Source organism: Mesocricetus auratus, unplaced genomic scaffold (genome assembly GCF_017639785.1).
Source record: "Mesocricetus auratus isolate SY011 unplaced genomic scaffold, BCM_Maur_2.0 Super-Scaffold_100014, whole genome shotgun sequence".
NCBI lineage: Eukaryota > Metazoa > Chordata > Mammalia > Rodentia > Cricetidae > Mesocricetus > Mesocricetus auratus.
This window is the reverse complement of record NW_024429197.1, coordinates 40,574,271-40,831,257: the sequence shown is the minus strand read 5'-3', so window position 1 is coordinate 40,831,257 and position 256,987 is coordinate 40,574,271. Positions and strand designations below refer to the sequence as shown.

General features: G+C 39.8%; 3 protein-coding genes across 13 annotated transcripts; 2 read left to right on the top strand and 1 right to left on the bottom strand.

Annotated features, from left to right (window-relative positions):
- The first annotated feature begins 44,940 nt into the window (after positions 1–44,940).
- Positions 44,941–56,224, top strand: Usp1 (ubiquitin specific peptidase 1). Its single transcript, XM_005074321.4, has 9 exons — positions 44,941–45,075; positions 47,095–47,333; positions 48,582–48,702; positions 49,208–49,312; positions 50,066–50,226; positions 51,628–52,316; positions 52,929–53,099; positions 53,639–53,840; positions 54,763–56,224. The coding sequence occupies exons 2-9, from the start codon at positions 47,164–47,166 to the stop codon at positions 55,493–55,495; spliced, it is 2,352 nt and encodes a 783-aa protein (XP_005074378.2). The 5' UTR covers positions 44,941–45,075; positions 47,095–47,163; the 3' UTR covers positions 55,496–56,224.
- Positions 56,225–57,710: 1,486 nt separating this feature from the next.
- Positions 57,711–225,772, bottom strand: Dock7 (dedicator of cytokinesis 7). 11 transcript variants are annotated; one of them, XM_040757117.1, is made up of 51 exons: positions 225,552–225,772; positions 200,139–200,244; positions 194,726–194,901; positions 194,054–194,122; positions 190,895–191,024; positions 190,595–190,807; positions 189,949–190,034; positions 184,167–184,233; positions 182,799–182,948; positions 176,452–176,532; positions 173,218–173,383; positions 170,088–170,230; positions 166,265–166,358; positions 164,969–165,131; positions 142,520–142,637; positions 139,421–139,491; positions 135,905–136,043; positions 134,964–135,065; positions 130,908–130,994; positions 129,560–129,791; positions 124,842–125,006; positions 122,470–122,639; positions 119,261–119,350; positions 118,135–118,224; positions 117,776–117,811; positions 117,127–117,222; positions 115,084–115,224; positions 114,828–114,941; positions 112,407–112,577; positions 110,951–111,090; positions 105,381–105,550; positions 103,509–103,663; positions 95,750–95,932; positions 95,515–95,650; positions 92,088–92,184; positions 90,713–90,809; positions 90,439–90,573; positions 89,529–89,681; positions 86,383–86,541; positions 85,468–85,568; positions 83,974–84,166; positions 82,637–82,780; positions 80,588–80,719; positions 79,137–79,151; positions 71,463–71,588; positions 70,201–70,290; positions 69,844–70,080; positions 69,353–69,496; positions 67,815–67,921; positions 60,769–60,936; positions 57,711–58,140 (listed from the first exon to the last, which is right to left on the bottom strand). In XM_040757117.1, the coding sequence occupies exons 1-51, from the start codon at positions 225,587–225,589 to the stop codon at positions 58,098–58,100; spliced, it is 6,429 nt and encodes a 2,142-aa protein (XP_040613051.1). In that variant the 5' UTR covers positions 225,590–225,772; the 3' UTR covers positions 57,711–58,097. The 11 variants fall into 11 exon arrangements, with proteins under 11 accessions (XP_040613051.1, XP_040613052.1, XP_040613053.1 ...); XM_040757118.1 differs by lacking the exon at positions 79,137–79,151 and having other exon boundaries at positions 71,463–71,597; XM_040757119.1 differs by lacking the exon at positions 117,776–117,811.
- Positions 148,367–155,218, top strand: Angptl3 (angiopoietin like 3). The gene is made up of 7 exons (XM_005074324.4): positions 148,367–148,861; positions 149,431–149,541; positions 150,723–150,837; positions 151,698–151,811; positions 152,061–152,156; positions 154,395–154,661; positions 155,019–155,218. Exons 1-7 carry the CDS (start codon positions 148,367–148,369, stop codon positions 155,201–155,203), a joined length of 1,383 nt encoding a protein of 460 aa, XP_005074381.1. The 3' UTR covers positions 155,204–155,218.
- Positions 225,773–256,987: the final 31,215 nt, after the last annotated feature.

Genomic DNA, 256,987 nt, shown 5'->3' with positions numbered 1-256,987 from the left:
AATAAAAAGAAATGAGCCAGACAACCTAAGGCAACCCCTGCCCTTGTGAGACTATGTTCGTTGGGGAACCCCATCAAAAAGGAAAAGGAAAAGCAGGTAGCAAGAGAACACAGCAGACAAAGCTGGCCTACTAGACTGGCATCCCAGACTGTGAGGGTTATAGGCGAAGGCAAAGGCTTTTCAGGAGGTCAGGGTCTGCACTGGTCTCTGACCTGGGTGACAGTGCCAGCACACCTGGACGGCCTTTCGAAGAGTTACATCATGGACATCAGTCATCATACGCTGGATGACTCACTGCAGAGTTTAGGCACATGTGCAAAACGTGTGCCTGTGTGGCCCACTACAGACAACTCAGCCCAGATTTTCATCTCACAGAACATGGAGTGGTCTGACTCAGTTTACCCCAATTATGCACAGGTTTTCTGCAGACCAGGTTTCTGTGTACTATCACATGACACTTCTTCTGGGTCCCAAAAGATGAGGCTCAGGAAAGGTCTTTTGCTTTTCAGGGTTGCCAAGCAACTGACTCAGCAGATTAAAATGACTTCTTGGCCTTGACTCTGACCCTTCTGTCTATGGATACAGTCACTCTATGTGGCTTTTGTTCTCGATCCACTTCTGTTAATAGGGTCTCATATAGCCCAGGTTAGCCTGGAATTGGTTATATAGTCAAGGGTGACCTTGAACTTCCGATCTCCCAGCTTCTACCTTTCAAGTGCTGAGATTACAGGAACACAAAGAATTTAGGGTTTTGTAGATGCTAGGCAAGCACTCTACCAACTGAGCTACATCCCCTCTCTCTCTTTAAGCCATGGATGGACTCCATCTCCCTGGGAGAAAAGCATTCCCAGATGGGACTCTATTCTGTAGAGTTTTTAATTTACTTTGCGACTGAAACTAATGTTTTCTGCTACACCTACCTCACAGGATGGCTGCCATCCACTATCCTCAGTTTCCTCCCAACAGATCCAAGCTGTCTGTGTCCTCCATAATCTTTTCCTTTTCAGGTCACTCTTTCCATGGTTGAGGATCAGTCACTGCTATGATATGAGTGCCACCTACTGTTGACAGACTCAAAATATTTCTCAAGGTCCTGCTGCAGACCTCTTGGGTTGTTTCAAAGCATTCTTTGCTGAAGACACCTTTCCCATGGACTAAATTGATTTTTACCTTAAGATTTCCTTTCCAAGTGACCTTTACATAGTTGATTAATTGTTTTTTTTTGTTTTTTTGGTTTTTTTTTTTGGTTTTTCGAGACAGGGTTTCTCTGTGGCTTTGGAGGCTGTCCTGGAACTCGCTCGGTAGACCAGGCTGGTCTCGAACTCACAGTGATCTGCCTGCCTCTGCCTCCCGAGTGCTGGGATTAAAGGCGTGTGCCACCAACGCCCGGCTCATAGTTGATTAATAGGCCAGATACTTCTGTATCTTCTCTCTCCTTTAACTAGGAAGCCCTGTAATTTTTAGTTACTCAAGTCTTACAATATAAGTTATTTATGCAGAAGATTATATATATATACATATGTAGAGAGAGACAGACAGACAGTTGGAATTTTGAGAGCCTATGATCTAGAACATTAAAAAAATTGGTTTAAACTTCATCGATTACTTTATTTGTGTCAGGCACCAAATATCAGGGAAACAAAAATTCTTAAAAATTACCTCAGTATGGAGCATACAATGTAACAATAAAATAAGAATGTGAATGTCCTGAATGAAGGAAAACTCAGAGGAAAAATTCCTCTGTGAGAGTCTGAAGAGGTGACTTGAACTCCAAAGTCAGAAGAGGGAAGAATTTAACCCTTTAGTCTGTGCCCACTGTACATACAAAGATAAATCACACAGGGTTTCAGGGTTCTTTTCCTAAAAGAGCCTACAGCCTAGCAGGGGGGTGGATATGTAAGCAAATTTTTGTTCCCCCATCTTTAATCTGAATCCAGGAAAAAAATGAGTGAGTTTGGAATAGAACTGTGAACATCCAGGGACCCCAAAATTCAAAGATCTAAGAATAAACAATCTGGGGAATAAATTAGGAGAAGCTGGAGAATAGCAGGAGAAGCAGACAAGACATTCAGACATCCCTAGTTTAAATGGCAATGTAAAATATCAACAGCATGGGGAATAGCACCCATAATCAGTCCCAGGGGGACTTGCCTGTTTTGGGGAGCTATCCCTTCAAGAAGTAGGAGTGTAAACAGCAGATGGTGGGACCCATGGGTTAAGACAGAGAAACTCTAAAAAAAACTGTACGGTACTTTCATAAGTGATGTCTTAAGAAAGAAAATGGCAGGGCAGGGAAAGGTGGCATCAGCAGCCGTAGACACTGAGAAAGTCTTCTCTTAGGGGCACTCAGAAGCTCTGGCCACTGTTTTTGTAAGACCTCTACTAAGGTGGCCACTTAGGGAGCCCCGCCATTGCATGAACTGCACTCTTGGGTGACTCAAAGCAAGTGTGACAGGACTATACTCTGAGACACAGTGAGTGGAATATCTCTGCACTCAGGGGAAGAAAGTTTGGCTCAGAATCACTCAGTAGAAACCTAGTTAGAATCAATCTTCAGGGGACCACAAACTGAGATTGCAAGCAGTATACCAGACATTGGGAAGCAGCACCTAGGGACAGGGACATTTGCAACACAACCCAGCAGAGTGGGACCAGCACCTGTGGCGTGGTCTTGAGATGGGACCAATGTTCACAGCAAGACTTCTGCAAGGACTGCCCAGGGATGTTACCAGCACCTGTGACCCAACCCAAGAAGGATTGCCCACAGACAGGGCCAACACTGGTGAACCAAGCTTACAAACAACAGTCCAAGAATGTGACAGGCGTCTGAGATAAGGGGAGGGATATCAAGTCCAGACGGGAGTCAGTAAGCACCGAGTCATACTTCCCATTTCATGCACTTCTCTTCATAGCTACTCCTCGGTTTTTGGTTTTGGCATCCAGTGCCAATTTAACAGACTGTCTTACTATGTCTCACGCCCTCTTTATCTCCTCTCATCTTTTCCTTGGTTTTCCTTTTCATAGGTTTTTACCAAAGAGAGGCTGCCCTAGTTTGTGGGATCTCTGTATCTTGGCCTTCTGAGACTGGGGTGTTTTAAGTTATCTGATGGCATTTCTTTACCTCATGCTTTATCCTGCCTTAAACCAAAACTGCCAAATCTCTTCCTATCTTCCTTTCTGTTTCTTCCTTTTACTTTTCTGTTCTATTTTTCTCTACCAACCCAACAGCCACCATTAATCTCGATTTGTATTTTTTTCTTCAGCTCATGCCCATAGCAGCTAATATCTCCGGGCACACAGTACTATCAGTGTTCCTTTGCTTCCTAAAGGATTGTGTTCAATTGGTGATTGTTTTCATTTGACTGTTACTGCATTTTCACAGTGGCCTGCCCTTTGACTGTCTTGCAGTTGCCATTCTGCTGGGGATTGATCCTAGTATTTCTAACACCCAACCCTACCACAGCCTAGTTCTTCCTGAGTCCTAAACAATTCCAATAAAACGAGGAGTTTTTAAACAGCCAACCTACATACAACCTAACCCCAGATACCCAGTGCCAATGCAAAAACATGAGAACCATGAAAAACCAAGACATAAAAATAAAAGACTCCTCTGAAATTCACTAGTCCCACAGGAATGGCCTTCACTAAGTGTGAATTTGAAGAAATCACAGAAAAGAATTCAAAAGAGTATAAGGGTGTTCAAAGAAATTAAAGAGGGCTCAGATAAAAACACTGAACTCCAAGAAAAGACACAGCCGAGTGGATAAGGAAGTCCACACAGCTGAGACATAGCGTGGCATAGGACCTCCTGACTGTCTCTAGTGGTGGTGGGGTGGCTGACTGGGAGTATATTGCTATCACTGCTCTGCAAGACTGGGCATGGCCAGCCCCCTTGGCCTTTTGCAGGGATGGCAGCAGCAGTAAGAGCTGAGCCCTGAGCAGGTCTCAAGGAGGCGGAGCTATGGCCTGGGAGGAAGACCTGAGCGGCAGGAAGCGAGGGCTTGAGCTGGCAGGGTGGCTAACCCGGGTGGATGGCCTGTGGGAAGGGAGATTAAAAACTGCCACTCCAGTGGCTGCGTGACAGGTTCACCGCCTTGGCGTGTTTTAGTCATGTAATGACCTAATTTGTTCCAGTAAAATGAAAACTCGGGAATCAGAAACTGAGATAAAGATCTGAAATAGATCTGAATAGAGTGATTGGCTGACCCTCTCTCCAAATTTTCCCAAACCCCAACCCCAGAAATAATGAAATCCTCTCTCCTCTCTTTTTGTCCTCGCTAGCCACCCTCCTAATCCAGTCATTAGATGGACCAGTCGTAAGAAACTTAGCTATTTCATTAATCGTACCCTTGTAAGAAATGCCGGGCAATCGACTTGAAAATGTCTCAAAAACTTCTTGCTGTAACTGTTTAACACTGAAACTTAAATCCCCTCGAAAATCTGCAAATGATATCTAATCTGTTCCTGTGTATAATTTTGTTGGTTAATGTAAGAGTTCCGGGCAGATATCGGAATGGGTCAGGTATTCTGGCACTCGGGAGTCACAGAATACTGAGTGTTACACTGCTCAGGTGGAAAGGTATCCTGGAACTCGGGAACCACAGGATATTGAGTGTTACAAAGCTCAGATGGAAAGGTATCCTGGAGCTCAGGAGCCAAGGACCACCACAGGTTGCAGTAAGCTTAGCTACTTACAGCCCAGACTCAGGGAAAGGCTTCTCCGGTGTATCAGCTCCACTCCGGCAGGACAGGGTCTTTCTTCCAGCTGGGGATGTTCGCCTAGGGTAGCAGTTTTGCTCCACAGGAGGTTTCTCGGGCAAAGTTGCTACATTTCAGCTCTGTTCCTGGAGAGCAGAGAATGGAGAGCAGGGAGCAGAGTGTAACAACTCTGCTCTGCCAAGGGAAGGTTTCCCAGCAATTGTTACAGCCCTGCTCGCTCGCTCGCTCTGCCCAGGGTCACCGCAAAAGAAGGTCTTCACCCAAAGCTTATCGGAAAGGGTTTATTTGAAGGAAGTAGCTGGACCAGCCAAGCTGAACATACACAGGGTTTATATAGGATTTTGGGGGCAGGGAAGCTTTTCCAGGGTAGGGATTCGTCCAATTTCAGTGCTGAGCTCAGACTGGCTAGAGCTCTGCTCGAGGATTGGTTAGTTTTCTGCACAGGATTAAGGTCAGATTTGGCCTGTGTATCCTTTTTAGCCTTTTGGCTCCAATTTTAGGGCTAGGGTACATTTCTTTCACTGACTCAGATTCCAGGGACGAAGTGTGTTCCTTTGGCACTGGTTTCAGGGTCAGAGTACATTTCTTTGGTTCTGGTTGTAGGGCCAAAGTGTGTTTCTTTGTCTCTGCTCAGGGTGTGTTTCTTGACTGGCCCCTTTTCCCTACAGTTAATCTTGTGGGGGTAATATGAAAGGAAGCAGAATTCCAATCATACCTCATAGACATTTGTTTTTGCATACTTATGATCTGATCCTCCAACCATTTAACTGTCTGTTGTAACTCCTCTACCTCTGGTTGTATCTGCTCATCAATGTTTGTCTCTCTTGCCCATAAATTATGGGAGTATTTGTTATACCCAGTTTGCAGAACCTCAAAAATCCACCATCAAGGAGGAGACTCACCGAATGCAAGAACAAAGGTTTCTTTTATTGTTTAATGAGCTAACCCTATTAACTCAGGACCCTCATCTGTTCATCATGGCTGGTGGAAAGAGGGGCCCCAGGGAACCACAAGAAGGGGGAACTTACTGGGCAGTGTAAGGGGAGAGTCTCAGGATTGGTGAGTTTACAGGCTTAGACGGCCTGTCCTGTGTTAATTGGTCACCTGATTGTTATGGCCCATAGGCCCTCCCAGGGTGGTTGCTATGTTCTGCACTTCACTGTTATGCCACATCAGAGCCCACCAGCTAACTTCTGATTGGTTCCTTGTCAAGAGGAGGGTATCTAACCTCCTAGTGGTTAGGACAGGTCGGCAAGGTCAGACATGTGCTGAGTAGAGGCCTCCATGTCTTTTCTGCAGTCTGTTATGGCTGCTAATGCAGGGGATGGGCGCCTTTATATTGTTGCCTCTTTTTTGGTGTCTTTTTTGTTTTGTTTTGTTTTTTTGGTTTTTCAAGACAGAGTTTCTCTGTATTGTTTTGGAGGTTGTCCTGGAACTCACTCTGTAGACCAGGCTGGCCTCAAACTCACAGAGATCAGCCTGCCTCTGCCTCCTGAGTGCTGGGATTAAAACTGTGCACCACCAACGCCCGGCTTTGTTTTGTTTTTTGAGATACATTTTCTCTGTGTAGCCTTGGCTATCCTGGAATTTATGCTGTAGGCCGGGCTGGCCTCAAACTCATAGAGATCCACCTGCCTCTGCCTCCCAAGTGCTGGGATTAAAGGTGTGCGCCACCAACGCCCGGCTGCTGCTGCCATTTTTCTATAAAGTCATGAGTTTGTATTGCTGTGTGTAATGGTACACCAGCCACAGCAGCAGGTTTTCCAATGGCAATTATTCCCATGATGGCCACAATAAACCATTCAATGAAATGTTTTATTCTTTTCAGTAAACCTATCAAGAACTTGTATCATAGTGCTAGCAGCAGAGCCTTCTTCCCACGGCCTGGTCATATCTACAGGTAACAATAATTCTGCCCTAGACTTTAATAGAATAATGGACTATAAAGATGTCTTTAAAGGAAAAGCATTATTGATGTACATATATAATTTACAATAAAAACAATCAACACCATTTAAAGTAAGATTAGTGTTAAGGTTACCTTTAGCAAAAACATAGGGTAACTTTACATAAGAAGTACTATTAAAAGAAGCTATTAAAGTGAAATGTATAGTTACTGTGGTAGGTACAAGTAAAATCACCAGACCGTGTCTATGTAGAGTTTAATGCTGACAGAATTTTCCAAATATGTCATTGTTCAGATCCCAGTTTATTAAACCAAATCGTAGGCCTCCGGGGAGGGTGTGTGTATCGTCAGGGATAGGCCTCCATCATGTCAAGCTATTAACCCTGGGCGTTGAGAGTGGAAAATAGTGTAATTATGAGCATGCCATAGAACCAGTTGATTATAATTACACATTGACTATTATCTGAGGGACACTTAGAAACAAATCTTCTATGAGGAACCTAGTCAATTAACATATGTTCACCATGTTGAGTGATTTTTCCTTTTTCACTCTGACATCTGGACCAAAGAACAGGGTTATACTGATCAGCAAAGTCCAGAGAATAGCTTGAAAGGAGACCCATGTGCTGGTGTCTGGTAGAACTTACTTGTCGTCTAATAGGAATACAAATGTTATGACGTCCTGTGAAAATAGGAAGTGATTCACAAATCCCAAGGGAAAAAATTGAATACAGTCCTTTCTTCTGATGAATGAATGGGTCTATTACAATCCTAAGGTTCGGGCACAAGCCCAGAGTCTTTAGTAAAGAAATAGGAGCTAGATAGACGTGTTCAGAGGCACTCACCATAGACGTACAGGTCAAAGCAGCTAGAACTGACAGAAAAAGATTTTCAGGTGACATAGGGCTCTGCGTGTTTTGTAGAATATCTCCTCCCTTGGTGCACAGGGCCTTACCTGGGTCCCAGGGAGGCAGACTTGACTTCCAGTAATGTGGTCGATGATATCTGATTTTCCCCTTCAGCTGGGTGTTTGTTATCTTTCTGCTGACTTCCACTATCTCCAAGCCCTCTGCTGTCATCCCCCATGGCCTGGGACCACAGGAGCCAGAGAGGAATTCTTAATGCTCCCGTGGATCCTTCTGTAAGGATAGATACACCTCCCCTCCCAATTCCCCTCAGCCAACCAGGCTTTCAAGATTCAAATCGTCTAAACCCAAATAGGCCTGTGTAAAGGCAGTTCAGAATATTTTGAGCTCTTGACCATATATCAGCGTCAGGCAAAATTTAAAAGTAAGACTACATAAGGAAAACGTAAGCGTATCCCTTGGTACTGCTGCTTTTTTATCTTTTAATAATTATGTTTTAATGTTCTCTGTGTGGTATGGATTGCATGGTGACCATTGCTGCTTGACAAAGTTCCAGCATTGTGACACTGCTTCTCACAATTCTCCAGCACCTTTTTATTTTCCTTTTTAATGATTCTCACTGTTATGCCTGTCCCTTTGGGAACTTTTGTGCAGGTTTTGGTGAAGAGTAAAAATATGTACAGTGGTAGCCTCTCTAAACAAAATAATTCTTTGGCAAAAAACCTCTGCCACCTTGGAACCACATAGCAAGATAACTCTGCCTACTTCCACGCAAATTATCACCAAGCTACTAAAATTTTCAGATAAGTAACAAATGCTTGATGTTTGATAATAAAGATTTATAAATTCCTAAGGTCTTCTCAGGTTCACAGTATTATCTGTATAATTTCTTCTTTGCTTACTTCAAGCTTTAGCTATTTGGGTAAACTAAGCCATACAAGAAACTATACTATTCTATAATGGAGTGTCTGGTCCCCTAAGAAAGTCCTTTTCCCAAGGTCAGACATTTAGTCAAGTCCCATTCCTTCAGGGCGTGGTCAGTGTTGCAGGTACCTGAGATCTCCTCCTACAGCCTCAGTTGAAACACTTTGCTGACACCTGGCTTTGAACAACACAGGCTTCTAAAGCAGCTAATTTTACTCTGTATTTAGGTCCCCACATTTGTATATAATGTTAAAAAGTCCATAACATTTTCTCTCTGTGTATGTAAATCCTGATTATTCCTTGGCAAGCTTGATTGGCATTATCAAAATCCAATTGTTTTAATAATTCTTGGATTTGTCCCCCTGTTATTTGTTTTTCAGTAGCATCTTTGAGTTGCCCAATGAGATCAACATAAGGCTCAGAGGTACCTTGTATAATTTTTAACTAGAAACATCATTTTCATAGGCTCTCCTAAATTCTTGTGCCTGCACTAGTAAAGTCTCCATATCTTCCTTAAGTATTTCCAAGTGACCCAAAATTGAGCTGTGATGTCTTTCCCCTTTAGAAAATGCTGTTTAAATATTCTTTTGGAATGCCCTATACTTCTTTATCTAAAGTTCCTTCTTCTGGGCCTGGAGAGATCACTCAGTGGTTGGGATCACTGGCTGCTCCTGAAGAAGACCCAGGTTTAATTCTTGGCACCCATATGGTGAAAGACCCCTACCCAGGGCCCCCCTAGGAAAAGAAAAGCAAGGCCAGGCCGTTGCCTAATGAAAGAAACCCAGACCAGGTGTCTCACCCTCAAAACAGGATGTCTGTGATCACTATAGCAGTCATGGGACCCGGATAATAATTGCTGAAGCGTGCTGGGAACTTTCATATGACAATACTAGAAAACCTAGTCCTTGGCAACTACCCTGGCCCCCAATTGTGTCTGATCACTATAGCAATCATGGGACCCGGATAATATGACAATACCAGGACACCTAGTCCTTGGCAACTACCCTTGCCCCCAGTTGTGTCTATGATCACCATAGTAGTCATGGGACCCGGATAATAATTGCTGAAACGTGCCTGGGTCTTTCATAAAGTAATACCAGGAAACTTAGTCCGTGGGAACTACCCCTGCCCCCAAGATGAGCCAATGAAATGCCTGTTACTTATGTAACCATTGAAACTCTATAAATATTGTACTCCCTGAAAGCCCGGTATGCTCTGCACCCGAGTTGCAGTAGCATCCGCAGGCGCCTGTGTACTCAATAAATCACCTCTTGCATTTGCAGCCAGTGGTCTGGCCCCGGTTCTTGGGCAGAGGGTTCGGTTCAGTGCCCGGCGCTTTGATGCCGAGGTCTTTCAATGGCAGCTCACAACTGTCTGTAACTCCAAATTCTGACATCCTCATACAGACATACATGCAGGCAAAACACCAATGCACATTAAATAATAAATAAATAAAAGTTCCTTCTTCTGGAAACAAGGGCTTATAATCACAAACAGCTTGCAAGCAATTTAATAGGTGTGATTTTGAATCTTGTATTCCTTATTTCTTTTTGGTTTTTTGAGACAGTGTTTCTCTGTGGCTTTGGAGGCTGTCCTGGAACTAGCTCTTGTAGATCAGGCTGGCCTTGAACTCACAGAGATCCGCCAGCCTCTGCCTCCCAAGTGCTGGGATTAAAGGCGTGTGCCACCACCACCTGGCTGCATCAGAATTTATATTCGAGTATTCTGGTAAAGCCATATGAGCAAAATTCTCTTGAGTTTAAGCTATATGCAGTCACAAGGACAAGTTCACATGAGTTTAGTTTATATACTGTTGTGTTTGGGAACACCATACCAAATAATATGGGTAATCTAAAGCAAAACCCACTCCTATTTAATACACCTGAGAGGGGCATAAGAGCACATTCCAAGAAGAAATTTATGTTATGATGGAACAGAGGTCATAAAACCCTTGTCTTTTCTCACAAGCTCTCAGAAATCTTCTGACACAATTTCATTCATGGATCTGTTCTGACAATACATGATAAAGAATACATTAAAGCAACTAAGGAACTGATCCCTCAAGATTACAGTAACAATTTATATAGTGAATGACTTCAACATGATATTTTCCCCAGCAAATGGAGTGTCCCAATTAAAAAAAAAAGAAGAGAGATATATGAACTAGTGGTTTCATAGGTAAAATGTACTTAACAAACATCTACAGAGCATTTATCTCAAAATCTTAGGAATAAACAGTTTTCTTTGTAACCCATGTACATTTTAAAAAAATAAGTCATATATTAAAATACAACATGTCTCAACAAATATAGGAAAACTTAAATAACTCCTTTTCTGTCCAATCACAATGGAATAAAACTATAAATGAGCAAGAGAAATGACAGGATATAGACCAGTTTATGGATATTAAAGAGCACTCCTGAATGATGAATGAGCCATCAATATAATTAAGAAGTGAAAAAGGGCCGGGCGTTGGTGGCACACGCCTTTAATCCCAGCACTCGGGAGGCAGAGGCAGGCAGATCTCTGTGAGTTCGAGACCAGCCTGGACTACCAAGCGAGTTCCAGGACAGCTTCCAAGGCCACAGAGAAACCCTGTCTTGAAAAAAAAAAAAAGAAGTGAAAAAGTTCTTAGAATAAAATAAAAAATAAAACCAATAAACTCCACTGAAAGCCATCCTCACAAAATTAGGGCATTAGAAAATCAGGGTAGAAATTAGTGAAATGAAAAAAATATAAAGTACTGATGAAGTCAAGAGTTGGGTCTTGGAAAAGATGAACAAGATAAACAAATCTTTAGGCAAATGTAGCAAAAGAGAAAAAACTACACTAATAAAACTGGGGATGAAGATGGTTACACACAGATACCAATTAAAGTCAGAAAGTCATTGGGACACAACTTAAAAATTTATATTCCACTAAAAGAGAAAATCTAAAAGAAATTGATGCATTTTTAGGTGCATATGACCTACCAAAATTAAGCCAAAATAAGATAAGAAATATATAATCAATAAAACATTAAATTAAAAAAATCTCCTAATTTAAAATAGCCAGTTCCAGTTGGATTCAGTGTTGCATTCTATCAGAACTTTCAAACACCAGTGTTTCTCAAACTGTTTCATAAAACAGAAAGGAAAGAAATGCTGCCAAACTCTTTATGAAGCCAGTTTTACCCTAAAGTTGATAAAGACACACCACACACACACACACACACACCTCTGACTCCAGAGTTTTTATTGGTAAATATAAGATATAAATTTAGATAAAAACAACAATCTGTGATATGTTGGTCTCAACTCCTTGGGTAAACCCAGGATTGGTATAGCTGGTTCATATGGTAGATCTAAGGGCAGGTTTTTGAGAATCCGCCCACCATACTGACTTCCATAGTGTCTGGACTAGTTTATACTCCCATTAACATAATTTCTTGTTATTCCTTTTCTTTTTTTTTTTTTTTTTTTTTTTTTTTTTTGGTTTTTTGAGACAGGGTTTCGCTGTAGCTTTGGAGGCTGTCCTGGAACTCACGTTGTAGACTAGCCTGGCCTCGAACTCACAGAGATCCACCTGCCTCTGCCTCCCGAGTGCTGGGATTAAAGGCGTGCGCCACCAACGCCCGGCCGTTATTTATTTTCTTATCGAGCTTAAACTCTGAAACTGCCAAAGGAAAGAGTCAGGGGAACATTTTAAGATTCTCCTGGAAAGACAAAAACAAAACCCTGCCTCAATCTTGGGGAGTTCCTTTATTGGCAGGTTACATCTTTATTAAGGCAAAATAGTTTTTGGCAACAGAAAAAGGATTATCTTTTATTTAAAATTTTTTTGAAATTAAATGCACCTTAGTACATGTAGATCAGTATACCTATATTCCCCTTTCTATTTACATATATAAACTTAAGGTTAAGGCATATTTATTTTTAGATCACAGAGGACATTCATTTCAAATTTTAGTTTGTCTTTTCAGTAACCCTTTAGATTGGTTTCTATAATAATCTGTAAATATGATATGTGATTTCTCTAATATTCAAACATAACATTTAGAAGCTGTATTGAAGTTTGTCTTTGGATGGTGTGATTAAAGGTGTATACCAACACTGTCTTCTTCACTGTAACTCTAGAATTTAGAAAATAACTAATTTATAAAGATTTGTCTGTCTCTACTGAGATTAAAGACATGGGCTATAACTGTCCTGCTCAAACATTTTATCTCATGTAAAAATCACTCTAAAGTTACTAAATAAGAATATATTTAGTAACAAGCTTGAACTGTAATAACCTTTTGGATTTACTTAAACATTTTAAATGTCTTAACTGTGTTTTTAACACCAAACAACAAAAATATCATTTAATATCTTTTATTTAAGATGAAACCTTGAAAATGAATTCAAAAATAGTGTGGACCATGTGGCAATCTACAGTCTAATATTCTAGCATGAAATTAAAACCCAAGGTCTGAGAAAAATCGTTTTTCATTTTACAACAATAAAGCAAGTGTGCCTTTGTTAAATTGCCATTTGAAAATATTTAATAATAATTTTTTTAATTTACTTTTTCATACCTGATCAAATGAAAGACATTTGTTAGTCTTTATAAGTTCAGGAGGTATTGCCTGTTTGAATCTAACCTTTATTAATCTCTTTTCTTCTACTGTGGAAACAAAAGCAAAGCCTCTTCTGTGGTGTTACAAACACATATCCTGGTTTCCAGGAGCTCCAGCAACCGAAGTCGCTTGCTTTGGGGACATTTGTTGCTAATCTCTCCCAAAATATTACTTCAAGCTCTTTGCCAATGTTTCTTTCCTGCTCAGAATGAGGCAGTTTCAGCATTAGTAAAAGGAAGCACAATTTAACTGGATCTATTCCTGCTAATTGGTGCAGTCTCAATTTTCCTTTCAGAATCAATTCATAAAATCTTTCTATATAGGTCTTTAATTTTTTACATTGTTTGTATGCTAAAAATATCTATTCTAAGATATTATCTTCTCTCTGCATAAGAATTCCTGTAGGAGAAAAAGGAAAAGAATTTCTGTGGGAGCATGAGTAGAAGGAATAATGGCTAAAATATAATCATGCTCTGGATCCAAGCAATATCCATGTGCACTTTGTAATTTCTTTTCTACCAGCCATTTTTCTCTCCATCTCAGTTGATAATTTTCTTGGACCATTTAAGTCCTTATCACCTTGTAAATTTTGAAATAAAGTACTTAGCTCTTGAGTAGTTAATCTTTTTGTGGGCCATAGCCAGATAATATCTCCCGGTAATTTTTGAAAATCATTAAGAGTTTGTAATTGAACTCTCTTGATTTGAACTTTCTGATGTTGGATTATCTGTAAACCTGTCTTATACCCTAAATAATTAACATAATCTCCTCTTTCATTTGCAGCCATTTGTAATCCCCAATAAGGCAAAATTTTCTTTGCTTCTTCAATTTTTCTAAGGTATTCACATCTTACCCATCTGGTAGAATATCATCCATATGTTAATAAATTATAGATTGAGGAAACTGTTTATGAGTTATTTATAATGGTTTTTGTGGTGCTATCTTTCTTGCACAAATAAAGCCTGTCTGGGGGGTCAGAGAATAGAGCTTGCCACTAGCTAACCATTGAGGTCTGGAAGTCTGTACAGACAGACAAGAAGTAACTTAGCTGGGCAGAAACAGGATATAAGCAAGGAGAAACAGGAAATAGCTCTCTTCTCTGCCAAGATGCTTAGGAGGTAAGGTGTGCTGTGGCTTGCACCTTCTCTCTGATCTCTCAGCACATATATCTGACTCTGGCTTTTTATTACCTAGATCAGTTAAGAACTCCCATTACAGGTTTTTGTATAAAATACTGGCACAAAGTGAGGCTGTTTAACATTCCTTGTGGCAAGATACTCCACTGGTGCCTTCTAAAGGGTTGAGAATTAATATTAAGTGGATACTGTGAAGGCAAAATTTTCTCTATCCTGTTCTTGTAAAGGTATAGTAAAAAAATCAGTCTTTTAAATCAATCATTATAATAGGCAATCCTTTAGGTAATAAGAAAGGCAAGGGAATTCCAGGCTGTAAAGAGCCAATTGGCTGGATCACCTTATCTACGGCTCTCAGATCTGTTACCATTCTCCATTTTCCAGATTACTTTTCAATGATAAATATAGGAAAATTCCAAGGGCTGGTTGATTCTTCAATATAATGAGCATTTAGCTGCTCCTGTACTGACTGTTCTAGTGCCTGTAATTTTTCTAATGTAAAAGGCCATTGCTCCACCCACATAGGTTTGTAAGTTAACCTTTTTAAAAGTAAGGCTATTGGTACCTTTGAAAGACCAACAGCTGTTGTATCCTTGATTATGTACAACCTGAATGGTCTGTTACCATTTGTCTTAGTTAGGGTTTCTACAGCTGTGAAGAGACACCATGATCTCAGCAACTCTTACAAAGAAAACATTTAATTGGGATGGCTCACTTGCAGTTTCAGAGATTTATTCCATTATCATCATGATAGAGAGCATGGCAGCATGCAGGCAGACATGATGTTGCAATTGAAGCTGAGAATCCTACATTTTACAGGAAACAGGAAGTCAACTGAGACACTGGTTGGTATCTGGAGTATAGGAAAGCCCAACCCCATAGTGTCACACTTCCTCAAACAAGGCCATACCATTCCAACAAAGCCACACCTCCTAATAGTACCACTTCCCATGAGATTATGGGGGCCAATTACATTCAAACTACCACATTCTACTTCCTGGGATCCATAAGCTTGTAACAATATCATAATGAAAATTCATTTAGTCCAACATCAAAAATCCCCATAGTCTATCACAGTCTCAACCATGTTTTAAAGTTCAAAGTTCAAAGTCTCTTCTGAGATTCATGCAATCTCTTAACTGTAATCACCTGTAAAAATCAAAATCAGGAAGCAGATCACATACTTCCAACATATAATGGCACAGTATATTCGTTACCATTCCAAAATGCAGGAAAGGGAGCATAGTGGACCAAAGTAAGACCAAAATCAGTTGGGCAAACTCCAAACTCTGAATCTCCATGTCTGATGTCAAAGTGCTCTTCAGATCTCCATCTCCATTCACCTTTGTTGGTTGCAGCACACTTCTTTCTCTTGGGCTGGTTCCACTGACCGTCGGCAGCTCTCCTCAGCAGGTGTCCCACGGCTCTGGCATCTCTACTATCTTGGGTTGTACAAGGCGATCGAGGCTTCAACTTCACAGCTTCATGCAACGGCCTCTCTAGGCCTCCGTTCATGGACACCCTTGACACTTGCCTGACCTCAGTGGCTTTATTCCATAACTCATTTCTCCTTCCCTTAAGTCTACACACAGAACCATGTGGCCAAAGCTGCCAATGCCTGCTGCTTGCTGGGCTTGGAACCTGGCAATCACATCTTCACCAACTTTCTGTCTTTCACTGCCTAAGCTGGACTGTTCTGAAGCTTACTCTGTAGATCAGTGTAGCTCAAACTCAAAGATCTGCTAGCCTCTGCCTTTTGAATGCTAGGATTAAAGGCATGCCCCCATCACACTGGGATCTACTTTTCTTTAGTTCCTTTTCACCACTCCCTCTTTTTTATGGGATATTTTATTCACACTCTGATACTCTCAAGACTGAAAATAAAGTTTTGAATCAGAGGGTGGAGCAAGCTACTAGCTGACCAAAACTAGCCATAGAGGTTTTGGAGGACTAAGGACATATAGAGAGACACAGGAAGTAGTAGGATGGGGCCTAGAAAGGTTCTCAGCTTTTTTGGATCAAGGAATGTCCCCCATTGCAGCCTCTCTAGAGCAGCTTCCAGTTGCCACCTGTCCCTGGCCCCAAATGCTACAGGTGGTTGGGCCCCAACCACCACCAGAGTTAGCCACACTGCTGTCTGGCTCTGTCATTCAGGCAGCCCCCTCCCTTGCTTTCTGCCACATGGGCTTCTTCCAAACACATATCTGTATCTGTTTTGGTGTTGGCTGGCTCCCTGTCCCCATGGGTTTCAGGTTTCCCCAGTACCCCCTCCTCAGCTCAATGCCACACCAGGTCAGCCTCCTTGACACCCATTCAGGCTTTAACTGCTGCTGTCACCACCCTCAGCTACATGAAAGCAGCTGCAGTTGCTCTCAGCCAGGCTGTGCACCTCTAGCATGCTCTTCCCAGACATGTGGCACAGTGACAGTCAGCCTCACACTTCACTGTTGTCATCAGCGCTCTAGTGAGACACCTGGGAATTCTTAAAGGGGAAATTAGTTAAAAAAAGAAAGTTTTCACCCACGTTAAAAATGGGGAACAATATTATGATGCAGGGATTTAGGTCTCTGTAGGGTTCCATAATGGATGGTTTGAAAATGGAGAGATTAAATGAAGGGATAATCAGTGTACCTGGGGTTGATGTAATGTCCTTTATAAACATCAGTTTGGTAATTCATCTTTGGCCTTTAAAAACATGGTTTGATATCAGTGCTAAAAATGAAAATTGACTGAGAAGATACAGTCCTTAGAAATACCTACTAATGAAACTAAGAAAAATGTTCACACAGAGACAGAGGAGCTTAGAGCAGAACCTACTACACCATCACATTATAAAACTGAAGAGGAGTGGACCAAGGTCATTAGAAAACCAACCTTAATGTATCCAATTATCATTTAAGAATGTCCCTCAACCGAAGAGTGGATAGAGAAAATGTGGTACATTTACACAATGGAGTACTATTCAGCAGAAAAAAACAATGGAATCATGAAATTCGCAGGCAAATGGATGACACTAGGAGAAACCATCCTGAGTGAGGTAACCCAGTCACAAAAAGAGAAACATGGCATGTACTCTCTCATATATGGATTTTAGACATAGATCTGGGGAGTGCCAGCCTACAATCCTATGGCCAGAGAGTCTGGGAAACAAACTTCATTTAGTGGCTGATCGAAGAAGAGGCAGACTCCCTCGGTTAAGTACTGAGCTGAACTCAAGAAAGCCAGTAACAGAGAGGGAGGACTGATGATCAAAGGGATTAGGACTGGGCTGGTTTAACCCCCAGAAACAGCTGACCAGACAAAGGTTAACTCTTGAATCCCAGGCATCAGCCTGGGAATCCAGCATGGGACTGATCAAGACCCCCTGAATGTGGGTGTCAGTGAGGAGACCTAGGGAATCTATTGAGCCTTGGGCAGCAGATCAGTACCCATCCCAAGTATACACACGGACTTTGGACTCCCATAGAACAATGTGAGGTGCACTCTCACCCTGAACTCTTGGGGAAGAGTCTAGGCCCTGCCCTATATGAAATGACAGACTATGGACACCACCATGGAGGGTCTCACCTCCCTGGGGGAATGAGGGGATAAGGGGGGGGGGAAGGTTGGGGGGAGGGCACAGGAGGAGGGGAGGGAAAGGGAGAGGGACCTGGAACTGACTTGTGAAGCAACCTTGTTTCTTACCTAAATTTAAACTGGAAAAAAAAAGATTTAGATTACTTAGGAAGACCTTAAAAAAAAAAAAAAAGAATGACCACCAGATGATCTATACCCCCAAGTCTATTCAGAAGTTAACTGGGATCCTGTAGAAATGTTAGATTTGAAAAGACTAAAGGAATCCGTAGTTTCATATGATATGCATTCATCATTTGTGAAGCAGATGTTAATTATTTCATGGGCACCTCAGAAAAGAATTATTCCACAAGACTGGAAAGACTTAGCTGCAGCAATATTGGAAGCTGATCCTCAGTTACAGTGGAAAACATGATGGAAGGTAGGCTCATAGAACAATGGAGTAGAGCTATAGGGATGAAATTTCCCAAGACCAGCTTCTTAATGAATGCCAGTATGCTGATTTGCAAAGACAGATTACATTTGGTGCTCACACCTTGGCCCTATGTCATATAACAGCTCTGAATGCTTGGGACAGGGTTTAAGAATCAGGAAAGAGAATTGAGCCATTTACTAAAATTATATGAGGCCCAAAAGAAGCCTTTACTAATGTTTTTACAAAGACTGACTTCAGCTACAAATAGAATGATATCAAATCCAGAAGCTAAACAGGTATTAATTAAATCTTTGGCTTTTGAAAGTGCTAGTTCAGAATGCAAAAAGGTGATTAGGCCATTAAAGGCAAGATCAGCACCAGTAGATGAATGGATTAGAAATACAGTTGATAATGGATAGTAGACTTATGATGATACTTAGGTAGGAGAAGTGATTTCTAAAAATTTTAAAAAGAATGAAAAGGTTAGATTTTTTACTTATAGTACACAAGGTCATCTGAAAAGGGATTGTAGGCAAGGCATTCCTAGAAACAATATTTTTTCAAGATGTAATCCAAACAAAAAACTCCAGCCTTCAGGAATATGTAGAAGTTATACTGGCATTGGACTAATGAATGCAGATCAACATGGGACAGACAACCATGTGCCATTGGGAAATACCTTAGGGGGCCTCTTGCAGGCCCCCATGTCAAATTTGGTTCAATCATTTCCTGTCAGTATTGGGGAAAATTCTTCATAGAGCAATTAAAAGACTTAATGCTTGTTGTGACAAAATCTGGATGACATAATAGCTTCAGTGAATAAAATAAAAATTTCAGGAGAGACCATAAAACAAGTATTTGGCAAGCTTCTATAAGAGACCAAAGACCAAAACTTGAAATACAAATAAATGGCATTGTGATTGAAGGTTTACTAAACACAAGTACAGATGTAACAATAATTTCGAAACAATCTTAGCATCCAGAATGGCCTCTTCAGCAGGTCAATATTCAGATTCTAGGGATTAGAACTTTATCTCAGGTAAAAACAAAGTGGAAGATGGATTGAATGTATAGGGCCAGAAGGACAGATGGAAAAATTTAAAAAAAAATTTTTTTTTTTTTGGTTTTTCAAGACAGGGTTTCTCTGTATTGTTTTGGAGGCTGTCCTGGAACTCACTCTGTAGACCAGGCTGGCCTCGAACTCACAGAGATCCACCTGCCTCTGCCTCCCGAGTGCTGGGATTAAAGGCGTGCTCCACCAACGCCCGGCTGGAAAAATTAAAATCTTATTTGGCTAACATCACAATTATTTATGGGGACATGATTTGTTACAAAAATGGAAAACTCAGATTAACATTCATCCAATCTCAGAAACAAGCCATAAACTAATGCATGCTTCTGAGAAAAATATTAAAAGGTCTTATCAAAAAGCAGTCACTGACTGTTAAAGTTAAACATAAGCAGGAAACAAACAGCTGCTTAACTTTCAAAGGTACTAACAGCCCTACCTTTTAAATGGTTCATTGACAAACCTGTCTGGGTAGAACAATGGCTTTTGACATCAGAAAAATTACAGGCATTAAATCAGCTGATTCAGTTTCAGTTCAATTCAATTGCAGCTAAGTTCAACATATTGAAGAACTGGTCAGTTCTTGGAATTCTCCTTTATTTGTCATTAAAAAACATTGTTTCTATGAACATCTTTCCTACAGTTCCTTTTCAAATGACATTGTTTACCACAATTAAACCATCTAATCTTTTGATTTTTCTTAAAATTTCTAGAAATTTCTATCAAAGTAGCATCGTAAGCATGAGATCCAATATCAGCAGTATTTCCAATTCATTCATCTATTGGTGCTTTTGAAGATCTAATCACCCTTTTGCATTCTGAATTAGCACTTTCAAAAGCCAAGGATTCAATTACTATTCATCTGACTTTGGGTCTGATACTATTCTATTTACAGCTGAAATAAATCTTTGTAAAAAGTCAGTGAAGGCTTCTTTGGGGCCTTACATAATTTTAGTAAATGACTCAGACCCCTTTCCTGATTCTTCAACTTTGTCCCAAGCATTCAAAGCTGTTAAACAACATAGGAACAAAGTGTGGTCACCAAATTCAAGCTGCCTTTGTAATTCATCATATTGGCCCTCACCTAGAAACTGATCTTTGGAAATCTTTTTGTTTGTTTGTTTGTTTGTTTGTTTGTTTTTTCGAGACAGGGTTTCTCTGTGGCTTTGGAGGCTGTCCTGGAACTAGCTCTTGTAGACCAGGCTGGCCTCGAACTCACAGAGATCTGCCTGCCTCTGCCTCCCGAGTGCTGGGATTAAAGGCGTGCGCCACCAACGCCCGACGATCTTTGGAAATCTTAATGTCTCTAGCCCCATTTCATTGTTCTATGATTATAACTTCCTCTCTTCACCATGCTTGACACTGTAACTGAGGACCAGCTTCCACTATTGCTGTAGCCAAATCTCTCTAGTCTTGAGGGATAATTGAGTCTGGTGACATATTGTTTATGATTTGTTAAAGGCACTGGAGATCAAAATAGCAAATCATACTACTTAGCTATAGCAGCTAGGTGGTAGTGGTACACACCTTTAATCCCAGGACTCAGGATTAAGAGGTAGATGGATCTCTGTGAGTCCAAAATCACTCTGGGCTACCGGAGAATGAATCAGAGTTTACTTACACCTTTAATCCCAGAATTGGAAAGATATAAAATGTAGAGGCATTCAGTCTGAGAATTAGTTTCTAGCCATGTTGAGGAGAGCATAGCAGACTGAGTGAATCTGAGGAGCAGTGAAGTTGGGAGCAGTTTAAGGATTGCCCCTTTGATTTGAGCTAAGGTAGAAGTAAGATCTACTGGCTGGATGCATTGCATTTCTGATTTTCAGCTTGAAGCTTGAACCCCAATATCTGTCTCTGGGTCTTTTATTTATCATGTTACAATTCTGTTCTGAGCTGCCCATGAATCTAACATCCACTTCACATAGGGCAAATGCATACCACATGAAATGTCTACTTCCTTATATCTCCTCAAATCTAATATTTCTATAGGATTCCATTTAACTTTCTCATAACCTTGGGTGTGCCTATCATCCACTGGCCATTTTTGTATAATAGCTGGATAAACTAAGATTGATTTTCTAATTACTTTGGAACAGCCTCTTCAGTTTCATCATGCAGTGGTACAGTAGGCTCTTGTTTAAATTCCTCTGTCTGTGTCTGAGTGTTTTCTTACTTTCATTAGTAAGTCTTTCTAAAACTTGTATCTTATCAGTCAACTTCTCATATTCTACACAATTATCATACCACTTCTTATATTTGGCATAAAAACATCGTGGCTATAAAGGATAAAATATGAATTACCAGACTGATAGTAGTTAAAAGCGTCATTATGTCAACCTCAGCTAAGTCATCAATCCCCTCATTTGCTGCTTCCATTTGCAAGTCATCCGTAGTAGCACTATACAAGGTCCTAATGCCTTGCATTGTGATATTTCCCATCCTTAGTGTGGAACAGGTTTTTCTTTTTAATATTACTTGATTCTTTCCTTAAGGACAAAATCTGATGTCTTCCCAGTTTGTCTGAGGCAGAGGCAGCACTGGCAGCAGAAGCACACAGGAACAGAGTGTCCCATGAGCACATTTGAAGGAGTGGCAGCCGCCAAGTTGTGTTGCTGACATGACCTCATGCCACAGGTTGGAGGGCCAATTGTTGTTTTTATCTAATTTTTTTTTCAAGACAGGGTTTCTCTGTATTGTTTTGGAGGCTGTCCTGGAACTCGCTCTGTAGACCAGGCTGGCCTTGAACTCACAGAGATCCGCCTGGCTCTGCCTCCTGAGTGCTGGGATTAAAGGCGTGCGCCACCAACACCCGGCGTTTTTATCTAAATTTATCTAAAGATTTTTACCAACAAAGACTCTGGAGTCAGAGGCTAGGGTGAAAACCTACTAGTTCAGAGAGGTTAAGGAGCAACTAACTGAACTTCCTCCTTCACCGGCATCTCAGAAAAAGAGGGTTCTTCTGCCTCTCCAAACCAAAAATGACCACCTCACTCAAAGTCCTTTCCTACTATTTCTTGTGCTTCTCTCTATCCATCTTCTGGACTCTCTCTGACTAGTTTCTGTCAACTAGTTTCTGGCTCCACCTCCTTATCCAAGGTTGATTTCATTCAATTAACAAAATCTCAGGTTTCACAGTGTGACTGAACATTCCCCAACAACAGAGACAACCATTTCAATGCTTATTGCAGGGCAATCCACAATAGTTAAATTATGGAATCAATCCAGCAGTTTTATAGTAAGGGCGTGGATTATAAAGAATCAGTGTATATACACAATCGATTTGTTTTCAGCACCAAAGAGAAATGAAGTGATGTTGTTTGCAGAGTAATTGATGCAACTAGAGATAATTATTCTTAGATTTTATATAGATACATGAAATCGCATATATCTAGAGAACAAAGGGCCTAATAGGGGAATGAAACAAAAGAAGGGAGAGGTTATGGGGTGGGGACTAAGCTCAACATACAAAATATATCTGAATGAAAATCTCCATATGTGACATAGTTCCATTTACAATGAGTGTAAGTAAATAACTAACAATAACAGGAAAGAGACCCTGATATCCATACACAAAGAACTCAACAGAGTCCTCTGATAGGGCTGGGCACAGTGTGAAATCATCACATAAAAATGCTGTAATGAACCCCATTGTCAGTGAGGCCCCTTTTTTTCTGGAATATCAGTTTCCTCAGAGTATAACTTTGTCTTATTAATTTGACAGCCTCTAGGTGGCATGGGGTCTGGAAAGCAGTGTCCAACCAAAGCTGAACTGCAGTCAAATGAAGAATAGGAAAAGGAAGGCTTACAAGAAGATTGAGCTAGGTATTTAAAGTAAGAGTCTTCAAGGGTAACAGTGGAGATAAGAAGCCAAGGAAGGATTCTGACCAAAGACCCCAAGGATTTCAAAAATAACATAACCTAAATAGTTTGGTCTATTTGGAGAGTAACCCAGGAGGAGAGATATGATTTTTATTGTCATCAACCTGAGAGAATCTAGAATCACCAGGGAGACATATCTCTGGGCATACCTGTGGGGGATTATCTCGGAAGACCCACCAACTGTGGGTGGAACCATTCTCTGGACTGTATAAAAAAAAAGGAGGAAGTGAACCAAACACCAGCTTGATTTGTCCCTCTGTTTCCCAATTCCAGATGCAACTGAGCAGATCTTCATGCTCCAGCTGATTTGACACCCCTGCCGTGATGCTTGAACTGTGAGCTAGAAAATACCTTTTCCCCTCGAATTTGCTTTAGTCAGGAGTATTTTACAATAGCCACAGACAAAGTAATGAAGACAAAGGAAATGTAGTCACTGGACTGAATACATGGGAATGAGCCTAGGTCTTGGAAGGGACTGCTGTCATACAGTGGGATCAGGACAGTATTGAATATAGACGTGAGTTTGGAAAGACAGCCCCTGTGACAATGGAGAGGATGGGTCCGACTAGATACTAACTAAGGGACATAGGCAGGGAATGTCAAGTGAAGACTAGACTACTGCTGTGGGGAGATGAAGACAGGTCCCAGAGATTCTTGTGATGCCTATTTTGTGATGTAGAGTAGGGATCCTTGATGTTATCTTGGGAGATATCTAGAATGACTGAGCAAAGTCATTCCCTACAAAGGTACAGAAGAAGGAAAAGTGTTTGCTTTGGCCTTGGCTTAGCAGAAGGATTTTTAAAAATATAACAATTTTATTGATTCTTTGGGAACTTCAAGCATACATGCAATGCATTTTAATCACACATCCCCACTTCTCCCCCTAACTCCTTCCAGATACTCTTGTGTCTTTTTCAGAAAATAATCTATGGAGTCCAGTTTGTGCTGGCCACATATTTATGAGTGAGGTAGGTCACCCTACCAGGAAGGTACAAGTTACTACAGGGTAGACATCTTTTATGAGTATGCTTGGAAAATGTCTGAAACTCCTTTTACTCTATCATATTTTCTCCCTTGTGTGGTATCCTAATTTTGCAAGAAAATTGGAGCTAAGTTTGTGTTGCCTAAACTTTTGGTATCTTTGTTTAAAATGACCTGTGAGAGATCATGATCACTCTCTAGGAAGGAGAAGTGTTGAGTGACAGTGCTCCATGTTGCTGTCATACTGTCTCCAATTCACATGGAAGACTGAAACACTTGCGTGCTAAGTCTGAGGGAGTGCTGTGAGATTTTATCACAGCACGGGTCTGGTTTGCCTCAGTGAGAACATGTGGATTATGCAGATGGCTTATTTCTCAACATTTGATGTTCTTTCTCCAGCAATTGTTAAAACGCTGACCAGAGATAAAACACCGTCCAGCAGACTTTAGTACTCTGTGTGCAGCCTGGTTTCTTTCAACAGCTCGTGGCCCCCTGACTTGAGTTCCTTTGTTTAAAAGATGCAAAGCTGGAAAGGACATCAGTGTGTTCCTGACAAAGCCTCCAGGTCCTTCGAATCATTCCTGGCGGCCTTCCACGGAGAACAGCCTACTGTACTCACTGCTTAATGCATCTGCCAGGCTGGTTTGTATGTTAGGAAGACCTTATGTCATTTCAAGTTCGGGGGAAATGCACTAGAAGTAACTCCATTAAATGAGGTGGCTGGGACCCTCTGCTCTACCCAGACAGAAGTAGTGGGCAGGCAAGGAGAGGCTCCAAAAGTGCTGCTTTCCGGGTCCCTGGGCATTCGATGGCAGTGAGTGGCAGCAGCAAGCAGACGAGAACGGCACAGGTGGTGACCTCTAATGATACTGCTCTCACGCAAGCTTCTAGTGCCAGGACCTTTAGCTCCTCCAATGATCTAGCTATTGTCTGGGCCCAGGGTCTGTGTGTGTTACAGCTCTTGAGTAGGTCTAAGAAGTTGGGATGGGCCCAGGGTCTGTGTGTGTTACAGCTCTTGAGTAGGTCTAAGAAGTTGGGATGGGCCCAGGGTCTGTGTGTGTTACAGCTCTTGAGTAGGTCTAAGAAGTTGGGATGGGCCCAGGGTCTGTGTATGTTACAGCTCTTGAGTAGGTCTAAGAAGTTGGGATTCCTCAGCCATTGACTTCAGCTGCTTTTAGGATTCTTCAGCCCTAATCACTGGCCAGCATTATAGCTATTGGCCTGGAGTGTCTAGTCCAATGGTTCTTAACATGTGGGTCCAGACCCTCTAGGGGGGTCAAAAGCCCTTTGCACAGGGGTTGAATATCAGATATCCTGCATGCCAGATATTTACAATTCATAGCAATAGGGAAATTACAGTTAGGAAGCTGCAATGAAGTAATTTTATGGTTGGGGTCAGCACAACATGAGGGACTGTATTAGGAAGGTTGAGAACCACTGCTCTAGACCATTGACCCTGCAGATCTGACAGCTCTCTAGAGTCCTAGTGATGAAGGTTTGTAGTTTCTCTGTATCTTCTATCCTTAGCCTCTGCCTTCTCTTGTCTTCTCCCACCTTGGATGTCTGAAACTGTTCAGCTGTAGCTGCTTCAGCTGTCAGTCTGTGCCGCCATGTTTGTAGCTTGACCTAACATTCGCTCTCTTTTGCTGCTTCCCTTTTGTTTCCAGATCCTTCTGTACCACCAAACACAGGACGGGTCAGAACCACTTGAAAGAAGCCTGTTATTGGATCCAATATGGCAATACCAGAGGGAGTCCAAGCTGACTCTCTAAATGAGGCTGGAGAGCCTGCTGGTGTGGTCCAAGGAGAGCCACTTGGACCAATCACAGATACCTCACAGGCAAACAGAGGCCTGTGTTTTCACCAATTGTAGCCATGCCTCTTCAGCACTCAGCACAGTAGTTTGTCGGCCGGCACGCCAGGGAAAGTTTGCCTCTTGGCCTATGTGAAAATGTCATCGAGAGTTCACCAAGGCTTTTGTAGCTAAAAGTCCTGATTGGGACTGCACCTTCTGCAGCTGGGATCATTGTGTGGTTTCCTCAAGGCCTCTGTGGAGGGTTCAAGATGGACGATGCCGGCTGCTTGACTGACAGTTCTTTTGCTCTATGCAGCCGGAGCAGTGAGGAAGATTCCAACAGTTTCCAAGTTTGGAAGTCAGTTGCCTTGTCCCCCAGTGTCTTTTCTCATCACCGGAAAGCAAACGTTAGAAGGAACGCTTACAATAAGAAATCATTTTTGCCAAGTGGTGGTGGTGCACTCCTTTAATCCCAGCACTCAGAAGGCAGAGGCAGGTGGGTCTCTGTGAGTTTGAGGCCAGCCTGTTCTACAGAGTGAGTTTCAGGGCAGCCAGGGATGTTACACAGAGAAACCCTGTCTCGAAAAACAAACAACAAAAATACAACAACAAACAAAACAAAAACAGAAAAAGAAAAAGAGCCTGTCGTTTTCAACAGTATTTTAACAGATTTTTAATAGAGCTTGACTGAGGGAGCAAGGGGAGTTTTGTGACTTCTTCCAGAAGTCCATTGCCTGCAGCCCTGACTTCCCCAGGAGTACTGGAGGATGAGGACCTGGGAGGTTTGTTGTTCACGCTGAATAGGTCTTAAGCTAAGAACACAGCCTGAGTGTGCTGGTTTGTGAGAACCCAGAAAAACACCCTGGTATGTTAGTCAGCCTTTCCACCACAGGGACAACTACCTGAGAGAAACGGGGGGGGGCGGTTCGTCTTGGTCCACAATGGCACTGGTTTTAGCCTGGCTGCCGGATTCCATTGTTTGGCCCCGAGCTGAAGCAGGACGGCACTGCAGTGGAGACTGGGCAGATGCTGCTTGCCTCACAGCGGCCAGCAAGCAGAGTCGGAGAGCAAGTCTGCTCCAGCGGACGTCTTCCGTCCTGTTTTTGTTTTATCTGAAACCCCAGCCTATTGGATAGTGCTCCCCACATTGAGGGGGATTCTTCTCCCCTCAGCCACTAACCCACATTTTAATCATCTCTGGAAATAGCCTCATAGAATCACTCAGAAGAGTCCTTTACTAACCTTTTAGACCTCTTTAATCCAAATGAATCAATAGAGAGCCACCATTATTCCTGGGTAAATAAAAGGTGAGTCAAGGAGCTGCTGCGACGGCTCAGCAGTTAGAGTACAGGCTGCTCTTGCAGAGGACCTGGGATTGATTCCCAACCCACATGGCAGCTCACAACCACCTATAACTCTAGTTCAGGGGCTCTGAAGCCCTCTTCTGGCCCCTGTGGACATATACATAATATATACACATATACGTGCAGGCAAAATGCTCATACATATAAAAATAAATACTTTACAGGTGTAAAAACACATATAAATGAACATATTTAACATTTGCATAATTGCCAATTGATAAATATTAGAAATCAGTTTAGCACAAGTACTTTGGGACAATCTTAGACATGCTTGTGTAACCATCAGAAGCAAGAGGACATTTCAAGAAGTCCCAGTGGGTTGGAGTGTTTAATAGATGAGGAAAACCAAACATTAGAAGTTCAACCCAGGGCTGCAGAGATGGCTCAGGGGTTAAGGGCACTTGGTGTTCATGCAGAGGACTTGGGTTTAGTTCCTAGCACCCACATCTGTAACTCCAGTTCAAGGGGATCAGACTCCCTCTTCTGGGCTCCAAGGATACCAGGCACACATGTAGTGCATTTACACACATGCAGGCAAAACATTCATACACATAAAAAATAAAAAATAAACCCTTAAGTAATAAAATGAAAGTTCAGCCCAAAGATTTTCAGCAAAATTGAGTAGCTAGCCTACATTGTTTGCTCTTTATAGTTCAACAGGCTACCAGAGATTAAAGAGAAGTTAAGAGAACAGAAGTTAAGTGATGGGAAAATTTAAAGATCATAATTATAAGCAAATTTAACATCAGTTAATAAACTGCTTGCTTTTACAGAAAGATAATTGAAACAGTGTGACCTCAAAGTCAGGCAATTCATGCAAATGTCTTGCACAGTAATTACACCTTAAAGATGTATTTGATGTCTTAAGATTTTTTTTTCTTTTTCCATTTTTGAGACAGGGTTTCTCTGTGTAACTGCTCTGGCTATTCTTGAACTTGCTTTGTAGACCAGGTGGCCTTGAGCTCAAGGGATCTGCCTGACTCTGCCTCCAGAGTGCAGGGATTAAAGGTGTATGCCACCACTGCCCAGCTCAAGATCTCAAAAATAATCATTTAGAAAGATTTTTTTCCTGCTGGGCAGTGGTGGCACACACCTTTAATCCCAGCGCTTGAGAGGCAGAGGCAGGTGGATCTCTGTGAGTTCGAGACCAGTCTAGTCTACAAGAGCTAGTTCCAGAACAGGCTCCAAAAGCTACACAGGGAAACCCTGTCTCGGGGGAAAAACAAACAAACAAACAAAACAACAAAAAACCAAAACAAAACAAAAAATCTTTCCAAGCAGCCAAATAAAATCCTTAATTGAAAATATAAGTCTTCCATAGATAAAGGCATAGAAACAAATTAATTTAAGATGTCTGTGTAAAACAACGAATACATAAAAATATATTGTGTGCAAACCTAAAGATGTAGCTTTTATCTATATGTCAATAACTACTGTTGGGGATAAATCAATGAATGTGAAGTGATTGTTGTGGAATGTCTTAACAAATCATTGTGATTTTCAGCATAGTCTTAACAAAGAGAGTTATCTTGTATATTAAAAGGTAGCGTACAGACAAAATTCCTGCATGACAATGAAATGACTTCGAGGCAGCATGCAGGCATGTCCACCTCCCTGCACACACTCACATGGTAACATGTTCAGAGAGCCCTTGTGCCTCCTGCCTGAGCAACAAGCTCTTACTCTGACCCCAAAGATCGTGGTTTTTGAAACAAGAATATATTTCTTACTTCTGTTCTAAATCTTTTTGTTGGGGGCGGGGGTTTCGAGACAGGGTTGTTCTAAATCTTATAAATCCAAATCTCAGAAATTTTATGTGAAGTAAAATTAACAGACTGCCCTGTGGGCATGCGTGTTCATTGACATTGAAAAGGGAATCTGAAGCTGGGCGTTGGTGGTGCACGCCTTTAATCCCAGCACTCGGGAGGCAGAGGCAGGCGGATCTCTGTGAGTTCGAGACCAGCCTGGACTACCAAGCGAGTTCCAGGACAGCCTCCAAAGCCACAGAGAAACCCTGTCTCGAAAAACCAAAAAAAAAAAAAAAAAAAAAAAAAAAAGAAAAAAAGAAAAGGGAATCTGAGGCTGAAGACATGACTCAGTGGTTAACAGCACTGGCTGCTCTTCCGGAAGACACCAGTTCATTTCCCCACACCCATATGGTGGCTCACAACCATCTGTAACTCCAGTTCAAAGGATCCAGTGGTCTCTTCTGGCCTTAGTTTGCACAAAGAATGTAAGAGGCACACAGACATAAAAATAAAAGAGGAAAATCTATTGTAAAATAAGCTTTCAAGAAGAGCCTGGCACACCTTTAATCCCAATACTTGAGAGGCAGAGGCATGCAGATTTCTGAGTTTGAGGCCAGGCTGGTCTACAATGTGAGTTCCAGATCAGCCAGAGCTACACAGAAACTCTGTCTCAAAAAACAAAAACAAATATGTTGTCAGAGTTTTCTTTGGGCTGCCAGTTCACAAATAATGACCCAGAGACTTAATTGTGAATTGTGAAACTCAGCCTTAGCTTAGGCTTGTCCTACTAGCTCTTATAATTTGAATTAACCTGTTTCTAGTAATCAACATTTTACCATGTTGCTTTTACCCTTCTTTCATTCTGTACATCTGACTCCCTCTGTGTCTCATTGGCATCTCCTGCACTCCTAGATTCCTCTTCCTTCTCTCTGCCTAAAGTGCCGCCTATACCTCCTGCTTAGCTATTGGCTGCTCAGCTCTTTATTATTAAACCAATCACAGCAATATATCTTCACAAAATGTACAAATATCCCATAACACAAACAAACAAGAACAAAAGTTAACTGAAACATTTTATTAGTTTAGTGGTGTGTGTGTGTGTGTGTGTGTGTGTGTGTGTGTGTGTGTGTGTGTGTGTGTGTGAAGTCAGAGGGCAAACACCAGGAATTGATTCTCCCCTTCCACCATGTGAGTTTCAGGAATTAAACTCCCATCTTCATGTTAGCTGGCAGGCGCCTTTAAACCAAATGAATCATCTTGCCATTACTATCCATTAATTTTAAAAATGTAAGCCTGTGGTTCACATCTTCAGAAAAATGTAAAATTGGATGTACAGACCGTTTTATTTATTTATTTGTTTGTTTATTTGCAATGATTAAAAGCTGAAGCAGCTACAGTCTTCTGTGACTGTATCAACACTTTAAGGAAAGCCTGAGAGCGCAGCTGGAATGTACGTATGGCTCACACACCTGCCGTCTTACACACCCATTCTAGATCACAGGTGGAAGTATAAAATGGGAACATGGCTTAGTTATTGTCTTAGTTATAACTGTCAAGTGAAAGGGGGTCTCAACTAAGGGACTGCTCAGATGGGACTGCCCTGTGGGCATGCGTGTTGGGGACTGTCTTTTTGTTCGTTTGTTTTCGAGAAAGGGTTTCTCTGTATCGATTTGGAGGCTATCCTGGAACTCGCTCTGTAGACCAGACTGGCCTCCAACTCACAGAGATCCTCCTGCCTCTGCCTCCGGAATTCTGGGACTAAAGGCATGCGCCACCAACGCCCGGCTGGACTGTCCTGATGTAGGAGGATCCAGCTCACTGTGGGTGGCACTATTTCCTAGGACTACCGTCCTAGGGTGTATAAGAAACCTAGTTAAGGTAAGTCAGAAAGCAAGCTAGTGACCACATTCCTCCATGGTTTCTGCCAAGTCCCTGCTTGGGTTCCTGTCCCGATGTCCCTCAGTGATGGTCCTTTCCTCCCCAAAGTTGCTGTTGGTCAGAGAGTTTTTTTTGTTGTTGTTGTTGTTTGTTTTTTTGTTTTTCGAGACAGGGTTTCTCTGTGGCTTTGGAGGCTGTCCTGGAACTCACTCTGTAGACCAGGCTGGCCTCGAACTCACAGAGATCCGCCTGCCTCTACCTCCAGAGTGCTGGGATTAAAGGCGTGCGCCACCAATGCCCGGCTGGTCAGCGAGTTTTTATCAAAGCAACAGAATGGAATTGGATCAGTTAGTTTCCTCATTAGGTAAGATACCAGATAGAAACAAGGCAAGGAAGGACGGTTTGATTCTCGTACACAGTTGGAGGGTGCAGTGCACCCTTGAGGAAGGCAAGGCAGCCGGGTGTGGCCCTGGTCACTCTCCTGAGGCAGCTGGCCACACTGTGTCCACATGAAGCAGAGGGATAAACGCTGGCACTCAGCTGCCTTCTCCTTTTCCCTTTTTATCCAGCCTGGGACTCCGGAGCAGGGGATGGTGCCATGCATCTCCGGAGCAGGGGATGGTGCCATGCATCTCCGGAGCAGGGGATGGTGCCATGCATCTCCGGAGCAGGGGATGGTGCCATGCATCTCCGGAGCAGGGGATGGTGCCATGCATCTCATCCCGGAGTAGGGGAGTCTCCTCAGTTAAAACTCCCTGAAAACTCCCACAAAGACACTCCCAGGAATGTGTCTCCTAAGTGACTAAATCGGTCAGGTTGACAATGAAGTTACCATCACAGAGCTCATAGACAGCATTTTCCTTACCCTTACTACTGGGTAGTTCTAAACCAGATTTTCCTGTGACAATCCTAGTTTATTAGTTTTATTATATTTTAAGACTCAATGGCTTTAAAATTTTCTTACCTTGGGGCTATATCACACACACACACACACACACACACACACACACACACACACACACACACACTGAAGTTTTAAAGGAAAAGTTGTTGAATATTGAATTGTCTACTAGTGTGATCAACCACAAGCTAAAAACCTGGATTCAGTTCGTAGCAACAAATAAAAATAAATATGACACTGGGTTTTATTCAGTGCTCAATTGCTGTGAAAAGGCACCATGATCATGGCAACCCTTATAAAAGAAAGCATTTAATTAGGGCTAGCTTATAGTTTCAGATGTTTGGTCCATTATCATCATGGCAGGGAGCATGGTGGCATGTAGGCAGACATGATACTGGAGAAGTAGCTGAGAGTTCTACATCCAGATCCACAGGTAGCAGGAAGAAGAGACTCTGGGCCTGGTTTGGGCTTTTGAAATCTCAAAGCGTACCCCCAGTGATATACTTTAAACAAGGCCACACTTCCTAATCTTTCTCAAATAGTGTCACTCCCTGAAGAATAAACATTCAAATATATGAGCTTATGGGGCTATGCTTATTCAAACTACCAGACACTGGAAAATGAATAATTATATATAAAAGCTATAACTAAAAAGCTATTCCCATCAAATCTCATCTAAAATTCAATGTAAGTCATAGTGTGCATTGCTAAGGGGAAGATCTTTTTTTTTCCAGATCACTTACATTGTGTTAATAATCATGGAAAGACCAGCACCCACAGTACCATTAACTACCCCAGTGTGACAGCTGCAATACTTGAATAGTCTCTTCCCACGCTGACTCCATGTTTGACTGTAGGATTGCTTTGGTCATGGACACTGACCAGTGATAACTGTGATATATACAGGCAGAGGCTCTATGTCTACATGCTTGCACACTGGGACTTGTGCTGACACTATTATACAGACACTATTGTCACTGTATGAAGCTCGATCTAGCTTCCTAGAGCATACAGACCATTGAGTTCTGCAACAGAACTGACCTCTAGTTGTCCAAAAGAACCCAGGTGAGACCAGAAGAAGCATGCTACCCAACTACAGAATAAACAATTTACTGATGTAATAGGCCACAGTTGGTGATTTCACACCAAGGCTTACACAAAGTCTAATTTCCAGAAATTTGGCCTGAAAGGGAAATATACCATGATGATCAGCACAATTCCCATGATAAAGCTAACCATATACTTGTATAATTGAAAACTAGATAAGTTCCTTTCAATTTCAAAAAATATTAAAAGAATCCAAATGCTACTTTAAACAGACTTCCCCAAAATTAAATTATAAACCATTTTTGCATAAAAATGAAATAAAATTATACTTCATTAAAACAAGATTATAAAAAGCCACAAGCCAAAAGAAAATAAGAATTTAATTTCTCTTCAAATACCTAGTGCTTAATTAAATTCTGTTCAGAAAAGAAAAACTACTGTTGTCAACGTTGAATTACAGGGTTCCTTTGGATGGCTACAGAGGCTAAGAGGTTCCTGATGACAGGAGAAAGACAAGACTTCTTTCCTATGAATATAAATAGTCTGGTGAGACTTCCTGCTCACCCCCTCAGCCTCACCCACCTACCAGACACTCACCCACCACAGTCACCAGACATCAAGACACCAAGCAAAGCCTTCCTCCCTGTAACCTTCAAAGGACCTTCCACATACCCCGGGGCTGGAGATAAAGAAATAAAAAACCAAAATTCTTCCATCAAATGGACTTTACCTTCCAAGTGGACTTTGATGTTTCAAAGTGATCCTTTTTGTTGAGATTTATGTCTTTGAGGGTGTTTGACCAGCTATTTTAGAATATTTACTTAGCTAAGAGCATATGTGTGTGCTGAGTGTACCTATGTGCACCATGTGCAGGCAGGAGCTGACAGAGGTCGGAAGGGGCTTTGGATCCCCTGGAATTGGCGTCACTGATGGTTGTGAGCCTCTGTGTGGGTGCTGGGAACTGAGCCTGGGTCCTCTGCAGGGGCAGCCAGAGCTCTCCACCTTTGAGCCGTCACTCCAGCCCCTTGCTCAGCTGTTTCTAAGCCTTTATTTAAAATGCAGGATGAAGCTTAAGGGCTTAGTTACTGAGTCTTCCTTCAGTTTATAGCTAGAAGGCTGAAAGAACTCACGTCAACCCAAAACTGTCCCAATGTGAACTACAAAAGCAATCTGCGTACAGAGGACTCTTTCTTCCCTTCCTTCCCTCTTTTTTTTATTTACAAAGGTGTTTTTCTTTTTTTAATGTTGTAGACATTCATGATTTAAAGGAACTAAATAGTTTTGACAAGAATCCACATTCTCCAGGGTAATCACTGTCAACTTCTGGCCGATTCTTTTTTTTTTAATACTTTACCTTTTATTTTATGTGCATTGGTGTAAGGATACCAAATCCACTGAACTGGAGTTACAGACAGGTGTGAGCTGCCATGTGGGTGCTGGGAACAGAACCCGGGTCCTCTGGAAGAGCAGTCTCTTAAACACTCAGCCATCTCTCCAGCCCCTGACTGATTCTTTGGTATTATATCTAAATAAAGTGTTTCTATTTCTAGGTGGTGGTGTTTTAGTCATTATCTATTGATTTCCAGGGTAGAAAATAAAAATTGACTTTTTTTTTAAAGGCGGGGTCTTTCTACATAGCCCTAGCCCTAGTTGTTTTGGAACTATGTAGAACAGGCTGGCCTTGAACTCAGAGATCCACTAGCCTCTGTCTTCCACTTGTCAGCATAAAAGGCATGCACCACTATTCCCAGCCCCTTTATCTTTCTTTTGTATGTTCCTCCACATCTTCACCATGAAAGTATAAGTTAGTCTTTTAAGCCTCTTCAACAGCTATGCTTGTAATTCATCCATTCTGCCCAAGTAAGAAGATGTCACTGATATAATGGGCCAATGTGTTGCCCTGCAGGATGTATAGAAGGTTCAATTCTTGTGGCAATTTCATGAGTGCCATTAGAAAAGGCCTAAGACCAAACTGCATATGTGCCCTTTTCTCTGTTTCGTAAAAATGCCATCGGTTTCTAGTCTTTCCTTATGTTTGGAATAAAAAAAATAACACATTCACCAAAATCAATGATGCATACAAATACCTAAGGCTCTATGAATCTGCTCTAGAAAATACCCAACATCTGGCACAGCAGCTGCATTTCGACCTACTAATAGGGTGAGCTTTAGTAATCTTCAGTCATTCTTCATTATCTATATGATTTTTGTAGGGCCAGATGGTGAACTAAATGGTAATATGCTCTGCAGGTCTGTTTCCCTTAGATTCATAAAGGTGGTCCTAATTCCTGTCATTCCCTCCTGAAATACAAAATTCATTGTTTTCCTGTTTGTTCAAACCTGATAGTTTGTGATGGTGTTTGTGAGTCTCTTGGTGGTAAATAGTTCATTGTCTTTGTCCTTTTGGGATGTGGTAACATAAAATTACAGGCTAGGTGGTTGATGAATAACAGAAATGCATATCTGATGGTCTTTCAGGGTGGTAAGTCCAAGGTCAAGGTACCGAGAGCGTTTATATTTGGTGAGAGACTGCTTCCTGGTTGAATGCTTGTATGGAGGAGGAACAAAGACGTCCTCCACAATCTCTTTTTGAAGGGCAGTTTATCCCACTCCTAAATACCTCCAAAGGACTCTACTTCCAACTGTCACACTGGGAATTAGGTGTCACCATATATATGAACTTCAGGGGACACATACATAGTCCGTATTAGAGGAGATCATGAGAATGGTCCTACCACAATGGGATGTGTATACAAGGTGTGTGTGTGTGCGCTTCTTTTAGAAACAGTGTCTTGTTATATAGTTGGGAATATCTCCAATTTATGATCTCCCTGCCTCAGTCTTCTGAGTGCTGAGATTATAGGTATGTACCACCATCCATGTAGGGTAAAAGGGCCAGAGAAAGAATACCCTGACCCTGACTTGACCCCGAGATGAGAGTCAAGGATTTGAAATCCCAGCAATCCCTGGGCTTGCCCCCAGAGTCTGACCATAGAATCCCACCAATACCTAAGCTTGCCCCATGATCAGGCCACAACCCCCCACCAATTCCAAGCCACCCTGAATAGTTCTGCTCCCCCCCTCAAAATCCTATATAAATCCTGCATTCTGTTCAGTTGCCTGATGCTTCTCACCAGTGCAGAGGCAGCCACCCTCCTGGATTTTTCCCTTCCCAATAAACGTCTTGTGTGAGGTTTGGTGTGCTGTGTGACTTTGTGGTGTTCCCTGGCTCTCAGTTGCCAGGATCCTTCTCAGAGCAGAGCTGTAACACTTTCCCTGGGGGAAACCTACCCCATTGGAGCAGAGCTGTAACTCTTCAGTTGGGGAAGACTTTCCCTTCAGAGCTACAACACATGCAATGTACAGCAGACGACTATCTTTATTTTTATGTTGCTATTAAGTCCTTGAGAATTTTACACAATATATTTTGATCATAGTCACCTCCTATACCACTTACCTCCACCCCCACATCCCTAAACCCCAACTTCATGCCCTCTTCATTTTAAAAACTCTTTTTAAATAACCCATCAATTCCAGTTTCTACTGCCCACGTACTCCTGGGCATGGCATTATCCACTGGATAGAGGTAACCTACCAGCAGTCACAGTCTTAAAGAAACGGAATCTTCCTTCTCCAAGAAGCCATCTACTGTCCATGGCTTCTTAGTTAATGGTGAAAGCTTGTGAAAACTGCCCCTACTCCATGTTTATGTCTTTGCAAAATGAGGAAGATGGATCACAGTTATCTTTCCATGCACATACTCCTAAGAAAGGCCACATGAAGACTTGGTGACCATTTGCCAGAAAGAAATTGCCAACACATAGTCTTGGACTCCCTGGCTTTATCACCATGAGAGACAATTTCTATTTAAACCACTTGGTGTGTTTTGTATTAGGGCTTGAGTTAAAACATTGTACCATGTTTGGCTGGAGACAAGGGCAGTTCAAAAGCTTCCACTTACAACTCCCACTATGACGATTTTGTTAGTTTTGTTTTTTTACCTCCCAGGCAAAGATTCTAATGGGTTTGCATCAATAGGTCATGTTTTGGGATATTTGATTGCACTGTAAAACTCTGAGACTGTGCTAATAAAATTAACCCTGGATCAGAGGTGGATCCAGCAAGTAGTTGACAAGAATTAGTCATAGAGAATATTGGGGACCCAGACATATGGATAGAGAGATGCACAGGAAAGAGTAGGGAGGGATTTAGGGATTCATGACCTTTTTGGTTTGGAACGAGTGGAGAGCCAAAAAGGAGGGTCAGTGGTTGTGTCTCAGCTTCTTTGATCTAGTAGAGAACACCTGACTCTTGAATCTTTATTGGTAAATAGAATTATAGAAACTTTATTAAAACCTACATTTGGCAGCTGTGACCATGGCCGAGCTTATGCCTGCAGGATCTGAAATCCCACCAGGTCACCATCTGAGTGGTGAGGTACAGATTTCAGGGTCACAGGGTGGAGAACATAGTTAAAACATCAGTAGATTCAGGTACAACTGTGGGTCTCCCTTTTCTCAGGGGTTGTTGGCCACCGATCCAGGAGAACAAAGGTACACAGAACGGATTGTGTACAGTAGGTGCACAAATCAGATAGTGTACAGTATGTGCGCAGATCCTGAACAGTAGGGACACAGATAGTGTAAAGAGGTGCACAGGACAGATAGTGTACAGTATGTTCACAGATATTATACATTATGTGCACAAAACAGATAGCGTAAGGTTTGTGCACAGGTATTCTACTATAGGTGCACAGAGAGTGTACAGTAGGGGCACAGAACAGATCATGTACAGTAGTTGCATAGAAAGAATAGAGTGAATAAACAAGTGGTGTACAGACCAGATAGTATACGGTAGATACACAGAATAGATAGTGAACAGTAGGTGCACAGATATTGTATAGTAGGTGCACGGATATTTTACTGTAGGTGTACATGATATTAGTGTCAAAATATTAGTGTTCATATAGAATACTGAGTACTAACCAATTCTAGAAATAAGCTTCATCTAGCTTCCTGTATGTGTTTTCAGGTTTGAGTCTGAAGTAGGTAACTAGGAACTAAGTTTGTGTTCCCCAGATTTACTTAACAGTGTAGGGTAAAAGGGGCCAGTGAAAGAACACCCTGACCCTGACACCAGAGCCAAGGAAACACACCCCGTTCCTAACCAACTCAGGAATTGAAATCCAACCAATCCCCGAGCACGAAAACCAACCAATCCAGGGTACAAAAACCAAACAGTCCCTGAAAATGAAACCAACCAATCTCCGAGCATGAAATCCAACCAATCTCTTACTTGTCCCAAGCTCAGGAATTGAGATCCTGCCAATCTCCACCTTGAAAATTTCCACCTTGGAAAGCTCCTCCCTTAAGAAGTCCTATATTAGCCCTATACCTGTTCAGTTTGTGGCTGCCCTTTTTCCACCTTGGCAGAGGCAGTGACTCCTCTGGATTCATCCCTCTCAATAAATCTTGTGAGTAAAGTTTGTTGCAATGACTTTCTTTTGCAGGAGCAGAGGAGCTGAGATGTAACAACTTTTGCTGGAGCAGAACGGAGCTGTAATGTCTCTCACCAGAGGGGAACAGGAGAAAAGCAGAACGTAACACTTTGGATGGGGAAACTGAAGCAGAACTGTTACACTCTGGGAACTCTGAGCAGAACTACAACATTTCTCCAAAATAGAGCATAGCAGAGCTATAGCAACCTCATGGGGAAATCCTCCGCTGTTGGAGCAGAGTTGTTACACTTGGATTAGGGAAACCTTTCTTGGAAAAAGGACTGTAACACTTTGCTGGGGAAACCATGCCCCACTGGAACAGAGATTTAACACTTCTGTTGGGGCATCTTTCCCTTCAGAGCTACAGGTATTCTTGGCTTCCAATTGACAGAATACCTTTCCCTTCCCAGCTGTAGGTATTCCTTGACTTCTGACAGCAGGATACCTTTCCCTTCCGAGCTGTAGGTATTCCTTGGCTTCCAACTGCCAGAATACCTTTTCCTTCGGAGCTGTAACACTTACAAATAGATTGTGGTCCTCTAACCTTTCAGAGATCTTCTGTATATGGCTTTTCTTTTCCAAGACAGGGTTTCTCTGTATTGATTTGGAGGCCGGCCTCAAACTCACAGAGATTCGCCTGCCTCTGCCTCCTAGGTGCTGGGATTAAAGGCGTGTGCCACCAACGCCCTGCCAATGGCATTTAAAATGTTTTCAAAAAGAAGATGGGCTCCTGCAACAACAAATCCACCTGGACTATATGATAAGCTGACAAACACCACCCAAAGACCAGCTTCAGACTACAAACTGCTCAGGACAACTTCAAAGCAATTAGCCTAAATGGTTCAGCCAGGACTTCAGATAAGCCCTGCACTTTTCCATCACAAAGAGACTGGACAACAAATGATACAGCTAGCTCTCCAAGTCTTGGACATTATCCTAATTTTCTCAGGAACTGCTAGAGATGTCATTGCCCCCAGACAACAGGAAACAATTATTAGAACATGACGCCCACCCTCCCAAGAGGTGAGGTGGGTGGTTTTTTGGTCATTCGATGCGTTATAGATGTTTGTCATTGTTTAGGGTGGTTAGTTGCAAGTTGTCATGGTCATAATCAGGAAGGAAACTAAACAAAGGAGGTTGGATTAAGGGATCTCTTTTTCCTCTATCCTTACTCTCCTATTTAGAAAAAAAGGGAGGGGATGTAGGAATGATAGGATAAAAGTGAAGATTATTGAATCTACTAAAAAGCAACTAATATACTCAAATATTTTCATTGGTATGGATTTTTGTATATTGATACAAATTTAAGGTTATTTTTGTTATAACATACTGTATATATGTTTCTACTCTTATTTAAATAAAGTATTGTACCTATGCAGCTCATTTTAAAAATGTAATGTAAAGTTCTAGTCCTTGAAAGCTATTATTACAAACTGTTTTAGGGTATTTAAGAAGTACAGATTAGAGTTGTAATATTTTATCCTTCTCAGATCTCTGATGGAGGCTGAAGGCTAGATAGTTACAGTTTTACTGGGTTTTTCTTTTTTGCTACCAAATTTAAAAAAGTTACAAAAGAGATGTAAAGTTTATAAATGTTGAGAGACATAAAAGTTGTTTATTTATGAAGATGTTTTAAGGTCTAAAAGGATATTCTTAGGCTGGTAATACAAGTTATGACAATGGTTTATGTATAAATCTTTGGACTCACCAAAATAGGATAGGTAATAGAGTACTTTCTATGAATTTGCTAAATACTAAGGGATTGAGCATTGTGAATGTAATTCTTACCTGAAAATTGTACTTTATATATATAGCCTTACAGTGTTAGAGTTAAAACCTTTCCTTTTTATTTAGACAAAAAGGGGGAAATGTTGTGGGATAATCTTTTTGTATGCTGTGAAGATTTGTCTGCCAAGGCACCTTCTGATTAGTTTAATAAAGAGCTGTATGGACAATAGCTAGGCAGAAGAAGATGGGTGGGGCTTCCAAAAAGAGACAGGCACTCTGGGAAGGAGAGAGGTGGGATTTACCAGCCGCATGCAGAGGAAGTGGGATGCACAGTACCGAGCAGAGGTAACCAGCCATGTGGCAGAATGTAGATTAATGTAAATGGGACAACTAAGTTTCAAGAGCTAATTGGAAACAAGCCTAAGCTAAGGTCAACCTTTCATAATTAAAGAAGTCTCTTTGTCATTATTTGGGAGCTGGTGGTCCAAAGAAAGTCCAACTACAAGGACAATAATTATATAATTGGAAAATGGGGGAAATGATGTCTGGTAGGGGCCTCAGACCCAGTAAGCCTATCCTAGGACTCAGACTTATCAGAGAGAGGAAGACTTGTCTCTCCCTGGGGTACTTTTTTTTCTTCTTCTTTCTTTTTTTGGTTCTGGAGACAGGGTTTCTCTGTAGCTTTGGAGGCTGTTTCACTCTGAAGACCATGCTGGTCTCGAACTCACAGAGATCCACCTGCCTCTGCCTCCCAAGTGCTGGGATTAAAGGTAGAGCATGAGCAGTGGTAATATAGCAGCATGAATGGATGCAACATTGAGGATGTGGCTAGAGAACTCCTTGTCTCCACGCAGGCAGCAGTGTGGAGACAAGGAAGGCTGTGAAGAGATGGAGATGAGAAATTGCAAGCCCCAGTCACCAGAAGAGCTCAGAGAGTTGCCAAGCCTTAAAACCTGAGAGCTGTAACACAGGCCATTGTGGGAGCTGAGGGTCCTAACTCTTGGGGGCTAGTCAATGGCTGTAACATTACTGGGTGCTGTTTGTGGTTGCCTGTTTTTGGAAGCTGAGGACTTTATATAATAGCTTCCATAGTGCTGGTCCTACTGGTGGTTAAAATCTGGAGCTATATTTTTCATCTTGATCCTGGGACATATGCTACTAGGGCTGGCTCTGCACCTGGCAATTCTGTCTCTAGGCTTTGGACATTCAAGGGCCCCATGCTGCCAATGCTACTTATTATCCTCACCTAGTTATGCTTTCCATCTAGATTGAGCAAAAAGACCCTAGCTGGCTGATTGATAATGACTCCATTTACTAAATGGTCTCTGTATGCTTTCATGCTAATGGAGGAAACATGATGCTTCTGGTCCCTGGATGTCAATGTTTCAATGTTAGTTCAGATCCTGTCTTCCACACCTTGAAATATCTGGCTATGCTCATTTCCTTAGGAGGTAAAGTTACTTAAGTAAATGGCCAAAGATCCCTTTTGTTAGCGCCAAAGGAAACTCCAACTCCCCAAACTCCATGAGGCAGTCCAATGTGCCTAACCTGGACTGTAAGAGGATTTCTGATGGCTAGATTTAAAAAAAAAGCCAGCACTCCTCAGGAACTCGTGAAACTGGTTTCCATCTACCGAAAGGAGTGATTTTCCTCACCTCTGATAGAAGGGACATATGGCTACTTGTGGTACCTATCAGCATATCAGTACATGCTGGCTGGCCTCCAGGATCCTACAGTACCTGCCACACATTTCAGAGTCCATGCTAACTAACATCCTAGCCCTTCTCATCTCCTCCTATACCCTAAACTCCCTCCAGCTCACAGCTCCGCAGCTGTGAATCAGTCTAAAAGAGAATTAGAGCTCACACCTTTAATCCCAACATTAGGGAAGTATATAAGACAGAAGCTAGGTCTCAGAGAGGCAATCATTCTCCAGCCATGCTGGGAAAGATACAGTCCGAGGTTTGGTGAGAGCTCGTGGAGACAGGACCAGCCCATTCAGCCTGAGGTAGAGGTAAGAAGCTGCTTTGCTTTTTCTGATATTCAGCTAGGTCTCTGGGTCATTTATTTTTCATGTTACATACTGAATGACAGTCTCTAGGATCAAAGCAATATAGCCTTTATTATATTTTCCCTGATAACATAAACTACTAGGACTTATTGCAAGTCACTACTTATCCCTTGGCTCTGTGAAACATCCTCTTAGTGATCTTTCTGCTTGTGCCCCGTGGTCCAGTTTTTCCCACCGCAAGTCACTTGTTAAAAAATTTTATTTTCGAAGACAGGGTTTCTCTGTGTTAACAGCTCAGGCTGTCCTGGAACCCACTTCGTAGATCAGGCTGACCTAGAACTCACAGAGATCTACCTGCCGCTTCCTCCTGAATACTGGGATTAAAGGCATGGACGCCACCACGGGGCTCACGTCACTTTTATCAGCCTTGCTCCCTACTAGTTCAGAACTATTTGGTGGCATTCAGCCAATTTAATCAGATCTCTGACAGAAACAGAAGGGGAAAATTATGGAAAGGGACATGGGCAGAGAAAAGGGTCCCCCAGCTTCGAGTGTGACTTAGGCCTCGGCCATATGAGGATTCCAAAGTCTTTGCTATAAGGCTGTCTACGTAGTGTTATTTGTACCAAGGTATTTAATGCTAAAGTAACAATGACCAGGCTTAAGGCTGGGGTATGAATGACCCTGAGTAGAGCCTCATTCCTTTCCCCAGATAGCAAGTGAGAATCTTAAATGAACTGTTACTTTAGCTTTCCTACCTCTAGATAGCAAGTGAGAATCTTAAATGAACTGTTAGTTTAGCTTTCCTACCTCTCAGTATCCCAGTGGGTTAGACTTTTACTTTACCAACTGTCATTCTGTCAGGAGCGCCCTAGAAACCGGTTATTCAGAGATGTATGCTATTCTAGGCTTCTTAGAAACCCTTTAAAGATAGAAACTTCAAATACCACCAAAATTCTATGAATGACTGAAATTGTACCCACACTGGGGCAGGTCTATGGGACTGTACTTTAAGCAGCCACATCCATGTTCCTTTATAGCTTATCTTTCCTCCTGAGCCTCTCTGAACCCTCATCCTCACCCCTGCATTCAGGTATCTCTAAACTCCAATCCTGGTCCACAAACTGGCCACTCTGAACATGCGTTTCTGTGACTAAGTCGCAAATCCCAGTTTGGACTGAGTGCAGGTCCCTAAACTGACAGGACCTCCTTAGGCTGCTGAGGGTAACTCCGGGAAGACGAGCTTCCTGCTTGTCTCCATACACGCTCATTTCACTGCCATTCTTACCGTCTTCCTTAGACTCTACGATGTAAGATCTTGCCCTCACTGCCTTCCTAACTAAAGCTGCAGGGATCTTTCCTCCATTCCTTTCAAGGTCCACTTCCTGGAGCTGCCTGCCAAAAGGTCACCTCAAGTCTTTCTAAACTATCCCATCGAAAACACCGAACTGTTACATTCTTTATCTACCATTCACATTTCAAACCACCAGTTTCATTTCGGTCTCCCGTAGACCGTAACGCAGGGAGTACATTTCCCATGTAATCCCTGCCACCCTGACAACAACCTGGCGACAGTGAGCACCAAAACAAAACCAATCGCACAAAAGCCCTACTTGAACGGCTGCCCAGAGTTTTCAGCGGCAGCACCGCAGTCTCACAAAAGATATAGGATACAAAACCAAATTCCCCAAACAGGCAAGGCGGTCTGGCTGCTTTGGAATACCATCATTTAGTACCAGCTCGCACCAGAACCCGTCGAAGCTACTGCAACTAGGGAGACCAGACTGTAAACTAAAACTCCACCCGCGGCTCTAGGGCAGTGCTTGCTTTTATCCGACGGCCTGGGACTGCGCCGCGGCTTCGGCTGTAAACTGGCCGCCCAGCAAGCGCGGAGCCGCCGGCGAGCCCGTCAGCCATTTTCCCAGGCTCTCAGGCAACCCAGCCAGAAAGCGCACTCATTTAAAAAAAAAAAAAAAAAAAAAGAAGGGAGGCGGCGACCCCGGAGGGTGTGGCTCCTGGGCCAGGCCCCGTGCAGAGCCGCCTCCCAGTGCTAACAAAACGTAAAGCGGAACTCTAACCGCCGGCAGCTAAAGCGCGCCCTGGAGCGCCAATGAGCGCGGGAAGAGGCGCCCCGGGACGCCGCTCGCCCAACCACGGCGGGCTGAGCCTCGCTCCCTCGACTTTTTTATTGGGCCGCCTGTATCTCTGCCTGCTAATTGGCTTTTTGTGTAGGTACTTCTGATTGGCTCTTCCTGGTGGGGCGGGGGGCTGAGGTTTTGGAAACTGTTCACCCTGGATTGGCGCATTTGAGCACCTGAGGAAGGGGCTTGTCCCAGCCACTCCCTGTCCCATCTCCCGACCCGTAAGCTCCCTCCCCTTCAACTCGCGAGTACGAATGTTTAAAAAGAATTAAAAAAAAAAAAAAAAGAAGTGGGCGTGAGCGAGCTCCAGCGCGCCAGCCCGGCCTCCTGCGCAGCGCGCGCCTCTGCGAGGACCCGCGCGAGCTGCCCGCGCCGCTGCCTGCGCTGTTTGAACTGCAGAACCCGTTAGGCCCTGGGAGGAACTACCGTTCCAGCCGGTTCCGGAGGCGAGCGTGCGGGCGGCGAGGGGCGGTCGCGCGGCGGCTCGCGCCTTTCGCGTCTCTGCAGCGTGGAGAGGAGAACCGGCACTTTCCGAGGACGCCACCTCCAGCCGCGACGCTGGCGCGGGCGGGGGTTCACTCGCGGGGGTCCTGAGACTAAGGAAAACGCGCCAAGTTCCCGTCGGTGGCCGAGCGGGGACCCTGCGGCTCGGGAGCGCCGCCACCGCTGTGCGCCCGGAGCCTTCCCGGCGGGGCTGCGCCGGGGATGTAGTGGGGCGGCGGCGGGCAGGAGCGAGCGGCGGCCCGGCTCCCGCTCCGCGGACGAATGGTCACTCCCCCGCGGGAGGCACCCACCAGCGATCCCTCTCCCGGGACGGCGGCGGAGCTCACCTGTCGCGCCCGCACTCTGCCCGGCTGGTCTCCCCGGCGGCGGCGCCGCGGACTCGCTCAGGGCCATGACTGGGTAAGGAGGGTCGGGGGTTCGGGGCAGGTGCGGACCGTGGAGAGGGGGCTCCCCCAGCGAGGCCCGGGCTGCGCTGCGCTGCGGGGGACGGGGACGGCGACGGCGTGCGCGGCGACCCCGGGCGGCCACCCGGCAGCCTGTGCTCCTCTCTCTGCCCGCGCCTTTCGTAACGCGGGCGCTGGCCGGGAGGAGAGATGTTTGCGATAGCTGTGTCCTGGGTCAGGGTTTGCGAAATTTTACCGCGCATTTTCTTGACAAGAGTTTCCCCAGAAGTGTGAACGGCGCCACGTGTCTTAACCCTGCGCCCAAGAGCTAGTCTTTATTGTTTCACATCTTTCTTGAAAACAGTTGAGTCTTGTCATTTTATACAGATTTGAAAAGTAATGGGGCTGGGTTCACGGTGTCATTTGGTCGAGGTTTACCGTCAAGTTCCTTACACAAAGCTTGGTCTATATAGTTCGGGAGAAACGTTTTTGACTGAAAAGCCCCTACATAGAAGGGACGGTGAGAGCCTAAGAACCTGGAAAGTGTCACGCTCTCGGCGACCCGTCAGTGCTGGCTGGCTGGTTGTTTGCCGGGGCCGGCAGGGGATGCTTGGCCGGGGTGGTGGCCCGCTATTTCAGCTGGCTGGATCACTTTTTCCTTCTCTTATTGGCTACCAGGAAGACACCTTTCCTGAGTCATTAATGCTCTGACAGTTTAGCGAAGGCTGATTTATTACAACATGACCTTTTTTATTGTTAAATAATAGTAGCAGCTTATTCATAATGTTTCATCTGGAACATTAAGGGGCCAGGAGACAGAATTTAAGTTGTGGAAAAGATGGGAAAATCTATATGCTATTCAGTTCTTCCTGAGTTGGTTTCCAGAAATGGGTTGACTGCAGTGTACACCGGAGTGAAATGTTTGGGGGTAGAATTTGAATTTTTGTGTATCTCAATTTACTACTCAGATACCTACATTTGAAATTCGTCTGTATTTTAGGGATATTGGGATAAAAGGATATTTTTATTCTAGATGTCCCAAAAAAATAGACTTCTATAAAGTATCACAAATATTGTATCTTTTTTCTTCTATTTTGAAGTTTTACCTTGAAACAGGTAGAAAGGTTCTTGTTCAGTGCAGTTTTAGTTATTTTTGTTTGTTTTGGTTTTTCGAGACAGGGTTTCTCTGTATTGCTTTGGAGCCTGTCCTTCAACTTGCTCTGTAGACCAGGCTGGCCTCGAACTCACAGAGATCCCGTTTGCCACTTCCCGCTCTAGCTGGGACTAAAGGCATGCACTACGATCGCCCAGCCACATCCCTGTTGTTTATTTTACAATTAAAGACGGTTGTTCGGCTACCATTTTTTAAAAATGATAATTGGTGATTTTGTGTAACCCTGCTTTTTCTAAAAAACGGTTTGTGTTTATGGGTGTGCACACAAGGGGCAGAGCGCCCTTCGGAAGCTGAGTAAACCCAGGCTGTCAGGCGCAGCAGAAAGTGTCCTCACCCACTGCGCCATTTCACCAGCACTGAGTTTTCACCTAATTCCAGGGCTTTATTGTGTTCTAGATGGGCATATTTTGTGATGTGGCCCTGAATGTATATATACTAAAGTAGTAAGAGTTTAGTAGTTTCTCTTTAAGAAAGTTAGACAGTGTAGCTTCATTTAATCCTGCAGTTGTCAATTTGTGGGTTGCAACCCCTTTGGGGTCAAACGGCCCTTTCACTGGGGTTGTATATCAGAGATCTTGCATATCAGACGTTTACATTATGATTGGTAACAGCAAAATTACAGTTTTGAAGTAGAAACAAGATAATTTTGTAGTTGCATCACCACACGAAGAAGTGTATTCAAGGGTCACAGCATTAGTTAGGCCGAGAACCAATGATGTAAACAATAAAAACCTAAGTGTCTGCTGTCAGACATCAGGGTTAAATAGGATGTCCTGATTTGACCAGCCTCTTGATTAATTCTGTCACCTGTACTCGATAACTGAGAACTAATGACATCTTTTTTGTGTGTGTGATTAACAGATATAATTGGTGATTACAGCTGCCTTCTATAAGTTACTTCTCGTCAACTCCTTGAAATTTTAAAAGAAAATGCCTGGTGTCATACCTAGTGAAAGTAATGGGCTTTCAAAAGGTAGTCCTTCGAAGAAAAACAGACTTTCTCTGAAGTTTTTTCAGAAAAAGGAAACTAAAAGAGCTTTAGATTTCACCGATTCTCAAGAAAATGAAGAAAAGGCTTCTGAATATAGAGGGTCTGAAATGTATGTATCTTATTTTAAATGTATCTCTGTACTTTATTCTGAATCAGTGAAGGAACATTGAACTTGGGTTGAATTTGTACTTAGTGAGACCAGAATTAAAGTGTCCCGGTGGTTCCTCATAGGATCACAAGCACAGTGTTAACTTACTAACATTGATATCAGTGTTGTGAGTGATCGAGACTACCAGGCAATTATCCACTGAAAGTTTCAGCTTATGCTTGACATCTTGCAGGGCATTTGTGTAAGAACAGGGCTTTCTTTGGTTGGTTCAGAAGACTTGACAGTTATACTCCAAAACTACTCAGAAGCAGGAGAGTTGCAAATTATATTGAAACTGGATTTTAAAAATGGCTTTAATGCACATAAATTCTTTAGTCACTAAAAAGAGAAAGATAAGGAGAGAAGAAATGCACATGAAGTAAAAATGAGTCCAGTCACAAAGGATACAAAGCTAATTCTAGTCTAAACTATGTTTTCCTCTTTTTATGGTGGATAACTGCACAAAAAATGTAATTGATGGTTTGAAATGGAACTCCATAGCTTCAGAATGGCTGTCCTTTAGGCCTGGACAAGTATTTGTTTGAGTGGCTACATTACTTTAACTGCACGATGTTTTAATTTGAATTCATTATAATATAAATTTTTTAAATTAAAAAAATAAATAATAAAAGCGAATATTCTAAATTGCTCTAGCTGGAGTCTATCTATAGTTGGGCAGTCTGTTGGGTAACTAAAGTAGATTTTACCCCATGTTCTCCCAGTGATTGTTTAGGGTTGGGTATAACTCAGTGATCTGGGTTCAATCCTAAGCACCAAAGGTTGAAAAAAGATGACCTATTTAAGTAAGGAGAAGCAGTATAATTCTCTTCATAGACTTCTACACCTTTACAAACAGGACCTTAGTATAATTTTCTTAACGAGTGTTGCTAATTATTAGCTTATTTCCAGGTTTACATTCAGAATTAAACTGATTAAAATGTCATAGTAGGTGAAAGGAACCACCATATCCGTTCATTTACTTTTGTGGGATTACATCCTCTTAAGGGAATTATTTTGAGGTTTGTGGTAACGGTACGTTTTAGAATCTCTTAGGGGTTCATGTTAATGTTTTGAATCTGTCATGTTATATGTTTGAATCTGTCACCTGACTGTTCACGCCATACCCCCTTTGTAAAAACCCTAAACTTAGGGCAGTAGCATTTCCACCTTAATGTCTCTTTATATCTTTTCTTCCCTGTATTTTAATAGTGACCAAGTTGTTCCTGCTGCACAGTCCTCACCAATAAACTGTGAGAAGAAAGAAAACTTGTTACCATTTGTGGGATTGAATAATCTTGGCAATACTTGCTATCTCAATAGTATTCTTCAGGTAAAATGATGTAATGGTTAATGTTTCTGAAATTTTTATATTATTGAATGGCCTCGTCTATGCTTTATCTTTTTTGTAAACAAACCAAATTAGGCTATAATACTCTAAACTGCACATTCCTAAACTTCTTATGGGGTAAGAAAAAAACGGTGAAATATTAAAATTGGTTAGATTGGTTAAGAAGAATATGCCAAACCATTTTTTTTCTTCTGCTTCATCCTGGTGCTATGTCCACTTTAAAACTTTTGTCATTTTGTAGCCCTTAAAATTTTTTGTTTGCTTTTTTTGCTCTTGTAATCTTAATCTTATTAATATATCTACCTAGGTTCAGAGCTAACTGCTACTGAGGGAACAGTGGGTTAGTACTGGTGGAGTAGAGAACAAGTTTTGATAAGGGTCTTAATGGCTAACTTTTAGGTAATGTGCATTGAAAATGCCCTACAGAAGGTGTTAGTGATTTTAGGTGTATTGTTTGCTCAGTATTTAGACAATGTCACTTTTGCAGGTGTTATACTTTTGTCCTGGTTTTAAGTCTGGAGTGAAGCACTTATTCAATATTATTTCAAGGAAGAAGGAAGCTCTGAAGGATGACTCTAATCAGAAAGATAAGGTAAAAAGATAACAGAAATTAATTTAAAAAGTGAAATAAGCATGGTGGTACATATCTTTAAATTCCAGCATTTGGAAGGCAAACACAAGTGGATTTCTGAGGCTGAGCCCAAAGCTGGTTTGTCCCTATAGTGATTTCTTGGCCAGACATGGCTATACTGTGAGACCTACAAAAAACATCTCACACAAACAAGAAAGTAATGGGAAGAGTTACACTGATTTGTTAAATAAAAGGTTAATAGATCAAGAGAGTTCAGGACAATGGTGACAGATTATTTCTGATAATTATAAACAAGAATTAAGCTTTTTGGGACTTTATCGTCAGTATGTCCTATTCTTTCTTGGGTTTTTGAGACGGGGTTTCTCTGTAGCTTTGTGTCCTGGAACTAGCTCTTGTAGACCAGGCTGGTCTTGAACTCACAGAGATCCGCCTGCCTCTGCCTCCCGGGTGCTGGGATTAAAGGTGTGAGCCATCACTGCCCAGCTAAAGTCAGTCTTGTATAGAGGTTTTTTTTCCTATTTTATTTTTTAAGCATTGTTTACTAGTCAAGTGAAATTTTATCACTGAACCATAACCCTAGCCCCAACTGCAAATAAATACATTAAAAGAAAATAGATTAGAAAGTCAATTTCCATTTAGGAAGCAGCTGGAAAAACTCTGTATGCTTAATAGAATTTTTGTTGTACTGAAATCAGTGAGACTAAGAAGTATAGAGGGACTTGTTTAATGTTTATAATTTTTTTTTCTTGATAGGGAAGCTGCAGAGAAGATTCTCTGGCGAGTTATGAGCTTATATGCAGTTTACAGTCCTTAATAATGTCTGTTGAACAGCTTCAGGCTAGTTTTCTTTTAAATCCAGAGAAATATACAGATGAACTTGCTACACAGCCACGACGACTGCTTAACACACTCAGGTATAGTCTCTAACACATCTCACAAGTCTTTATCTACTTGTTTCTGTCTTTAGATGAGAGTAATATAGGAATAAATAGGAATAAATGGCAAGAAAATGAAGTTGTAGGCTTATAACCTTTTATGTCCCAGAGACTTTGAAAAAAATTTTAAAATAAATGATACTAGTTAGATTCAAATTTATGTTAGTTTACATTCTTTACTCAGATCTTCCTGATGTGAATTAATAAATTTTCTGTCAAAAGTTTAATGTGTGATTATAAGATACTGCCCCTGTGTTGATGATTCATATTTTTAATTATGTTCTATATTGTACTCTGGTGGTAAAGCCCAGGTATTTATATATTACTCATTTTTGTGGTACTGAGGATTGAACCCAGGCTTTGTACATGTTTGAGCATATACTGTATCATTGACCAGCACCCATATTGTTATTTGAAAATGAAAATACCTGTGGTGATTTATTATTTATGATTTATTAAATCTTGCTGAGGATTCAGAAAGCAAAGTCAGCACACACCTTTAATTCCTAGGACTCAGGATTAAGAGGTAGACTGATCTCTGTGAGTTCAAGGCCACCCAGATCTACACAAGATTGATCCAGTCATAAAGAGAAACAGCTCACATAAAGATGATCTCAGCACCTGGGTTCACACACCTTTAATCCCAGCACTAGAGGGGTATAAAAGATGGGAGCAGGGTCTTCAGTAGTCAGTATAAGGCATTTATTCTCCAGCCACATTAAGGATAGGAATGCCCCAGCCCTCTCTGGTATCTTGACTGCTTTTGCTTCCCTGGTCTTCAGGTTGAACCCCAATATGTCTCTGGGTTTTTTATTTTTAGTGTTACAAATACCAGAATTCCTAAACATTATGATCCTACAAATTTCAGATTAGAAGTTGTAGGTCTGTATACAAAATGTGTCATGCATAAAACTGCAGGTTCTAAATCCTTAATATATGTGCTTAAAAATAAACACACATATATGTATAATAACATTGAAAAAATTTCATAATGAAACCTTAACAAAAGTTTATTTTTGTTAAGAGACATTATAAAAAGTGGCCAAGAGTTAATTGTGGACCCTCTTTGCATTTTTTAAGACCCTCTTAGGCAAGTTATTTAACCTTGTGACATCTGTTAGTGAGGAATACACGGCACTTTTAATAAAACCTGATATGGTAAAACACTGTCAGCATTAGTTATTTGTAATATTTACAAGAGGGTCATAGTATTGTGATTATAAGAAATATGGTAAAATTGATTTTTACTTTCAACTGTAAATTTAGGTAAGAGGTTTCAAATTAGAATACTTTTGGATATTTAAAACAGTTGATGGAAAAATTTTCTTTTATGTTTCATATAAAACCAGAATTAGCTAAAATGAGCACTTGTTTTCGTAGGGAACTCAACCCTATGTATGAAGGATACCTGCAGCATGATGCACAGGAAGTGCTACAGTGCATTTTGGGAAATATTCAAGAGACATGCCAGCTCCTTAAAAAAGAAGAAGTGAAAACCTTTGCTGAAGTATCTACTAAGGTAGAAGAAAAACCTTATCAGAAAGAGGAAATAAGTGGAGTTAACAGCACAGAGACTGAAAGTGGGAAGGATTTGGAGGACTCTAAAGAAAAACTCCCAAAAGGAAACTGGAAAAGGAAGAGCGACAGTGAGTCTGGTAACATGAAGAAAAAAGTTAAACTGTCCAAGGACTCCCAGGCATTGGAAGAGAACCAGAGACAAACTAGATCAAAAAGAAAAGCTACTGGTGACACATTAGAGATTTCTCCTAAAATCATCCCCACGTGTGTTTCTGAAAATGAGAGTGCAAGACCCTCTCAAAAGAAATCAAAAGTTAAAATAAATTGGTTAAAGTCTGCAACTAAGCAACCCAGCATTCTTTCTAAGTTCTGTAGTCTGGGGAAAATAACAACAAACCAGCGATCCAGAGGACAGCCTAGAGAAAATGAGTGTGGCCTTGAAGAGGACTTAGGGAAGCACCAGAGTGACCCCACAGCTAATGGTGGTATACTGGAGTCTCCAGGAGGTGTTGCACCCGCGAACGTTAGTGAAGTGAAGCCCATAAACAAAGGTCAGTGTAGTGACTAGGTTGACAAGTTAGATCTTCATAGCTATAGAAATATACAATATTTGAGATTTTGTTTTTGAGATGGTAATTTACCATTGGATGTCAACTGTAATGTTTATTCTTGAGTGTGTGAGCATGTGTTATATAATACTCTTGTTATTAGATGTTAGGGTGATTTTGCTTGATAGTTTCTAAATTTGGGGAGTTCAGTACATTTTCAATGGAAAAGCTATGGTTTTTTTCCCTCTCCCATAAAAGGGCACAATTCAGTGAATCTTAGTTGAGATTTTGTTTATACATGTACGCATCTAAGGGAAAATCTGTAGTTAATGTGGTTGGTGATTGTGCCAATTTTTTTTCTTTCTCTGAAGCAGTTCTAAGGACATGTCTTTGGGAAATGAGGGGAAGACTCAGCTGACTTTATTCTAAGGATAGTAATTTCTATTGAAAATGTTTTTGGTAGTGATTACATTTCATGAATAAGGCATTGCATAACTAGATGTGAAAATGGGTGTTGTAATCATGATAAAACTTTATTTCAATGGGAATTTGATGAATTGGACTATACTATACTGAAAAACCTATGTAGACTTAATTTTCCTGTTTTCATTTTAGGTGCAGAACATATTGGTTTTGAACTCGTAGAGAAATTATTTCAAGGCCAGCTAGTATTAAGGACTCGCTGTTTGGAATGTGAAAGCTTAACAGAAAGAAGAGAAGATTTTCAGGATATTAGTGTCCCAGTACAAGAAGATGAGCTTTCTAAAGTTGAGGAGAGCTCTGAAAGTAAGCAAATGGGAGTGTGTGGATCATGGGATAGTTAGTTTTCTCTGGAACAGTGTAGTATCCTTGCAGTATAACATACAGCCTTCCTGTTCTCTTGTGCCACTTGTTAATTCGATTTATGAAATTATAGCATTTTAATGTAAGATGTTGGGATGCAAAAATGAAATACTTTAACATTTGAAACTTTAATATTTTGGTAACTGGGATCATTTTAAAGTTAATATTTGAACCCCTGTTATGATCTGTATAAACAAAGTGTAAATTAAACGTGTGGGATGTCCAGTGTCCTGAGGAATCACGAGGCTGGCTGTACCTGAACATACTGTCAGTTGACTTATAGTAATGCCTGGGCTGATTTGGCGTTTGCTGTCCCTAACATCTCTATGCTAATGATATTTAGAAGACATGTATATGTACATACATGTAAAAGAAATCTTAGATGTTGGGGATGGGTTATTTGAAACTGAATTGCACATGGAAACTTGTTTAACTTGTGGATGTCTGAAAGATATTTATGAGTGAAAAATTCTGTTTTATAGTTTCTCCAGAACCAAAAACAGAAATGAAGACCTTGAGATGGGCAATTTCACAATTTGCTTCAGTGGAGAGAATTGTAGGGGAAGATAAATATTTCTGTGAAAATTGCCATCATTATACGGAAGCAGAGCGAAGTCTCTTATTTGATAAAATGCCAGAGGTTATCACTATTCATCTCAAGTGCTTTGCTGCTAGTGGCTTGGAGTGAGTATTGTGAATAAACTGAGGGAAACAGGAGCTTTGCTACAGTGCTGTGTGAAGTGGAGGAATCTTTAATGTTCCTTTTAAGTCCTGCCTCCTTCCCTTGTCTGAGACAGGGTTTCACTGTTACAGCCATGGCTGCTGCAACATGCAGCTGTTCTCTTGCCACAGACGCTGAAGCTTGAGCTAGAGGTGCAAGCCACCAGATGCCATCCTTTTTTATGAGAGGACAGCAATGAAAGATTTCAGTTTTAAGTCAAGTTAGGAATCCAACTCATCTCTGAGAACTTTGGGAAATGTTATAGTTGAGAATTTATCCAAAAGCTATTGAAAATAGATATAAAACTGGATATTTTAGATAAGCTGTCTATTTTGACATGCTATTGTAGACTTGTGGTTTTTTCATTTATCTATTGACTTGTTTGAAATTAACACGAGAGCATCCTCACATGTCATCAAAAAGATATATGGTCTTTTCTTTAGTCATCTTAATATGTATTACTTGAACCAAAATTAAAATATAGAGAATTTTGGTTTCAAAAGTTTGGTCTTTTAAAATGCTTATTTCCTTATGTTACAAATCTAATAAAAGAATGAAGATGGAGAAAATATACTTTCCACAGAAACACCCTAGTATCAGTTATTTAAGCTTTTATTGTTTTTAAAGAGGGTCCACTGTGTAGCTCTGGCTGGCCTGGAATTGTTGTGTAGACCAGGTTGGTCATGAGCTCAAGGGATCCACCTGCCTCTGCTTCCCAAGTGCCAGGATTGACAGTGTGCACTATTATATGTAGGTTCTATTTTGAGGTCTTATTTGTTTTTGCCCATAACTAAAATGTTAAGGACTTCTTATTTGTTTTCACATTATGTGTAAAATTTTACATTTAAAACACAATTATAGGAAACCTTTTTTTTCTTTCCAAAGGTTTGACTGTTATGGTGGTGGACTTTCCAAGATCAACACTCCTTTATTGACACCTCTTAAACTGTCACTGGAAGAATGGAGCACAAAGCCAACCAATGACAGCTATGGATTATTTGCGGTTGTGATGCACAGTGGCATTACCATTAGCAGTGGGCACTATACCGCCTCTGTTAAAGTCACCGACCTTAGCAGTCTAGAACTAGATAAAGGGAATTTTGTGGTGGACCAGGTGTGTGACATAGGTAAGCCAGAGCCACTGAATGAGGAGGAAGCAAGGGGAATGGCTGAAAATTACGATGATGAAGTGTCAATTAGAGTTGGTGGAAATGCCCAGCCAAGTAAAGTTTTGAACAAAAAAAATGTAGAAGCTGTTGGACTTCTTGGAGGACAAAAGAGCAAAGCAGATTATGAGCTGTTCAACAAAGCGTCCAATCCTGATAAGGTTGCCGGGACAGCATTTGCTGAAAATAGAAATTCTGAAACTAATGATACTAATGGGACTCACGAATCTGACAGGAACAAGGAATCCAGTGACCAAACAGGCATTAACATGAATGGATTTGAGAACAAAATTTCTTATGTAGTACAAAGCTTAAAGGAGTACGAGGGGAAGTGGTTGCTCTTTGATGATTCTGAAGTAAAAGTTACAGAAGAGAAGGACTTTTTGAATTCTCTTTCCCCTTCCACATCTCCTACATCTACTCCCTACTTGCTATTTTATAAGAAATTATAGTGAGTATATTTTCTTTGTGTATATATTAAACAGACCTGGACAAACATTGGTAAAGTTCATTACACCTAAGAGTCTTTATCTTTGAAGCTATTGAATATTGGTCTCTCTAGGCTTTTATATAGTGAGATTTTAAATACCGAAAACCATGTTAATTTTTAGAATCATTTTCCTTAGTAGAGACTAGTGGTGCATAAGCTTCTGAGAACAAACTTGTATAGGTACTAAATAATCCAAAATGGAAGCTTAGAAGCAGTAAACATTTTTGGATTTACACGATCTTTTGTGTTTGCTTTTTAAAATAAAGTGCTTGTATTTGTATTCTCCATATTTTGGAGTAATTATCTGCTTGATGTTTATAGGTCTGGCTTTTTCACCTGAGAAACAGAATCTCATTCAGTATATTTAGTTTTATAATAGTCATGGAGCCAAATCTTTGGGCTATATCACAGGCACAAAGTCCAGAATGTGTATATTCACGATGGTGTATATTTTGTGCCTTGAATAACTTTGTAAAGTGTCTCAGAAAACCTGGCAGTCCCTTCGATCTTCATAAGAACTTTTTATGTATTTATGAAGATGACTGTACTTTAGTCAATCATTTGGACATGACTAATTTGTATCTCTTCCTACTCACTCTGCACGATCTGTATATAGTACATCAACTTAGAGGTGTGACCTTTAACTTTTTTTTAAAAACGGGAGGTCAATAAAATTTAAGCTGTTTAACAACCATGTATACAAATGTGTGATTTTTTAATGCATATTTTTAATCAGTGGAGTTCTATTAAAGACAAATATGTACATACAAGATAGACTAATCATGCATAATTACCTTCAATACTCAATTTCTGGCAGTGGAGAGCAGAAGTGAAAACATTTTCAGAGGATAAACTACTTTAGTCCACCCAAGTTGTCTTAGTTTTTTAAGACACTGACACACAGAAGCTTGGTTAAGTTTTAAGTCGCTTGTTTTAGGACTACAAGGGACACTCTTGCATTAATCTCTTCTTAGAAATGAGTAAGTATATAAATGCTATTGGAATAACATTTCATTTCGATAGGAAAGACTGTTTATTCCACTAACATTCTCCCACAGATGGTGTGATAGAAATTAAGTCATGAGTCTCCTTGCCTTCCCTTTAATTTAGAATCACTGGGAAATCTTGAAAATAACTATCCTGTGCTATCAATTAGAGCTGTAGAGATTTCTCAGGCGGTGGCGATTTTAGAAAACATTGTCAGGAAATATAACAAAATGGAGTAAGAAGTATCCTGTCTAATTCATGAGGAAATAACTGGTATTTCATAACTAAGTCATAATTACATAAATCTTAAAGTTCTTCACACTACCATTGGGATGTGAGAAGTGACTTGGTGTCTCCTCCCTAATGGTAACCTTCTTGGTAACCTTTTCCATCCACAGCCCACCAGAGGGGAAAGGATGTCATTTCAAGTGACTCACCAGTGTTGGGTATTATCAGTATTGCTGTTTTCTAAGCCACAGTGCCACAAAAAATGTTTGAAACATTAAAAAAACATGAATACTCGCTGGGGTAATTGTTAATTTTCTGTACCTTTTTCATATTGAAATTATAGTTACCTTGATGACATCAACTAATCTATGAATCTTGTAAAACCTCGTGACTTCTCAATTGGTAAATTAAAACCAACGAAGCCCTAGCTCCGTGTTATCTTCAGTGGTATGCAGTAGCCTTCGCACAGCTTTCTAGTTAATGGTGCAGTCAGTAAGCATTTGGTGGATTAATTTGAGGCACAGAAGCCAGTTTACATTGCAGATTCATGAAGTTGGTACTAATGAAATGACCCATAAAGACCGAGCTGCTGTCATGACCATGCCACTAGTTACTAGATATTTTGGTATATAACCACTTACAGAAATGTTTTTGAGTGGTCTTTTTGATTTTTTGCTTTGCTTTTCGAGACAGGGTTTCTCTGTTACAGCCCTGGCTGTCCTGGAACTCACTCTGTAGACCAGGCTGGCCTTGAGCTCACAGAGATCCGCCTGCCTCTGCCACCACATCCAGATTTTATGGAAATATTTCTTGGCAATTCTTAGGTGTTTTGTGGGGTGCAGGTTATATCTGCCATCATTAACTATTTTGAGTCCGTGTGATGCTAGTTTAGAACCAGTTTTTGAACAGTTCATTTTTTTCCTATTGTAATAGAGAAAAAAACTAAATCCCACTCATTAAAATTAGTGTAAACATTCACATATTTAATAGTACCTTTAAAATAAGCATTACTACATTTAAAATGGTTCCAAAATGAATGAATCTATAAATGGTAATATAAATTAAAAAATAAGAACTTAAAGTAAATAAATTTAACATTAGCTATGGTATAAATAATTGTAAATGTGTACTGTACCTTTGAATCATTAAAACTTTTTTTTTTAAAGATGACAGCATGTTACCAGAAGGTTAGAAACCACAGCCATGAGCCTTACATGTAACAGCCTGCATCTGGTAGCACATTCTTCAGTGAGGAAATCAATGCTATTGCTTCCAGAATGACATCCAAGTCCTATGTTTCAATAGAAGACCTCACAGTCATGTTGAATACATTAGAACAAGTGTCTATTTTAGAGTTCCATTTTTCGAAGGCTCATTCGGCTGAAGGAATCTCTGAGGAAAATGAAGAGAACAATTTTTAGAAAGTACTGCAGCTTTTTTCATAAACCTTTACTTTTTTTTCCCCTATCAGAAACACTTCAATATTAGATGCTTGTCTTATATTCTCTATGCTGGTTTACACATTGGAGGTATGTGATAGATAGCAGCCACTTTGCCAAATCTATTGATTATAACTATTTAAGGTACCATGGAGAGAGTTCTGAAGTATTTGGGTGAAAGGCAAGTGATTCTTTAATCATAAACTTGAAATCAAGCACGTGGTTCTCCAACTATACTACCCTTTATGTGAATTTATATACTGCTATTTATAGTGTTTAAAATGGAAAATTTAAGTTATTTTACAAAGTAACTGATATTAAAAGGCTTGCAAGGGCCAGGCATGGTGGCTCAGACCTTTAATCCTAGCACTCAGGAGTCAGACAGGTGGATCTCTCAATTTGAGGCCAGCCAGGGCCAAAGCAAAATGCAAAAACATTTTAAGAGAGTAGCACTCATGAAATGTGTAGCTTAATAAAAGGTCTGAATTCTCCAACCTGCTGTCTATAGTCAGTTATTTACAACAGCATATCTCGCCCAGAGTCTGGAAAAGTCCATTCTACCAATATGAGAGCATAAAGATGATCAAAGTCAATGTCCTAGATCACATTTTCATGATCAAAAACAATATGCAGGTTTTACATTTTCAGTAAAATCTCCTAAATTATAAAGACTTGAGGATTTTATTCATAAAATGTTTATAGATAGATTTTCCTTCTTCCTCATGAATTGGTTTCTTTTGCTCATTCTTCCTGATGTTAGTTAAGTAGGTACTGTGGGAGTTTAGGAAAGGTGGAAGCAGTTACAAAGAAAATGACGTTTAGCTTTGCAGTTCAAAGACTGCTTTTTTAGCTCCAGGGAAAAGTTTTAAAAGCTGGATACTATTCACAAGAAAAGGGGTTGTTAAGCTGGTGAGATGGGTTAGTGGTTAAGAATGTGCTCTGCTCTTGTAGAGGGACCCAGGTTAGGTTCCCAGTACCCACAGGTGGCTCAGGACCTTGTCACCAAGCCCTGGTTAGTCTCCTAGCAGCACATAATCTGGATCTGGTGTCCTTGTCATTGAAGCACTTTGGAGGTGGAGACAGGAGGATCAGAAGTTCAAGGTCATTCTTCTCTATGGATTGAATTCAAGGCCAGTGTATGTTACAGTATACCCTGCTTCAAAACATACATTTTGGTTTTTCAAAAAAGAAAAGGGCTTCCTAGATCTGGGCTTGGCAATGTATGCCTGGGAGGCAGATGCTGGGAAATGGTCAAAGGCTAGCCTGATTTAACTAGCAACACTTCAAAACACTGCCACCTTCTAAACAAAGCCACCAAAGTAACAACAAAGCCCAAAAATTCCCCAGAGAACCAAAGATTGCATGCCAATACTAAGTTCAGAAGACTGCTAGGGAGATGACAGGAAGCTGAAACTGTTGTGTATCTGGAACATGTCTGCAGGAAGGTCTGGAGAGTGGGGAAGAAAGGAAGCAGAATTTGCCGACTGCTTGATCACTGGATAACTTGCACCTTCACACCCCCTGGGGCCTCTGACCTGCTGGGGTTGATGGGGACAGCAAAGACAGACAGGATCTCAGAAAATCTGCAGGGAAAACTAAACCTTCCCCATAGGTGTAGGATAAGAAGCACATTCTTTGCCACAAATGAAAAAATGTTCTTTGTACTTCCTCAGGTGCTGTGGCCTGTGGGGGATGTGGCATCAAGCAGGCCCTTGGCTGATTTTTTTCCCTTTGTTTAAGACAGCATTTGTCTAAGTGGCCCAGATTCTCCTTGAACTCACAACCCTGCTTCAGTTTCTCTAATACTAGGATGGCAGTGGGTATCTTCTGAATGAGTATGTGAACTTGTTTCATCCACTGGCTTCTCAAAGGCTATCAAACAACTTAATTGGTTTATTAGTATACTGTTTCAAAGAAAAAGATGACAAGATAGTGCCACAATAATCTAACAAGTAGATAGAAATTCAATATAAAAATGTGAAAAAAGGGCAGTTTATTTTTAGCAGTTTATGCCAGTTTCCAGAGCTCAGGTGCTACAGAGTGAATGCCAGCACCACCATGGGCTCCTCATCTGCAATGGCATCTTCACCACAGTCCCCCTCAGGGTACCTGTATGAAACATGAGGCAAGTACTGCTCACATGAAACCAGGATTCAGTTGTAGAAATGCCAAGTCCTTCTTTCTGACTTGTCAACAAGGGAAAACTACTGATGCCTCTTGGACAGTTGGGTCCCCTGCTTTATTCTGTGGCAAGGTTATGTAGACTATTGATGGCTGGCTGAGGAAAATGAAGACGGCTCATGAAGCATTCTAGTGAATTCTCTCACAAAAGTGCCATAAGCTGAGACAGACTTTGAGTGGCTTTATGAAGGCAGACTTAGAGTTCCGGGTTAGCATTTCTTCCGCAGAAAAGGCTAACTTTCAGATTGGTTAGGGGACAAGTGGCAACAGCTCATACACAGTTGAATTTGTTAGGTTTTGGGGACACAACATTTGAAATTTTATAATAAGAAGCTGTAAACTTAAAATCTATCAGTTTTTCCTTTCCTTGAAAACCCCGAGAAGGAAGCACGGAGTGTACCTGTGGCAGGTGACAGGCAACGCAGCCTTGTACAGCTGAGGAATTTTTCTGTTTATCAGAGGCTGCAGAGCCTCCTTAAGGCGGTGGTAGTTTCTCTCCAGTTCTCTTTGATACTCCTTTTGATCTGGCCCAATCAAGCTCTTATTTTTTCTTAAGGCATCCTCACACCTGGGGGATAAGAAGATACATGTTTAGACATTCCCCTCCTGGAAATTTGTAGTCTTAACGACAGACGGACAGACAGACAGACAGACACACACACACACATACACGATGAAGACATTTCATACTTCAGCTGATGGCAAATAATTCTCTTTTAGGTTTATGGTGGTATTATGGTTTGAGAATAATATGGCCCCATAGACTTCATACATTGAAGGCTTTGTCCCCAGCTCATGATACTGAGGGGGCTGGATCAAGAGGGTGCTAACTTCATCAGTGGGTTACTAGGAAGGCGGCCTGGATGGAGAAGTAGGTCAGTAGTGGTGTATCCCTGGCCAGTTGCTCTCTTCCTGCTTCCTGTCTGTGATGCAGCAGTCATCTGAGTTTCTTTAAAATCTGATAAGCACTTCCTTTACTCATTAAATACATCTTTCATTAATTTGTAACCCAGGTTGGTCTAGAATTTGTGATTCTTCTGCCTCAGCTTCTGAGTACTGGGAAGTGTATGCCATCATATCTGACTTTCATGGTGTTGGGGGAATCAAACCGAGTCGCTCCTGAGCTGTCTATGCCGACTCTGAAGCTATTTCCCCCCCTACCCTGTACTGTATCTAGACCAGAAACTCTCTAGGATTGTGGTTACTCATCTGTACCAATGGCACAGGGATTCTGGCTCTGTGCACCCCCCCCCCCCGTGCCATTAATATAAAGGTTTGGTTTGTAAACAGATCTTAATTATACACTTTATTCAAACAGTTAAAAAATCTGGACCTCAACAGATAAAGAAGACATTTTTAAAGTAATATGCAGGCTAGAGAGGTGGTACACACCTATAATCCTAATGGCTCAGAGGCTGAAACAAGATAACAGCAAGTTCAAGGCTCACATGAGCTGTCTCAATACTACACAGCCATATCTATATATGTATATCAATATCTCCTTGCTTGTGAATGCTTAGAGAAATGCATAGGTTTAAATGCTTATATTATAAAGAGGCCATCAAGCTTAGCATGACCCCAGAAACCCACATGGTAGGAAGAGAGCTGACCCCACAAGCAGGTCCAGAGCATGTACATGCAATCACAAAAAAATGAATGTAATTTTAAAGACTAAGGAGTGTTAATATTGAGGAGTAAGCAATTTGAACAGTCTAAACTCAAAATATGAGTTTATGTATTTTGGAAAAAGTGTGTTATCACCTAGGTGAACACATGAACTCCAAATCTGTTGTTCATGTGGCATCCCATTCAGATATTCTTCTATAGACATGTTTTACATGTATATGTTTTGCAGTAAGAGCACAAGCCAGGAGTCTGCAAATACATCCAAAATATACCAGCTAGAGGGGAAAAAAAAAAACACCTATATTCATATAATGGAACACAGAGAAATTAAGTAAATCAACACTTATAGTCACTGAAGACAACAACTGACAGAAACCAATGCATAGTATTCATTTATATAAGGTTAAAATGTAAAACAGCACATCATTTAGGGATTCAGTCATTTCTGATAAAACTGTAAAGAAGAGAAAACAAAATCAGGACACTTCTGGAAGGACAGGAGGATGACACCAGGGTATAGAAATAGATAACTGTAATTCAAGATTTAATGAAGACGAGTTTTAAAACACAAAACCTCAGACCAAAAGTAAAGTACACAGAAAGTATTAATTTTAGTAATTAAGAACAAACTGAAGTGTTACTCAAAATTGATCAGCAGAAGATACTATATTTATATGAGCTACGTAACGAAGCAGGGGGCTGAAACTAGAATACCTGCACTCTTGGCATTATTAATATTGAGACATTTGGGGTGTATACTATATTAGGAGCCAATATGTATTTTGGCTCAGTGATTTTATGATGGATGGAAATTTGAATTCAACAAGTATAAATTATATAAATTATACCATATTTAAACTCAAACAGGAAAACAATATCAAAGCAGTTAAACTGATGAAATAATATCACCATTTAAATAATGGTCCTAATTTTGACTGAAATGAAATTTAAGATTATATGCAAACTGAAATATGGTATTTTGTGTGTGTATTAGTAGAAAAACACAACTAACAGAAAAATAAAAATGGAGCATTCACCTCCTCCCCTTCCTCCAATCTCTTTTTTTCTTTCTTTGAAACAAGGTTTCACTCTGAAGCCAAGTGGGGGTGGATCTCACTGTGTAACCCAGGATGACTTCAAAGTTCAGCACTACTCCAAGTGGTAGGGTTTATACACAAGTGGTGCCAAACCAACTATGTATCTTTCTCTGGAAGAGTTTCATTATGAAGAATTTAAGGACTTTTGGGCCTTTCTTATAATTGAAAAGGAGAAAGTTCTCCATCCTGACAGCATCACCTAGGGAGACTTGTTGACTACAAGAGTTCATTCCTCTGAAGTCTGTTTAGGCTTACAATGCAGCCCAGGAGTCCTGTGCATGCTTTGTTTGTGTGAGACCCTGATTTTATAAAATATATCCAAAAAGGTAACTGCTTACAATTGCAGTCCTGATAAAAATAAAAAGTGATCTGATCAGCTACTATTAAATGCCAATGACCCACAGAAACCTGTATTGTCCCATTATACCTGGCCCAAAGACCCCAGGATTTATTTTGTTTTAAACCTTCCAAATAATGAAGTTAATGTAAGCAACCCGTGAATTTAATAAGTACGAAATATGTACATCTGCCAGTAAGTGGCACAAGTCATGTGTTTACATGTTAGGAACAATGTTTCCAGCTGTTTTCCAAGACCAATCCCATGAGCCCATTTAGCCCAATGATTACATCATAAGATACATCAAACTAAAGATCTTAGAGCAAATTCAGGAAATAATCAATAGAGTGAAAAAACAACCTAAAGATGGGCAAAAATATGTGCAAAATATACATTTGACATAGGGTTAATATCCAGGGAACATAAGGAACTCAAATATAAAAATCCAACAAAGGACAAGATATAGCTATTGATGGCAAAATATATGAAAATGGACAATATGCAGATAATTAACAGCACCAGTCATTAGAAAAACGCAAATCAAGACTACCTCATTCCATTTAGAAGAATGGCTATTATCAAAAAGGTATCAAACAGCAAGTGATGGCGAGAATGTGGAGAAAAGGCTGCTCTTGCACTGTGGTCAGGGCACCCTCTACAGCAAACAGTGCAGCTCTTCAAAAGCATAAGGAAAGCGGGGTGGAGGGATGGTTCAGGTCAGAGCACTCACTGCTCTTGCAAGGCCTTGAGTTTTGGTTAGGGCACCCACATGGTGGCTCACAACCATCTGTAACTCCCTCTTCTGTCCTCTGCAGTCACCAGACAGGTACACAGACAGGCAAACACTTGTACACATAAAAAGAAGCTTTAAAAGCAAAAATAAAATGGAACTAACTGGCACAGCAACCCACAACCAGGTATACACCCAAGGGAGACAAAATCCGTCTGCTAGGTAAAGAGGCTCTTATACCCCCCCCATCCTGTTCCACTGCAGTATGATTCACAATAGCCGAGAAGTGGGAACGGCCTACGCCAGCCATCTATCAAATGATGAATGGGCTAAGTGGGGTGGGCAGGAAATGAGAGAGGGTAGAGGGTGAGAGAATTCAGAATGCATTGCATAAATGGATGAAACTGTCAAAGAACAAATTTAATAATAAAAGAGGAGAAAAAGATGGTTCATCTGGGGATGGGGGAGGTGGGTGCTCAAGCATGAAGACCTGAGCCTAATCCCCTAGCACACAAGTGGAGGGAAAAACCAAAACCAAAACCAAAACCACCACCACAATGGGGTGTTTTTCATACATATTAATCTTGGTGGTGGATGGGGGAGTGGAGGGAAGAGACAGGAGGATCCATGGGGCTCACCATCCAGCCAGTTTAGTTTGCTTCGAGAGAGATTCTTTCAAAATATAAGGTGGAAAATGCTTGAGTAAGACACCCAATGTCAACTTCTGGTCTCTATGTGTATGCATACACAAACATACAAACATGGTACGTATATACAATGGAACACATTTTAGCCTTAAAATCAAGTCTTATCTATAACAACACATAAGACAACATATTGTGCAAAGTGAAATAAGTCTAGCTCAGGAAGACAGGTATTGCACATGCGTAATCTAAAAATGTGATTCTCAAAGAAGCTGGAACTAGAACAGTGGTTAGCAGATGCTGGGGAGAAGGATGGGGCAATGGGCAGAGAAAAACTGGCAAAGGATGCACAGCCACATTAGACTGGAGTGAGACACTGTGGCATGCTATTACAAAGTAGGGTTAACCACAGACAGCATTATTGTACAGTATATCCCAAAAAGTGAGAAGAAAAGATTTTGAACACTTTTACTATTAAGAAATGGTAGGGGCGCCGGGCGCTGGTGGCGCACACCTTTAATCCCAGCACTCGGGAGGCAGAGGCAGGTGGATCTCTGTGAGTTCGAGGCCAGCCTGGTCTACAAAGTGAGTTCCAGGACAGCCTCCAAAACAATGCAGAGAAACCCTGTCTAGAAAAACCAGAAAAAAAAAAAAAGAAAAGAAAGAAAGAAAGAAAGAAAGAAAGAAAGAAAGAAAGAAAGAAAGAAAGAAAGAAATGGTAGGGGCTGGAAAGGTGGCTCAGAGGTTAAGAGCACTGGCTGCTCTTCCAGAGGTTCTGAGTTCAATTCCCAGCAACCACGTGGTGGTTTACAACTATCTGTAACGAGATGTGGTGCCCTCTTCTGGCGTGTAGGCAGAATACTGTATACTTAATAATAAAAAAAATCTTAAGAAAAAAAAGGTAAGCATCTGAGGAGGTAAGATATATTTATTTGTTCCTGATTTGAGCATTATGTAGTATATCCATGGATCGAAATGTATCAATGTATCAGTTAAAAATAAATTTAAGTTTCAGAGCATTGGTGGCACATGCCTTTAATCCCAGCACTCAGGAGGCAGAGGCAGGCAGATCTCTGTGAGTCTGAGGCCAGCCTGGTCTATAAAGTGAGTTCCAGGACAGACTCCAAAGCTACAGAGAAACCATGTCTTGAAAAAACTAAAATAAATAAATAATCACATAATTTCATAACTGATTAAGTTTGTTTTATTTCTATGACAGAGTCTGATTCATCCAGTCTGGCCTCAAACTTGTTGGATAACATATGTCCTTGAAATTCTGATTTCCTCTGTGTGTACCTCTCAAGTGCTGAGATTACAGGTGTGTTAACAGTTTTATGCAGTCCTAGGGATCAAACCTAGTAGGACTTCGTGCAGGCTCCACAAACACTCTACCAGCTGACCTGTGTCCCCAGAGCCCCATGAAGCTTTCTGAGACTTTATTTTGGGAGTCTGTAAAGGCCAGGAACTGAGTGCTGCAAGGCTCATGCAATGAAAGGAGAAGGGGCAGCACCATCATTCACATTTACTGCTGATAAAAAGCAATGTTCAATAAAGTTATTTATAACTTAATAAACGATTTGACAATATAAACCATGTTAGGACATACAAGACTGGGTTCTCAGGCTCCAGCTCTGCAGCTTTGTTAGCTGGAATTCAGTCATGTTTAATGGTCCAGTGGCGCTTTTAGACACTTTCGGGTGTGTGGGGGATTGAATCCAGTGCCTTAATGAGCTAGGTAAGTGCTCTACCACTGTGCTACAGCTGCAGCCCATGATACTCTTTTAGTCTAACTTCCAGTGCTCTTTCCAAGGTGTTTCTCAGGCCCTATTCCCATGGCTTCTATGATTTCAGCATTGGTGGGTTACTGACCATTCTTGCACAGATACTGCAGTTGATTTATGTTTTTTCCTGTTTGGTATATTCATTTACTTTTTAATGTCTAAAACCTAGAGTTAATTCTTCAGGGTCCACATAAAATGTGTGGAATCTTTCCAGATACTGTCAAGTTACATTAATCAGTCTCTCTTTTGTGATCATACTGTTAGTAAATAAAAATAAGAAATTAAGTAGTTGATAAGGCTTTTCACCATAGTTACGAATTTTAATATTTACTGAATATCTATCATGTGCCAAATATTAGTCTAGCAATGCTTCTAAGTTGATTTTGTGCCAGGGGAAATTAAGACTGTACACCAAGACTGCTGTCCTCAGAAGGCCTCATTACAATGCTGGCTCTTGGTTGGCCTCTGGGATTCTAGACATGAGGAGGGGCTTGCTGTCCCAGATATTATGTTGATATTGCCTTCGTCCTGCCAGTTTAGTGTTTTGGTATGCCATCTCCAGAAAGTTCCACCCACTCTGTTACAATTTACTGCTGGAGGAATTCAACACAGCCTGTGTCTGCACTGGCAGAGCGTGTCCTCTGAGCACTGGAGCACCTGCTCTTCTTCTTGCTGACATTACTCTGTATCTTTTTCTGTGTAACCAGTCACAGCAACAGAACAATTAGTTCCATGCCGAGGCCTGTGAGTCTTCCAAATAATTCACCAAATGGGGGTGTGCTTGAGAACCTAGACAACCAAGCATTATTTAACTCAGTTTGTAACCCTCTCTCTGAGAGGGAGATTACACTATCTTCCATTTGTTAGGAAACTGAAGATCACAAAGACTAGGTGACCTGGACAAGGACATACATGTACTGATAAGGTAAGGATTTCTTTTGCTTCAGTTTCTTGAGGGAGGGAAACGGGTGCTACATACTGAATAATAATAAGAATAACACTAATTTTTTGGCATAAACTGAAGCTTTCAAGTTAAAAGAGTTGTGGTATGGGGAAGGGTGCAGGCATATGCTAGCAAAGAACAGTAAATGCCACGCAGAATGCATCTCATGATGAACCAATTCCCATCTTCTCTTTTCAACAGTTCCTCGTGGCTCTTATCCTAAGATGCTAATGCTGTGGTCTTGACCACTCTTAATTTGATGTTCTTTATGTAAGAAGCCCCAATTACCTTTTAGTAAAGTCCTTGAAGCAAAGGCGCAGCTTGTTGTGATGTCTGAAGAGCTTTGGGTCAGCAGGTATTTCAGACAGGAAGACCTGGGCAACCTCCAGAGGTCCCTGAAAAACAAAAGGAAACAATGAAGTGTTTTTATTCTTTAGAGTCCGAGTTTACCCACAGGACCATGACACTGACAGGGCTGCATTTATACTGAAAACATGCATGTCTGTACAACTCTACAGGGACAGTGACCACTTCAGATTTTCCAAACTTCATTCTAAATTCTTGCCTCCTACAATTAGATTCCCCCCCCCCTCTCTCTCTCTCATATATGTATGAGTATTTTGCCTGCATATATGCATATGTACTATGTGTATTCAGGGCCTACTGAGGCCACAAGAAGGCATTGGATGCCCTGGAACTGGAGTGAAGAGATGGTTGTAAGCTGTCATGTGGGTCCTGGAAACAGCACGTGGGACCTCTGGAGGAGTAGCAAGTGCTCTTAACTGCTGAGCCATCTTACCAACCCTAGATTCATTTCTTACTGGTTTATCCTTCGAAGAAATGAATATGCCTTTGAGGACTGACTACTGACTTCATCAATACACACTGCCTTGTAGTTTTGTTTTTAATTATTTTATATGCACAAATTTTAATGCATCTCCCAATCCACTGGTTATTACACTTGATTTTACAAAAACAACTTCCCTCAGCATTGCAAAGGTTATTCCTGATGCAGTAAATTAAACAAGATGACCTTTTGTCTTTTAAATCATTTGAAGGGAAAAAAACAAAGGTCTTGTTTCAGTTTTATACTAGAGCATTTCTCAGCATTCCTCTTTAATCCAAAAAGTAGTTTAGACATACGCAAAACTTGATTAAAGCATTTCTCGATGCTCTTAACTGGGTATGTTCGTTAAGACTAGGGCCATGCCTAAATCATAGCAAGACTATCTGAGCAAACTAACTATAGGGATATCACAATGGCTTCCAACATGTGTGACAAAACAATAGTGGTATCTTATATACAAATGTCATTACAGTTTCCAAAATGGTTACAAATTGCTTATTCTGCAGACCTCATTGTGAAGATCTGGACAAAGAAACACCATCAAGCATCTAAGAGAGCAGAGGTTCACATGTATTCAACACAGCTATGGAATGAGTCTTTCTTGAATCATGTATACTTTTTTAAGGGAAGAATTTTGTTTTGTTTTGTTGTATGAGACAGAGTCTCATGATGTAGCCTGGAACTTGTTGAATGCAGAGATCCGCCTGCCTCAGTTTTCCCAGTGTGGGATTAAAGGCATGTCTAGCAAAGAATATTTTAAAGGATGGAATTCCTACAATAAAACAGATATAAGCACAGGCAATGGAAAAGGCACGTAGGAAAATTGTAACTTCAATTTCTCAATAATCTCCATTTATACTTCAGTACCTTGTGACTAATCCACTTGATTTGCATGATTCCGTCACTCTGTAAACATTACAATATTACTCCAAACCCAGTGTGTGAGTTAAACTGCACACAGCCAGCAAGAAGCACCAACCTGGTTCACAGTTGTGCCTACAGACCCCTGCAGGACCATCTGAAGCATTTTGGGGTCTGCTGGATCCTGATGTGTTGCAAACGCCAATTCCTGTGTCTTTTTCTGCATGTCTTCGATAGCAACTTCAATTGGTGTTAAGATTATCTGAGTGAAGCAGTAGCAATCTGGTCAGTGTACTGACTAAAAACTATCTAACGACCTTTAAATAATAAAGTCAGAAGAAATGGGGACCCATTATAAGTGTTCATATAACAAAATTCTAAACCTCAATCCCTAAATTAATAAAACAACAAAAAATAAACTCTTTAAAAAAACAACAACTCATAAACTGAAGAATTAGGGGCCTAGAAATTAGCCAAATTGAATGAGTAACAATGGTAAAATCCTAGCATGCAAAGTGGGTGGGACACATTTTCTACTAAAACCACATGTCAATTCACAGCATGGATATATTTGTTTCATGAATTCTTTTTCATCAGTTGCGGACTTACCTCTTCTTTGTGAGTGACATTGACCCTTGTTTTAATGTAAGGAAAGGCATGAGACGTTGTCAGAATGGTCTTCCGTTTGAACTGTTCATGAAGATCCCCATGGGCACGGCCATCTAAAGTGAAGGGTGTGCAGTACATGAAACGTCGGAGATTATAATTCTTGTCAAAATAAGTGATTCTGTCCTTCATCTCATAGGTGTCGAAGAATGGCTCCACATAGGTAATCTGAATGTATGCCTGAAAAGGGAAAAGGTCCTTATTCACTAACAGTAATCTGTCACCTAGTACATGTCAAGCAAAATGATGTGGAGACCCTCAGAGACGAAACTACATGTCACTACAGTGTCATCAACTTACCTTGTTGGGATCTAATTTACACTTGTCTACAGGATTAGAGTCCTTGATTACTTCAACCACATCCTCTCCAAATCTTTCTCCATAAAATCCCTGTAATGAAGAGAAGGTAATCTCTTACACAGCTTTCCTAGGAAACCAGAGCAGGTCCTGGAGGAAGACTCCTCAGCAAGACTGGGGAATTTGGCAAGTTTTGTTCTAACTATGTCGTTTCCATCCATACAACTAAATAACAGCACAAAAAATAATTTTCTCCAATAAAAACTCAGGTTTTTACAGGAGTCTTCAAGAGAAACAAGACTGAGCTGCAGCATGGGCAACGGTCATGGCTCTTCCTTCCGAAGGAATAACTAAGCCATCAAAGGAGGAAACCAGCCACCCAGAGGGATCTCCCTGTGGTATCCCCACACCTCCCAAAGGGCTGTGTGTGATAAAGTTTGGGAAACACAATCTCTGTATTTCTCAAGACTTACCTAAGTCATAAACAGTAAAAAGCCGTATTTGAGTCAGTCTATGAAAACCAAGCCCAGCAAAGTGAGCTGTAAGGATCAATGCCAGCTTGAATAAAAACAAGCCTAGAGCCCTGCTTTCCAAACTGTTCTGTGCACACAAGTCTCCCGGGGACCCTGTCAGAATGTAGACTTTGATTTAGAAAGTCTGGGGGATGTGGGATCTACATTTGAAGATCTCCTGCATGACACTAACACACCCGAGCCACGAGTCACCTTTGGAGCAGTAAAAGAAGGTTCAGAAGAGCAACTGGAAAGGAAAGATTTGTTAACACAAAAATACAAAGCAGCCACCTAGGAGAAGCAAGGGGCTCTCACGGAGGGATTCTATGAAGTATCTCCAGGTGTGACTGCAGCAGTTAGTCTCTGAAGATGTCTCACTGGACGATTAGGCCATAGAGACCGCACTCGAGCCAGCTATTTCCTGGGCCTCTGCTTCCAATCTCATTACACACTGCTACTTAAATTAATGTCTTGTCTCTTTCTCAAGTGTAGAAAACTGGAGTAATTCTGAAGGGTAAAGGAGCTTAGGAAATATGGGTGAAAATAAGGCCTAAAAAGTACAGCTAATAACAATTTACTGCTGTTATAAAAGAACTGAAGGCTTTGAAAGGGTGTTACTATACCTCTCAAACATTCTTCTGTACCACACAAGTCATTCAATTCATCTGGCTTATCTAAATAATAAAACTGGATGTGAAAGTCTATTCATTACAGAAACATAAGACGACATTCGTGAACCACCACAGCATTCACCTCCAATCTGTGAGAAATCTCTGCGAGTTTGGTTATGGCAGGCTCCTTGTAAACAAACTCTTGTTCATCCAAATCCCCGAACTTGGTTCCATAAAAACCAACACGGAAATAGGTGCCAAACATCCGCTTACCATCCTAGGTTTAGGAAAATGAGAAAATTCAATATAAAGACTTTTTACTTTTTACATTATGCTTAGATTGCTATATTGTAAAATTTCCACAACACCTCAAAAAGTTAACTCAAAATTGTTTATTTTTCAAATGAGGGCCAAAAACAAAGAAAATGATTTTTCTTCACTATTTCTAACAAGGATTATGCAAATCGGGTTTTTGTTTGTTTGCTTTTTTTACCAAAAGAAACAAAATGGTCTTTGGGCTATATTAACTTATTTTCCTTATTGAATCAAACAGTCTTAACATAAAAATAAACCGAGTTAATTAAAACACAGTACTAATATATTCTCAAACCAACACTATCCTTCTCATAGTCTCTATGAGTATATTAAAAAGAGGTCATGGAAGTTAGGAGCCAAGGATAGCATCTGGCATAGAGTACAAAATCAGTAAAGTGTTAAGATCCTTCAAAGTGCTAATGCAAAAATTACTTGGTCAGTATCATTCTGCTGCTAAAAGTATTTGTATGTAGAAGAGTAAAAATGGAATAGAAAGAAAACATGTGAGGGCAAGGTAATAATAAAATTTTGAGATGGGTTCTTATTTTAAAGACCACCAAAAGTACTCACTAAATTCCTGATTTCTGATCTTTGTTTGTTAAGAATTACTATCCTGCTCCCATTCCATTGGTCTTTTCAGTGATACCCTATGTGACATCTCAGAAACAAAAGATACTGTGATAGGACCTAACATAGGTACAAGGACAGAAAGTCACACTAACTCTCACACAAACTCAATGAGAACCAATTCTTTCAGTAAGGATAACATCTGGACATTGCCCAGAAATTTTGAGAATGCAGTGACTCCTATGTGAAAAGTATTAAGTCCCTCTGAATTCTCCTCAAGCCTAAATTGCTTTATATTTATTTTTGTTATATGGAAATGACAAGAGGGCATATACATTTAAAAATGAGTAACAAATGTTATAAATAGTTAAATAAAATGAGAAACTTTGATCCTAATTTACCAGTTTTATAATACTGAAGTGAAGAAAGAGTACAATGATAACCCCGTATTCTCAGCTATAATAAGAAAAATATCTTTGGAGCTAAAGAAATGAAATTTGTAACAAAACCATTTCTTTAATTACCTCATTTGAAATTTAATATACATATTAATTGATTCTTGTAGTAAATGAAATCTGTGGATGAGTTAAATAAATTTCATGAAAACTTTTATTAGAATCACCAGTAGGTCAAGAAGGCATTGCATGGAACACAAAATATCTAAGATCACTGTTTATAAATTTGTGATTAATTTTCAAATACATGAATAATTCTCATTTCTTAAAACCAAAAATACTAAAATATTCTAGTCCAGCTGTTTGGTTCAAGAGATTTCCAGTTTAAAATGTTATTCTAGTCTGGCAGTGGTGGCACACACTTTTAATCCCAGCACTTGAGAGGCAGAGGCTGAGAGATCTCTGTGAGTTTGAGGACAGCCTGGTCTATAGAGTGAGTTCCAGGACAGCCAGGTGTGTTACACAGAAATCCTATCTCAAAAACAATGTTATTATAAATCTTTATTATTATCTAAAGACAGTAATTAGGACTTGCTTCCCTTAGCTAGACTCTCCAGTGCTCAATCTTTGTATAATAGGGATTAGTATCCTGCTTCCATTTTATTGGTCTTTCTGGTGACACTCCATAATGTGTGTCATCCCAAAACAGACACAATAAATACTATGACGTGACCTGATGGTGAAGGGACTCATGAGCTCACTGCTTCACTAGTTTGAACTTTGGATCTGACTAAAACTTAACTACCTCTTTTAACACACTTTTCATATTGATATTATTATGTTAGCTATTATTCACCTTCACTAATAATAAGACTTGCTCCTCAAAAGAATAAAATATGAAACCAAATGATTACAATATAAATAGGTATAAACTGTAATGAGTAGCATCAAGAATGAAAGATTAATCTTGACACCAAATCACAATTAGGGTTCTAGCCATCTACAAGGTTCAACATTTAAAAAAAAAAAAGAATGACCAAATGAACAGAGGAAAAAAGGGGACATTCCAGCAGACAGAGGAGAAAAAAAAAAGGGCAGCTCCTGTCTTAAACAGAATGTATGTAAAAGAAACCATCTAACCATCCATTTGAGTACTGAATGCCTAAGGTATGTCAGGCACTGTAACAAGGAATTCACCAAAGACACACAAGGAAGGAAGTCTCATCAAGCAGGTGACTACTGAGGAAAGAGGTGCGAAGCTATTCATACAGATTTCCAGCCAGAGGAAAAGTCAGTGCAAAGGCTCAGAGGCAGGAGCCTACCTGGTGTGTTTGTGTGTGTGGGTGGACAGAGGAAATCAATGGAAGAACAGGAGACACCAGCATCAGAGAACTAACAAGGAGTTCCTGGACCATGTGCATGCCTGTGCAGCAGGTGAGTTTGTGTGTGTTGGGATAGACAGAGAAAGACCAATGATCTGAGCAGCCACATTTCAATTTAGAAGTCCCTCCCACTGACACCTGGACGGTATCTGGTTTATTAGTGTGATCATTAGTTTCGCCTCCAGTAAAAAACAGTTAACTTATTTTTCCTTCAGTTTTGATACTTCTTTTGTTTTGAATTACTTCCTACAATTTAGCATTACTTCCTTCCTTAGAATTCATTTTGAATTTCACATCACTCCCATACTATACATAGCATATTCTTTCTAAGCAGTTTTACTTATGGCTTTCTTAACTCTGTGAGTGGTGAAACTGCTCCAGCAAAGAAAATTACCTCCCAATTTCTTTACTAAGGAAGAAGCCGTCTGTTGGGCTAGTGGTATTCTTCTATCTGTTGGACTAGTGGTATACTTCCATAACACCATTTTGGTTATCTTCATTCAGCTGTTTCCACTATGCTAGCTGATTGCCACACAGGCACAATAAAACTTTACATGTTATGTCTGTTCTTAAAGACCATTTATTAGATTCTTCTAGCCAAGACTTCCACGTAGGAACATTAATACATAGAGCATGTTATTATTTTTTTTTTTTGAGAGGGCCAGGGAGGGACTGATCCTGGGGCTTTTCACACTTTAGGCAAGCGCTCTACCAGTGACTGACATCTCAACCCTGTTTGTTTTCCATCTTGAGAGGAGGTCTTGCTAAAGTTTCCAGGCTAGCCTCAAACATGCAGTCCTCTTGTGATTATAGGAATGTGCCATTGCACCTGGCCATTAGTCTAACTCTCAAGTTAAGATCTCAACAGGGACTGGGACATAGCTCAGCAGTCCAGAATTGTCTAGAAGTCATGAAATCTATGGATCTGATCACCATTATATCAACAACAACAAAACCAACAGATTTCAAGTGACAATAATGGTAATATCAATGTTGTAAACAAAGCAACAATAAAAAGTGATCAACAATTTTTGGGTATTTACTATGTTATAAACACTTTATGTGTATTTACTTTCTTCCCCCTCCCTCCCTCCCCCCCTTCCCTCCCTCGTCTGCAGTCTGTGCTGGCCTTGAACTGTCAGTCCTCCTGCTTCAGCACCAGAGTGCTGAACTTACAGGCACGCAACAGTATGCCCAGCCTACATGTATTATATTAACATTTAGCAGAATTCTGTGATCAGTATCACTATTTTGACTCTCATCTTACAGATGAAACAAACAAACAAAAAACCCAAAAAATCTTGCCTGTGATCACACTGTAGTAACTGATGGAACTAGAAGTTAAACTCTAGCATTTTCATGTGATACCCAAATCCAGGTTCTTACTTCAGAGACATCTTCCATAGTCCATCCCCAAGTACAGACACTAGGACATGAGAATGATCCTGAGTTGTCATCAACTCTCTGGTTTTGCTTAAGAACTTTGAGTAATCCAATTTATTTTTTGTTTTGCTCTGGTTCTAAAATGGGTTTCTTATTATCTAGGGTAGCCTAGAACTCCCTAGTTAGTGAAGACTGGCCGTTAACCCCTGACCTTCCTGCCTCAGCCTCACAAATCCTGGGATTGTAAACATGCCTGCTAAATGATTCACTACAGAATTACCCGCCCCCCTCTGTGTGGTTTCATCTTCCTTTGTATTACAGTGCCATTCTCTACCATAACTTTTTGCAGATCTTTTTTTTTTTTTACAATCCAATGTGAAGATCAAGTGGTAGCTTAACAGACACACTTTTATAGCCTAGCCAGTTTCTTATCAGAGGTCCAATTCTGATCATTACACATCCTCATCCCCGCAAAAGATGTCATATCCATATCATCCACATTTTGCTGACCCCAAAGCCAGCAGAGGAAGTAAAACAAAATGGTATGGCACGGTCTCACTAGATCCACTTTAAGGTCTATTGCCAGGGAGGCACCACTTCCTCTCACGTTGTCTTTCCTGCTTGCCACCCCCTCAGCCAGCACAGCTCACGGGTCCTGAGGAAAAGAGCCATGAGTGCTTTATATCTGTATTTCTTCTCCTCTTGTAAAATATGACATATTCCCCGCCTCGGCTACCTAAAGGTGCCTTTATATTCCGCCCTCAGAAAAGAAAAAGAGATCTCCTGTAGTGTTCATTCCTCTGCCTTCATTTTAATTAGCTGTTTCTAATCCTGCATTCATTGTAGTAACTTGGGTGAATTATAGTATTTAACTCAACAACAGTGTAGAAGTCAAAACTGTAGCCAGTGTTTCTGAGCACACAACAACCAAAGCATTAACATATATTTGTGTCCATCCAATTCAGTGATAAGTTACAGCAATCATTTTAGATGCTTCTATGTCAAAGGTTAGGGGACATCACTCTGTTTAAAAAGCTAACTTTATTTTCTCTAGCAGCTCTAGATTCTAAAAGGCATGGTGGAGTAGGGTATGGCAACGTCTTTAAAGAAGTATTTTTTAAATAGATAAAATGTCATGTAACTATATTACCAACATTTGAAGAGAGTTGTTTTTGAAAAATATGAGCTTCTGGTGGTGAATTTCTTCATACAGATTGATAATTATTTGGTAAATGAACAAATGAATCTTTTGAAAATAAATGGATGCACACAAAATGTGAAACAGTTATCACATTTTCCCAAAGAAATGAAACATTTTCTTTCAAAAATAATTTAAGTGAGGGCTGGAGAGATTGCTCAGAGGTTAAGAGCACTAACTGGTCTTCCAAAGGTCCTGAGTTCAATTCCCAGCAACCACAAGGTGGCTCACAGCTGTCTATAATGAGATCTGGTGCTTTCTTCCAGCAGGCAGGAATACATGCAGGCAGAACACTGCATATATAACAAATGAATGAATGAATGAATGAATGAATGAATCTTTAAAAAATAATTTAAGTGCACCATAGGAAGTGATATATTTTCTATTATTTCAAGAACAAACGAGCTTTGGGAAAAATGAAAATAAAAGCAAAAAGCAAACAGATATTGAGGAACAAAATTGCTAGAGTAGTCAACAGTGGCAGGTTCTGCAGAATTCAAAACAGATCACTGACATTTAAATACTGAGTGAACTGCTAAATATTGTGCTATCAAAGTTGATGATTCTCTCCCCCTCTCCAAAAAGCCTTGCCAAGGCAAATTATTTTTACTGAATCAAGAACAGAGTGTAAAATGAGGAACATTGCAGATTCAAGAAACTTTCTACAATACATAAATTGTTCTTACTAGATATTAACCCAATGAGAGTTCTACGAGAATACTAAGAAATTAGCTAAGAAACAGTTTTAGAAAAAATGAAGTCACTGAAGCTGTCAGAGTCAAACAGGAAAATATTCACAAGATAGGAACTTACCACAATAGACAATAGTAAAAGTAGGGAGTAGGTCAGCAACCAGGGGCAAGAGAGAGAAAACAGAAAGCATTTTAATTAGGGGAATTTCACAACATTTAAGCAGCAAATGGCAGCAAACACATTTGTAAAATGCAAGCATCCACTTAAGTTTAACAAGGGATAGCAAAAACAAAAAACAAAAAAACCACACGTGCAACAAATTCAGATGCTATGAAGCTGAAGATCCAGTCAGGCAGTGACAGGAATGCAAACGAGGAAATAAGGTCTGTGCAATTTTTACCATGCAGTGACATGATGGGACAATGGTATTAATGTCACAACCAGTGGAAAGTATATCATCCAGGGGTCGATTTAGCATCAAGCAGACTTGTAAAAAACTGCTCAGAGGTTTTAATATATTCTTAATTTTATGTGTAGTTTTTAGCTAATTCTATTTCATGTTAGAATACCCAGGAGGAACTTTATCCCTCAAAAACAGCTGTGGCAAGACTCTGCATATGTCTAGATGAAGTCACAGAAATAAGAGATTATATTTTAAGTATGAATAAGGGCATGCACATTTAATCTGGAGAATGAAGACAGATGTACAAGTTCTGGCTCATGTAAAGATAAGCAGGGAGTAGGTGCCTTTTTAGAAATGGAATGACATCCAGTAGTAACATTTGTTTCTAAGGTTTTCTAATGGGTCCCCAAGCAAGGATTGCAAAAAAACAAAAACAAAAACAAACCCCCCCCAAAAAAACAAAACAAACAAACAAACAAACAAAAAAACAAATAGAGAAGCCTAGCCTACTCAGCCAACATAAGTCTAATGACAAGTGAGTGGCAAAGCCAAAAACCTTACTAACATACATAGCCCAAATAGACCTTATCTACTATTAGGGCATGATTTATAGAATTCTCCTCTTCTTTACAGAAAGATGAAAGATCATTATAGTCAATTCTTCATAACAATTTCAGAGGAGATTCAATGTATATTTAACTTCCAAATTTAACTACTATATGAAAGGAAGCACATGTAGTCTTCATTATACAGTAATAAACACTATCAGAATATGAGGTCAAATTAAATATTAAGTTTTCTCAATTTCTTCATCTTGCTTCCCCAACTAAATTTAAGTGACCAAAATCAATTTCTTTCCAGGTGTGTGCATGCATGCATGTGTGCTATATACAGGGCAATGTGACTCATGTTCAATTTAAACACCATTTCTTCAATTCTACCATGTCTATTTTCCACCCACATTTTAGTTATCACCAGAACTGGCCTCCATCATTCCTGAGAGAATGCCCAGTTTAACACACAAATGACTTCTCTCTTCTACAAAGACACAGAAAATAGTATGCTCCCTAACTGATGGAATCAAACACAATATAATACTTTCCGTTTATACCTCTGAGCAATAACATATAAATCGACCTCTGTAAATGAGTGAAACAATATGGTTAAAAAAGAAAACTGTGAAGTGTTGATGAAAGGAACTTGTCAAAGGATAAAAACAAACGGAAGTGATAACACAGTGCTCATTTACCAAAGAATCTCATTAGTGTAAAAGGTCTCCATGCACTGCCTAGAACCTCTAGATCAAAAAGCTCTTAAAATAACTTACAGTATTTAAACAAAATTTCTTTGGTTAATGAATTCAGTTGATAAGCAGACAGCAGCAGAGTGCCCACAACTAGCACATGTGGGCAAAGCATCGGCATAAGAAGTCTGGTCAGACCCATCTATTAGTGTCTCTAACTAACTCAACATCACCTACCTCCCAGCCAGTACTCTGTGTGATAAAAGTAAAAAAGGGCAAGTCATAAAAACTGTTCAGAAGAACAAAAAGGCCAAAGGAAGTTCAGTTACATGGTACCATACCACAGAATCTTGACAGAGGATAACAAAGTATTTTAAATAGCACATATTCTTTCATTTAAGACCGACAGGAATTTTATGACATATTTGTTCAAAATTCAATCTGTAAAATTTTATCTTTGCAAAGCTAAGTTTTAAAAGTGAAAGTCCTTTTCAAGTGGAAGTACACATTTCAGAGAAAGCAAACATAATTTGGTGCCTGTTCTGTCTCTATGTCTAATTCAGATATTTAGCTACCGTGAGCTTCATTCCACTGAAATATCCAGGTTAAACAGGGCATCCTTTGCAATTTTGCCAAGTTCCAGGACTCAAACAAATGGATGGAACTTTTTTGAAAACCATTAGTAGTAGCTCTACATGTACCAGACTGGCCACATAAAATTTGCATCATAGAGCTCTCAAGGCAGATGAAGTTCCTATAGCATGTGCATAATTTGATTATTAAAAAATACCTGTTACCATCATGAAATCTAACCAACCTTTTGCAATTTCAATATTTTAGAAGATTACAATAGAGTCCTGGCTTAACCGGAGCAGCCTATTTTACTTTCCGGTTCTGTCAATTCATTTGTAAGAGCTTGGCCACTGTGGTCCAGCTGGCAGACAGTGCAGCAGCTCTGGTACAGGAGTGGGCAGTCACTTCTCCACCACCTTGTGGAGGGCGTGAGTGGGAAGGGAGCAGAACATTGCACAAAGAGGAGGCTCAACAGGAAAATGTCAGTGGAGCCAACGACTCAGTCAGAAGGTACCAGCCACTAACAGTCTATTCACTTTCTAAGAAGTTTAATTTGATTCTAATTTTGGTGATAATGTGGCTTACACAATGAAGTACTGAAATCATTCTATAAATTACACAAGAACCTTTTCTCATTCATTATTTTCATGTTAGAAATACACTGTGGGTAACAGTATGAATGTAGGAAAAACAAGCACAGTCATAGCAGTAAAAAATACCAAGATTTCATTAAAATGTCATACCATTCAACAAAAAGTTAATTTACATATAAAACCTTTTTGGCAACAAAGGAACAAATATTAATTTAATATCAGATCCACAATTATAATCTACAATATAATACAGAAAATAAAATAAGATCCCAAAACATTGACAAATAGTAGTAATTCAAAAGTTTTGGGGGGAAAAGTCATTTGGGAAGTTTCTAATAGTCATAAGCACTTTAGGTAAATTCACTCATATTTTTGTTAATGAGTCTGAATTTAAGTATTAACCGTCTTTTAGCCCAAGTAACATGGTCATTTCATGGGATCTGGTTAGATGTCAGCACAAGTTAATATTACGGTTTCCACGCCCCTCCCCCCACTAACAGAGCTACAAGTGGGGACTGTTACCTGATGAACGATTTTGCTGAATGCTTCTTGAAGTTTACCATGGATGGTGGAGAGCTTCTTTGCATCCCGATTAGCTTCATGAATAGGAATGAGTACTTTGTAAACCTCATTTACTGCTTCATACATGCCAGCCTACAGAAATAATATCTGTGAGATTTCGCTTTCTTTTAGAGCAATGAAAAGTAAGATCATTACAATTTGTAAATCCACTGTATTTTTTATTAAGATAATACCACTGAAGCTTTTCCAATAGGTCTAACTTTTAATTGTATTAAAGCTTAAAAACCCAATTTTATGTAACATATCATTTCCTGTGATGGACTCAAATGGGTATGTGTTTATATTATATACACATGAATAGTTATGTTGATGTATAGTTTGAAATGGCATCCTGTTCCTGCCTAGCCTATAATGACTTCACTAATGTAAACGTGCATATAAATTTCTGAGAACTAATTATGAGAACTTCAAGAAATTTAACTATTACACTGGTCACAGATCTCTGATTCTCTTAACAACCAGATAATCTGTGGTCTCTGGAAAAACCTAAATCATTTGCTTTTCCAAAACTGTAAGTAGGCCCAGGAAGTCTCAAGGCAATGGGAGGTTTTGCTCGCTTGCGCGACTGTTGCATTCTTTCACACAACAGCTACCACTGTCCAGGAGGGGGCAGCTTTCCCAGGCCTTACAGATCTCAGGAGGTCCTTCTGTAAGAGTGCGAGTCTTACACACTCACAGGACACATCACAGGAGGATCTTAAGGCAATGATGTAGTTTCAATAAGGAATAAATTTGGCATAACTAAAACACTCTGGGAATTATCTTAGTAAATTAAAAGTTTAAATTAAAATCAAAAGAATATATAATTAATATATATTAATAATGTGTTAACAAAAGAATTTCTATATAACAGACCTCTAGTCTTTAATCTAAATGTACTTCTGTGAATTACTGGAATTATGTACATATACAAACACACAAATAAAATTTACTTATTCTGCCAACTGAAGAAAAAAAAACCTGCCCCATGCCCTCAGCTAGTTCACTTCAGTTTAAGGCAAGAATGGGATGGTCATGGTCCTTAGAGATAGGACATTTTGGAAAGGACTGAAATCTGGAAAAATATTTTTAAGAGCTTGAAAATCATTATACTTAAATATGTTGGCTCTAAGAACCAATAATGCTAAAGATGGTATTAATGCCAGTGACTAAAGTGGTAAGCATCCTCTATACATGAACTTATATACTTCTTCCTCATGTTAACCTAAGGCACATATTGTTATTAGATATATTACCTGTTAAGAAAAGACATGAGTAGGCTGAACAACTTGTACCTGAAATAACAAGCTCAGACTGAACTTGAGGCACTTGAACAATACATTGCAGGATAGGGTCAAGATCTAGAGAAGAAATCTAATTTCCAGAGAAGAAAAGCAGCTCTGCATCTCATTTCTCCTGAACCATGGTACAGTAAAGTCAAAGGAAACACGGACTTGCTCAAAGAGGCTCAAGAAGGCTAGACTATGTTCCTTTTGCAAATGTCCTGTCTGGGCTCCCCTTGATAGCTTCAATTCTTCACATACAGATGGGAGGGAACAAGGACTAGTGTTATACAAGCAGAGCTGGCAGGCAAGGGATGCAGGATGGATTCTGATATGCAAGAGCCAGTTCTCCAAAACCTACCCAGGAAGGACATAAGCACAGCTCAACAAATAGGGAAAAAAAAATCTCCAATTTATCTTGCAGAAATGCTGTAAAGTCATGTTAGTCTACTCTAACATAACTTATTTTGTTTTTTAATTTAAAATTTTCAGAAAATATTGTGTAAACAAAGAAAACAACTGTTGCAGATTAACTCCAATTAACCTGGTTCATAAACAAGTAAATGAAAATACTGGGCAAGCATAGACCATTAAGATACTAGGAGTGGCAAGGACAGATCTGGAAGGACAGCTCTAAGGGCATCTGAAGCAAATGCTCTTAAAGGAAAGGCAAGGTCACAAGGCAGATCCATACATGTCATTTATGGATCAGGAAACTGTCACCTACCATAGAGAAGGAAGCAGCTGCTTGTTCCAGCAACCCCACAAGTCCTGACTCAGTAAAATACTTTCCGGAGCAGATACCTTCTTCATCTGGAGACACCACATCATCCGAGACAGCAGACTCTTCCAATACATTAGACGAAATATTCTAGGGAAAATAGATTGACTTACTTTCCTAGTATGAAAAATGTGCATAAGGAAGTAACTGACGGTGAGATTTAACTATTAACCAAGGTTAAAGAAAAGAAACCAGGTTAGAGCTTACATAGCAAAGCCCATACTCAGCTGTGTGAAACCCTGGATCCAGCCCCTATGCACACCTTCACAGCGGGAAAGAGAAATCTCAAAAACCACACTCTATTTGAAAATAACAATAAAATTACAACTATGGGGAAGTCCTGTGTATATGCCAATAAAGCATTGTTGGCCAATAGGAAAGCAAGATAGGTGGGACTAGGAGTTGAGGAGGATTCTGGGAAAGAGAGACACAGGCAGACACAATGTACCCGCCATAGGAGTAAGAGGTCCGGACCCTTTCTCCGGTAAGAGAAATACTTAGATTAACAATTATGGGTTATATACTTAAGTCAGAGATAGCCAGTAAGAAAGAGCAAACGGCCAACAGCTTCATAATTAATACAGTGTCTTGTGTGTTATTTGGGGACTGCAACTGTGGCAGGGAGAAAAACCAAAGCGGCAGGCAAGGAAAAAACTCCACTCTACCACAACTGCTGCTAGACAACTTCCCCACAGGAACGAAGTGGGAACAGTTGTCTTCTGATCTCCACAGGTGTGTCATAGCACATCATGAACACACACACACTTTTTACTTTTTAATTTATGGGAAAGAAAAGATGGCTCAACACTAGCTGTTCTTCCGGGACCTAGGATTGAAGTCCCAATTTCAACTCCCAGTTAAAAACCAAGTGGTCCATGCCTTTAATATCAGCACTTGGAAGCAGAAGTAGGCAGATCTCTGAGATGGCAGGTGGATCTCTGAGTTCAAGGCCAGCCTGGTCTACAGAGTGAGTTCCAGGACAGTCAGGGCTATATAGAGAAACCCTTTCTCGAAAAAAATAAATAAATAAAAGCCAATTCCTCTTTAAGAGGCTGGAGATGCAGCCAGTAGTGGAGTACATGCCTGGTACTGTGAGGCTCTGATTGCATTCTCAGAACAGATGCAGAACAAAGGAACAAAACAACAGTGCACTGTTCATTCACCTGGCCAGGCACTGGCTTTACTTTCTGCTTTCCTTACAAACTGAAGGACTCCATATGACCAGGTTAAAGTAAAGACCAAAGGACATACCTTGATCTCACATACACACAGCTGATTCCTACCTGGAATGTGACACATCCCACAGGAAGGTACTTCCGGTCCTCCAGCATGCTCAGATACTCAGCGACAAGTGCTGCTGAGTGGACCAGGCACTGAGCAGCTTCAGCATGATTGCTGCGTTCCGAGTGTTTGCCAGCCATGTTCTGCAACCAGGTCAATCGCAGGTCTGGGGAGGTCTGATATCCCTTGGCAATTCTAATCAGAACAGAAATGTGTCTCAGTCATTACCAGCTTCCCAATCTGGGGGGGGGGGGTGGGGAGGGAGAATTCAGAGAGCTGTGCAGAGTTTATCAGATAAATTCCTGCTATTGCATCAACCTGTTATAATAAGTGTTTAAGTGTCTGGAAATATCATGGTGTATGGATAAAGAAATCACTGTGGTATCTAAAATGGACATTATCATGTTGGGTTGGGGTAAACAGACATATCACATTAAAAGTTGGCTGCTCAGAAAACTATCATATTTAAACTAGAAAATATAAACTAAAATACATATTTTTCATAATATATATGGAAAATTAGAAAATATATACGGTAGTTTCACCACATCATCTTTATTTGAAGAGAATAAATGTTTTATTTGTGTATCTTATAGTGGGCAAAACCGAAACAGAGGTTCACATAGAAAAGAAAATCACAGTTTTGCTGCTGTGTCTGTCAACATACAATTGTAATAACTATCAACATAAATGGGAATAACAAGTTTCTCAAAATCTGTACCTAGAAACACTACCTTTAAACATAACCATAATTTGAAATTATGGCAATTCATATTATGTTAAACATTCATATACTGTGCTTTCTGAAAAGATTTTTTTTCACATTTAAAATGTGGGCTTGGAGATTTTCTAAGAAGTTCAAGATCTAGGATACCAAATTTATTTTGAAAAAATTCTTTATTTTTGACAAACAATACATTACTGTATTCTTGAGGCTCTACCTTTGATCCTCTGTACCGCAAAAACAGAACATGTAAGTAAAGTGAAGTTAATTTTTAACTTTCATTTTATGTGTATGGGTGTTTTGCCTTCATGCATGTCTACATACTACACAATATGCCTGATGCTCATGGAGACCAGAGAGGGTGAAGGAGCCTTTGGAACTGCAGCTGTAGATGGTTCTGATCTACCACATGTGTGCTAGAAATGGAATCTGTGTCCTCTGGAAGAGCAACAAGCGCTCTCAACTGTTGAACTGTCTCTTCAGTCCAAATGCAACAGTTTAAAAGCAGTCACAGAAAATATAAAAAAAAAAAGTAGCCTCAGAAAAGAACAGTCTCCTGGCCTCTGCAGACACCAGGCATACACATGGTGCACAGACATGCATGCAAGCAAAATACCCATATACATAAATAAAAAGTAAAATTGCATTTGACCTTTTAATGTATATTAGAAAGTCACTTGGATATTTTTTTTTAATTTCGTCTCATCGAATGCTATCCAGGTGACTTACTAATCTCATAAAGCAAATAGTGAGTGAATGACATGAAGGTTACCTGTACATGAGATCAATCAGCATTTCAGGATCTTCCTGGTGTTCCTTCATTTTAACAGTGTCAGAAAGGATCATATGGAGGTTGAAAACCAGATCTTGGACCTGTAGTAGAAAATTTACAAAAATTTTCTGTGTCACTCATTCCCGATAATTAAATGAGTTTGGCAATTATTTCAGAGAAGCATCTAGAACTTTGAAAAGAGTTATAGCAAGTACATGGGTATGGCAAAGGGAGGGCATGAACTGTATGGATTCTTCAGTAGACTAGACTTTTCCATTACATGCAGTGCTGTAAGCAGGGATCAGGTGCAGCAAAACGAGGACTGCAAGAGCACAAGGAAAACTGTCTCTCACTGTATTACGAGGTAGCTTGATGAAACTTATTTTATTAAAGGCACATACTATTTGACTAATACACAGGAATGTTTCACCCCAAAGCACTGTCTACTCTGCCTAGGTCCACTGTTCCATTACAAATGAAGAGAATTAAATAGCAATCATACTATCATGAAAACAAGGGGCTGTGGAGATGGTTCAGTTGGATAGCACTCTCTGTACAAGCATGAGGACTTGAGTTTGTCCTCAGTACCCACAAGCCAGGTGTGGTGACTGGCATTTGCATATAATTCCTCCTTAGGTAGGCAAAGAAACAAAGGTCCTTGGGCCTCACTGGTCAGTCATCCCAGGCAAACTAGTAAGCCCCAGATTCAGTGAGTTAAGGTAGAAAAGGGATTGAGGAATGCCTCTGGGCCTTGACATGTATGAACACATAAGCATATACAGACACAGACAAAGATCTCACACACACACACCACACATACACATACTCCAGTAAAAAAACACCATTTAACAACCTGGAAAGTTCCTATTCAGTAATTTTATTGTAATTAATAATTTAAATAGTAGCATTTCTCACCTGATCAGGAAATGTTGTTTCCCTCAATTCTAGATCTTCTTCAGCATATGTCAAAATAGTTTTTAAAGAACGTCTTAAGAATTCCTCATTAAAATTCTGAGATGTACCCACCAAAGAGGACAGTGACATTGTTACTTGCATTTTCACTCTGGCAAAGTTCTGTGAAAGGGAAATTGTCAATATTTCATATATTTGGTGAATAACAGTAACAAAAAACATTCTGAGGAAAAGATGTTTTAAAGTAATGAAATACACGCACTGAAATCTGATTTTAAAAGGACACAGCAGACTCCCAGGTAACCAGGCAGATTCTCCTTACAGCCTTTCTTCCTCACTCTTTGTCTCAGCCAGCTGGCATCCAGGGATGGTCTTTCACCCTCCTTCCCGCCCTCCAATTCCAGTTCCCTGGTCTTATTTATCCCGTTTTGGAGCAGACCACCTGCTGTGGCCTTCCCTTCCTGTCTGCTCCCATTCCTGGGAACTAAGCAGCTTCTCTCCTACAGCCTGCCTTCTCACCCATCCCTTTGTGCCCGCCAGAAACACTCTCTCCCTAGGAACCCATTGGTGGCCAGGAAGTCCTGCTCCAGGGAATCAAATCCTTGTGGCAGACCTGCTTTCCTCCCTCCTATGGACCTTCTCAAGGCCCCACCATTCTAGCCCATCCTCACTCCTGTGTGTCAGCTCCCAACACCTAGAAACAAGTTCTACTTGGGAACCCCAGTGGTCACACCCTCTACAAGCAACCCATGGGTACCACTTCCTCCTAAGATCCAGAGGGCAAACAGAAACTAAGGAACAGAAAATCCACCCAACAAAGAAAAGATCAGATACCAACACCTAGAATGAAAACTATCACAAGCCCAGATACCTATGTCAGTGTAAAACTACAATCAATAACAGCCAGGACAATATGTCTCCACTTAGAGCCTGGGAACCCTACCATAGTAGGCCCCAAGTATTCCAATATAACTGAAGCACGAGACAAAGACATCAAAATAGCTGTTATGGATATAATCAAGGACTTTAAAGAGGATATGAATTCACTAATGAAATCTATGAAAACACAAACAGTGTAGTAAAATGAAGAAAACAGTAAGACATGAAAGTAGAAATGGAATCCATAAAGAAAACCTAAATGAGGTAAAATTAGAAATGAAAAATTTAGAAACTTGAACAGGAAACTCAGAGGGAAGCCTCACCAACAGAATATCAGATTATGCTCTACCATTAAATTATGTTCTGACCACCATATCCATAGTCTAAGTGGGATATGGAATATTTAACTCTCTTACTTCACTAGGTTCATAATATGATGAAAGCATAGCCTTAGAGCACTGCAGACTCTTTTACAGTGATATTTTTAGGAGTTTACATTTTATTATCTTTTTCTCATAGCATAAACTCATTGCTGCCCCATTATTCCCTGTTATGAAACCACCCTTAAAATTAGTTGTCAAATCCAAGTCTTCTTATGAGTTTTCTGCTTCCTTCTTCTGTGTATCTACAGTACCGGCTCACTTTCTCTTTGGAGTCTCTGGCTTTACCTTCCGTGGCATTGCTTTCTACAGATTTCCCAGTCTGCTTTGTGTTCTATAGTGCTAGGGACTGTTAGGGCCTCAGCACAGGGAGGCAAGGGCTCCTACACTGAACTCCATTCCCAGCTCATCTTATTCTTTTTTCACTTCTTTCTGTCTTCTTTATGTGTCTGTTATCTCTGTTATCTATTTTAAATAAAAATTGTGAGGCTTAGTGCTAATTTTTAACTGGTAAACTGTAGAATCACAGAGGAGATGGGTCTTTGGGCATATCTGTGAGGAACGATCTTGATTAATCTTGGCTTTTAAGAATGTTTGCAAGGGAGTCTCTTGATTACATTGATGTCTGAAGACTCATTTTAATTGTAGGGTAGTCTGATCCCTGGGCAGAGAGCCCTGCACTACATAAACAGATCAGTGGCCTGCATTTATCCCTGTCTGTTTCCTGATTGCAGATGTGAAGCGACCAGCTGCTTCATGTCCTTGCTGCCTGTCTTCCCTGCCATGAAAAATTCACCTTGAATTATGAGTGAAAACACACCTGTTCTCCCTTCAATTGCTTCTGTCAGGATTTTTACCACAACAACAGGAAATGAAACTAAAACACCAATGTTCCCTATTTTTGTCAACCTCTTCACACTTGACAAGCACTAAACAGCTGCCTTTCCTTCAACTAACAGGCATGCTTGCTAAAACTCAGTCTTTATTCCCTCTGTAGAGCTCCAGGCCATTCTATTTTACTAAACAGTCTATCTGGATAGTTCATGGATAATCAGAAGTCAGTATAGCCAATGTAGCTTGTTTCTCATTGACTTCCTCAAACCAAAAATCTAGAGGTCAGCCCATGTTCACTCTTCTCTTACGCTTCATAGAATAAACCCAATATAGTCCCTGCTGCCTTCTAAAATGTTTTCCATTCCTAAAACTACCACATTTGCCAACAGCCTTACCATTTCTGCTCTGAGTCATTGTAATAACTTCTTGGTTAATCATCTGACTTTTTATTAGCCCAGAAGTCCATCTTTCCTGTAGTACTAGGATGTAAATGCACATCACTCATTTCTTTATATTACGACTGTGACTCCCACAGTGTGAGCAACAACATTCAAGTATTTAAGGTAGTTAAATATGTTAAAGGATGTGGTGGGAACTGAGAAGATGGTAGTGGTCAACAAATAATCATCACTGACAATTTTAAATTATCAATTTCTAACTACAGGTACTATCTAATACTAATCTTTAAATTGTCTTTTTTCCACCTGAATAGAAAAAAAAAAGCATTTCCCAGAACAACAGAAAATGCTATCAAGAACATGTATTAAGAAATTCCATGTGTAATCAAATTTTGGGGCCTTTAAAACACTAAATGCAATCTATAAAGTAACTAGAATCTTTGTTCTGGGTTATGAGAACCTGGCACCTAATAAAAATGTAGCAGTGTGAGTTTCTATTACCAAACACGTATCACATGCATTCATGAACCCACTTGTGCACACACTTTTGTAAGACATCCACAGGATGGGAAATAAAGACATTCTAAGTTGTTAATACCTGTCCATTAAAGCTGAATTTCATTATGAACCCAGATAATTTTCATGGCAGAACACTTACATTCCCAATCTCAAAGTTTTGCCTCATGAGGAGATAAAGGGAGGCACTAGCATGTGAGCGTATGGTACTGATGCTGCTGCTGCAATGTCGGAGAAGCCGGAGGCACAGATCAGCACACTGCTCTGTCTCTTCCTCAAACAGGAGCTCAGGAAACTGGAAGACACAGAGATGTGTTAATACAGTGTGACTTGGAAATCTGGGAGGTTAGCTGAGAAATTAAAAAGAATGGCTAGGAGACAAATTTTAGTTAAGTCAACAGTGCACACCACAGTCAGACAGGCAGGGTTAAAATACTGGTGACGTCACTTGTTAGGTTAGTGGTGTGACCCTGGGCAAGTTTTCTTTTTCTCCGAGGCAGACCTAATATTATCTGGATTGTTTTCAGATATTATGAAAACAGTATAAACATGTAAGCCTCAACATAAACAAGTAAATAAAAATGCACATATTTGGGGGAAGCAAAAAACAAACCTCTGAGGCAGTGGAACACAGAGCCACCTTTACACAGCAAAGGGTGTGTAAAATACATTAAATTCTTAATAAATGATCTTAAGATATACATGGGTGGGAGACAGAGCTCAGCGAAAGAACACTTGCATCACATGTGCTAGGACCCAGCCCCACTTTCCACGTACAAAATCCAGACAGAACAAGGAGAAAGAAAACAAGAACTACACCCAGTCAGCTACTGATTTCAGGCTTTTCTCAAAACAAGATTCCAAGATAAGAAACTGATTACCAATAATTCAGATCAATACACATTCTGAAGACAGAAGCAGAGACGGAGGACCTGGGACACTGTGCTTAAAATTAATCTATAATGTATTGACCAGTTGAGTGTGCAAATGACTTTAGGTAGTGTTACAGAAGAAAGCAAAGTCGCATAAGACCACAGGTACAAACAACCCACCTTTGAGACCAGGGCTCTCTGCGTGGCAAAGCAGTGCTGCAGATACACTGCACTTTGGTTGCAGGCCATGCTCTGGAGTAGCACTTTCAGCACCCCACCCAGAATGCTCTCTTTGGATTCCGTTACAGAAACAGTCTGCGATTTAAAGACAAATACATAAAGTAGGCATGTGCCTATAAAGTGGCTAACGTCTGAGCCTCATTCTAAGGTTCACACTGACTTCCCAATCTCCACCTGCCAAGTCTGTGATTGCACTCCTTTTCCCCATCCTTACCTGAACGACAATCTCTAACGTGTCCAAGATGATGAGGTTCGCTTCGGTAGCCAGGTTTCCATCAATCAGTGCTTCATGCTCTATTTCTGCTCTTGACCTAATACAAAATATTGTAAGAAACTTTACTTATCTTTCAAAAAGTCAGAAGTAAAAAACGACTTAAAGACTCATTAAAACAAAAACCTTGAAACCATTAACATTTACTTGAACAAGAACACAAAAAAAGGAAGAAAAAGGCAATAATTCAAATACTAAAATGTTTTGTTTCCCTATATCTCGTTGACTATATAGTAACATATGCCCACCCTTTCTTTCTCTCTGACGAGTTTTCTCTAACAGGTTCTCTCTGTGTAGCCCTGACTGGCCTGGAACTTGTTATGTATATCAGGCTGACTTCAAATCCAGAGATTCACCTGCCTCTGCCTCCTTAGTGCCACTATGCCGGGCAATATATACATCTGTCCCCAACAAAGACACACAGTGCCACTAAGGGCAGACATTTTTGCTTTGCCTTTCAGGCCTGCAGCAAACATTTTTCTACACAGCCATCAGCACAGACCCTAGATGGTGCTATATATATTGCATTTACTACTGTGGTATGCAACATAGAAAAGTTGAATATTCATCTTCAATTCCAAACATTTTCAATGTATTTAATAATGATAAAAGTATTAGATTTTCCTCTTTAGTTATTCATATAAATACTTTCAGAAGGTAATTTAACTCTTTTTGTATGTTTTGGGTTTTTTTGTTTTTCAAGACAGGGTATCTCTTTGTAGTCTTGGCCATCTTGGAACTCTCTCTGTAGGCCAGGTTGGCCTTGCATTCACAGAGACCTATCTGCCTCTGCCTCCCAAGTTCTGGGATTAAAGGTGTGAACCACCACCAATAATTTAACTATTAAGCAAGATGGGATGGAATCATACATTAGAAATAAAACTTTAAAAAAAACTTATGTGAGACGATGTTAACAAACCTGGTTATAATAATTGCACAATTGTATACACATATCAAAACTCCAATATATAGTGTATATTTCTTACTAATTATAACTCAGTAAAGAGAGGAAAAACACACAAAACAACTCGATGCTGAAATCATTTGCCAAGTGCCTTTTCTATGGAAAATTAGTTGGGTAAATAGGTTTCCTTTATTTATTTATAAATGAGTTTTTACATCTGCAATGTATTTTACTATAACATATAAAATTTTCTCAAATAGTTTAAAATCTAAAACTTAAAAATTATACATAAATATTTTATCTTCTAATATACGAATGCCTAATAAAAACAAAAAACTAAAATGAATTGTTTTCTCTTTGTGTTTAAATTCTAGGCAGCCCATTACAGCAGACTAGACTAGAAGGTCGTATTACTTATCAAGCTTCTCTGTGTTCTGACGCCAGTGAGTCATGTCCTTTCTCCACCGCAGGTTTTCCTGGCTCCCAAAGGCACTTCCAGACGGGCTCCTCTCTGTCAAATCAATTTCAAAATGGTGTTCTAGTGGAACACATGTACACATATTTGAAAATATATGAGAAATAGTGTCTCTTTAATTTTATGAAGTCATTTCTTTCAGTTCAAGTGGAAGAAATGGAAAGGTGATTTTCATTTAAAAGTTTTCACAATAATTAAAGAGAAAATATTTTCTATACAGGATATTTCTTGGGGGAAAAACCCATCCTCTTAAATAAGCCAAGAAAGGACCTAACACAGGTTTTATTATAAGGCTAAATGGAATGTCTCATTTCCTTGAGAGTACCAGGATGTGTTTAGTCATTTTACTTTCTTGCTCTCCCTGTATGCATGGGTAGTCTGAATGTTCTCACTACACAAGCTCCTGAGACTTTTATCTGACTGGTTTGCTCATAAACTTCCATGGGGCAAATCATCACTCATCACCTCTTTCAGAAAGCCCCCCCAACCCCCGCAAGATATTTTTGCCTAAGCATTTGCTTTGCTTTTGTTCATAACATTGACTACTAATTTGTAATGAGATAGGGGCTCACTCTGTAGCCCAGGTTGGCCTAGAATACAGTTTATAGCCAAAGCTGGTCATGAATTTAATGTAATTCTCATGCCTCAGTCTCCTAAGTGCTAGGATTGATTACAGAAGTGAACTACCACACTGGGTTCCATAGCATTTATTCATATAAGAACATGTTACTGAACAAAAATGATGTCCATTTTGTTCTGCATTTAATAATAAAGTATCTGGAATATAATGAGTACACAGTAAGTTTGTGTCTATAACAAAACATAATGGAGGCTGGGAAAATGGCTTCTTGATTAAAGTGTTTGCAGTACAAGCAAGAGAACAGGAATTCAGATTCCTAGAACCCATACATATGGCAGATGTGGCAGCTGGCCTATAATTTTAGCCTTGGGAGGTAGAGACAGGGGACCCTTGAAGCAAGTTGGATAGCAAAATGGTCACATTGCAGCACTTTGGGTTAACTAAAAGACCTTGTCTTAAAGAATGATGAATGATTGAGGATGTTCTCACATCAACCTTAGGCTCCATACATGCATGCACATAAATGCACACACACACACACACACACACACACACACACACACACACACACACACAAACAAACATGCATATAAATACAATATACTCATGAAAAGATTAAAAAACTATAATAAGCTTAAATTCTTCTAAGGAAAAAAATATTTTTTTGAGTTTTCGAGACAGAGTTTCTCTGTGGCATTGGAGGTTGTCCTGGAACTAGCTCTTGTAGACCAGGCTGACCTTGAACTCACAGAAATCCACCTGCTTCTGCCTCCCGAGTGCTGTGATTAAAGGAGTGCGTCACCACTGTCCAGCAGAAAAAGATGTCTAATAATCTTTTTGTGATGGTGAGAAACGTTTGTTCCTGGCAGCACCAATTTGCTTCAAAAGAAGATGATGGGCATTGAAGAACCTCCATATGGAGTTTGCTTTCTTTATGACAAAAGCTAGCCATTTGGGCAAGAAACTGCCCTTGCTTCAGTTGCTGACAGCATGTTGTTCGAACTGGACCAGCAGGATGCAAAAGAAAGTGATTGCCAAACTTTGCCAAGACAAGCTAAGATAGTCTTCAAAATTCCCTGCTTGTCAGAAATGTTTGTCAGATACATTGGGTAGGCCTAGGAGGGGGAAATAGATGAGATCTCCTGGGTAAACTGGAGGTGGTAGGGGCAGCATAGGGAGGAGATGGGGGACAAGAACATGAGGGAATGGGATAGTAGAGTTGGGGGAGGGACAGAGACAAAGAACAAAGAAAGATATCTTGATAGAAGGAATCATTTTGGGGGTTAGGTTGAAATCTGGTGCTAGGGTAATTCCCAGGAATTCACAAAGATGACCCCAGCTAAGACTGTTAGCAATAGTGGAGAGAACTGGCCTTGTCCTGCAATCAGATTGGTGACTACCCAAATCGTTATCATAAAACTGTCATTCAGTGGCTGATGGAAGCAGTCACTGAATCTGCAGCCAAACACTGGGCTGAGCTTGGGAAATGCTGTCGAAGAAAGGGAGAAGGGATTATGTGAGAAAGGGGCATCAAGATCTTGATGGGGAAACCCACAGAGGTAGCTGACCCAAGCTCATGAAAGCTCATGGACTCTGGACTGACAGCTGGGGAGGCTATATCGGACCAAATTGGGCCCTTTGCATATGGGTGACACTTGTGTGGCTTGGTCTATTTGTGGACCACTGACAATGGGACTAGGATCTATCTCTGGTGCATGAGCTGGCTTTCTGGAGCCCATTCCCTATGGCAGGATGCCTTATTCAGCCTTAATGCAGGGGGAAGGGACTTGATCCTGCCTCAACTTGATGTGCCAGGCTTTGTTGACTCCCATGAAGGTCTTACACTTTCTGAGGAGTACACGTGGGGGGGAGGGTGTAGGAGGCAGGAGGATGAACTGTAAAATGAATAAAATATTTAAAATAAAAAAGAAATGTCTGCAGCCAGGCGGTGGTGGCGCACGCCTTTAATCCCAGTACTCAGGAGGCAGAGGCAGGTGGATCTCTGTGAGTTCGAGGCCGGGCTGGACCGACAGCCTCCAAACCATTAAAAACCAAAAAAAAAAAAAAAAAAAAAAAAAAAGAAATGTCTGCCAGATATACTAGGCCTGTAGGCCAATGATGGATGCCCCAACAGTAGCTAGGCAGATAGAGGTTAGGCGGGACTTTCAAACAAAACAAGAGCAAGGGGATATGGAGGGTGGTGTTATCAGCAAGATGCAGAGAAAGCAGGAGATGAAAATGCCATGGTGAATAAAGGTACTGCCATGTGGCAAAGAGTAGATAAGAAATATGGGTTAATTTAAGTTGTAGTAAGAGCTAATTAGTAACAAGCCTAAACTACTGGTCAAGCATTTGTAAATAGTAATAAATCTTCCTATTGATTATTTGGGAGCTGGCTGTCTTGAAGAAAAGACCCTCCAATAGGATGTCTTGCCTACTTCCATGCTAGGACTTTGTGGCTTGAACTCTATTATTTCCTTCCCAGGTTGAGTTTGTCCTACTCATCATTAAATTCTAAACACATACAGTGTATAAAATCTACTTAAATAAATGATTTATGCTAATGGCATATCAGAAAATTCTAATTGTGCTGTTAGTGGTAGTATAACTTTTTAATCCCAGCACTCAGGAGGCAGAGGCAGGTAAACCTCTGAGTTTGAGGCCAGCCTGGTCTACAGAGTTAGTTCTAGATCAGCCAGGACTATATAGAGAAACCCTATCTTGAAAAACAAAGCAAAACAAAAATTCTAATTAGCTATTATAGTTTATAGGCCAGATGCACCTACCAAGCTGCCCACGGCTCCGCCGCACCATTTCCTGCCTGGCACCGATACTCCCCAGAATGGCTTCTTCAAGCTTGGCCCTCATGTCTTTTGATTTCTTAAAGGTCAAACTATTCATTCTTTCAAACACCTTTTTCCCCTAAAATTTAAACATCAGAAGAGGCACTGAGACATTTTCTTCTTCCTTTCCACATCATTTTACTTCTTTATAAGTTTCAATGGTGTAATGGCTACTTACTTTGTACTCAAAGCAAGATACACACAGATAAAGCAGATCTAACAGCCGGTTTAGCTGTAGGACCGAGAGGTCTGTAAACCACTTCTGCAGAACTGTTTCATCTGCATTCTTGAGAACCCAAAGCAGACAGATCAGAAGGCTCCGGCTCGATTCTGCTGAGAAAGTGGTATGTTGTCTGCCACTCTGAAAATGAGGAAGAGCAGCATGAGACCCACTGGCTGGTGGTCATTTGTTGTTTTTGTTGTTGATACACACCTGTAACTCCAGTGTTTGGGAGACTCAGGTAGAAGGGCTGCAAGTTTGAGGCAGTTTAAGCTACCTAACAAGTTTCAGGCAAGACTGTCTAAAAATCATATGAACAAATAAATGATATAAAGCTGAATTTTCTTAAAAATAAACTATTCTAAAGGAATCATTTGATTTAGATAACACATGAGAAAGCAGTCATATAGAACCCGGAAAGTCAGTCATATAGAACTCTAAAATCCAAGTTTAATGAATGGCAGCAGACATTGGCTTTATTGTGGCAGAACTGCCAGTAGAGAACAGTATGTACATGTTAAGAGAAAGCATAAAGAGAAAACGAACTTTCTACTATTAAAACCCAAATAACATATCATAGGGCATTAGAGATGATGAAAACAAATGAGCAAAGCAATTGACTCAGAGTAAGTTGTAGTATGGACAAAAACTAGTAACAAGTTGACGTTTATGAGGGTTAGAGGACCACTGTTTCTTATAGTCACTGACACTCTGGTGGTTTGAATGAGAATACCCCCAGTCTCAGGCATGTAAACATTTGGTTCCCACTGGCGGAGCTGTTTGAGGAAGTATAGGAGGTGTGGCCCTGCTGGAGGAAAGACTCACTGGGGGCAGCCTTTGAGAGCAAAAGCCTCCAGCCATCTCCAGTTTGCTTTCTCTGCTTTGTGCTCATGGCTGACATGAGCTCTCAGCTTCCTGTTTCTGCTGTTAAGCTTCTGCTTGCTGTCACAGACTGTCCCTCTGGAGCTTTAAGTTAAAATAAACTCTCTCTTCATTAAATTGCCTTTGGTCATATATTTCATCATAGCAACAGTAATTAATATACATGTAGTAAAAATGCTATTTTTATTTACAGCATATAAGGTTGAAAGATATTTTCAAAGTGTGATCTATATCAGGACATAGCAATGAACTATAAATTAAAAATGAAGTATATGAACTTATTTATAGTATCACTGACTAGGGATCTTATCTGTCTCAGACACTGTACGAATCCCTTCACACACACTGTTTTAGAATTCCCAAAATGTTACAAAGTAAGTTGTCTCATCTCAATTTCACAATTAAGAATAGAGAACAACAGCCAGGTAGTGGTGGCACACGCCTTTAATCCCAGCACTTGGGAGGCAGAGGCAGGCAGATCTATGTGAGTTCAAGGCCAGCTTGGTCTACAGATCAAGTGCCAGGATAGGCTCCAAAGTCACACAGAGAAACCCTATCTTGAAAAACAAAAATACAGAGAGAGAGAGAGAGAGAATACAGAGAGAGAGAGAGAGAGCGCGCAATAATGATGCTGATAAAAAGCAAAATTTGAAATATGCTAAACACTGTGTTAAGAAGTTTACTGAACTTTCACATCAATCTTACGAGATGATATTAACTATCAGTATTCTCAAAAAGGTGAGATTTTAGTTCTCGATAACCAAACCCCAAATCCTATGCTCCTTACGTAAGTAGTTACTTGAAAATTTACTACAAAATAATCAAGGAGATTAGTGAGAAAAGACTTGGGAAAGTTGAACACACTTGACTGTCTCTACAATCTTCTATTCTGGCTGAAAACGACGGCACCTACTAACACAAATACTCAGGCAATGCACTGAACACTGTATGCACACTAAGTCATTTATCTCTTTCCAAGACTCAAAGAGATAAACATCACTATCCATCCCTTTTTGTAGCAAGAAAACAGATCTCTCCCAAGGATTCTGTGTCATAGTGGGACTGGGTCCACATTCAGTAAATGTGGCTCAGAGAACAAGCTCTTACCCATGTTGCTGCTGAAGCATTCGGTCATCATCAAGGACCACGTGGGAAGTGGGGACAGGGAAGACAAATATTCTTCTAGACAGCGGCACATGTTTAGAAAGTCAAGGTGATTAGGACAGTGTGATTTTGGTGTATGTGTGAGACAAACAGTCTAATAGAATAGAAAGCATGAAAAGTGTCCTATGAATTCTGAAAATATGATATATAATAGCATGCAGTTTGGTTCGGGGATGAGACAATAAACTATCCAATAAATGGTATTGGGACAAATGATTACTCTAAAGGGGAAAAGAGTAGATTTCTGTCTTGTATTATTCTATAAAAAAAACCAATTTCAGAAAAGGAAAGAATTTAAATGGGAAAGGCAAAATTTAAAACCATTAGGAAAAAAAATCTAGTAGACCATTATAGTTCATGCTAACAAAAGGTACCAGCCACCAAAAATATATCAACAATTTTAATTTTAAATTGCTAAATACTTCATTGCCAGAACAGCAAAGAAACAAAAGTGTGGTGGAGAAACAAGGAGGAAGGTCTCTGCCTCAACTGCGGGGGGGGAGGGGAGGGAAGCAGGGTAAACAGACAAAACCCAGTGAAGGTCAGAATATTTAAACAAAAGCAAGCACAGGACAATGTAACTAAAAGAACAGTCTTCAGATCTGAACACCATACACAAGACCTTACAGTAGTTGTGGGAAATGTAACATCTTGACTGAAATCCAGATGCACATTCCCTGATCATGAGGCCAGGTCATGAGCAGAAAGAAGAGAATAGCCAGAGATCTTCACAGCTAGAAATAGCCAGAACACTAAAGATTACCATGAACTTTACAGACATTTTGAGGCAAATAAGGAAAATGCTATGTACCAACAGTAGTGGTTAACTAAAGAAAAATATAAAGAAAAACCGACAGGTGTAAAAATACATATCAAGGAAGAAATGACGAAGATTACCGAGTTAAACATTTATGCGGAGTTAGAAAAAGAATATTCAATAAACAAACAAGAAGGAAAAGGATAATGGGTACACATCCAAGAACTGAGACAGCAAGAGACAAACATTCATCAGAAGAATGTGCAACAGCACCACAAGTTGCTCCTTCACAACAACCAACCACACACCTCCAATGCCTTTTTACCTTTGATATCTTTGGGACAAGGTCTCACTATGTAGTTAACCTCAAACTTGCAATCCTTCTGCCTCAGCCTTCCTGGTGCTGAGATTACAGGCATGAATGAACATGTCTAACCATTGAAAACTGCTGGTGAAACAGTAGGAAAAAAAACCCACAAAATACTAGTCATAGAAACAATGTTTACATTGACTACACACAGGGTAGACATGAGAAAGATTGCACTAAACATTTAGAACAACTTTATATGCCATGAAATTTGAATAAATTATTAATAGAATACAATTTATAAAAAAGAGTGTAAGAAACAGCCTTATAGCCATGAGAATAAATAGAAATAATGTGAAAAATTAAAAAAAATTCCCCAACACCAGTTCCTTCCACAGGGCAGGCATAGAAAGAAGGAAGACAGCCTCCTTAAGACTACAGGGAGGAAGGGATGTAATCTCAATAAGCTCTTGAGAAGAACAGCAAATAAGAACACACTCTCTGGCTCAAGTCAACTGCTTAGCCTAGCTTTGATCTCAAAACCCAAATGAACATTCAGAGAGGATATAGGTAGAATTATTGAAGAGCCTAAATACATAAGTCCTAAAGAAAACACAAGCAAAAGAAATAGCATAAAAGATTAGAAAACTAACCAATTTGAGACTTTTGATAAAAGATAAAGTTTTAAAAATAATTTTTTAATAGTTTACTTTTACTTTATATGCATTGGAGTTTTTCCTGCATGTATGTCTGTGTGAGGGTGTCAGAGACTCTGGAACTGGAGTTACCAATAGCTGTGAGCTGCCATGTGGCTGGTGGGAGTTGAACCTGGGTCCTCTGGAAGAACAGTCAGTGCTCTTAACCGTTGAGCCATCTCTCTAGCCCTATAAAGACTCTCTCTCTGCCTCTCTCTGTCTCTGTCTCTCTCTGTCTCTGTCTCCGTGTGTGTGTGTGTGTGTGTGTGTGTGTGTGTGAGACTGTGACCGTGTGTGAGTGTAGGTGCTATTAGAGGCCAGAAAAAGGCACTAAATTCCCTGAAACTGAGCTACAGGTGGTTGTAAGCCACCTCCTGTAGGTGCTGGGACCCATGCTCTTTAGCACAGAACATTAACCATCCGTCTAACAATAAATGCCAAAATCTTTCCTAAAGATCCCAAGCATTACACCACACTGGAGATCCTAGTCAGCATGACCAACTATGGCAAACAAATGGAAAGGACAAACTATCCCATCAAACATGACCTGATTGTATGTACAAAAGTAATGGACTACAGATATGCACCATGGAGTTTGTCTTATAATTAGATTTGTACATGCACTTTATATATTTTTCTACATAGGATTCTCACCAAAAGCATACTATACAAGAAAAATAAATCACCTGGAGTTTATCAAAATTACATTTTTTTTGTACTTTGATACATCTAGCTGCAACAATCCAATTCATATAACTGAAAAAAATTCAGCTTCTTAATGCCACATAGAAAATGTTTTGGGGTTTTGAGTACTATAATGATTTAGCTACAAATATGTTAGCCTACACTGCTCCTTAATTTTAGGAATAAGAATTCATGCTTGGCAAAGGACAGGTAGACCTGCTCACCCTTTGAAAGGCAATTAGGCAGACTGTTATGATAGAAGATTAAGCACCTCAGCAATTTTAAGAATTTTCTACAAACTAAAAGACAAAACAAAACAAAACCGCCAGGAGGTGGCAGCACTTGCTTTTAATCCCAGCAATCGGGAGGCAGAGACAGGTTGATCTCTGTGAGTTCAAGGACAGGCTCCAAAGCTACAGAGAAACCCTGTCTTGAAAAACCAAACCAAACCAAACCAAAACAAACAAACAAGCAAAAAAAGGTTGCATTTTAAACACTATCATCAAGAACAGAAAAGATAATCTATCCTCCAAAGAACACACCCAAGAAATTGTGGCAATGAACACTGACTGGTGCTCACACCATTTAAGAAGGGCTTAGCTTTATCAAATGAGAGATGCCCAGCAAATTCACTCCAAGGTTTCTATCCAAGGGACTTGAAAGACAGAAAGACTTGCACACAACAGCATTTATTCCAAACAGCTGAAATATGGAACTATCTATTTAGTTTAATCAACTAAAACACAGATAGATAAACAAGATTTGGGTATATCAACAGAATGCTGCAGTAATTTGGTAACTTAAAAAAGCAAAGAACCTCTGAGCCATCTCTCCAGCACTCACTCCTGACAGAATGGCTAAAATCAAAAACACTAATGACAATGTGGAGGAAGGGGAACACTCCTCCACTGCTGATGGGAGTGCCAACTTGTATAGCCACATTGGAGATCGGTATGGAGATTCCTCAGGAAAACGGAAATCAGTCTACCACAAGATCCAGCAATTCCACTCTTAGGCATATACCCAAAAGATGTACATTCATACAGTAAGGACATCTGTTCTACTATGTTCATAGCAGCATTATTTGTAATAGCCAGAACCTGGAAGCAACCTAGATGCCCCTCAACTGAAGAGTGGATAGAGAAAATGTGGTACATTTACACAATGGTGTACTATTCAGTGGGAAAAAATGGAATCTTGAAATTTGCAGGCAAATGGATGACACTAGAAGAGACCATCCTGAGCCGGGTGTTGGTGGCACACACCTTTAATTCCAGCACTTGGGAGGCAGAGGCAGGCGGGTCTCTGTGAGTTCGAGACCAGCCTGGTCTACTGAGGGAGTTCCAGGACAGGCTCCAAAACAATACAGAGAAACCCTGCCCCCCCCCCCAAAAAAAGAAAGAAATCATCCTGAGTGAGGTAACCCAGTCACAAAAAAGACAAACATGTACTCACTCATATATGGATTTTAGACATGGACCAGGGGAGTGCCAGCCTACAACCCCACCACCAGCAAGTCTGGGAAACAGGGAGGACCCTAAGAGAGATATGCATGGTAACCTGGAGAAGGGAAATGGGACAAGATCTCCTAAGCAGATTGAGAGCATCTGCTTAGGGGAGGGGAGAGGGAGGTGGGAGAAAGAGAGGGGGAGAAGAGGACGGGAGAGGAGGACATGGGGGGCAGGAAGGCTGAGTCAGGAGAAGAATAGAGGAGAGCCGGAAGAGAGATACCATAATAGAGGGAGACATTATAGGTCTGAGGAGAGATCTGGCACTAATGAGATTTTCAGTCATCTACAAGAATGACATCAACTGGCATTAAGGCTACCTTAAATGCCCTCCCCTGATAATGAAATTGATGTCTAATATGCCATCCTAGAACCTTCATCCAGTGGCTGATGGAAGCAGACAGACACCCACAGCTCAAAACCGAACTGAACTCCTGGAACCCAGTTGCAAAGAGGAGTGACGAGCAAAGGAATCAAGACCCGGCTGGTGAAACCCACAGAGGCAGCTGACCTAAACAAGGGGGAATGCATGGACCACAGAATGATGACTGAGAGGCCAGCATGTGACTGATCCAGACCCCCCCCAGAACCTGGGTGTCAGAGTGGAAGCCTCGGCAATCTATGGGACCTTGGATAGTAGATCAGTATTTATCCCTGGCATACACATGGACTTTGGGATCCCATTCTACATAGAGGGATGCTGTCTCAGCCAGGACACGTGGGGGAGGGCCCAGGTCCTGTCTGGGATAATATCACAGACTGCAAATCCCCCATGGAAGGCCTTACCCTCCCTGGGGAGCAGAGGGGGAATGGAGTGGGGGGTTGGGGGTTTAGGGGGGTGGGGGAGGGAGAGGAAGCTGGGAGTAACATGTGTAAAAAGTTGAATAAAAATTATTATATAAAGAAAAGAACCACTGATACATGCTGCAGCATGAATAGAGCAATCTCAAAAACACAAACAGTGAGTGGTGACAAGAAGGAAACACAAAAGTTGTGCAGCATACAATTTCATTTACATGAAATGGCCAGGACCTTTAAGTATCTACAAATGGGAAGTACATTAGTCACAGTCTTGCTGGGGTTGATAGAACTAAGGGGATGACAGTCATGGGTTCCTTTTGGGAAGTTGGAAATGTTATCAGAGCATCTTGTGGAGAAAGCTGTGCAGTCTGTAAGTAACTAAAACCATTGATCTATATACTTAAGCAAGTGTACTGAAACATACAAAGCTATTAAAAAAGCTGCCAAGCATAGCAGTGTCTGCACACACTGCTGTGTTTTCTGAAGGAAGTCATTTAAAGCTTTCAGAATGTGGACTGACGCATGGGAGCCTGTCTCTTTCCTGCTCTCATGGCCTCCTGAGAAAGACACAAACCTTTACAGATTACTCTGCTAAACTTAAAAGGCATGAAATATAAAGATTAACTGTTAATCCGAGAGTATTTCTTAGAGTCAATAATGGGTTTTAAAAATGAAGGCAAAGAGCTGCATCAAATGCAGCTCTTTACAGAGATCTAAACAACAAAATACAGGGCTGCATCCTGTAAACCTCAAGGTTAATAGGATTTCAAACAACTTGGTACAGGGTAGATAATATTCTGTTAGTGTTTTCATAGAGCTCAGAATACATTTGCATTAGTTAATACAATAACCTCAGCAATGGACACCTCTTTGTATATATTTCGTATTTCAGAAAACAAAACGAAGAGGTTCAATTTACCGTTGAAGTGAGGAGGAAACTGCCTGGCCTCGTCAGCTGAGGGACTGACGTTCCAGCAATTGCCATGGCAACTGTCTGGCTTATCATGCTCCCACTCTCACTATCATAATCATCGGGGGCTATACAAATCGGTCTTCCTCGTTGATTGTGTGTTTCTGAAAGGGAAAAAGGGAAGAAAACTTTCGATGAGCTAATAGTCATTAAACATGACCTCCTCATGAGTCAGGACACCCAGAGTCAAAACTGCGTATGTAACTTTTACTGTTCCCAAACTCAACCACTACAGCACACTCTGCAATGACTTACTGACAACATGATACCAGTGACAGCGAGCAGCAGGTGCCTTCACGCTGGTTCTACTTTCAGAAATCCGAACCACTTAGTGTCACAGTACTTTAGTCTTGACACCTCAGCTTACCAGAGACAGCCATACGGTTATTATAGTACTACAGTGTTTGCCAGAACTAACTCACGCTGTTTTAGTGCTGCATTTTGTATTTGTTTCAGTATACTCTGTGTCTACTTTTAAAATGAACTTTAACTCTTCATAATGGATTTAAACATACTGTGGTAGAAAATAGTTTTTTTTAAAAAAAAGACTATTATCTATATTTTATCATTCATCAGATATCTGACTTTTTTTTTGGTGGCATTTCTAGAATATATAGCTTGTCTGAGTCTTTTTAAAATGATAGCAACCTTGGATTTTTCATGTTTTCAAGACACTACCAATTTTTATCAAGATTCATTTCTTTTTTTAAGTATTTAAATACTAATTTGTTTCTATGTTGGTACTTTCTAGTGGAAACCTAAACCGATTAGTTACAAAGCAAGATGTAACAGCAAACATTCCTGCTTTCAGACTGGAAACACTTCAGTGATCCAAACCTGGGAGGTTACACTGCCAAATTTCTTACAGACAAGGAGTTATTTCCCGATAATATCAGGTACCCAGGAAATGTTTTTACTTCATTAAACGGAAGTACTTTATAAGGCTAATTGCTAGTTTAAATACTGTTACAATCTAAACTGGGCACGTAAGTACTGTCTAAATAGTCAAAGTAAATGAAACTTTGCAGGTTCTAGTTTTTCAAGAGAAGCACAGTTTCAGCTACTACCTTGGAATAAATTCTTGATATGCAGGTGAATATTAATTTAAATTACTTATCTCTATGAATAAAGCTGTTGATGAGAATAGTACTATTCTCTCTTAAGATGACAATACACATGCATACAAAAAAGGTGTTTTTTCTAAAAGTCAGGTAAGAATTGCTATAAACTCGTAATTTAAAATTCATTCTAAGATCTTATGGGACTCTCACAATGAATCTTCTAAAATACTCAAAAGTTTTTTAACAACAAAGTTAAACATGGTTATTTACAGTTTCTTTTTAGGGGTGATTTTAAAAATAATTTGAAAATCATTTTATTTTTTGTATCTATGGGTGTTCTGCCTGTATGTGTGTATGTGCACCTCGCATGTACCTGGTACCCAAAGCAGATCCCCAAGAACAGGAGTAACTGGTTGTGAGCCACCAGGTGAGCACTGGGGATCAAACTAGAGTCCTCTGCAGAACACTTAGCGCTATTAGTAGCTGAGCCTAACTCCAGGGTATAGTTCCTTCATACCTGTTTAACCTTAAAAGACAATTTTTGCTGGGCGTTGGTGGCGCATGCCTTTAGTCCCAGCCCTCAGAGGAGGCAGAGGCAGGCGGATCTCTGTGAGTTCAAGGTTAGCTTGGTCTACAGAGCGAGTTCCAGGACAGCCTCTAAAACAATACAGAGAAACCCTGTCTCAAAAAACAAACAAAAAAAGAGATATTTTCTACAACTTTTAGATAGCCTTTGAAAACTACATTAATTATACTGTACCTGTAAAATCATACAGTTGAGGTACAGTTTCCATGATAATACCAATCAGAGGAAGGTACAACATAGCCACCCGAGCCTTTATCTGAGGATCAGAGTACCGTGGGTCAGAGTCGTGACTGGAAAGTAAGTTGTGTACCATATTGATGACTTTCTTATGCAATCCAAACAGTCTATTTAAAGAGGAAAAATGAAGAAGCCATGAGGTCACAGCGATTAGTAATATCTTCAAAACAAATAGTAAGCAATGGCACTCAATCTTGTTTACTTTCTCTTCCTATTTTTAAACTATTTTTATAGTTTAAAGCAAGTAAAATACATAAATTTGAAAATATCATAAAGTAAATACTGTAGGAAAAGGAAGCACTTTATCAGTTCACGGAAGAGTAAAAGCAAACTCTCTGGCATACTTCAGACTGATAAGGAACATAGGAGCATACATAGTTCCAATTTCAACAAAAATTTAAGTAGTACATTATTATGTGTATTGAAATGGGGGTCACACATATGCCATGGTGCATGTGTGGAGGTCAGGGGACAACTTATGGTGTCAGTTTTCTCCTTTCACTTTTCACGGGTGCTGGGGATTGAACTCAGGTCGTCAGCTTGCATGCCACTCTACTTGCTGAGCCATCTCACAGGCTCTGTAATAACCACTCTGAAGTCATTTCAGGTGGCTTTAACTTTTACTTCAACAAGTCAGATCTTTTCACACTTGTCAAAAACATTTTACTTCCTCTGTTTTTATTTCACGTGTGTACTTGGCACACGTATATGCATGACTGTGTGCACGTGTAAGCCACATGTGTGGGTGTGAGCCAAGAGCATTGTGGGTATGAGATGCAGATGGATGGAGGCCAGAGGTGGACATAAGATGTCTTCCTTAATTGTTCTCCAAGATCAGCGGGCCAGTGAGCTGCAGGAATTCTCCGGTCTCCACCTTTTTCTGTGGATGCTGTAAACCCTCATGCGTCAATGGCAACTCCTTTCCTGAATGAGCGACCCATCTCTCCTACCTCTATTACTTTTTTTTTCTTGAAAGAAAAATCCTCAGTCTGGCAGATTGTTTTTGGTTGTGAGCCTAGCCTTTAACTGCTGAGTTATTCCCCCAGCCCAATCTGGCAGATTATATAACTAACAGGCTGGGGTTTCTTTTGCCATCTCTATTTTTTAACTGATCTTCTTTGGTCATGCATCTGATTTAGGTCCTTCTGATTAAAGCGCATCCACTCCAGCTCCTGTCCTCACAGGAGAACTCAACTGCAAGTGCTTGTCTTAGCAAAGAAAAGACATTTTGGATTTGCTCTGGCCAGGTCTTTTAAATATGCTCATCTCATCTAAAACAGATTTCTTTTTCGTGGCCTTCTTTTTTTCAATTTATGTATACATGTAAATGTGATGTGTGGAGGGTGGGCATGAAGACCAGCAGGGGGCATAAGAGCATCCTCTGGAGCTGGAGTTGTAGGTGGTTGTGAGCCATTGGGCATAGGGGATAGGAACCAATTTCAAACCCTATTCAAGAGCAAGAAAAGGTCTTAACTGATGAGCCACCTCTCCAGCCCCAAAGTATGTCTGCCCTGTACCTATAAAAGTCTTTCTCTTTCTTTTTTGTTTCAGAGAAAGTTGCATTTCTCCTAGAAAGTGCTCTCCCCATGTTGTCAGTGAACCCCATCTCTCTTCAACACTTTCAGTGACCATCCTGACCAAACTCTTCCCTTGTGTCAAGCAAACCTTTCCTATTTTGAAAGCACATCTTAAATTTCATTATAGGCTTACTCATAAAGTATACATTAAGATACTGTTAAAACCACATTGGTCCACACACATTTTCAGTCCTCATTCCCAGTTCTCTGTGTGATACTTTTCCTATTGGTTTGCATTCTTCACATACTCCCTAAGAAGCCAAGCCCAATGCTGACTCTTTAATCTTACTCATTTTTTCACAACTTTGATATATATGTCACAGAAGTACTTTCTTCCCAACAAGCTCTTCTGCTTTCACATCTTCCTTTGTGTGTCCTGCTGCATTTAATTAGCATGAGCATGTTTAGGGGTTCCCAGGCTCTGCAATTTACAATTCCATAATGATTCTCATGCCTGGGCAGGCACTCCTACCCTCTCAAGCAGCTATCACATCCAGATTCCAACCTGTTTAAACTCCTTTCTCATGAAGCCTTTTCATGTATTTTATTTCTCAATCACATTCAAGTTATTAAGTGTATAATTATCCAATACTCAGTGCTGATGACTGAAGCCAGAGTTACATGCATGCCACATAAGCATGCTCCCTCTGAGCTACAGATCCAGCTCCTACCCCATTCTTGCTGTCTGAATTAAGATGCACTAGCTCCTGCCTCCCAATTCCTTCTTTGAGTTCCTGCCCTGACATTCTTCATGATGGATTGTGCTCTGGACATACAAGTCTCCAAGCTGCTTTTGATCATGGCATTTCATCACATTAATAGAAAGCTAGAACAACAGCTCTTTAAAAGACTAGACAATCTGTGCGCTATTAGACCAATTCATGGCTAATTTTCCCTCTATAAGGAAAGTTCATAACAAGCACATCTTTTACCAATTATAGAACATATTACCATTAATCAAGGAAAGATTCTGAGTACTTGGCAAGCATTAAGGATCTTCACAGTATCTCTGTATATGCCTGTAAGAATGTAACGAGGGTATATGACCATCTTAGGGTCATTCAAGCATTGTTCAATTGCTAAGGCCCAAAGACAGAAATGAACTTGTCGCATTCAAGTTATAAGGTTAGAATGGTTTGTGTTAGACGAGCTGAGTCTCCAGTTACTAAGAGAGCGTTAAACAAACTCTAAAGCTCTAGGAATGCAGCACTGAGCAGGAAACACAGCTCACGCTGTAATGGAGGGGATGCACGGTAACCTCAAGGAAGCACTTTGCAGAAGAGAAACAGGACTGCATGGCTAAGAATGACTGTGGCAAGGGCTATAACTTAATGGACAATGAGAACCTCAACAGGAATGTCCTGTTTTGTGAGAAGGCCTGAGAAATTACAAGCAGGAAATGGCCATGTGAAGACCCAAGAATTGCTTTGGGCAGAGAAAAATCAAGTGTCAAGACCCAAATGTATATGCAAACTTGCCACATTTAAGAAACAGAAAACAGCAAGACAGGTTTTAAGGATGATTACTAAAAGCTAATAAAAGTTTTATTATAAGGGGTATTTAACTTAGAGAGAAAGAGAGGATTTTTTTTTTTTTTTTTTGGTTTTTCGAGACAGGGTTTCTCTGTGGTTTTGGAGGCTGTCCTGGAACTAGCTCTTGTAGACCAGGCTGGTCTCAAACTCACAGAGATCCTCCTGCCTCTACCGAGAGAGGATAATTTTAAGCAAGGTCATGGCATAATCTAACCCCCTTTAAAAAAGACTATCTAGGCTACTGTATTGAAAATGATTTTAGAAATGTTATAAGGAAACATAATTAGCTCCGGTAGAAGCAGGGCTGAAAAGAATTGGCTAAAGTTGGGATATATTTTGGGGAGCTGCAGACTTTGCTAATGGAGTAGGCCCAGGAAATTAAAGGAAAATAAGGAAACAAACTAAAATAAAACTAAGGCTATAAGCTGATGTGCTCTTCTAATACGTAGCACATAGGCTGCAATGTCTGAATACACAAAGAAAGGTGAGAGTAAACATGATCACTACTCATGGGACTCAATAGAAATCTTTCCAAGAGTCAAAGATCAATACATTCAAGGAAAAGAATCAGTAGTGAATTCCTTCGTAAGTCTCATATTATTATATTTTAATAGAGTTCATTATTGTGGAAAGGAATATCACTGCAGGAATTGCTTATTTTTTATAAGACATTCCTGAAATCCAAACAGCGTGCATTTATTTCCCTGTCAACCATCCTAATTCAACCAAACTAGGTTTCCCTATGGCTCAGAAGTTGACTGCCTCCAGTTTCAGCATCAGATTCTAGCTGTCACCCTATCACTTCAAATGGCCAGTCAGCATGTTTGTTTGAATCTGTAAAGACACAACCTTTAATCAGCTCATAGCTTTCCTCAATAGAGAAAGCCTGACAATAATGAACACTGCTTAGTGACACAATTGATTTAGAGTTGAGTACAATATGATCATCTTGTACACTGTGGTGAACAATCCACATCTGGCGTAAGGTCACACATGAGTTGAACTGACCTAATCCATCTAGCAACCCGCACAACTTTGGGGACTGCATCCATAAGGATAACCATCTGAACCTCACCAGCCCACGGGAAAGATTTACACTTGCATGGGAAAGGGAGTCATTAACCTCTTTCCTGCCAGCCATGAACAAAGACAGTATTTAATCCTGACTCGGTGGGAACCATTCTGCAGTCAGAGTAGAGCTGACTATTCCTGCAGGGGAAACATGATGAAATTAATGAGCTGAAGACTGAATTACACAAAGAACCTTCTTTCTTCCAAATATGAATAAATTTATTTCCTTTAACAAAGCCAGTTTGAAGAAGAATTTTCACTTTTTTCCAACTGAAGCCATCCTGTCCAAGTAAAAGCACTGGAGACATAACTCACAGTCCTGAGGTACACCACTTATTAAGAAAGCTGGAATGTTTAGGAAACGGTAGAGATCTTCTCTCCACAGAAACGGACACCTTCAAACGACACAGTAATTTTCTATCAAATGTAAGACATAAAAATGCTTGCAAACAGTACTAGCAAGCATGGAGTCTCAGCCACTTACTTTCCTCTCCGTACAGAGTCTACACAAACCCCTACTCATCATGTAGCCTAAAGAACAACCCCATAGTTCTGATGAAAACTGATTCTTTAAAATATATTCCACATGCAGGTTCTTATTATTTTAAAAATATAAATCTTTCATTGGCAGATGGTTTGGCCTTTTAAAATTTATTCAGTATCAACTACATCCCTGCTGTAGTAAGTACTTTGAGAACCTACTTTTTCTTTCATCTCTAAAGCAGATTAAACATCCACTGAAAACCTACTTAGGTTGTATGTTTTTGTCCCTGACCTCTTGTGTGACACAGCGTCAGGATGAACTTAAGTTACGTATGTGTGTGTGGTGGTGTGTATAAATGAGCACATGAATGAAGCTATCCTTAGAGGCTAGCAGAGATGTCAGGTCTAACAACCTAATCAATAGAAGAAATTTTAAAAGGGATAGGGGAAGTTTTAAGATAAAATCTTACATAGTATGAAGCAAATTATAAATTTTTCTCACAAGGAATTAAGAAAAACTAGGCTTTTTTTGCTTAACTGATAACTGGCTACTGTTATTTTAATAAATAGTCCATATACTAATCTACATAACTGTTTCTTGTACTATTAAAAATGCTACTGATCAACCATAATATACTATCAATGTAGATAAATCTAAAATTCAGGTGGTTAAATAAAATATAAACAACATTCTTGAAAATAATAAATACAGAAATAACAAGTATATGGACCTTAGAGATAAAGAAGCAAAAAAAAGAAAGAGGTATTAATTTAAATCTTAGCAAGCTTGTCCAACTGTCCAAAATCAAAATGATGTTCTACAAGATGAAACAGGTCTACTCACCCTTCAGCATCAGGGTCTAAAATGAGTGCAAGTTCTGTCAACACGAGACCTGCCAGGTAATGCTGCTGGCGAAAGGGCAAGGACAATTCAAACATATTTGCAATCTTCTGGTCCTGCACATTTGTGGAAAATCCAGAACTCTGTTGGGGGGTAAGGTAGAACTCAACTGTTGATAGCAGTGCAACAAACATCCTACAGTCGGGGCATTGCAACAAATGAAATGGGATGTTATTATGCCAGACAAAAGTTACTCAGGAGTGTTCACAGAAAAGCGACTGCTCTTACTTAGGGTATGGAGACTATGGTGATATTTCTTCACTTTTGTTACCAAACAGAAGACTGACCTAGCCTAGGGAATTCTATGTGAGGATTACAGACCTTAGGACGAGGATTTGTGAGTATATAAGATGAATCTGACATCACAAAGAAAGTCCTTAGGGAAGCAGCTTGTCCAACTCATGGAAGAACATAGCAGGTATATTTTGTTAGGGAGGGAGAAAATCTTGGCTTCCTTGACACTATGACTATAAAATCTTAATCTTTTTCATCTTCAAGGAAACTGTTAGTTGTGAAAGTCAGGTAGTATCCACTTCAACTTTAAATGTCCACTGAGTTTCTGTTAGTAAGTCAGGCCGACACTTCAGTCTGGCTTCTATCCCCACTTCAAGATATTTATCAATAGAACATATAAATAGGATATAAATTTAAATAACCATTTCACAGGTATTTACCCCAAACAGTTTCTATATCTACTTCAAGAGATTCAATTTGGGAAATCATCAAAATAAGTGTGTTTACTTAGGTGAGCTCACACATGAATACATCTATTAAGATGTACATCATGCTTAAAAACCTGGGCTCTGGAATAAAGCTTTGGTTCAAAGCTTGGCCTGGCCATTTCTTACTTTCTGTGTTTCTGGTTTAAAGCTTTCCAATATGGATAACAACAAAATAAGCCCCCTAGAACTGTTCTTGATATCAGATGAGCTAACACTTATAAAGCACTTGTGTGGTGGTTTGAATAAAAATGGCTCCCATAGGCTCATAGAGAGTGACTATTAGGAGGTGTGGCCTTGTTGGAGGAAGTGTGTCACTAGGAGGTGGGGTTTGATTTCTGAGGTGCTCAAGCCAGGCCCAGTGTGGTATTCTCTTCTGGCTCCCTGCCAATCTGGAATAGAACTCTGTGCTCCTTCTCCAGCACCATGTCTGCCTGTGCTTCCCACCATGATGATAACGGACTAAACTTCTGAAACTGTAAGTCAGCCCAATTAAATGTTTTTCTTTGTAAGAGTTTCCATGGTCATGGTGTCTCTTCACAGCAATAGAAACCCTAACTAAGACAAGTCAGAAGTGAGCCAATTACCTAACTAATCATCAAATAACACATCATTATTTTTCCACCCATTGTTTTGAATCCTTTTTTATAAGTGTAAGAATCTCTTTACATTTTACATACCTGAGATGTTGCAGAAGAAACAGAAGGTGATGGAGATGCAGGTGGGGTAAGCAAGCTGCAGGGTAAGTTTAATGTAACATAGTGCTCATGGCTACAGATGATTCGCAGAAAGTCTAACCTCAAGGACACCAGGACACTTGGATTTGGCAGTGAATAGAGCTTTGATGACACCTTGGAAGGATTACATAAAAAAAAGAACACCAATTGATAAATATCTTTTTTTCCTACAGTAATATCCAACAGCCTTTTGACAACAGTTTATATGATAGCAGCCTTTCCCCCAAATATGGCAAACACTACAAACATGGAACTAGAAGATCTACAGTATAAATCCACTCGACTAACCTAAAGTCACATTATATTATTGCCAATATTGCATTAATATTCTACTTCTCAAAACTGTACTTTATGAGAGAAAAGCATACTTCAAAGACAGCCTTCTTTTTAACATTTCTGTTTAATGCATTTATAGTTTTCTATCTTCCCCAACTACATCATAGGCTATTTGAGGAGACATACTGTAAGCTGATTTAATAGGAATAGTATCTTCTGAGTCAACCCCAACATTTGACAGTGCAGGAGGTCATTAAGCCAGAATAAGTTTTTTTGTTGTCATTGGTGTTTTTGTTTGTTTGTTTTTTGAGACAGGGTCTCATTAGGTAGCTTTGGCTGTCCTGGAACCTGTAGACCAGGATGGCCTCAAACTCCCAGAAATCGGTCTATCTCTGCCTCTTAAATGCTGGGGTTAAAGGCATGAGCTACAATACCTGGTTCAGAATATATTTTGAATAATTAAAATTTAAATTTTAGGGGAAAAGAATAGTGTTTTGCAGATATCTCTCTGTCAGTGCCCATACACAGGTAATTTCTATGACTATAAAAGAAAAAAAAATCCAATTGAACAGGTCTTCAAAATTTTAAAGATTATATTGCCAAAGAGAAGTGTTTGGACATTTTATTTATTTCATCTGTGTTTATGTCTGTGTATCACGTGCATGCCTGGTATCCACAGAAATCAGAAGAGATTGTTAGATATTTTAGAACTGGAGTTACAGACTGATGTGAGTTGCTATCTGGGTGTTGAGAATTAAATCCAGGTCCTCAGGAAGAGCAACCAGTGCTCTTAACCATTGAGCTGTCTCTCTAGCACCATAGAATTATCGATCAATGGCTCTGCAAAACTAATCCATAGGCCAGCTTTGAAGGGTCTCATATGTTTTATTCTTAAACTCCACAAGCATTCAAACTTCTAAATACTTCTGGGACGAAACCCAGTCATTAAAAATAACCCTGGAGGCAACACAGGGACCCCAGACTGATGACTGAGAGGCCAGCATGGGACTGATCCAGACACCCTCCCACCGAACCTGGGTGACAGAGAGGAGGCCTTGGCAATCTGTGAGACCTTGGAGAGTGGAGCAGTATTTATTCCTGGCATACAGAAGGACTCTGGGAACCCATACCGTGTGGAGGGATGCTCTCTCAGCCTGGACACATGGGGAAGAACCTGGGCCTTTCCCGGGATGATGTGACAGAATCTGAAATTCTCTCATGGAGGGCCTTGCCCTCCCTGGGGAGCGGAGGGGGGATGGAGTGGGAGTGAGGGGTTGGGAGGATTGATGGTTAGGGGGAAGGGGAGGGAGAGGGAACTGAAAGTGACATGCGTAAAAAGTTAAATAAAAAAATAAATAACCCTGGAGTCGTTAAAAATAACTCTGGAGTCACTGCACTGTTTATAGCAGCCAATTCAGAGATAAGAATCAGTATTTTCCAAAAGGTGACATTAATAGTCAGCTTACAATATTTGAAAAACATAACTTGCTGCCTGTGGACAAGGAAGGTCTAGAGTGTTTTTAGTTTACTAATGACATGGTGATATATGACATTTTGAACTTCAATAAACATCTGACCAGGAGTCCAAACTCTAATGTGTAGGATTAAATAATAGTAATAACAACAAACTGTTTACTTTTAAGACACTCAGAAGCAGGCACAGTGGCTCTCACTCATAACCCTAGGATATAAGAATCAGACCAAGAGTTCAAGGTCACTCTCAACTACATAGTGAATTTGGAGCTACCTCAAATAAACAAATAATACCCAGGATAGGAAAAGTTCAGTTAACAGTGCAGTCAACATAAATGCTGTATTTGTATAGCCCTGAAAGGCTGCATTGCATCACTAATTATCTGACTGTTAATGGTAAGGAAGAAAAACTGGGTCGGGTAAATTAGCTGTTCTGGGATCCACTCACTATAGTCCTCATAAAACACATTTGGTGGACTTTCACCACAGTATTAACAACACATAACTCTGTGCAATTTGCATTTTAATGCCAGTATATGAACGTGTTCTTGATGCTCCAGTCCTGAAAACAGCTACCGCAGTATTTCAGTTACTTGATTACTAGTTATGTATTACCTGTTTGTAGCAGGATTTTATAAGAGTGAAGACAAATCCTCTATCCATAACAGACAACAAATCATTGAGAAAGAAAGCAAGGCTTGTATTGAGTCTTTCAACCATTTCTGTGTCCTAGGAAACAGAACATAAGCAATAATAGTAATAATAACAATAATAATAATAATAATAATAATAATAATAATAATAATGATGATGAAAAGCATGACAGTTTACTCTCAGCTTGTAAGACGCATCAATGGAAAGTCATCCTCACCTTCTGAAATCGTGACACGACATCACCAGCGATTGTGCTAACTAGAGCAGCAATGTCATCCATAAAACGTTCTGGAAAGCGGGTTTTCCTGGGAGCATCGAGCTTATCATTAAAGTACAAGTGGTGCACCATGCTCTTTACCTGCAAAAGAACACATGTTGTTACTGTACTGTGGTTTTGTGTTATTTTATGGCATCATCTTGCAATATAACCCAAAGAATCTTTGGGTTCTCAATCCTTCTGTCTCAGCCTCTCAGTGCCTAGATTATACTTGCGCTCTATCACCTGACTTAATTTCTTTTTTTTTTAAATAATTTATTTATTTTTATTTTATGTGCATTGATGTTTTGCCTGCATATATGTCTGTGTGAGGATGCCATATCTACTGGATCTGGAGTTACAGACAGCTGTGAGCCACCATGTGGGTGCTGGGAATTGAACCCAGGTCCTCTGGAAGAGCAATCAGTGCTCTTAACCACTGAGCCATCTCTCCAGCCCCTGACTTAATTTCTTAATTTTAAGCAAATTATAATGGTTATAAACATTCTGGCTACTTTCTAAATATATCATGTAATTTAACAGCTGACTGAAATATATTTTCATTTCCCAATATTTTGAAAATGTTCCTTAAATATTTTCCATATGCCAATGAAATGTCAAACACAGTAAAACTTTCCAATTTAATTTGATGAATTATCTAAAAGGAAAAAAAATCAGTGTATGTTAATAAAAAATTGACAGTATAAAAATATTAATTAAAAAATCTTAAGACTCACTCACTCATTTCTTCATTCCATTGTCCCTAAACTATAAGTTTTCAATCATTAGAAACCCTGCTGCAGCTGGGCATTAGTGGCTCACACCTTTAATGCCAGCACTCTGGAGGCAGAGGCAGGCGGATCCCTTTGAGGTCGAGGCCAGCCTGGTCTACAGAGTGAGTTCCAGGTAACCTCCAAAACAATACAGAGAAACCCTGTCTCGAAAAACCAGAAAAACTAAAACAAACAAAAAAAGACACCCTGATGCATTCACTGTACTGTCATCAATATCTATTACATAAAATACTAGTTAATACATTTGGGTGACTGCTATTTAAAGAATGCTTCTGAATTTTTACTATAACACTAGCAATTGTAATAAAGAATTTAAACAGTTCAATTTAAAGGGAGCTAACGTGTCGATAGCATACAGTACAGGCAAATCTTTTTGATGAAATGGTAAATGAACACAGAGCTTTCATGCGATAGGCAAGAACTCCAGCACTCATCTGTATTCTAAGTCTTTCTCTCCTTTCTCTCCCCTCTCTCTCCAGGGTCTCATCATGTAGCTCCAGCTAGCCAGGAATTCTCTATGCTGAGCAGACTGACTTCAAACTCAGAGATCTGCCTGCCACTGCACCTGCACTACTATGCCCAGCATCCAGGCTTATTTCTAAAAGGCCCTGGAATGAAAGGTGTGAGCCACTATGCCCAGCTACAGCCAACTCTTCAAATATAATCTCTGAACTCATATTTAAAATGTAAGACTTTTGTTAAAAACAAAACTATAATTCTTATCTTACAATAAAAGCATGTGAGTTATAAATATGTTTATATTCTAAGAGAAAGTGAGCTTTTGGGCACTTATATATTCCCAGGTTTACCTTTTCTCAATTGTTTTTCTAATTGGCTGTAACTAGTATTTCCCTATGCTCTGTTCAACTATAACAGTAAATATTTCCAAAGCTCTGAAATAATTGTTACAAAATCTACATCATTGCTGTTATTAACTTCCACAGACTAGCAAAGAATGTCACAAATTTCCTTAATAAGTACGCAAGAAAAACAAGACAAAATAAAATCAAAACCAGAGTTTAAATGACTCTCACACTTCATAATTTCACCTGTATTGTGTTGGTGCCCATATTGTATATTTTGAAACAAATATGTGTAATTTTGCTTTGGGGCACACGGGAATGGAATTTCTAAGATAAAAGAAAAATGAACTGATATGCAATTGCTTACTGTGTTAGAAAGTACTAAAAAATGCATTCAGTTTGCTCACCATCAACTCAAAAAAGAACCAGGCTTGCTGCAAAGCTGACTCCCGCACGCTGCCACTGCAAACGACCCACTGCAAAGCCAGTTCCTCGTGAAAAAGCTATCCAGAAGCAAAGTCAAGGTTATTATCAAAGTCAAAGCTGCTGATGACATAAAGCAAATGACAATGCAGGCACAAATGAAGGCACAATGAGAGGAAGAGGGATCGGGCACATGAGTCACTGGATGACGCAGTGGAGACACCCATTAACGAAACGACTACTTATGCATGAAGACAGTGTGACATGTTCAAAGCTGAAAAATTACATGTTATCTTGAAGTAAAATGTAATTTTAAAAGGACAGGCAGGAAATAACTTCCTAAATTGCACTTGCAAACCAAAACCTCATAGCTACAAATTGTATTTTGCTTGTATATTAAATACATATTTGAACGTATAATACACTCATCAACTTTGCTGGTACAATTTAGGAAATACCATTACAAATTTAAACTTTTCTATGTGCTATTATATTTCAGGTGTTTAAGATGTATTTTTAAAGAGCAGAAACTCCCTTATAATGGATATGCATACAAAGCACTTGCAAAGTAGCACAGACCACTATGAGAGGACTAACACGACTGTGCATAAGGGGCAGGTCAACATCGCTTACTAAGAGTGACAACTTTTCTAACTCATCTTCCTTTCCCTGGAGATTCAAAACAAAACAGAAGCAGTTACAGAAACAGAATTAAGAGTCGATACATTTTTCTGGTATTAAAATTTGATTATCTAATTTGAATTACTAAATTCTAGTCAGTTCCAAGGACAGAAACATCATCTTATGTAAACAGGCCCTAATGACAGTGCTATGCCCCAAAAGGCACTAGACAAGCACTTCTTGTTCAAATGTATCTTTAGACACCACAAAACAATTTTAATAGCTCAGATTGGTTATGTAAAGAAACATTATATGTTTTTAATTGTTGGAATTACTTTCCCCCTCTGTAAACTGTCTTCTTATGAATCTACCTTTTTAGTTGGTAAGCGTCCCGTTAATGTTTGTAAGAAACTTGACGTCTCTGTGTGCGAAGACATACGATTACAACTTCGATCCATAGCCTATGGAGTGGAGATGAATGAATGACGAGATAACATTAACACTGCAGTGATGACTTTGAAGTTCAAGGACTACGTACAATTTTCAACCATTTGTATTATTTCTGGTCTCATTATGTTATTTTAAGCTGCTTTAAAAGCAAGTATGAAAATTGCTCCTATGATTTTACCTTAATGATTTTAAGAGTGCTGCAAAGAATGAAACTTATCTGTGTAATCTACACATGCACATATCTAGTGAAAACATACAAAAAGAAAAAACATACTTCTCAACTGGTGTCTGACAAAAAAGAAATCAAGAATTTTGTACTTAAAATTTTAAATTAGAAATTTTACTTTTATCTATTAAGAACACCATTTAAGATTATCATAAACAATAATATAAATCAGTTATAATCTTAAACAGAAAATTGGGCTCTCAACGCCAATACACAAGTAAGAAGTATATTTTGATAAATCATGCAGTTAGTTATCAAGCAACTAGTCTTAAATTACATGTTATAATTGTAACATATTTCATACTTTGCAACACTACAATTCAATGCAGTTTTCCTTCTAGCATTCATTCTTACAACATGCATACCTGTACACTTCAGATTTATTTGTATTAAACTTCAACTTACTACCAGTCTTTCTATTTGGTGATTATGAAAATGAGATAAGGTAATAAGGAAACAATATGTTTAGGTATACTTTAAAACAAATGGAAAACTTTTGGTTGTTGTCTATGTAAAAATAAAGATGTACAAGCCCCGAAGAGAACCTGTTATAAAACTATTAATGCATCAGCAGCAGGCATGGAGACACTGGTACAGTGTTTAAGGAGGAGGCAGGAGGAGACAGAAAACGGAAAAGGAGATCATTACTGGTGCAATTGGTGGTATTCATGCATAGTAGTTGGGAAATGTGCTAAATAAAAACACACACTTATAATGATTAAAAAAAAAGCAAGCCACTGAAATCACAGCATGTACTAAAAGGTAATGTTCTAAAGGGAAACATCAGCAGCCAATAAAGAAACCTATAATGTAAACACCACCTGTGTTGATTCTGCACTTGGACTGGGGTTGGATCCCCATGGGGCAGCTTTTGGACCAGTGTTAACCCAGGAATTGGAGCGATCTAAACCCTAAGCACATAATAGAGAGCAGTTGGAAAGGAGAGAAATGTTACATGGTGCATGCTATGAATTATTCCTAAAGAAATTCAGTCCCCCCAATGCAAAATGTTCTTCATTAGTACTGTTAAAGCAACCAAAAAAATCTCAGGTACATATAGAATATTAGTTCATTCACACTGTCTTATCATATAACATACTTTTTAAAGAAAAGAATATTAAGTATAGTATTTAAAGATCATTTCTATGTAAAGTGATTGCCCTGAAGTACAAACCACAGAAATCTTTCATCATTACCCCAAATGCTTCTTAAATATGGTACAAATTCTCAACTGAACTGAAATTTGGAAAGGGACAGGAAGTGAGAGTGAGAGGAGAATCCCCACTCTTTGCTGTGAGACTTTAACCTCATCGCATTTCTTACTAGCTGCAATTCTGTTTGGCGTTGCCTCTTCTTTCTTTTAGAGAATAGAAAACACGAAGGAAAATACTATGCAAAGGAACAGCTAAATCAGTCCCTTCCTAATAGCAGTGAACTTGAAGTTGTGCCCCTTTTATTATTTTTTTAAATTAGCTATAATTTATACTACATAAATATTACATGAAAAACATTATGTCTCTCTCTAGGAATTATAACTTCATCATTATTGTCATTAAATTTGAGTGTTACTATTAATAAATATACCAGAAGCAAGACTTTTTTTTTCTGAAAGAGATTACTGATTCCTGGTGAAGTTAGCTGAGGATTGACTTCAATTTCCCAAGTCTAAGGGATCATCAAAATCAAATAAAAATACTTTATAAAATTCTAATCCTACACCCCATCTTCCTTCATTTCTAAGATGGAAGTTACAGTCATTAAGAGGCTGTCTTGCTAATTTAAAAATCTAAAATAAGTGACTTTTTTACTCCGTTTCTCATCCACAAAATAGAAATGATGGCAGTTTTCCCTTGTTTTAAGGACAGTCAAGTATAATGTCTTGGAGGGGACAGAGACCAGAAGTCATTTTTACAAAACTTTTCCAGAGATTAAAATTTTGTATTTGAATTAACTATTTTGTACAAATGTATGTGTAACCTTCTTTAATAACTTCATTTTAAAATAATGTTTGTGGTAATCAACATAAGAATAAAATATCAGTTTGCTGCCAGCTATATTTCATATATACAACCTGTATGCTCTGAACAGTTATAATTACACATCAAAACATAATTAAAGACAATATGTAATCAATTAGCTTGTGAAGCAAATAACTTTCATAATATAGGTGCTATAAAACTGCATTATATATAAAAATATAACAGTCCTTAAACAAATCCATTACTGAGAGATACTAATGTAACAACTTTCTAGACCTCCAAAAAACAAGGAAAAGGTAAAATGTACCCAGCTGTGTTTGTTTTTCCCTAATGCTGGTACCACTATTATTTTGTCTTACTTTGTAGGAAGACAAACCTTTGACTGGCAAAGCAGAGCTTAAAGAGATACTCTTGAGGGGAGCAGGGGTTGCAAGATAGGAATTCTACAAAAAACACAGACAGTGACAGCCTGGTCTGTGAGGCCTCCTGAGTGACAAGGACTCTGTCGAGATCTTAGCTGGGAGGGGCATGCATGGATATTTTGGCCAAGAATCTTGTTTCATTTTGCCTATGTCCTGAGAACTGAGTAAAGTTGAATCCAAAGATAATGGATTAATTAATTTGTGTGACACAGGAAATTTCCAGCAGGAAGAGTCAGATTGTGATAAGAAAGCAGCTGTGTGGCACTGGAACAATAGGAAAGACACCAATTCACCTCTTAGAGGCTCTATCTTGTGAAAATCCAAATTCACTGAAAGAACAAAGCTTAAGTTGATGGGTTCCCTTATCCTCAAATGTTTCCTAGGATCAGCACTGAAGCTGAGACAGCTGTATCCTGAGAAATCTGTACTACATCTTGAAGTGACAGTATACCTTGGCAGTGCCATCCACCTGACCCTGTTTTTCAAAGCATGAAAGCTTCAAGGCAGAAAAGGCTATGGAAAGCAGCTGGTGCCAAGCAACATATGACAGTGTTGGAGTCCCTGAAGGAGACCCTGAGAGGCCACTGTGCAAAGCTATGAAGATAAAGCCCAAGTTTCAGTGAAGACCTCAAGATACTGGAGATGCTGAAGCATGGATTAAGGAGAACTGTGAACACAGAAGGGAGCTGCCATCAGAGGAGGCGGGCTGGAGTTACTCAAGCCTGTTGGAACCCAGCTGACTATATTATGAGCCCCAGATGTGTGTGGTCTTTGCCCAGCTGGGCTGTGTATTTGCTTTGGTGTGATTGTTTCTTGCCACATCACAGTTGGGTTTTGTTTTGATTTTGCTTGTTTGTTTTTTTTATTTTCAAGACAGAGTTTCTCTGTGTAACACCTCTGGTTCTCCTGGAACTTGTTCTGTAGAGCAGGCTGGCCTCGAACTCACAGAGATAGGCCTGCCTCTGATTCCCAAATGCTGGGATTAAAAGCATGTGCCACCACCACCTGGCCTATCTTTGTTATTTTATGTATAGAAAAGTAATTTTCCTGAAAATGTTTTGTGTAATAATAATGGAGTCTCTGAGTAAAGTATAGGTAGGTCTTATATAACTTAGAGGGCCTCTCTGTTGCCTAGAGTAATTACTAACCATTATTACATAATCACACTTCTCTAATCCTAGTACAATCCACACAGGATCATATGAAATGTAGCTCTATTACCCACCAAAGTCAGTAACTATCTGGGATGCATTTCTGATGGAGGAACTCACACTTGAACTCAACAACAGCATACTTCTTGTACAGTCACACAGATCTCCCCCATGCTATGGAATCAATATAAGAATTTTTCAAATGGGATATCAGAAAAGTTATATATGATGATTTATCTGGACAAACTTTAGAACTTGGCAGATCATTTCAAACTAGTTTATAACAGCAAACTATTTAATAGAAACATGGAAAATATTTACTGACAGAATAGGAATATAAATTTCTTGCTTATTCCTAACTAAAATCAAACAGAAAAATAATTCCTTGCTTATTCTGAACTCAAATATATCTTAAAATTAAGAATATATTAAATATTTGGGTAACTGTCATAAGTGGATAGTCATGTCTCCAGTTTACCTTACTGCCAATGATTGACCGAACTTCATCATCTGGTGATGTGGGAGTACCAGATATATCCGGATTACTGTTGCTAAGGCTTCGAGAACGATTTAAGTTAAGGCTTGCAGGTCTCACAGCAGACCTAGCCATTGTGGCATAATGCACTGATCCTCCCAAACCCCCAGGACCTAGAGTTGCAAATAAGAAGCACATAGTTAATAAGAGAGAAAACAAGAAAAGGACTGCACAAAATAACTGAACACTTTACAAAATCCTACAAAAATTATGAATTGCTTAGTTTATAAATGAAAATTAACATTGTAAATAAAAACACTCAAGAACCAGTGACAGCTATATGGAGTCCTACTTTATAACAGTTGACATAAACCATAGGAATTATAAGTAAAAATAACTCTCCTAAATGTTTCTATGTTGTATGAACAACAAGAAATAAAATGAATATGAAACACTGCCTTTACTCAAACAGAGCAGTGATAAGGAAGCAAAGTGCGGTAGCTGATAGCTCTTCTCTCCCTTTTTGCCTATACTTTCTGCTCTGCCCCTTCATATATGGTCACTATAGGGACATCCAGTTTATTACCAACATCACTTAAATAAAAACAGATTTTTACTTCTCTGTCTTCAAGAGTGATGTTAAAAATAACAAAATGGCATCTTTGTTTTATACACACAAAAAACAAACAAACCTAAAGATAATTCTAAGAGCCTAGGTTATTAAAAAAAAAAAAGCAAAAGAATTCCTTGGAATAAAATAGAGCATTTTATCTTCTTCCAAACATGTTCCATTAAAAACAAAATTACCCAGCATTATATTTATTACCTACACCTTTTTGTGTATGTTCGTACACATGTATATATACACTAAAGAGCATGCATGTGTGTACACGCTCACACGCATGTGGAAGCCAGATATCAACCTCAGCTGTCTTCTTCACTTGCGTGTCCACTTATTTTAGAGAAAACCTGGAGCTCACTGATTCAGCAGATTCACTGTTTAGGGAGTTCCAGGAATCCTCTGTATTTTCATTATAGGCTTACAACTGTGTATCAACTCGTGTGACTTAACATGAGCTCTAAGCCCAAACTAAGGTCCTTATACTTGTATGATGAGTATTTTACATAGTAAGCCATCTCCACAGCTCTATGTCAGTGAATTGAGAATATTTTTAAATGTCTCATTGAAAATGACACAAATCTGACAACTAATTACTATATATACTTTTTTAATGCCAAGAAAAGAAAAGATTATATGTGAAATGCACAAAATCTTAAGACTGAACCAAACAAAGAGGCAGACAGAGAAGCATTCTGGGTATTCCAGTCTGGTTATACCACGATCACTCACACACTCAGATTCTCAAGTTACACAGCTAAAATCAAGATAGTAAATTACAGGTCAGGATAGGAGACAAATGTTGACCTTTTCACAACAACAAAAATTCTAGGCTAAAGCTTAAACCAGTAACACTGCCAATAGCTGCAAAGGGGCATGTACCATCATCACTAGTAACAATGATTGCTTATACAGCAAACAGGTAAGCAGTTTCAAAAGTTAAATAATTAACTAACAAACTAAATGGAAATCCAAAGTCAAACATCCCTCACAAACACCACTGTCACCAACAACATACGAAAGACAAGTAAGTACCAAGGCTTTAATATTCAGAAAGCTTGTTATTTTACCAGTCATGAAGAAATTGGAAAGTTTTCTAGACAATCATTTTTATATTACTATAGGTCATATAGGGTTAATAGCAATTGATTAGTCTACCATGTATCTCCCTAAATGTCCAAAAACACTCTGAATGACAAATAAAATATCCTATTAAATTTACTAAGAAATCATAAAATGCTTTGCTGTGGAAATTCCTTTTGTATACTGTGAAGATTTGTAACTGTCATTGGTTTCATAAGAAGCTGACTGGTGGGAAGCTGGGCAGGAAGTTAGGTGGAAGGCCAAACTGAGAATGATGGGAAGAAGAGCAGAGTCAGAAGCATTTATAATTCATATTCAGCTGCTGAGTTGGTTACTTGGGACCTGGTGGTCGGGACAGGGAACTCTGCTTACAATGCTTTCAGAGATGGATGAAGAGTTTGTCAAGGTTCATTTCCAATAATTCAATAATTAATTTAACCACGCCCTACAATTCAACTTAAAGGAAGATATATATATATATATATATATGTATATATATATCAATGTTTTGAAACGAAACATACCCCTTCAATGACTAACACTGTGAATGTTCCTTAACAGAGAGTAAATAAATGTACTGAACGTTTGAATCACAACATGGACTACATGACTGCTTCAGTCTTGGCATGACTATGTCATGAAAGACAGCTTAATACTAAAAGGAATAAAATACCTGGTGACGGTGAATTAGGGTAAGTATTTGGCAGACGGAACACATAATAGATGTATGATGCAAGAAGGTTGTTTCTTCCATGCTGGTCATGATTTCCTTCTAAGTTTTTGTGAAGTCGATTTATAATCGATGCCATAGCTTCAAAAGATGCTTGCCCTAGATTAACTTTTCAGAAAGAAGAAAATATTTTTGCTTTAATGTTTTAAAATTTACAGTTCCACAAAAAATAAAACTCTGCCCCTTTTACAAAAGACTCTAAGTAGAGTGTTGAGATATAGCAAGTATATAAAAATAGTATACTATATTGATTTTGATATTTTGTAATAGCTTGACAAAATTATTCTTGCAAACAAGAGGAAAAGTAACATTTTATGAATTTAATGTGAAAACTCTCTGGGTTAGACTAGTTAAAAAAAAACACTGTCTAACGGATATACACTATTTTGAAAAGTAATACAAAACACAGAAAAACTCCATCTTATATACAAATCCATCTTATATACAAATCTCATTTTAAAGAGCATATAATAAACTTACATTACTTTTAAAGAAATTTAAAATAACAACGAAAATAAATCATTAAAAATAGTAAGTGGGTAAGCAACTTGACCGAAATTATTGAATCTGTAAAAGGAACTACAAAAACAGAAAGCTGCAAAGCACTTGAAATGACAAAATAACACCACCTACTCCACCATCTATGTCCATACATCTCAAGAAGTTTTTAGAATCAGGGAATTCTGGCAGCACATTGAAGAACTAGGTAAACTAAGTAGACATCTGAACAAGTGTGTCAGTTCTGTGATTTATTTAATCAGGGCAGAAAATTATGCACAGATAAATGAGGCCAAGTAAGCTTCCTAAAGGTGAAATAATCAAGTACAATGGCTATTTACAAGATGAAAGAACTGAACTAAGAGGGCAAGTGGGCAGAGTGAGAATCTTGAGAGGGGTTAGCAGCCTCTGTTTCTTGTTAGCTTCTTTCCCTTTTCCCGCAAAGTAGCTGCTCCAGATCAGCAGAATTCTTTTCACAACTAGGTCCAGCGGCTGGAGAGATGCCCGAGCAGTTAACAGCACTGACCACTCTTCCAAAGGACTCAGACTCAATTCCCAACACCCACATGGTGACTCACAACCATCTGTAATTCCAGTTCCAGGGAACCTGATGGCCTCTTCTAGCCTCCATTGGGTGCCATGGAGGTACCCATACATATACATACATTCACACAATACACTTATACACATAAAATAAAAAGCAAATTAAATTATATTTTTAATAAATCCATCTTATTCTTAGCAATTCTTACCTTCTATATACTGAGGACATGCACAGAACATGAAAGGCTTCAAATCTATGTACAAACTTATTAGAAACTAAAATTCTATCACCTTTCCAAAAAAAGCAACACCTTTTTCCTATGAGCAACCTAACTTTACTTTCACTTTGTCAACTTGGTTAAAGAGGTATTGTATTTTTCTCCCATTTTGCAAATGGTTTATCTTAGTATGTAAACATGCTCATATTCACTTTTCAATTTTTATCTTATTTTATGTGTGAGTGTTTTTGCCTGCATGTATGTATGTATATCATTTGCATGGCTGGTACCTGCAGAGGCCAAAAGAGGGTGCTGGATCCCTTTGAGCTGGAGTTACCCATGGTTGTAAGCCTCCATATGGATGCTGGGAATTGAACCTGGTTCCTCTGGAAGAGTCACCAGCACTCTTAACTGCTGAGTCATCTCTCAGCATCCTCAAATCCATTCTTATGCTCTCTACTCAACCTGGCTTTCCATTTCTTTTCTAACCAAACTTGTTTTTTTCAAGACAGGGTTTCTCTGTATAACAGTTCTGGCTGTCCTGGAACTCACAAACTCACAGAGATCTGCCTGACTCTGCCTCCCAGAGTGCTGGGATTAAAGGTATGTGCCACTACCACTAAAATTTTATTTTTATGTGTATGAGTTTTTTGCCTGCTTGTATGTAAGTATATCATGTGTGTGCCTGGTACTCAAGGAGGCTAGGAGAGGGCAGCAAATCCCTTTAGAACTGGAGTTGCATAGCGTTGTAAGCACCATGTAGAGTGGGAAACAATACTAATCAAACTTCCTACATTTCTTCCTTCAATTAGATTAAACTGTTCTTAAAAACTTCATCAATGGATCCTTGTTAGGTGTGAGAAGTACTCTAGTGCCAGTGGCCTGGACTGAATTTAGGCTGTGGTGTTATAGCTGAATGACTTGAAGCAAAATTTTTGAATATGTGCACTCCTGTACTCACCTGTGAAGGGTATTATGGTATTCAGTAAGAAGGACCCCTGTAAGCTCAGATATTTGAATGCCTGGCCACTGCAGATGGGACTCTTTGGAAAGGATTAGCTTTGTTTGGGGTTTTGTGTCATTGGGGGTGGGAATACACTGCTCCCAGTTAGATGTCTGTCTGTCTGCCTAGTATTTATACATTGTTAGCACCCAGCTACTGTTCAAGCACCATGCCTGCCTGTCTCCACCATGATGGTCACGGATGCTAATCCTCTGGAACCATGAACCCAAAATTAAATGCTTTAAAAGACAGTAGCCTTGGTCATGGTGTTTCGTCATGGCACTAGAAGAGTAACTAAGATAGGTCTGCACAAGGTTGCTGAGAGGATTTCATACACAAGCAGAAATAAAGCACACAGTGCTATTCTGATCAGTACCTTGCAATTTATTATTATTGTCATTATTACCATTACTAGTTATTTCATTTCTATAATCCTGAAAAAAATAATAAATTTCTTTTCTTAAAAGCCATCTGCGCCAGGCGGTGGTGGCGCACGCCTTTAATCCCAGCACGCGGGAGGCAGAGGAAGGCGGATCTCTGTGAGTTCGAGGACGGGCTGGATTGACAGCCTCCAAAACAATACAGAGAAACCCTGTCTCGTAAAAACAAACAAACAAAAATAAATAAAAGCCATCTGCACAGGAGTCTTCTGAACCCCAATTCATCCTCTTTTCCTTGTTTTAGTCTCACCTGCCTTATATAAGACTTTTGTCATTTTTGGGAAGAAGTTGTTCATTGCCTCTGCCTCTAGAGCTTTCCATTTTCAACCTATCTCCACATAGTGTCTTTTGTGTATGCATTTATGTATGTGAGTGCAAGTGCACGTGTGTCACAGCACAGGTGTGAAGGGTGCACATGTGCCAATGGCACATATGAGGTCAGAAGTCAACCTCAGATGTTGCCCTATCTTCTGCCTTGTTTTGAGAGAACATCCATTTGTTGTTTTTCTGCTGTGTGTGCCAGGGTACCTGGCCCATTGATGGGGAAGTCCTGTGTATATTGCAATAAAGCACTGTTGGCCAATAGAGAAGCAAGGTGGGACTAGGAGTTGAAGAGGACTCTGGGTAGGAGAAACACAGGGAGTCACCATGTAGCTGCATAGGGGTAAGAAGTCCAGACCTTTTCTCCGGAAATAGAAATACTTAGATTGGCAGTTATGGGGTAAATACTTAAGTCAGAGATAGCCAGTAAGAAACAAGCAAGGCCAACAGCTTCATAATTAATACAGCGTCTTGTGTGTTACTTGGGGACTGCAACTGTGGCAGAGCCCAGGTGACTGGTGGGGAAAAACCAAAGCACTGACAAGGAAAAGGCTTCTCTCTACAGCCCGTGAGCTTCCAGAGAGCTCCCTTTCTGCATTTTCCACTTCCGACAGTAATGTGGACATTGCAGACACTGGCACTATACATATGGCTTTTATATGGGCTCTTGGAGGTTTTGAACTCAGTCTTTCATACTTGCTGTACTTAAACCCACTAAGACATCTCTGCCCCTACATAATACGTCTTTAAAGGTAAAATTTGGTCACACTGCTTCCACTATTATATCCAGATCTCTCAAAGGTTAATATTTCCTATATTATGATTTTCTGGTTTCAGAAAGTGTGGTAGAAAATTCTACTATTGTTTCATGTCTTTCATATAACCTCTATTTTATAGCTCATCCCTTACAAGTCTTCCCATAACTTCCCAAGTTCTTTGTGTCTCTGTTACATGAATGAGGTATCTTCTCCTTGAACAGGACATAAGAAGTACTCCTATTTATCTCTGAGTACCTAGCCTAAGAACTTCCTCAACTTATAAGTTCCCTAAAGAACATACATCTCAGGTTGTGAACAGCCACCTCCTTAATGCCACTGGTTAACAAATGTTAATACCAGAGCAATGCACATCTTTCAGGCTCAATTTCTTTCCAAGATTTTTATTTAGAAAAGGGTGGAAATAAGTAATTTTTTTCAGAGCACAAAAGAGAATCAATAAAGTAATTCTGAGAAAACAAAGAGAAGAGCTCTAGGAAACAGAGGATAACAGACAGATGAAAAATGCAGAACGGATATACTGTGTGCTCTATAAATTTAACAGGATTACCTAATGGCCACTTTTCTTACCTACTCTATGAGAATTTAGTAGCAGGGACCAAGCTTTGGACAATATCTAATGAGTATCAGATTCATCATAAATGCTCAATAAATCTTTGGTGATTGAATATTAATTTGTTCTTGTAGTTTGACTAAAGATCTATAAAAATATATTATCATTTTCTGGCACATACAAGTCGGCAGTACCTTTCCAACTCCTCCCACTGCAAACACAGCAAACAGAACTGATGGTTCTTTTTAAAATCTAGGTTTAAAATGCAAACTTATAAATTTTGTGATCATCCCAAGAAACCTTAATTACCTATTTGGCCAGCAATGACAGGAGGTCTAACAACCAAAAGTATTAGCTTATCAAGTAGAAGATGAAGAAACCGGACGACTGGTTCCAGCTGTGAGGAATTCAAGGCTGAAATGCTGCTCTTCAGTTCATTTTCTAGGTTGTTTTCCATGATCCGCATATCCCCAATGCGGACTGGGAACATGTGTTCATCCAGAGCATTGACAAGAGCAAAGAACTTGTCAAGATAAGGATCCTAACACGAAGAACAAATACAGAAGTAAACAATTCTAGCCATGTTAGTTACCAAACCCACAAGAACTGCAGAACATCAATATTAACTGATAATGCAAAAAAGCACATACAAGTATATACAAATACTGTTTCCAATTTAATGTATCCCTTCTTACTCATCATTGTGTAACAGCCATCTCAAATATCATCAGTTACTCAAGGAATCTTTTTGAGAGTGATGGAGAGTCTCATTTTTCGTTTGAGTTTCCCTAATTTTTTGGAGCTCGATTCTTTTGTCGGGCACTTTAATAACCTGCATCTTTTACTAACTTACTGACTCTTAGCTCCTACTCCACCTTTGTTATACCATGCAATTCAGGAGCTAGATCCTTCCATGCATCTACTCCGTTTCAGGTGTCGTGATGACTTGAAAGACTAATTCTTACGTCCCTAGTGGTAGCTAGACCTTACGGATGTGCATCTCAACAGTGGTGGCTCCCACGCCCCTCCAGCAAGTGCTATACACCAAGCTTCTCTGATACCACAGAACATGCTAAGCTCCCCGTTCCTACAGCAATGGTGTCCTCTTCCCACGGTCTGACTGTCAGTCATTAGGAGCCTGCTTCATTCTTGTTTCTCTCTGTCTGCTACTTGTCATCATAGAATTCTTTTAATATCCATTTAATAATAAATCATTTTTAATTTTTTAAACAAGTCTTTATTTTCAGTGTTCTCCATTCAAACTGCTTGTGAATTTATCTCCTAACTGAATGTTTATGCTGTTATTTAATGTCCCTCCTCACTGCTAAGAGTCAAAAACCTGGAGCAAATGAACTCTAAAAACTTTCCACCTAAGATACCTGACTCCATCAAAATTAAAATGATCTGGCAAGAGCTTTTCTACTCCACTTTGCCGTATACTGGAAATGAAGAGAAAGAAAAAGACCCCTAACTGTTCAAAACACGTCAATAACATTTAAAGTGCAAAGTAGTGGTAGTTAATGAAAAATGTCTAAATCTACATTTTAAGCTAACATATATTCCTAAAGTCTAAAAAGACAACAGAACTGGCATAAATGAGATAATAGGTTAAATCAATTTAAGTGAAATTTGATTATAAAAAAATACTAAGACTCACTTGCGTATGAATGGATGAAACAGCAACAACTTCAACATTAAATACCCCTTTGTGGTTATCTACCCACTTCATGCCAGGTAGAGGAACCTGTAAGAAACCAAGCAGAATAATCACATGCCTGCTAATGAATTATAAACTCATCAAACAGAAGTCCAAACCTAAAGAACTAATTTTGGTTTTTTATTTATTCTTTGAGAATCCCATACATATATACAATGTATTTTTAGTATATCTATCTTCTCCCTCCTTCCACCTTCCCTTGGGACCCTTCAATACAAACATAAACACTGAATTCCTTTTGCTACACACAGCTAAAACCCTGAGTATATTTAACAAATTGAAGACTTTGGAAATTGGAAAGAACAGATAGACTGGCAAACTTTGCTTTCAAGCAACCAAAAAGCAAGTTTCTTGTTTTATTTGTGCCTTATATATCCAGGACTGGATTTGAGAAAAAGGCAACTCAAAGAGCCTAAGAGGGAACTCTATCTAGCAAAGTCAACCATATTTAGCCATTGGGGATTCATTATCCTTGTGACAGGTGAAAAAAACAGAAAGATGAAGTCTTGCCAAAACAAGCAGAATATATGCAAGATAATTCCCCCTACTCCAACCTGCCTTTTTACGTGTAGAAAAGAATACCCAGCAGAGTCAATTTTACATTTCAAATTAGTACACAAAATCAGAGATTCAATCCTTCTACTAAGGCAAATAATAAAGGTTTGTAACCCAGCTGAATCTTTCAAAAATATTTGCTTTCCCCTTTAAAATTATGCAAGTAAATGTGTAACATGCTTATAAATTCAACAATTCTACTGTCTGGGCACTGTTAACAAATGCCATATACATTTTTATCACAATCGTTTAAATGCTATTAATGTAATGTAATTTGAAAGCAAATCAGCATGGAATGGGGGGAAGATAAACAATGTAAGTTATTAATGTTCCAGCACTTGGACCAATAGATTTAATGGGCAATTATATTATTAAACAAAATAATAAATGAGAAACCATCACTGTCCATCTGTAATGCAACCACCATTAAACTTAAAACATCCAATATTAATCCCAACATTTGGGAGGCAGAGGCAGGCAGAGCTCTGTGAGTTTGAGGCCAGCCTGGTCTACAAAGTGAGTTTTAGGAAAGCCAGAACTGTTACACAAAGAAACTCTGTCTTGAAAAAAAATCAAATATTCAGATCTTCTCACAAGTATGCAAATACATCTAGAAGTATAACTCATGAGTTTAAACACAAGTATATTTCATTTGTTATTGTTTGAGCATAAACAAAACTGTTTCAAGGTCTGGGTAGTTATGATGAATGATCTACACCAAATTTTATGCTTCTACAAAGAGGGGAAGAATTCTGGCTTCAGGTTGACACACTTCTCTCTGCTATGAATTTGCTCCATAGAGCCCAACAAACATGGCTTCTGAGGTTTGTACCCAGGATGTCATCACTCTGCTGAGACACATTAGTGACTAAGGCCCTTCATTCTAAGGTTCTAACAATAGTCAACAAGAATGAGATCAATTTGGGACATTCTGTATGTTAGATATCTGTGGAATTCTCTAATAAAGATGTCACTAGACATGTTGCTTTACCAGAAAAATGTATCACACAAAAAATGGATAAGCAGGAATGCAAAGTAGAGTATCCCAGATCACTGTAGGAGTCAAGAGCACTGCAGTGGTTTGGGTAGCAAGAACGCCTCAAAGGCTTGGATGCCAACTGATGGGCAGCTGGGAGTGACTGGAGCAGAGGTTTCTGTCCTCTTTTTTTTGTTGTTGTTGTTTTGTTTTGTTTTTTTGGTTTTTCAAGACAGGGTTTCTCTGTATTGTTTTGGAGGCTATCCTGGAACTCGTTCTGTAGACTAGGCTGGCCTCGAACTCACAGAGATCCACCTGCCTCTGCCTCCCGAGTGCTGGGTGTTTCTGTCCTCTTAAGTAGACTGATCCCTTGATGGATTCATGGTAAGACAGTATTACCGTGAAGTGATGGAACCTAGGAGGTATGTCACCAGGGACAACCTAGATATCCCTTGTCCCAGCATCCTCCCCAACTCTTCTGCTTCTGTCCTACCTGAGGAACTCTGCTTTCCCACCCTCAGAATGCCGTGATATTCTGCCTTCTCATGACTTCAGAGCAACCCAGTCATGCAAACTGTAAGCCACAGCAGTATTTACTTCCTTTATATTCTTTCTCTCAGTGACATAAAACTGACCCAATATACTTTGGTAGTGGTACCCCATGGAAAGAGTGCTTATGGGTTCAAGGCAAGAATTTAAAGGAAAATAGCTAATAAATTAAGAAGATGGAGAGTAATAAAGTTATATGCAAACACACACACACACATACACACACACACACTTTAAGAGCTTTAACAGTGATTACCATGTAAAATAAAAAGTGCTTGGTAGAAAAATTAGTTTCTTAGTACTTAAACATGGTTACATGAAAAGAAAGACCTAATAAAACAGTAAAGTTTAAATTTATCAAATGGGCCAGGGCTTTTCTCAATAGCAGTACATTTGTTTAGGATGTAAAAAGCCCTGGGTACCACACTTGGCGGAGGAAGGGAGGGAGGGAGGGAGGGAGGGAGGGAGGGAGGGAGGGAGGGAGGGAGGGAGGGAGGGAGGGAGGGAGGGAGGGAGGGAGGGAGGGGGACCTGGTACCACACTCAAAACAAAAAGGAAGGAATGAAGGGACAAGGCAGACAGACAGAATGTCAGATTTATGATTCAGGGCATGGTGGAATGTGTCTGTACTCGTTAGGCTAAGGCAGGAGGATCACAAGATGACTGAGGACAGAATGGATTACATAGCAAGATCCTATCCACCTCTGCTCCCAAACTCTTAAAGGACTAAAAGAGCATTCAGCCTTAGCCAGGAAACAGAGTTCAAGCCTAACTAGGAAAGAAAATATAAAACTGCTGTAAGCAATGATTAAGAATTTTTAAATATTTATTTCAGATACTTTAAGCACTGGAATTAAAACTGCATATGAGTCTTCAGTTTTTTGAAAATGAGTATTCACAGTATTAGGTGTCATTATATTTTCAAGCAGAGTTTGTTTCAGTTGGTCACTCGCTCCCCCTCCCCCTTGCAGTGTCCCCTCAGCCAGCTCATTTTCCATGTCGGTACGTCCTTCCACCACCCCACACACTCCCCTGCAGCTCTCCTCAGCAACTCTTCCCACCTTCTCTTGTCCTTTCTGAGCTTTAAGCTTTAAAGCGATACTTACTCCCACTGAAATGCACAAACACATATATACTCTAAGCTATCTGCATATGACATTGTACACTTGGCGCTTATCTTTCTGAGTTTGGCTCAGCTGAAGAAATATACTTTTCAGATTCTATAAACTAAGGATATTCCAGGATGGTCTCCAGACTCCAGATCCTATTGCCTCCGCCCCCTTCAGCAAATCCTACTGGCCTGTTCCACCAAAACTGGCAGAGCTGCCCGGTGGCTGGAGGTGAGGGTGACCCAGCCATGATGTTATATAAGCAAAGGAGAGCGTCCCCATTACTCATGTGGTAGCATGAGCAGAGGACAAATGCCACCTCCACCCCTGGCCCATCAATAACCTGAGACAGGTAGAGGAGCTGGCCCTGGAGTCCTAAGAGCAGGACTGTCCTTACCCCTCACCAGCTGCAGCACTTGAAAGAGTGGGCCCTGTACCTCACCTGGACAACACAATAGAGCTGGCCTTAAGGGCATGAGAGCAGGAGAACTGACCACACCCCTTGTTCAATGTTTACCTCTCCAGATACAAATACATAAACATGCAAATATATCACACATATGTTCACTATGTAGCCTAGGCTAGCTTCAAGCCTATATGAATCATCTGTCTTAGCTACTTAGGAACTAGTTTGCTACCACATCTGGCTAAATTTCCAAAGTTTTAGAAAGAAAAATTGTAATTATCAACAAAAATAAACTATTACTTCATCCACAAAGAAGAAACAGCTCTGTTTGGTAAACATCCTCATGATCCACATCTTTTTTCACTAAGGCTGGAGAACTAAACATGCAGAGAGGCACTGACCTCTGGAGAAAGCACTGAATAAGCCTGGGGTGGTTTTTCCAACGAGACCGGAAGGCAGAACTGCCCAGTCTTCAACCGTCCATTCTGCAGCATGGGTATCCACTTTAAACAGAAAGAGACATGTCTGTTATAGAAATCACTATGTGGACAATCGGCTTTAAGAATGTGACACAACCCAGTTTCTCACATATCAACATGCAGTAGTTTCAATTACCTATGTAATGCGAGCCTTCATATATTTAATTAATGAAAATTTCTAAACTATGATTATTTTAATATGCAATATTTAGTATGGGGCCTTATTATCTAAGGAGGAGTCAGTTCTAGAAAAGGCTACAAAATGAATCAATTTAAAAACAGTAGTTTCAAGGAAATTAGAGAAAATCAAGAGTTCTGGGGGGAAAAGTATGAATATAATTTATTCCCTTGCAGTTACCATAATTCCTGTCATAATCATAAGAGACAAAAATATTGAATCAAAAAATACTGAATCAAATATGAATTCCATCTTTTGAATTGAAGAATAAACTTCACGATAAAATTGTGTGATGACACCTCATGTTGCGTCTTCCCTGTGCTTTAACCTGGGAAATTTGACCATAATCATTTTTTTAATAGCCAAAGGCTTTAATTTCTTGTAAATGGCTATATTTGTCCTACATTCAAATCATCCTATTAAAACTATTATGTTTACACTGCACTGTTAGGAAAACACTCGCCATGAGAGCCAACATGTAAGCCTCTGTGAGGTTGTTAACTAGCTAAGGGTACTGGTGAGCACCTGCGATGGGGATGCTTCCTCACAAGTGTGAATTCTCACATGATAGAGAAGGAAATGGACAGTACTCAAGCAACAGAAAACACCTACTGAATACTAAATTTCAGAAGTGCTTTATTATACTTAAGATGCCTCAATAGAAATATTTAACAAAAACACTTACTGTATATCCAACTGGGGTTTCTAGAGGAGTGTTTTGTTTTTGTTGACAACTAACATGATAAAAAGTAAAGAGCAAGTGGTGATGGTCAGTTAAAGTGGCAGGGAGTTTAACCTTGACTTCTTCATGAAAATCAGGAGACCTTCATACAAAGAAATAGAAACAACAAACAAAAAAAAAAACACAAAAAAATCAAGAGTCAGTAATTTGTTCAAAATGAATAATTGTTGCATTTGTTATCTGAATGATTTTAAGAGTAACTTTTAGGTTCATGCATTATTTTTCTTCTACTCCAGGACATTTTTTTCATTGCTCTCAATTTCTAAATAATTAACTTCTACTTCCAGATAAAGGAGCTAACGCTGTTTCTGAAATTGTTCATCACATTTCTTTTAATGAGCCGAGGCATCCTACTATTAGAAAATTCATTAATGATTACTAGTATCTAGTATCTAAGAGACTAGTACACTAGATCTAGTATCTAGTATCAAAGAGACTAGATACTGAGCTGTTCATCACACTGGATGCTGTAATACATTTATGAGCCAAATCTGGCACACACTGCACAGAAAAGTCAAAGGAGTATTGCAGGTATATACTTTTAAGCAATACTATAGGAAAATACTTTTCTTTTGTAGGAGTACAATCCCCCTTGGGGGACGGATGTTATCTCTAAAGATACTTTAACATTGAAGTTAGACTCTCTGTGGAATGTCTTCTCTCAATTGTTCCATTGTTAAAAGGAATAAATAATGTTAGCAAACAGACTACTGCTGACACAAGAAGACAAAGAAAGTCACAATCAGAGAAAGCCCACAAACTGTACTTGTCCAACAGCATAAAAGTGCTCCTATCAATTTCACTAATACAAAGAATGTCATGCTTGATGGACAGGGTGCTTCATCTCACCAGGGGGGGCGTGGCTCTCAAGGGGCACTTTAATAAAATCATGGCTGGTTTTTCATGATACACCAATAAAAAGAACAGAACTCAAAGGAGGTATCTCAATTCTCCATTGTCAGCATCTTTCTGAATTATATCCAATGGAAATACAGCTAAGTCACATGGTTCCAACCACCTTTAAAGAGAAGGCTGTCCTTCCTGTCAGGCAAGTTTCTGTCTCAGCTGTAAACCAGTCAATATTCTTCCAGTTCAAATAAGCCTCAAAACTACATTAACAGCTGTCAATTTAATCACAGAAATGTTAAGTGGAACTAGGTCTTAAATAATGATAACAAGAAAGCTAATGCTGGCTGAGAATTTGATGACTGAACATTTCAAAAGGTGTGCACCTTATTACTAAGCTCACCAATCATCAATGAATTATAAAAACCTGAATTTATAAGCAATGTCAGATGGTATTGTATTTTAATTCCATTAATGTTTAAAACAACAATAATAATGACCCAGCCAAACTAAGAAACTTAGAAATTGCTATTTTTATAGAAATATATTTCCTGGCATACAGTGTTTGGGTTAATTTCTTCCTGCAATCACATTAAAAGTGTCTGTAGGAATTACTGATGGGTTCTCATATTAGACTAAATGTTTTTAATTTATTTTGAGGTTGTTTTAAAGATAAACAAGACAACAATTACCCTTAAAGCCGTGTTAACTTAGTAGGAATATGAACTGGATACAGAGGTCAAAAGATATACTGTAAAACAAGGGTCAGCAAATGTTACAGACCAAGCCCAGTCTACTACCTAGTTTTATACAGCCTCAAGATCATGAATGGGCTTCATGTTTTTAAATGGTTTTTAAAAAATCAAAATAATAATAATATATTTCTTGATATGAAGTTCAAATTTCAGTGTCCATAATAAAGTTTTACTAGAACACAGACATACCACATTACTGTAGCATTATTTACTGACTATGTGCTTTTATCCTATAGTGGCAGGGTTCACTGGCTGTAGGAGATGGTATGTGTCTACAGGCTTAGAACATATACTACTTCATCCTTTGCCGAAAATGTTAGCCAACTCTTGATGTAGAGCACATAAGGTTAATACTTCAAGAACAAAGTTAAACAAATTATTTCAAGTTTGAGATTAGAATAAGATATTTGGTACAAGTCTAAAAGAGTGTGTAGAGTTAAGTAAACATGGGTCCAAGAAAGGCCCAAAAACAAACAGCACAAAAGGCAGAAAGAATAGTATGAAGACATAAAAGTTTGATTAGATACCAGAGAACAGAAGGAAAACGTCAAAGGTCAAATTCTGAACCAGAAAGAATCATGAAGTCAAACATGGAAATCAAGAGGAGAGGACACACAAACCAGTGTGTCTCATTAGTCAATGAAAAGATGCTTGAGTACAAAAGGTCAGGACTAGAAATGCTTTGAGAGAGTTCTGTAAATAAAGTAGAAGTGCTTGCACTGAATGTAGCAGAGAAAGGCAGATAGGATCACTTAGGAAGAGTCACAGAGTAAAAATTTAGCAAAGTTTTAGTATTTTGTGTGAAGTGCCTATACTTAAAAAAATCACTATAGATAGAAAATCTCAAAAAGCAGACAGAAACAGAAATGTGTCCCAGATAAAGGTGAGAAAGAAAGCAGGAGAGCATGAGCTTCCCTCTGAAAGTAATGGATGGAGTCATGAAACCGCTGTGATGGGCAAGGGGTAGGAGCTGACCCATATTCTGAGGAAGTGGAACAAGACTAGGAGCAGATGTGAATGAGTCACAGTGAGCAGGACAGAGGCCACTGGTCCTACTGCAAGAGAAGGAAAGGCAAGTACAGAGACAATCCGAGGCAGTGAACAGAGAAGCTATGTTGGACATAATTTGCCAAATGTGTCAAAATACGTCTCAAGTTTGACAACCATAATCAGAAAGATAGAAATGCAGAAGCAAGAAAAGCTGCAGGAAGCCCTCATAGCTACTGGTTCATGAGAGAAAAGGTGCAAAATAAAACCAGACCAAAATGATCACAAGACAGCTGTAAATGAGGGGCTAAAAGAAGATAAGCAAATGACTGTAGCCCCAACACGTGATACAACAGCACAGTTCAGCAACCCAACAGGGCAATTATGTGACTTTTTCCTTAACTACATTCAATAACCAACCCCATAACATACACACAGAAAGAAGAAAATAAAAGCTCTCCAAGGTTGGCAATTTCCCATAGAAGTATAAAACTGGAGGGCTACTAAATCAAAGGATGGTGGAATGCTAAAAACATCACCATTTCAATGGGCTTGAGCACAGTAGAATTCAACAAAATCAGAAGGTGCCTGGGGAAAATAATAGGCAAAGATCAAAGGACGAGAGGACAAAATGTTTAATCAATAACTATACAGGAAGAAATAGAATTTTTAAAAAAGATTTTTTATAAAGCCTTATATTTGAGTTGTCTACAAAGAACTGTGCATCTACAGACTGAAAATTGTCATTTTGATGTCAGTTGTGAATCTGGCACATTGAGTGCAGCAAAGCATTTGGTAAACATACTAATGTGAGTGCTAACAATGCCACTAAGAAGTGAGTAACTTTGAAAGAAATATTTTAATTCAGTACCTGTTATGATATACTACGGCTGTATAGGCTTCCTTTGAAAATTCTGAACAGCTAGATTTACCAAAGATTACCTGTAACAAATAACAGCATGTTGAAACTTTGTTGTAATAAATGCTGGATGTTTCATACCTATGTAAGAATTTGTTTGCTTTAATAACTACTTGAGAAAATGGGCAAAAATTAGCCCAGGGAAGAACAATGTGCCTACTTAACGATTTTTAAAAGCTTAACTGCTCAACTACAGATTTCTTTTCAATGATAGACCCATCTGACATTCAACCATTCAGAAAGCTTCTATAATTATATTTCTATCCACTGAGTAATAAGATACATTTTTGTTCTCTTTCCCTCCCCCACCTTTTGAGACAGAGTGTCATGTAACCAAAGGTGGCTTTGAACTTCACTGTAGCTAAGGACAGCTTTGACTCTAATGCTGGGATTATAGGCATGTACCACCAAACCTAGTTTTATGCACCCAGGGCTTCATGCATACTAGGCAAGATTTCTAACAATTGAATTACATCATCAGCCCTCTTTTCTTTTTCTTAAAGAAATTAAACATTCTGGGTATAATATATCATTTTGAACTTATAATAAGAAAAGTTACCCTAGCATGGTAGCATAAATACACTTTACAAAGTAGTGGCTTTAGTAAAACATGAGAGGAATTCTCAAGGTCAAATACCACTTGTTTATAAATGATACGAAAGATTTTTAGGTCATGCTGCTTATCTTTTATTTCTTATACACCTTGCAAGGTACTTAATAATGGAGGTGCTTCATTTTAGAATTGTATTATTTTTAAAATTCACCACATTAAAAAAAAGGTAGAGTACTTACATAGAAATCTTTGTGATAAAATAACTGATCCAAGAGCACTGGCTAGTTAGAAACTTAAGTCAACGTCATTGTTGTGACTACTATAACAGTACACTTAAGAAATACCACAGATTAAACACTTTAAGTCTGGTAGCCATCTTTACATATGCATATCAGTACACATCTATCATCAAACTGTGAAACAACTCAGTGTACTCCTTTTGTAAAGGAGACAACTAGCATTTTTCCTGACATTTCAAGCTGGTGGTGTTTCTATTTTAAAGGAATAGAAAATACAGTAATATTTACTCCCTTTGATAAACTTTATAGTCAATTTTCCAATGCCTTAGTATGTTTCTTTTTATTTTGCTCTTACTTTAATTTGAGATGGACTTGAATTTGATAGTCCAGGCTGGCTTTACTCTTGACCTTCCTGTAGCAGATTCCCAATATATTTTTATAAAATTTTATTTTAGCACCGTAATCACAAACTTTACAGTTTTGTCACACTAACAATAATATAATCAAAAATTTCTATGAAGAGCTCTTGAATAGCCATATTTCAAAATCATAAGCAAATGCATTATGCCCATACATGTATATACATATTTTCACAGCAGTCATTTAAACAAGCATAAAAATATTATATTTTTATATAAATAATAATGTACAGATGAAAGGAAACAAGTACCTTTTCCTTTTAGAAGCTATCTCTTTTCACAAAGTAAAATATTTATCTATGCAACCAGAACAGAACAAAGTGGAATATGTTCCATTTTGATCATTGAGATGTAGTTTGGTCCCTAAACAATACAGGTTGAGCAATAATTAAGTAGAAAGCATTATGGCAAGCATCAAGATACAGATATGAATGAGACAGGGCCCCTGCCCTCAAGGAGCTCACAATCTAACGCATACAATGAATAAGCATGCAACCATATTGTGAAAGAAGAAGGGGTCTAACTGTCAGTGTAGGTAGGATGCACCCATTGCTATGTGGAAAACGCTAGGAATATGTTAGGAAACGGAAGACTTTGGTAAGTAAACAATGCAACATTCTTTGACATATATGACATCTTTCATAGAGTTCAAATCCGCATGGCAATTCATATAGAATATCACATATTATTTGCTTTCACAGTGTATTACCTCAATTAAAACAGCACATTTATTCAGTTAGCAGAAATAAGAATCTGGTAAAAAACAAAATGCTAATTTCAAACATCAGAAATAAATTCCACACCATATTCACAAATACTTATTCAACTCAACATATTACATGTAAAGAGTTGAAATAGTTGTCACAAGAGAATACAAAGATGAATAATTTCTGTTCACTGATGTCAAAGAGATCTACAAGTGGATACAACTGAGGCAGTAGGAAAGAAGAAACTACATATTTCCTATCGAGTAGAAAAAATACAGAACTTGATTAAAAGACAAATTTGAAGGATAATATAAGGCCCCATGAGCAATGTACCTACGCTCAGCTAAGCATTCCCATTACATTGTCTAAAGCTAAATCTGCCAGAGTAAATGCTTATTCGGTGTTTCCAACTTCAATTGCCCCAAAATCTCTACTGTCACAGAACTTGAATTCATTAGCAATGGCAATCGTGGTAGTCACGAATCACTACAGGCTAGTCACAATAGATTTCTAACTGGTCTTACATCACTTGTGGCTCAAGGAAGCTTCACTGTACTCATCACTCTCAGGGACAGTTGTGGACCTTCCGTGCTCCACTAACCAGACTCACTGTCATTACCATTTCACTTTAGAACAGGAACTTCTTTATAAGATGTTCACTTGTCATCGGTTAGGCATTCTCTCCCACCTCTAAACACCTTTTCCTTTGACTCTGTATGTCTTCCAATAACACATATCACTGTTCTCAACATTTGCTACAAATTTTAATCACTTGATGAGAATCTTTTTAAATTGCTATTTAGTTCAAAAGCCACGGAGATGAGTTAATTACAATGAGATTCAGCCTGGGCACTAGGCGTTTTAACAACTCCCTAATGTGTACCAGAGGGGAGGGGAGGGGAAGGGAGGGGAAGGGAGAGGAGACAAGAGGAGAGCTTAACATATGCCAAATGCTCATAAATAATTAGAATTAAGCGTATTACTATATTCAGGAACTTTTGCAGTTAGAAATTGGTTTAAAGGATCACATTAAATTCCAGTTTAGAGCTGCCAGTCAGTGATATGAAAAAAGCAGAAACTTCATCTATTTGAAGAAAGTATGAAAAAGAGAAACAGTAAAGAATGTTTCTTACCGGCATTGCATTACTCGGATCTTCTCCATACATAAACTGGACTTTCACTGTGATGTTTCTGGCAGAACCTTGACGGTTAGCAAAATTAAGACTTTGAGGGTAAATATAGAGAAGATTTCTGTAAAATCAGAAAGTATAAATTATAGTGAGTACTTATCTAAGACTACTGTGTGTAAAAGTTATAATGAATACATGTCTAAGAATACTGTCTTTCTCTAAACATCACAAAAGAAACAGATGCAAAAATACTCAATTACTATTTTCCAGTACCTGTGCTGAGTATTTTCATGTACTTGATCCTTAGAGAAACAGTCAAATACACATCAATAAAATGTACCCTGATTCTATAGATGATCAAAAACCCAGAAAGTTGACTGTTATTCATATGCAATGAGGGTAAACATCAACGCAGAAGACAGACAATAAACCAGCCAGACTCCAAACATTCTCCTTTCTCTTTAAGAGGCTTCTGATAATTAATTATGAGCCTAAACAGTACCAAGAATGTAAGACAGTTCTAATTCTTTTTCGTTTGTTTGTTTGTTTTTGTTTTGTTTTCTGAGACAGGGTTTCTTTTGTAGTCCTGGCTGTGCTAGAACTCATTTTTTTGACCAGGCTGGACTCAAACTTACAAAGACCCACCTGCACATGCACCACCACTGCCCAGCTGACAGTTCTGATTCTATCTCTTCTAAGCAGATACAAATAAGGCAACCTTCACATGTGTTTTTGATATTAATCTGATCAAGACCTCGTGAAGAACAATATACCACATTATCATTCAAAACTATTGTAGAAACTAGAGTAACAGCTCATCAGTAAAGTGCTGACCATGCAAACAAGAGGATCTCAAATCAAGCTCCAAAACCCACCAAAGGTTGGAAACATGCCTGGAATACCAGCACTGGGCAGAGACAGGAGGCCCCTGGGGCCTGTCAGTCTATCATTTCAGCCCTAGGGTCAGTGTGAAATCCCATTTAAAAAATATGCTGGATAGCAAATGAGGAAGACACCCAAGGACATGCATGTGCACACATATATAAACAAATATATGTATGTATATTACAATACAAAATATACGTCAGGTAGTTAATATAAAGTAATGTTATTCTACCCTACATGTGTTAGATCTTTCCAGTTCAAAATTGTACATCTTCCACAATTTAATAGCTCCTGCTGTCAATATAAAGAAGAAAAATAGTTCAACCAAAGACACAAAAAATGAGTTACTTTATGTGAAGACCATCACTTATGGCTGATGATCAAAACTTTAATAACATAAGGGCAATGGAAACAGGTCTAAAGTTTTTAGGGAGCAATATAAACTTTTTTTTTTTTTTTACGAGACAGGGTTTCTCTGTATTGTTTTGGAGGCTGCCGGTCCAGGCCGGCCTCAAACTCACAGAGATCCGCCTGCCTCTGCTGGGATTAAAGGTGTGCGCCACCACCACCCGCCTGCAATATAAACTTCTTAATTAACATATTTTAAAGGTTTATTTATTATGTATACAGTGTTCTGCCTATGGGTATGCCTGCACACCAAGAGGACACCAGATCTCATTACAGATACTTGTGAGTCACTCTGTGACTGCTGGGAGTTGAATTTAGGACCTCTGAAGAGCAATCATTGCTCTTAACCTCTGAGCCATCTCTCCAGTCTCTAAAGGGCATATCTTTGAATCAACAAATCCTCTTCTATGCATAGGGAAGTGCATAGAAATAAATGAGTAGGTAAAAGTAATTCATTACAATATTTTCATAATCAAGAATAAAGTACACTATAGAAATGTATTGTTCATCATATTAAGTATACCAAATAAAACAAAAATCAGAATATTCTCATCTGAAAATTTTTAAAAGAGTTTTCATTCACTCTGAGATTTTCTTTTTTTAATTTATTTTATTGTTTTTTGTTTGTTTTGTTTTTTGAGACAGGATCTTACTATGTATCCTTGGCTAGCTTGGAACTCTCTATGTAGACCACGCTGAGGGTAAACAAACAGAGATCTATCTGCCTCTGCCTCTGCTTCAAGTGTGGAGCTTCGTGCCTGGATTTTCTAATGAAACTTTCTAAGCATCATATCACAAGTCTGATGGTTCAGTGTAGATAGTTAATTAGGTAGATGGTTGGTTGGTAGGTAGGTAGGTATTTTTGAGAAAGGGTCCCAGGTAATACCCAGTGGCCTTGTCCTTACAATATAGCTAAGATGGGTCTTCAGCTTCCTGCTGTTTCTTATAATAAGAAGATTCATGTTCTTATAGATTTTTTTCACCAATCTAGAATCAAGCATTTCTCCAAAGAATTTTGGTTCTTTTGAATATGAAACTTTTTCCCAAATTATAATTTGAACACTCACTGAGGGATAACCCTTGCTTGTAGTTCATTCAAATGTAAAAAGAAGAAAAATGCTTCAACATGAAATACACATCTGCCTCTCTCTGTCTCCAAATCTTTTTGGATTAAAGGCATGCACCACCATACCTGGCAATACTGACGTTTTAAATTCAAATTAGGACTAGAGGCCAGGTGGTGGTGGCGCACGCCTTTAATCCCAGCTGATTTTTGGAAGTTCAGGCCAGCAAAAGCTGCATACCGAGATCCTGGTCTTTAAAAACAACAACAAAAACCACATCTGCCCACAAATCTTCTTGAGAAATTTATAAAATAAAACAGACCTGTAAAGTACACGGAAAAGTAGAACTAATGTGTCATCACTCTACAATCAGACCATATAATATATAATCGCATTAATTGTGTATATGTGTGTGTGTGTATACACACATTTTAAAGTATCTTCTCTAGTTCTCCAGGAGCTCAAACTCTATAAGGACAAGACTTTATTCATGTAACTGCTTTATCTTCCAAGACTGATTCCCAGCACCCAGAGAGCAGCTAATAACAGTCTCTAACTCAGTCATAGGGGATGATGCTCATCTGCCAGACACACATGCAAACAAACTTCTCCCACACATAAAATAAAAATAATTTCTCTTAAAGGGGGATCCTCCTCATAGTTCCTTCTTTACAAGGAAGCTGCTTTAGTAAAGTAGTTTACGTCTGCTACATGTAAATTTTACACTTTGTTATGTATAAAACTCTTTCACCCATCCCATAAATATTTATTGTTTCTGTAAGTCATAAAACATTGTACAGAGGAAGTCGGATGTCGGGTATCAATTAATAATCCTCAGCCAAAAAGAAAAACCAGTTTATAGTGTAACAAAGTAAAGAGATTGGCTCATCATGCACCTCAACTGGGTGGATGGAATTCTGGGGTCAATCGTTTTAAATCACAAAGGCTGATAGCTTAGTCAAGAAAAGTTTCGAAATATGCCCTGCATGACCAAGGATCACTACCTTTTCCCATGAAAGGAAAAAATGTGACTGGTCAATCTAGCTCAACATACACTTTAATAATTCACTGACACACATCAGTGCACAGGACATGGAACTGATTAGTTTTCATATTTATTAGTGGAAATGTATGTACATGTTTGTATATTATTTATTTCTGCCAAAAGTACTTATAAAACTCTGTAATGCATACTAAGTAAAGGTACACCTAGGGTGGGCTGTGGAAATTGCTCAAAGGGAGAGTGCTTACCTCGTTATGATGAGGTCCTAGGTTCAAGGCCCACCACCACCAACATACACAAAAAGAAAAGGGAAGTATGCACAATATATACAGACTAATCAAAAGAAAACAATTACCAAGATTCAAGAGAACAAACCACTTAAGACCTAGATATCAGCCAAATTCCCATGTCTACATAATCTTAACATTAGTCTTCACCAATAAATACTGTAAGTGTAACCATATTGTTTCTAAATATAAGGAATATCTGATGCACAATATGTATGTAGTGCCTACCACACAGCAAGTAGGATTCCAGTTATGTGAACTAATTTAGTCCTCCCACAACCCTAAATGAAGTTTTATCACCACTGGACAAAAGAGGAAACCCCGAGGGAGGAGGAGCTGAAGAACAGCAGACTCAAGATTCCACTTCAAACAGTACTGCTCCAGAACCATGCACACGCCACTGTTAGCCAGCATCTCTAAAGAAACCGCTGGATTTAACCCCCTGATACTTACTCACTTGACAACAACAAAAAACTCTATTTTATGCCAGGAATGGATATTTCTATGAACTGAATTTTAGAAATGGTGCAGTTTGTAAAATTTTATCTGACAACTTAATTTGTAATTCTTTATATTTTTTTCTTTGCAAACAAAAATATATAAACATGAAGGTTGGAAAAATGGTTCAGCAGATAGGAGCACTGACTGCTCTTCCTTCTAGAGGACCTGGGTTTGACTGCCAGGACACACATGGTGGTTCACAACTATCTGTAACTCCAGATCTAGGGAATCCAATGTCATCTCGCCTCTACAGTGGTACACAGACATGAACAAAGGCGAAACACCCACACACAAATTTTTTTAATTTAAAATTATAGATGTGATCCTGATACATGGTGATAAATGCCTATAATCCCAGCACTAAGGCAGGAAAATCACCACAAATCTGAGGTCAGCCTGGGCTACAAAAGAAAGGACTATCTTAAAACAAAACCAAAGCACAAATCACAAAGAAATCCCAATAAATGAGGAAACTGATACATAGGGAAATTAAATAATTTGTTTAAGACCAAAACACTAGAATTAACTTTTAGAACCAGATAACAGTGTGAGATTCCAAAACCCACACTTTTAATAATTTTACCATGTCAATTTTCCTAAATGTTTTGTATTAATACTAAGGGTAGCCGGGGAGTGGTGGCACACGCCTTTAATTCCAGCACTCAGAAGACAGAGGCAGAGGCAGGCAGATTTCTGTGAGTTCAGCCACAGAGCGAGTTCCAGGACAACCTCCAAAGCCACAGAGAAACTCTGTCTCAAAAAACCAAACAACAACAAAAAAAATTCTAAGGGTAATAATGGTGGCTAACGGACAACTACCCATAACTTAAATGCTTATTGTATTTCCTTTTAACATCAGTTGGGGACACTTAGAACATTTACTCTTAAATATGCTATTAATCTTTAGTTTGTTAAACTTATAGTAACAAAATTGTTACTAAGCTCAGTAACTTCAGAAAAATGTGTGATGGGCTATTCTTCTCTGCCACTGGAGGCATTAAGATTTAATTCTAGTTCAGATACTGCTACTTCACAAGGAATAGAGTGATGACATATAGACAAGAAAATAATGGAAAGGGAGAAAACGTCTTTATTGACACTATGCTGGGAATTTCGTGATAAAATACAAAAATAGTTAAGACATGTGAAGTAAAGACTTTAAACAGTAGCTATAGTGACAAATAAGAAACACAGTTACGTGTTCGTGTATACAGAAACACATGCTACAACAATGACAACCATAGCACCACAACAATGCCTAGGAAAGGCTTCACACAAGGCTTTTGGGGAAGGGTGGCTGTTTCCAGAATAAACAAACTAGAACTAGGGGTACATACAATCAATATTCCTCAATTTTAATGACAAACTTACCCATAAAAAGTTAAGGTTTATTTGTAAATCTCTTATAGTAAAAGAAATATTAAAATGAAGTTTAAAAAGGTAGATAACTTAATACTAAATAACAATTCTTAAAATTACCTCCTGCTAGTTGCTCATTTCCTTGATTTCATTTGCCATTGACCTAACTCAACATGGGGGAGGGTTACATTCGTGCAAGTTAGCACAGCTTAATAGTTAACTACATTCATCTGCCAGCTGTGTGCACGTTGCAAATAGGCGTGTATATAAGGGCAAAAGGCTCAGTTCTCCTTGTAGGAGAAAGTAGTTCCAAATTGCTTGAAATTGAATAATTGAGACAAAAATGCACACAATTAAAATATTTCTTTTTATTGTTCCTCTAGTAATTTCTTCCAGAATTGATCCAGACAATTCATCATTTGATTCTGTATCTTCGGAGCCAAAATCAAGATTTGCTATGTTAGATGATGTCAAAATTTTAGCCAATGGCCTCCTTCAGCTGGGACATGGACTTAAAGATTTTGTCCATAAGACTAAAGGCCAAATTAATGACATATTTCAGAAACTCAACATATTTGATCAATCTTTTTATGATCTATCACTTCAAACCAATGAAATCAGAGAAGAGGAAAAGGAACTAAGAAGAACTACATCCAAACTACAAGTCAGAAACGAGGAGGTGAAGAACATGTCATTGCAGCTCAACTCAAGACTTGACAGCCTACTAGAGGAGAAAACTGCACTTCAACAAAAAGTCAGTGCTCTGGAGGAGCAGCTGAATACTTTAATTCAAAGCAGTCCTGGGGCTCAGGAGCACCCGGAAGTGATATCCCTTAAAGTAAGTAGAACCACAGCATTCTGTTTTTGATGTGAGTTTTTAAAAATACATTTTTAAGACATACTATTTTAAATACTCTGCTACACTACTAAAATACTTAGTATTTTGCAGAAAGAAATTTCCCTAGGAAATATAATTTTCCATAACTTCAATTCAGATTTTGCTTACCTAATATTATATTTGAAAAGAGCTAACATTTATATTTCATGATAATTAAATATCAGTTAAGTAATAAAATTTATCATGTTCAGTTATTATGTTACTGCTAATTACTAGGTTAAAAAAATAAATTTAAATTTAAGACTATTCTTCCATGAACAAAAATAGATTAATATAATAAATGGTATATTCTAATTCCTTTGAAACATTGTTTTAGTTTAAATAAAACTTGAAAAATGTTGATATGGCAATTTTTTAATATAAGAACAAAAGTGTATATTATTGAAAAAACATAAGACAAAGACAGCCAATGTTCACTTTTCTAACCCACTACTAGTTTAAAATTAGATGACTGTTACAAATAAATAAAAGCAAGAGGAAATTTTAAACAAACTACAATTTGTATGCAGAGTTTTGTAGAACAGCAAGATAACTACATCAAAGACCTCCTCCAGACTGTGGAAGAACAATATAAACAACTAAGTCAACAGCACAGTCAGATAAAAGAAATAGAAAGACAGGTAAGTCAGTCTAAGGCTATGTTGGACCCATTGCACTGGCTGACGTAAGTACGGGCTGTCAGGATAACACTCCACAGCTAATCATCTGCTTGCAAAACTGCCTGTGCAGCCTGTCTTGTGATTTCCTCATGTGTCCAACAGAAAACAGCAGAGCCTATCATGTACAGCTGCAAGGAAAAGGGATTCATAACTGATTCCATTAAAGTAATCCTATTAAATTTTAAATCAGGTCATGAATCTGTTCTCCCCACAACACTTCCTATTTTACTCATCATCACTCTTAGAATCTGTGGTGACCTGGCCCTTTATCATCTTACTGACGCCATCTCACCGGCCTCCTTGCTGTTCCTCAAGTGCATGACACTCACTGGCCCCAAGGCCTGTCTGTGTGGTCTCTGTCTAGAATGCTCTTTTGTCAGGTATCTCCACTTCCCATATACTTTCATCAAATACAAAATGTACAATGAAGCTGCCTCAGGCCATCTAATAAAAAATAGAAGGTCTCCTCCAGAGTCACTACAGTATTTTTTTCTCCTCAACATCTTTACATTTAGCATAAATATAAAGTTATTTCTTGCTTATCCCTGAATTAAACTGGAAGATCTATGAACCTAGGATTCTATTTCTTTATTTACTAAAATCATTCATATAAAATACTGTACAACATACAATAGACACTCAGTATTTGAACTGACCATGACAATATCATATTCAGCAAACAGAAGTTAATAAAGTTGGTGGAGATTATGATCCATACTGTTGGAAAGAGAATATATTCAAATATTTTAAGCAAAGCATACAGCCTTACTGGTTCTTTTCCTTTTAATCAATGTCTCTCTTGTTTTGTTTGCATGTTGTTTTGTTTGTTCTCTTAATTTTGTTATTCATTAAATAATATACTTGATTAATGTCTCAGAACAGACTGTCTCTACATTCTGGAAAGCACTGTTTACTCCTCTTTGTTCCCTTGTAAAGCTGGGGTCAGACCTTTGGGCATGCTCAGCAGGTACTTGGCCATTCACCTGTATCTCCAGCCCAGTTTATTGATCTTAGCATAGAAAACAGCAACATTATAAATGAAAGACAACATATGCATAATTGTACTTTTGATATCCTTAGCTAGAATTCCCTTATTATATACCCAATAGCATTTTAAAGGTAGATTTATATTCTTTTATCAGCTCAGAAAGACTGGTATTCAAGAACCCACAGAAAATTCCCCTTCTTCTAAATCAAGAGCTCCAAGAACTACTCCCCCTCTTCAGCCAAACGAAACAAAAAATATAGAACAAGATGGTAAGATAATTTGGTGAGTTTTCTATATAAAATTCCCTATTTGTAGGACCTGATCTAGACTAAAAAAATAAAAAGACATATATATCAAATATCATCCCAAATGTCAACTTAATTGGATCCTGGTTTTTTTGAGCTTTTTTTTTTTAAGCATTTAACACTTTATATGGCATTAAGATATGAAGCTGATACAAAAACAAGGAATGATCATTAATTTCATAGATAGAAAATGAATAAGCTCATGTTTATAAAGACACTTGGAAAACTATGCAAGGGGCCAAACGTCATTATTTATAAATTACTTTCAAAAGCAATAAACAAAATACATTCTTGTGTATAAAGAAAAAAATACACTTCTAAAAACTGAAAGATTATGGAATTTTCTTTAAAAATTCTACTTTTCTGTCTGCTTAAAATCTTTCAAGTGTATAACAAAGGTTCCAGGGAACAAAATCAATTATTTCCAGCCAGACTTCATGACGTTATGTTGCCAACAGATATTTTTGTTTATGTAATTCACATAGGAAAAATACCTGTTAGCTCTATTCCTGTACATTCACTACCTCTACACATCTGTTGATTCAAATTATGAACCAAACACTGTACTAAACTTCCGCTACTTAATATTCATACTGTGTCTAACCAAAGCAATAATGCTTTTTAAAATTCTCACTTGTGGATTTTCTTTTAAATAAGTTGGAAATGTTACTTTGATGTTATTTGGATAGTTTGCCATCTAATAAATATGCCTTAACATAAACATTACTGAACATTCACAGCAATCTCATGAAGTAGCATCAAAAATTCAAGCTCCAAAAATATTTCTGTTCCTAAATATTAATTATCATGTTTGCTAATTCTAGATCTTCCTGCTGATTGCTCTGCCATTTATAACAGAGGTGAACATACAAGTGGTGTGTATGCCATTAGACCAAGCAACTCTCAAGTGTTTAATGTGTACTGCGACACCCAATCAGGTAAAGCCTGCCTAAGCAGAGAATGGACTGGAGTAATTCAAGACTAAGCCTGTTTTCAACCCATAGAATGTGATTATTCATGCAAATTCTGGACCAAAATAAATAATAAAGTATATTGCCTTGACTAATCGTATCAAATTAACAAATCACTTCACAAAGCCACCAATAAAAAATCAAACTCAAAAAAATAATCATTTTCCCATCAACATTAATCTACTAAAAATAACAACATTTATTCACACCCACCAGGTAGTCCATGGACATTAATTCAACACCGAAAAGATGGGTCACAAAACTTCAATGAAACATGGGAGAACTACAAAAACGGTTTTGGAAGATTTGCGGGTAAAGTGATTTCCTTGCATTACTCTGAACTGGATGTACTGAGACAGGTCTGAGATCTTAATACTGAGGGAGTGGGGGGGGGTTGGAATGAGGCAGGAGGATTGAAAGTTCAAGGCCAGTCTGGGCCAAACACTGAGACCCTTTCTCCAAGGGAAAAAATAAAAAGAACTATAAATTAAGAAACAATTATAAAATGGGCAGAGGAAATGTGACAATAAACAAAAAAGCCCCAGTCTTCATAAAACTGATAAATATTATACATGTTAGCAATTACAATTATTTTAATTGTATTTATCACTATTACATGTCTGCTCTTAAGTATGCTTGTTAAAATTTAATTCAATAGTTCATAATAATCATAATCGTTATTAAGGAAAATAGGCTTTAGGGAGCAGTAAGGCTATGAATGAGCTGCCAAGACAGCATCACAGTACTCTTCCGTTTAAGAATAAAGTGCACAAGGTTAAACTGCAGGTGGACTTGGGGCAGGGCACTTGACTCGCATGACACTGGGATGGATCCCCAGCAGCTCAAAGACGGTAACAGAAGGAAAACTGAAGCAGAATGGACAGGGGAACCATCAGAAATACAATATCTAGCTACTTAAATACTAATTTTATTGTATTCAAACATTACAAATATATACTACACAACTATTTTGACCACAAACTTAAACTATAAAAATAAGCAGAAGAGCCGGGCGTTGGTGGCGCACGCCTTTAATCCCAGCACTCGGGAGGCAGAGGCAGGCGGATCTCCGCGAGTTCGAGACCAGCTGGTCTACAGAGTGAGTTCCAGGACAACCTCCAAAGCCACAGAGAAACCCTGTCTCGAAAAACCACAAAAAAAAAAAAAAGCAGAAGAATATGAGATTAAAGAGATACTTAAAATCTAAACATTATGGATATTTGTTAATGTGTAAGTACTCACTTAAAAGGTAGATTATTATACCAAATTTTAAGATTCAGTATTACTTGACTATTTTTGAAAATTCTCCCTATTTACAATACAAGTTAAATCCCTAAAGAGAAGGCCTATTCAATGATATTCTATAGTTCTAACCTCTTCTGAGACTGAGTAAAATAAAGGACCAATAGTTCAAAATACCCATTTATCTCTAATAAGAAAATAATTCCATTTATAATCCCTAAGTGAAGTTTCTTAACTCAACATCAATAACAAACTATTTATTTTTGTCATTAAGTATAGGTTGTATAATGATCTACTTATATTACTGCTATTTTTAGTTCCAAATGAAAATAGTTTTAATTACAGAGGAAAAAATATTAATAACAAAACATTCAAATCTGATGTTAATTTATGGGATTCTTTTCTATTAAAAAAAAAAACTAACTTCATGGTTGAGAAAATGTTACCAATATTATCCAAAACTCAATATATGAAAGCATTCTTGTGACAGAATATAGACATATTAATAAACATTTGATATACATAAGGAGGTACAAGTGAGATATTTATCAATGACCAAACCTAAAAATATCTATAATAATGTTTCATATATAAAACATTTTGTAAAAACATTTTTGAAGCATGGTTGGGACTTACCAAGATAAGATTTTAATATAGACTAAGCACAGACTTAATTAACAAGGGAGAAAAAGTCACATGCAAAAACTGGACAGTTGAACTGGGGGTATAGTTCAGTGGAACATTTTTCCTCAATATGCATGAAGTTAGATTCAGTGTCCAAAACTCAAAGTAAAAAAAAAAAAATCAGAAACAGAGGGGAAGAGAAGGGGAGGGAGGGTACATATACTTAGACACAGACATGTGTTTCACAAAAGTGCTCATTAATAAAGTTTTAGAAATAATTTGTTTTGAGTTTTTGAGATAGGGTCTCATGTAGCCCAAGATGGCCTTAAACAGCTCTGTGTAGCTGAGGACTAAACAATTCTTTCTGTCCGACCTCCTAAGTATCCACATTACACGCACACACCACAACACTAATAGTATACATGCTTTACAAGACTTCAAAGTAACCAAGAACTAAAAGGACTCATTTACTTCAATGAGTTGAAAATAATTGTAAAATCTGGCCAGGGAACATGGTTGTACATACCTGTAACCACAGCACTGGAAGGCTGGAGGCAGGAAGATCTCAACTTTGAGGTCAGCCTGGGCTAATGCACACACAAAGACAAACAAGTAGTCATCAGGATCTGGTCTGCAGTTAACAATACACAGTGGTTCCTTCCCACCCCCAACTTTTCTCTTTAGGAGAATTCTGGCTGGGCCTAGAGAAGATCTATGCCATAGTAAAGCAGTCTAACTACATCTTACGACTTGAGCTACAAGACTGCAAAGACAGCAAGCACTATGTTGAATATTCCCTTCGCCTCGGAAATCATGAAACCAACTACACACTACATCTGGCTGAGGCTGCTGGCAATGTCCCTGAGGCACTGCCAGAACACAGAGATCTGATGTTTTCTACATGGGATCACAGAGCAAAGGGACAGCTCTACTGTCCAGAAAGTTACTCAGGTATTACATTAGTACCAATACTTTTTCTTCAAAGTATCCCCCTACAGTTTTAACTATTATCTATAATACCAATTCTTAATAATACTAATCTCAAGTAAGCATTCTCTCCAAAGATAAAAATCTGTTGGTTGTAGTTTTAAGTGCTAACTCTGGTTCAGATCGCTAGTTTACCTGTGATTCTCCTCAGACACTCTACTTTGATGGTGTACGTGAGTTACACAGATTAATTAATATTGGAATACATGTACCTACGATAGAGCATCATTTATATGAATTAAAGATATAATGATGAAGAACATCTAACAGCTACTAGACAGGAGGCATTATCCAATTAAATCCCGCATCTCTCTTCTTTAGGAGGATGGTGGTGGCATGATGCATGCGGAGAAAACAACCTAAACGGTAAATACAACAAACCGAGAGCCAAATCCAAGCCAGACAGGAGAAGAGGGATCTACTGGAGGCCTCAGAATGGAAAATTACACTCTATCAAATCATCCAAAATGATGGTTCAGCCCACCAATTTAGAAAGCTTTAAATGAACTGAGACAAATGAAAAGGCCAATAAATTAAATATTAAAATCCTCCTAGATTACTGTAACATAAGAATCTGGTATTAAATCTTGAATGTAAAGCTTGAGAAATGAATCTTCAATTAGCTTTAAAATCACTGTTAAGGTTAGACATCATCATATCAACTTAACACCATTTGTCTTTCCCAATCAACCCTCGTACAGTATCATTTATTCATGCCTGATGTGGAAACCAATTTAAGATGGTCCAAACCAGCTGGGTGTGGTGGTACACGCCTTTAATCCCAGCACTTGGGAGGCGGATCTCTGAGTCTGAGTCCAGAGTGGTCTATAGTATGTGTTCAAGTACAGCCAGGGCTAAACAAAGAAACCTTGCCTTAAAAAACAAAAACAAAAACAAAAAAATACAAACAAACAAAAAACATGGCTCCAATCCGAATCATAACTAATGGGCAAATTCTAAAACATTCTTATTGTAAAAAACCTTAAAATGTCAACTTCAAAAAGAGTGCATTTTTCATGTTAAATTTCAAAAAGGGGTATTTTACAAGTTCTCAATGCCATCTTACTAGTTTCAGAATTAAATTCGGTCAATTGAGCATACACATCTATAGTAGGAACTTTTAAAATTATGCTTCATTTTGCTACAACAAGATATGAAGGATGTCATGTCATATAAAGTTGAGTGCAATGGTGGATTTGCACCAGTTCTATGGCTACCAATGCAGTAAATCTGGATTATCAAATCACAGTGACTTTTCAGTGTAAAGAATATAGTAATTTAGCATATATTTAGCCCATCTACCCTCTGAACATTTTATATACTTCAACAGCTAATACTACAATAGTGGTTTTAGGTGACATCTGTCAGAATAAAATAAGAATGAATGCCTTTGTAGTATTGAATGAAAGTTTAATAAGAATTTATTATCCCTGGACAGGATGTAGATCTAACATTTTGTGTATTTTTCAGTAGAATTAAAAATCATTATAGATTATCAAATATTTTAAAGCCTGATAGGCATGTATGTATGTTTAAAACATCATAGACATAACATTACAATAAGAATATGATAGTCTCTAAAAAGTAATTCAAACTTTAATTCCCCAATGATCCTTGGATACAAGTATTTCTATAACGCCACCTGCTAGCGCTTCTTTCCAATTTTTCACTCTATGGTTGTAAGATCATGTGTTGCAATTTGAAGTACCTACACTGGGGGGCTCATAGCCACCTGAAGCTCTGGCTTTAGAGCATCCAATGCCGTCTTCTCACCTCCAAGAGCACAGGGACACAAGTCATATACACATATACATAAACATAAATTAAAAGCACATCTTTTATTCATTTTTACTTCATGTACATTGGTGTTTTGCCTGCATGTATGTCTGTGGAGAGTGTCTAATCCCTTGGAACTGGAGGTACAGACGGTTGCGAGCAGCCATGTGGGTGCTGGGAATTGAGCCCATGTTCTCTGGAAAAGCAATCAGTGCTTTTAACCACTGAGCCATCTCTCTGGCTCCAAAAAAAGTCTTAAAAAAAGAAAAACTGTCAACAAAGAATATTCTGAGTTAAACCAAGTTTTTAAAGATATCCACCTTACATTGTGACTTGACTCAATTGATACCCAGGCATAATATTTTAAGTTATACTACATCAAACAAATCTTTAAAATCACATAGATACGAAAGAGAGAAAACTACAGTTTTCAGAGCTACAATCCAACCTGCTGAAAATTTACTTTTGAGTTTTACAACTGAATGCTAAAATGGCTCCTTACAAAAAACAAACAAGCAACAACAACAACAAAAAAGAAGACCTCCAGGGTAAAAAAAAAAAAAAAAAGATCCATTATGCAACACAGCAAGTGCTTTTTCTAGCTACTTTCCTTTTTTGTTTTCTTAAATCTTCCTGTGGTGTTTTTCACTTTGTTCCTTTTGGAATTAATAAATTGGTCCCTTCCCCCGCCCCACAGAATGCTCAGCTTGAGAGATCATTATGGTAGAGAAAGGCTTCTTTACATGTCACAGAGAAGCACTGTCCTGTCCTCACTGCTTTGCCTGAAGAAGATTTTAGCACTGACCCACAGCTGCCTAACCTAGTGGAACTTTTCCAGTCCACTTCCCTTTGTTCTCCCTGATACTCATTAGTATTCACACCCCAATTCCACTACACTCACCATGGCTTATCCCTCCCTTGGATCCATCTTCATAAGTCTAGTCCTTTCTCTCATTTTCTTACCATCAGGGAGCAATACAACCTTTTCTTGTGTGTAGGAGGGAAAACATGCTTGTGTTCATGAAGGAGTGTACGTGTACGTGTGTGTGCACATTAAAGGCCAGACAGATGTCTGTGTCACTGTCCTCCCCAGTCATGCTCCACATTACTTGTTGAGACAACGGTCTGTCACTGAACCTGCCATACCTGGATGTTATGTAGTAGGTGATGGGAACTGAAACTCAGGTGCTCAAGCTAATGTGGCAGGCACTTTACTGACTGAGCCATCCCCAGCAACAATGCAGCCTTTATTAATGTGACCCTCAAATATCATGTCTACCCTCATGAACTGTATTTTCCATGAACAAGTTTCCCAACTCGATATATTCAACCCATAATCTTTGTGCTTACCAGTCACTTCCGCCTCTATCTATAGACAACATCAAGTAGCAGCCCAGCTCCTTATCAGTTCTTTTCAACTCCCTTCCCTCCCTCTCTAAACGTCATATCCTTGTAACTTTTATAGCCATCAGCATCACTACCAGGCTATTAATCTGGAACCTTGAGATTGTCTGGCCCTTTACGTAAACTTGTAAACACAGTCTCTTGCATCCTATAACCATCTTTTGAAATCTTCTGATAAGCTTTCTTCTCAAGGATTGCCTTTAGCCTGTTATACTCCTAGCCCTCTAATTTTATTTCCCACTTAATCATACTATAACAAGTCTATAATAACAACATGGTGCCTGTTTTCTTTAAGGTTGTCTACTATAGAAATACAACAGCTGGGGATATCCTGTAACCGATTTTAGAGTTACAGGACAATGACATGCAACAGAATAAACTTCTCTTCAAATTTTACTGGAATCTTACTTTGAAACATAAGATATTATTACATATGGATCATATCTCATACTCTATAAATGTATTTTTATATAAAAAGTTATTTTCTCCAAAAATCTCCTAAGAAGTGATACTACTAGAAAATGCCATATTTATTCACATATGCCCTACTGCTATACACTCACGGGATTGTTTCCCAATTAGAAGCACACTTGCCTTAAAGAACAAGATTCAGGCCACGCCTTTAATCCCAGCACTCAAGAGGCAGAGGCAGGCAGATCTCTGTGAGTTCGAGGCCAGCCTGGTCTACAGAGCGAGTGCCAGGATAGGCTCCAAAGCTACACTGAGAAACACTGTCTCGGGGAAGAAAAAAAAAAAAAAAAGATTCAAACAAATCCTTCCAGCAACCCAACATCCCTAACACCTGACCTCGCTGGTCTCAAACACGTCATCCCTCTTCCTACCACACACCTGGCTCCTCTTTAACAATTTGACGCCAACACAAAGTTGCTCTTTTGAAATCAAAATTATGTACTTTAAAACATTCTGATAGCTAGGTGATAGTGGTGAATGCCTTTAATCGCAGCACTTGGGAGGCAGAGACGGATGGATCTCTGTGAGTTCAAAGTCAACCTGATTGACAGAGTGAGATCCAGGACAGTCAGGACTATTACACAGAGAAACTGTCTCGAAATACCAAAACAAAACAAAACGAAACGAAAACAAAAAATATACAAAACATCCTATTAGTATTTTCCTAATTAATCCCATCTGTCTGCAATTCCTCCCCATCCCCCTTCTGACTGGATAGGACATATTATATTCTGAGGCACAGGTAATCTTCCTTCTTCCACAGATCTAGTAAATGGTGACTCGATCCTACTTCGAATTATGCAGCACTGTGTCTGTAACCCTTAAATGGCAGCATTGAATAGAGAGAAAAGTAAACCTATAAGATTATAATAAAAATTGAAAAGTAGTAATTAAAAGGCTAAGAGCATCAAACATTCATCTACCTGATCTTGGTGAATTACCGTAAGATCTCATACCAAGAGTTTACTCTTAACCAATATGAAAGCTAGTATATGAATTTCTCATTCCACTGTGACCTGCTACTGTACAGTCTATTTACATATTTTCTCATACTACAATAAGCACGTTTTCATGCTGACATACTCCTAGTAACATAACTACTGGCAGTTACTTCATTCATCCATTAGTAGAGATGTATTCATTAGCCAATATTTATTGGATTCCCACTTTATACAACTTATTCCAAATTTGTATTCTTATATATCCTACCGTCTGTACCTCATATTTCTTTTTTGTTCCTAACACTAATGCCCACAAACAATTCACTTCTGTGTGCACGACTGAGTGATTATCTAACACTGCAGTTTTGAAAACTGAAAGTCATCAAACAATTGCCCCTTTTAGCAAAGTCCAAAGTGTTCTACGTGGGTGCAAATCACCTAGGGCAAAATTACTCAATTGGTGTCAACTGTGCAGTTCAAGGCTATGAAAGTAGGGTTAACAAGTCCCTACAATATACCTTCATATGGTGAAGTTCTAACTGAGCTTTAGAAAATACAAATGTAACAAAGAATTCCATCTAAACCATAAAAACTGTTTGCTAGAGTTCAAATGCTCTAAAACAGTAACACACCTATAAATGATTAGGTAGAATTGTTGTTGCTCATCTTCAGAGAAGCAACCAAGCTTCAGTCTACAATTCCACAAACAGGAATAATCACCTACCAATTGCCTCTTTGGGTGCTCATGGCCAGAGAAAGCACTTAAATGGTTTTCTAAACAGTTATGTTTAAATAAACACACATATTTTTAAAAACTGGATCTTAGTTTATCACTGTTCAAACTCCTTTAAGAAAATAATCTATACAAACACTTTCAGTGGAAATAGTTTAATTTTTAGGATAAATGAGCATAATTCTTTCAATGCTGTTCCTGTTTCTGGAAGTTTCTCTCTCCCTTGGGAACCTGGGATAGCACACCACCACCCTGACTTTTTAAAAGCACTTGGGTAGCAATATAAAAGTGCTAAGAAGTTGGCCTCTCAACTCAAGAGTTTTTATAGACTTACTTAATTTGTAGTGTCACTCATATTAAATTATGAATGTAAAAAAAAATGAACCACAGCAGTATTAGCAGTATATAAGAACTTTGATACTGAGAACGTAAATATTTTTATAACCCAACTATTATGGATATCTCAAAATACCACTTAGAAAATAGTCTTTTTTGTTTTTTTTTTTGTTTTTTTTTTTTTGGATTTTCGAGACAGGGTTTCTCTGTGGCTTTGGAGGCTGTCCTGGAACTCACTTTGCAGACCAGGCTGGCCTCGAACTCAGAGATCCGCCTGCCTCTGCCTCCCGAGTGCTGTGATTAAAGGCGTGCGCCACCAACGCCCGGCTGAAAATAGTCTTTTTGATTATATCAGAGGACAGAATGATTTTGTTTTGGTTAGGTTTTTGGTTTTTGAAGACAGTGTTTCTCTGTGTTAACAGCTCTGGCTCTCTGGAACTCAATTTGTAGACCAGGCTGGCCTCAAACTCAGAGCTACCCCTGCCTCTGCCTCCTGAATGCTGGGATTAAAGAAGTGTGTCATAGAATGTTTCAGTTTAATTCATTAATAAAGAATATACCTAATATTTTTATCACTTTAATTCAACATAATTTATTTCTTTTGTTGACCTGCATATTTTATAAACTAAAATATTATTATAAAAATGTAAGATCATAAGATTCACATATACACAAAAAATTACAACTCTGCAAAGGGAGATCTACCATAACACAAGGACAAGCTATAAGAAGCAAGTGCCTGAGCTGAACTCAAGGAACCCAGTTTCAGAGAGGGAGGACTGACGAGCATAGGGGTCAAGACTGAGCTTGTTTAACCCACAGAAACAGCTGACCTGAACAAGGGGGAGCTCTTGAACCCCAGACTGATGGCTGGGAATCCAGCATGGGACTGATCCAGACCCCCGAATGTGGGTATCAGTGAGGAAGTCTAGGCAATCTATGGGGCCTTGGGTAGTAGATCAGATCAGTATTTATCCCTGACATACCAATGAACTTTGGGTGCCCATCCCACAATGAGAGATGCTTTCTCAGCCTGTACTCTTGGGGGAGGGCCTAGGCCCTGCCCTGGATGAAATGACAGACTATGGATATCCCCCCCCATGGAGAGTCTCACCCTCCCTGGGGAAAGGAGTAGGGACTGGGAAAGGAGAAGTGGGGGGGATTGGTGGGAGGGTGTAGGAGGAGGGAAGGGAGAGGGAGAGGGAGCTGGGATTGACTTGTGAAGCAACCTTGTTTCTAATTTAAATTTAAAAATAAAAAAAGACTTAAAAAATTAATCCCAGCACTCAGGAGGCAGAGGCAGGCAGATCTCTGTGAGTTCGAGACCAGCCTGGTCTACAAAGCGAGTTCCAGGACAGCCTCCAAAACAATACAGAGAAACCCTGTCTCAAAAAACCAAAAAAGAAGCAAGTGTCATGTGGTCTCCATGTTCTCACACTGACTTGGTCTGACGAGCCAAGCAGTTCGAACTGGTTCATTATAAGCTTATCAAACAACGAGAAAACTAATAGCATACAATTCAAAGTGGGTTTTAAAACTATCATTTGTTAATGAGGCTACTGAAGTCCTTACCTGTCACAGAAGAGCACCCCAGATCTACAAATGAAATGATGCACTGACTGACAAAATGAGGAAGCCAATGGTAATTAATTACACCAATCATTGTGTGGTGTGTGTGTGTGTGTGTGTGTGTGTGTGTGTGTAGAATTTCATATAACAGAACAACCAGTTCATAGACAATAAGATTACTGGTGTTTACAAAGAGGAGGGATTCACACAACCAGCTGAGAAGGGCAGCATCACACAAATTGCATGCTTTTCTTTTGATCTTCACACAAGTAATTACCATTTTCTCTTACAGTCTTAGTTATACCACATTTGCTAGACACACTTAAAAAAAGAACTAGATAGAAAAACAAAGACACAAAAGTTCAACAGGCAATCATAAGTAAGGCACAGTCTGCCAAGAATATCATGTGATATGTGGACATGTCTCAAAAAAGTAGATGTCAATAAAGTGCAAGGATTTGCTCAATTAGATGTACCTTGATCTAGTACAAGTCAAAGGCTACAGCAGTCATCAAGAAATTATTTGGAACACAAGCAACACTGCAAGGGAGCTACCAGCTTCTAAGAAATTCCAAACATTTAATAAAATCCCAGTAAGAAAGGGCTCATAGTTTGTTTATTCTAAGTAACGACTACACTGAATCTTTTATATGGTAATATGATAACATAAGCAGTCATTTGATGCAGACCTCAGGTGGTTTATTAGTTCTATGTCTTCCAACTCCTGGTTGCTAAGATATCTATATGTTCACGTATCATTTACCACTGTAAAGGATTTAAACACTGAACCTCTTCTCAGTTAACTGTTGAAAACTAGCTGACCACGCCTTTAATCCCAGCACTTGGGAAGCAGAGATAGGCAAACCGATGTTGAGTTCAAGGCCAGCCTGGTCTACAGAGCATTCCAGGACAGCCAGGAGTGTTCTACAGAGACCTTGTTAACTAAAATCCAAAACAACAACAAAAACCAAAAACCTGAATCATCCAAAAATTAAAGGGCACCAGAAGTCATAGCCACATCCATGACTGAAAGTCCCATTCTCCAACTACTCTATTGCTTTCTACGTTCTAGGGTATTAAACATGCTGGAAGTAATTGATAAAATATAAGCCACTGCCCTTTACAGAAATTATATTCAAATGAAAAAATACTGACATAATTATACATATAACTTCCAGATAAGGGCATAGGAAGGTAGAAGCTGGGAGAGTGAGGAAGAAGGCCAGTGAGAAGGTTGAGAACCTCTAGGAAGCAATGTTTAAGCAAGAAAGGCAAAGAAATTCTGATGGGGAATTGTTAGCCAAAACTGACTTTATTCAAGGACAAATGGAAGGTCACTGAAGCAAAAATGGAGTGAGAAAACAAAAGGTTATCAGAAGATAACGGAAAGAAGATGACACAATATACAGAGTCTAATACACTACTGTAAGGAAATAAATACACTTTCTGCTTGTAATAGAAATCACTCAAAAATGGTCTGTCTGGTTTATAATGTGTAAAAGGCTTGTTAGGTACAATGTCAAAAACTGAGACAAGAATGGAAATAAAATCACCTAGGAAGGTACAGCAAAACCTCCAATTAGCAGCCATACAACAACTACATGTGGCTAGTAAGAATTTTAAGTGTGCCTTGAAAACAGACAGAAAAAAAATAAAACATTGTTTCTGTATTATATGGCATTTATACTGTTTTTAAAAACAATTAAAATTACTTTCACCTGATTATAAATATATAGTGACTATAAAATTTTAAAATATAAGTGTCATTTCATGATATTTCTACCTACTCTATATGGTAACTTACACTAGAGTTTTAAAAAGATACAATGGTAAAAAAAGTATTGGGTTAGCTGGGCAGTGGTAGCACATGCCTTTAATGCCAGCACACAGGAGGCAGAGGCAGGCATTTCTCTGTGAGTTCGAGGCCAGCCTGGTCTATAGAGTGAGTTTCAGGACAGCCAAAGCTACACAGAGAAACCCTGTCTCAAAAAACAGAAAAGGAGGGAGGGAGGGAGGGAGGGAGGGAGGGAGGGAGGGAGGGAGGGAGGGAGGGAGGGAGGGAGGGAGGGAAAAGAAAAGGAAAAAGATTTTGGACTAGAGGTACATTTTAAAAATAGAATCTATATAACTTGTTGACCAAATGAATTGTAGGTAAGGAAAGAAGTAAAAGCACTATGGTTCCAAAAACTTGGGCTGAGAAGCTTTGGAGATTATAGTAGTACTATTAGGATGCTGTATGAGTCTAGACTAAAACTCAAATTCTGATTTAGATTGTCTCTGAGCTACCTTGCTAGATTTCCCAACAAGTATGTCAGGCCTTGATGTCAGAGTGTGTAAAGGATCACTATTCTCAGGCAGTGTATGCAGTTGTAGCGTTCAGCTTGAGAAGCTGTAAGAACAGCTACTGCTCTCTACATGCTTACACTCCCCAAGTGCTGAGTGCCTACAACGTTATGCCAGAAGCATACATATTAGATTCATGTGTGACCCAAAATTCTACTAGTACTAAACATTTGAGGAAACATAACTTTGCAATTCAAATGCTTTAACCAAATAGCCCCAAATCAAATGCTGGTTGGCCATCACCAAACTAAAATGTGATGCTCAGCAATATTTTAAATTTCTCCATCCTTTAATCTAATTGCCTAGAAAATGAGGGTTATATTTTGTAAGATAATTAACATCATACCTAGCACACGGGTATAACTTCTTGCGTATATAACAATTATTAATAAAATTGTGCTTTAATAAGTGGAAGGCACCAGGCATTGGTGGCACACACTTTTAATCCCAGCACTCGGGAGGCAGAGGCAGACAGATCTCTGTGAGTTCAAGGCCAGCCTGGTCTACTGATCGAGTTCCAGGACAGGTTCCAAAACAACACAGAGAAACCCTGTCTTGAAATAAAAAAAAGTAGAAGGCATGAGGTAGAAAAAGTAGTAAATATACATAAGATTCTTACAAAGTTGCATTCTAGTTCTACTTTAATATTACTATATATAGTATTTTATCTCAGAATTCACCATAATTGTGTATCTTACCTGTAAGTAGTGTTTGGAACATAGACATCCCTGGCAGGAAATTCCAGAATTTCTCTGGTGGGCCTGACTCGGCTGTCAGGGTAAAGCTTCACCTGAAGCAGCTCTGGGGTTAAGCAGTAATGGGGATTCTCAGGTGCAGGAGAAATGTCTATCTTCAGCTGAGCTGCAGGAAATTATAAAGTCACCGTGAACATAAATGCTGTGATGGCTACACTTGGATCTGCAGTGCCTCTCAAAGACTATTCCACCAGGACATGGCACTAACTGGGACATGGCAGAGATTTTTGGAGGCAGGCCTAGTGGAAGTTAAGTTCCATCACCGCCAGTGTGCCCTAAGGAACACCCTCTGGCCCTTCCATCTACTTCTGGGCACCATAAACTAAGCAGCTTTGTTCCACGCAGTGTAGTTTCACAGAAGTTCCACTCCAGGATGAGCCCCAAAGCAAAGCCACTCACCTAAAGGCTGGAAACTATGAAAAGTGGGTCAGAGGAAAACATCCCTCCTTTTAAGTTGACTAATCTTAAGTAATTTATTCTCATTTGAAGCAATATGCTACAGCAACAGAATGTTTACTAACACAGTTAATATGTCCTTAGTAGGATTTTAATTATTTTTAAAAATCTGGGATGAACAGTATAGAAATAAGAACTTAGATATTGAAATCATTCCATTTTAATCAGGATTCAAACTGTTAGAATGATTCATCTATGCATAAGTACATGTAAAATAGTAAATGCTATCTGAATGAATGGGAAGTGAAGAACTAAAGAATAAGACAGTAAGCTGGGCATGTTGATGCGCACCTTTAATTCCAGCACTCAACAAACAGAGGCAGGAGGTTCTCAGAGGACAGTCAGGGTTACACAGAAAACCCTGGGAAGTCAAGGAACAAAACAAAAACAAGACAACAGATGGGCTCTAGCACAGAACTGGCCAAATTTTCAAAAGGAAAATGAGTTGATTTTTAGGTTGACAGGCTCTTTGTTCCACAGATGTTAACATCTGGTTTAGCAGACTCCTGGTCAGTTCCATTCTGGACTGTTTGCTCTAACAGTGACAGTGACCCATTATTTGCTATTCCACATGGACTTTAAGCAACGGCTATAATTCATCACTTTCATTTTAGAACTCATTTAATAATGGTTCTTAATTCTGAATCCAAATTGTTAGCCCACATTGTAGTGAGATGAAAAACACTGACATGTATTGTACATAGAAACATGGGAAAAGGGATACATGACAGCAAATAATCACATACTACCATAATTACCATACCATTCAAAACCTGGAAATACCTGTAATCGGTCTCAACCTCCGTAGGACAGAAGATGGCCTTCTCATATCAGCAAGGAACTTGTACAGATCTTCATCGCTTAAGCGGTCTCCTTCCTGATTTCAATGATATTGAAAAAAAGTATTTAATAACAAAAGTAGGAAATGGGAAATTTTTTTTAGTGTTTGCAAATAAGCACTGATTTCTGCATACAGTGCTGTCAGAGTGAAACATACTCTTGTTTTCATACCTGAGATTTATAATGCTACCAGTCATTTAAATGTATGTACACAGTTACGATCTATTAGTTAGCTCATAAAGTGTTACAGGACATCTAGTATACAAACAATAAAAAGAAAAATAAGAATTAGACATAAAACAGAACCAAAAGAAGACAAATAAAAGAACACGGGACAATTATGTGTCACAATTTAGACCACATATTTATTTTTATTTTATTTATTTTTATATTCTGAAACTTCTCAAATGCAAATTTTTTAGACATGTTACATTTCACAAAAATAAATAACAAATATAATGATGTTAGGAAAAACACAACTATCCTGATATGAAGACCAGAGAGAGAACTCCAAATGACCACAACTTACAATGAAAAAGTATAGAGAGAATGGGGGAGGGGGACTAAATTGTGTTAATTTTTTTCCCTCCAACTACAATAGTTAGGTAGGTTTTAATATTTTATCAGAAAGTATATCTGTACCTGCTTTCTTTACATGCTTTATTTTCTGTACCATTTCTATCATTGTAAGTGGTTTGGACATATTTTAGCCTCTTTGTTTCTGTGCCAGCCCCCCCCCCTTTTTTTAATAGCATGGGAGACAGAACTCCCTTTGTACTATTACTTGGGAAAATGATTTTAATGTCCAAACAGTGACTATTTTGGGTTAGGACCTCTAAAATAGTTCTTTTACTGAGTAACAGGTAGAAGATGTAGCTTTATAAAATAAAATTCAAACTGGGAGGTAGCACACACCTTTAATCCCAGCACTCAGGAAGCAGAGGCTAATAGGTCTCTGTGAGTTCAAGGCCAACCTGGTCTACAGAGAGTTCCAGGACAACCAAGGATACACAGAGAAACCCTATCTAGAAAAACCAAAAAATAATAAATAAATAAATAAATAAATAAATAAATAAATAAATAAATAAAATGCAGGGGCTTTATATGATTAATTTAAATTCTCCATTAGCTGCTAAAACAGTATATTCTCTTTACTGAGCAAAGACTATAGACCTTCATTCTTTATCCATTAATACACTCAAGGTTATCCCTAGACTTACTTTTATTTACTTAATGCATTAAATTATATTCTAGCCTATATTCTTTGGGGGGGTTGGTTTGGTTTTTGTTTTTTTTTTCCGAGACAGGGTGTAGCCCTGGAGTCCTGGAACTCGCTCTGAGGACAAGGCTGTCCTCAAACTCAGAGACCCATCTCCCTCTGCCTCCTGAGTGCTGGATTAAAAGTGTTTACCACCAACACCTCGCTACCCTCCATTCTTTAGTGACGATTATCATCTGTTTCTGTGCCTTTTACTGGGTAGGACATAATTTCCTTCCCTATACTTCCCTCTTGTCACTGAGCAAATACCCAAACTGAGACTTACAAAGCATTCATACGACCCAACTCTCCCTCTCTTGAATTTCTGTCCCTAGTAGAGGATGGAAAAGCTGAGTTTTCCTTGAAACCAGTCTAGATCAGCTGATCCAGTCAAACTCCAAATATGGGAACAAGTTGAGCTCACTGGAATGGTCAAGCTGACACTATCCACATCATTGCTTATTTAGTACTGTGTAATCCTGAGGCAAATAAATAAATAAATAAAGCTATATATTACTAATATATAAAACAAATGTCTTTTACAACCACTGCATGGATTTACTATTGTTTTAAAACCTCTGTGTATCTCTAAGAATTTTGGGTTGGTACATTTGAAACCTTACACGATTAGCTGTACCACTACAACTACAGAGAATAATTTCTCATAAAATGGACAACCTATAATGTTTTAGATATGTTAAATAACACTTAATTTAAAGCTCAGTAGTTTAGGACGCTTGTGGTTCTTGCAGAGGACTCAGGATCAATTCCCAGCATCCACATGGTGGCTCAAGGCCATCTGTAATTCCAGTTTCAGGGGATCTGATACTCTCCCTTCTGGCCTCCACTGGCACCAGGCATATATACACACACAGGTCAAACATTCATGCATATAAAATAAAATAAATAAACCTTTAAAAATAAGTTTATTTTTAAATGCAATTTTGTTAAACAGCAAATGCTCAAAAACTATTAACTGTATGAGTAGAAATGGGGAGGATGGCTTGCTCACTTAACTATACAGCATCAGTTTACTGATACAGCTGACTACAGAAGCAAAGAGCTGGCTGTGTAAACAGGAAGAGAAGTGACATTGCAGCCAAACAGGTTGGCCAGGGGGAAATGTCACATCTGTGAGGTTGTACCATGGTTACTCAGTCCCTGTGTTTGGCCAATCACTTCATCACATTTTCACTACTGTCCATAACACAAAGCCCCTTGTACTGGAGACGCTCCCCACTTGCCCCTCCTTCCACTCTCCCAGAGCTGCTGACAACCAGGGTCTCAAGGAGACTCCAATTCAGAGCATACACACCCTGCTCTTTTCCTCTTAAGTACTGTATACCAGGAGGCCAGGTGCTCAGAATAACACCTCAGAAGGAGGAATACAGAGGTAAATCTTAGCGTTTTCTTTCATCTGCCCCAAAATTTATGGTTGGTATACCTCACTAGTCTGTCACATTAATAAGTTTTCTTCTCATTCTTCCAGTTTTGGGTCATCTGGTCACATAAAACACAATTCCCTTTTTTAAAATCTTGATTCACAATGTAAAACCCAAGTGACATCAAAACCCAGTGTATACATGCAATATTTAAACTCAATATATGAAATACAGTGTATACAAGCAATATTTAAACTCAATATATGAATATATATATGAAATGCACTTATTTTTTGGACTTTTAAAATTCTGCTTTTTTAGGGCTATGCTACCTATTAAATTGATTGCCCTGAAATGACATGTGAAGAACATTGGTTTGATTTGAAATAGATAGACTAGATCTGTAAGAATAAAATGTCTTTGACGAAACTGTATCTTGGAAACTCAACTTTGCATCGACAACATTAAGTTTTAGCACAGGAACGGGGCGTGGCAGCTCTATCCCATGAACCATAAGTCAGATAGCTATGGTCAGAAAATGTTGGGTGGGGAAGCACATGGTTACTCTGACAATTCACAAGCCATCAGTGTTTAAGAAAGGCCTATGGGGGCTAGAGGTGGCTCAGCGGTGAAGACCACGTGCTATTCTTGCAGAGGATCCAAGTTCCGTTCCCAACACCCATAATCATGTGGCTCAAAACCACCTGTAACTGTGACTCCAAGGCAATCCGGTGTCTCTGGAGTCTGAAGCATTTGCCCACATGCCCACATGCCCACACGCCCACATGCCCACACAGAGATACAAACGCATACACAGAATCAAAGACAATAACCATTAAAGTAGATAAGTTTACTTTTATAACTGATTAAGATACAGGTGTGAAAGACAAAGTCTGATGTATTAAAATGTCAGTGTAAACATTTAAATGAAGTTAGTGATAAAACAGGTACAATGTCAATTATTTCATATTCTTATTAGATTTTACTCTTATATTCCTTTTATTCTTAAAGTTGTTAGAAGTTCTTGACATTATGACATGGACATACACAGAACAGTTACCGCTGTCCTGAAAGGATGAGACCCTCTGTACTAACACCTCGAGAGCCCCACATAGCAGAACATTACCTGCTTAAAAAAGTTTGCCACAGTGAGGGTGGCAGGCCGAAAGCTGGTCAGGTTGCAAGCATCATCTCCACTGGTCGTCCTTTCCAGAGACCGTCTACCAACAAGACTAGAGTTCCTCCTCTCTGACCAAGAACCTTTTCGTTCTGCCAAGGGGGAGAAAAGACTGTCAGTTTTATAATGGAACAGTGTTGTTTTGTTTGTTTGTTTTTCGAGACAGGGTTTCTCTGTATTGCTTTGGAGGCTGTCCTGGAACTCACTCTGTAGACCAGGCTGGTCTGGAACTCACAGATCTGCCTGCCTCTGCCTCCCGAGTGCTGTGATTAAAGGCGTGTGCCACCAACGCCCAGCAGAACACTGTTTTTAATTAGCTTTCCCAACAGAAGAAATAATCTATTCATGCTGAAAATCTGTATTTTACTCAGCTGACAGGTTACACTAGAAAGATTCACTTCTGGGGAAAGCAGTTAGAAAGCATTCGACCTGGTCTTCTGTCTCACTTCTACAATTTTGCTGATACAAAGTCTCTAGCAAATAATGATCTAAATGTATGACCAATGATGTAGTGAATCACCTAGCAATCACCTAGGGAGAACTATGCAACACCACTAAGTACCCACCAAAGTAAACTATAATTAATGGTCTCTCGACCTTAGCATCTTAGCATTTGAGCTGGAAACAAATGCCAAAGACAAGTTGCAAGTTCAAGGACTTGGCAGGATTACATATCCCTCACCTCACCCTACCCCACCCCCACACACACTTATGCTGGAATACAAACCCACGGCCTCACATATATAAAGATAATCCCACTTTTCTGAACCAAAAGAATAACAATATTAACGATTAACAAGGAAAGAAGACTTGTAAAAAATATGCAAGCAATGTGGTCTGCGGACAGTTACACCACACTCTACTAAGCAAAAGCAGAGTACACACTATTCTCAAGCAGGTGTAGGACAATATTCTCCAAGACACAGACAAGATATGAAAAGATCAAAAGGTCAAAAATAAAATATTTACTAAAAATTGGATAATAAAATTATAAATTAACAATAAAAGAGTAATTAGAAAATTCACAAATACGCATAAGTGAAAAAAACCCACATGTCTAAAAAGCTACTAGGAACGAGTTATTCCCAAAGTAAATTAGAAAGTAAGAAGTATGGATGCAGCACACCAAAACATCGGGGCTCTAGGGGAGGTGATGGCCAGAAATGCTTCCAATCAAAAGAAGTGTGTGGCATGGTGGCACAGGTTGGTATTACCAGGGCTTGGAAGACTAACACGGGAGAACTGCAAATTCAAGACTGGTCTATGCTAACAGCAAGACTCAAATTTAAAATAAAGAAAGCAAACTCTCACATCCATAATTTCATCTCACACTTTAAGGAAGTATGTGTCTCAAGAAGCTGGGCATGGTTCCCATGTCTCCATGGCAACACTGGAGAAGCCAAGTCATGAGATGTGGATGACTATGTACTGAAACCTCTTTCAGAAAGAGAAACTAAACCCAAAGAAAACAGAAGGTTACAAAAGGACAGTGGTAGAATGGAAATAAGCGAAACAGAAACTAGAAAAATAAAGTCAACAGACTTCACTAAAACTGACAAACCTTTAGTTAAACTGAAGGAAAAAACACAAAGCACTAAATTACTATACTATATTCACGAATCAGTGGCATCGCTAAATCTTACTAGTAGAAATGGTTATATAACAATGAAACAAACAACTGTAGAATAATACTTCTATAGTTTAAAGCCCCCATTTAAAAGTCAAGCACTGATAAATTTTTAAAGCAAACATTTTAAATGGCCAATGTATGCAAATATGTACTTCTTGAAAGATCACTACTCATAACAAGTAAATACACATTTAACATCATTAGCTATCAGGGAAGGAAAACCCAATCCAGAATGAGATGCCATTTCACCTATACTAGGATGCTATCATTAATAATCAGACAGTATTTGGTACTGGCAAAGATGAGGAGAGACAGTAACTTTTCTTTTGAAAGATTTACTCATTTATAATGGATGAATGTTCTATCTGCATGGATGTCTTTATGCCAAAAGAGGGCATCAGATCCCACTATAGATGGTTGTGAACCTCCATGTGGTTGCTGGGAATTGAACTCAGGACCTCTGGAAGAGTAGCTAGTGCTCTAACCACTGAACCATCTCTTGGGCCCCAAAACAGGAACTTTTATACAGTTCTGGCAGCATTTTTAAAGGGAAGCCATACTGGAAGACAGTTTGACAGCCTCAGAATGTTTATTAAGGAATCACCACAAGATGCAGCAATTTCATTTCTAGCTATGTAGTCAAAAGAAAAACGCACAAATATGCAAAGGCTTTTTACAGAGACTGGGAATGTAGATCAGTAGTAAAGTGCTTTGTTTAACATGCATGAGAGACCAAGGGTTCAATCCCAGTACTGGGGACCTGAGAACAGCTTCTATATGATTGTTCCCTACGGTATTTTCATATACCCAAACTGTCATCAATAATGAACAAATCAAATAAAATGTAGTATATAAATACAACTGGGTGTCATGACAAAAAAAGGAAATCAAATATCAATACACACTACACCATTGGTAACACCTGTGGAAACATTATGCTATGTGAAACAGGCAACATCATACTCTATTTAATTCTGCTTACATTAGATGTCTAGAATAGACAAATCCATAAAGACAGAAAGTATATTAGGGGTTGTTTAGGGATGGGCTTGGGAACTTGGGGATAATGAGGAGTAATCGCTAATAGGTATGAAAATATTCCAAATATCAACTGTGATGGTGCCTATACAGCCCCATGATTATAGCAAAAGAAAACACCGTAACAAACACTTTAAAAAGGTTAGTTGATAACACGCAAACTGCATTTAATAAACAGACAATATTTAAATCTATTTCCCCCTTCTTTTGTTTTTTGTTGTAGGGTGAGGGGTGGCACAGCCTCATGAATGAAGCCTGGGGTGATCTGGAACCGAAGCTGCTGCTGACTGCTGGGATTACAGGTGTGTAGCACCAGCCCCAGTCACTGGCCACTCCTGGTGCTAATAAAACAGGTCTATATAAGAAGGAGAGATTACTGCTTTAGAAACAATGCATACACAGCACTCTTACCTCCAGTACTGATTTCTACTTCTGTGGAGTCTCTTTCTAAGCTGCCAGCACTGCTAACGATATTCATTAAATGAATCGCAGTCCAAGCAAAAGGCATGCGGTATTTCCCAAGTCTCTGGCAAAACTGGTCGGCCTGACTTTTCAGCTTCTCCAGTTTTTCCTTATTCTGTAAAACATAACTTGATCCATGATCACACTTGAAGGAAACCACCTAAGGGGTATGTCACACAGTGTCAAGGGCGGGTTAAGTGTTCAGTTCTTACAAAGAGAGAAAAGCAAAGGCAGAGCATGCAGCTCAGAAGTGCAGGGCTTGCTTGCCTATCGTGTGCAAGCACCTAGGTTCTACCCTCCATGTGAAGGTGCGAGAATAGTAACTTCCATCTGTCAAAGCATAGGTACTACCTCAACGACGCATCTCAACTCATTCTGCAAATGTATGCATGGCCTGAAGCACTGCAGCTTCTGTTTATGATCAGGTCACCTTGACAGAAAAGAAAGATGGGAGAACCAAGCACACGTATGGACTGCAAGTGATCTTTTAGGAAAGGAAGTTTAACTATAATCAGTCTTTTTAACACAAGACTTAATACCAGAACAACTAGAAAAGAAAAAGATCTAGAAAAAGGCCGGGCGTTGGTGGCGCACGCCTTTAATCCCAGCACTCGGGAGGCAGAGGCAGGCTGATCTCTGTAAGTTCGAGGCCAGGCTGGACCGACAGCCTCCAAAACAGAGAAACCCTGTCTCGTAAAACCAAAAAAAAAAAAAAAAAATAGCCGGGCGTTGGTGGCGCACGCCTTTAATCCCAGCGCTCGGGAGGCAGAGGCAGGCGGATCTCTGTGAGTTCGAGGCTGGGCTGGACCGATAGCCTCCAAAACAATACAGAGAAACCCTGTCTCGAAAAACAAACAAACAAACAAAAAAGATCTAGAAAAAGTCTGTCTTTATGAGCTCCACATAAAACCTAAGTCTTTCTTAAGAACTACTCAAAAACCGAATCTTTCTCAAAACTTTCTTAAAAAAACAAAAACAAAAACAAAACTGCTCATGCAAAGCCTATGATATGCTTTTCTGATCTTTGGTTGTGTAGTTAAATTGTTGCTGAAAGTATTTTGGTTTTTCCCTAGGTATCTATCATTTAACGAATTAAATCAGTTCTACTACATACACTCACAAGTATACCAGTGCCTTATTCTAGTTTTTCTGTACTTAGTTACACTGGCTGGTAGATATAAGCATGTTTGATATTTAGACAATTTTCTGTTCCTCCTTTTCTCTTTGGTCAGGCCAAGGGCAAACCTGCTATGTATTCAAAGATGGCCCTGGACTTCCTATCACTTCTGCCCCTACGGTTATAGGCATATGCTACTACACGAGCTTTATGAAGTGCTAGGGACTGAGCCCATGGCTTTGTGCATGCTAGCAAGTACCTCTGCCAAGTGAGTTGTATGCCTCACCTGTATTTAGGTTCTTCAAGCAAGAACTCTTTGGATGTACAGTAGAAACAGCAGTAACTACTGCTACCATTTCAACAATTTCTATTTCCCCCTAGCTGTACTACTTAAGTTTTTGCCAACTCGATACAAACCAGGTTCATCTGGGAAGAGAGTACCTCAATTCAGAAAATGCCTCTACCACATTAGTCTGTAGGTAAGTCTGTGGGTAATTCTTAATTAATGTGGAAGAGCCAAACCACTGCAGGCAGTGCCACCCCAGTGGTAGTCCCAGGAGGTATAAGAAGGGCAACTAAACATGAACCTGTAACAAGTCAGTAACCATTTTATCTACAGTCTTCTACTCTAGGTTCCTGCCCTGATTTCCCTCAGTGATGGTGTACTGGCCAGTTTTATGTCAACTTGAAATAAGTTAGAGTCATCAGAGAGGAGGGAATCTCAATTAAGAAAATGCCTCCATAAGATCTTGCTATGAGGCATTTTCTTCATTAGTGATCAATGAGGGAGGGACCAATCCATTGTGATTGGTGCTATTCCTGTGCTGGCAGTCCTGGGTTCTATAAGGAAGCATGCTAAGCAAGCTTCCATGTTCCTATTTGAGTCCCTGCCCTGACTACCTTCAGCAATGGTCTGCAAGTATAAGCCCAATAAAGCCTTTCTTCCCCAAGTTCCTTTGGCCATGATGTTTCATTGCAGCAATAGTAACCCTAACTAAGACAAATGGACTATGACCTAAGATACGTAAATCAAATAAACCTTTTCTTCCCCAAGTTGTTTTTGGTCATGGTGTTTATCACAGGAATAAAAAACAAACTAGGACGCTATCCCTGAGTTCCAAGCAGGATACTCATCAGAACACACCTCACTCTAAATAACAGAAGTAGCAGGTTTCAGAGGCATCCTAAACTCTGAGACAGCTTTAAGATGACTTAACAAAATGTGGGCATGTAGCTGGACCATGAGCACACTCCAGTTTGGTCTTCCTGCATTAGTGTTTTCCTTTGTTTCTTTCACAGTTAGTCTGGACTTATTTATCATTGGCATATTTGTGTCCCTGTTCCCATCTCATGGTTGTTGTAATTTACAGACTGCTTAAAATGAGCTCAGCTACTTCCCTCCTTTACAACATAACAGGTTATGGAGTTATAGCCTGAATATTTTCCTGCTGGCAACTGCTGATGATACCACAGGTACGTCCCTTCCTAACCTGCCACCTGTGATACTTGTGACGCGTGCCCATCTTTCTTTTATCTCAAGATGACAAAATCACAGTCATTTCAATGTAGGAAGTTTCATCAACATCACTATTTTGTACATAAAAAACTTAAAATTATCTAGAAGTTAAATTTAATTAGCTTAGTTCTCATCAACAAAAATAATTTCTAAGCTCTACTTAAATTACTATTACTACTACTCTTAGTTGAGAGGAGTGGTGAGGAGTATTTCATTATGAGTGTCTTCAAGTTCAGAAGAGAACATTTGAGTCTGGGGTCAAGCTAATTCATCAGGCTTATACAGCAAATGCCTTTACCCACTGAATTATCTCTGTCCTTACCGCCAAAAACAACTTTTAAAGACTTAGATGTAGGTAGAAGAAAATTTTAAGACTATCACGGGACATGACACAAACTAAATGACAAGGAAAACAATTGGGAAACAGGATGAAAGGAAGAAGACAGAAAGAAATGAATTAACAGTAAACATTTTAAAAGATTTTATATGTTTTATTTTTCCCAAATTATAACAGGAGCCAACATGGGAAAATAAGGGGCCTGACATGTACCTTGGTGGCATCAGCTTCTTTGAAGATCATATATGGTTCTGCACACTCTCCAATGTCTCCTTGCTGTAGGACTTTTTCTAGCTGTCAGAAGCAAAAACAGAAAAGTTTAGCTAAGGTTTTAAAAATAAATTCACTCACTCTGAAATGCAAGGATGGTTCAAAATATTAAAAATCAATATAATATAACACATATTAATAATAGAAAGTCAGGAAGGGGAATGATTACCTCCATGCAGAATATGGATTTAAAAAATAATTCAGAATCACTTCTCTACACAAACATTAAAAAAAACTATGAATATGAGGGAAAAAAACTACTTCAATATTAAAAGACTATATATGAAAAGCCCACAGCAGACATTCTCAAGAGTGACTCAAAACTTTCCTTTTAAAATCAGCAACAAGACAAGAATACCAAGTTTAGCATTTTCTATACAAACCTGTGCCGGGATTTGTTGAAGGGGCAGGCACTCTGTCCAGTGAATATGGCTACGGAGGCTGTTAATGCAGTTCGATACTTACTTTACACTTTATCTAAAAATCTAGCCCAAATGGTCCTAATGCCTAAATGTAAGACTAAAAACTATAAAATTTTTAAAAGTTCTTTACAGAATTGGAAGTATTTGTTCTTGAAAGTGACAGTACAGGAATATAGGTAAAAACAGACATGCTGTATCAAAACTTAACACTTACTACATTAAAGGGCAAAATAAACAGAATGAAAAGACAACCTTAAGAATGGGATAAAATTATATGCAAAGTATATGTCTGACTACAAATTAGTATTCAAATGCATAAAGAGCCCCTACAACTCAGGAAAAGCAACTGTGATGATAAGAAATTCAATTAATCAATAAACAAACGATTTTGTTATAGTCTAATGTAAAATGTCCCAAATAAACTCATGTGTTTCACACACTTGGTCCCCAACCAATGGAGTTGTTCTGGAAGATTATGGAACATATAGAGGTAGAAACTAGCTGGAAGAAGTAGGTTGATGAAGGCAGGCATTGGGCTTTTACAGCCCACTTATTCATCCTGAAGCTCTCTGCTTCCAGTTCCACAAAGGCATGAAAAGGTGAGGAGTCTCAGCTGCACCATTGACACCATGCAGGTGTCACCAGCTACTGGGTCTTCTTCCCCTGCATTATGGAGGGTATCCCCTTGAACTGTTAGCCAAAGTAAGTTCTTCCTTCCCTAACTTGCTTGTCGTTGGTTATTTGGCAAAACCAGGAAGAGAAGTAACAAATGCAGAAAGTGGTACCAGATGTGGGGTTGTCACTGTGACAAAGCTGACCATATGGTTCACAGAACCTTGGAGTGGGTCTGATTTTTCCTTGGTCTCCCTTGATTCCTTCCTTCTGAAAAGGGAATGTTTACCATGTGTCACTGTACTCTGGGAATATGTCACTTGTTTTTGTTGTCTGTGTAGATGCTACAGAGGCTCAGAGTTAAGAGACTGACTTCAGTCAAAGAAGATTTTTAACTTCTGAGTGGTCCTTGTTAAATACCATGGAGCTTTCAAAGGCAGACTGAATGTGTTTTGCATGTGCCTATAAGGCCAGGAGTGCAAAGTCATGGTTTGAATATAAAATGTTATACAACTTTCCTTATAGCACCATGATTCATAACTGCCAAAAAATGAAAATAATATAAATATCCATTAACTTGGATAAACAGGTAAATATGGTAGTGTACACACACACACACACACACACACACACACACACACACAACTAAAATAAGGTCTAACATGTGTCAATACCTACCTAAACCTTGAAAACATGTTATGTTAAATTACTCAATCTCCAAAAGACAAACACTATATGATTAATTCCATAAGGTATTTCAAGATGTCCACCTCAAAAAAGAGAAGTACAATGAGGATTTGCAGAAGGTGAAGCAAGGTTTAACAAGAAATTGTTGGCAAGTTTAGGTTTTTTTTTCTTTTTCTTTTTTTATTTTTTGTTTGTTAGTTTTGTTCTGTTTTGTTTTTTGAGACAGGGTTTCTCTGGGTAGCTTTGGAGCCTGTCCTGAAACTTACTCTGCAGAACAGACTGGCCTCAAACTCAGAGATCCGCCTGCCTCTGCCTCCCAAGTACTGGGATTAAAGGTGTGTGCCACCACAGTCCTTCTGGAGACTGATTACAAAATAATATGAATGTACTTAATACTGATCTGTACACTATAAATTGCAATTTTACCACACTTAAAAATACTTTTTAGATCCTTCCCTTCTCAAATTGCTTTTAGTCATGGTCACAACAATACAAAGCAAATTAAAGACATCATGTGCAGATGCCCACAGAAGTTACAAGATATCAGAGCCCCTGGAGCTGGAGTTACAGGTGATAATGAGGCACCTGATAGGGACACTCAGATCAGAACTTAGGTCCTCTGTTAGAGCATCAAGTGATCTTAACCACTAGAACCACTAGAACCACTAGAACCACTAGAACCCCCCCCATAATACTCTTAAGTGGCTAAATAGATTTTTTTCACTTCTCATATATCTCAATTTCCTATGATTTTTCACAAATTTCTTCTTTTTGGAAGTAGGACTGGGGAACTGCCTCAATGTTTGAAGGGTAATTTATGCAAGTATCAAGACCTGATTTTCATCACAATATCCCTTAAGACTCAGGTTTCTGAGTAAAAGTGGCAGAAAGATTGTAAGAGCTCAGCCAGGCGTTGGTGGCACATGCCTTTAATCCCAGCACTCGGGAGGCAGAGGCAGGTGGATTTCTGTGAGTTCAAGGCCAGCCTGGTCTACAGAGCAGGTTCCAGGACAATCTCCAAAGCCACAGAGAAACCCTGTCTCAAAAAGATTGTAAGAACTCTAGGAGATCGTGAGTGACTCCAAAGAAACACTGCCTTCCAGACACAACAGGATTGGTGCACATATGAACTCACAGAGACTGTGACAGCACTCACAGGGCCTGCACAGAGTCAAGACAGATGGGGTCTCAACATTGAAAGGGGGAAACCAAGAAGTTACCTACAACTGCTACCTGCTGGCAAAGGGAAAAATCAGTTTTCTCCAATGGAATCTCAACTAGGTATATGAACCACACTTCAACTCCTAGGAAGATACTAAACACACTGAATTATTCCTAATAGATTATAAATGTTCACTGAATTAAGAATGCAAGACACAAACTTAAATGAACCAAATTGGCCCCAGCCAGTACAATGGACAAGTTGTCATACATTCATATGCCACGAAATACTATGAAGCAATAAAGTATATTTAAAGCTTGTTTCAAGCAACAATAGAGACTATTAAATTACGTGGAATGGAAAATGTTTTTCTTCCTTTCTTTCCCTCCCTAACACTGTCCTCTCTCTGATCCCTTTAACTGATGAAAAACAGGGACAGAGTGTTGAAGAGAAAGGGCAATGGATGGAATAAGGGTACTAATTATACAGTCACCATAAACCAGATGTATAAATAAATATACAAAAAACTGTAATGGAATTATAAAGGCTTCCCGTTACAGCTTACTGAGATATCCTCTTTTTGTTCTTGCATATCAGCAGCTATACAACACAAGTGCTAAGGAAATTTTCTTCCAAGAAATGATAATGGTAGACCAAAACTATAAACCAAACTATATCATTCCTCTTGGGAAAAAAAGAGAAAGAAATAACATGATGAACCACAAATAACTAAAGAAAATCTCCAAAGTTAATTTCCTTTAGAATGGCAGAAGTTAAAAAGCTGGCTCTCAGCATTTAAAGGAACGTGCTGCTCTTCCAGAGAACCCAGGTTTGATCGCCAGCACCCATATCACAGCTCACAACCATCTACAACCCCAGTTCCCAGGGGACCTGACGCCCTTCTGGCCTCTGTGGGCATCACAGACATACATGCAGGTAAACATCCATACACATAAAATAAAACAAAATTTAATTTAATAAATTTTTATTTTGGAAATTACAGAAAATTCTCACATACACATGGATACACATATGTATGTGTTTATATATACACACAATCTACATTTACTTGTATATTATGAGTAGAATTATGAGATATAGACTCTTTTCCACTAAATATTCTCACATTTATGATTATAACATAATTTTTCAAATTATGGTTTTACATCATATTAATTTATAATGATTTACCTATTTCTTTATACCGAACATTTACATTCAATATTCTGTATTCCTAATCCCTAAAGTCATGTATTCCCATTATAACAACCAAATCACTTCAGTCCCAAGCAACTTACATTCCAGTCATCTTTGCCTTACTAGCTCTTTTCTTCCAAGATGATCTAATTTATAAAAACTTGCCATTTTCCCCATGTAAATTAACTGTATTTCTCATTCATGTTCAACTCTTTTTAAAAACAATAGCTATTATTATTTTATTATTATTTCATATATAACAAGTTAGTAATAGTAGTAGCAGTATTTGAAGGCTGGGTCTCTCTACATAGTCCTTGTTGTCCTGGAACTTGCTATGTAGACCAGACTGGCCTCAAACTCACAGATGTGCCTGCCTTTATAGTGCTGAGATAACTGTGTGCGCCACCACACCCAGGTGAACTCACCTCATTTAAGAGAATTTTCTAAAGTGAATTTTTCCAGGAATGTTCATTGAAACTAAGACTAACTTTAACCTGAATTCATAGGAATGCATCCAACAAATTGGGGCATTATTCCTGTGGGTAAAAAGGAACTCATTTTTATGAAAATTCACTTTACAATCTTATTAAAAAATTCATTACCTCTTTATCGTAATTTTATATAAATAAAGTGACTAAGGCTGCTCTCAAGTCAAGGTCAGTGTAACCAAAGTCAAGTAACTAAATTCTTGCGTTTGTTTTTTAATATTTATTTGTTATTTTGTGTATGAAGGAGATGGCACCAATATGTATGCCAGCGTCGACTCTCTTCATCCACCATATAGATTCAAGCAACAAACTCAAGTACTTGAGTTGGACTTGAAAGTGAGCACCTTTAAACCTGTAGAGGCATCTGCTGGTCCCAATTAGTCTTTAAGTTACATGATAGCAACATAGTAATATTTGAATTTATTCCCCCAGTGCTGGGGACTGAACCTATTGCCAGCCATGTGCAAACTATACAAGTGTTCCACTACATCCTGGACCCTTGTTTTACTTTTTATTTTGAGACAAGGTCTCTTTAAATTGGCTGGGCTGACCTCAAACTCACTCTATAGCCTAATCTAGCCTGGAATTCACAATCCTCCTGCCTCAGGCTACCAAGCAGCTGGAATCATAGACCTTATCACCTGTACTGGCTAGTCTCTAGAATTTATAATTACTTTTCTGGGGGAGGTATGCTTGGAGCATTTTGTGGTTGTTATTTTCATTTTGTTTTGCTTTTTAAGTGACAGACTCTTGCTAGGTAGTCCAGCTGCCCTCCTGCCTCTCTCTATCTTTTAAGTACTAGAATTACAGGTATGTGTCTCTAAGCCCAGAGAGTAACTCCTGTTGCCAACTGATTGACAGTCAAATCACAATGATCTATGACCTCAATGGTTTAGCTTTCATATTTATATGATTTAGAAACTGAGCAAAATAATTGCACTATAGCAACTATGAGCATTAATTTAAGCAAACCTAGCTATTCAGCTATTTGGTCAATACTCAGTGGTTCTCAACCTTCCTAATTCTGTGACCCTTTAATACAGTTTCTTATGTTGTGATGACCCCCAACCATAAGATTATTTCATTGCTACCTCACACCTGAAATTTTGTTACTATTAGGAATGGTAATGTAAATATCTGATAGGTAGGATATGTGGTATGTGCTCCCTGTGAAAGGGTCATTCAACCCCCAAGTGGGTCATGAACCACAGGTTGAGATGCACTCTCTAAATGTTGCTGTGAAAGTGTTTATTTTTTTTAAAGAGATGGATTAACAATTAGAATATTAGACACTGAAAAGAGTTGATTAATCTCTACTGTGTGGGTGGGACTCATCCAATCAGTTAAGAGGTTTACATACAAAGGTTTCCTGAAGAAAATCATAACAGAAACCTAGCCTCAGTCTCCAGTCTGTTATCGTGTGAACTCTGGACTCAAGGCTAGTTGAACTTGCATTTGGCAGCTTGCCCTACAAATCAGAGAGCTGTCAAATCCCAAGATCACGTGAGGCAGTCCCTTAAGATAAATCCACTACCGTCTGACTGCAGAGCCATGATTAATACTACTTTCCATTCAGGAAAAGTTAGGTCACAATTATAGCATATGTCCAATGTAGTTTTGCAAAGGATCAAAAACAAAACCAAATAAAGACTAAGTTTGCAACACTGACAAAGACAGGACTAGACATCAAATAATAAACACATTTGTTAAAGATATTCTCACCTTTATCACAAGAAAGACATCTTGGGAAGGATAAGTTATAGAAAAAATGGCTGATCTTGCCAGAGTGGTAATGGCAGCAGGTGGGACATGTGGCCGTAACAATCCCTTCATCTGTTCTGAATTAAGGTCAAAATAAAAGTTTTCTGAAATCTGAAAAATATATTCAGACATTACATTTTTATATCAATACAAAATTTCTGAAATACACAAAAAGCATATATGTAAAATCTTAAAATATTACAGATAATAAAATGTTATATTCTCAAATACTCCATTCTAATTTGTAGTTGAATATATATTTCACTGAGATCAATCTACATATCAACATCAAAGTCAAAAAACTGTTTAAGTTACTTTGAAATATAACATAGTAACATTTTCTAAAGCCATACCTCAAGTCCTTAGTTACTGAGATGATTGACTACAAACTAAATTTTAAAACTTTATATCAATAACATCTCAGCACTTTTCATTTCATAAATATAAGCTACCAGAGCAAGTTCTCCTGCAGAAATCTACCACAGGTCATGTGTTGATAATGAAGGCACCTTCAAGTTTCTACTTCAGCGTGACTAAAGTGAGAAATGCTAGACTAGAGACAGGGCGATTGCTAGACTCTAGGCTTGAATGTCAGAACCCTGGGATCCATCCCCAGCACCCCAAAAAGAACAGAGGAAGGGCAGGGAGAGGTTAAAGAGAGGAAAAAGAAGAAAAGAAACATCAAGAAGAGCTGTTAATGCCCTCTGGAAATTCTGAAACCAATAAAAACAGCACAGTAAAGCTAAACTCACTCCTTCAGACACATCACCTAAACATAACATACATAAAACAGCCTTGGCTAACTGCATCAATAAACGTTGAAGATCATCACATTTATTTTTTACACACTGCTTTCAGACAGAGCCTGTTCCTGCATTAGCTTGTCTGTCTCCTTCCTTCCTTCCTTCCTTCCTTCCTTCCTTCCTTCCTTCCTTCCTTCCTTCCTCCCTCCCTTCCTTCCTTTCTCAAGATAAGATGTATTTGTGTAACAGTCCTGGCTGTCCTCAAACTCACAGAGATTCGCCTCCCAAGTGCTGGGATTAAAGGCGTGCACCACCACTACCTGGGTTGTTTGTCTATCACTTAAAAGTTGCTTCTGCTATTTGCTTTGGGGACTTTTTTCATTAAATCAAAAACGTTTCAACTACATTATTTTCTATAAGAAGAAAATATTTAACTACTCTTGAAAGGGTAAATTTCTATTTCTGTTTTCAGTTAATAACATATGAGGAATCAGTACTTGTTTATCTGCTAAAACAAAAAGCATGTAAGCAGATTACTGAAGTGTATGATTATGACAATGACTGCAAATGAATTCCAGAAACTTACCTTTTTCTTTTCCTTGACATCATATAAAGCCAAACTTGCAAAAATAGGTTCAATTTCGATCTCAAACCTTTATGAAGAAAAAAGATAAACTAAATTCAAAATACATATGAAACATAAATCTGGGGCTAGAGAGATGGCTCATCAATTAAGACTGTAGCTCTTGCAGAGAACCCAAGTTGAGTTCGCAAAACCTACATCAGGCCAAGGCAGTTAACCACCACTCTGTAACTCCAGGGTGGGAGGGAGGGAAGGAGAGAGAGAGGGAGGGGGAGAGAGAGGGGGAGGCAGGGAGAGAGAGAGAGAGAGAGAGAGAGAGAGGGAGAGAGGGAGAGAGAGAGAGAGAGAGAGAGAGAGAGAGAGGGAGAGAGGGAGAGAGAGAGAGAGAGGGAGAGAGGGAGAGAGAGAGGGAGAGAGAGAGAGAGAGGGAGAGAGAGAGAGGGAGAGAGAGAGAGAGAGAGGGAGGGAGGGAGGGAGGGAGGGAGGGAGGGAGGGAGGGAGGGAGGGAGGGAGGGAGGGAGGGAGGGAGGGAGGACAAACACAGAGATCAGATCTGCAGAAAGATTTCTCTGAAAAGAAACTCTGACTTCAAACTTCATTACTCCAATCCCTTCCTCCTTCACATCTGTGCGTATCTCTGCAGCACCCCTTCTCCTAAGACACACATTCCACACACATCTTTCGTGGTTTCAAAACCAGTATGTTCTCTCTAGGATTCTCCTTATTTTTTTCAGCGATAATTAATCTAAATGTCCTAAGAGACTCACAGAATTTTCTATCCATTTTATAGCACTAATTTATAATGTGTAATTAGATTGTTTACTTAAGTGTACTCACTTTGAAATAAAGTTTTAAAATATTTTCTTTTCCAGACTGTATCAAATAAGCCACACCCAAAAAGAAAAATACATTTAAAACATTCAGAGAGAAGCAGAAGACTTGGAAACTCCCACTGCACAGAAAGAACCAAGATGAAGTTGGTGGTCATCTATCCAGACTACTGTCCTTGTGTAAAATGTACATGTGAAATACTTTTCTTTACATAAAGAGTAAAATACTATTTCGCAATATGCTTTTTTAACTCAGTATTTAATGGGAAATTATCCATATTTTAAATATTAATATCATTTCAATGCTGGGATAGTAATTCCCATTTGGTGAAAATGTCAAATGTCCTTTATAACTTTATATTTGAGATGTTTAATTCACTTTGCTGAACCCAAGCTTACACACGGCAAACATAATGAGAACTTGATTGAAACAACAGCACAATGGAGTCTCGGCCAAAGACAATGTTGCACTCGAGAAGACACCTGGCCATTGCTTCAGACCTTTTCTGTATCTCAGCTGAAGGAATATTACCCATATTTCACAAGTAGAAGTCTGCAGTGTGGCTGAGCACTCTGCCGTGTACAGGCCCAACAGCAAGAAATACTGGGGAGAGAATGCTAAGTAGAGTTACAGCTGTAATAATCCTGCTTCACAGAACTTGTTTTCTAATTATATGTCAAGATCCTTCTAAAAGAAGAGACTAAAGAGTCATTCAAAAAGATTTTCACAGAATCTGAAAACAGAAGTGTATATGCTTAGACAAGCAACAGTAGAAATCGTCAATCTAAGACTGAGGAAGTGGTAAGCAAGAGACAAGATAGGACCCTTAACAGAGAAGCTGTGGCCTCTGAGGTCTCCACAGGGAAGGAATGAGGGAAACATATACTGCACAGGCTGTCACTCTTCTCCCTGTAACTTCCAGCTAATGCTTCTCTTAGCAAAACAAATAGATGCTGAGCACAAAGGGATCTCAGAGATTCTTTCAGCACTTGACAGCCATTAAAAATCCAAGAGAGAAAACAAAATGAAAATGTTTTTTAAAAAATTCCACTATGCATCTTCTTATAGTTAAGACTTAGCTGGGTAAGTGGTACTATAATACATTTTTCCATATATACCTTTTCATATATACCTTTTTAATGTACTTATTAATTAATCATATGAACATCCTCTATTGCAGTGGTTCTCAATCTCCTTAATGCTGTGACCCTTTAATACAGCTCATGTTATGGTGCCCTCCAACCATAAATTTGTTTTTGTTGTTACCTCACAACTGTAATTTTGCTACTGTTTGGATATATATATACATATATATATAGTAATAAACTTCAATATATGCTACAATAGTGATGAAAACATGTTGTGTGAAGAAGCCACACCAAAAACTCCACACATAATTTATAATTCTATTTATAAGACATAACCAGACAGATGAACAGACAGAAAGTAAAAGGAAGTTTGTGTTAGCAGGAGCTGGGAAGAAGAAAGAACAGTAGGTGACTGTCCATGATTATTGTTACAGGCAGAAAGATGCCCCAAAATTCTTATGTAAAATCCACAATCTGAAAAATTGTGTTAAAGTTAGGGTCTATACAGGGGGGAAAAAATAAGGTTAAATAAAGTCCTAAGGATGGGACACTAATATGATGGAACTGGAGTCCCTACAAAAGGAAGAAGGCTGAGGAGTGATTTCAGCATAAACAACAAAGCTGAGTTTGGATCCCACAAACACAGGCAAATATGAGGAATATGTTCACTGTCCAAGTGCTGTGGAGGCAGAGACACAGGATCCCTGGACCAGCTGGTCCTGATGAACCAGAAAGCTCCAGGTTCCATGAGAAATCCAGTCACACAAAGTCAATGGGTTTGAGAGAAATGGCTCAGTGATTAAGGGCACAGGTTGCTCTTGCAGGGAACTCAAATTTGATTCCCAGCATCCACATGGCAGCTCAGGAGCACCAGTAACTCCAGTTCCAGGAGATCCAATGCCCTTTTCTGGCTTCCACAGGCACTGCATATACATGGTACACAGACATATATGCAGGCAAAACTCATATATACATAAAATTAAATAAATCCTAATTTTTAAGTGGACAGCACAGGAAGGCACCCACATCAACCTGTGGCCTCCAAACATGTGCACACAGAGAACCGCACAGAAGACATCACAGACCTCTTGTGCACACAGGGAAGAGAGACATGTAAGGGCACAGGAAGAAGACGACTATTTACAAGCCAGAAGGAAACTTGCCAGAAACAACCCACTGGCATCCTGATCTTGGACTTCAGCCTCTAGAACTAAGAAATAATTCTCTGTTAAGCCATACAGTACATGATACAGGTATGGGTGACAAACATGTTCCAGAACTAGATAGCAATAATACGTGGATAACACTAAGAATATATACTTCTGATTTGTGGTTTCTTGATTGTTTGTTTTGTTTTGTTTTTCGAGACAGGGTTTCTCTGTGTAGCTTTGGATGTCCTGGTACTCGTTCTGTAGACCAGGCTGGCCTCAAACCCACAGAGATCCACCTGCCTCTGTCTCCCAAGTGCTGGGATTAAAAGCGTGCACCACCACTGCCCAGCCTGATTTGTGCATTTCAAAGGGATAAAATTTGGGTTTAGGAGTACGGTTCTGTTGCACAGTGCTTTCCTAGCATGTACACAGTTCTACGTTCAACCCTCAGTGCTGCCTAAACCAGGTAAGGGGGTGCACTCCAATAATCCCAGCACTGGGAGAAGAATCAGAAAATTCAAGGTCATTCTCAGCTACACAGTAAGCTCTAGACTGGGAAAGATGAAACCCTGTGTCAATAAATAAATAAATTTGTGGTATGCAACCTGTATCAAAATGATTGCTATAAAGGACTTTATAATATAGAGAATCCAGGTATATAGAAAAGTCCACTCAATTTGTCTAATGTTTCTACACAAATTTAACTAAATGCATAAAGCTTTGGTTTTTAAAGAAAGAAAACTGTCATATTTATACACAAAGTAATCTCTCCAGCTGAGTGTCTGTACAGAAAGAGCTTTTTACTTAAAACTAATACACTTAACAACAACATACTATAATGGGAAGAACAGTTTCTTTTTCAATTACTCTTTGGGCAATGTTGAGAAGAACTTCCACAAATCCTCTTTAATTCACACTTTCTTGTTCGTAAAATAAAGAAAATACTGCTTGTCTTATAGAATCACTCTGGAGATAGAAACAAAATAAATGAATGAAAGTACATGGGAAAGCAGGACACAAGTGTAAAGGCACCCCAAGGGCACATGACATCTAACTGCCATCAAAAGAAGATGCACTTCAAAACAGTCCAACCTACAGAAAATAAGAAAAGCTCTTTAGAGAAAAAAGATTTCTTTCTGGGCATAGTAGGGTTTATCTTTAATCCCAGCACTCACGAGCCAGGGGGAATCTCTATGAGTAAGAGTCCAGCCTGGTCTACAGAGTGAGTTCCAGGACAGCCAGAGACACATAATGAGACCCTGTCTCAAAAGAAAAAAAGAGAGGAGAGAGGGAGAGCGAGGGAGGAAAAGTAGAAGAGGGAAAGGAAGAGAGAGGGGAGAGGGAGAGGTGGAGTGGATGAAGGACAGGGAGAGTGGAAGAGGGAGAGGGAGAAAGAACTCATGAAATTAACCTTCGTCTGTAAACTCTGTGTTTGCCTCCCAAGATGCTTTCTCTTTCTAAATGAAAATCATTTGAGGGCTGGAGAGATGACTCTCCTCTCAGAGAAGAGCACATATACACACTGCTCTTGCCAAGGACAAGAATCCTGTTCCCAGCACTCTTGCTAGATGGTTCACAATTGACTATAACTCCAGTTCCAGGAATCTAGTGTCCTCCAGCAACTATATTTACATGCGTATATACATAATCAAAAATAAAATATGACAACTGGCTGGGATTCAGATCAGTGCATTGCTAAGCCATCATCAGAGAAGCCTCTTCCAGCAGTACATGTCAACTGAACAATGTGTGGAGCACTCAGCCCTAAATGGCTATCTTTATTAACCCCTCTCCTCAAGGCTCAAGGATCTATGCAGAAGAGGAGACAGACGGTTAAGAACTAGAGGTGGTGGACAATGCCAAAGAAATGGCATCTTCCAGACATACCAAGACCAATACACATATGAACCAATACACGAGACTGTGACTGTACACACAGACTTGACAGGTTCAAGCCAGACAAAAATCTCAGCTCAGAGAAGTAGTGAACTCAAAGTCCTAACCCAATCCTAATGAAGATTCTATTTGCCATCAATATCTGCTGGGGAAGGAAAAAAGGTCTCTCCAAAGGGATGTCACTGGGAGTATCAACCACTCTCCAGGGCAAGCCCCATGCCAAGGAGTAGTAGACCAACATACAATGGACTCCATTACTTTTGTTATGTGTGCTTGCTGTTTTGGTTGGGCATTTTTTGTTTTATTGGGTTTTTGTTATTTACTTTTATTTTCACTTTTGCTTTTTGTTTTACTCTGGAAAAGAAACTTTAAGGTATATACTGAAAATTCACAAAACTTCAAAAATATAAATAGATGACTTTTTTTTTAGAGAAAAACAAAGAGTCTGTTACCAAATCCAAGTGGCCTCACACCATAACCCTTGTCTAAAACCAACTAAATGCTACAATTACAGATATGCACCATCATCCTGTTTGCCATTACGTTTTATAAGCCAAATAATATGAATAGATTCGTCTCTTATTTGTGTACATTTTCTCTTCTCTGAATAGGTATACATAATGGATATATTATGTTGGAAACATTAAATATAATTAAGTATTTTTAAAACCAAAATAAATACACAAGATCTTAAAATAATTTAAAAAGAAAAACACTTCTCATAAGTACACATACACAAACATAAAGTCTAAAGTTTTGTTACACCAATAATAAAACTATTAGCCCAGGTAATAGAGATTATACAGTAGAAATACTTACTTGAGTGACAAACATTTTACAAGAAGTCTTTGTCCAAAATGCTCTTTGGGTACATCAGGAACACTAAGCCGTTCTATTGGTTCCTCCTACAGAGTGAGAAGTAACACCACAATGAACGCTTACCACATTTCAATGTTTGTTACTTGCTTTTAGGTCTTTAAGCATTCTAATACTTTCAGTCTTCACAATTAAACACAGGAAAGAACACCACATCCGTCTATAAACAGAAGGCATTACATCCAGTATTCTGAATCATAGAAGTTCCTCATTAAAAGTAAATCTGCTACTACCGAAAGCATACTTAACTCATAAATCCCAATGCTCTGTTTCCAACATGACTGTAATACTGCATACAAATCATATTCCAAAAGAGTATCTTAGTAACAGTTGCTGCTTCTTGGTGGTGGTGGGGACTGAACTCACAGGCCTGAACACAGTAGGTAGGTGCACTGCACTGAGCCACATCTCCAGCCCACTTTTAGTTTACTTTGTAATCACTAAGATACCCAAGTTGGCCTTGAACTAATTATGCAATTCAAACAATCCTAAAACTTGTGATCCTCCTGCCTCAGCCCTCCAAGTAGCTGGGATGACAGGGATGCACCATGCCTGGCCTCTTTTGCTTCTTTATATGCAAAGGAAATACCTCATCTGGTGATGGATGCAAAGCAAACAGTTCCTTGTGACGGTTTGACTTCCTTTGGTCATCATTCTGATGGTCAATTTCTTCATTTGGAGTTCGATCAAGTAAATTAGGAAGCAAGGCATCAGGAAGTGAATTTTTTAAGTCAAATATACTGCAGGCCCAGCTACCCCTTGGAGTATCATCTATTGACATCGAACGTCTTTTAAGGTCATCCTGTTATTAAAAATATTAAATTATAAATATTAACATGCTAATTAACTAAACATACTTTCTCATAGTCACTTAAAAATAAAATATTACTTGTTCATCCTGGTAGCTGTTGCCATCTGGAGCTTCATCAGATTCAAAGACCTGTCTGGGCAGTCCCTTCTGTCTTTCTTTCTGCTTGTCCAATGTGTTAGGGTTAAATCCTGTTCCCAGTTTATGGTATCTATTCAAAATAAAATCAATTCCTGAAAATCTCTCTGAGCACCCTTATGTATTAATTATTTATATATAATAACTATTTCATCCCACAAACACAACTGGGATCTATCCTAGAAGTTCTAAGTGTGGCAAACCCAGGATATAAGAAACTGTCCACTGTCCCCTGCCCAAAAAACAATGTCAGGCAGTGGTGGTGCACACCTTTAATTCCAGAACTCAAGAAGCAGAGGCAGGAGGACCTCTGTGGGTTTGAGGCCAGTCTGGTCTACAGAGTCCCAGGACAACTAATGCACATTCTTTGTGGACAAAGAAATCTTGTCTCAAGGGGGAACAAAAAAAAAAAAAAAAAAAAAAAAAAAAAACCTGTGCACCCAAAGTTCCCTTAATTCAAATAAAGAGCAGATTATCCATTTCTAAAGTAAATCATATTCTTACCAATGATGTATATATAATTCAAATTTTATGTTCTATCCAGAAATTTGATCAGTTAAAAACAAACAGAAAAAAGCAGGGACTCAACATCTCAACATTAAAGAATAAACTAGTAGAAAATACATATTATGTTAATAATAATATAAAATTGTAATAATGTAAATAGATATATGTAAGCACTGAACATTAAAACGTTTTGTAATAATCCATTACTGTATAAAAGCTCTTAATCTAAACCTACAACATAAAATGAAATACAGTAAGATCTACATATCCATATATGTATATATATATATTATTTTTACACACACATATGGGAGGGTTCAGAACTTCTAAATTAACATAACATACTTTTCCAACAAAATATAAACTATTTTCTAACAAGATACAAAAACCTAGTAACCAAGAACTGATCACAAAGTAAAACTCTGCACCATGGTTTTTGTGTCCAAATCACACATCTTCTATCTTTCTAAGATACCAACAACTTCTAGTTCACCCTTTTGTCTCCCATTGATCAATGAAGATAACAATACTTAGTGTAACAGAAAAACATTAGCTTTAGAATCTGCTGCCCTAGCTTCTAATCTTGGCCACCTACATTTTGGTTTGTAGGCCCTCAGAGAAATAGGTACTTAACTGCTTTGGGTCTGAGGTACCTTATGTGTTGAAACCATAAATGCTATGAGATAAAGCACTCAATAAAACACCTAGCAAATGATAACTACCCATTAATGCTAATTGCCCTCCTATCATGCCTCAACCAATGATGAGCAGCCACTATGATTCTGAGGTCAATAACAATCAATCAATCAACCAATCTCGCTCCTATACCCTCCTACTACTAATATCTTTTTTTAAACCAATAACTTTATCAAGATTTTTTATTATAGGTTTCCAACCCATATGCACTAAATTAAAAGGTTTTCTAATTATCTGACAAGAATACTACATTTTCCTAGTAATGTAAAATTCTAGCTATCAAAAAGTTCCCAAAATTCTGTTTTTACAACTATTCATTAGAGTAGTAAACTGTGCTTTAATAGGTCATACTCAAACTAATATTAAGGCATCGGTATTATCCTTCAGAATGAGATTTAGCACATTCTTAAGCCTAACAAAATAAGACAGTAACTATGATGGCAAAACTATAAGCAATGGGTACATCATTTTAAATTTTATTTTTATATGTGTGCCTGCATGTAAATCTGTGTAACGTGTGCATGCAGTGCCCACAGAGGCCAGAAGAGGGTGTCATATGCCCTGGAACAGGAGTTAGAGATGTCTGCTAGCTGTCAGTAGATAGCAACCACACCTAGGTCCTCTGCAGGAATAACCAGTGCTCTTAACCCCTGGGTCATCTTTCCAGCCCTGCCCCTCCCCATCACTTTTGCTAGTACTATTTAGCCCCTAACATTTCATCTGTGAAAATTATGCCATAGCCAAACTGATCACTACTTGTTCTTATGTCTCCTTTAAAAAACCACGGTAAAATGTTCCAGAATGAAGATCCTTCTTCATTATGAAAATTACTAATTAGTAATGAAAGTAATTGCATTTTATTTTTTCATATGATTTAATATTTCAAAAATACTCTCCTATAAAAATTATTAACTATGTCATAGAAAAGAACAGATTATTTTCTTACCTAACTGGATAAATGTAAAGATCCAGGACCTATAAATATTAAGACAGTTTAAAAGAAAACAGCAGAGACTATGGCTGTGGTGGTATTCACATGAAATTCCAGCTCTGGGGCATAGACAGGAGGATCACATATTTGAGGCTCACCTGGACTATACAGGGAGGCCAAAAAACAAGCAAGCAAACAAACAAACAAACAACAGGCCTTCAAATAGCTGGATCTGAAAGTTAGCTTTTAAGTTTAACTTAGCTATGCAAGTTTTGCAAAACTGCAAATTTTTGAGAAAAAGTACTCAGCAATACCCAACATGATTTCCTAAGAGAGTGGGACTACAGAATTATCATTATTACATCCTATCAGTTTGCACAGATCTTTAACAATACAAAATTAGTGTCCCTACATGCTTAATATTTTATAAAGAAAACAAGCAAAAGTATGGGACTTCATAAAATAATATATCTATTGATAATATTCTTCTGCTTCTCTGACTATTTTAATGCTTTTAAGTCTTACAATTTTTGTTATTTTTTTTAATTTTCAAGACAAGAGTTTCTCTGTAGCTTTGGAGTCTATCCTGGCACTTGCTCTGTAGACCAGGCTGGCCTTGAACTCACAGAGATCCGCCTGCCCCTGCCTCCCGAGTGCTGAGATTAAAGGTGTGCAACCTATGAAATCTAACTTAATACATTAAAAATTCCACTAGGTGACTTTTTTTTCAGATTTACCTATTTTATGTGTGAGTGCTGGCCTGCATGAGTGTAACTACATGTATAGCTTGTGCCTATGAATACTAAAAGGGCTAAGAGATATGCTGAAACTGGAATTCCAGATGGTGGGATGTGGGTGCCTGGAACCAGACCTGTGTCCTCTACAACAGCAGCAGTGTTTTTAGCTGCTGAGCCATCTCTCCAACCCCTCTACGCTGTACAGTAAAATATAATAAACAAGCAACTTACTTTCTGATCACAATTGCCCAGTCTTCTGTATAACTTCTTATACAGTCTCTAACATGTGGGTCCATTTCACTATTTAAAAAATATATATATTTATAATTTAGACAGAAAAGAAATGATTATTTTTAATTACAACATAAGATTTATTAGAAAGACCCCCAAAAGGAGTTCCAACGGAAGAATACAGCATTGAATTTTATAATTTTTTATTTTTTGGGGTTTTTTTCGAGACAGGGTTTCTCTGTATTGTTTTGGAGGCTGTCCTGGAACTAGCTCTGTAGACCAGGGTGGTATTGAACTCACATCCAGAGTGCTGGCATTAAAGGCATGCACCATCAATGCCCAGCTTCTATAAAATTTTTGTTGCAGTTCTTCTTATAATAAGAAACAAATATACCATCAAACTATGATCTAAATAAAGCAATGAAAACATAGCCTTCCTACAGTTACACTAAAACTGAAACAAGATAGCCGGGCAGTGGTGGCGCACGCCTTTAATCCCAGCACTCAGGAGGCAGAGGTAGGCAGATCTCTGTGAGTTAGAGGCCAGCCTGGTCTACAGAGCGAGTTCCAGGACAGCCTCCAAAACAATACAGAGAAACCCTGTCTTGAAAAACAAAAAACAAAATAAAACAAACAAACAAACAAACTAAAACCAGGTAAATGGCTCCTTACCTTTCCTCAGGCACAGCTGAAACAAGGGTCCTGCAGTCCCTAGGACTATACACAACTTCAATATCATCTGGAGGGAATTCAACCAAATCTCTCAGAGGCCCAGAATCCACAGCTAAAGGGTGAGTGATGAGGTAATCTTCCAAGTCCACAGGATCGACTGCTTCAGTAAGGGGCACCTTCGCAGAGAGGAGCGTGTGCACAGCAAGAGGTGAATACATAATTTGACAACTTTAAGCAAAGGAAAAAATGAATGTTTTTAACCTAGTTCTTTGGAAAATCTCAGCAGATATTGAGATCCACTAAGAATCACAACACACAACCTTCAGCTGCCTTATGCTTTCTTCACACTCTCACATACAGAATCTCTCCATAATTCTCACATTAACAAGAAAATAATAATTAGAAATCTTGTTACACTTTACAGCTTTCAGTGTACTCACTGGAATGATTATTGCTATCTTTGGAATTTGTACTGCTCAGTTTCTAAAAGCTGCTTTTATTTTGTTTGTTGTTACTGGTGATTATGCTAGCAATATATATGACCAGACTGTGGTATGTTACACAATGATGTTCCCAAAACTTTCCACACCCTAATCCTTGGCCTCTGTGTGTGTTAACATACATGGAATGATAGTAGAAGTCCTTACACGTGTGTTAAAGGCTTAAGATGGAGACATATCCTGCATTATGTGTGTGTGCTCTACACGCAGCCATTGGCACTCATCTAAGGAGACAAACGGTGACCTGGGCAGTACATACTGAGGAAGAAGCCAGATGAGACGGAACAAAAAGACAACTGCAGATTCAACCCTAAAGATTAAGTGACGCAGCTTCAGAGAAGGAGCGTCAGAAGTCACCAGAACCAGGAAGAGGCAAGCACTGATTTTTCCCCTAGAACTACTGCGGGGCTAGGACCCTGCCAGACCAATTCCAGTTCACTTCTGTTGCCTTCAGAAACCCAGTCTAGAGTAATGCGAGGGCAAACTTCTTTGTTTTCAGATACCCGGTTTACAGTCACTTATATTAACCATATTAACCACAGAATACTTACTACTCAGGCCCTACTTAAATTACGTATTATTAATAATATCCACTGCACTTTACCCAGGCTGAAAGTATACTTTTTAAGAGCTTTTTAAAGTGTGTGTGTGCGTGTGCGTGTGCGTGTGCGTGTGCGTGTGTGTGTTTGTGTGTGCCAGCCACAAAAGGGAATTAGCCTCCCTGGAGCTGGCGAGGGCTCTGAGCCATGTAACATGAGAACTAGGAACAGAATTTGGGTTCTTTGCAAGAGCAGTACACCTCTTAACTGCTGACCCATCTCTTTAGTCCTAAAAGTATACTTTTAAATAAGGTGTCATACTTCTCAAATTCAAGGATGGAAAAAGCATTCAGGCAAAATTGTGAAGGATGTATAATAAATGTACAGTTTATAGATCAGTAAAAATAAGATGTTATTTCTCAAGATGTTCAACTGAGGGACTAGACAGATGGCTCGGGGGTTAAAAGCACAGGTTGCTCTTGCACAGGACCCAGGTTGGATTCCCAGGAGCCACATGGTAGCTCACAGCCATTTGTAACCCCAATCCTAGGGGATGTGACACCCTCTTCTGGCCTCAGACGGTACTACAAGCAAGTGGTGCTCAGCCATATATGTAGACAAAACGCCATACATATAACAACAACAAGATACTCAGCTGGGAGCTGTGGTACACACCTTTAATGTCAGCACTCGGAAGACAGAAGCAGGCAGATCTTTGAGTTCAGGGCTAGCCTGGTCTACATAGCAAGCTCCAGGGCAGCCAGAACTATATAATAGAGATGGTCTGTCTCACAAAATAAAAATAATAAAAAGAATGCTTAACAAGAATAAATGCACTTGCCTATTTCTAAGTAGAAGAGATCTTCAGTGCAGTCTTCCTTGTAATAAACAACTAGCAGCTGGTAAAGCTACATTTTACTGCTACAGAGCAAAATAATGAACGTGCATACGATGAACACTCAAAAGACAATTGCTGTTTTTAATTAGCATTAAATAGTATCTCATTTAAACATCATCCAAAACCTGTGAGGTCAAATTTCAGGCTAAAATAATTTAAATAAATCTCATAGAATAACAAAGAAATAGATGTCAAGACACATCAAAGTAAACTTAAAAATAATAACCAAAATATAATTTTAATTTTATTTTTAAAGATAGTTTTGCTATGCAGCTGAGACTTGCATAGAACTCACTGTCTATCCCAGACTGGCCTCATGCACCCTTCAGGCTCAGCCTCCTGAGTGCTGACTGTCTACCTCAGGCTAGCCTCACACACCCTTCAGCCTCAGCCTCCTGAGTGCTGGATTACAGGTGCTTACTGTTGCCCCAGCTAAGTAAGACTTGCAATCAACTAAATGGAGATGACATCTGACTTCTGGAGGGCAAATGGCAGTAGACCTGTCACCAAAAACCACAGCAGTAAGAAGACTTTGCTGCAGCAGTTAATGTCAATCAGCCTGTTTGGATCAAGAACTGCAGAGGACATTAGTGAGATACTCCTTCGGGTGTGTCGGTGAGCTGGGTTTCCTAAGTAAGGAAGAAGATACTCGATGAGGTTGGTGACAGCACGTTATGGGCTGGAATCTTAAAATAAATGTAGAGGAAACAGGAGAAAGCAAGTCCACCTGGTCTGCGGAGGGGTGGGCAGCACCGTGCCCGTTACCCTGGTCGATCCTGTCACTACACCTTCCCCACCATGGTGGGCTGCGTCTTCAGACCATGAACCACACTAACATTTTCTCCTTTAGGTTACCTCTTTCTGGGTATTTGGCCACAGCAACAGAGAAAAATAAGTATTGTAATGGAAAAACCATTTTCAAGTGGGGAAATGAAAGACTGATGGACTCAGAATTGTAGACTAAGGACAAACATGAAGGGAAATCAAAATACACTCTGATGAAAAGTCTTTGTTGCCAGCCTACCCTAAAAGAATACTAAAAGAAATTCCCTATACAGAGAGGAAGGAAACTCTACTGCCCTGGGGCATGTTACTGTTGATGTAAACTGTCCATACTTTCTGGCATACCCTCAGAAGTTATGGTATTAGCCAGGTGTATTAGTGCAACCTATAACCCCAGCACTCCACAGGCTGCAAAAGAACCCGAGCTAGCAGAGGTACTAGTGAGACCTCCCTCAGAACTAAGAATGAGTTGTGTGGGGCTCAAAAAGAAGGATGACAAAATATGAGAGAGAAAGGTTTGGTTTTGAGGTGATGAAAACGTTGAGTGGACTGTGGTGGTCTATCAGTGAATTTATTAAATCCCATGGAATTTATTCTTTAAAGTGATAGATTGTATGATATGTCTACAAGAAAGCATATAGAATATCAGAAAGCAAGCAACTTTGCCTAACTTCCAAAAAGTCAAAGGTTCAAAGTTACAGGAGGAAGAGTACAAGAACAGGGCAGAAAACTGCAGCGACCCAAGATCAAATCCCACCTGCTGATGTTCTCCCAACTTCTGATCTAAATGAACCGATTATTAAAAAAAAAAAAATCTTGAAACCAACAAGGAAACAGCAGGTACCAGACTGCAGATGTCAGCAAGAAATTACTGCTAATGTGGTTACATGTGATTATGGAAATGTAGTTTGTAAGGAAATGCCACGGTGTGCAGTACTCTATCTGTCTCAATGTCTGAAGACTCTCATGATTAACAAGCACCCTTTCAAAGAGACTACAGAGAGAAATTGAATCCAACAAGCACTGCACGGCCTTTGAAAGAATACTGTTGCTAAGAAAATTACAAAGTGGAGACAGGAAGTAAAGGTAAGGCAACACAAAGCAGAACGTTTAAATGAAAGTTTAAAAAAACAGCAAATATGAATACTGATAGGCTGAATCAGTAAGAACCAATTTTTAAAACATGATTTTTTAAAGGGAGAATTGCGAAAGTACTAAATAACTAAAATAACCCTCGTGTTTAAGTTTAAACTGAATCTAGTCAGTAACACTAAGCATCTGCTCTAGCCACACTCACTGGCAACAAAGGTGTGGTAAGCAACACCCAGACTTCAACAGCATTGAGGTTGGGACAAAGGTGAAATAACATGAGAGGAGGTTGAAGAAACCAAGAGGTAGATGCAACAGAGTAGTTACAGTGCACAAACAGTAAGTTCTTCAGTGAGGACAGAGGGGACAGCAAGGACAAGGACAGTAAAATGTTGGTGGATTTGTGGTGTGTGGATCCTCACATCAGGAGGACAGCTGGAACCAGGACACCAGAATAAGAAGACAAGAGCTGTAGTCAGGATAAAACAGACTACATATGAGTTACAGTTACTCATGAAAACAAAATCTGGTGTCGGACTACGGGATTTTGAATAACTGAGGTATAAATCAAGATGAAAAGATAGCATGTTGGAAGGCAAAGAGTTTAAAACACCAATAACATACACAAATGATTACCCCCAGGCACACTGAAATTATCCAGAAATCCACATAAGTCTAAAGACTTTACAACTGGCATATTATTGCTCATAAAAGTAAATTCCTATTTGAAAGTTTTGGTAGCATAAACATTTTTTATATATTTTATTTTTAAATTTAAATTTAAATTAGAAACAAGGTTGCTTCACATGTCAATTCCAGATCCCTCTCCCTTTCCCTCCTCTCCTCCCACACCCTCCCACCAGGTAACATAAACATTTATAACATGTTATCACAGTTCAATCAACACCCCCCCCACTGGCATATACTGTTTGTTCAATAATTAGTATGTTTCCTCAGCTCCGTGTAAAAATGTAGAACCCACCTTTTGAGTTCATGTTTAAGCTACTGTCTCACACTTACCATGCCCATGTCTCCACTTCCTGTGTGCTCGCACTACAGTAAAAGCACCACACCCAGCACTCTGTCCCTTTTATTCACTTCTTTAGTTTTCCACATTTGAAATTTAAAGTACGCTGGATAAATGAAGGTTTGTTTTAATTCTTATTCCTACCATAAATGAGTTTAACAAAAATTACTATATTGTGATAGCTTCTTTCATAGCAGATGATTTATTTATGTCTATGATGCTTGGCCTACAATGATTCAATATCATTTCCTTCTATTAAAAAGTACAGAGCTACAAACCCACATAGTGCTTCCTCATTGTCTAACTGTAGAAGATTCTAGTATTTTCATATAATGAATCTAATTATAAAAATCCAGCATTGATTAAATATGGCTTGTAGAGTTTCAGGTTGACTAGGAAAGCAACACTTCTCTAGCACCCCAAGACCCTCCTGTCAACTCAATGAGAAAAACGAGGTGGCATCAACAAAGGCCGAAACTGATGTAGAACCCGCTTGTTGACTTATTTCTCCAGTACTTTTTCATGGTCTCCTCAGAAATGCATTTGTAATACTCCATGGCTTGAATACAGCACTTACTGTGGTGTGGTGGGATATATTGCCGACTATGTTGAGGTTTTTGAGCAGCTGGGGGGAACCACTGTACTGTCCAGAGATCTGCTTTCTAACTTCAGCAGCAACAGTTCTATAACAAAAAAAGCAATGCATTACAAACACACACACCAGAGATGATGGGTGGATGGATGGATGGATGATAGACAGATGATAGATAGGTATTTAAGAAAACAAAACTCATTTATAATGGAGGGAAATACATTAAAAATTTGTTTATAAACTCTCAGCATGTTAAGGCTAAATTCATAAAGAATCTTAGCAGTTTTGTTCTTGCTTATAATTATAACATCTTTTTTGTGTTTGCTTTTTTGAGACAGTCTCACTATATAGTCCTGACTGGCCTAAAACTTGCTCCGTAAACTCACTGTAATATCTTTTTAATATTGGTGGAGGAAACAAGCAGTACAGCTAATTTTTACACGGCTGGTTTCTAAACTGACATTTTAGGAATACAGTCTATGATAGCATATAAGCTATAAATACATATATAAGTCAAATGTAGATAAAGATTGAAAATAAATTCTAAAATATTTCATGAATTGGAAGAAAGAAGTTTTTCTTTCTTACTACCTCCTCACTTATGCCCCAGAAAACTACTTCCTATTTTTACTTAAGTTATCAACAATATCCTCATACCCAGGTACTAAGAGCTTCCATAATCTGAGCCTAGTTTCTCTCTCCAGCCTTTCACATCACTAATCAAACTCTTTTATAATCTTTCATTTGTTTGAGAGTTTCATATACTTATACCATGTGTTTGGTCAAACCTACCCCCATTCCTTCTCCTCCAGTTCCTCTACTAATCTCACATGGCTTCTCCCTCCCTACTCCACATACCCCTCACCTTTTTCTAACCACTGAGTCACCTTAGTTCTTCTGTCCATGAGTCTAGGACATCTAGTGAACCACAGTTAGCCCTCAGCTACCTTTAACTATAATCCTGTTTCCACAAAACTATCAACCAAAATATTCAGAGACTTCCAAATCATGCAATAATTAACTTTCCCCATTACATTAAATGAGATTTTCTTTTTGGTTTTTTTCTTCAATTTTCTTTTCAATACAACAAAAACTACTACCCACAGACCTTGTGCAATTATATCTCAATGTCAGTATCTATCCTCTATCCTATGATTCTCAAGCAACTACTTCTCTATTTTAATTCTCTTTCTATTATTTGACTCTTTACCAAAATGTTAACCCTACTTCTTTTCATTATCCCATGCACATAAAATGGTACCTTCTTGATGGTCTGGGATCTGTGCAAGCGTAACAATAGTTTTTAGAATGTTCTCAAGCTCACAGTTGGATTTAAAACTTCAATTTCCAATTGAGTTTTAAGAAAATCTCATTTTCCAAAATTGTTGAGGTTTAATGTAATCACTCCTCCTACTTTATCTCTTCAGATTTTTTTCCTTCTTCCACAACCAAACATTCCATAGGAATTTCTTAAAGATGGTTATAAGCTAAATATGCAATTCTAAGTGTTTGGTTCTATGATAAGATTTATTCTCTAAGATTCAAGATACTGAGATGTTCATTTTCCACCATTTATTAATGTTTTGAAAGAGACTAAATCATGATTCATAATTGGCAAAACTTGGAAGCAGCTAGGCTGTCCTTCAATGAATGAATGGATAAACAAAGTATGTCACATTCATATAATAAATTGCTTATTTGTAAAAGGAAACCAGTTATCAACTATGCAAGAACAGTCAGTCCCAAGTGGAAGAAAACAGTCTTAAAAGACTATATATATTATGTAATTTCTTCCTTATGACATACTGAAATAGGCAAAAATATGATGGATAGAGTAGAAGCAATGGCTGGAAGGGAAACAGGAAAGGGATAATGAGTAAACAGATCACAAGGTATCTGGGGCCTGTCATGGTTGGCTTCCTATTGCTGTGATCACCATGACTCAAAGTGTTTCAAGGCAGAGGCCACAGAGAGGTGCTGCTTGCTGGTTTGCTCAGACGGCTTTCTTATATAATAGGGGTGGCACCACCCATCTTAATCATCAACCAAGAAAATGCCCCACAGAGCTGGCCTATGGGCAATCGGATGGAGGCATTTTCTCAATTAAGGTTGCTGCTTCTTCCCAGATAATCCTAGCTTGTGCCAAGTTGACTAAAATCATACAAATGGGGGGGAGGTAACAAACACAGGGAGGGAAACTATTTCTGTCATTATATACCAGTCACTGTAAGCATATGTCACTACATATCTGTCAAAAGTCCTGTTGTACTCTATGGACCTTAGTCAACAGTAATGTCTACTAACCCTGGCTCATTCGGTCACAACTAATGTGCATGCACACTAAAGCAAGCTGTTAACAGTAAGGGAAGCACTGAGAGAGTAGCAGTAAAACAGCAGAAGTCATCATGTTTCCAGAATTTTCAGAATAAAAACCTGGGCCTTTGCAGTCCCAACAAGCTAGATTTAGGCAGAGGAAGATTTACTCAGTGTGGCCAAACAGAGAAAAGGAAGGGGGGAAAACACCTGTTAACTAGAGCTGGCAAGGGAGGAAGAGAAGAGCATCAAAACCAGCTAGGGTTAGAGTTGAAAACTGGAGAGGGAACTGGGTCTTTTGAGAGAGGGAGAACAGTCTGAGGAAAGGGCAAAGGGCAATTCTACAGTCTTTGCAGGGAAAGACAAAGGCAGGCTCTTTAGTTGCTGTCTCCAACAAGCCGTTTCCTTTTAAACTAGAGGGTAGGGAGGCACACACAATGCTGATTGTCAGTGGAGTTCAAAAGACAACCTTTGAGGTTCCTTTTTCTCCTCCTACCATGTAGGTTTAAGGGAATGAACTCTATTCACTGGCCTTCCATTAGGCCTTTTAATGATGCCCATATAATGCAAATATTTTTTATTTATAACTTTCTTTTTACTTATTCTATGTCTTTCCCATCATGCATCTTGATTGCACTTATTTCCCCACCCCTTCCTATCCACCCTCGGCCCCTGCAACCCCATCACAAATAGAATAAAATTTAAGAGGAAAAAATCTCGCCATGGAAGCTGCAGTGTGACACTGTGAGTCACACAGTAGGTCAGCCATGCAGTAACCCTTTGTCCATGGATCTTTATATGCAAGTGTTCATTGCAAAGAGTCGTTAGTCTGGTTCGAGGCCTCCGGTTTCTGCAACAATCAGTGCTGGGCCCTCACTGGAATGCCTCTTGTTACTCTGTGTTGTGGAGATCCAGGTTTGGGTCTGCAGGACTGGTCCCTTCATGTGCTCCAGTAGATCACAGATGGGGTAGGTCTTGGGGTGGGCCAACTCATAACCCTGGTGCTGGGCCTGGGTACTTGCACAGCTGGTCAGCCCACCAGCTCTCCCCAGTCCTCACCACCACGGTGAGTTCTCCAGCCTGCCACCACCACCACCACCCCTTGCAGAGATGAGCAAGGGGCAGGGCCAGTTCTCCTGCTTTCATGCCCTTAGGGTGGCTCTCCCACACCTGAACCATTGGGCCAGCTCTACTGTGTTGCCCAGGCAAGTTGCAAGGGACACTCTGAGTGCTAATGTAAGTATTTCTTAATCATTATTAAAGCCCTTACATGCCGGGCATTGGTGGCGCACGCCTTTAATCCCAGCACTTGGGAGGCAGAGACAGGCAGATCTCTGTGAGTTCGAGACCAGCCTGGTCTACAGAATGAATTCCAGGACAGTCTCCAAAACAATACAGAGAAACCCTGTCTCAAAAAAACCAAAAAAAAAAAAAAAAAAAAAAAAGCCCTTACATTTCTGATCCATTTGTCAAAACTGGCATAACAACAACAACAAAAATCCTCCAAAAAGAAATATAACCAATTTGAGTTTTTGTTGTTGAGATAGGGTCTTGCTGTGCAGTACTAGATGGCTTAGAACTTGCTTAGGTAAACCAGGCTACTGAAGATCACAGAGTTTCTCCTGTCTCTGCCTCCCAAGTACTAGAATTAAAGGCATAAAATACCATGTTCATTCTTTGAAATGTGAGAAAGAACTCAGTTGGACTTAAGAAACCAGAAACAGATTAATTGACAATTTCAATGTTAAAGAGAGAAACAAATGAGAGTTACTTCAAAAAAAGACATTATCTTTTACTTAACAACAGACATACACAAGACAGTCTCTGTAAAGTAGGGTCCACTCATTGACCTAAGTCCATTTTGTCCCTCTCTTACTCAGTTTTACCTGTGATTTTTCTTTCCTTCTCTTAAGTTATTCCCTCCTACAAATTACCTTGTATTCCAGGAACAGATGAATCTGATTACTATCTTTACAAGAGGCCAAAACCACCACCAAGCACCAGAGTCTCACAGACAGATGGCCACATGATGATAATGTCCAGCTACACACACTTACTCTCCTGCCAGAATGGAGCCAATTCTCCTGATGACAGAACCCAGGCTGAGCCCTAAGAGAAACAATCTTCTCACAGTGGGAACTGCTTTGTTCCCTCCAGTAACGAAGATTTCTCTGAAACTTTCTTTTGGTGGACAGGGTTTCACTATACACCCTAGGCTGGCCTCCAATCTCAGTAACATTCCTGACTCTGCATCCTGAGTGCTGGGATTGAAGACAGAAACCACCACATGTACAGGGTTCAGAAACACTACTGAGATAATGACCAACCATACTACCCCCTAACTGAGATTATCTGCTCAGGCAAATCATCAAGCATGCAAACCACAATTCTTGCTTTATTATAATCTTCTACAAAAACCTCAAGCTCGCTAGCCCCTCAAAAACAGACTTCAGGCCACTAGGCTTTGTCTGTTCTTCCTGTCCCCACACCAATTAAAACACCTCTCGTGCCTTTCACCACCACCTACTTGCCTTTGGCATTTGGGGACAGGCAGTCAAGCTTCCTCTGACCAGAGCCCCAGGGGTAGGCCTCTGCAAATATTACAAATACATATTACTTCCACATGTTGTCATGCTCCTAAGAGGGCAAATCAGTAGTAATTTGAAAATGATATAATAATGTAAAAAAATAAATCATCAAAATAAGCTGTAACAGCAAATGTCTGCTGCCCAGACAAGGGACCTATCAATCTCCTGAATAAACCCTCCTCCACCCCTCTGAAAAAAACACTCTTAACCATACAATAATCCAACACATCCAAAAAAGATGACAATTAACTTAAAATTCTTCATCTTCAGTTACACTTAATCCTAGTGATGATTTATAGTATAAAGCAAAATAAATAAGGCTTTCATTTCACTTTGTAAACTACTGATACAAACTGCCAAGTAGACAGACCAATTCAAGGGTCTTGGGTTACACATGCTCCTCAATAATACTATGAAAAGCCCTACTTCTGTCCAAAATTTGATCTACTTATCTTTTTTCAACTCTCCAATTCTACAAACTCCCTCGATGTTAACACAAACCAGTTTTGACATAAGAGATCACTGTGTTGGGCCAGTCACAAATGGATGCTGGAAATAACCAGCAGATGACATCCACCAAACTGTGAAAAATAACATGCGTTCTTTACTGGGAAAGGGTAGTTTTCTGTTTTGAATTTGGAGATCTTTTTTATTGTTGTTTGAGACAGGGTTTTTCTTTGTAGCCCTGGCTGTCCTGGAACTCACTCTGTAGACCATGCTGACCTTGAACTCACAGAGATACACTTGCCTCTGCCTACCATATGCTGGGATTAAAGGTCTGCACTACTACAACCCAGCTCAGATTTGGAGATCTTGAAGAAGTGTTTCAATATATAAATTTAAAGTGGGAATCAAAGTAAGGCAGAAAGGAATTATAAGAATGACAAGATATGGAAAAAAAGTTAACAAGAACTGTTTTTAATGGAAGAAAACAAGGCATTTTGAATTACAGAATAAGATTCTGCCTTAGAGTAAAATGGCAATGGGATTGACTACACCTATCAGTTAACAAGACAAGCAGAGAAGACACACAGTGACAAGACTACCTGGAAATCTACTTCATCTCAGTGCTTCTCATAGCTGCCTGCGGATCCAGAGTCTTAGCTTTTCTGGTCTGGTGGCAATTGTCTTCAAGGTTTTTAACAGCAAACATGGGACTGAACCGAAGGGGAACTGAGAAAGCAAGCTGCTCTAAGGGGCTGACACCCTCCAGTTCACTTCAGGTAACCCAGGAAGGAAGAAGCCATCTCCACTGAGAGCTCCTGATTACCAGGGTGGGACCCACTGTGAGCATTCCGAATGAAGAGGAGACAATGGAAGAGGGGCTGTCCAAACTCTCCTCAGAGGCTGAAGGTAGTGGCCAACCTGACTCCTTTCCACATCCTCTTTAGAAGAACACCAAGAGCAGCCCCCTCGCTCTCTCCTCTCAATGTCCTGGGACATGTCCACTAGCTAAGCTGGTTGACTGGCAAAACCCAAGGACCTGCCTGTCTGCACCTCTCAGCACTAGGATTCAATGTACACAGCACTTCACTCATTTGGTATATTGGTGCTGGGAACCTAGCTCAGTTCCTCATACCTGTGTGGCCAGAACTTAACCAACTGAGCTATCTCCCCAAATTTTCTTTGGCTTATAGTTTCAAAGCATTCAATATTTGGTCTCATGTGCTTGGCAAAACATTGTGGTGGGCGTTGGAGAGATGGCTCAGTGGTTAAAAGCACTAGCTGATCTTCCAGAGGGCCCGAGTTTGATTCCCAGCACCCACATGGTGGCTCACAACCCTCTGTTAACTCCAATTCTAGAGGTTCCAATGCCCTCTCCAGTTTTCTGCAGGTATCAGGTACAGTGATGCACAAGCATACATGCATATAAAATAATATTAAAACACTCAAACACATAAAGGAATTCTTGAAATTTTTATTTTTATTTATTTATTTGCTTAATTATTTATTTTACAGCCCTGCTGCAGTTTCCCTCCCTCCTCTCCTTTCCCTATCACCCCTCTGTGAACCCCCCAAATTCACTCCTCCTATGTTTCTGTTTAGGAAAGGGCAGGTCTCCCATGGACAACAACAAAACATGCATATCAAGTTGCACTAAGACTAAGCACCTCCCCATGTATTAAGGATGACTTGGTATGAGGAACAGGGTCCCAAAAGCCAGTAAAAGAGTCAGAGACAGACAGCCCCTGCTCCCACTGTTAGGAGTCCCACAAGAGGACCAAGCTACCCAACTATTACATATATGCAATACCTACATCAGTCCCATACAGACTCCAAGGCTGTCAGTTCAGTCTCTGTGAGAACCTAATAACCAGGTTAGTTGGTTCTATGAATTTTCTTAGGGTGTTCTTGACCTCTCTGGCTCCTACAATCCTTCTTCTCCATCTCCTGCAAGATTCCCCAAACTCCACCTAATGTTTGGTTGTGGGTCTTCATCTGTTTCTATCAGTTGCTGGATGAAGCCTCTCTGATGACAATTGGGCTAGGTACCAATCTGGTCACAGGAGATGGCCAGTTCATGCTATGTATCCTCTATTGCTAGGAATCTTAGTTGGGGGTCATCTGATTCCCTTGCACCAGGCTTTTATCTGACCCCAAAATGCCCCCCTTTCCAGTAGTTTCTTTCAGTACTCACTCCCTCTACCCCCCAACCTGCCTGATTGTTCATGTTCCCATCCCCACTCGCCCTCAGTACACTCACGAATCTCTTCTATTTCCCCTTCCCCAGGGAGAATTGGGTGTCACCCCATTGAGCCCTCCTTGTTATCTAGTCTCTCTGGGTCTGTGGATTGTAGCACGGTTATCCTTCATTTTACAGATAATATCCACTTATGAGTGAGTACATACCATGCCTGTCTTTCTCAGTCTGGGTCACCTGAATTTCTTAAAACAACAATCTTTACAACTTGTTATAGTTGTTATATATGTTACAGTTGTGTGGCTTGCCGGGCGGTGGTGGCGCACGCCTTTAATCCCAGCACTCGGGAGGCAGAGGCAGGCGGATCTCTGTGAGTTCGAGGCCGGGCTGGACCGACAGCCTCCAAAACAATACAGAGAAACCCTGTCTCGTAAAAACCAAAAACCAAAAACAAAAAACAAAAAACAAAACAGTTGTGTGGCTCGGTCCTCTTGTGGGACTCCTAACAGTGGGAGCAGGGGCTGTCTGTCTCTGACTCTTACACTGGCTTTTAGGATCTTGTTCCTCATACTATGTCACCTTGCCTAGCCTTAATACATGGGGAGGTGCCTAGTCTTATTGTAACTTGATGCCAATCACATGGTAGGACTTCGTTGCCCTTAAGAGCATCCTCCAGCAGAGAGAATGCCTAGTGTATGCAGAGCGCCTAGAGAACACTCAGGAGCTGAAAGGGGAAATGAAGACAGAATGAAATCGTAATTCCCTCCCTCAAAGCAGGTGAGCACAGTTAGAACGAAACAGCTGCTGTGTGCCTTGAGAGTGGAAGTCAAATCCCAACCTTACAACCTCAGTGTCCAAGACAATGTGGAAGAAAGAGAGACTAGACTCACATACGTGTAGGGAGGAAGCAAATCGTGGAAGTGAATCTGGAGACCTACAGAATATGAGATTTCACAGCTTTCAGAATAAACCAATCTGTTAGGGTGGAGGGCTCGATTTATCTGAAAAAGAAATGTGCTCCAGTTATAATACTGCAAGGCAAGTTCTTGCCAGGGCCAGTCTCAATCTTCAGAAGAGTCTGAAGATTTAAAAGCCTACTTGACTTCATTTTCATGCCAAAGAGGGCTTTTTAAAAAGCTATTGTTTAACAAATATTCTCTAATTTAGTATAAAATTTTTAAACAATTTCAGATATGTAATCTGTTTAGTTATCACAAAATAATTTCTGTCTTCAGTGTATCAGCAAAAGGCTTTTTAGGAAGTTACTACAGAAAACAAAGACAATAAAGATTTTGTAATAAAGAGAAAACCAAAACAAATACTAGCATAAGAAAGAAATCTTTAAACCAAAATAAATAAAAGAAGTTATATGCATTCATTAAAAAATTCACCAAAAAAAGGTTTTTTCCTTTAAAAAAATCTCTTGCTACTACATCCAAATACACAGTGAAAATCCCTCAAATATAAACTTTCAACCACTTAATACTTCCATGGATAAACTTCACACACAAAAAAAGATAGAGAAAGAGCAAATCTTTATTTTTTTAAGTGTGCAAACATTATATCTCACTATCTTTTCCCCATAACTTATATTTTGAGATCTTTTCCAATAAGCACAAAAAATTAATAATACTAGCAACATTTGTCAAGCACTTACAATGTACAAAGCCACATTTATTATTCAGAAACACCCTATGAAACAAGTACTATATAAGGATAGTGAAGTTTCAAGGTCATTATAGTTACATAATTAACTAGGAAAGATGCCAAAATATAAACATAGAGATGCCACAGTTAACTGCTGTTAATCTGCTATACAGTCCATTCTGTGGATACACCAAAATGTATTCAACAAGCCTCTATTCGTGGACACTATATTTCTAGTTTTCCCAAACATTATCACTAGAATGTAAATTCTCCAAGGCAAACATTTTCATCTAAATGGAGAATTATGGGTGACTTTTGTCTTCCTTTTGGGCCTTCTTTATTTACAAATGTTCTGTAATAAATGATTTTACAGTGAGAAAAATAGGTTTAGAAAATATAAAATAACATACCTAGCCTTAAAAAAGATGGGGGGGGTACATTAGATCCCTATAACAGGTCTAGTTATAAACACCCATCATTCTAGCACTTTAAAGATTAAGGCAGGAGGATTGTCATAAGTTCCAGGCCACCTAAGCAACAGTGTAAGGTACTGCCTCAAAAAGAGGAAAAATACACACACATACACACACACACTTCCACAGAATCAAGTTTCCAAAAGCAAGCAATTCTGGTTATAGTTCATGTTCACTATTTCTCTATTTTCCAAACTTAGTTCACAGCTCAGGTAGAGACGGTGAAAACACCTAATTACAAACTAACGGAGCAGTAGGAACACTCTAATGGCCACCATTGTTCCACTCTGTCTCGTCTTTCACGGACACTGAACAGAACTCTAAGTTGAGGCATTGTCTGTGGGTCACTTTCATATGAACTTGTCTAAAGTCTTTAGGAGGAGCCAGAGGACTGGACTAGCAAGACTACTGCAAGCCAAGGAAGGAAAAGTTAACTCGGGATGAGATGTAGACAACAGAACAGAAAGAGTTCTTCTACTCAATGCATTTAATACTTCAAATATAACTCATTTTCTGAGTGTTATGTTTGAAATAAAATATACATGTTTTAATATATATTGAAATTTTTAAAAAGATGACAGCTGTTTCATGGTTCCAATCTGACACAATTTCAGGATACTTGTCAAAGTCTTATGAAGTATTGTGTATTTCAGTATATCTTAATTTCTGCTACTACACACAGTAACAACACTGCTCCCTATTTTATACAACACATAAAATTATAATACAGAGGGGGAAAAACTCAAAAAAGTACCTGTAAATGTTGGTACTGACCTAAAACTAACAAGTGGAAACAGTTGAAGAAAGTCTACAGTAAAAAGTCAATCCTCTTCAAAAATAAATAGATTAAATTATACATATATATGTATAATTATGTATAATTAATTCCACCCTATTTCTTAAGAATGGAGTCAGAATTGTTTTGCCCACAAACATATAAATCATATTCTTTGTACAAGTTATATACGTTAGTAAATCCTGGTTTATTCAAGGCTTATTTTTTTTCTTTCCTGTTTTTAAGACAAGGTTTCCTCTGTACTCAGGCTGGACAAACTCAAAGATGTCCCTGCCTCAGCTCCAGAGTGTTGGGAGGGACTATAAACACAAACTACCATACCTGGCTTATTCTAACTTTCAACTCTTCTCAAATGTGTGCTCTCTCTTTACCACTTCCTACAGTATTTGACTACAATTCATAACATGCTTGTAGCCAGGCATGGTGATACACACCTTTAATCCCAGCACTCTTGAAGAAGAGGCAGGGGATCCCTATCAGTTCAAGAATAGCTTTGTCTACATAGTAAAATGCTTTGGGGGGGGTACAACACAATATACTTGTGAAAATCTTAATATTGTTTTCCTTAAATCAGGAAGGAAGCAGGGACCTCTGCTGGTTCACCACTACACTGGAGGTTCTAGCCAACGAAACAGGACAGGAAAGTAAAAGGTGAAGTGTGAGGAAGAGAAGAGTCCAGCCGGGAGACACCAGGTTCACAACACTAGGCTGCCACTCTCGGCTGCAGTTATCGGAGAAAGGATATCAAGAGGCAAGTCCCTACTCCAGCCTGAAGCACCTGGATTAGCTAGTGGAAGAGAAAGGAAGGAGTCATAAAACACTGGGGTATGAAGAACTTTCCTGCACTCTACACTATGTTCCAAGGAGAGATTGCTAGAATGGCAGTCACCTTATCAAAATCCCACGCCACTGGGAAGCAGGCCTTACCATGGAACGTACCTGCTTGTTATGCTGCCAGATGGATGACTCTAAGGCTACAGAAGCTTATCGGCTGAGATGTGAAGTGACAGGGTACCTCTATGGAGACTGCATCAGCAGAAGAAACATGGAAGAAATGCTTTCAGGGAGGGTTACACTGTGTAAAGGATCCAGCCCTGGGCCATTCTGAACACTACTTGCAGGAAGTTGGTTGTAAAGATCACTTCACAAAACACCATTTCACAACAGTGGAAAGAACCAAGTACTCGGTAAGATTTGTTGAGGAAAGAAAGTAAAAATCAGCAGAATTTGGTGACAGGACACCATCTGACTGACTAATGAGACTGAAAAGGACCTGTACCAATGAAAGCACATCAGACAGCAAGGCTGCTGCAAAGACAGTGCAGCTGTTAAGATGCTTGCCCACAAGAACTGGAGCCTGACCCCAGCATCCATGTAAAAAGCCAGGTGTCTCTTCAGTTTGCTGTGAAACTGTACCTCCTAGGAGTGCCAGCAGCTACACCATAAAGTCTCACCAACATGACTGTGCAAGCATGAGCTGCACAGGACAGCAAGAGGCATGCTAAAGTGGATGGGGAAAGCTCATGGGCTCAACCCTCCACAAAGAACTACAGCAACTAAGGAATGCTCAGAGTGGAAGAAGCATCTTCCCCAGGGAAGAGCACACCAATTAGTTATCCAATACCAAACAGTAAGCCCTGAAAATACACAAACAAACAGCTTTACACAGGCTGAGCAAGTTGTATTTATGTATTTAAGAACATGCATGTCTGTAAGTAACAACAATTAATGAAAAAAGAAGCATGGATTTGAAAGAGAGCAAGGAGGAGTATATGGGAGGGTTTGGAAGGAGGAATAGGAAGTGGTGAAATGACATAATAATTATACTACAATCTTACAACATAAAAGAAAAACATTTAAACTGGGCATGACACATACCTATAATCCCAGAACAGTAGACTCCTTAGGGCTTCCTGGCCAATAGTCCAGCCAAATGAGAGAACTCCAGCTTCAACAACAGAGCTTGTCTCAAAACACAGCATGGACAGCAACTGAAACTACACCTGACAGTGACACATGTACACAGACAAAGGAAAGAGACACACAGGCAAGTGGACACACACGCACATGCGGTAGGTGAGATCTGCTGACTTTGTTCCCATGAAGGATGATCCACTCATACAACAGGCAAATTTGGGAGTTAAAGGGGTAAGAAAGAAAACAGGAGATAAGAGACAGGAAATAAAAATATTCAGATTGAAAACCAAGAAAATAAAACTGTCTTTTACTCATCAAAATTATATTCCACGTAGACACTTGAGGAGACCCTGGTTCAAAATATTTTATTTTTCAAAGGGGGTTAGACTGACATAAGTTCATGGGATTTCCTGGACTCTAGACCAACAACTGGGGAGCCTGCAAGGAACCAAACTAGGCTCTCTGCATGTGGGCAACAGTTGGGAGGCTTAGGTCTGTTAATGGACCCCTGGCAGAGGAACCAGGATCTATCCCTGGTGCATGAGCTGGTTTTTTGGAGCCCACTCCCTATGGTGGGATCCCTTGCTCAACCTTAATTGGGGAGGGACCTTGGTCCTGCCTCAACTTAATGTGTCAGACTTTGTTGACTCCTTATGGGAGGCCTTACATTTTCTGAGTGGATGGGGAGTGGGTTGGGGAAGGGAGGGAGTTGGAAGAGGGGAGGGAGGGGAAACTGCAGTTGGTATGTAAAATGAATAAAAAATTTAAAATAAAAAATTATAATTCATGTAGCAAATTCTAAGACCCCTATGAAAAGACAGTAAAATAAACAAACTTATCAAGTTCTTAGGATACTACTTAAGTACTCAACAGTATTTATATATCATAGCAATGAACAACCCAGTTTTTAAAAAATTCTTTGCATGATAACATCCAAAACAAAAACTATTTAAAATAAATTTACCAAGAGAAGAAAAAGACTAGAAGAGCAAGACCAAAAGAAGGTGGAGGAGGTGGCACCCTATACCCTAGGAACTGAATTCCTACTGGAAGAGAACACACAAGAGACTGGAAAGGTAGCTTAGTAGAGTATTCATTTACCTAGCATGAAGCCCTGGGTTCCATCCCTAGCACCATTCATACTTGCAATCCCAGCACTCAGGAAGTGGAGGCAGCAAGATCAGAAGTTCAAGGCTGTCTTGGCTACACAGCAAATTCAAAGCCAGCCTGGGCTACATGAGATGCTGTGTCAAAACAAAATGACATCTCATTTAGGACCAAGCACTACACCCCATCACTTGTGCTCTGTATCTGTATCACTCCTCCCAAGCCTGGAGAAACAGCAATGAAGAGCAGGAGAAAAGAACGTAAGAGCCAAAGGATGTGGAGATTCGAAGCAGAGACACCTTCTGGACTTGAGAACTTACTGCAGTGGTGGTTATCTGCACAAAAACCTGCTGAGCCCACCAACGTTTCCTTGTGGATGGGGGAGGGTCATTTTCTCTAGTGTTAAAGTAGTGATAAGTTGCCCTACCCACATTCATAAGTGGAGCCCTAATTAAACTCAATACATATCACACACACACACAATGAAAATAGAGGCGTGGTTGTTGTGGGGGAAGTTTCAGCAGGAATGAGAGGGGAATAGGGGACAGAGCAAATAACATTCATTTAGGCAGGCAAAACACTCATACACACAAAATAAAATAAATCTAAAGAAAAAAATTTTTTGTTTACTCAGGCAGTGGTGGCACACACCTTTAATCCCAGCACTCAGGAGGCAGAAGCAGGCAGATCTCTGTGAGTTCAAGGCTAGCCTGATCTACAGAATAAATTACAGGACGATAGGGCTGTTACACTAAGAAACCCTGTCTTAAAAAATAATAATAATAAAATAAAATAAAGAATTAAAACCAAGTGTTCAAACAAGTCATTCACAGAGGTACATTCACAATGGCCAAAAGACAGACACCACTTAACTGTTCATTAGCTGATAGAAAAACAAAATGTGCTACATAAAATGGAATATTATTTAGACATTAAAAAATGGCAATATGTACCACAGTATGGAAACATTATGCTAACTTTTAAAGGACACATGCCACATAACTCCATTTAAATGTTCAAAACAGGAAAATACAGAGATATAAAAAGTAGACCAGCAGCTACCTAAGGTGTTGAGTAGAGATGGAGACTGACCAGAAACTGGCACAAAGCATTTTTCAGGGTGATGGTAATGCTCTGAAAGTGGATGGTTTCATAATCATAAATTTACTAAAATCACTCACTTGTATACTTTAAATACATTTTATCATGTACAATATACCTCAATAGGGCCAATGAGGTGTTTCTGAGGGTAAAAGGACTTGCCACGACAGTCTGATGATAGTTCAGTCCCAGCGCCCATAGTGGAAGGAGAGACCCAAATCCAGAAACTTGTCCTCTGACCACCACATGTGCAGTGCGGCAAGTGTGCGTGTGTGCATGCACTCTAGCAGTAAGTAAAGTTAAATTATATACACCATAGTGCTAGGTCTTTTTTGGCTGGGACTACTCTGAGAGGCTAAGGGAAGGGTATCAATCAAAGAAAGAATGATAGGGGAGAGCTGGAAAGAGGTGAACCAGTGCAAAGTGACAGACAGTTTGGAACTCTAAAACATATATCACTATCCCTGTATCTTTACAAGAAATAATGACAATTATCAAACAGCTAATATGAATGAGCGGTAGCTCATTTTCTGGTGACAGGAGTGCACATGTATAAGTAAGAAAAAATCCAACAATAAAACTTGGAAAACATTCCTGTGAAGGTTATGAAAGGTCACTATGGCATTCTGAATGAGAACAGCCCCCACAGGTTCATATGTTTGAATGCCTGGCCCCAGTAAATAGAACTATTTGGGAAGGATTAGGAGGTGTGTCCTTGTCTCAGGAGGTGTGTCACTGGAGGTGGGCTTTGAGGTTTTAAAAGCCCACACCATTCCCAGTCTTTCACTCTCTCACTGCCTCCACCTTAAAGATCAGGATGCAAGCTCTCAGATACTGCTCCAGAACCATGCTTGCCCGCCTGCCTGCTACCACACTCCCCACCATGATGATCAGGAACTAACCCTCTGAAACTGCAAGCCAGCCCCCAGTTAAACGCTTCCTTTTATAAGCTGTCTTAGTCATAGTGTTTCTTCACATCAAGAGAACAGTTTCTAAGACAGGCATTAAGTCTAAGCTAAGCTTCTTAGAAATTAAGTGACAGAAAATCCACAGCCAGCTAACATCAAGTAATGATGGTGTTGTGGAATATTCCTTTACACTGTGTGAAGATATATCACTGTGATTGGTTTAACAAAAGGCTAAACAGTCAATAGCTAGACAGGAGGTACAGGTGGGAGTTCTGGACAGAAAGAGCCCTGGAAAGAAGAAAATCAGGGTCACCAACTGGACACAGAAAGAACAGACATGCAGACAGAGAGGTAAAATCCACACGCCACATGGCAGCACACAGATGAATAGAAATGTGTTAAGTTATAAGAGCTAGTGGACAAGCCTAAGCTATAGGCTGAGCTTTCATAATTAATAATGTCATTTTTTGTAAGCTGGAGACCCAAAGAAAAATCACCTACATAATGGTTCTCTTTGAATTTCACCAGTTCCACCTCAATTTAAAGAAGAATATGGAACAATTAAAATGATTCATTTGGAGGCCAGGGAAATGGTTGGGTGGTTAAAGAGCTTATCACCAAGCATGAGGAATGGGGTTCAGATCCCCAGCACCCACGTAAGTTCCAGGTGGGCATGGGAGAAAGCATGCCTCAATAAATAAGGTGGAAGGTGATCTAGGAAGACAGGAAACATCAATTGTGGGCACATGCACACATACACCAAAAAGTAAATAAATAAAATGATTTATTTTATTTTGTATATGTGTATGTATTTTATATGTGTATTTGTACATGTGTGCTCTATGGATGTCAAAGGTCAGCCCTGGGTGCTGTTCCTCAGCTACCAGCCACCTTGTTTTATGAGATGGGGTCTCATAGACCTGGAACTCCCTGATTAAGCCATACGGACCGGCCTGAGAGCCCCAGGGATCAAACTGTCTCCAAACGATGCACACTACTACACCTAGCTTATTTATATAGGTCCTGGAGACCAAACTCAAGTTCTTGTGCTTGCACAACAAGCAGTTCACAGCCTAAGCCATCTCCCCTGCCCTGAATTAACTCTAAAGAGCATCTGTCATCTTGGTATGACCAGCACTCTCATCTTCCTTCCTTTCATTAGAAACCTCTGTTGTTTGGTAATGAACTTACTCCCTGAGATTCAAGTGGAGCTGACACCACCGTTACACTTCCTCCAAGGCAGTAAAAAGCAAGGAACCCAGGACTGACTAGACTCTTCTACATCCCTAAACACAGCAATTATTCAAGTAACCACATATACCTGAAGCTAACAGGAAACTGACCTCCTGGTAGGAGCTGAGCCTAGAGCTATCAAATCTCATCACTCATCACAAGCATTTTGGTTTTGGTTTTTGTGCAAACTCTTGAGATATAAAGATAGCAGATCTACTGACAACACTTGTATCCCCTAATCCAATCATCAATTTACAAGAGTAAGCACTTCTTTTTGTATATAAATTAAACTGATTTGAGCTTCTGTAATTGCATTTTAAAACTCCTTGTTTTGTTTTGTTTTAAAAGTCAATGAAAAAGTAACAAAATGGGCTGGAGAAATGGCTTAACTGTTAAGAGCACTAATTGTTCTTCCAAAAGACACAGGTTCGATCCCTAGCACCCACACAGCAGCTCACAACTGTCTGTAACTCCAGTTCCAGGGGACCCAAAACCCTCACACGGGCATACATGCAGGCAAAACACCAATGCACATAAAATGAGTAAATTATTAAAAGAATAGAAAAGGTACGAAACATCCACAAAGCCAAAATGATTCAAAAAACCAAAGCCTAGAGACTGAGCTGCCTAGAACAGGAGAAAACAAATCCTACCAGGGAAGTCTTTCTGTGTCCACAGATACACTTCGAGGCCAGCAAGAACACCTGCCAAATGCTCTCTCTCCAGTTCTCTGTGAAGCAGCGGCCAGGACGACAGGTTCCACCTCACATCACTTCTCATCTTTCTGAGCCTCACCACACTTTCTCTTGTTCCTGATGCCCTGGGATTGTACTTCCCAAACAAACCCTGGATTCTCAATCCTTAGCCCTTGTTTCTAGGGAATAAAGTCTGAAAGAATTTCTTTTTTTATAAAAAGTCACCTCTCAGCAACTGTCTGGACACAGAATGCTCTGAGCTCACAAACTTAACTGAGAGCACTCAACCTGATACAATGTTAAACAGAAGCAGTGATAGCTGCACAACAAAGCCAGTCAACGCCAGCTCTCCATCACTACAGCAAGACACCTGGCATGGGTAAACTACAAAGACAAAAGTTTGTTTGGGCTCATTTGTGGAACTTCCAGTTTGTGCCATCGGCCCGTTTGCTTTAGGCCCATAGTAGGTAACAAACACATCATGAAGTATGGGCATGGCAGAGCGAATCTGGTCACTTTATGACCAGAACAAAAAAGAAAAAGAAGAATAGACCAGGGCCCCAATCCCGTCAGTGCTATGCTTCTAACGACCTACAGACCTCTCCCTAGGCCCCAGCTCTTAAAGGTGCCATCAACTTCCCAAAAGCCACCTGGGAACCACCTGTTAATATACAGGCCTTTTGGGAGCTATTATGATCCAACCACAGAGCAAAATAAGATAACTAAACAAATAATTTTAAAGTTATTGACAGTAGAAAACTAATCTTGTAGGTCCCAGAAAATATGACTACATACTTAGAAAATGCCAAAGAATCTACAGCATGCTTTATAATCAACAAGAGTTTAGTGAGACATAGCTGAATATAAAGTTTTGGATACCTAGAAATAAACCTAACTAAAGACATGCAAGAACCTCACAGAGAGAAAACTATGGTGCTTTTTTTTTCCTGTCATAACAAGGTACTAGACAATTAAAGAGAGATTCTGTGGACTGTGAATTGCAAACTCGGTATTAAAAGAGCGTCATTTCCCACCAAACTGACGTGTAAGTTCAATGTAATTCCAATATAGTTCTAACAGGGTGTGGGTGAGAAGTTATTGATTTGGTTTTTATTTTTGGGGGTGGGATATAGTCTAAATTTTATATAGAATTTCAAAGGGCTAAATGAAATCAAGATACTTTATTTTTTTAAAGAGGGTATAACTGGTCTACTAAATCCTGAAGGCAAACAGAATTAAAATCATCGTAACTGGTAAAAAGACACACAACCAAATCTATGGAACAAAATCAGAACTTATGGCAGAGGTGGAAGTTACAATTCCGTTCTGTTCCCATATTAAGTCAGGAGAACTACAAACCTCAGCTCAGGTTTTTGTTAATATAGACGAATGTCTACCTCAGGGTAAGGAGAGGTTTCTTGTGCAAAAGCAATAAGGTACTGGGTTGACCTGAGTTCCGTTTGATAGAATGTCTATCGTGCAGGAAAGTGTGGGCTTGATTGCCTCATCCTATATACTGGACACAGTAACCTGTGATTCCAGGCCTCAGGAGGTAGAGGCGCAAAGATCAATCAGCTCAAGGTCAGGTCATCCTCCACTACATAGGCCAGCCTGGACTACATGGGATCCTGTCTCAAAAAAACAAGCAAGCAAACAAGCAAACATGAAGTAATAACCATAGCAACAACAAAATATAAGCAGCATTAAAACTGAGACCTTACTTTTCAAGAAGTTCCCTAAAAAGGTTGAGAAATAAGCCATAATGGGGGTTGCTATACAAATAACCAATAAATGAGTAGTACATTGACTGTATTTGAAGTACTCACATAAAATCACAAAGAAAAAAATGGAGTGAGGAGTGACCACAAAGATTTAAATAGGCAATTTAAACACATAAAGCAGAGCTCAATTTCATTAATAATTCAGTAAATAAAAATTAAAACTTTACAATGTGCTAGCATCATGAATCCAATACACTGATAAAATTGAAAAACTTGGCAGCACCAAGTAGCAACAACTATGAGAAACAATATTGTTGTAGGGGCAAAAATCTCTACCACCCCTTTAGAGAATAGCATAGACTCACATAACAAGCCTGGTGATAAATAAAATTGTTACAAATAACAACAAAATACCTCTCAACTAGGAATTCCAGAATTATGTATACCTTAGAGCAGAGGTTCTCAACTCATGTGTCACAACCCTTTGGGGGTCAAAGAATCCTTTCACAGGAACAACCCTGCATATCAGATATTTACAATTCATAACAGCAGCAAAATTACAGTTACAAAATAGCAACAATAATAATTTTATGGTAGGTGCTCACCACAATCTGAGGAACTGTAGCATTAAGAAGGTTGAGAACCACTGCTGTAGAGAAACTTATGCATAGATGGGTCCCAGAATACACATGCTGTCTAGTAGTCAGAAACGACATCATGAAGTACTTTTACAATAAAACACTACAAAACGACAAAAATGAATGAACTTTAACTGCAACCATGAATGAACTTCACAATATAATTTTAGCAAAAGCAAGACAATAAAAGAAACAAGCATTCAATACAACATTGTCCAAATACCTTCAAAAGCAGAAAAGAAAATTTATATTTCTTATAAATGCATCCACAGGGGATAGGAGCAAAACACAAAGTAGAGGTTATCCCCAAAGTCAGCAAAGTAGACTGGAATAATCTGAGAATTGGGTAAGATCTGCCTTGTTTAAAAGTTTAAGCTACACTTTTACTATTTCTTGAGGAAGGGGTACATACACATGCCACAGCAGCAAAATGTTTCAAGAAAAATTCATCGCAGCAGCCATGAGATGACACAGCAGATAAAGGTGCTTGCCACCAACCTGGGACCCACACAGTAGAAGGAGAGAACCGACATCTGTAAATTGTCCTCTGACCCCCACAAGCATATGGTAGCATGTAGCATACAAACACACACATAACACACACTAAAATAATCTTCTATTAAAAAAGAGACATACAAAAAATTTAAAGGAATATAAAACACAAATGAAAACAACCATACAGAATAGTTAGTTAGTTATGGTATACAGTACCACAGTTATAATTATAGTTATCATACAACGAAAACACCTCTGACTGGAGAGTAAGGTGTAAACCAAAGAATGAGTGCATGAAAGAGGGACCAGATTAGAGAACCTTACAACACAAGGGAATGTTTGGACTCCCCACTGTCAGAAAACTGTATTCCTGATTAAAGCTGTGCCTTGGGGAGCCTGCAACACATATGAGTAAGAGGGTGGAGATATTGGGGCTGTGAGGCCTAGGGATGTGTTGAAATATGCTTTGTAACCTCACAGAGGTGGCAGGCAGGCAAACACTTCGGTTCCAGCATCCCCATGGCACTGGACTTGAACAGTCAAGACCTGATCTAGCAACAGCTATTGTTCGCCTTTTTGTTTCTTTTTCCCAAAATTAGACTGTAAGAGTTATTCATTATTGTAACTGAAGTTCGTTCACTTAGTTACTTTATAGCAAGCCAGGGGAGAAAGGAGGCAGATAAGAGATACCAGGAGAGGGGCAAGCTCCTGAAATCAGTGCTAAGGCTAGGGAAAGGGTCAAGGGTTAACTCCAGATCTACAACTCAGGAACACATAAGTTAAGCATGCTCACACAACCTAAGCACTCCTAAGGGAAGCAGGAAGTAGTCATGGCAATGGCATATACCTGGGAGAACTGTGACTAGAAATGAAAAACCAATGATTGGTGGCAGCTAGGAATGCCAGACAACTCAATAGGTCTTTGTTTTATAGTGAGACGGGCATACGAAAAGAAAGGTCTCTTAAAGGGAATAAAAACATAAAAATATAAATAGAAAGGGAAAGTGTAGAGTCAAGATACTGAGAAAGTGGTAAGAAACAGGCTTCAAGAACACAACGACATGCCCGGCACTGGAGCATACCTTTAATCCTAGCGCTAGGGAGGCAGAGGCAGGTAGAACTCTGAGTTCGAGGCCGGCCTGGTCTACAGAGCGAGCTCCAGGACAGACTCCAAAGCTACACAGAGAAACCTGTCTCTGACACATGGCCGTTAAGCCATCATCCCCAGCACAACGGTGGCTAAGTCAGGAAGAACAGGGTTCAAAGCCAGCCTAGTTACATAGGGAGACCATCTCAGAGAGAGGGGAGGGGAATCTGGAGGAACCTCATCTGAAAGATGGTAATAAAAGGTAACTGAACAGTCCTAGTCTCCCTCCAACATATGGCTTAGAAGGCAGAAGGAGACGAGACACTGAGCATTAAAAGTTAGTGAGATAAGGGCTAGGATGTAGAGCAGTGGTGTGGAGTGCTCCCCTAGCATCAGTGGTGTAGAGTGCTCCCCTAGCGTCAGTGGTGTAGAGTGCTCCCCTAGCGTCAGTGGTGTAGAGTGCTCCCCTAGTGTCAGTGGTGTGGAGTGCTCCCCTAGCATCAGAGTGCTCCCCTAGCATCAGTGGTGTGGAGTGCTCCCCTAGCATCAGTGGTGTGGAGTGCTCCCCTAGCATCAGTGGTGTGGAGTGCTCCCCTAGCATCAGTGGTGTTGAGTGCTCCCCTAGCATCAGTGGTGTGGAGTGCTCCCCTAGCATCAGAGTGCTCCCCTAGCATCAGAGTGCTCCCCTAGCATCAGTGGTGTGGAGTGCTCCCCTGGCATCAGTGGTGTAGAGTGCTCCCCTAGCATCAGTGGTGTAGAGTGCTCCCCTAGCATCAGTGGTGTAGAGTGCTCCCCTAGCATCAGTGGTGTAGAGTGCTCCCCTAGCGTCAGTGGTGTGGAGTGCTCCCCTAGCATCAGTGGTGTAGAGTGCTCCCCTAGCGTCAGTGGTGTGGAGTGCTCCCCTAGCATCAGTGGTGTGGAGTGCTCACCTAACACTCATGGCACCCTGGGCTCAATTCTAGAACAACAGAAAAAAATAAAATTAAAAGAATGTGTGAGGATAAGGTGAACAAAAAAATCGGGGAAGTCTGTAAGTTCAAAGAGAAAGGTGGACAGCACAAATGACAACGCGTAAAACAAAACTGGGTCCACACAGTCAGAGTCACCAGCGGAGAGGAGGTTAGGTTTGAGCTACTAATCGACACCACATTCAGTCTTCTGAAAGAAACACCTGATCCCCTCCAAAAAAAACAAGTTTTCATTAATTCTGCTTCCTGGCAAAAATTATAGCTAATCAAAAGTGGAAGGACAAGAAAATAAGCATAAAGTTATGACATTAGCAGTGGAGGGGGGACTACTATGGAAAATATGTTGTAAAAAGAAAACACAAATAAAAAATATAGTAACTAAAATCAGGAGAGAAGAGTTTGAATGACAATTTAGGTAATGGCAAAAATGTACACAAATGTCCATCCTCTTGTTAAATATCAAGTCACAGGACAAAAATGATCCAAAGGAATCCTACACCGTTAACCTGCAAATAGTTAAACTTCACAAATGCATAAGCCATGTCCTCAAAAAGGAGAAAAATCAAGGCAATTTCTTGATATGAGCAAAATGCATAGGGATTGGCAAAGCTGAGCTGAGATAAGCAATCCAGTCAGGGATACATGAATAAAGAGCTTTCAAAATCAGATCCTGCCTCAAAAAATAAAATAACAGCACTCCATGCAAAGGGCTGGAAAAGGAGCTCAGGCAGAAAGGCTGATAGGCATGGATTTTTATAAAGATTTCTGGACCATCATGAATCTTTTTTAAATAACGTTTCACACAGCAGTAGGCTTTTACAGAGCAATGAATTTCATAAATGCAAATATAATGGAAAAGATTGTCACTTTGAAGAAAAGGTCCTAAGCCTCATTTCATAAACACTGCAAAAATGAAATTACTTCTATTTACAAGGCTTCATTTGAAACATTTTAGAGATATCAGTTTCTTTAACCTCATCACAACCCTCTGAGGAAAGTCCTAGAAATTCTAACACCATTTTTAGGGCAAATGGAAATGGAGTCAAGTAACTTGCTGAAGTTTATTCAATGAGTGGTAGGGCCAGGCTGTCAAACCCAACTTATCCACAAACACTTGCTGTTTCCACTGTCAGGGAACTCGAAAGCACAGCTATAATTGCTTCAGAAGTATGATTTAATGATGCTCAGTAACAAGTAACATGACAGATAACTACTAATTACATACAGCATTCTGTCCTTGACAATCTGCCTTGACCATCCTATCAGCTCCACTGGCTTCAGTTACAATCTACTCACTGATGAGTCTGGATTCTAGATCCCCAGCTCTCCTGTGTCCCAAACAAGCACCAAAAGTCTAATGGATGTTTCCATCTAAATGATTTACAATCCCCCAAAGCCAAGATGTCCAAACCCGAATCATCATTTCCATGCAGCAGTCTCTCCCACTCTTAAACTGCTTCCTCCTGTACACAGGCCCTCAGTGACTCCTTCCATTATCCAGCTTGCTACACAGCTATGAAGCCGTCTGTCCACTCTTCCTTAACTTGCATAGCCAATCAATCACTCAGCACTACCAAAGTCAACCTAAGTGTCTCTCTTGACAGTGGCACATTCTCTTCATTCCCCTGCCTTAATTTTATAACTTTCGAGACTATCCTTGCTTGTATTTGAGGCTGTTCTATTTTCTTTCTTGAGGCTAGTCTGGTTCCATCTGCTAACTCCATTCACAGACAAGGGGCATTGCCTTTATTTCAAAAGTGTTTACTGTATGAGACATAAACTATAGAAATGTACAAAATGTGTTCATTAACGGCATGCCTTAAGGCCCAAAAACAAATAATAATTTCCAATCCCAATTATAAGTGTTTGATGACAGTATGGGTAATACACTATGCTAACTATGCACTTTATACAAAAATGACCCTTTAATATTCATGACAATCCTAAGTACCATTATTTATCATCTTTCAGATGAGACAACTAAAAGCAAGAGTTTCAGCAAGGTCCCGATTTAGAAAACAAGACCAAGATGAAGTCAAAATATTTGACTTCATCTTCCAGTAGCGCCCACATTCCTAAGAATTTATTTTATCTTAAGAAAATGAAATGCATGTTTTCAAACTCAGAGAGAGAGAGAGAGAGAGAGAGAGAGAGAGAGAGAGAGAGAGAGAGAGACGTTTTACACCCGATCTTGGCCAAAGAAGATATGCAAAACAAGATGCTAGTTTTAAATGGAAAAAAAAAAAAAACGTGTCCCAAAACCCTTAATATCAAGGAGGTCCAAAAGCTAAAAAAAACCTTTCTCTAACACATCCAAAAAGAAATGTCAACAAGCTAACAAAAATTCACAACCACAGGAATATAATACAACCATCAAAAAAATTCACTTGAAATGTTGTCTTTCTTTAAATATCACTAAGTTACAGAAATAAGGTTTTATCGGAAACAACCCAACCCCCCCCCCGCAAAAAAAAATGCCTAGTGCCCTATATATAAGTACATTCCATTCCATAGTTCAAGTCTACAAATATCCTTCAGCTTTTATTTGGACCAGGCGGTAAACTCCTGGGAAACCTTATCTCGGGTGGGTGGCTTACTCCTAGGAGGAGAACGCCAGGCCCATGCAAACAGCACAGTGCGGGTCGGGTCATCCATCTTCCTCTGGGGCGAGAGAAAGGGCGCCCACGGAGCCCACGGGGAAAGCGGGGCGCTCCCGTGTCCCGCAGCCCGCAACTTTGCACTGCGGCCTCGGTGTGCGCGTGCAGGCGCGGCTGCAGAGCGGCCGGTGCGGACCGGGCACCCCGGGTGCTGTCAGCGGTGGCGGCGGGTGCGGGCGTGAGCGCCGTGGCCTCCTCGCCAGTTCCTTTTGTTGGGGCGCCGGGAGCCGGCGCGTGGGCGTGGAGCGCCGGGGCGGACTCGACTGCGGACACAAAGAACCGCCGAGCTGCCGCACGCCCTGCGGGCCTGGCGAGGCGCCGGCTGCAGGCCCCGGACCGCGCGGCAAGGCCCGGGGGCCGCGCCACACCCACCCTCCCACCCCCGAGGCCCGGCCGGGTTCCCCGCCGCGTACCTGCTGATCTTCTGCGCGAAGGCGCGGCGCTCCGCCATGGCTGCGGCGGCGGCGGCGGCGGCGCGGGGCTGGGCGCGGGGCTGGGCGGCCTCCTCTTCACGCTCCCGCTCGCGCTCCCTCCCTCCCGCGCACTCGCCCGTCGGCTCTCCGGACCCCACCGCGAGGCTGGGCCGGCCGCCGCTGCCCGGAACGAGGGTACCGTAATGCGCCGAGGAGGCGCGCGCGAGGAACCTCTCTCCGCCCCCGCCCTCTCCCCCGCCTCCGCCCCGCGCGCCAATCCCGGCTGGAGGTCGGGTTGGGAGGCCGTTGTGGCTGGCGGGAGCCGACGGGACGCGGGGCGTGGAAACCGGCCCCGAGCCCTCGCTGCCCTGCCGCCGCGCACTCACGACCGGGAAGACCTAGGAAGGGGCCGAGGCCGCTGAAAGTGCACGGAGCTGAGCTTTCCCCAAAGGGAAATGGATTCCTTGAGGCCGGGAATGGCTGAGCTCGGTTCTGGCAGCTCCCCACTCCCGGCGGTTTAAAGCACCTTTCTCGCACGCCTCGACCTCGTGAGTGGGGTCTGGCCAGAGAAACAATGGCTCTTCTTTGTAGAAGGAACTCTCCCGCAGAGGTGGTGTGGTAATCGCTGATTTGTGGTGCATAGCCCGGCTTACACGCATGGTTTTACTTAATCTCCATAACAGCTCTTTGAAGTAGATTGTGTCCATTTTAGAGAGAAAGAGATTGTCTCAGAGACTGTGACGAGCCCTTGGGTCACACATGGCAAACTCTTCCCGTGAATGGGAGGCCCAGAGCCCAGACCTTATCCCCAAGAACAGTTTATTCCTGTAAAGAATTCTCTTGTGAGTCCATCACAGTAACTCTGGCGTCTCGTTTCATATATGTCCATACATGCATATCTATGAGATGAGCTCTGTTTTGCAGCCTTTTGATGTTCTAAAAATAATCTCTTATCACTGAAACTGACCTTGTCCGTTCTGTCCTAATGCATTGGTTATTGAAATTGTGGTGAAACTAAGAAAAGTCCTTGGCTTCTTTCGAAGCTTTCCTCATGAACATTTGTAAGAATTTAGAAAGCCTTATTTGCAGTTACTGTATGTCCCCTGTGTCTTTGTGGAGCATGTTAGATCCAGTTTTCCTCTTCCACCATAAGGAAACCCTGTGGCTTGAAGCCTGGTCACTTGCCCAGTCATACAATCCGAACTGAAACCCCCCATTATGTGGGTCCATAACTTCCTGTCTGTACTCAGTGCTCACTCCAGTAACATGATACTTTGAAAAACACCGGTTTACTGTGAAGGTAGCCTATTTGAAGCGAGTATATATTTAACGTCTACTTAAATACAGGTGTTCTAGAAGAAATACAAAGTGAACGAGACACGGTTCTGCTTTCAGAATATTTGAGTTCACGGAGAAAGATGAAAGCTGCTCAAAGAACTCTAACCTGGCGAATACACTGTTGCGCCTGACCTTGCCATTGATAGGAACACAGTTGCATTCTACTTCCTGGCCATGTGACTTTGAGTAAATTATTTAAATAAGGGGAATAATTTTACCTGCTTGAAAGCATATTGTGAAGATGCGATGAATTACAAGTCTTAGTGTGGGGTCTGGAATATGGTGGCCGCTGAGGCTAGCAGCAGCGCTTCCCTCCCAGGTGGTTCCATTATCCATCTTCTACTTGACTTTGTCCTGGCTGCTTCGTAGTCCCTGGATGGCCTGTCTGCTCTCATGCCCCAGGCAGATGTTGTAGGCCTTTATCTCGGCTTGACAAACATCTTTTCAGTACTCTCTTAGAGACTGAGCACATTTGGCTTTGAATAGTTCTTTGTATACATGACTCACTAGTTGCCAAAGAGTCTAAAAGGACATTGCATGCACTGTGAAGCTCGCTGGAAACAGTTGAGTGGGGATGGGACACGCAGAGCCAGAATGTACACTGGAGAAATGGAGTCTCTGGGGAAGACTTGGAACAGGAAGTGTGACCCTGACCTCTGGAAGACCTGCCAGTCACAAGTCCAGTGTGGGCTGCTACCCATGTGCCACAGGGTCCAATCTAAAGGAAAGATTCATGGAATTCAGCAATGGGAGTAAAAATAGAATTGTTTGGCTGCCCAGGGCTCATGGTCCCCACTGCCCTTACAGGTATGTATACACGTGGGTACATCTCAGTCCTCTGTACTTGGGGCAGTTGATTCCCTCACCCCTGTTTTTAAGGGTGAATCGAGGACCTATCTCTGCCCAATGAACCAGTCTCAGGTTAAGCCCATGAATCAGGTCAAGACCATCAGGTCCATTTAGAATTAAAGTCCTTGCTGACCTGGGGACTTTCCATTGTGAACTTCTCCCTGGGCATGGAGCCACACAGAGTAGCGAGAAGAACAAAATAGTGAAAATGAGCTCCTTAGGGCATGGCATGAGCCTTGGACTATGCTGGGGTTTTGTTCGTTTGGTTGGAGTTTTGTTGTGTTTTAAACTATCTTGAGTTGGACTTTTAGGTATTTTTGTCTTACCCACCAAAGGCCATAGTCCACTCAATACGCATGCTCATCCCTGGAAATACGATGTAATTAAAACCTGTTTCTACCCTCAGAGTTAGGCATCTGCTCAAGAGGTAAAGACTTAAGTACTCAGGATGTATGTTCGGGGTGAGACAGGAACACTGTCAGAAGCTGGCTTAGTACAACTAGCAGCAGTTTTGTCATTTAGAAATCTTGTTCTCCCTAGACCACTCCCCGCACTTGAGGCAGTGAGAAGTGAGCAGAGTTCAACTCCTGCTTTCACCTTTGCAGAAAGGATGTTGTAGTTCTGGAAGTGTCAGCAGTCTGATCATTGGCTGGGATTCAGGACCCAAGTTCCATACTAGCAGGAAGATGCCAGCAAAACAACTCTAGCGGGAGCCAAGACCAGATTCACAGAGTAGCCTCAAAACAATAGATTTGGTGGCACGAAAGCATCAGGACAGTCTTTCCGTTAGACTTGGGGATGTTGGAAAGGCCCTCAAGCAGAAGGCTTGGAAAGCAAGGGAAAGAAAAAGAAGAGGGAAAGGCCTATGAATACCATGTCCCACCCTTTAGAGCAGTGCCAGTGAGCATTAGGGATAGGGCATGCTCAGGGCTCTGAGACTACAGTACAAAGTGGTGGTAGAATGCCTGCCTCATGAGAGGTACAGTTCTGACTTTGCAGGCAGAATATATTGTCTTTCAGCATTGGGCACCATAAGGTATAGTCCCATCACTGAAAGCCTCTTGTCAAGGCCACACAGAATATATTGTCTTTCAGCATTGGGCACCATAAGGTATAGTCCCATCACTGAAAGCCTCTTGTCAAGGCCACACAGGTGTAGCCCAGAGGAAGGGAGGGCTGGGACATACACTTGGGTTTACTGTGATCCCAAACTACTGGTGCTGGACTCTGTATCCAAGCAGGAGATGATTTTGCCTGTCCTTGTCCTTCCTTACACTGTCTTAACATGTAGCAAATATGATTTTTGCAGGGCCCGACTTCAGGGCCTTAAACCTAGCCACATTTCACCACTATTAGCTCTGCTGTAATACTACGTTATCAGGTTATTGGTGGTTTATCTCTGCATTCCAGTCTTCAGCACTGTATCTGCAGCGTGTAATGTGCTAGTTGATACATTGTAATCCCTTACGTAAATAGTTTTAGTTAAAAGGAGCCGACATATTCTCACATACTGCTTTGATTTAAGTCTTTGGGGGGGGGGAATTAGGTACATGTTTATTCGGGATACATTGTTTAGAAGCTAAAATAATGGCATGGAAACAGTGGAAAGCAGATATGGTAAAATGTTGAACTCTTACTACCATGAGGCTGAGGCTCTAGTCTATCTCTAACATGCTGGAGATAGACAATACACCCAAAATTGCCTATCTGAGGCCAGATGTGACATTGATAACTTCCTTACCTTTTGGTGAAAGACTTAACCTGGAGATAGTAAGTACCCACATACCACTCTGCACAAAGATAAGAGATGTGGTGGGTGTCTCAGGTTGGAAGTCAGCGTGTATGAAGAGTGTCTACTTGCATCTATAATCAGATGAAATGTGAGGATGGAGTGTGGGTAACCAATAGCATACAGTACAGATACCCTGGAAGTGACACAGACATTACAACAGTCCTGCCACGTAAAACATGCCTGCTAACCTGAAGGTATAGAACCTGCTTCTTTACAGAACTGGGAAACACCTACAGTCTGTACACTGAAGGCCCAGAGAACGGCAAAGGTTTTCCTATGAGCCTGAAGGCCTGAAAAGCAGAACAGCAGCAGATTGCTTCCCTTCCACCATCCAATAGGCTGGCTGGAGACATAGAAAGAGCCGATGCTTCTGCTCTATGCAAAGGGAGGTAGAATTAATTGATGCCCTTTCAAAGGTGCTTAGACAAGAGATCTTGCTTATATAGAGGACTGACTGTCCTTTTGTTCTACCCAGTGGATGAACCCCAAATACATCGGGAAGACAACTTCTTTTCATTAATATATGTATCAGACTCATCCCAAAGCACAAAAACATCCACAAGGACATTTGGCCAATATCCAGAAACCCTTGGTCCCAGTCAAGTTGGCATATAAAATCAACCATCACATATGGAGTTTGGCAACCCAACAAAAACAGACATAAAATGAAACATTTTTTAGATAGTTGGAAAATTCTAATTGCTGACTAAATATTAAGCAATATTAAGAATAATTTACTGGAGTTTCCTCAAAAGGAAAAAAAAGGCAACTAAAAATAGTACTGCCATGTGATCCAGCTATACCGCTTCTGAGTATGTAGCCAAAAGATTCTAAGTCAGTACATCATTGAGATATTGGCACATCCCTGTCGTAACCTAACAGCCCGCTGGCCATAGTTTATTGCACTCTAGATATTGTTTCCTATATCTACAACCTTTTAAACAGACCCTCCTAAAATTGTCCTGCTTTGAATACATCTTCTGTTTCCTGTTGCTACCTTGATTTATATTCTGCAAAGAACTGTGAGTATGCATACACAAGGATGTTCTTCTCTGAATACACTTACTGGATTATTTATGAATGAGAGAAGACCTGGCATTTACTTGAGAAACAATCCAACTTGGACTTAAATTAATAGTTACAACTAGGCGACAGGAACATGGGTGTTCATTAAGTAGTTCTAAGTTGAAAAAAGACCTCCAAGTAAGTATGATGCAAGAGAGGAAAAGATGCTTTATTGACCTAAGAAGAAAGACAATGAGTGCAACCAGGCTAAGATGGATACAGGCAAAGATTAAGGAAATAGAAGCCAGTAAAGGAAATGCAGGACAAGGGTCAGTTTGGACCCATGCTGACATCTTCCTCTCTTACTCTCCTGGCATAAGGACTGAGACTAGCTGGGTATTATTGGATCAGAACAGATCTGAACCAGGGTTGTTTAGGAACAGCAGGGCAGATCTGAGATAAACAGATGTGACATGGAGAAAGGACAGGGTGCTAAAGTTAAGGGAGATGGAGATGGAGTCACAGAAACGTTTTAGCAAGGGCAGATGTTATGGGAGGACTCAAAGGAGGGAGAAAAAATGTGAAAATATCTGGGAAACACTTTTGGCACACTTGAGGAGACAGGTAGCTTTTATCCTATAACTTGAGAGGGATGAAGACGGAAAATCACATTGGACATTAGAGAGGAAGATGAGTTTGGGGGCACTCATTCAGAAAATGTTTCATTGTCTCAATGTGTAAAGCCATAGAATGGCATGAGACTAGTATAACGGAAGGCTCTTACATTATTTCATCCTTTCAATATAATGATGTGGGTCAGAGAGATGGCTCTGCAAGTAAAGGTGATTGCCACCAAGCCTGATGATTGGAGTTCAATCCCCAGAACTAACATGGTGGATAAAGAGAAAACACACACACACAATAAAGGATAGATGGATATGCACACATATACATACATAGCCAATATAAGGTTTCTCTCATTGTATGACCAAAGCTTTTTCACATAATATAACCCATCCAGGGTCAACTATCTTATTACGTCTGTACATACTACCCATATGAGAGGGAAGGATCAATACACCAGGGACAGGAATCTTTGAGGACATTAGCCACACCAGGCAAGGGTGGAGAATTGTAGCTAGATGGAGCATTGCTGGTACAGCTTTGAGCCTTGACAAAGGCCTGCGGTGAGCAATCAAGGGCCATACTGAAAACTTACCAGGTGACAGTGGGTCAAATAAGGAAGGTGCTAAAACCATATCCCTCCCGAAAAGTTTGCAGCAGGCAACTGGAAGTCAGAAAAGGTGAGGTTTGGGTTTTGGCTTCAACCATGATTTTGAATTTGAGCAAAGCAACAAACTTTCTACATGTCATTCCTTAGCCATATGACAAAGGTCATCACACCCAGTGACTGCTAGAGTAATGTGTTGATATTGGTATCCTGTGACATTAGAGCAAATAAGGAAAAGAACTGTGAAATTCTCTTTTTACTTAAAAATTTAAGTTTTTTATGTGAATGTGCCTTTCACCTGCATGTGTGTCTGTAAGCCACTTATGTTCCTGGTGCCTGCAGAGACCAGAAGAGGACGTCAGGTCCCAAGGAACTGGGATTAATGACCATTGTGAGTCAGCATGTGGGTGCTTGGGAATTGAACCTGGATCCTCTGAAAGAGCAGCAAGCTCTCTTAACCGCTGAGTCATCTCTCCAGCCTCTCTTTTCCCCAGTGTTTTTGAAGTATTCTGGAACTTACCTGTTTGGGAATTGATTTGGGATAGCTTTGCATAAAGGAAAAGACAGATGATTACCTCTTGACAGTGTGTCACACTATAGTCACATGATCCTAAAGTCAATGACAGTGTGTCAGACTGTAGTCACATGACTCTAAAGTAAACAACAGTGTCACATGATTCTCATGGCTTAGAGTTGGCATTTGCTGCTATGGTCTCTCTGCAGTCTGAGTTTTTTTTATTTGGTCTGTTTTTTTTAAATGATCCTTGTAATGTATTTTTCATAAGGTTTTACATTTTTATTTATTTATTGAAGCCAGAGACAACCTGAAGGAGTCAAGTTCTCTGATTCCACCAAAGGAGGCTTTGGAGATCAAATTCAAGTCATCCGACTTGGCAGCAATGCCATTACCCAGGAGCCACCTCTAGACCCAGAATCGATATTTTAAAGTGCCAGGGCTTGTGCTAGGGACTGGTAATAAGAGTAAGGAAATAATTCTTGTTACTCAAAGAGTAACCGCTGATAGGACAGTTAGAGAGGGGGATGGATGGGAAATGCTCTGATAGACACATACACAGAATACTTTGAAAACACAAGCTGATTTGGGTGTGCTCAGGAAAACTCCCAACAACCGAGAGATGCTGACCTAAAAGGCTTGAAGGAGCACTAGAAACCATCCCGGTCTAGCAGACCAGTCAAGGTGGAGAAGGTGCCCTCTGGACTGAGCAAACATCTTCTTGGGATGCATGGGCTTGGCTTATACTGTAAAGGTGAAAGTCGGTCCATGTGGTTGGACCTTAAGAGCGTAAGTAGGGAGAGACTAGAAGTGAGGCAGAGTGGTAAAGCAGAGGCCAGTCAGTGTATGGAGGGTTTGGCCTGTCACGATGAGGACTGGAAAGTACACACTGTAGGAAGTGGAGCCCGAAGTGGGTGACCAGGAGTAATTCAATCACAGATGAACTTGAAAATGGATGTCCTGACTTTAATGGAGGCAATAGGCTGAATATATTTCAGGAAGTTCAAAGCGGGAGGCTGAGAGTCCAACTTAAAAGACCATTGCTCACCTGGCAGTGGTGACCCTTGCCTTTAATCCCTGCATGCTGAAGACAGAGGCAGGCAGATCTCTGGTCTACAAAGCGAGTCCCAGGAAACTGTCACACAGAGAAACCCTGTCTCAAAAAGCAAACCAACCAACCAAAAAGCCATTGCTCTAATCCCAGAGTATTCTTCTGGGATTGGTTACTGTAACAGAAGCCCCAGGGAACAGTGGTTTGTATGAGATAAAAAGTTCCTTTCTCAATTGGTAATCTGTGATCTAGGGTTTCTTCAAGGTCACTGGCTTAGGTGTGTCCCTCAGCTGCCGGTCCTAAAGTGCATTTCCTTATCAGAGTGTATGCATAACAGCCTAGGGGAAAGAAGCATGTCAAGGGAAGACATTTTGAGTCTATGGACTGGGACTCTCGACTCATTAGTCAGAATAAAGACAGTCGATCATTCCTCAGCTGCAGGGACAGCTAGGGGAAATGACAGCAGCACACCAAGTTCAAACCATGTCTGTTACCAGAGACAAAGAGGAAATTGGATTTTCTACGTGTCTGCTTGTAGCCTAAAGTTTCAGTCCTGCCCAGGCCCACAGTCCTTTAGTCCCAAATAAACACACACAGGCTTATATTAACTATAAACTATTTGACCAATAGCTCAGGATTCTTATTGGCTAGCTCTCTCTTAATTATTAACACATTTCTATTAATCTATATATCTCCACATGGTCTTGGCTTAACAGAGAATGCCCAGGCATCCTACCTTCTGGGTGGCTACATGGTGTCTCCCTGACTCCTCACTCTCTATCCTCTTCCCAGAATTTTCCTAGTCTATTAGCCCCACCTATACTTACAGCCTGGCTATATCCTGCCGGTCCATAGGCTGAAACAGCTTTATTCATCAACCAATAAGAGAAACATATATTCACAGCATTCAGAAGGACATCCCCCATCAACCATTAGCAGTTTCTATTACGCTAGGAAAAGAAAAAGGCCTGACTGTAGTATTGGTATGAAAGTGAAAAGCCAAGAGTTAGTTTGAGGGTAAGTTGACGGGTTGACAAGAGATTGGATGGGGAGAGGGCAGAACAATGCCGGAGATGCTACTCTGGTTTCTGATTGTAGCACCGAGTTAGGTGATGGTACTTAGAGTTTTGGTTTGGAAATGGTTTGGTGGTCACCAAGGGTCCATGTGACTAAAGATTTTGTTCCCAAGGTAGCAGTATTAGGAGGTTCTGCTGCACTCTGAAGAGATGGGAAGGCCCTGAAGTCATTGAGGGCATGGAGTCTTTCTCCTACAAACCTTGAGTTCTTTGAACGATGATTGTTGCAAGGCTGGGAACATAGGTCATGTGGAGAGCACCATCTTGAGATGGCAAAGCCCTGAGTTTGGTCCCAATACCAAAAAATATTTTTTTAAAGGGGAGGATAAAGGGAAGGACAGAAAAGAGAAAAGAGCCAGGGGCTAGCAAGATGATTCAGTGGGTAAAGACATCTGCTGCCACGCCTGACCTGAGTTCAACCTCTGGAAAACACAAGGTGGAAGGAGAGAATAGACCTTCACTCTGGTACCATGGCATGTACATACACGCACACAGAGAAACACACAAATAAATAAATGTGAAAAATTAAAGAGAAAAGAAAGGAGCCAAGTATGGTGGTTGTGATACTTCCACTCAGAAAGCTGAAGAAGAAGGATCTCATGTTGGAGGCTAACCTGGGCTACACGGCAGAACCATGTCTCAAAGTCAAAAGAGAAATAAATTGGCCCCACCTAGCCCTCTCTGCTCTCTGACTGAGATGCAATCTTGTTTCCACCATGTGTCCCAGCCAATGGTAGCCCTTGCCACAAAGGCTTTGCAATGCTGGACTCCAAGCCTCTAGAAAAGAGAGACACACAGTTCCCCTTAGGGCCTGTGTGCAGGATTTCTCTCAGGTAACAAAAACTGCTGGGGTTACTAAGTGAAAACAAATAGAGGAAGACAAATACATGCTTCAGTTTTGCTCCAGGCTTGAAGTGTATGTAGGACATGAGACAGAAATAATCCAGCAGGCTGAGTTTAGAACTATAGGCTTTTCAGGGACCTTCAAAGTATGACAGCAGATGTCATTTGAGATCTGAGAGAAGACAGAAACCGTCAGCCAACCAAGAAAAAGAAGAAAAAGATGAGGACAGAAACCAGAGTTTCAAAGACGCACGTGGAAAAGAGATAATGAGGAGGACAGGGGACAAAAGGACAAAGGAAGTAGGCGACACTGGGAATGAGCTAAGGATGAAGTCAAGGAATAGCAGTTTTTCAGGAGTGCACTGTGGAAGACACTTCCAAGGACAAACCATTAAAAGTCCAAATTCTCCAGTCATTAAAGGAAGGCAGAGAGCATTAGTTTTCATTCTGTGGGGCAGCTCACTCCATTCGAAACCAGGGTCTGCTACCAGAGACAATGAGGAAGAAGGAAGTGGTATGTACTTCCCAGACTGTGGGAATGAGGGTCCCCTTCAGGCGCCTGACACAGAATAGGCTGAAGTTTATCACTTTCTGTTTTCTGCGTTAGGTTTTTTTGGTTGGCGTTTGTTTTTGTGGGTCCTTGTAGATGTGGTTTGAGCTGGGTCTCACTATGTAACCCTGACTGGCCTAGAACTTACAAGGGTTCACTTGCCTCTGCCCCCTGGGTACTGGGATTAAAGGAAGACACCGCCATTAGTATTTCAATCCATGTGATAACGACCCGTTCTCCATCTATTTTTTTTTTAGTTCAGTTTAGACCTAAGTGGAAAGCTTTATTCAGAGCACGGTGAGCTGCCTACACCCTGTGGGTACAGTCAAGTCAGTAGAGCTCAATATCACACTGACCCCATAATCAGATCAACTACTGCTCACACAGATCAGCAGAGCAGATCCCGGACAGGTCAAAAAGTTGCTCTCTGCTGCATCCTGGTTCTTCCTGCATTTAGACTCAGCTTTTTCTGGCAGATTGGCAGAGCAGATCCCAGTCATTTCAAAAGCTGTTCTCTGCTGTGTCCTGGTTCTTCCTGCATTTAGACACAGCTTTTCTGGGGATCTTCACACAGTATGTACATTTCAAAAGATGTTATATTTTACAAGAAGTGTTTACAGCATAAGTGCTAGGCAACCATAATCATTAAGAACTTGGGGTTCAGAGTTGAGAAATTCTTACTTGGGGATTTCATCTAAAATCACAAAACTTTATTTTCTTGATATAGAGAATAATAACCATACCAATGCAAGAGGTCTCAGGCTCATGAGGTTACTATAACATCTAAATTGTTTACCACGATGCCCAGTGCAGACGTTTTTATTACTGTTCAGATAGCACCTCCGCAGTTTTCCCTTCCTTCCTTCCTTCCTTCCTTCCTTCCTTCCTTTCTTCCTTCCTTCCTTCCTTCCTTCCTTCCTTCCTTCCTTCCTTCCTTCCTTCCTTCCTCCTTCCCTCCCTCCCTCCCTCCCTTCCTTCCTTCCTAATTCCAGACAGGGTCTCATATAGCTCAGGGTAGCTTCAAATTCCACAAGTGGCTGCGAGGATGACTTTGAATCAGTTTCTGATCCACTGCCACCACTTCCTGAGTGCTGGGGTTCCAGGCATATACCACCATGCCCAGTTCATGCTGTGCTGAGAACCAAACCCAGGTCTCTGTGCATACGAGGCGAGCACTCCGTCTACACATTCCAGCCCTTCCAGCTCTTACTCTGGTGCTTTCACAGTTAGACTTCACTGTTCTGTTTGCTGAATTCCAAGTAACTAAAGAAAAGACATGTCTTAAGTATACTACAAGATACCGGCAAATTTCAAACAGGGCATAAATGGTCCTTTGTCATGCAGGCAATGCAACCACCATGAGAGGTATTGTGGATTTTTAGGAAGAGGGTCTTGTGCCAGATCCTTAGGTCAATGAGGCCTGGGGATGTGATTGTGGGACTCCTTCCTACTTCCTCTCCCTTCCCCCTTCCCCAGGCATGAGGTGCATAGTTTTGCTCTGACTTTGTTCCTGCTCCTGCTGTGACGGGCGGCTTTCCAACAGTGCTAGCCAATCACGGATGAAAATCTTCAAAACTATGCACCAGATTACTCTTTTCTCCTTGTAAACTCAGGTGAGTCTTGCAGTGACAGAATGCTGACTAGCAGGATGGGTCCTACTTTGCAATATTTAGTACGAATGAAAAAAATGAAAAACTCTAAATGTCTAGCAAAATTGTTCATCTGTGAGTTGCTTAAGCTGTCATTATTTGGGCCACTGAGATGGCTCAGTGGGTATGGGAACTTGTTGCCAAGCCTGACAACCCAAGTTGGCTCCCCGGGACCTATGTGGTAGAAGATGGCTCCTGCAAGTTGTCCTCTGACTCCACACAGGACATGGTACGTGCCCCTCCAGAATAAAACAAATGTGAGATAAGAAGTAGTGTTTGGGGGCTGGAGAGATGGCTTGGCAGAGCGCCGACTGCTCTTCCAGAAGACTTGGGTTCACATGGTGGCTAAACGACTGCCTGTAACTCCAGTCCCAGGGCCTCCCAGGCTCCCTTCTGTTCTCTGTGGGCACATGCTGCTTTTCAAAAAAAAAAAAAAAATCTGGCAACCTGTGAACTGGTTATTTTGTTTCATGGCCCCACATTACCATTTAAACTGGTCTTTGAAAAGTGGATATAGACCTTTAAAACTATGTTTCCTACAGCAGCTGACCCTGGATCTTGTCAGCAGAGGGTAATGACAGTAAATAGTGCGTTTTTCTCCCTCCAGTGTTCTCTGAGTAGGTACCACAGCGTGTGTCTCCACAGCCTCCTCTACAATGCACAGTGCCAGCAGCAGCCAGAGACAGCAGCTTCCCCATTAGTCTTCCTGAGTAGAGTGTCTCTGTGAGCAATTTTCCCATTACCCTTAAGGGGCATTGCTAGAAGATGCCATGGCAAGATTCCAGCAAAATTCTGTTCTGCCTTTGCAACACGACAGCGACTTATCTGCCATCAAATGAGTCATCTCCACACTGTCTCTGAAAAGGTCAAGATCACAACTCATTGGATAAGGATGGAACTGTTCTCATGTTAACTCAGCCCTAGCAGCTAGTTCCTTAGATTTCTATTTCTGCATTCTTTATAAATCTTTTTTAAAATTCCTTTTTAAAATAAATGTGGTGAATTCGAGACCAGCCTGGTCTATAAGAGCTAGTTCCAGGACCGAGAAACCCTGTCTTGAAAAAAAAAAAAAGATGTGTATGTGTGTCTGTTTTCGCCTGCATGTATGCATGTGCCCATTTGTGTGCGTGGCGCCTGCAGAGGCCAGAAGAGGGCTTTAGATCTTCTGGAATTGAAGTTACAGACAGTTGTGAGCTGCTGTGTGGGTGCTGGGAACCAAATTTAGGTCCCTAGGAAGAGCAGCCAGTACTCTCAACCGCTGAGACATTTCTTCAGCACCTGTTCCAACTTCTTGTTGTTTTTCTGTCTTTTCCTTTTTTCCCCCCCTTGATACAGGGCCTCACTGTGTAGCTCTGGCTGTCTTGGAACTCACCATGTTGATCAGGCTGGCCTCGAACTTACAGAGACCTGTCTGCCTCTGCCTCCTTAGTGCTGGGATTAAAGGCGTGCGCCGCTACACCTGGCTTGTTCTTAACTCTTGGTAGCTGATTTCTTGTTATTCTAGTCTCCCTTTGCACATTAAATTTATACTGAATTTAGCTTCTGCAAATTGCTATGTGATGTCTCTTTCCTGATTAGATCTGGAGTGTCACACTACAGCTCGAGGGAAGCTGCCTTTGTATCAGGAGAACTGTAGGGCAGAAACGAGGAAACAGGGTGTTCTTCTATTGCAATTTAAGGGTCTTCCAAGCCTCAGTTCTGTTGCAGCTACAGGGCAAGGCTGCTGATGTGAAAAGAAGGGAGGAAGGGCGCCAGCGGTGCTGTCAGTTGGAGCTGAAGCCTAGAACACTTAGGTATTCAGCAGGGAGTGAAAACGGAGGCTGGCTGACCACCATCTTCATCCTGCACTCATGTTGCTCCCTCTAGCATCTCTTTCGAGATTCCTTGAGCATTCCGCTTTTGTCAGATCTTAGGAGTATTAAGGTGATAAGGTGCTGTGCAATAATTTCATCCGAATCAAAACATTCCATCCCAGTAGGCTAGTTAAGACTCATAAAGTAAAAACATATTCACAAGGCCCCCTCTCCCTCTCTAGTTTTATGTACTGCTGAAGACTCTCTGTCCTGTGGAGCTGCTCGAAGGTTGTGCAGACATCTTCGTGGCTGCAGGTGTTCTCAGGCTAGGAGGGACTTCTTGGTGCTGCACCTGCCTCTGAGTCACCCCTGCTCCCATAAATAACCTCTCACTCATACCCCTGCCTGCAACTCATTGGTTCGCCTTGTTGCCCAAAGAGCTGTGTTGTTCATCCACCTGTGTAATTCCTGTCTTCCTGGAAACCAGTAGATTTCCTTCAGCCACAGTTGATGAAAGTTCTACTTTGGGGGTTACATCCTAGGCAAGTGCTAATCTTGACCCTCCAATATAACATATACCTTCTATAATTTCAGGTGGAATCTAAGGTGCTGGGAGCTGAGTGACTGCTGGATTGCAGTCTTTGCAGTGCTGACTGGACAGAGACAGACAAAGTCAAACACAAGTGTAACATGCATTCTTCTAGCCAGACTGGTCCCAGAGGCTCATCAGTCCCAAATGAACATGCAGGACACTACATTAATTATGAAATTGTTGGCCATTTGTTTAGTTTCTTAATGGCTAGCTCTGACTTAATTATTAACCCATAATTACTAATATATATATATATATATATATTTTTTTTTTTTTGGTTTTTCGAGACAGGGTTTCTCTGCGGCTTTGGAGACTGTCCTGGAACTCACTTGGTAGTCCAGGCTGGTCTCGAACTCACAGAGATCCGCCTGCCTCTGCCTCCCAAGTGCTGGGATTAAAGGCGTGCGCCACCAACGCCCGGCCACTAATATATATTTTTATAAGGTCTTATCTTACTGAGAATACCAGACTTGAACCCTCTCCTCCTGGGATCACATGGCAACCCTCTACTCTTGACTACACTTCCCAGAATCCTCATCAACTCCTAATCCCACCTATCTTGCTTCTTTATTGGCCAACAGTGCTTTATTTATCAACCAATAAGACAACATATACACAGAAGGATTTCCCCCATCATACAAGCTACACAAGGAAGCTGGGAATTAAAGACGTGGGCTTTTCTAGAGACAATGCCTCTGAACATCGCAAGCATTCCTTGGGAATGAACTTAACTCACTCCTTTCTTTTTCTGCTGTGCCCATGTCCATCTGTCAGAGTTTTTTCTTTTAATGTTGCCTTTGATGTACTGTTATATTTTCAAGAAGGTTAGAGAAAATCTATACAAAACAACCTGTGTGGTTTTTCCCTGGCCAATTCTCTAAGGATTACACTACATTGCATATATTAATCATTTCAGAACTGGTCATCTTATTATTTTGTATGGTAGAAAAGTAGATGCACGGTTATACATAGCAAGTTTGGGGCTATCTGGCACTGATCCTTCAGATAGCATAGTAGTTCTTTTGTTTGGAGAAGTCTTTCTTTGATGTCTGTCCTTGTGGTAGGATTCATTCCAGTTTTATGTATAAGAGTTATTTGTGACAAGATAAGCCGATTTAAGTGCCATTCTCCCTGATCACAACTACTGATGGTTGGTTTAAAGAGGGAGGTTCTCATAACTCAATCAATATAAAGCCATGAACATCAAGACCAACATCATTTTTTTTCATGTGGGTTTTTGTTGTTGTTTTAATTTTTTGTTAGTTTGTTTCTTTCAAGACAAGGTTCCCCCCCCCCTTTGGTTTTTTGAGACAGGGTTTCTCTGTGACTTTGGAGGCTGTCCTGGAACTAGCTCTTGTAGACCAGGCTGGTCTCGAACTCACAGAGATCCGCCTGCCTCTGCCTCCCGAGTGCTGGGATTAAAGGTGTGCACCACCACCACCCAGCTTCATTTTTTTTTAATTAGGAAAAATTATTTCACTATACTTGTCAAGCTGCTAGACTATAAGATGGAAACTACTTGAAGACATCTTACCTATTTGAAGTGAAGCCAAAAGAAAGATAACGGACTGGAACACAGGTGAGTGAGAATGTCTTCCCGAGCCATTCCTTTGGCATACATTGTCCAGTGTGGCAGCCACTGGCCATTTGTGATGACTAAGCACTTAAAATGTGACTCATCTAAATTGAAATGTGCAAAAGCCATAAAGTTACACAGGGTTTCGGTCTTCAAATACATGTAAAAGAATGTAAATTTCCTTTTTAGAAATGCTTTCTTGATGTATTGGGGATGTGACCCAGGGCCTTTTATGTGCCTGGCATATACTTCATCATGGAACTACAACTATAGCCTGAGATTTCTAATTAGACACTTTTAATATTGAGTTCATGCTGGGTGTTGGTGGCACATGCCTTTAATCCCAGCACTCAGGAGGCAGAGGCAGGTGGATCTCTGTGAGTTTGAGGCCAGCCTGGTCTACAAGAGCTAGTTCCAGGACAGCCTCCAAAGCCACAGAGAAACCTTGTCTAGAAAAACCAAATAATAATAATAATAATAATAATAATAATAATAATAATAATAATATTGAGCTCATATTGGAATGATTTGGGGTAACTGGGCCAAATAAAATATACTGTCAAAATTGATTTTGCTTCTTTTTCTTACTTATATAACCAGTGGAAATTTTTATTATTGTGTGTGTGTGTGTGTGCATTCTACAGCACACATGTGCAGATCAAAGGGCAGTTTTGTGGATTCAGTTCTCTACTTCCACTTTTATGTACATAGTACCAATAGAACTCAGGCCTGCCTACTAAGCACTTTGCTTGACTGCAATTCATCATACCCACACTTTCCTCCCTACTTTTAACATATGCTTATGTAGGTAGTGTGTGTGTGTGTGTGTGTGTGTGTGTGTGTGTGTGTGTGTGTGTGTGTGTTTGGGAGTGGGTAATGTGTATCCCATGGTGTATAAGTGAAGGTCAAAGGAAAACTTTCCTGAATTTGTTCTATATGTCTACTGTGTGGGTCCCAGGAAGTGATGTCAGGTCATCAAGCTTGACAGCAAGTGGCTATACTTACTAAACCATTTCACAGGCTTTTTGTTTCCTTTAGACAAAAATCTCAAATTGCCATGGCCAGAGTCAAAACTCTAGCCGAAGGTAGCCTTGAACTCCTGATCCTCCTGCCTCAGTTCCCAAGGAGTAAGACTCTAGGTGAATACCACCACATCTGCTTATGTTTTTTTAATAGTATTAGTTTGAGCCATGAGCCATACTTCAAGTCAAATAGATCTAGACTAAGATAAGCTGATAAATACACACATTTTAAGTCATTTCATGTTGAAGCCTGATAAAATGAGTTGTAATTAATAAATTAGTAACTTGAGGTTGTATTAATAAATTAGTAACTTAATTAGTAAATTAGGGGCTGGAGAGATGGCCTAACAGTTAAGAGCATTAGTTATATAGACATACATGCAGGCAAAACACTCATACATTTAAAATGAAATACACTTTGTCTAGTATATTTTGCTCACAAACTAATTTTTCCCTTATGTAAGAGGAAACAGGGCACTAGGCTGTGGTGGCACACACCTTTAATCTCAGAAGTTGGGAGGCAGAGGCAGGAAGATATCTAACTTTAAGGCCAGCCTGGTCTATAGAGTCAGTTTCAGGACAGCCAGAGGTACACATTGAAACCCCATCTCAAAATACCAAAACCAAACAAACAAACAAACAAAAAACAAACAACAAAGAAGAGGAAATGGGTTTTGAAACGATACAAATCAACCGAAAATGACTCTTTGAAAGTTAATAGAGCATTATATATAAGTAATATTGTTTAAAAGAAGTATGGGGGACAAATCACCTGGTTTTATTATGACAGAAATTAAACTACATAGTTATTAAGATACCTCTCGTTAATAAGCCTAACGAGATCCATGTATATTGTGGTTTAGACATGAAATGACCCCCTCAGCTTGGGTTTGAATACTTGGTTCATCCTAGCTAGTGGCACTGTTTTGGAAGACTCTGAAACATTTAGAAAGCAGAACTATGATGGAAGGGACTGTGGAGCGAGGGAGATTAGGGTGTTATAGTTGGGCTCCAATTCCTCTTTACCTTGTGCCTTTGGCTGCAGAAGCAAAGTGACCAGCCTCCTCGAGCTCTTGCCACCATCCCTTCCCACCATGATGGCTATAACCCCTCAAACGGTGAGCCAAAATAAACAAGTCCTCTCAAGGGTTTTTTGTTGTTGGTGGTGGTGGTTTTGTTGTTATTTTTTTTGTTTTTTGTTTTGTTTTGTTTTTTTAATCTGCTGCTTGGGTTACGCCAACAAGAAAAGTCATTAATACAGTATGTTTCCAATAATTAATTCGACGTATATTTATGGTTAGCATTGCATGTGAATACTGTGTTCTGAAAGAATTGACTCTTTGCTTAGGATGGTTCTTTATGGGCCTTCACAACAAGACAGTGATGTGTGAAGTTCCTGCATTCTACAAACTGCTCATTAGTGCTTTACACAGTCAGCACTCAGAGTTTCCTTTTTGTTCTTTAGTGCGAGTTGATCTGTGTTGTGCTTCTGCGATTTGGTTGAGGGATAGAATGAACACGAACTGAGCAAAAGTAAAGTGTGCCTGCTCTGTGCCTACAATTCCTGCAGGGAAGACAGCCTGAAAGCCCTTCCAGAACAACGGAAATGTGTGAAAAGTACGTCACAATGAATAGCCTAGCCTACATTAAATCAGTTCTTTTTATTTTCCAGTAGAGGGAAGGGTCACAAATTGATATAGGTGTTTTTCATTTATTTGAGCTAAAAAATGGAAATCTCTGAATGAATGAACCTTGGCAAGCATGTATCAGAAAATAATAGAAACATACCTGGGTCCTTTTCATAAATCTTATCCAGCCACAAGATATTCCTCATTTGTGCCCATGATGAATTGCAGTCAGCAGAGGTGGGGAGATGCTCGAAGGGGGAGAAAGACCCACAGACAATTCAACACTGGGAGCATTAGCTTCAAAAAGGAGGAAATGCAGTTTATAAAAGTAAGAGTCCTGATTTGTTATTTCTCATCTCTCCTTACCAGGACTGACTTAAAGGAAGAGAGCATCCTGATAGGTTAGTAATAAACACATATATATATGAGCATCATTAAATGGACTCAGCAGGTTGTACTTATATGCACATGTGTGTGCCCATGCATGTGTGTGTGTGTGTGTTTGTGAGAGAGAGAGAAAGAGAGAGAAATAAAAATTAGAGAAGAGGAGGTCATGAATTTGAGGAATTTGGGGTCACAGGAGGAGTTGGAGGGGGAAAGTGTAGGGAAATGATGTAAATACAGTACTCAGGTACGAAATTTTCAAAAATAGGAAGACTCTAGGTGGGGCAGTGGTGGCAAATTCCAGCACTCAGGAGGCAGAGGAAGGCAGATCTTTGTGAGTTCAAGACTGTCTCATGGTCTATAGAGCTAGTTTTAGGACAACCCAGCTTCACAGAGACACCCTGTTGTACTGGCTAGTTTTATGTCAACTTGACACAGTCAGACTCATCAAAGAGGAGGAAGCCTCAACAGAGAAAATACCTCCATAAGACAGGTCTGTAGGCAAGCCTGTATGGCATTTCCTTAATTTGTGATTGATGGGGGAGGGCCCAGCCTGATGTGAGTAGTGCCATCCCTGGGCAGGTGACCCTGGGCTCTGTAAGAAGGCAGACTAAGCAAACCATGAGGAGCAAGCCAGTAGGCAGCAGCCCTCCCATAGCCTCTGATTCCTGAAGGTCTCTGCCTTCAGATTCCTGCCCTGCTTGAGTTCCTGTCCTGACTTCCTTCGATGATAAACAGAGATATGGAAATGTAAGTCAAATAAACACTTTTCTCACCAACTTGCTTTTTAGTCACAGTGTTTCATTGCAGCAATAGAAACCCTAACGAAGGCACCTGCCCTGAAAAAAACAAAAACAAACAAAGTCTCTAGGCTAACCAAAGGAAACAAGTACTTTCACTTTGTTTTAGGTCATTACCCACCCCAGAATTCCTAAGATATTTTAAACAACTTTACCAAGTAGTAAGCCATGTAGTCCTTTACAAGGGAGATTTATAGTTTAGTTAGTTGGCCCTTTAAAAAAACAGGGGTGTGAACAAGTTGGCTCTCCCACCAGCAATGGAGGAGTGTTCCCCTTTTACCACTTTGGAAATCAGTATGGAGATTCCTCAGAAAAATGGGAATAAACCTACCACAAGACCCAGCAACTCCACTCTTAGGCATATATCCAAAAGATGCCCATTCATACAACAAGGATGTCTGTTCCATTATGTTCATAGCAGCATTATTTGTAATAGCCAGAACTTGGAAGCAACCTAGATGCCCCTCAACCGGAGTGGATAGAGAAAATGTGGTACATTTACACAATGGTGTACTATTCAGCAGAAAAAAACAATGGAATCCTGAGATTTGCAGGCAAATGGATGGCACTAGAAGAAACCATCCTGAGTGAGGTAACCCAGTCACAAAAAGAGAAACATGGCATGTACTCTCTCATATATGGATTTTAGACATAGATCTGGGGAGTGCCAGCCTATAATCCTGTGGCCAGAGAGTCTGGGAAACAGAACCTTCATTCAGTGGCTGATGGAAGAAGAGGCAGACTCCCACGGCTAAGCACTGAGCTGAACTCAAGAAATCCAGTGACAGAGAGGGAGGACTGATTATCAAAGGGATTAAGACTGGGCTGGTTTAACCCCCAGAAACAGCTGACCTGACAAGGGTTAGCTCTTGAATCCCAGGCATCAGCCTGGGAATCCAGCATGGGACTGATCAAGACCCCCTGAATGTGGGTGTCAGTGCGGAGGCCTAGGTAATATATTGAGCCTTGGGCAGTAGATCAGTATTTATCCCGGGTATACAAATGGGCTTTGGACTCCCATCCAACAATGTGAGATGCACTCTCACCCTGAACTCTTGGGGGGAGGGTCTAGGCCCTGCCCTGGATGAAGTGACAGACTATGGACACCCCCATGGAGGGCCTCACCCTCCCTGGGGAAATGAGGGGATATTGGGGGGGGTTGGGGGGAGGGCACGGGAGGAGGGGAGGGAAACGGAGAGGGACCTGGAACTGACTTGTGAAGCAACCTTGTTTCTAATTTAAATTTAAATTAAAAACAAAACAGAACAAAACAGGTGTGGGGGACCAGAGAGGTGGCTCTGTGGTCAAGATCATATACTGCACTTGCAGAGGACTGAGTTCAGTTCCCAGCACCCACATCAGATGGCTCACAACTGCTTGTAACTCCTGCTTGGGAGGATCCAGTGCTTCTGGCTTCCATGGGAACCTGCACTCCTGTGCACCTAGCCACACAGAGACCCTCACATATACACACATCATTAAAATAAAACGCAATTTTTTTAAGTCTAGGTCTTTTTCACAAATGGAGAAAGACGTTAGTAACTATCCCAGTGCTGGATATTTAAAACCACTGCTGCTACTACCACCATGCCTTTATGCTTAATGCTAGGCATTGGGTTTGATTATTAAGGTTATTTGAACCTTTGCGAGAATGCTAGGCCTGCTATCTCTGAGTGTTAGGGGAGGGACAAGATCAGTTTGAGACTAGTTGGCTTTACCATGTTGAATTCAAAGCCCAGGTCAATTAAAGTCACTTTCCACTGTGTGTGTGTGTTTATATACACAATTGCTGGGGCAACATTAATGAACTAAAGGATTTCTGTGGTTTAAATATAAATGGCTCTCATATTTCAGAAACTTTAGGCCAGGAGACTTAGCTAGAGGAAGAGCCCCAGGAACACAACCTTTGTGGCTACCTGTATCTTGCCTTGGTCCACTCCTTCCTATCTCCCTGGTCACCATGCTGAGAGAGACTTTGCTGCTTCCTCTATGACATCCCACCTCACCACAGACCAGATGACCGTGGTGGTGATATATTATTCATGATTTATTAAAGCTTGCCTGAGGATTCAGAAAGCAAAGCCAGCCTTAAGCTGTAGAGATCAGGCATTTCAGTGTTGGTACACACCTTTAATTCCAGGACTCAGGAGAAAGACAGATGGATCTCTGAGTCCAAGACCACCCTGGGCTACTGGAGAGTGAACCAGAACTCACACCTTTAATCCCAGGATTTGAGAGGTATAAAAGATAGAGGCATTCCATCTGAGAGCTGTTCTCTAGCCACATTGAGAGAGCATAACAGTCTGAGTGAATCTGAGGAGCAGTGAAGTCGGGAGCAGTTTGAGGATGGCCCCTTTGGGCTGAGCTGAGGTAGAGGTGAGACCTAGTGGCTGGCACTTTGCTTCTCTGATCTTCAGCTTGAAGCTTGAACCCAATTTCAGTCTCTAGGTCTTTTATTTATGGTGCAACAGACTGAATCCTCCGAAACCAGGAGCTAAAGGGAATCTTCTGTCTCTGCAGTTGATTCTCACAGGTGTATGTTACAGTGATGAAAACCAGAGGAATACAAGAGCCAGTAACTGCCATCCATTTCTTACCTGATTTCCAACTTAATAGGAAAAAATATATAGAAGCAATACAGGTGGGAAACAAAAGAAATCATCTCTATTGTTCCTCAAACTTTAGCTGGGAAGGCTTGTGTCTGAGCAAACAGGCTTAGCAATGCCAAATCCAGTTTTTTTCAGAGGTATCTATGCTGACCCTCCCTCTCAGGGCCTGTCCTTGCAGAATCAGAAAGGAAAGCACCAGCTTCCTCTTCTCCACCACATCCCAAGAGGGGGGAAAGCCCATGTCCAGTTTCTTTTCAAAACTCATTGCTCACCCACAGGGTGGACCAAGTATGGCACCGGCAGAAGACAGGCACACTGTGCTAAGACATACACTAACAGGACCCTGTCACAGGGAGAAATCCTCAAGAGCGGGAAAGAAGGCTCCTCAGTCACACAAATCGCATGCCCACAGGTTAAATACATCTGTTAGTCTAACCAGAAGGTTTCAATTGATTGATTGGTAACTCTTTCTAACATTCCTTATGGAAAATTTTCCATTGCCTTATAAAGTTCAAGAAAGTACTCTGACTATTCTTAGAGTTTTAATAGTGCCATTACAAAGCAATTACGTTAAGCACCTGCCTGTGTGTAACCTTGGGATAGATACTTTCATCTGCCATGTTTTCCTGCTATGATTTCAAGAGAAGACATTTATTGTGATAGATTGTGAATGATGGGTGTGCTAGTGAGCTCGATACTAATGAAATCTCCAAAGGTTTTCTGTCTTACTCAGCACTACCCCTAAGCATTGATCCTGACATAAGAAGGTTCTTAATAGCGATTTGTTAGGTGAAGGGATCAATTAATATCGTCTCTCCAAACCCCATACTTATTTAAGCGGCCATATATAAATGCTTGCAAATCATTTCCAAATGAAGGAATTTCAGTTGTGTATGAAAGAGAACAAATCTAAAAAGAGAAGATGCAGTTAAAAGAGAAAGTATGTTGATCCCCTTCCAAATGTTTGCATAAACTGTTCTCTCTCCAGCATTTTCGGCTCTCCACTGTTTCCCCCGTTATTTTATTTCTTTTCATTCTTTGCTGTTTTTTCCCTCACATCCTTCTTCAGTTTCCTTTCTTTATCTGTATTACATTTTATTTGTTCATTGTGTGGGTGCACATGTGCCGTGACCTTCATGTGGAGGTCAGAGGACAGCTTGCAGAAATCAGTTCTCTTATTTTACCATGTGAGTCCCAGGAATGCAACTTTCCAAACTGATCCTGACATCAGTCTATCAGCCTATATGTAGACATGCAGGCAGACAGGCATGGTGGTGCATACCACACCTTTAAACTCAACACTCAGGAGGCAGAGGCAGGGAGGTCTCTGAGTTTGAGACCTGCCCAGTCTATGTAGGAGATTTCAGGCCAACAAGACTACATAGTGAAACCCTGTGTCAAAAGAAAGGAAGAGAGAAAGAAAGAAAGAAGATAGATTCTAGATATGGGAAGATATTTGGTCCATAATGGCTTCTATGACAAGGTAAAATTATCATACAGGTAAAATTACAAAGCAGGTTTATCATCATACCTGCTCCTAATTCCTTACCCATACTTGCCAAAGGTCTCTTGGGGTTTATATTGACGTCTCCTTGTCAAACAAACAAACAAACAAAAAAACAAAATCAAAACAAAAAAACAAAACCCACTATCCTTCTGCTTATCTTTCCCACAGTACCACAAACTAAAGGGCCTCCTCCTTCCTACATCCATGGCATCAGCATTATATAGGAAATAGCAATATGTTCTGGCTAGTGTAAAGTGAAAACAGCTTCATTTTTTATTTAACTTGTTATTTAGAGTTAACGTGTTTTGTTTTAGATTTATTTTATTTTATATGTATAAGCATTTTGCCTGCATGTATATCTATGCAACACATGTGTGCATGGTGCCAGCAGAGCCCAGAAGAGGGCATCAGATCTCCAGGAACTGGAGTTATAGACAAGTGTGAGCCATTGTGTGGGATGGGTACTGGGAATCAAACCATGGTCCTCTGTAAGGGAAACTGGTGCTCTAAACTGCTGGGCCACCTCTCCAGTCCCCTTAGCCTTTTTCTTGTGGCTGGAGATTGATTTCCGGATTGTACCGGCTAGCATTCTACCATCGATTTATACTCCCATCCCAGAAAACATCTTTTTTTTTATCATTTTTTATTTTAATTTTAAATAGCTTGTTTTACATGTCAATCCCAGTTCCCTCTCCCTCCCCTCCTCCCGCACTCCCCTTCCCCCCCCCTCCCTCCCACCCTATTGCCAAATCCTTCCACATAGGGGATATCTAGAGTCTGTCATTTTACTCTGGGTGGGGTCCAGGCACTCCCCTAAGAGTCCAGGCTGAGAGAGCATCCCTCTTTGTGCTATAGGCACACGAAGACTGTTTGTATACCAGGGATAGACACTGATCCACAGCTCAGGGCCCCATAGGTTGCCCAGGCCTTCTCGCTGACACTCACATTTGGGGGGTCCAGATCAGTCCCATGCTGGCCTCCCCACTGTCGGTCTGGGGTCCAAGAGCTCTCCCCCTGTTCAGATCAGCTGTCTCTGCTGGTTTTGCCAGCCCATTCTTTGCCAATTTGCTCATCACTCCTCTCTCTCTGTCACTGGGTTCCTTGGGTTCAGTTCAGTGATTAATTGTGTGTTTGCCTCTGCTTCCATCAGTCACAGGATGAAGGCTCCTGGATGGTTATAGACATCAAGTTCATTATCAGGAATGGGCATTCGAGGTGGTCTCTCCACTATTGCTTAGCTTACCAATTGGTGTTATCCCTTTAGATCACTCGAGGTCGCTCTGGTGCCTGATCTGTATTCGATCCTATGATTCCCTCTTCCCCCTATTCTACCCCCACCCCCTCAACTTCCTGTTCCCCCATGACCAACTCTCTTCCTCTTCACCCCTCTCTTCTTCCCAGGTCCCACTCCCCCACCCCTCGCCGTGTTCCCCATCCATTCAGGGGATCTTGTCTCCATCCTCTTCTCTTGGGTACTATGCATATATGCATATCTTTTAGGTTCTTTCCTGTTTCCCAGACTCTCTATCAGTGGAAGTGCAGACTAGCACTATCCTGATCCATGTCTAAAATCCATATATGAGTGAGTACATACCATGTTTGTCTTTTTGCGGCTGGGTTACCTCACTCAGGATGGTTTCTTCCAGTGCTATCCATTTCCCTGTGAATTTCAAGATTCCATTGTTTTTTTCTGCTGAGTAATACTCCATTGTGTAAATGTACCACATTTTCTCTATCTACTCTTCAGTTGAGGGGCATCTAGGTTGCTTCCAGGTTCTGGCTATTACAAATAATGCTGCTATGAACATAGTGGAGCAGATGCCCTTGTTGTATGAACTTGCCTCATTTGGATATATGCCTAAGAGTGGAATTGCTGGGTCTAGTGGTAGATTAATTCCCATTTTCCTGAGGAATCTCCATACTGAGTTCCAAAGAGGCTGTATGAGTCGGCACTCCCACCAGCAGTGGAGGAATGTTCCTCTCTCTCCACATCCTCTCCAGCATAAATTGTCTTCGGTGTTTTTGATTTTAGCCATTCTGACAGGAGTAAGATGGTATCTCAGAGTTGTTTTGATTTGCATTTCCCTGATGGCTAAGGATGTTGAGCACTTTCTTAAGTGTCTCTTGGCCATTTTAGCCTCCTCTACTGAGAATTCTCTATTTAGCTCTGTACCCCACCTTTTAATTGGATCCTTTGGTGTTTTGGAGACTTGTTTCTTGAGTTCTTTGTAAATTTTGGAGATTAGCCATCTGTCAGATGTAGGGTTAGTGAATATCTTTTCCCATTCTGTGGCCTGCCTTTTTGTCTTTTTGACTGTGTCCTTTGCCTTACAGAAGCTTTTTAGTTTCAGAAGGTCCCATTTGTTAATTGTCAATCTTAGTGCCTGTGCCACTGGTGTTATGTTTAGGAAGTGGTCTCCTGTACCAACTCGTTGAAGAGTATCTCCCACTTTCTCTTCTAAAAGTTTCAGTGTGACCGGATTTATGTTGAGATCTTTGATCCATTTGGACTTAAGTTTTGTACAAGGCGATAAACATGGATCTATCTGCAGTCTTCTGCATACCAGTACCCAGTTATGCCAGCACCATTTGTTGAAGATGCTTTCTTTTTTCCATTGTACAGTTTTAGCTTCTTTGTCAAAAATAAAGTGTTCATAGGTGTGTGGGTTAAAATTACAGCTTTCGATTCGGTTCCATTGGTCTACCTGCCTATTTTTGTGCCAATACCAAGCTGTTTTCAGGACTATAGCTCTATAATAGAGCTTGAAGTCAGGTATGGAGATGCCTCCTGAAGTTCCTTTATTGTATAGGGATGTTTTAGCTATCCTGGGCCTTTTGTTTTTCCATATAAAGTTGATTAATGTTCTTTCCAGGTCCTTGAAGAATTGTGATGGAATTTTGATAGGGATTGCATTGAATCTGTAGACTGCTTTTGGCAAGATTGCCATTTTTATTATGTTGATCCTACCAATCCAAGAGCATGGGAGATCTTTCCATTTTCTGGTATCTTCTTTGACTTCTTTCTTTAAAGACACAAATATTTGATGTTGTTTTTGGCTATTGTAAAGGGTGATGTTCCTCTGATTTCTTTCTCAGTCACTCCATCATCTGTATATTATAGGGCCACTGATTTTTTTGAGTTTACCGTGTATCCTGCCACATTGCTGAAGGTGTTTATCAGCTCTAGGAGTAACCTTGCGGAGTTTTTTGGGTCACTTATGTAAACTATCATATCATCTGCAAATAGTGAAAGTTTGACTTCTTCTTTTCCTATTTGTATCCCCTTTATCTCCCTTTGTTGTCTTATTGCTGTAGCTAGAACTTCAAGTACAATATTGAAGAGATATGGAGAGAGTGGACAGCCTTGTCTTGTTCCTGATTTTAGAGGAATTGCTTTGAGTTTCTCTCCATTTAGTTTAATGTTAGCTGTTGGTTTACTGTATATTGCTTTTATTATATTCAGGTACATTCCTGTTATCCCTGATCTCTCTAGGACCTTTATCATGAAGGGGTGCTGGATTTTGTCAAAGGCTTTTTCAGCATCTAGTGAGATGATCATGTGGTTTTTCTTTCGCAGATTGTTAATATGGTGGATTACATTGATAGATTTTCTAATGTTGAACCATTCCTGCATTCCTGGGATGAAGCCTACTTGATCATGGTGGATGATTTTTCTGATGTGTTCTTGAATCCGGTTTGCGAGTATTTTATTGAGTATTTTTGCATCAATGTTCATGAGGGAAATTGGTCTATAGTTCTCTTTCTTAGCTGTGTCTTTGTGTGGCTTGGGTATCAAGGTAATTGTAGCCTCGTAGAAAGAGTTTGGCAGTGAGCCTCCTGCTTCTATTGTGTGGAATACTTTGAGGAGTATTGGAATTAGCTCTTCTTTGAATTTCTGGTAGAATTCTGCACTGAAGCCATCTGGGCCTGGGCTTTTTTTATTTGGGAGACTTTTGATGACTGCTTCTATTTCATTAGGGGTTATAGGTCTGTTTAGATTGTTTATCTGTTCTTGATTTAGTTTTGGCAAGTGATATCTATCCAGGAAATTGTCCATTTCCTTTAAATTTTCAAATTTTGTGGAGTACAGATTTTCAAAGTATGCCCTGATGATTCTCTGGACTTCCTCAGAGTCTGTTGTTATGTCCCCTTTTTCATCCCTGATTTTGTTAATTAGCATGCTCTCCCTCTGTCTTTTGGTTAGTTTGGACAGAGGTTTATCTATTTTGTTGATTTTCTCAAAGAACCAACTCTTTGTTTCATTGATTCTTCTCAGTGTTTTTCTGGTTTCTACTTGATTGATTTCAGCCCTCAGTTTGATTATTTCCTGGCGTCTGCTCCTCCTGGGGGAGTTTGCTTCTTTTTGTTCTAGAACATTCAGCTGTGCTATTAATTCTCTAGTATGACTGTTCTCCAGTTTTTTCATGTGGGCACTTAGTGCTATAAACTTTCCTCTCAGCACTGCTTTCAGAGTGTCCCATAAGTTTGTGTATGTTGTGTCTTCATTCTCATTGAAATCGAGGAAGTCTTTAATTTCTTTTTTTATTTGTTCCTTTACCCAGGGATGGTGCAATTGTGCATTGTTCAATCTCCATGAGTTTGTAGGGTTTCTGCGATTTGTGTTATTGTTGAATTCTAATGTTAATGCATGTTGGTCTGATAAGATGCAGGGGGTTATTCCAATTTTTTTGTATCTGTGGAGATTTGCTATGTATCCTATTATGTGGTCAATTTTAGAGAAGGTTCCATGTGGTGCCGAGAAGAAGGCATATCCCTTTGTATTTGGGTGGAATGTTCTATAGATGTCTGTTAAACCCAGTTGGGTCATAACTTCTATTAATTCTTTTGTGTCTTTGTTAAGTTTCTGTCTGGAGGTCTTGTCTAGTGGTGAGAGCGGAGTGTTGAAGTCTCCTACTATTAGTGTGTGAGATTTTATGTGCATTTTGAGCTTTAGTAATGTTTCTTTCACGAATGTAGGTGCCTTTGTATTTGGGGCGTAGATGTTTAAAATTGAGACTTCGTCTTGATGTATTTTTCCTTTGATGAATATGAAGTGTCCTTCTTCATCTCTTTTGATTGATTTTAATTTGAAGTCTAATTTGATAGATATTAGGATTGCTACACCCACTTGTTTCTTGGGACCGTTTGATTGGAAGATCTTTTCCCAACCCTTTACTCTGAGATAACGTCTGTCTTTGATGTTGAGATGTGTTTCTTGTATGCAGCAGAAGGAAGGGTTCTGTCTTCGTATCCATTCTGCTAGTCTGTGTCTTTTTATAGGCAAGTTGAGGCCGTTGACATTGAGGGATATTAATGACCATTGATTGGTGATCCTTGTTTGTGCTTGATTTATTGTTAGTGAAGTTATTTTGTATAGTTTCTCCTCCCTTTTTCTTTTGGTGTTTTGTAAAGTGTGACTATATATTGCCTGTCTTTGTGAATGTAGTTATCTTCCTTGGCTCTAGGTTTTCCTTCTAGCATTTTCTGTAGAGCTGGATTCATGGATATTGTTTAAATCTGGCTTTGTCATGGAATATTTTGTTTTCTCCATCTATGGTAATTGAGAGCTTTGCTGGATATAGTATTCTGGGCTGGCATCCTTGTTCCCTTAGTGTTTGTAGGACATCTGTCCAAGATCTTCTGGCTTTCATCGTTTCCACTGAGAAGTCAGGTGTAATTCGGATAGGTCTGCCTTTGTATGTTACTTGGCCTTTTTCTTCAGCTGCTCTTAATATTTTCTCTTTACTCTGTAGGTTTGATGTTTTGATTATTATATGGCGAGGTGACTTCTTTTTCTGGTCGAGCCTATTTGGTGTTCTGTAAGATTCTTGTACTTTCATAGGCATATCTTTCTTTAGGTTAGGGAAGTTTTCTTCTATGATTTTGTTGAATATGTTTTCTGTACCTTGAAGTTGAATTTCTTCACCTTCTTCTATACCTATTATTCTCAGGTTTGGCTTCTTCACGGTGTCCCATATTTCCTGGATATTTTGTGTTAAGGATTTGTTGGTTTTGAGATTTTCTTTGGTTGACAACTCTATATCCTCTAATGAGTCTTCAACACCTGAGATTCTCTCTTCTATCTCTTGTATTCTATTGGTGATACTTGCATCTGTAGTTCCTGATCGTTTACCCAGCTTTTCTATTTCCAGCATCCCTTCATTCTGTGTTTTCTTTATTGTTTCTATTTCAGCTTTCAATCCTTCAACTGTTTGAGTTGTTTCCTTAATTTTTTTGGTTGTTCTTTCTTGGTGCTCTTTAGATTCTTTGAGAGATTTGTTTATTTCTTGAATTTTTTCCCCCATTTCATGGATTTTTTGTTTGTTTTTTCTTCTATTTCTTTAAGGGATTTCCTCGTTTCTTCTTTGAGGGTCTCCATCATCTTCATGAAATAATTTTTAAGTTCTGTCTCCTTTTCTTCATCTATGTAGTGCTTTTCGGGTCTTGCTGGTGTTGGATCCCTGGATTCTGGTGGGGTCATGTTGGTGTTTCTATTGCTGAGTGATCTCTTATTCTGTCTTCTTCCCATCTCTTCTTCCAGTGGGTGCTGGTGGGGTCTTTCTGTCTCCACTGGTCTCCTTCCTTCCTGCAGCTGAAGCTGGGGATGCTGACACGGAGTTTGGGTCCTGGTAGGGCTGATGTCTTTCCTGAAGCTGGTCTCACTGGGGTTGGGGTCTTGGAATTGTTGACTTCTTTGCTGTGTGGGCCGGTCTCCTGAAGCTGTACTCGCTGGGGTTGGGGTCTTGGAAGGGCTGATGTCTTTCCCGAAGCTGTACTCGCTGGGGTTGGGGTCTTGGAAGGGCTGAAGTCTTTCCTGTGTCTTCTGGATAACAGGAGCGGCCCAGAAGATCAAGGGGATGGGGGATGTGCGGGCAGTCCCCGCCGGAGACCCAATCTCACCTGAAGCTGGACTCGCTCCAGAAAACATCTTTTAAAAAGGAAGTTATCGTCGGGCGGTGGTGGCGCACGCCTTTAATCCCAGCACTCGGGAGGCAGAGGCAGGCGGATCTCTGTGAGGTGGAGGCCAGGCTGTACCGACAGCCTCCAAAACAATACAGAGAAACCCTGTCTCGTAAAACAAAACAAACAAACAAACAAAAAGGAAATTATCACCAGATCACTTCACCGGTGTCTCCCAACCAGGAGATTGCCCTGCGAGGATGGTGTGAAACATCTGCTCGCTTGAAGAGGAAAGCGAGCAGCTCTTCCGCTTTCTCAGTTTGCTCCAGTAACGATCCCCATTGGACACTCTATAGAAGGAGACTGGAGGCCTGCCACAGCAAAAACAGCAGGTTACTTACTGTCCTTTCTCCCCGGGACTGCTCCTGAGATCTGTATCTGTGTATCCCATGACTTCCCCATGCCTGAAAGGAAAGTGGACACTCTGCGTGCCTCCGTCCCTCGGTCACCGCTGTGACCTAGCTCAGCAATTGTCCCTAGAAAGGTGTAACCTCTATCAGGAGAAAGGAAGGAGGGAGGGAGAGAAGGAGAGAGGGAGGGAAGGAGGGAGAGAGGAAGGAAGGAAGAGAAAGAAAATCAAATGCCAAGTCATATACTTCTAATTCACAATGGCACAGGAAAAGTATTCCAACAGGGAAAACACCCAGTCCTTCGGCCCCATATGCAA

Coding starts and splice junctions, on each gene's coding strand:
- Angptl3 (XM_005074324.4), top strand. CDS start 148,367: ATGCACACAATTAAAATATTTCTTTTTATTGTTCCTCTAGTAATTTCT. Junction 149,542..150,722: donor TAAAAGAAATAGAAAGACAG/GTAAGTCAGTCT, acceptor TTCTTTTATCAG/CTCAGAAAGACTGGTATTCA. Junction 152,157..154,394: donor CGGTTTTGGAAGATTTGCGG/GTAAAGTGATTT, acceptor TTTTCTCTTTAG/GAGAATTCTGGCTGGGCCTA.
- Dock7 (XM_040757117.1), bottom strand. CDS start 225,589: ATGGCGGAGCGCCGCGCCTTCGCGCAGAAGATCAGCAG. Junction 142,638..164,968: donor GTTCCAAACACTACTTACAG/GTAAGATACACA, acceptor CTGATTTTACAG/AAATCTTCTCTATATTTACC. Junction 92,185..95,514: donor GCGGAGCCGTGGGCAGCTTG/GTAGGTGCATCT, acceptor TTGATTTGACAG/AGAGGAGCCCGTCTGGAAGT.
- Usp1 (XM_005074321.4), top strand. CDS start 47,164: ATGCCTGGTGTCATACCTAGTGAAAGTAATGGGCTTTCAAAAGGTAGT. Junction 47,334..48,581: donor GAATATAGAGGGTCTGAAAT/GTATGTATCTTA, acceptor GTATTTTAATAG/TGACCAAGTTGTTCCTGCTG. Junction 53,100..53,638: donor AGTTGAGGAGAGCTCTGAAA/GTAAGCAAATGG, acceptor TCTGTTTTATAG/TTTCTCCAGAACCAAAAACA.